At 40.6% G+C, this 285273-nt stretch overlaps 29 protein-coding genes across 45 annotated transcripts in view; 15 read left to right on the forward strand and 14 right to left on the reverse strand.

The window, feature by feature from the left end:
• The first annotated feature begins 5701 nt into the window (after positions 1-5701).
• LOC135794179 (uncharacterized) lies at positions 5702-7780 on the forward strand. The gene is made up of 2 exons (XM_065305366.1): positions 5702-7578; positions 7654-7780. Exons 1-2 carry the CDS (start codon positions 5786-5788, stop codon positions 7778-7780), a joined length of 1920 nt encoding a protein of 639 aa, XP_065161438.1. The 5' UTR covers positions 5702-5785.
• A 29802-nt stretch (positions 7781-37582) lies between these two features.
• LOC135794190 (uncharacterized) lies at positions 37583-38098 on the reverse strand. Its single transcript, XM_065305376.1, has one exon. It carries the CDS (start codon positions 38096-38098, stop codon positions 37583-37585), a length of 516 nt encoding a protein of 171 aa, XP_065161448.1.
• Positions 38099-41580: 3482 nt separating this feature from the next.
• On the reverse strand, positions 41581-44060 carry LOC135794198 (neutrophil collagenase-like). The gene is made up of 3 exons (XM_065305390.1): positions 43272-44060; positions 42013-42089; positions 41581-41956 (listed from the first exon to the last, which is right to left on the reverse strand). Exons 1-3 carry the CDS (start codon positions 44058-44060, stop codon positions 41581-41583), a joined length of 1242 nt encoding a protein of 413 aa, XP_065161462.1.
• A 21661-nt stretch (positions 44061-65721) lies between these two features.
• LOC135789388 (uncharacterized) lies at positions 65722-67554 on the reverse strand. 5 transcript variants are annotated; one of them, XM_065299216.1, is made up of 2 exons: positions 67419-67554; positions 65722-66485 (listed from the first exon to the last, which is right to left on the reverse strand). In XM_065299216.1, the coding sequence occupies exon 2, from the start codon at positions 66474-66476 to the stop codon at positions 65772-65774; it is 705 nt and encodes a 234-aa protein (XP_065155288.1). In that variant the 5' UTR covers positions 66477-66485; positions 67419-67554; the 3' UTR covers positions 65722-65771. The 5 variants fall into 5 exon arrangements, with proteins under 5 accessions (XP_065155288.1, XP_065155264.1, XP_065155280.1 ...); XM_065299192.1 differs by lacking the exon at positions 67419-67554 and adding an exon at positions 66938-67079; XM_065299208.1 differs by lacking the exon at positions 67419-67554 and adding an exon at positions 66746-66883.
• Dic1 (Dicarboxylate carrier 1) lies at positions 66935-70048 on the forward strand. Of its 2 annotated transcripts, none has more exons than XM_065299180.1 (5): positions 66935-67076; positions 68064-68249; positions 68313-68556; positions 68750-68957; positions 69018-70048. In XM_065299180.1, exons 2-5 carry the CDS (start codon positions 68084-68086, stop codon positions 69261-69263), a joined length of 864 nt encoding a protein of 287 aa, XP_065155252.1. In that variant the 5' UTR covers positions 66935-67076; positions 68064-68083; the 3' UTR covers positions 69264-70048. The 2 variants fall into 2 exon arrangements, with proteins under 2 accessions (XP_065155252.1, XP_065155245.1); XM_065299173.1 differs by lacking the exon at positions 66935-67076 and adding an exon at positions 67745-67955.
• Positions 70049-71192: 1144 nt separating this feature from the next.
• Shaw (Shaker cognate w) lies at positions 71193-111071 on the reverse strand. The gene is made up of 7 exons (XM_065301715.1): positions 111033-111071; positions 90013-90240; positions 86715-86832; positions 84665-84859; positions 83854-84603; positions 83564-83777; positions 71193-77577 (listed from the first exon to the last, which is right to left on the reverse strand). Exons 1-7 carry the CDS (start codon positions 111068-111070, stop codon positions 77336-77338), a joined length of 1785 nt encoding a protein of 594 aa, XP_065157787.1. The 5' UTR covers position 111071; the 3' UTR covers positions 71193-77335.
• Positions 111072-111300: 229 nt separating this feature from the next.
• Positions 111301-112570, forward strand: Spf30 (Splicing factor 30). The gene has a single exon (XM_065301104.1). The coding sequence runs from the start codon at positions 111622-111624 to the stop codon at positions 112366-112368; it is 747 nt and encodes a 248-aa protein (XP_065157176.1). The 5' UTR covers positions 111301-111621; the 3' UTR covers positions 112369-112570.
• Positions 112571-112659: 89 nt separating this feature from the next.
• Positions 112660-119724, forward strand: Pten (phosphatase and tensin-like protein). 4 transcript variants are annotated; one of them, XM_065301049.1, is made up of 5 exons: positions 112660-113379; positions 113588-113743; positions 113826-114835; positions 115356-115491; positions 115919-119724. In XM_065301049.1, the coding sequence occupies exons 2-5, from the start codon at positions 113638-113640 to the stop codon at positions 116032-116034; spliced, it is 1368 nt and encodes a 455-aa protein (XP_065157121.1). In that variant the 5' UTR covers positions 112660-113379; positions 113588-113637; the 3' UTR covers positions 116035-119724. The 4 variants fall into 4 exon arrangements, with proteins under 4 accessions (XP_065157121.1, XP_065157129.1, XP_065157137.1 ...); XM_065301057.1 differs by having other exon boundaries at positions 113592-113743; XM_065301065.1 differs by having other exon boundaries at positions 112660-113135.
• A 1105-nt stretch (positions 119725-120829) lies between these two features.
• On the forward strand, positions 120830-124613 carry l(2)41Ab (lethal (2) 41Ab). 2 transcript variants are annotated; one of them, XM_065301008.1, is made up of 7 exons: positions 120838-121432; positions 121496-122024; positions 122086-122330; positions 122387-123653; positions 123705-123899; positions 123951-124109; positions 124182-124613. In XM_065301008.1, exons 1-7 carry the CDS (start codon positions 120987-120989, stop codon positions 124422-124424), a joined length of 3084 nt encoding a protein of 1027 aa, XP_065157080.1. In that variant the 5' UTR covers positions 120838-120986; the 3' UTR covers positions 124425-124613. The 2 variants fall into 2 exon arrangements, with proteins under 2 accessions (XP_065157089.1, XP_065157080.1); XM_065301017.1 differs by lacking the exons at positions 123951-124109; positions 124182-124613 and having other exon boundaries at positions 120830-121432; positions 122387-123657; positions 123705-123873.
• LOC135790813 (guanine nucleotide-binding protein G(o) subunit alpha-like) lies at positions 124425-126514 on the reverse strand. The gene is made up of 5 exons (XM_065301093.1): positions 126381-126514; positions 125980-126325; positions 125678-125921; positions 125211-125385; positions 124425-125148 (listed from the first exon to the last, which is right to left on the reverse strand). Exons 1-5 carry the CDS (start codon positions 126502-126504, stop codon positions 124958-124960), a joined length of 1080 nt encoding a protein of 359 aa, XP_065157165.1. The 5' UTR covers positions 126505-126514; the 3' UTR covers positions 124425-124957.
• Positions 126515-126678: 164 nt separating this feature from the next.
• LOC135790832 (probable methylthioribulose-1-phosphate dehydratase) lies at positions 126679-154962 on the forward strand. 5 transcript variants are annotated; one of them, XM_065301144.1, is made up of 5 exons: positions 126679-126820; positions 153396-153572; positions 153953-154177; positions 154267-154496; positions 154560-154962. In XM_065301144.1, the coding sequence occupies exons 2-5, from the start codon at positions 153458-153460 to the stop codon at positions 154728-154730; spliced, it is 741 nt and encodes a 246-aa protein (XP_065157216.1). In that variant the 5' UTR covers positions 126679-126820; positions 153396-153457; the 3' UTR covers positions 154731-154962. The 5 variants fall into 5 exon arrangements, with proteins under 5 accessions (XP_065157216.1, XP_065157188.1, XP_065157208.1 ...); XM_065301116.1 differs by lacking the exon at positions 126679-126820 and adding an exon at positions 127404-127545; XM_065301136.1 differs by lacking the exon at positions 126679-126820 and adding an exon at positions 127419-127549.
• On the reverse strand, positions 127112-130591 carry LOC135790753 (alkaline phosphatase-like). The gene is made up of 6 exons (XM_065301028.1): positions 130306-130591; positions 129075-129277; positions 128651-129007; positions 128248-128589; positions 127765-128182; positions 127112-127698 (listed from the first exon to the last, which is right to left on the reverse strand). Exons 1-6 carry the CDS (start codon positions 130385-130387, stop codon positions 127508-127510), a joined length of 1593 nt encoding a protein of 530 aa, XP_065157100.1. The 5' UTR covers positions 130388-130591; the 3' UTR covers positions 127112-127507.
• LOC135790802 (cardioacceleratory peptide receptor-like) lies at positions 132459-148958 on the reverse strand. The gene is made up of 9 exons (XM_065301082.1): positions 148098-148958; positions 137270-137405; positions 136481-136584; positions 134821-134914; positions 134664-134759; positions 133766-133951; positions 133620-133709; positions 133377-133557; positions 132459-133319 (listed from the first exon to the last, which is right to left on the reverse strand). Exons 1-9 carry the CDS (start codon positions 148200-148202, stop codon positions 133106-133108), a joined length of 1206 nt encoding a protein of 401 aa, XP_065157154.1. The 5' UTR covers positions 148203-148958; the 3' UTR covers positions 132459-133105.
• On the reverse strand, positions 154516-157599 carry Usp30 (ubiquitin specific protease 30). Its single transcript, XM_065301038.1, has 5 exons — positions 157014-157599; positions 156786-156955; positions 156242-156529; positions 155956-156174; positions 154516-155825 (listed from the first exon to the last, which is right to left on the reverse strand). Exons 1-5 carry the CDS (start codon positions 157267-157269, stop codon positions 155370-155372), a joined length of 1389 nt encoding a protein of 462 aa, XP_065157110.1. The 5' UTR covers positions 157270-157599; the 3' UTR covers positions 154516-155369.
• Positions 157600-157918: 319 nt separating this feature from the next.
• On the reverse strand, positions 157919-160089 carry Srp68 (signal recognition particle 68). The gene is made up of 3 exons (XM_065316104.1): positions 159885-160089; positions 159449-159798; positions 157919-159384 (listed from the first exon to the last, which is right to left on the reverse strand). Exons 1-3 carry the CDS (start codon positions 159964-159966, stop codon positions 158140-158142), a joined length of 1677 nt encoding a protein of 558 aa, XP_065172176.1. The 5' UTR covers positions 159967-160089; the 3' UTR covers positions 157919-158139.
• Positions 160090-160422: 333 nt separating this feature from the next.
• On the forward strand, positions 160423-164359 carry MFS10 (major facilitator superfamily transporter 10). Of its 2 annotated transcripts, none has more exons than XM_065316189.1 (5): positions 160423-160926; positions 162070-162275; positions 162335-162659; positions 162722-163101; positions 163448-164359. In XM_065316189.1, the coding sequence occupies exons 1-5, from the start codon at positions 160782-160784 to the stop codon at positions 163958-163960; spliced, it is 1569 nt and encodes a 522-aa protein (XP_065172261.1). In that variant the 5' UTR covers positions 160423-160781; the 3' UTR covers positions 163961-164359. The 2 variants fall into 2 exon arrangements, with proteins under 2 accessions (XP_065172261.1, XP_065172335.1); XM_065316263.1 differs by lacking the exon at positions 160423-160926 and adding an exon at positions 161571-161988.
• Positions 164360-164512: 153 nt separating this feature from the next.
• Positions 164513-165383, reverse strand: LOC135802716 (nucleolar protein 12). Its single transcript, XM_065316367.1, has 2 exons — positions 165225-165383; positions 164513-165164 (listed from the first exon to the last, which is right to left on the reverse strand). Exons 1-2 carry the CDS (start codon positions 165302-165304, stop codon positions 164567-164569), a joined length of 678 nt encoding a protein of 225 aa, XP_065172439.1. The 5' UTR covers positions 165305-165383; the 3' UTR covers positions 164513-164566.
• A 441-nt stretch (positions 165384-165824) lies between these two features.
• Hel89B (histone acetyltransferase 1) lies at positions 165825-173652 on the forward strand. The gene is made up of 9 exons (XM_065305694.1): positions 165825-165976; positions 166826-166915; positions 167189-167756; positions 167812-168013; positions 168069-170077; positions 170137-171891; positions 171950-172158; positions 172227-172658; positions 172732-173652. The coding sequence occupies exons 2-9, from the start codon at positions 166902-166904 to the stop codon at positions 172988-172990; spliced, it is 5448 nt and encodes a 1815-aa protein (XP_065161766.1). The 5' UTR covers positions 165825-165976; positions 166826-166901; the 3' UTR covers positions 172991-173652.
• Positions 173350-176815, reverse strand: Drep4 (DNA fragmentation factor-related protein 4). Of its 3 annotated transcripts, none has more exons than XM_065305874.1 (3): positions 176656-176815; positions 175710-176206; positions 173350-175636 (listed from the first exon to the last, which is right to left on the reverse strand). In XM_065305874.1, exons 2-3 carry the CDS (start codon positions 176179-176181, stop codon positions 175095-175097), a joined length of 1014 nt encoding a protein of 337 aa, XP_065161946.1. In that variant the 5' UTR covers positions 176182-176206; positions 176656-176815; the 3' UTR covers positions 173350-175094. The 3 variants fall into 3 exon arrangements, with proteins under 3 accessions (XP_065161946.1, XP_065161874.1, XP_065162020.1); XM_065305802.1 differs by having other exon boundaries at positions 176582-176815; XM_065305948.1 differs by lacking the exon at positions 176656-176815 and adding an exon at positions 176250-176514 and having other exon boundaries at positions 175710-176151.
• Positions 176816-177304: 489 nt separating this feature from the next.
• On the forward strand, positions 177305-180376 carry LOC135791918 (spermatogenesis-associated protein 20). Its single transcript, XM_065302502.1, has 7 exons — positions 177305-177523; positions 177591-177809; positions 177866-178176; positions 178238-179261; positions 179328-179536; positions 179599-179798; positions 179862-180376. The coding sequence occupies exons 1-7, from the start codon at positions 177360-177362 to the stop codon at positions 180168-180170; spliced, it is 2436 nt and encodes an 811-aa protein (XP_065158574.1). The 5' UTR covers positions 177305-177359; the 3' UTR covers positions 180171-180376.
• A 65-nt stretch (positions 180377-180441) lies between these two features.
• Positions 180442-182035, forward strand: RpS9 (ribosomal protein S9). Its single transcript, XM_065302546.1, has 4 exons — positions 180442-180532; positions 180891-181129; positions 181186-181372; positions 181785-182035. The coding sequence occupies exons 2-4, from the start codon at positions 180907-180909 to the stop codon at positions 181960-181962; spliced, it is 588 nt and encodes a 195-aa protein (XP_065158618.1). The 5' UTR covers positions 180442-180532; positions 180891-180906; the 3' UTR covers positions 181963-182035.
• Positions 182036-198199: 16164 nt separating this feature from the next.
• Positions 198200-201308, forward strand: LOC135792446 (calpain-7-like). Its single transcript, XM_065303090.1, has 5 exons — positions 198200-199570; positions 199628-200100; positions 200168-200376; positions 200437-200645; positions 200713-201308. Exons 1-5 carry the CDS (start codon positions 198398-198400, stop codon positions 201082-201084), a joined length of 2436 nt encoding a protein of 811 aa, XP_065159162.1. The 5' UTR covers positions 198200-198397; the 3' UTR covers positions 201085-201308.
• A 1729-nt stretch (positions 201309-203037) lies between these two features.
• On the reverse strand, positions 203038-266493 carry LOC135803871 (uncharacterized). Its single transcript, XM_065317593.1, has 5 exons — positions 266001-266493; positions 208535-208869; positions 208267-208469; positions 205579-205802; positions 203038-203787 (listed from the first exon to the last, which is right to left on the reverse strand). Exons 1-5 carry the CDS (start codon positions 266053-266055, stop codon positions 203636-203638), a joined length of 969 nt encoding a protein of 322 aa, XP_065173665.1. The 5' UTR covers positions 266056-266493; the 3' UTR covers positions 203038-203635.
• On the forward strand, positions 220566-222373 carry LOC135793336 (uncharacterized). Its single transcript, XM_065304257.1, has 2 exons — positions 220566-220749; positions 221044-222373. Exon 2 carries the CDS (start codon positions 221048-221050, stop codon positions 222371-222373), a length of 1326 nt encoding a protein of 441 aa, XP_065160329.1. The 5' UTR covers positions 220566-220749; positions 221044-221047.
• Positions 266494-271089: 4596 nt separating the features above from the next.
• Positions 271090-275452, forward strand: LOC135803862 (dyslexia-associated protein KIAA0319-like protein). The gene is given in 6 exon segments (XM_065317583.1): positions 271090-271614; positions 271673-271912; positions 272311-273693; positions 273750-273997; positions 273999-274166; positions 274222-275452. Coding segments are annotated over 6 exon segments (2805 nt in total). The 5' UTR covers positions 271090-271448; the 3' UTR covers positions 274822-275452.
• Positions 275453-275753: 301 nt separating this feature from the next.
• On the forward strand, positions 275754-277111 carry LOC135791368 (U5 small nuclear ribonucleoprotein 40 kDa protein). Its single transcript, XM_065301754.1, has 3 exons — positions 275754-275967; positions 276025-276154; positions 276207-277111. Exons 1-3 carry the CDS (start codon positions 275860-275862, stop codon positions 277010-277012), a joined length of 1044 nt encoding a protein of 347 aa, XP_065157826.1. The 5' UTR covers positions 275754-275859; the 3' UTR covers positions 277013-277111.
• Positions 277112-278855: 1744 nt separating this feature from the next.
• LOC135794209 (proline-rich protein 2-like) lies at positions 278856-279217 on the reverse strand. Its single transcript, XM_065305410.1, has 2 exons — positions 279212-279217; positions 278856-279170 (listed from the first exon to the last, which is right to left on the reverse strand). Exons 1-2 carry the CDS (start codon positions 279215-279217, stop codon positions 278856-278858), a joined length of 321 nt encoding a protein of 106 aa, XP_065161482.1.
• A 1970-nt stretch (positions 279218-281187) lies between these two features.
• Positions 281188-282482, forward strand: LOC135795919 (enoyl-CoA hydratase domain-containing protein 3, mitochondrial). Its single transcript, XM_065307750.1, has 4 exons — positions 281188-281332; positions 281400-281497; positions 281553-281688; positions 281752-282482. The coding sequence occupies exons 1-4, from the start codon at positions 281306-281308 to the stop codon at positions 282319-282321; spliced, it is 831 nt and encodes a 276-aa protein (XP_065163822.1). The 5' UTR covers positions 281188-281305; the 3' UTR covers positions 282322-282482.
• Positions 282483-282700: 218 nt separating this feature from the next.
• mTor (serine/threonine-protein kinase Tor) overlaps positions 282701-285273 on the reverse strand; it is an 8501-nt gene continuing 5928 nt past the window's right edge. The window contains exons 3-5 of the mRNA XM_065307727.1: positions 284739-285273; positions 284524-284683; positions 282701-284463 (exon numbers count right to left, since the gene is read on the reverse strand). The exon at positions 284739-285273 is cut by the window's right edge and continues 4759 nt beyond it. Coding sequence (XP_065163799.1) covers positions 283087-284463; positions 284524-284683; positions 284739-285273 — 2072 coding nt within the window. The 3' untranslated portion in view covers positions 282701-283086. The remainder of the gene's footprint in view (positions 284464-284523; positions 284684-284738) is intronic.

Below are 285273 nucleotides of genomic sequence, written 5' to 3' on the forward strand. Positions count from 1 at the left end.
AACATTCAAGAAAAGGTCCCACAAATTCACAAAACATTTTTAACCGTTCGTCACAAAGAAATAAATGCGTCCCAAATTAATAAACAGCAGTAGAAAAACTTCATGCAACAAAAAAAGTTTTATTTTGTTGTCCTGTGTAATTGATGCATATTTGGATAATTGAAGAACCCATAGATTTGAAACTCGCGCGCTTTCTGTTAAATTCTATCGTGCAGCGGGGTTGACTTTAGGTAAAGTTACAGATGAGCACACAGAATACCACTGAAGGCCGAAGCATAACTTCGTTCGTTACGTGGTGAACACAGAATCGCACCATAAAAAGCGTGTAAGAATAATATGTTATCAGCCGCTGTTTGATCGATCATGCTTTTGGTTGAATAGATTTGTTGCAAATTTTTTCTTTTCTGGTTTTACCAAATATATGTTTGAACACATTAATAGTGCCGTTAAAATAATAAGAAGATCTACATCTTCGCCGATAACATGCACGAATTGTGATACTGTGCATTGCCTGTGACCAAATCATAAACACGCTCGAGACATTCAACAATCGCTCTACCTCAATCATCATTACATGCTCTAGGACGTTCTGAAATAGGGTTTTTCATCGATAGTTTATGTACGCTTCTGCTGTTATTTCAGCAGCGTACAAAAACAATGATCTTTAAATGAGAATATTGGGCACGTGGATCGCAGTTGTGGTTGTAAAGTCGAGACAACACTTCCTTTTTAAACGCAATGATTAATTTCTCTTATTATATCGTTTCCGACATTACTCGTGAACAACTACCGATCTCAATCCCTCTAAAAGTATACCCTTATTATCCTTTCTTTTAATGCTTGACTTACGAAAGGTCTCCAATCCTTTCTCTTTCACTTCAATCACTTCACTATCTTGCAATGGAGTTTTACAAATAAAACAATTTACGTTATCAACCATGGCTTCAAAACTGCAAACAACACGACTATTCAGAACGATAAATATCAAATAATGACTCAATGAAGAAATAATAAAACAAAAGTAAACTCGGCCGGCATGACTTTCAAACAAGCGAGGGGCAGGGACACCCTCAAATCATAGCAAGCAAAAATTGCAAAGTCATGATGACGTGGAAATGAGTTTTTGACAAAACGAATGTTGAAGTAGACTTTGCGGCGCCCGAACGCTAAAACTACTAATTTTACAAGAAAAAGGTACTTACATAAATTATAGGAAATTTTCTCTAGTTTAATTTATTATATAAATACGTTTATCGTAAAATGGGTCGGAAAGGAGATATGGTCAAAAACTGTTCTTAGACACTATTTTTCCAAGATGATGGCGCGAGCGAACAAGATACGAGGTGGCAAAGTTTAAATTCGTAAAGAGCACATCGAAATCTATACGAACACCAATTTTCAACAATCCCGCACTATTTTCCCAGCAACCACGTTTTTAGCACCAAATGACTGTACTAATATGCCAATAAAGATTGTGCAATTAAAATTTTTAATTTAATCATTTGAATCGCATAGGCCATGACAAAACAAAGAATATTAGTTACAATCTTTATGTAAAAAATATATACTCGTTCAGATAACACCGAGACACGCTCGATGGATCAAATTCGTAAATCCCATCAAGCACTAGCTTTAATCGTTGGCCGAATCGGTAATGGGCAGCTAACACGATCCCCAATAGTAGGTCCAGTCTGTACATCGCAGCACACTTCATCTTTAATGATGGGTCAAATGGGTACTGGGCAGCATCTCATACACCGCAACGAAGACAAACAATCAACAGCAAAGATTCTCGTTAATTATGGACCAAATACGTACATCGCAGCAAACTCCGTCTTCAAAAACAGCAAACATTAGTCTATCTAACACATCCCAACAATTGTCATCTTCAATAATGGATCAATCACATACACCACAGCAAGGATTTATCTTCATGCTCGACCAGCGCTGAAAAGACCATCCTCAAAGATGGGTCCAAACCGTACACAACAACAAACACCATCATCGCTTATGACACCATCTGGATGATCTAGACCATGGCTGGCCAATCCCAAACCCGCCAGGACATTTGCATTTGCCCGCCGCAAAACCCAAAGTTGGAACTTTTGTATATGTATAAGATTTTATTTATGAATGGCCATAGTCTGTGGCCCGGTGCCGCCGCAATCTAAAAGATTTTGCCCTCCAGGAAAATCCATTGGCCAGCCTTGATCTAGACCATCACAACCAGGACATCTATTAATGATGAGCCAAACCCGAACATTGCTGCAAACTCATTTTTCAATTATGAGACTTAGACAATCTCGTCCAATCCAACAAGGACAACCATCAATGTTTGGTCGGACTGGTACACTACACTAAACACAGTCTATAACGATGATTCATTCACGTTCACACCAACAGCAACAAAGACTTCCGTTAAGGATGGGTGAACCCCGCACAACGCAGCAAACCCCATCTGCAATGATCGGTAAAACTAGTACTCCACCACCAGTACAATCCTCAATGATGGTCCAATCTCGTACATCACAAACAAAGATGGTATCACGTCTACCTAGACCACCAATAGACTACCGCTCTATACCAATTGTTACTCAATGTATCTCAACCCGCTTGGATACAGATTGGACCTGTACCTCACTATAATTACTTTTACCTATTCCGAAGAATCCATCATCGACAACCTCATCAGCGAACCCACGTCGACCAGCACCCTCTGCCGAGCCCTGCAATTCTGACCTACCTCAAGCTGCAAATCGTACTGTGTTAGAAAGAATTCGCCATCGCATGAACGCTTCGAACCCGAACACACGTATCGGTGCGGCTACTGATGGTACAGGACCAACTACCACCGTCGAAGAAGATGACGGCACTGGACACTGGGAACTCCTTCACTAACGAAATGCATCCAGTGAAACTCCCGATAGAAACTTGCAATGCAATAATACGAGCATCTCCACCTCCAAACTTGGGAGACCGGTCTTAAGCCTGCAAATTCCTGAACTAAGAAGAATCCCGCAACAACCTATCATAGAAATAAACCCAATTAATGCTGTTAGGGAGCAGGTAGAGAAGAAATAGAGTGAATACGAAATGCCATACTCAATCAATATTCTTTGCGAGAAGGGAAGGGTACGACGAGGCAGTAAATGATAAAGTTCTTGCTTCTTTAGATCGGATGGCCACTTGCACCCCGGATTGTAAGTGCTGCTTGCCTAACCGAACCTAATCAACAACATAAAAATTAGAGACCGACCGAAATTTCGGTTTCGGGTTCGGCCAAGAATTCTAGTTTCGGCTTCAGTTTCGGTTTCGGCCAAAAATTGGCCGAAACTTTCGGTCGCACCTAAACTCACTTTTCGTGAATTGTCGTGCGTCGCTCGGCTAACTTCACGGCTAATGGCGGCCGTTACTTGCCATCTCAGTTCGTACGAAGAAACTTAAATAAATATTATATTAAGTATCAAGTGACTAAACGGAACTTTACTCACGAGATGGATTTTGTATCTAAAAAACGTGGAAAAACTGGCGCTGTGTAGGTAGAAGTAGAAAAATATGTTTATGTAAATTAGTTTCGGTTTCGGTTTCGGCCGAAACTGATTGCAGGGCCGAAATTTCGGTTTCGGCTAAAATCCAGTTTCGGTCAGACTCTAATAAAAATATCAACCAGAATAATTGGTAATATTTTGAAACTCTTGAAAGTGTAATTAAATGTGAGTTGATTGTAATACAGTCTTAATTTCTTTCAATTTCGTTTCATATACCGAACCGGATCTCTGTGTATCATCAGACTAATGCGACAGTGCAATGGTGGCTTCCTTCTAGAACTATTAAGGGCCAAGTTTGTTCTTGTTGTTTAAGAAGATAGGGAAGATAGGGTCGAGTTTGCATTGCCATGCAGCTGGTCAACGAGCAAAAAATCACTAGATTACCTCATCGAAAACGGTTTATTTGAACCGGAGTGGAAACTTGAAGAAAGTTCACTTGCTATATTTATTAGACACCGTACATTAGAAAACTCAATTGATTTTCTTCTAGTCGATGACACATGCAACCGGAGAAGGGCCAACTACAACTGCTGATAATGCAACAAAATGTCTCGGATGGACCCAGCCACGACAAAACTTGGCCATTCAACGTATAATCTAGAATGGAATCAGTGCTGCGGGATCTCTTAAACATTTGAGGCATTGGCGGAGGACGGAACCGTATCCTCGGAAATTTTACGGGTGATGCTCCTACTGCAACTACGCATACTCCTTCTGTTGGTGAATTACAGAATTACTTCGGGTTGATGGCATGATTGCGAAGCCGACTGGGTCACCCGATTTTAATTACTTCAACGTGGAAACGGTGCAGTTCTCAGCAGAAGAGATGTCTCAGCTTGACAAGGTGATGGACTTTGCATTATAATAAAATACACCCCAAATACAATTTTTATCGGGCTCTAATAGTATATTAAGTAACAAGTGGCTAAACGAGGACATTACAAACGAGAATTGATTGAGAGCGAGCGTAGCGAGCGGTCGATCAATCGAGTCTTTAACAAGTTTTAGCCACGAGGTGCTTAGGCTATATTGTCTACTTCCACTCTAGTTCCACGTTGCGGTTTTGTATTTCAACTTTTGTATTTTAAATCATCGAAATTTGCTCGCACACTACTACAAACTGTAAGGTTATAATGCGTATTTGCCTACGTAGCAGCCCAATACGGTATGAAATGCCATGCGACGTCAGTCAAACACGTCAAATCAGACGCTGGCCCTAAGCGTCACATGGGCCGGCGCGCGGCATTGCACTTAGGTATAACCTTAAAGTTTAAGTGTGTGAGTAAATTTCCATGATTTAAAATACATGAGTTGAAATACAAAAACCGCAACATGGAACAAGAGTGGAAGTAGAAAAAATAGCGTAATCACCTCGTGGCTAAACGTTGTTAAAGACTCGATTGATTGACCGCTTGCTACGCTCGCTCCCAATCAATTCTTGTCTGTAATGCCCTCGTTTAGCCACTTGTTACTTAATATACTATTTTGCACGCCAAAAATAAATTATACTTGTAATTTAAATAATAATTAAATAAATTCATGTAGTATCGGAAATGAGTATAGGCCAATACTAATGCGTAGTCTAATATTAAGTATACTTGTTAGCATAAAGCATAGTTTTAGAGATGTACCGAGTGTGAGGGAGGACGTTTGTAAGATTGTAAAATATGAGAGCAAAGAAGTGGGAAGAATGGTTGCGAGACTTGAAGGTCACTTTTCTGACCTAAGGGCAGAATAATTTTTGGCGTACGACTAGTGAAGACGTGTTTTGTTATTTCTTTAAATTGTTATGACCCGAAGTAACTTCATTAATTTTCTTGTATTTAATTATATTTTTACTTAGTCTTATCTTATGTTTAGTCTAAGAACCTTTATCTTATGTTTAGTCTAAGAACTTTTGTTTATGTTTAGTCTAGGAATTCTTGCACGCCCTAATGAAACTGTCTTTGTGTAGGAAGGTATATATAAGCCATCAAATTGTAAATCTTCACGCCAGTACACAACATAAGTTCAATCATAAGCTCTGCCTTAATAAATATCATCCTAATAATAAAATTAGGCAACATCATCCCGCTTGGCAGCACACAACAAAATATTTTGTGTCAATTGAATAAATTGGTTTAGCTTACTCCCTGTTTTTTACATTAGTATTAAATCCGATTTTACATTTTGGGGGCTCAGTCCGGGATCTAGTGCTATAAAAAACAGTTTTTAAGTAAGTGACAGTAATTAAAGAAATGGCAGACAACGCAGAAGTTTTAACTGATGAGCAAGTGGCCCTGATGACCGTACCTGAGATAAAAGACGAACTCCGAAGACGACGTCTCAGGTTAGCTGGCAGAAAGAGGGAACTTCTCGATCGGTTGATGGCAGCATTGAAGTTAGAACGGGAACATGGTGCACACGACGACGACGACGAAGAATTGGATGACGACGAAGCTGAAGACGATGAAGACGAAATCGTTGGAAGCCAAAGGGCAATCGCCCAAGATGACGACGAAGATGACGACGAAGAAGACGAAACAAACCGTGGAACTCCCGATATAAGACGAAACCGAAGACGAGCAGAGCCTAGCCGTACCCTATTATTGCTCAAAGACGTTGAGGATTCATTAGATAGATTCAGTGGAGATGACCTGCTGAGTATAAGCCGATGGATTGAAGATTTTGAAGAAATGGCGGAAGTGTGTGGATGGAATGACGTTCACAAAGTTGCGTTTGGCAAGAAATTGCTAACAGGTTCAGCGTTGGCATTCATGCGCCAAGAAAGAGGTAGTAAGACGTGGGCGAAATTCAAAAAAGCCCTCACAGAGGAATTTGGTGATATAGTGACGGATCAACAAATTCACAGAGAATTAACGCAGAGAAAGAAGAAACAGGATGAAACGCTTCAACAGTACATGTACAAAATGCGAGAGATTGCAGCACAGGGGAAAGTTGACACTCAATCACTGATTGATTATATAATACAAGGAATACCAGACGAGGTGACCACGAAAGCTGTGCTATATGGGGCAAGGAATCTTCAGCAACTCAAAGATCGGTTTAAACAGTACGAATCGATGAAGAGGGAAATGGAAGCGAAGCCGAAAACAGCCGAACGGAAGGATGATAGGAAAAAAGGTGAAGAGCAAAGTCAGCCTAGAAGAACAGGTGGGGAAAAACGACGGTGTTTTAATTGTGGTAGTGACGGACATTTAAGTGTTAGGTGTCCGGAAAGAGACAAAGGTGTAAAGTGCTTCCAGTGCAACGGGTTTGGACACTTTGCAGCAGACTGCGGAGAAAAGAAGAAAGAAGCAATAAAGGAAACATACGTTGTGTCAAGACCGGAGAAGAAGAAGTATATGAAGGAAGTGTCGATAGAGGACTGTAAGTTTATTTCATTAGTCGATACAGGTAGTGATCTTACCTTTATTAGATCAGACGAATATGCTAAGTTAGGATCACCACCTCTAGGTAGTCGTAAGCTTCAGTTCGAAGGGTTTGGTTCCACTGGCAATGAAACTTGGGGTGAATTTGAGAAAGTCATGAATGTCGATGGGCACGAGTTTAAAGTAATTTTGCATGTCGTGTCAAATAAAGTCATGTCGAAACATAGCTTATTGTTGGGTACTGATTTCTTGGATCAAGTAGAGTTGCGAGTGAAACGGGGAGAGATAACCTTTGTACGACTTGAAGAGCAGACGAACAGTCGTGAAGACGCACCAGATATTTTTCATATAAATACTGTTGAGCAGACCGCTGAATTAGATTTGTCGCACGTAGAAGAACCGCATTATCGGGAAGAGATCCGCGATATTATCAAAGATGACAAGCCGGAAAAGACGCGAGATGTAGGAATAGCCGCGAAAATAGAGTTAAAGAATGATAAACCAGTAGTAAGACGACCGCGAAGATTAGCAACGTCTGAGAATAGTGAAGTAGACGGTTTGATGAAGGATTTTAAAGACTTTATAGACAAGGGTGTTCTTATTCTTTACATGGATGATATTATTATCCTAGCAAAGAGTTTGAAGGAAGCATTGGATCGGTTAGTGATGGTTATCAAATTAGCTACAGAACATGGGTTGTTTATGAATTGGGAGAAATGTCGCTTTTGTTGAAGGAGATTGAATACTCAGCTCTTCGTTCACACTCGCAACCGCACTCGGTCGTCTGCTGTCTCAGTCTGCCTCTTCATCGAAATTGGTAAAGTGGAATATTTTGACGAGCCGTGTGCTCAGCAGATGTGAAAAAGATGGAGATGACAAGGAATTGCACGCATCGAGTGTATCTGTATTTTTCAAATGCAAAATTCCACGTTTTCAAGCAAAAATTTCAAATTAAAAAAAAAAAACTCGTAAAACCAATTCGTGTTCACCACTTAACAAACGAACGTACGAAAGCTCCAAGACGCTTCGTACGGCGAAGTTGTGGATCGGCCTTAAGTGGTATTCTGTGCGCTCATCTGTAACTTTACTAAAGTCAACCCCGTTGCACGATAAATTTGACAAGCGCTTGGTTTTAATCTATAGGTTCTTTAATTATCCAAATATGCAACAAATATGTATTAATACTTATTGGCTATTTGGTTCTATACTGACGTTTGAAAAGTCGTAATCAAAAGTTGTTATTGTTCATTGCTTTGATTTTTAAATTGTTGAAGAAACACAATCAAAAAATATAAATAATCTTTTATATGCTACGTATTTGGCTCATTATCAGCAAATACTTGTGAAAATTGACAAAATATTCATCTCAAATTTATTGGTTTTACGAGTTTTTTTAAATTTGAAATTTTTTAGCGAAAACGTGGATATTTGCATTTGAAAAATACAGATACACTCGATACGCATTACAATTCCATATCATCTTCATCTTTTTCACATCTGCTGAGCACGGCTCGTCAAAATATTCCACTTTACCACGGTGCGGGTGCGAGTGAGAATGAAAGAGCTGCGGTAGGCAGTTTCACCCGCGCCAAGAGAGCAGCGCATGCGTATAACATGTTACGAAAGCTATCGGCACCCTCAAGCTGCTCTCGAAAAATTAGAGGCAGCCCGAACCCTCCAAAAGACACTCCGTTGGCCACTCCAAATTGCAATTTGCGTTCGTTCGACACTATAGCACTTCGGGTGCTGCTCAGAATACTTTTTCATAAATCTGCGTTTTAACGCGTAAACAGCATAAGAACGACGAATATTTTATTATGCGTTTTTTTAATAATATTGCTTCTATTTGAACGATTTCAACGATCTAAAATGCTTGAAAATGATTATTATAGCAAAACAGCATGTTTTGAGCTTAAATCTGCGTTTTAACGCGTAAAACAGCATAAGAACGACGAATTTTTATTATTCGTTTTTTAATAATATTGCTTCTATTTGAACGATTTCAACGATCTAAAATGCTTGAAAATGATTATTATAGCAAAACAGCATGTTTTGAGCTTAAATCTGCGTTTTAACGCGTAAAACAGCATAAGAACGACGAATTTTTTATTATTCGTTTTTTAATAATATTGCTTCTATTTGAACGATTTCAGCGATCTATAATGCTTGAAAATTATTATTATATGAAACAGCATGTTTTTGAGCTTAAATCTGCGTTTTAACGCGTAAAACAGCATAAAAACGACGAATTTTTATTATTCGTTTTTTAATAAAATTGCTTCTATTTGAACGATTTCAACGATCTATAATGCTTGAAAATAATTATTATAGCAAAACAGCACGTTTTGAGCTTAAATCTGCGTTTTAACGCGTAAAACAGCATAAAAACGACGAAATTTTTATTATTCGTGTTTTAATAATATTGCTTCTATTTGAACGATATCAACAATCTAAAATGCTTGAAAATTATTATTATAGCATAACAGCACATTTTGAGCTTAAATCTGCCTTTTAACCCGCAAAAGAGCATAAAAACGACAAAATTTTTTATTGATTGTTTTTAATAAAATTGTATTTGAACGATTTCAACGATTTAAAATGCTTGAAAATTATTATTATTGCAAAACAGCACGTTTTGAGCTTAAATCACGCGTTGTATCGCGTAAAACAACTTTAAAAACGATAGAAATGTTTATTATCCGTTTTTTAATAATATTGCTTCTATTTGAACGATTTCAACGATTTAAAATGCTTGAAAGGTATTATTATAGCAAAAACAGCACATTTTGAGCTTAATCTGCGTTTAACGCGTAAAACAACATAAAACGACGAAATTTTTATTATTCGTGTTTTAATAATATTGCTTCTATTTGAACGATATCAACAATCTAAAAATGTGAAAATTGTGTATAAGCAAAACAACACGTTTTTGAGCTTAAACACTGATTTACGTAAATATAAGATTTACAGTTTTTATATGTTGAGTTAGCATGCTTCACATACAAGGGGAGGCATCTTCATATAAACTGACTTTGTAGTAGTTATGTTAGGTATATTTAGGTATAGTAGGTATGTTAGTATGTATGTTAACTCAACATATAAAATTGTAAATATATTCGCATAAAATTTATAAATAATTATTTCAAATATACAATAGATTACGTATTCGCAAAGAAAGTAATAAATTTATTATATCAGTGAGGATAAAGAATAATTAACAAATATATATACCCAAGAGACCTACACAAAACAATAGCAAACATAAAATTTAATAAAAAGTGCATCAAAAAACGAATTTGCCCGAAATACGCAACGATCAAAAACAATACAATAACAACAAAACTTAAAATTAAACTACAACAACAAATAATAAAAGCAGAACTTAAGAAACTGTATACTAAAAAAGAACAACTAATACAAAAAACATATGAACTACACTATCAAATAAACCAAATAATACCATCGCAACTACTATATAGTTACCAACAAAACATCATAAGTGAAATAAATAAAATAATCACAGTGAAATACAAAATACAAATAAAGAAAATAAATAAATTAACTAAAGAACAACTCAAAGAACAACCAAATAATCAACAAATAATAAAAGACAATATAAAATACCACAACCTAACAAAAATAATAATATTCCCAACGAAAGAAGAGAGGACATACTACTGAACAAAGGACCAATTCAACTCCCCCAACCACTCTACAATCAAAAATCAAAACCACCATCACTTAGAAGACGCAGAGAAAACCATCCTACAACTACCAACATAAGAACAGAAAGAAACACGACACAACACAGTAAGAGAAATTAACAAAATAATTCACAAAACCAATAACAACACAAAATGTAAACACAACACATAAACAAAACCATTAACAGAATAAAACAAAAACTATTAAAAATAAATGCAATAATAACAATAGCAGACAAAACTAAAAACTTAGTAATAATAAATCAGGCAGGCCCATACACAAACAAAGCATTCCTTAATCAAAACAATTACACTATACTAAATAAAGATCCAACCAGCAAATATCTATATATGAGCCGTTTATTTTGAAGTGACCTAACTCCGTTTTTCCAAATTTTTGCCGGTTACCATGGATTTACATGTACAGCTTCATGTTATTTATCAGTGACGCACTTCCAGATTTGTATTCAGAGAAAATACGGTACACATTTTTTTACACATAGTTTTCCGAATTAATTGAATAACTGAGGCGTGCAGTTTGAGAGTGGCCTAACTCCATTTATAGTTACATCAAGATATTTACTATTGATGTGTCGGAAAGCAGCGATGAAGGTAATTTCAATTAATTAGATGACTAGAGTTCACCTTATTATTGGGACAATTGCGTTGAGTTGTGAGTAACCTGTACGTTTAATTAATATAAAACTTAAAATTTAATTATTAAATTATAGAAATTATTGCACCATGAGGAAGAACAGAGAAGACCACTTACTTCAAATAGTGAAGAAGAAATAGTAGTAATAATTTAAAAAAGCGAATAAGAAAAATTATAGAACAATATTCCTCGTCAGAGGATGAAGATTCAAATAACAATGGAGAAAAGAGTGATGCACCTTATATCTAAAAAGTGCGAAAAGATTAAGCAGAATTCAGGAAAAATGTTGCAGTCAAACCGGAAGTATTGTTCAAGAAAAAATTTCGTAAACAAAAGATTGTGGTTGTCGGAATGCACGTGCACAAAAATTATAATGAAGAAGAAGAAGAAAGAATATTTTGAGAAGTTTTGGGGTTTGGCAGACTATAATAACAAACAAAATGTATTACTTCCGCAAGCTGTCTGTGAAACGAAGACGTTTTGTTTTTCAATTTGTAACATCTTAAATTATGTTGAATGGACTTGGGCACCCTCCGAATTTTATAATGAATCTGGCTGTTAATTTTGAAAGTGGCCCAACTCCATTCTTGATAAGAAACGCGTTATTTACTTAATAATTGCCACTATTTTAACAGGAACTTAAATTTAACATCATAGATGCAGCAAGCAGGTATGACTCCTTAGTATCTTATACCTATATTTTTTAAATTCATTGAAACGCAAAACTTTCAATATCTCGATTTGAAGATAAATGGAGTTATAGGCCACTTTTCAAAATAAGCGGCTCATATATACTAGTTAACCGGGCAAACGTTGTTTTGCCATATAAATTATTTCTAGTTTCTAGCTAAATTTTAGTGTAGACAAAAAGTAACTTACTTAATATAAAAAATAGGGGTTGGTGATAGAAACCAAAATTTAGGGTTGTATGTATATTTTAATGCCACATTAAAAATAAAACAAAAATTTCTGCAAAATTTAAAAAAAATTAAGGGTGAACAACCTTTATCACTTAGAGATATGAAGTTACCGATTCTCAGACTACTGAATACGCATATAAAAATTTTCTAGACGGGATGAAAAATGATTAAATTACTAAAATGTCTATATAAAGAAATAGGGTTGGTGATAAAAAACTAAAAATTTAGGGTTGTATGTATTTTTAATTCTACATTATAAAAAATAAAAACAAAAATTTGTCAAAAAATTTAAAAAAAGTTATGAACAACCCTACACTTATCTTAGGGGTATGAAAAAATAGATGTTAGCCGATTCTCAGACCTACTGAATACGCATATAAAATTTAGTAAAATCAGTAAAAACGTTTCGGAGCGTATGGAAACAAACATAGCGACACAAATTTTATATATACTATTAGTTAACCGGGCAAACGTTGTTTTGCCATATAAATTATTTCAAGTTTCTAGATAGAATTTTAGTGTGAACAAAAGTAACTTACTTATTATAAAAAATAGGGGTTGGTGATAGAAACCAAAATTTAGGGTTGTATGTATATTTTAATGCCACATTAAAAAATAAAAATAAAAATTTCGACCAAAATTTAAAAAATTAAGGAAATTGAACAACCCTTATCACTTAGAAGATATGAAGTTACCGATTCTCAGACCAACTGAATACGCATATAAAAATTTTATTTGAGCAGGATGAAAAATGATTAAATTACGAAAATGGCTATAAAAGAAATAGGGGTTGGTGATAAGAAGCTAAAAATTTAGAGGGTTGTATGTATTTTTTAATTTCCCACATTATAAAAAAATAAAAACAAAAGAATTTGTCAAAAGCAAAAAAAAAAAAGTTAAAAGGTGAACAACCCTTATCACTTAGGAGTATGAAAAAGATAGATGTTAGCCGATTCTCAGACCTACTGAATACGCATATAAAATTTAGCGGTAAAAATCGGTAAAAACCGTTTCGGAGGAGTATGGGAAACAAACACTGTGACACACCAAATTTTATATATATAGACTAATAGTTTACTGGGCAAACGTTGTTTTGCCACCATATAAATTATTTCTAGTTTCTAGATAAAATTTTAGTGTTAGTGTTTTGAGTGTTTAGTTTAACTAAAATTTAGGGTTGTAAGTATTTTTTAATGCCACACTAAAAAAAATAAAAACAAAAATTTCGACCAAAATTAAAAAAATTAAGGGTGAACAACCCTTATCACTTAGAGATATGAGGAATAGATAGTAGCCGATTCTCAAACCTACTGAATACGCATATAAAATTTTTCTTCGAGCTGGATGAAAAATGATTAAATTTCTAAAATGGCTATAAAGATATAGGGGTTGGTGATAAAAAATAAAAATTTAGGGATGTATGTATTTTTTAATGCCACATTATAAAAAATAAAACAAAAGAATTTGTCCAAAAATTTTAAAAAAGTTAAGGGTGAACAACCCTTATCACTTAGGGGTATGAAAAATAGATGTTAGCCGATTCTCAGACCTACTGAATACGCATATAAAATTTGGTAAAATCGGTAAAACCGTTTCGGAGGAGTATGGAAACAAACACTGTGACACGCAAATTTTATATATATAGATAGATAAAAGAAAGTCGTGTTGGTTACCTCCATTATAACTAAAGAACGGCTAATCCAATTTAGCTAGAGGTAGCTTAGGACCAGGAGAAGGTAATGGGATACTTTTTGAAGTGAAAACTTTTCTAAAAGGCACTAAAATGAGACCAACCTATTTGCGTATATGGATTATCTTGCGGGAGAATAAGAGAACGCAAATACAAAGTTTTCTATTATTCGTAGCTTCCCCTAAGCATAGACGTGTGTACGTGTGGGTTGAAGTTGACCGGTTGATGTATTTGTTTGAATAAGACTTAGAAAGTGTAGGATACTTTTTAAATACTTTTGAAGTGAAACCTTTTTGCAAGATACTATACCGTCTCTTCTTTGTGCGATGCTTCGTAGCTTCCCCTCTCAACATGCAGCGACCAAAACGATCAATTCTTATCCGACAAAACCGCAATGCAACTAGGATTCGAAGGATTGCGAATGAAATGACTGAAGAAGAACAAAAATTGCACGTGAAAAGCGCCGTGTTAGTATGACTCGACTTCGTGCTTCTCAATCACAAGAGCAAAAGGCGGAACAAAGTTTGCCGGGTCAGCTAGTAATAAAATAATTAAAGACGTTATAAATAACGACCCTGAAATCAACAAAATAACAAACATAAATTCCATATACAAAATCCACAACCACCAAAACTAAATGCACTACCAAAGTTACCTAAACCTAATATACCAATCACACCTCTAATAAACTTCAAAAGCGCACCAGCATACAAAATATCTAAACTTATATTACGACAATATTTATTAATATTGCGTCTATTTGAACGATTTCAACGATCTAAAATGCTTGAAAATGCTTATTTTAGCAAAACAGCACGTTTTGAGCTTTAATCTGCGTTTTAACGCGTAAAACAGCATAAAACGACGAATTTTTATTATTCGTTTTTTTTAATATTGCTTCTATTTGAACGATTTCAACGATCTAAAATGCTTGAAAATGCTTATTTTAGCAAAACAGCACGTTTTGAGCTTTAATCTGCGTTTTAACGCGTAAAACAGCATAAAACGACGAATTTTTATTATTCGTTTTTATTAATATTGCGTCTATTTGAACGATTTCAACGATCTAAAATGCTTGAAAATGCTTATTTTAGCAAAACAGCACGTTTTGAGCTTTAATCTGCGTTTTAACGCGTAAAACAGCATAAAAACGACGAAATTTTTATTATTCGTTTTTTATTAATATTGCGTCTATTTGAACGATTTCAACGATCTAAAATGCTTGAAAATGCTTATTTTAGCAAAACAGCACGTTTTGAGCTTTAATCTGCGTTTTAACGCGTAAAACAGCATAAAACGACGAATTTTTATTATTCGTTTTTTATTAATATTGCGTCTATTTGAACGATTTCAACGATCTAAAATGCTTGAAAATGCTTATTTTAGCAAAACAGCACGTTTTGAGCTTTAATCTGCGTTTTAACGCGTAAAACAGCATAAAACGACGAATTTTTATTATTCGTTTTTTATTAATATTGCGTCTATTTGAACGATTTCAACGATCTAAAATGCTTGAAAATGCTTATTTTAGCAAAACAGCACGTTTTGAGCTTTAATCTGCGTTTTAACGCGTAAAACAGCATAAAAACGACGAAATTTTTATTATTCGTTTTTTTTAATATTGCTTCTATTTGAACGATTTCAACGATCTAAAATGCTTGAAAATGCTTATTTTAGCAAAACAGCACGTTTTGAGCTTTTAATCGCGTTTCAGCGTAAACATAAAACGACGAATTTTTGTTATTCGTTTTTTTATTAATATTTTCTTCTATTTGAACGATTTCAGCGATCACAAATGGCAGAAAATGCTTTATTTTAGTAAAACAGCACGTTTTGAGCTTTAATCTGCGTTTAACGCGTAAAACAGCATAAAACGACGAAATTTTTTATTATTCGTTTTTATTAATATTGCGTCTATTTTAACGATTTCAACGATCTAAAATGCTTGAAAATGCTTATTTTAGCAAAACAGCACGTTTTGAGCTTTAATCTGCGTTTTTAACGTAAAAACAGCATAAAAACGACGGAAATTTTTTATTATTCGTTTTTATTAATATTGCGTCTGTTGAACGATTTCAACGATCTAAAATGCTTGAAAACGCTTATTTTAGCAAAACAGCACGTTTTGAGCTTTAATCTGCGTTTTAACGCGTAAAACAGCATAAAACGACGAAGGTACATTATTCGTTTTTTATTAATATTGCGCGTCGGCCCAGACGATTTCAACGATCTAAAATGCTTGAAAATGATTATTTTAGCAAAACAGCACGTTTTGAGCTTTAATCTGCGTTTTAACGCGTAAAACAGCTTAAAAACGACGAGTATTTTTATTATTCGTTTTTTTATTATGTGCTTCTATTTGAACGATTTCAACGATCTAAAATGCTTGAAAATGCTTATTTTAGCAAAACAGCACGTTTTGAGCTTTAATCTGCGTTTTAACGCGTAAAACAGCATAAAACGACGAATTTTTTATTATTCGTTTTTTATTAATATTGCGTCTATTTGAACGATTTAAACGATCTAAAATGCTTGAAAATGCTTATTTTAGCAAAACAGCACGTGTTGAGTTTTAATCTGCGTTTTAACGCGTAAAACAGCATAAAACGACGAATTTTTTATTATTCGTTTTTTATTATTATTGCGTCTATTTGAACGATTTCAACGATCTAAAATGCTTGAAAATGATTATTTTAGCAAAACAGCACGTTTTGAGCTTTAATCTGCGTTTTAACGCGTAAAGCAGCATAAAAACGACGAAATTTTTTATTATTCGTTTTTTATTAATATTGCTTCTATTTGAACGATTTCAACGATCTAAAGTGCTTGAAAATGCTTATTTTAGCAAAACAGCACGTTTTGAGCTTTAATCTGCGTTTTAACGCGTAAAACAGCATAAAAACGACGAAATTTTTATTATTCGTTTTTTATTAATATTGCGTCTATTTGAACGATTTCAACGATCTAAAATGCTTGAAAATGATTATTTTAGCAAAACAGCACGTTTTGAGCTTTAATCTGCGTTTTAACGCGTAAAACAGCATAAAAACGACGAATTTTTTATTATTCGTTTTTTATTAATATTGCGTCTATTTGAACGATTTCAACGATCTAAATTGCTTGAAAATGCTTATTTTAGCAAAACAGCACGTTTTGAGCTTTAATCTGCGTTTTAACGCGTAAAACAGCATAAAAACGACGGGGTACGGTATTCGTTTTTATTAATATTGCGTCTATTTGAACGATTTCAACGATCTAAAATGCTTGAAAATGATTATTTTAGCAAAACAGCACGTTTTGAGCTTTAATCTGCGTTTTAACGCGTAAAACAGCATAAAAACGACGAATTTTTTATTATTCGTTTTTAATATTGCTTCTATTTGAACGAGTTCAACGATCTAAAATGCTTGAAAATGCTTATTTTAGCAAAACAGCACGTTTTGAGCTTTAATCTGCGCTTTAACGCGTAAAACAGCATAAAACGGCGAAATTTTATTATTAGTTTTTATTAATATTTGCGTCTAGTTGGCAGACGTTTCCAACGATCTGAAATGCTTGAAAATGATTATTTTAGTAAAACAGCACGTTTTGAGCTTTAATCTGCGTTTTAACGCGTAAAACAGCATAAAACGACGAATTTTTATTATTCGTTTTTATTAATATTGCTTCTATTTGAACGATTTCAACGATCTAAAATGCTTGAAAATGATTATTTTAGCAAAACAGCACGTTTTGAGCTTTAATCTGCGTTTTAACGCGTAAAACAGCATAAACACGACGAATTTTTTATTATTCGTTTTATTAAATATTGCTTCTATTTGAACGATTTCAACGATCTAAAATGCTTGAAAATGCTTATTTTAGCAAAACAGCACGTTTTGAGCTTTAATCTGCGTTTTAACGCGTAAAACAACATAAAACGACGAAATTTTTTATTATTCGTTTTTATTAATATTGTGCATCTATTTGAACGATTTCAACGATCTAAAATGGCAGAAATGATTATTTTAGCAAAACAGCGCGTTTGAGCTTTTATCTGCGTTTGCGGTGGAACGTTTGGCGGCTGGCGTTGGCGGCGTAGGCAGCATACAAACGACGAATTTTTTATTATTCGTTTTTTATTAATATTACTTCTATTTGAACGATTTCAACGATCTAAAATGCTTGAAAATGCTTATTTTAGCAAAACAGCACGTTTTGAGCTTTAGCAATACGTAATGTTCATTTTATATAAGCTCCACCAGAAAGCAATATAGGCACCGGATTTACGACCCGTGGTACCGCGAATCCGTCCAGTTAAGACTTGTGGATTGAGTATAGCAAGTTCTTGATTGGTGAAAGAACGCAATTGCACCTGGGCGCATTACAAGAAGACAGAAGATCGTAATTTCCAAGCTAAACCTCCGTGAGAATTGACTATCATGGAAGCCGCAAGTTCTTTGCCAAAAGGCAAGAACAGATTAAATCAATAATTACATCTGAGGCTACAGCCGCAAAAAAGAGTTAATAAATAACGGCTTTATTAAGCAAAATTAGAAGACTTATGTCAAGTTCGAGGAGCAACATGATTCCAACAGTTTATTCAACATTACGGACCATAACTACTTCCAAATCAAAACAATGTTGGCCAAATGACCAATAAACGGCGAAGGCAAAATCCGCATTAAGTCCACGGTGAACCACTCAGCAACAAGCGCACAGCATCCACCGTACATAAAGGAACAGTTCACATCAAATATACCGAGGAAGAGATTTCAAGCATGCGAAGTTTACGCCGGAGAAACCCTAAATCACAACGCCCGGCCCTCTATGGTCAACATCGAGAAATGGTCATTAGCAAGGGAGTTCAATACAGAATCTACGCCGAAGTAGATCCAAATCAAGCTGACAATGATCACTTCTCTGCGACAACAAGTCGAGGAAGAAATCGTACCCTCGCTTCCCAGCATAAGCCGTACGCTACCAGTAGTAAAATAACAGTGCACTAGCAGACATTTCATCATCCAGAGCAGAAGTGTTCGAATTGCCGACGGGGAGCCCAAGATATCCAAATCCAAGGTCACCGACACTCTGCCATCGGAGCTATTAGACTTCAACACGTTTATATTTCCTTTGGGAAAATCGCCTCACTCAGCCGACCCATACTTCTACCCCTCCCCGGCAATATCGACATCCTATTGGATGGCTTAGAAAAATCAGTGACATGCGCCCCAAAATTGCGCTGGACGGCTCATCGCCGGTGGTAGGCACAAATCCCCACAAACCTCAGCACAAGTATGCACTATCAGCGGCCCCAACCAGACCTAACACGGTTCTGGGAATTCGAGGAAGTAGAATGCAGTATACGACCCACCGCAGAAGCAGAGAACTATGGTACAGAGAAGTATGGTACAGAGAAGGTACAACTAGAAGCAAGGACGGAAAATATACCGTGTGCTTGCCGTTCAAAGAATTTCCACCAAAACTTGGAGAGTCACGATCACGTGCACTGGTGAGATTCCTCCAATTGGAAAAAAGATGCGGTGCAATGCAAAATTAAGAGAAGATTACCACACGTTCATGCGAGAGTATCTAGAGCTGCACCATATGAGAAAGGTAAATAAGAGAGACTCTCAATTAAACGGCTATGATATAGTTCATCACGCAGTGATAAAGAAAAAGTAGCACCACCGACTTCTACGTCGACGACGTGCTCTCAGGAACAGAAGACCTAAAGACGGCCATGAAACTCCAATTGGATCTTCTCGAAGTGATGAAAAGGGTGGATTCAATCTTCAAAAATGGTCTAATAATCAGCCGGGATTAACTGAAGATCTACCCAAGGAATTGATTGACCAATCCACGTATCAAGTGGGCTCAAGTAAAACAAAAGAAAACCTTAGGACCATCTGGGACCCACAAGAAGATACAATTATGGTGCGTATAAATAGGAATGTTTCCACCAAGATATCAAAACGGAGCATCCTATCAGACATTTCTAAAATCTTCGATCCTCTAGGATGGCTGTCACCCGTTATCAATGTAATCAAACTACAAATTCAAAGACTTTGGAGTGACAAGATTGACTGGGATGAAAACCTAAATGAAGAAACTACAGAGAAATTGCAACTCTTCTGTCGTCAACTCCCGGACATCGAAAGTATTCAAATACGACGTTGGGTGTCTACAACTGCGAACATGGAACTACATGGATTCTGTGACGCATCAGAAAAGGCATATGGAGCTGTCGTCTATTGCACCCCGGATGGCGGTAAGACGTATACCAATGTACTCCAAGCCAAATCAAAGGTTGCGCCGGTGAAAACCCAAGTCTCGTTACCTCGACTAGAGTTGTGCGCAGCAATGATAGTAGCAGCGTTACTAAGGAAGTTAAGGATCTCGTTAGACATCTCAAACGAAAACAACGCAACCGATAATACGAAAGGTCATTTCTACGCCTGCAACGATAAATATACTTATGGTAAAACCAAACTCCTCAATCATCAATCGTTTCTCGTCACTACACAAAATGTTACGAGTTCTAATGTACTGCCGACGATTTCGAACCAGAGACAAGGATGGAATGAAGTATGCAGAAATGGAGTCAACAATGCTGGCAGTCATCAAATTGGTGCAGCAAGAAGGATTTGTTGATGAATTAAAGGCGTTAACAACTGAGGTTGAGTCTGCAATTCAAGAAACAAATGCATTGTTGGGGAAGGACAGCGCAGTGGAAAGTTCAATACTCATCAGAACAGAAATGACACAGAATACGTCTCAGGTAATCATTTTGGCTATTTTCCTATCATAACCAAAGCAGAATATTCAATGATGACAATAACTGCAACTCCACTTCATATAACAAATACGTCATTTACTGTTTATGATGTACCCAATGCACTGACGGCGGTGAACTATGAACTTCAGCAGTACTTTGAATTGAGCATGGACGAACTCAAGAACTGCTACGATTTGGGAGATAATCAGTTTGCCTGTTCACCTAGCTCAGTCCGCAAATTGGGATTCGATAAGAATTGCGTAGTGGAAGCAATCTACGGAAATCTCGAGCCGAGCAACTACAACATCATCACCCACTTATTGGACCATCTGATTTGGAAGCAACTGCTAAAATCGAATACATGGTTATTCATTACCAAGCAGCCTACGTCAGTAGCCATAATATGCCATCAAGGAAGGACAAATGCACTATTGGTAGGCACTGGCATAATCAACATTCAGCCTGGTTGTCGGATTGATGGAATCCAGCATGTCTTGTTTTCAACCAATGCAGCAAGAATCCAAGTACTGGGCACCTACGCCTACCAAATTCCCATCCCGTGGACGGAACCTCAGAATGTCCTTCATCCGAGAGCCAAAGAGACAATTTACCGGGCAACCGACAGTTTCCAGCGGATCATTAGGCCGAGGAGGAGATTGTCCAGGCACAAAGAAAGACACAGTGTGGCGTACGGTGCCTTCACACGCGTCCGTACTATGGGGAAGTACGATGTGTGACAACACTGTTATTTATATTAGGTGTTGTGGTAACGATGGTTTTGGATCCGCCAGAGCGCCGACAAGGCAAACCCTCTTAACCACAAGTAAGCCAAATGGAGTTAGAATCACTCTAGATAATCAGCACCATCAGCAGACAAGGATGTTCGCCATCATCAAACAGCTTCACCATGGAGCCTTCATCCAGTACCTCTCCGGCGCCGGCGCCAGCATGTTTGCACCGCAAACAGAAAAGCGACAGAAGTTTTCCAACTTCTCCAGAAATTCTGTGGTGTGTTCTTTGGTGCCGATAGTGCGTCGCCGCGGACGTAGACAATAAATACAATTAGGTTATACAATGGTGCAATCACCAAGACTAACATCATAATATGTATATCAACACTCTTAATGTTAGAAATACAGTAGATTGTAAACACATTCGCAGATGACAAGGGTCCATCATGTCACACACTGAGACTTTGTGCTAACAATTATATATATCGCTGGAACATATTATACAAAATAAGATTGTAACAGCGATCGGCATCTAAGTGTGTCATTCCTTAACGCATAGTAATTAAGCTATCTTAAAGATTACAAATCACGAAGGGTCCTGCCCTTGGTCAAATATGTACGCATAGTTTTGCACTTAGATATTTTGGAAGAATAAAGTTAGTAGTTACCGAGCAAGCATCGTATGAAAGATCGCCTCCCCTTCTCGAGCACCTCTAAGACTCTCCGCTGCCCACAACCAGCGTAAAATCCCATACATCAGTCCTTCTGCTCTAAGCTTTTGAACCCGGCGCCATGCTTCAGAGCGCACGTTGGCTTCACAGTTCATAATATTGCATATACGAGTATTGGACCCAAACCGACAGCTCGTGCAGTGGCGGAGAGATTTGTGTGGCCAGGAGTGAAGAGCGACTGTCGGGAGTGGGCAAAGGCTTGCCTCGAGTGCCAGCAAGCAAATTTCTCGACATGTATCTGCTCCCATTGGCAAGTTTCAGACGCCCTAGGAAGATTTGACCGCTGCCATATCGACTTGATTGTTTTGCCTCCATCCGAAGGACATAGATATTGCCTTACACTAGTCGTCAATATATCAATCGAGCGTTGCTGGAGTAATGGATCTGCCGCCACGGAGTACCGGGAGAATTACAACAGATCCAAGGTCGACAATTCGAGTCATTCCTGTTTAGGATTTGAATGCTATGATAGGTTCAACGCGCATCTACGGAGAACCGCCAGCCATCCACAGGCTAATGGCATGATTGAGCGGATGCACCGCCAATTGAAGGCAGCTCTGATGTGCCATCGTAAACCAGCGTACGTTGAAAACCCTTCAATTATTCTGCTTGGACTGCGTAATGCTTGGAGGATATACAAGCCACACCAGCGGAGATGGTTTTCGGACAAACCTTACGCCTGCCTGGCGAGTTTATGGGCAGCAGTGACATTCGCCGGACTTCGGAAACGAATTCATTAGAATCTGAGGAACAATTCCGCGTTCTGTTGCCATCGAGCCATCCCGACATGGGAAAAGAGGATATTCCTGCCCAAGACTCACGGATTGCGAGCAGGTGTTTGTACGTCGTGATGCGGTCAGGATTGGCCTACAACCACCATATGATGGACCATTTCCGGTTATAAGACGCGGTGAAAATCTTTGTGCGCATTAACGGTAAAGAGGTTGCTGTTTCGATTGACCGCGTGAAGCCGGTATTTGTGTGGGTGCAGCCAGAAATGCCACCACCAGAGGAGGAAATGGAAGAAGGTGACGACGGCGGTAGCCATCTGGTATGGCAGCCCGCGAACCTTCAGCTCAAACGCCGCCGCCGGGTGTGAATTGTCACAAGGAGGCAACGATAAGCGCGGTAATCCGCACCGCCGAAAAGAAAGTTCAGGTGTAAGTCTCCAGTGGTTGACACAAAGGCAGAAGTGCAAATGCTATCGTTCCTGCAAAGAAGGTGCGATTTAGTTTACGTTTAAATGAAGAGTGCGTTAGGCGATCCAATAGGATTACTAGTGAACCAAACAGATTCAAGCAGGTTTCAAGTAATGAGTTTTTTAAATATATGTAAATTGTTTAGATTTTTTGTTTTATGCAATGCGTTAAACATTTTTCTTTTCTTTGCTTTGTTGATTTTGTAAGAATTTATTGTTCAATTTTTTATGTGCACATAACTTGACTGCGTAATTTTTTTCTCATATAACTTTTTCTCCGGTAGGGTACTGTGGGGACTACCATCACCATCTGTGCTATCTAATTCTTCATCTGCATTGCATGCCATTTTCCCAAAATTCTTAATATCTTATTTTTTATTACCTTTCTATTGGTTACAGTTTTCTATTTTCCTACTTTCTTGCTATCATAAACCACCCTTAAAAAACCTAATCCCTGAGTCGGTTTGGCACGCTGTATCTAGCGTGCGAAGAGTAACAGATGGTCAGCTCAGATTCCCAAAATCCGATGGTCACTTTTTCCCTCTCTTTAATGTATCACACACTTCCTTTATTTTCAATCAATTAAAACTTTCAATTTCTTCCTACTTCCAAATTTTCTTGTCACCACCTAATAACCTAGAGGGTTGCTGATGAGAACAAGGGTGTAGGAAAACTTAACTTCTTTACTTCATACTGAGCACTTCTTGACCAGACCTGGTAGTCTCCACATCGTTTAATAAACGTAAGTCGTGATATCGAACTTAATGTATTTGTACTTATAACAACTAACACCACACATCTATCCAGAACATTGCCAGCGAGAACTTCAACCTCGTTTTTTGCAAAGCTGACAAAGGCAACTCACTGGTTGTATCGGTAAGTGATTATAAGAGAATAAATAGATAATTGCCTCCAGACCCTTGATGTTGTGCAAAAGTATTCAGAGATCCGTGCGCAAAATAAAAATATATTCAAATTCGCAATAAAATAAATCAATAGTATTAAGAGACAACATCAAGTTTAGATTAGTACACATGAACCAATGATACCGAGACAATGTCTTTGGGATTAATTAAATTACATATTTATTACATTCTTTTGCGAATACGTAATCAGTGTATATTTGAAATATTTATTTATAACTTTTCGTGATTATTGGATTTACAATTTTTTATATTTTGAGTTAACATGTTTCGCCCAGAGGGCATCTTCATAAACTGAATTTGTAGGTATGTTAGGGGTGTTTGTGTGTCAGTGTTTATTGTGAATGCGGTATCGTGTTGTGTGGGAATGTGTAGTTTGTTGAGTGGTTTTAAAAATTGTCGTGTATTGAGTGTGTCTGTTCGTTTAGCAATTGGTGTTTGATATTGTGTTTGTATATCTGTATGTGGTCTGTAATATTTAAGTATTTATCTGTGGATGATTTTAATATTGTTAGTGTATGTTAGTGCTGTGTTGTGTTGGTGATTGTGTTTTGCATAGTGTGAGTAGGTATGTGAGTATTTTTGATTGCGTTTGTGTGTTCTTGGTATCTGAGTTGCATGTTAGTTTTTCCTATATATATTCTATTGCATGTTACAGGTAATTTTATAGATACCGCTGTTTTTGTATTTGTTTGTTTAGTGTTGTGTGCGTCTGTAGTTTGTTGAATAGTTTTAATTTGTTTTGTATGCAATTCTATGGTTTTGAATATTTTTGTGATGTTATATGTATCTTTGTTTATGTAATTGGAATGTTTGGAATTTGGTGGGTGTGTTTGTGTTGTCTATGGTTGTGTTTTTATTTGTGGATTTGTTGTGATTTTGTTTTATGATTTGTGTATATTTTGTTTACGTGCGTTTTGTGTGTATCCGTTTTCTATTGCTATTTTAATTATTTTATTGTATTCAATGTTGTATTTAATTTCTCTAGTGATGTGTTTATTAATCTGTTGAAACTATTGAATCTAAAGAAGGCATTTTTGTGTGGATGATGTGATGTGGCGTGAATTATGTTGTTTTGTGTCTGTGGGTTTTCTGTAGATGTTAAAATAGAAATCTGTTTTGTTTTTGTTATGTTTATGTCTAAAAAGTTAATGCTGTTATTTTTGTTCTGTATCTGTGGTAAGTTAGGTTATTTATGTGTGTTGTAGTTTATGTCTTGAATGTCTGTAATGTTGTGTGGTTCATGTATATGGAATATAATGTCATCTATGTATCTGTACCATTAGAAAAGTTTGTATTTTTTGTTTAATGTTATTTGACTATTGTTTCTTCTATTTCTTGTAAAAGTTCACTAATAAAACCTGAGATGGGGGATCCATGGCTACCCCCGTGTTTGTAATTGTATGTGTTGTTGTTAAATGTGCAAAAGTTTTTGTTTTAATATTTGTGTTAATGTGTTTTGTATAGTATTTTATGTGTGTTGTGTCTGTGTTTTGATTCTATCATTTTTTGTATTAAGTTAATTGTCTCTGTTGTAGGTATGTTTGTGTATAGATTTGTGGGATCGGTGAGTGTAAGTGCAAATTATTTATGATGATTTAGATATTTGACGGTATTTATTTTATGCAACGACACTTAGTTTTATTTATCACGAACTATATTTGATAAGAAGTCTTGAAGAAGAATAGTTAGGAAGTCTGAAGAGAAGTGAAAAGTAAGAAGTGTAGTGAAGAACTGTAGAGTTTGAAGTAATGTGAAGAATAGTTAGAAGTATGAAGAAGTGTAAAGTAAGAAGTGTAGTGAAGAACTGTCTTTTCCTAAACCCTTGTCACTCACCAGCAACTCTTCAGGTTGATGGGTGGTGATAGAAAATTCAAGTAGGAAGAAATGATAGATTTGATTGGTAGAAAGTGTATGACATTGAAGAGAGGAAAGCTGACCTTTGGATTCTGGGAATCGAGCCGTGCCAAAACCGTCCGACTCAGGGGATTAGGTTTTCAAGGTAATAAAAGACGTGGGAAATTTGGGAATTTTGGATGAAGAATTACGGTATAAGCAATACGTAACTTTACGTTTTTATTAATATTGCGCCCTTTATTTTGAACGATTTCAACGATCTAAAATGCTTGAAAATGCTTATTTTAGCAAAACAGCACGTTTTGAGCTTTAATCTGCGTTTTAACGCGTAAAACAGCATAAAAACGAGAATTTAATTTTATTATTTGTTTTTTATTAATATTGCTTCTATTTCAACGATTTCAACGATCTAAAATGCTTGAAAATGCTTATTTTAGCAAAACAGCACGTTTTGAGCTTTAATCTGCGTTTTAACGCGTAAAACAGTATAAAAAAACGTGACGAAATTTCTTTTATTATTCGTTTTTATTAATATTGCGTCCATTTGAACGATTTCAACGATCTAAAATGCTTGAAAATGCTTATTTTAGCAAAACAGCACGTTTTGAGCTTTAATCTGCGTTTTAACGCGTAAAACAAAGCATAAAATGACAAATTTTTTTATTATCTGTTTTTATTAATATTGCTTCCTCTATTTTAAAACGATTTCAACGATCTAAAATGCTTGAAAATGCTTATTTTAGCAAAACAGCACGTTTTGAGCTTTAATCTGCGTTTTAACGCGTAAAACAGCACAAAAACGACGAAATTTCTTTTATTATTCGTTTTATTCATATTGCTTCTATTTGAACGATTTCAACGATCTAAAATGCTTGAAAATGCTTATTTTAGCAAAACAGCACGTTTTGAGCTTTAATCTGCGTTTTAACGCGTAAAACAGCATAAAAAAGACGAATTTTTATTATTCGTTTTTTATTAATATTGCGTCTATTTGAACGATTTCAACGATCTAAAATGCTTGAAAATGCTTATTTTAGCAAAACAGCACGTTTTGAGCTTTAATCTGCGTTTTAACGCGTAAAACAGCATAAAAACGACGAATTTTTATTATTCGTTTTTTATTAATATTGCGTCTATTTGAACGATTTCAACGATCTAAAATGCTTGAAAATGCTTATTTTAGCAAAACAGCACGTTTTGAGCTTTAATCTGCGTTTTAACGCGTAAAACAGCATAAAACGACGAAATTTTTATTATTCGTTTTTTATTAATATTGCGTCTATTTGAACGATTTCAACGATCTAAAATGCTTGAAAATGCTTATTTTAGCAAAACAGCACGTTTTGAGCTTTAATCTGCGTTTTAACGCGTAAAACAGCATAAAACGACGAAATTTTTATTATTCGTTTTTTATTAATATTGCGTCTATTTGAACGATTTCAACGATCTAAAATGCTTGAAAATGCTTATTTTAGCAAAACAGCACGTTTTGAGCTTTAATCTGCGTTTTAACGCGTAAAACAGCATAAAAACGACGAAATTTTTATTATTCGTTTTTTATTAATATTGCGTCTATTTGAACGATTTCAACGATCTAAAATGCTTGAAAATGCTTATTTTAGCAAAACAGCACGTTTTGAGCTTTAATCTGCGTTTTAACGCGTAAAACAGCATAAAACGACGAAATTTTATTATTCGTTTTTTATTAATATTGCGTCTATTTGAACGATTTCAACGATCTAAAATGCTTGAAAATGCTTATTTTAGCAAAACAGCACGTTTTGAGCTTTAATCTGCGTTTTAACGCGTAAAACAGCATAAAAACGACGAAATTTATTATTCGTTTTTATTAATATTGCGTCTTTGAACGATTTCAACGATCTAAAATGCTTGAAAATGCTTATTTTAGCAAAACAGCACGTTTTGAGCTTTAATCTGCGTTTTAACGCGTAAAACAGCATAAAAACGACGAAATTTTTATTATTCGTTTTTTATTAATATTGCGTCTATTTGAACGATTTCAACGATCTAAAATGCTTGAAAATGCTTATTTTAGCAAAACAGCACGTTTTGAGCTTTAATCTGCGTTTTAACGCGTAAAACAGCATAAAACGACGAAATTTTTATTATTCGTTTTTTATTAATATTGCGTCTATTTGAACGATTTCAACGATCTAAAATGCTTGAAAATGCTTATTTTAGCAAAACAGCACGTTTTGAGCTTTAATCTGCGTTTTAACGCGTAAAACAGCATAAAAACGACGAAATTTTTATTATTCGTTTTTTATTAATATTGCGTCTATTTGAACGATTTCAACGATCTAAAATGCTTGAAAATGCTTATTTTAGCAAAACAGCACGTTTTGAGCTTTAATCTGCGTTTTAACGCGTAAAACAGCAAAAAACGACGAAATTTTTATTATTCGTTTTTTATTAATATTGCTTCTATTTGAACGATTTCAACGATCTAAAATGCTTGAAAATGCTTATTTTAGCAAAACAGCACGTTTTGAGCTTTAATCTGCGTTTTAACGCGTAAAACAGCATAAAACGACGAATTTTTATTATTCGTTTTTTATTAATATTGCGTCTATTTGAACGATTTCAACGATCTAAAATGCTTGAAAATGCTTATTTTAGCAAAACAGCACGTTTTGAGCTTTAATCTGCGTTTTAACGCGTAAAACAGCATAAAAACGACGAAATTTTTATTATTCGTTTTTTATTAATATTGCGTCTATTTGAACGATTTCAACGATCTAAAATGCTTGAAAATGCTTATTTTAGCAAAACAGCACGTTTTGAGCTTTAATCTGCGTTTTAACGCGTAAAACAGCATAAAAAACAACTGAAGATTATAAATGGATATTTTGCACATAAAGACATCCATAAGTACACATGGGTACAACAAAGCAAGAATCTTAGATCGATAATTGATTACATAATCATAAGACAAAAATCCAACATTAAGGCGCTGGACTGCAGAGTCCAAAGAGGAGCGGAATGCGGTACAGACCACTATCTACTGCGAGCATCCATGTACTTTCGGCCCTCTACACACCCAACCAAGGCACTAAGGAAAAGCCCAGAATGCAAGGCAGAAGGAATCAAGTATAACATCGACAGTATAAATGAACCTAGCACAAGTCATTTATACAAAGAGAGGTTGAAACAATAGCTGAACAGTGAAATTGAAGACACGGCTAAAAATATTTACCACACATATGCAACAGTATCCATCAAGCAGCATCAGAAGCCTTAGGAAAAGTCGGAAGAAAACAAAATGAATACCAGAATTGGGATGAGGGAATAGAAAAGGAAGTAGCGCTGAAAAAACAGCTATACAACACTGCGCTTAGCACAAGAAATCCAGCAGACCAACTAGCATATACACAACAAAAAAGAAAAGTAAGATCGTCGATAGAAAGGATAAACCTTTCTGGTTTCACTGAAACTTTTACTACTCTGCGACATGTTTCGCCACACTGTGGCATCATCAGGCAGATGAATATTAAAATTATAGGTGCAAAATTTGACTATTTATAGAGAAAAAGTTTTATGGAAAAGTGGTGGGGGAACTACTTTAAAAGGTGTATATTAAGCAATGGGGATTTGTTAACTTCTACCTGATCGTTTAACAATAATCCCTTTTTGTGATAAGTGTTTATTTCTAAAGATTCTAATAGGTTTAATTTTAGGCTTTTATTGCATCTATGTAAAATTTTAAAATTTGGATTGAAATTATGATTATGTTTTAATAAATGTTCGGCATATGTAGACTGATTTGACTAAATTTTGAAACTATGCGCGTGTTCTTTAATCCGGACATTAAAAGACCTTCCTGTTTGACCAACGTATACTTTAGGGCAATCACCACATGATAATAAATATACACCGGAATCTGTTTTCGGATCTACTTTGTCTAACTTGCGAATAATCGCCAAGTGCACCTAGTATTCATGGACTTACACAAAGTGTACGACAGTACGGGTGGACAGTTGTGGGATAACCAAGATATTTGCAACTTTAGAAGAGTCTTCATTAAATCGCAATATAGTAAATACAATAAAAGATCTATACAATGGCAGCAATTCACGGATAAAATTAAGGAACCAATTATCCGATACCATCAAACTGTCAAAGGGCCTGCGGCAGGACTGTCTGTTTATCACCAACACTCTTCAAGCTGTTCATAGAAAAAGCCCTCAGCACATGAAAAAAGAAGTGCAACACCATGGGATTCCCACTGGAGGATAGAACACTGTACACTTTACAGTTCGCCGATGACCAAGTCATAGTCGCACATAGTAAAGAGGATGTAGAATATATGACAAGAAAACTCATTGAAGAGTACAAACGCTGGGGGCTTGAACTAAATGTGTGTAAGACGAAGTACATGTGTGTGGGCGGAGAACTGAAGGACCTGATCTTAGAAAACTCCATGGTAATAAAAGGATGTGAAGGGAACACATACTTAGGCCATCTCATAACAATGGATGGGAAAGAAACCAGGAACATAAGACATAGAATCAACCAGGCTAAGAAAATCGTAGGAATGCTAAATGGGATTTGGTGGTTAACACATGTGTCAAAAGGAAGAAAACTAAGAATCTATAACAGCCTGGTGCAGACAGTACTTACGTACGGTGCTGAAATATGGACAATCAATGAATCTGATAAAACGAAATTGAACACCCTAGAAATTGATGTGCTCCGACGTTCGGCAAAAAGATCACGCCTTGAGCATATAAGAAACGAAGAAATCCGCGCTATAATGAAAGCCACGCACACAATAAGCGATGCAATAAGAACCCAACAGTTAATTTGGAATGGCCATGTACAAAGAATGGATTCGTTTTTATTAATATTGCTTCTATTTGAACGATTTCAACGATCTAAAATGCTTGAAAATGCTTATTTTAGCAAAACAGCACGTTTTGAGCTTTAATCTGCGTTTTAACGCGTAAAACAGCATAAAAACGACGAAATTTTTATTATTCGTTTTTTATTAATATTGCTTCTATTTGAACGATTTCAACGATCTAAAATGCTTGAAAATGCTTATTTTAGCAAAACAGCACGTTTTGAGCTTTAATCTGCGTTTTAACGCGTAAAACAGCATAAAAACGACGAAATTTTTATTATTCGTTTTTTATTAATATTGCTTCTATTTGAACGATTTCAACGATCTAAAATGCTTGAAAATGCTTATTTTAGCAAAACAGCACGTTTTGAGCTTTAATCTGCGTTTTAACGCGTAAAACAGCATAAAACGACGAAATTTTTATTATTCGTTTTTTATTAATATTGCGTCTATTTGAACGATTTCAACGATCTAAAATGCTTGAAAATGCTTATTTTAGCAAAACAGCACGTTTTGAGCTTTAATCTGCGTTTTAACGCGTAAAACAGCATAAAAACGACATTTTTTATTATTCGTTTTTATTAATATTGCGTTCTATTTGAACGATTTCAACGATCTAAAATGCTTGAAAATGCTTATTTTAGCAAAACAGCACGTTTTGAGCTTTAATCTGCGTTTTAACGCGTAAAACAGCATAAAAACGACGAAATTTTTATTATTCGTTTTTTATTAATATTGCTTCTATTTGAACGATTTCAACGATCTAAAATGTTTGAAAATGCTTATTTTAGCAAAACAGCACGTTTTGAGCTTTAATCTGCGTTTTACCGCGTAAAACAGCATAAAAACGACGAAATTTTTATTATTCGTTTTATAATATTGCTTCTATTCTGAACGATTTCAACGATCTAAAATGCTTGAAAATGCTTATTTTAGCAAAACAGCACGTTTTGAGCTTTAATCTGCGTTTTAACGCGTAAAACAGCATAAAAACGACGAAATTTTTATTATTCGTTTTTTATCAATATTGCTTCTATTTGAACGATTTCAACGATCTAAAAAGCTTGAAAATGCTTATTTTAGCAAAACAGCACGTTTTGAGCTTTAATCTGCGTTTTAACGCGTAAAACAGCATAAAACGACGAATTTTATTATTCGTTTTTTATTAATATTGCGTCTATTTGAACGATTTCAACGATCTAAAATGCTTGAAAATGCTTATTTTAGCAAAACAGCACGTTTTGAGCTTTAATCTGCGTTTTAACGCGTAAAACAGCATAAAAACGACGAAATTTTTATTATTCGTTTTTTTATTAATATTGCTTCTATTTGAACGATTTCAACGATCTAAAATGCTTGAAAATGCTTATTTTAGCAAAAAAACATAATGTTTTGAGCTTTTATCTGCGTTTCCTTCTTTAACGCGTAAAATTGCGCATAAAACGACGTGAATTTTTTATTATTCGTTTTTATTAATATTGTTTCTCATTTGAACGATTTCAACGATCTAAAATGTTTGAAAATGCTTATTTTAGCAAAAACGACGAAATTTTTATTATTCGTTTTTTATTAATATTGCGTCTATTTGAACGATTTCAACGATCTAAAATGCTTGAAAATGCTTATTTTAGCAAAACAGCACGTTTTGAGCTTTATTCTGCGTTTTAACGCGTAAAACAGCATAAAAACGACGAAATTTTTATTATTCGTTTTTTATTTTTATTGCGTCTATTTGAACGATTTCAACGATCTAAAATGCTTGAAAATGCTTATTTTAGCAAAACAGCACGTTTTGAGCTTTAATCTGCGTTTTAACGCGTAAAACAGCATAAAAACGACGAAATTTTATTATTCGTTTTTTATTAATATTGCTTCTATTTGAACGATTTCAACGATCTAAAATGCTTGAAAATGCTTATTTTAGCAAAACAGCACGTTTTGAGCTTTAATCTGCGTTTTAACGCGTAAAACAGCATAAAAACGACGAAATTTTTATTATTCGTTTTTTATTAATATTGCGTCTATTTGAACGATTTCAACGATCTAAAATGCTTGAAAATGCTTATTTTAGCAAACATATCGTTTTGAGTTTTTAACGCGTCGCGTAAAACAGCATAAAAACGACGAAATTTTTATTATTCGTTTTTTATTAATATTGCGTCTATTTGAACGATTTCAACGATCTAAAATGCTTGAAAATGCTTATTTTAGCAAAACAGCACGTTTTGAGCTTTAATCTGCGTTTTAACGCGTAAAACAGCATAAAAACGACGAATTTTTTATTATTCGTTTTTTATTAATATTGCGTCTATTTGAACGATTTCAACGATCTAAAATGCTTGAAAATGCTTATTTTAGCAAAACAGCACGTTTTGAGCTTTAATCTGCGTTTTAACGCGTAAAACAGCATAAAAACGACGAAATTTTTATTATTTGTTTTTTATTAATATTGCGTCTATTTAAACGATTTCAACGATCTAAAATGCTTGAAAATGCTTATTTTAGCAAAACAGCACGTTTTGAGCTTTAATCTGCGTTTTAACGCGTAAAACAGCATAAATGACGAATTTTTATTATTCGTTTTATTACTATTGCTTCGTATTTAAACGATTTCACCGATCTAAATGCTTCGGTGCTTTTATTTTAGCAAAACAGCACGATTTGAGCTTAATCTGCGTTTAACGCGTAAAAACAGCATAAAAACGACGAAATTTTTATTATTCGTTTTTTATTAATATTGCTTCTATTTGAACGATTTCAACGATCTAAAATGCTTGAAAATGCTTATTTTAGCAAAACAGCACGTTTTGAGCTTTAATCTGCGTTTTAACGCGTAAAACAGCATAAAAACGACGAAATTTTTATTATTCGTTTTATTAATATTGCTTCTATTTTGAATCGATTTCCCCAAATGATCTAAAATGCTTGAAAATAAGCTTTATTTTGTAGCAAAACAGCACGTTTTGAGTTTTAATCTGCGTTTTAACGCGTAAAACAGCATAAAAACGCATTTTAAATTTTTATTATTCGTTTTTTATCAATATTGCTTCTATTTGAACGATTTCAACGATCTAAAAAGCTTGAAAATGCTTATTTTAGCAAAACAGCACGTTTTGAGCTTTAATCTGCGTTTTAACGCGTAAAACAGCATAAAAACGACGAATTTTTATTATTCGTTTTATTACTGTGTCTATTTGAACGATTTCGACGATCTAAAATGCTTGAAAATGCTTATTTTAGCAAAACAGCACGTTTTGAGCTTTAATCTGCGTTTTAACGCGTAAAACAGCATAAAAACGACGAAATTTTATTATTCGTTTTTATTAATATTGCTTCTATTTGAACGATTTCAACGATCTAAAATGCTTGAAAATGCTTATTTTAGCAAAACAGCACGTTTTGAGCTTTATCTGCGTTTTAACGCGTAAAACAGCATAAAAACGACGAATTTTTATTATTCGTTTTTTATTAATATTGCTTCTATTTGAACGATTTCAACGATCTAAAATGCTTGAAAATGCTTATTTTAGCAAAACAGCACGTTTTGAGCTTTAATCTGCGTTTTAACGCGTAAAACAGTATAAAAACGACGAAATTTTTATTATTCGTTTATTATTATTGCGTCTATTTGAACGATTTCAACGATCTAAAATGCTTGAAAATGCTTATTTTAGCAAAACAGCACGTTTTGAGCTTTATTCTGCGTTTTAACGCGTAAAACAGCATAAAAACGACGAAATTTTTATTATTCGTTTTTATTTTATTGTGTCTATTTGAACGATTTCAACGATCTAAAATGCTTGAAAATGCTTATTTTAGCAAAACAGCACGTTTTGAGCTTTAATCTGCGTTTTAACGCGTAAAACAGCATAAAACGACGAAATTTTTATTATTCGTTTTTATTATTATTGCTTCTATTTGAACGATTTCAATGATCTAAAATGCTTGAAAATGCTTATTTTAGCAAAACAGCACGTTTTGAGCTTTAATCTGCGTTTTAACGCGTAACACAGCATAAAAACGACGAAATTTTTATTATTCGTTTTATTAATATTGCGTCTATTTGAACGATTTCAACGATCTAAAATGCTTGAAAATGTTTATTTTAGCAAAACAGCACGTTTTGAGCTTTAATCTGCGTTTTAACGCGTAAAACAGCATAAAAACGACGAAATTTTTATTATTCGTTTTTTATTAATATTGCGTCTATTTGAACGATTTCAACGATCTAAAATGCTTGAAAATGCTTATTTTAGCAAAACAGCACGTTTTGAGCTTTATTCTGCGTTTTAACGCGTAAAACAGCATAAAACGACGAATTTTTATTATTCGTTTTATTAATATTGCGTCTATTTGAACGATTTCAACGATCTAAAATGCTTGAAAATGCTTATTTTAGCAAAACAGCACGTTTTGAGCTTTAATCTGCGTTTTAACGCGTAAAACAGCATAAAAACGACGAAATTTTTATTATTTGTTTTTTATTAATATTGCGTCTATTTGAACGATTTCAACGATCTAAAATGCTTGAAAATGCTTATTTTAGCAAAACAGCACGTTTTGAGCTTTAATCTGCGTTTTAACGCATAAAACAGCATAAAAATGACGAATTTTTTATTATTCGTTTTTTATTAATATTGCTTCTATTTAAACGATTTCAACGATCTAAAATGCTTGAAAATGCTTATTTTAGCAAAACAGCACGATTTGAGCTTTAATCTGCGTTTTAACGCGTAAAACAGCATAAAAACGACGAATTTTTTATTATTCGTTTTTTATTAATATTGCGTCTATTTGAACGATTTCAACGATCTAAAATGCTTGAAAATGCTTATTTTAGCAAAACAGCACGTTTTGAGCTTTAATCAGCGTTTTAACGCGTGCGCATAAAAATGCCCGAAATTCTTTATTATTCGTTTTATTAATATTGCGTCTATTTGAACGATTTCAACGATCTAAAATGCTGGAAAATGCTTATTTTAGCAAAACAGCACGTTTTGAGCTTTAATCTGCGTTTTAACGCGTAAAACAGCATAAAAATGACGAATTTTTATTATTCGTTTTTATTAATATTGCTCACGAACGATTTCAACGATCTAAAATGCTTGAAAATGCTTATTTTAGCAAAACAGCACGTTTTGAGCTTTAATCTGCGTTTTAACGCTGTAAAACAGCATAAAACCACAAATTTTTATTATTCTGTTTTTATTAATATCTGCGTCTATTTGAACGATTTCAACGATCTAAAATGCTTGAAAATGCTTATTTTAGCAAAACAGCACGTTTTGAGCTTTAATCTGCGTTTTAACGCGTAAAACAGCATAAAAACGACGAAATTTTTATTATTCGTTTTTTATTAATATTGCGTCTATTTGAACGATTTCAACGATCTAAAATGCTTGAAAATGTTTATTTTAGCAAAACAGCACGTTTTGAGCTTTATTCTGCGTTTTAACGCGTAAAACAGCATAAAAACGACGAAATTTTTATTATTCGTTTTTTATTTTTATTGCGTCTATTTGAACGATTTCAACGATCTAAAATGCTTGAAAATGCTTATTTTAGCAAAACAGCACGTTTTGAGCTTCAATCTGCGTTTTGCGAAACAGCACATAAAAACGACGAAATTTTATTATTCGTTTTTATTAATATTGCTTCTATTTGAACGATTTCCTCAACGATCTAAAATGCTTGAAAATGCTTATTTTAGCAAAACAGCACGTTTTGAGCTTTAATCTGCGTTTTAACGCGTAAAACAGCATAAAACGACGAAATTTTTATTATTCGTTTATTGCGTCTATTTGAACGATTTCAACGATCTACATGCTGAAAATCGCTTATTTTAGCAAAATGTTACGTTTTGAGCTTTAATCGCGTTTTAACGCAAAACAGCAATAAAACGACAATTTTAATATTCGTTTTTATTAATATTGTTTTATTTAACGATTTCAAACGATCTAAAATGCTTGAAATGTTAAAGTATTTTAGCAAACAGCATCGTTTTGAGTTTTAATCTGCGTTTTAAATCGCGTAAACAGCATAAAACGACGAAATTTTATTATTCGTTTTTTATTAATATTGCGTCTATTTGAAATCACCTCAACGATTCAAAAATGCTTGAATGTGATATTTTAGCAAAAACAGCATCACGAGTTTTTAATCTGCGTTTAACGCGTAAACAGCATAAAAATCGACGAATTTTTTATTTATTCGTTTTTACATTGGCAGGTCGACGGAACGTGATTTCAACGATCTATAATGCTTTAAATGCTTTTATTTTAGCAAACAGCACGTTGAGCTTTGAATCGCTGAATCGCGTAAAACAGCACAAAATGACGAATTTTTATTATTCGTTTTATTAATATTATTTATTTTAAACGATTTCAACGATCTTAAAATGCTTCGTCATTTCCCCATCGGCTGTGGTAGTAGCGGTAACCGTTGCGGTTGGTGTTACTGATCTTCCCCTGGTTGATGACCTCTGTAGCCGGAGTCGGACCTTGAGCTGCGTTGTGTCAGGTTGTTGATTGCCAGTTGATATTTGCTGCTGCTGATGTTGTACCTCGGTGAGTTTGTGGTTGTTGTTGGCTTAGCTGTAGGTTATTGATCTCTTGCTGGCAGCTTTTTTCAGGATCATCTTGAGTTCAGGATTTGCTGGTCGAGTTTTGAAAGATCCCGCTGTTTGTATGGTCTCTGTTGTACTGCGTAGACCGAGCTGCTGCCCATGTTGAGCACGAGGCGGTCCGCTATTTCCGCCAGGCTGTTGAGATCGTTTAGGTTGGTTGAGACCAGGAGGTATGGACGTACCCAGGCAGGGAGACGCTCTTTCCAGAGTTGATGCAGCGCCTCATCTTCCATGGAGCCTTTTGCTAGCTCGCGCATCTCCCGCAGGAGTTGCGAGGGTCGTTTGTCGCCGAGTGTCATGTCTCTAAGGAGTTTGTGCAGTTGTGTTTGTCTGGAATCCGAGAATCGGCTTAATATTGCCGTTTTTAGGGTTGGGTACTTATCTTGAGTTGGCGGGTTGCTGATTACATCCCAGAGTTGCTTGGAGATGCTGAGTGGAAGAGCCTTTAGGGTCTGGCTGTACTTTTGGTTGTCACTGGTAATGCGGTTGGCTGTGAAGTCAGCTTCAGCGATGGCGAACCACATCTCCGGTGAATCCGCGGCACTGCGGCAGGTTGAGGTTGACTGCGAAGACTTGTGGATTTGTATTCAGATGTGCAGGCAGCTGAAGGACTGGTGGCCCGCTCGAGTGGGCGTTGTTATTTTGCTGTGGTGTTTGTTCGACACCCGGTGGTCTGTCCGATGACTCGGCGCCGAAATCGCCAAGCAGATTGTTGTTCAGAGGATCCTGAGTGGTGTTCGTTGACATGGTGTGTTGTTGTTCTTTTTTAGGGTCCTCAGCATGTGTAATTTTTAGTGATGTCTTTTCCGCCAATTTACTTTCTTGGTTATCGCCGCGGCGTCGGTAGCGAGGCGAGGCTTTTTACTTATTTTGCAGGAATCACGTCGGGGTCACCAATATGTAGTTGCGAGGGTTCTAAACTACAATATATATTCACTCCTGGTAGTCTATAAGTAAAATCAGATTGTTTATTCGCTTATGGTAGCTAACTTGTCGTCAGTATGTGTCAGTATTTTATTGTCGTTCTTCGGATCTTGTCGCTGCGTTGGCTCGCCTTCAGTCCGCTTGCTTCTGCTGGTGGCCGGTGGCGGCGTGACTGAGGCGGCGAGACCGCCACAGGCCTTCGGTATTTGTCGGCGTTCATCGGAGATTTGAATTTTGAAACTGGAGCCTTCGGTATTTGTCGGTGTTCATCGGAGATTTGAATTTTGAAACTGGAGCCTTCGGTATTTGTCGGCGTTTATCGGAGATTTGAATTTTGAAACTTGAGCCTTCGGTATTTGTCGGCGTTCATCGGAGATTTGAATTTTGAAACTTGAGCCTTCGGTATTTCTCGGCGTTCATCGGAGATTTGAATTTTAAAGAAAGCAAAGCAAAAACGGTGTAGTGACAACACCCAAGAAGCGAGCGACCGCCATGTCGACGACGACGACGACGACGACAACGAACTACATACGTCAAGTAGTAGTACTGATAAGAATTACAACACATAGGATTATAGGGATGAACGATAAGAGAATGGAAAGACATGGATTTAAGGATGCCGGAGCGAAGAAGTGCTGCATACTCAGGTACATAGGTTTTGAGGATGCCGTGACGAGGTACTCAGGTCGCCGTGACGAGTGCTTGCTGACTCTACACTTCCGACAATAACCGAAAAATTTCGATAATCAAATTAACCGAGTCCACCTCTCTCGTTCTCAGCTGTTACCGAACACTTCCAACAATAACCGAAAAATTTCGATATTCAAATTTTGCTGACGTCACTCCTGAGACTTTTATTAAAAATCTGAAGAGGGAGTTGGGATACAAAATAATAAATTTTATTTTATTTTATTTAGTGATTGATTGTTCTTATATCCATACGTATCTTATATCTTGAGCAATAAAAAATAAATAAAATATATAAAAAATGAGTGAGTCGTTAAATAAACATGCAAAATCAGTGGTCGGAGGTGGTGTTTTTAATATTAACAATGATTTGCTTCTTGAAGTTGGTTTTATAGCAGTAATTGGATTCTACCACGGCGTTATAATTCGAGATACAATTAAAACAAATACACCACAACAATTAATTCTTCAAGCTACAGAGTGGAAATTATTATTGGACCATCAGCAAGAAATTGAATGTTTTTTCAAAACCAAACAAACTTCAAACAAGTTAAAACTGCCATGTAATAGCGTTTGTACATGCACGTGCGTGTTAGAAACCGCAGACTCAACTAAAACTCTAGCGGAGATAAGAAAAATTAACATTTGTACTGATTTTGATATTGTATTTACAAAGGCAAAGAAGAATGCAATAATCAAGAAGGTTGTAATTTTGGAAAAATATGGTCAGCAAATCGTGTTCGATAGAAGAGAAACGAAGACATTATTTAAATTAAACATTCTGATATCATTTCGATTGAAACGATTGGATCAATTAAAGTTCTACCAATATTTCAACAATTGTTTGGATTATGTTTCTAATCATGCAAACGTTAGTCAAGCTGCAGACCCAATTTCAAGTATTCTACTTCCTGCTCTTCAACCACAACAATCATTAGAACCGGATAAGACATCGTGCAACTATTACTTTGAAACGACAGAAATAATGCACGAAATAATAAATTATTATTATGATTTGCTTATGGAATATGTTAAAAATTATGTACACGTTAATGTGTTGTAAAATAAAATGTTATATTTATTTTTTATAAAGTTTTAAATATATAAAAAAAAACAATAAATGCAATTAACAGTAATATGTCGCTAATAATTAAAATAATAATGTTGATATCAGTATTTTGCGTTGTTTTATTGTTTGCTACTTGATTAGTTGTTTTGTTGTTTGCTTGGTTGTTGTCTTCTTGTATGGTTGTGTTGTTGTCTTGTTGTTGTATGGTTGTCTTGTTGTCTTGTTGTTTAATGGTTGTCTTGTTGTCTTGTTGTTGTGGTTGTTGTTGTTGTTGTTGTGTGTCTGTTTGTTCATTTGTTGGCCATAATATTGATTGCCAATTTTCTGTCTCTCGTATATGACCATCTAGATACTTATATCTGACCATATAATTTAACACATCTGGAGGAGAGGCTGACAATTCTTGGGAAAGGTCAATTGAACATTTTGATCCAGTTATCTTGCCTTTATGTAATTTCATTCGCTTCCATTTTGGTGATTCCCATGTGCTGTCAAATGAATTGTTATTGTCCAATGTAGCATAACACTCATTAACATTATCCGGTGCTGATACATACATCGTAGTATTCAAAATGTTTGTTAAAACAAATATTTCCGATGCAATTACAACTATTGGTGAAAGCCACATTTTCTTTTGTTCTACACTATAATTTTTTTAAATAATATTTGATTCAAAAGGTTTTGTAGTTGCTTAAGTAGTGGAACGCTTGGACACTCGATTCCAAATGAATGCATAGTTCTTGGTATCACATTTATTATTGTTTTCGTAAACTCGTTGTACTTGTATATAAATTTTTCTGACAAGAAATATAAATTTCCGTCGATATATTTATAGACTCCATTTATTTTGTGAGGAATGCCGGGGAAGTAATCACTAAACAAGCCAAGATATTCGAAATTTCTAGCGCAACTATCAATTTTACCGAGGTGAATATCATTGTAAATAATATATAAATAATCAATATATGAATTAAAAACAAAATTAACTTTTGCTTGCTGTGGTAAATTAATGTAATATTTATTAATTTCGGTAGGAGCATTCACAAGAGTTAGTGATGGTATTTTAACATTGTATATCATTCCATTTCCACAATCAAGGTCTCTAGAACTTGACTGTTGATAATTAGGCTTATTTCAAACGTCGTTTGGAAGATTTTTGGGATAAAGGATATCCAACTGGCAATTATACTGGATCAGCGTAGTATTGAATCGGCCTAAGTATCTGCATCCATATCAAGTTTTTGTGAAAAATATAAAATTTTCCATTTGCAAACATAAACGTTTTTAAGTCTTTTTGATAATCACAAATATTCGATTCTTTGGGATTTAGTATTTCTGTATGACTAGTACTTTCTTCTTGTGGGCTAACTGTAGTTGTTGTGTTGTTGTTGTTGTTGGTGTAGAAGGTGATGGTAGTTTGGGGTAAATGTATCGCTCTTGTATTGCAGCAATATCATCTGCAGCCAAGTCAGTAGAATTTCGCCCCTCAAAAAATGCATACATAACAGATCCTTTTACTGATGAATGAGATATTCCAAGCGTGTGACCAATTTCATGAAGCAATGTTTGATAAAAATTACCGGTTGCTAAATAGTTCCATTTTTCATCCCGATCCATATGAATTTCGACAATGTTATACTGTTTTTCAGGATAAAATGCATGAGCAAGCACCTGACCTTCTCCGTCCAAATCCGGAAAACAGCTACTCATATTACAACATCTACTAAAATTGTGTCGAAGTGATTTGTAAGAAATTACAATATCTGCAAATCTCCCTCTAGATTCATATCTAAACGTATAATTTGAATGCTTTTGCCATGTTTCAAATGCTTTTTCTGTTAGATGAAACTCATATAGGACTTTGCGTTAATAAAGTGCCATGTCAAATTAGTTTTAATTCCATTTAGCGGGCGCCAACAGAAAATTTCTTGATATGTCGTGAAAACCACACCTTGGTTTTATAAGTAATTTTTAGTTTCAGAATTAAATGTTCCATCAAGCTAATTTTATAAAATTCTTGCATGTTTTTAAAAGCTTCAATGACATCTTCATCATTTATATTTAATACATTTAAATTAGTGGAATTATTAATTAAGTAGTTGTTCCATGCAAGATACTCAATAAGTTGATTATGATTGTTTTTTCCTCAACGTTAACGTCATCATGACAGTTCATATTTGGTTAATTTGGTGCTAATAGTAGCAGTAGTATTAACAAAAAAAAAAAAAATCTTAACATTTTTTATATTATTATACCACTTTATTTATCCAACTGTTGTGTGAATTATCCAATCCCAACCACTTAACAAGTACTGTTGATCCTTTATGTCGAATAACTTTTTCCACAAGATATATATCTTTATGTTGAACTTTTGTAACTCTGGTTCATAAAAAAAACACCGAGAATAGGTTGATTTCCTATAATCTGTTAACAAATATGTAACCGGGTTATATTTTAACTTTATTTATAGTGAATAATTCAGTACTCCACCTCCTCGTGCATCCTTTCTCAAAGAGAGCCTTCTGTTTACTGGATGCGAACTAAATATCTATTAAACTTATGTTTATTATACGTTTGTTCTCAACGTCAAAATTACCATCTTCAGTTAATTTCACACCCACTCCAGATGACAATCCTTGATTGATCTGTTTGTTCGTCTCACTTAACTTTGTTTGACCTAATTTATTAACGCTCATTGTTGCACTGTTGACGTATTCTCTCCAACATTTCAATCAAAACTGGTTGAACTCGTGTACTTTATACGATTTTGAAAACGAACGTGATCTAATGCAAATTGCATCCATTTTGGATCATTATTTAGATTCACAGACTCATAATAATGAATTTCTTAACACTGTTAAAATTAACTTTTTTTTGTTTTCTGTTTAACATTATTAATATATAATTCTAGCTTCTCTAAGTTCTTCTTCGATTGCTATAATTTCGTTCAGAACTGAATTATTTCCAGCTGTTTTAGATGCATGCAACAAAACCAATCGATCAATTAATTCATTTACTTCATCCCAATATATTGCTCTGTATGGTTTATTGTCAACCTTTAGAAACTTCATACCTTTACCCTCTTTTTCTATAAAATAGGGTCTAATAGTTTCCATATACTTTTTAGATGTATTACCTTTTATACGCATAGAAGGATTGTTATTTAAATATATGGCTTTGCTCAGTTTTAACATTGAAACATATTGATTGTTATCTTGTTTAGTGAATTGCTTTGGATCTTTTAAAAATAGCAAATTATACAATCCTGATGTTCCATTAAAACGTGTTCCATTTAAAATGATATCATTATCTTGTATTTCAATTACTCCTTCTGCTCCAAGCATAAGTTGTTTGGTATTGGGATTATAGCTTCTACCAAAAACATGATCATATGTTTTATTGTTCTTTGGATTCTGCGTGTTCAGTACATGCGTTTGTAATTTATTTAATTGCACCTCATCTGAAGTTTGATTGAAAGTTTCGAATGTTTCCTCAAATTCATCATTTTCAGATTCTATTTGAGCGTCGGTATCGTCTTTCTCATATTTAATTTTATTGGATTTAATTTTATAATTATTAAGATGTTCTTGTTTAGTTTGTAGGTTGTTCTTGCTGCTGGTGCTTTTCTTGTTGTTTACATTTTGCACAAACGTATTTAACGGATTAATCAACGGAGCATATGTTTCTTTAAATTCGCGATCATTTTCTGATTTGTTTAACTTTAATGCCATAAGTTTCTCTTTAATATTTTTCCTTAGCTTAATAATCAGGTTTTTCTGCTGAACTGATGAGCTAACTTGTGTCATACTGCTTGGTAGACAACACTCTTACAAATAAAAGTGTATGTTAAAATTTGGTAATTATATTATCAAAATTTTTTCTATATCTTACCCGATAAATATCACTATCTTTGTCTATTAGCATGAAATCATAATTGTTTTGCCAGCAAAAACAACATATTTGTTTAAACTGTTCAAAAGTCATATCACTACCCACATGATCACTTTATACATGCTTTAGATTTAAGTCATCTTGTTTAAACATTATAATTAGGTTGGCGTTATCTCGAATTAGATGTTTTGGAATACGAGTATAGGTTTGACATAAATAAAAGAATCAATACCATTGTGTCTACCCATACTAAAATACTCACGAATTTTGTGCTGATTACTGCAAGCAATATCATCGAATATAAACACAGAGTTTTTAACTTCTTCTACATGTATGACATCATCATTCTCTTTAAACGCGTAATATTTAATACCTTTGACTTTTCTTAATATTTTTCTAAAAACTGATATTTTGGTTGATATAGTGATTTTGAATAAATATAAATGTTTTCAAATTTTAGACCATTTGTATTGAATAATAGAGACAACATTACATTTGATTTACCACAGTTTGACGGTCCACATATAAGACATCTAATTGTATTTGGTAATAACACCCCATGTTTTCTTGTTAACTGATTATCATTTGTAGCCCTCACAATATTATCCAAGTTGGTTATGGATAATTTTACATTATGCTGTACGACCTTCATTAGCGCTTTTGTGATGAAGTAAAAATAGAACAATAGATCCTTATATACTTACAAATAAAAGTGTATGTTAAAATTTGGTAATTATATTATCAAAATTTTTTCTATATCTTACCTGATAAATATCACTATCTTTGTCTATTAGCATGAAATCATAATTGTTTTGCCAGTAAAAACAACATATTTGTTTAAACTGTTCAAAAGTCATATCACTACCCACATGATCACTTTATACATGCTTTAGATTTAAGTCATCTTGTTTAAACATTATAATTAGGTTGGCGTTATCTCGAATTAGATGTTTTGGAATACGAGTATAGGTTTGACATAAATAAAAAGAATCAATACCATTGTGTCTACCCATACTAAAATACTCACGAATTTTGTGCTGATTACTGCAAGCAATATCATCGAATATAAACACAGAGTTTTTTTTAACTTCTTCTACATGTATGACATCATCATTCTCTTTAAACGCGTAATATTTAATACCTTTGACTTTTCTTAATATTTTTTCTAAAAACTGATATTTTGGTTGATATAGTGATTTTGAATAAATATAAATGTTTTCAAATTTTAGACCATTTGTATTGAATAATAGAGACAACATTACATTTGATTTACCACAGTTTGACGGTCCACATATAAGACATCTAATTGTATTTGGTAATAACACCCCATGTTTTCTTGTTAACTGATTATCATTTGTAGCCCTCACAATATTATCCAAGTTGGTTATGGATAATTTTACATTATGCTGTACGACCTTCATTAGCGCTTTTGTGATGAAGTAAAAATAGAACAATAGATCCTTATATAACTTCTTCTCGCTATTTATACGTTTCAGTAGTTCAACAGCAATGGTTAATAAGTCGTCAAAACAACATTCATTGAAAAAGATAGGAAGCGGAATTATTAATTCACTTATTAATAAGCTTCCATTCGAAGCACATATACCTGGATATCAATATTGCGGACCAGGTACAAATTTAAAAAAGCGGTTAAAACGTGGAGATTCTGGCATTAATGGTTTAGATACGGCTTGCAAATCACATGATATTGCTTATTCAACACAAAAATCACTACAAGATATACACAAAGCCGATAAACTACTTGAGGAATCAGCTTGGGAACGTGTTAAAGCAAAAGATTCAAAATTTAGTGAAAAAGCAGCAGCTTGGGCAGTTACCACAGCAATGAAAGTTAAACGTAAGTTAGGTATGGGAGTTTCAAAAAGAAAACATCGTAATCGCAAACCAACACATAAAAAGAAAAGAAAGACAGTTTCATTGAATAAAGCAGTTGTGAGTAAAGTAAGAACTCAACATAAAAAGCGCAAACCAATAAATATTTTGGAAGGAAGTAATATTGCATTATCTGCTGCAAAAGCTGCTTTGCAAGATGTTGGTGGTAAACGTAATGTAAAACCTCATTCTCGTTTAATTTCCATACTTCGAGGCTTTCTTCCATTAATTCCATTATTTGCTGGACTTAGTGCATTAGGTGCCCTCGCTGGAGGTGCAGCAGGCGTTGCAAAAGCAGTTACAGATACAAATAATGCCCGAAAAGCGTTAGACGAAACCAATCGTCACAATAAAACCATGGAAGCCATTGCTATTGGAAAATCTGGATCTGGCTTGTATCTTAAACCATATAAAAAGGTTATGGATTATATCTTTCTAAGTTTACTCCAAAAAACTCTTAGATTCGCTGCCCAAAACAAGACCATTAAATAATAATGATATAAAAAACTTTGGTAGTAAGTATATCACTCATTTCAGAGGTGTTTTTATGCGTGATACGTTGCCTTCGCGAGCATATAAAAACGAAAGCGTAGTGGTTAATTTAGATTCAATTAAATTTCCGGGGACACATTGGGTAGCATATCAGAAGAAAGGAAATATTGTTCATTACTTTGATAGTTTTGGAAATCTGCAACCACCATTGGAAGTACAACATTATTTTAATAAGTGTGAAATATATTACAACTATAATAGATATCAATTATTTAACACCGTTAATTGTGGTCATTTGTGTTTGGAATTCTTATTAAATATCAATAATCTATAATGTCAACTACGTTTACATTACAAGGTAACAACAACACATTACAGTCGAATTTTTATCCTCCTATTGATATTTCCAATGATGACTATGAACTTGCTCTAGTTGGTGTGTATACGTATAATACTATTCCAAATATAGAAGAAGGTTCAAATAAATTTTAAAATGATAATGGTAAAGTTATAACTATCCCTACTGGAGCATATGAAATTGATGATCTTGAGAAATATATTAATTAAAAACTAAGGCAAAAGCATGGACTAAAAAAAGATATGCAAAATTTAATACTTAAAGCCAACAATAATACAATTCAATCAGAACTAGTGTCTGTATATGATGTTGATTTTTCACCGACAGATTCAATAGGAAAAATTCTAGGTTCTTCTGGTAAACATATATTGATAGCTAATCAATTGTATTACTCAGATTTACCAGTTTGCATCATAAAAGTTACAAGTATTAGAGTAGAATGTAATATTGTAAAAGGTTCGTATTATGATAGTGAAGAATCACATACATTATTTGAATTTTCACCGCAAGTTGATCCGGGTTTTGCTATAAACATTGAACCTAGAAATCATATTTATTTAAATGTTAACACTAGTGCAATTTGTAATATTACACTGAAGCTGATCGATCAAGACGGACGACCAGTTAATTTCCGAGGAGAAAACATTGTAATTCGTTTAGAACTAAAAAAATCAGGAAAATAAATGGGTCTTATTCACAACAACCACAACAACAACAGCATCAATAATTTTAAAGGTATCAATAATTGCAGCAAACGAAAAACAAAAGGTATAAAACCCAAGCGCAATAAAAAAAATTAAGTCAGTAGGAATAGTGATAATAAAGAGTGTATCTCGAAGAGTAAGTTACTAAGCCCCGAACGTCGGGAACAATTATTAAACCTAGGATACACTGTGTTAAATTAAATTGGCACTATGAATCACGATTTAAACATTTTGGAAAAAATAAACTCAGATGAATCAATTACAAAAGAACAATATCATACTTATCAACCTTGAACAAATAACCTTAAGAAAAATGATGAAATACGGATTTTAATTCAACAACAAGATCAATATACAAAACCTAGTCAAAGTTATATACTAAATGAGGGGGAAGTAGTGTTACCTGAAGAAATAGCCGGTGCAGCAAAACCTATTGCTAAATTATCAAGAAATGCTTTTTGCTATCTATTTCAAGAAGCAAGGTATGAAATTAATGGTGTAGAAATCGATAGAAATCAAGATGTTGGAACAACCACTACAATTAAAAACTTTTTGTCATGTACACCCAATAACTATAACAACGTGTTATTTGGGTGGGAAAATTCAGATGCATTGAGTGTTTACAATAAAACCAAACGTAAATTCTTTGCACAAATTCCCCTAAACAGATTGTTTGGATTTGCCGAAGATTATCATAAAGTAATTATAAACGCTCGACAAGAATTAATATTGTTAAGATCAGGAACGGATGTGAATTGCTATGTGGGTAGTGATAACGTGAACATTAACTTAACTTGAGTAGAATGGCATGTGCCACATATTGAAGTAAATGATTCATCACGTATTCATTTTCTCCATGTGCTTAAAAGTGATAAGCCACTCATTTTACCATTTCGTAAATGGGAACTTCATGAGTTGCCTGCATTAAAAACTACGAAAAATGATATTTGGTCTGTCAAAACGAATACATCTCTTGAAAGACCGCGTTATGTAATTGTTTGTTTTCAAACCAACAAAAAAAATAACCACGAACAAGATGTCACACTTTTCGATCACTGTAACATTAGGAATATAAAAGTATGCTTAAACTCAACGTCTTATCCATATGATAACATGAATTTAGACTTTGATAATGATAATTATATTAAGGCATAAAATCAATTTGTCAATTTCCTACCAAGCTACTATGACTTGAAATTTAAATCATCAACTCCTAATTTAACATATGCAGATTTTAAAAATCATGCATTATATGTTTTTGACGTAACAAAACAAAATGAAAGCGTTAAATCATCAACAATTGACTTGCAAATTGAAATGGAATCCAATCAAAATTTTCCAGAAAATACAAAAGCATTTTGTCTCATTTTGTTTGATTCTGTTGTTGAATACACACCGTTAACGGGAATTGTGCGTAAAGTACTTTAAGTTTTACAAAATGTTTCAAAGTTGCATACAAAGAAAAGATAAGAAATCATCAAACTCAGAACCGAAAGATATCTTATTCATTGATATGCAATGTTTCATTATTCCTGCACTTACACCAAAAGAAATATCATTTACATATGATGGAATAAACATCTACAATTACCTAATTTTACCAAAGGAGAACTATCAATTGCTATGTCGAAAAACTCAACATACTATTCGATGGCTTGAAAATAATTATCATGGTATATCGTACAACAGCGGTTATATCAAATATGACAATATCCATGAAATCTTTGAATTACACGACGCTGACTTGGTTATAGTAAAAGGATCGCAAAAAATTGATTTTCTACAGACATACTACAAAAATATTATTAACGTAGAATTTCAAATTAATTGTCCTAAGTTTGAAAAACAATTAAACAGAACTTGCTTTTACCATAATAAATTAAATGTTCCGTATGTAATGTGTAGTAAAACAAATGTTAAAAGTTTGTACAATTATGTTCAAGAAAATAAACATATTTTTAAATTTTAATACATTAAATGTATTAATGTATTACATTTCGTTTTAATTATTTAAAATAAAACTCAGAAAGTCATTTCCTGTTAGTACTAGTCAAAATGTTGTCTAACACCGTTCACTCGGGTTTATTGGGACCAAAGTCGCAATTATTAGCTGCTTGCCCTTCTTGTCATGAAAGCAGTATTGAAACAGTGATTAAACATGAAATAACGTTGAAACCACACATTCTCGCGTTAGTGTTATGCATAGCATTCTTTCCATGTGTGTGTGTTCCATATCTATGCAATACTTGTAAAGCAACAAATCATTACTGTTCTAAATGTAATTCATACTTGGGCACTTATAAACAATAAGTAAATGAATAGGGGAGGGGTGTGTGCTGCTATTATAAACGAATATTTTTAATGTGTGCGTTTCATTAAGTTAAAAATCCACAAAGCTACATCATGTTCCCATTCAATATTAATGAAATAAATAATCGCAGTCAAAGTTGTGAACGGTGTGTTGGATCCTTGTTCATTACACATTTGTTGAATCATGTAAGACCTTACGAGCTGGAACGGATGTGGGAATGGCTACCAGAAAAGTATCGCAATAACGAAGAAATTATTGCACGACTTCCATGTTATGAACATTACAACCTACCCACCATGCGCGTTCACATCGATGGACCAGCACCCAGCAAGAAGAATTGTGGAGTATGCAAAATCAATGCTGCAAAAGAAAAAAACCTACCATTCATGAGCGTTCACAATGATGGATCAGGTCCCCCCCAAAAATAGAAGATGTAGTATATAACAAAATCGATGATGTAAAAAAATCAAAATAAAAAATGCATATTGACTCAAACTAACAAACTATTTTTTTTATTATATCGTTGCATACATTTCAAACTTTTTCAGTTAATTAATCATATTCGTTGATATGACTCAAGGTGGTGGTTTTGACGCAAAAGTTCCAATTTTTTTCAGTTAACTAACCATATCCGTTATAATGACTCATGGTAGTTTTGATGCAAACAACATAAAACATAGTAATTCCTAATAAAATTTTTATTGTTAATTTAGATCTATTTCTAATAACATATAAAAATGTTCAAGTGTAATAAATGCACAAAAACATTTACGCGCAAAGACGCACTCATACGACATCAACAGAGTAAACAAAATATAAACGCATGTAGTGTTTGTGGTTTAACATTTAATCGAAAAGACAATTTAAACAAACATTTTCGTTTGAAACATCCAGTGTGTGAAGAACAGTTAGCCGTGATTGTACCAAAGTTGAGTGATCAGGAACAGCAAGAAGCGATGAATGCTCCGCGAGCAGCGAAGGTAGCTCGTCGCATGGAAATAGTTGAATGTGTTTGTGATTTGTGTAATATAAAGTTTGATACAAATGCGAAATATGTATCTCATTTGAAAACAAAAGAACATATTGAGTGTGAGGGTAGAATCTGTACTGATGCAAATGTGAAATTAATTAAATCAGCATTTAAGAATCGAGTTGCATTTTACAGAATTTCTGCAAAACCTGATGATGTTATTGACATTAAAACATTTTTACAAAATAATAAAAATGAATGTGTTGATTTAATTAACAATGAAGTTATTAAATTAAATTCGTGCAAAATAAACCAAGAATTGTTTGCGTACTACGTTAAACAAAACCACAACAAAACAGCAACAACTGAAAACAATGAAGATGAAGATATTATAGACTTGAAATCATTTAATACCAAGTTTAAAATCATCATCACAACTACAAATCTGCAAGAGGTGTACGATGAGTTTGCCGAGCGATTGCTGAAGAAGAGCGAAGAATGCCAAGAAAGAAACAGCGGCTGGGCTTTGTATGCAGTATCACATTTAATCGTAAATATCAATCATTATCAACCTATGCGTGGAGGAACTTACATTGAGTTACCAAAAGAAATTGCTGATAAGCATGCATGTGTTAATGTACAAAACAATGATAATTTTTGTATTGCGTGGTGTATACTGGCAGCTACACATCCTATCAAAAATAATTCACATCGCATTCAGAATTATATACAATATTTCGATGAAATTAATTTAGATAATATTAGTTTGCCCTGCAGAATCAATGATATTCCTATAGTTGAATCAAATAATAATATAAGTATTAATGTATACGGTTTACGATTAGAACATAAAAGTAATAAATATTTCGTTGAAGGTCCCTTGCACTATACAAAAAACAAACGACAATGTCATGTTAATTTATTACTTTTAGAAAAGAACAATATTTATCATTATGTGTTAATTCGAGATTTATCAAGATTAGTAAGCAGTAAAATAAAAGATCGTAATATTCGTTTACATTTTTGCGATGGATGCCTTCAACACTTTAACGAAAGTTTCAAACTAGAAGCACATCTAAAATATGGATGCAACAAAGTGTGTATTCAAATGCCTAATACTAGTAATCTAAAATCAATATATACCGGTGAGCAAGTGGCAGAAAATATTTTAAAATTCACCAATTACGAAAGATCAATGAAAGTACCATTTATAATAGTAGCAGACTTTGAATCATTGCAATTGCCAATTAAAACGTGTATGCCAAATGAAACCAATTCACCATTTATCACTAAAACGCACGAGCATATTCCCTACTCTTTTGCATATTATATTATTTGCAATTTTGATAAGCAATTCAATAAATATGTTACATATACAGGCGAAAATTGTACGTCTGTTTTTATTCAACAATTAACTGCAGATGCACAACTAATTTATGAAAGATATTACAAAATTAAAAAACCCATTCAATTGCCAACGGGGTTTAAAGCATTACAACATTTCTTTGCTGATGAGTGTTTTATCTGCAATCAAAAATTTACTTTAAATAATTGCAAAGTGATGGATCATTGTCATTTAACTGGTGAATACCGAGGCGCGGCACATTCGAAATGTAACTTAAATTTCCAGTTACCTTCGTTTATTCCGGTGTATTTTCATAATTTATCTGGATATGATGCTCATTTATTTATTAAAGAACTAGCAAATACTGATGAGCCAATTGATGTGATTCCAAATAACAAAGAAAAATATATTTCATTTAGCAAAAAAATTAAAGTAAATCAAATTGAAAACAAAAACATCTACCTCACATTACGATTTCTAGATTCATTTAAATTTATGTCTTCAAGTCTGCAGAAGCTCGCTGAAAATTTAACTAATTTTGAACATGTTGCTCACTATTTTCCAAAAAATGAAGATTTACAACTGATGACTAGAAAAGGTGTTTTCCCGTATAAATATGTTGATTCGTGGGAAAAATTAGACGATACTGAATTGCCTTCCATAGAGAATTTTTATAGTAAACTAAATGGTACTGCAATAAGTAAAAGCGACTACGATCATGCTTTGAAGGTTTGGAATCATTTTAATTGCACAAGCATCCGCGAATATTCAAATTTATACTTGAAAGTTGATGTACTTCTATTAGCCGACATTTTTGAAAACTTTAGAAATACGTCTTATAAAACCTATCAATTAGATCCAGCTCACTATTTCACAGCACCCGGTTTAAGTTTTGATGCAATGTTGAAGTCAACAAAGATTGAAATTGAACTTTGACTGACTACACAATGATCAATATGATGCAAAATAGTATTCGAGGAGGTATAAGTCAATGTTCACATCGTTATGCCGAAGCAAATAATGAATATACTCCTCATACATTTGATCCTACTAAACGCAAAAGTTATTTAGCATACTGGGATGCAAACAACTTGTATGGTTGGGCAATGTCACAATGCTTACCGATTGGCAATTTTGAATGGGTTCAAAATACAGATTTAAATGTAATGCAAGTTGCCGATGACAGCGAAGTGGGTTACTTATTAGATATTGACATTGACTACCCCGAAGAATTGCATGATAAACATAACGACTTCCCTTTTCTACCAATAAATCAAGTACCACCAACTTCAAAATTTAATCAGAAAATATTATTAACAACTTTATATAATAAACGTAACTATATCATTCATTATAGAAATTTAAAAAATGCACTACGAAATGGACTGCAATTAAAGAAAATCAATCGAATTTTAAAATTTAAGCAGTCACCTTGGTTAAAAATATACATTGACTTAAATATTAAATTAAGACAAGAAGCACAAAATTCATTTGAAAAAGATTTTTACAAACTAATGATCAATGCCATTTTTGGAAAAACGTGTGAAAATTTATTTAAACGTATTTCGCTTAAATTAGTTAAACATTGGGATAATGATTGTCAAAGACAAGGTGCACGACATTTAATTGCAAAACCAAATTTTAAAAATTGTACAATATTCGATGAAAAATTAGTCGCAATAGAAATGAAAAAAACAAAAGTATTTTATAACAAACCCATTTATATAGGCTTTTGCGTTCTGGAACTCTCAAAATTGTTAATGTACGAATTCTACTATGATTTTGTTAAAGCACACTATCCGAAGAAATGAGCAAATTACTGTATATGGATACGGATAGTCTAACAATTCAATTTTTTAATAAAAATATATATCAATTAATTTACAAATACCCAAATTATTTTGACACATCCAACTTTGAAATTAATAATATAATTTTAAAAATTAAGCTATTCTATTCCTTTGCGAAACAAAAAAGTTATGGGTTTATTCAAAGACGAATATGGTGGTAAAATTTTACGAAAATTTATTGGTGTTAAAGCAAAATGTTACTGCCACTTGCTTAACAGTAATTCTAACAAAATCGAAGGTACAAAGAAACTAAAAGGAATAAAAATGTGTGTTGTTAAAAACTGTATTGATTTTGTAGATTATGAAAATTGTATTTTTGATCAAACCACTAAATATATTAACCAAAATTTGTTTAAATCTGAAAGGCATACCATTTATTCAGTAATCCAGCGAAAAAAGCATTATCTTGTGAGGATGATAAACGATTTATACGAGAAGATAATATATCGAGTTATGCGTGGGGACATTATTTAGTTACATAATTAATGTATTTTTAATTAAATTTTATTATATAAAAATGTATATTAATAAATGTATATAATAAAAGTTTATAATAAATATATATAGTAAATGTAAATTAAGAAATAATTAATTATAATTCTTTCTTTTTTTTTCTCTTAACAAGCATGCACAATAATTCTGGGAAGGAATTACGTTTCTAATCAATATCGCTTTTGGTTTCCTTTAAAATGTACCGTTTTGTTATCATAATAAGCACAAACAATAATTCCTTAGTATAGCTTCTTATCAATATCGGAATTTGGTTTCCTTCACAAACATTATGGCAAAATATTTTCATCATAAGCAAGTCTTATCAAAACCAATAGTTTCCGGTAGTACCCACTCTTACTTTTAGATCTAAGTCAATTATAATTATTAGCAGCCAAAATTAGCTCCGGTTCCGTGTTCAGCTTTGTTAGGAGTACAAACAAAAAAATGTCGCAAGTGACCTCCCGTAAAGAAACAAAGTGGCGAAGAAAGTTGGTGCAAAGCGAAAAGTAGTTTTTCATAGTGATAGTGATGATGAGATCGAACAATTGATGCGGTACATGAAGTAATCGAAAACACCATCGTGTTCGCTGTTTTCGGAACTACCACCGCCATTAAATTCACCATCAAACCTGTATCCGCAAGTAAACCCATTAAACGGCAGATCGACGAAGACTCATTGATTAAATCCAAGATATCACGGAGAGCTTATTATCCATCATAAAGAATATAGCGTCCAGGAATTAAATAAAGTTGCAAAAATCAAATAAAACTTTAATTCCTCTGGCGCAAGTGAAACAAAAACAAATTCATAATAATTCTGCGGAAATTATTAAACACCCGATTTGGAACCAAAATAACGATGGAATTCAAAATGGACTAGCATTCACATTCCTTCCGACAGTTTCCATCACCATGTACAACACCGCGACGATCACCGTCTGACAGCTTTAAAGTAGGGTTCTTCTAATGTGGAAAGAAAATAACCGGAGATGGACGCAACGTTCATATTGAGTTTGAAGAATGCAATTTTTTATATTTTATATTTTTATGATAATTAAATTTTTAATCTTATTTAATTTCTTTTTGAATAGTTAATCAACACAAGGTATCCAGAAGAGTACAATAAAAAATAAATTATATAAGTTTTGAAACAAAAATAAATAAGTTTAAATTGTAAAAATTTAAGTTTTTATTTTAATCTGCGCGTTACAGTCAGCAAGCACCTCGTCACGGCGACCTTAGTACCTCGTCACGGCATCCCCAAACTCCATGTACCCGCCTGAGTATGCAGCACTTCTTCGCTCCGGCATCCTTAAATCTATGTCTTCTTCCATTCTTATCGTTCATCCCTAAAAATCCGCGTGTTGTAATTCTATCAGTACTACTACTGACGTATGTAGTTCGTTGTCGTCGTCGTCGTCGTCGTCGTCGTCGTCGTCGTCATGGCGGTCGCTCGCTTCTTGGGTGTGGTCACTACACCGTTTTTTGCTTTTCTTTCTTCAAAAATTCAAATCTGATGAACGCCGACAAATACCGAAGGCTCAAGTTTCAAAATTCAAATCTACGAACGCCGACAAATACCGAAGGCTTTAGTTTCTAAATTCAAATCTCCGATGAACGCCGACAAATACCGATGGCCTCCCACCAACACGACATCTAGCGACAAAATCCATACCCTCAACACGACATCTAGCGACAAAATCCATACTCCCCACTAACGCGACATTTAGTAAGCGACAAAATTTTAAACACACCACCTCCCACTCCCCGTAGATATAAATCGCGGGTTTGAAACCACCTCCGAAGGTGGGAGGAGGATGTATGGGGCAGATATAAATCGCGGAGCCCTGAAACCACCCGGAAGGTGGAGGAGTGGGTATAGCTTAAATCTGCGTTGACCGCAAAACAGCATAAAACGACGAAATTTCTTTTATTATCTGTTTTTAATAAAATTGCTTTATTTGAACGATTTCCCAACGATCAAAAATGCTTGAAATTATTATTATAGCAAAACAGCTCGTTTTAAGCTTACATCTGCGTTTTAACGCGCAAACTGCATAACAACGACAAATATTTTTATTATTTGTTTTAATAATATTGCTTCTATTTGAATGATTTCAACGATTTAAAATGCTTGAAAATTATTATTGCAGCAAAACAGCACATTTTGAGCTTACATCTGCGTTTTATCGCGTAAACAGCATAAAACGACGAAATTTTATTATTCGTTTTTAACAAAATTCGTTTCTATTTGAAACGATTTCAACGATCTAAATTCGCTTTGAAAATTAACGTAAAACAGCATAGAAAACGACAAAATTTTTATTATTCGTTTTACCAAAATTGCCCCCCTATTTGAAACAATTTCAACGATATAAAAATGCTTGAAAATTATTATCTCAGCAAAACAGCTCATTTTTGCTTTAAATCTGCGTTTCAACGCGTGAAACAGCATGTAAAACGATGTTTTATTACTCAAGTTTTTAATAAAATTGCTTCTATTTGAACGATTTCAACGATCTAAATTGCTTGAAAAATTAACGTGTAAAACAGCATAGAAACGACAAAATTTTTATTATTCGTTTTAACAAAATTGTTCCTATTTGAATAATTTCAACGATATAAAATGCTTGGAGTACCTATTATCACAGCAAAAACAGCTCGTTTTTGGCTTAAATCTGCGTTTTAACGCGTAAAACAACATATAAAACATTAAAATTTTTTATTATTCGTTTTTTTTTTTAATAAAATTGCTATTATTTGAACGATTTCAACGATCTAAAATGCTTGAAAATTATTATTATAGCAAAACAGCTCGTTTTAAGCTTAAATCTGCGTTTTAACGCGTAAAACAACATAAAAAGCCACGATATTTTTAGTATATCATTTTAATCAAATTGCTTCTATCGGAACGATTTCAAACGATTCAAAACGCTTAAAAATTATTATTATTGCAAAACAGCTCGTTTTAAGCTTAAATCTGCGTTTTAACGCGTATAACAACATAAAAACGATAAAATTTTTATTATTCGTTTTTAACAAAATTGCATCAATTTGAACGATTTGAACAATATAAAAATGCTTGAAAATTATTATTATAGTAGAAAACAGTCGTTTTGTTACCCGCGTTTTTACGGCGAAACAAACATAAAACGATGCCTGGCTATTCGTTTTTTAATAAAATTGCTTCTATTTAAACGATTTAACGATTTAAAATGTTTGAAAATTATTTATACAGCAAAACAAACACGTTTTGAGCTTTCTTAAATCTGGTAAGCACCGCGTAAAACAAATACAAAAACGACGAAATTTTATTATTTGTTTTAATAATACGTTTCTATTTGAACTATTTTACCGATTTTAAAAATGCTTGAAAATTAATATTAAAGCAAAACAACACGTTTTAAGCTTAAATCTGCATTTTAACGCGTAAAACAACATAAAAACGACGAAATTTTTATTATTCGTTTTTTAATAAAATTGCATCAATTTGAAACGATTTTGAACGATATAAAATTTACTGGCAACATTATTATAGCAAAACAGCCTGTTTTAGTTTAAATCTGCGTTTTTTACCGCGTAAAACAACAACATAAAACGATAAAATTTTTATTATTCGGTTTTTTAATAAAATTGCTATTATTTGAGCCTATTTCCAACGATCTAAAATGCTTAAAAATTATTATTATTGCAAAAACAGCTCGTTTTGCTTAAATCTGCGTTTTAACACGTAAAACAAATATAAAAACGATAACATTTTTACATTCGTTTTTTTAAATAAAATTGCTATTATTTAAACGATTTCAACGATCTAAAATGCATGAAAATTATTATTATAGCAAAACAGCTCGTTTTAAGCTTAAATCTGCGTTTTAACGCGTAAAACAACATAAAAACGACGATATTTTTATTATATCTTTTTTAATCAAATTGCTTCTATTTGAACGATTTCAACGATCTGAAATGCTTGAAAAATACTCTTAATATAACAAAAGTACAGCTCGTTTTAAGCTTTAAATCTGCGTTTTATCATGCAAAACAACACATAAAAAAACGACGTGAGGAGTTTTATTATATCTTTTTAATCAAATTGCTTCTATTTGAACGATTTCAACGATCTAAAATGCTTGAAAATTATTATTATAGCAAAACAGCTCGTTTTAAGCTTACATCTGCGTTTTAACGCGTAAAACAGCATAAAAACAACGAAATTTTTATTATTCGTTTTTAATTAAAATTACTTGTGTTTAAACAATTTCAACGATTTAAAATGCTTGAAAATTATTATTATAACAAAAATAACACGTTTTGAGCTTAAACCTGCGTTTTAACGCGTAAAACAGCATAAAAACGACGAAATTTTTATTGTTCGTTCTTTACATTGCATCTATTGGAACGATTTCAATTGATCAAAATATTTGAAAATGATTATTATAAATAAAATAACACGTTTGAGTTTAAACTGCGTTTTAACGCGTAAAACAGCATAAAAACGATGAAACTTTTTATTATCTGTTTTTAATAAAATTGTAATATTGCGTCTATTTGAACGATTTCAACGATCTAAAATGCTTGAAAATGCTTATTTTAGCAAAACAGCACGTTTTGAGCTTTAATCTGCGTTTTAACGCGTAAAACAGCATAAAAACGACGAATTTTTATTATTCGTTTTTTATTAATATTGCGTCTATTTGAACGATTTCAACGATCTAAAATGCTTGAAAATGCTTATTTTAGCAAAACAGCACGTTTTGAGCTTTAATCTGCGTTTTAACGCGTAAAACAGCATAAAACGACGAATTTTTATTATTCGTTTTTATTAATATTGCGTCTATTTGAACGATTTCAACGATCTAAAATGCTTGAAAATGCTTATTTTAGCAAAACAGCACGTTTTGAGCTTTAATCTGCGTTTTAACGCGTAAAACAGCATAAAACGACGAATTTTTATTATTCGTTTTTATTAATATTGCGTCTATTTGAACGATTTCAACGATCTAAAATGCTTGAAAATGCTTATTTTAGCAAAACAGCACGTTTTGAGCTTTAATCTGCGTTTTAACGCGTAAAACAGCATAAAACGACGAATTTTTATTATTCGTTTTTATTAATATTGCGTCTATTTGAACGATTTCAACGATCTAAAATGCTTGAAAATGCTTATTTTAGCAAAACAGCACGTTTTGAGCTTTAATCTGCGTTTTAACGCGTAAAACAGCATAAAACGACGAATTTTTATTATTCGTTTTTATTAATATTGCGTCTATTTGAACGATTTCAACGATCTAAAATGCTTGAAAATGCTTATTTTAGCAAAACAGCACGTTTTGAGCTTTAATCTGCGTTTTAACGCGTAAAACAGCATAAAACGACGAATTTTTATTATTCGTTTTTATTAATATTGCGTCTATTTGAACGATTTCAACGATCTAAAATGCTTGAAAATGCTTATTTTAGCAAAACAGCACGTTTTGAGCTTTAATCTGCGTTTTAACGCGTAAAACAGCATAAAACGACGATTATTTGTTTACGATGGCGCTTCAGCATTGCGGCATCGAAAATTCATAATATTTTCGTGTAAACGAATATTAGCTACGCCTATGCATCAAAATCGAATCGATACGCGATGGAGGGCCAATAAAACTATAAATCCATATGTGAACAAAAATCTACAAAAACTAAGTTTACTTCTGGTAAAAAAAGTTGCTATTGTATTAATAAAACAAACCCTCGATTTGGGCTTAGATTAAGGCGTCATTTTCACTTGATTATGCGCGCATGAGTTGCCTGATAATAATATAGGTGATCAGCTCGATTTGAATCGAGCAATCAAGGCTGGGCGATACCAAGTTCAATAAAAGAAAGTAAAATGACGGAAATACGCGCCACCGCATGGTCATTGCGTCTTCGATTGTTAAATCCGTAAATGAGAAAATTACTTTGACCTTTCCACAAGGTTTCGTGTTTGGCGGTACGTTATGGAAGCGGTCTACGACAAAGAAAGTTTGGATACGAATCGGACACTAATCATGTTTTAACATTTAAGCCTTCATTATGTTCCATCAATCGAATGTTGTTGTCAACTCTTTCTGTCATTATTTTATCATTGGCATTTCAAGAATGTGTAACAAATTACAACGTGGCTGGATCGCGCTTAATTGCCACCAGTGCGACGTGATCATCATTGTGTCGTCAATAATATTTATCGATTCATCATTATGATAAATTTCTATTTCCTGATAAATAAATAACTATCTCGAATGAACTTGACCGCTAATTTCAAATTGATGCACCGTGGCGACCTTCTCAGTGTAAAATATTTAATAAATCATACGTCATTTATAATTACAAAGTAATGAAAATTTGTAAAGAAGCTCGACTATGATCTGAATAAAACATGCATGACTATAAATAAACATTTACTTGTTCTAAGTAATGAAAAGAAACTGATAAACTTCGAAGAATGTAAACAAATATCTATGAAAGTTGAGTACACTGTTGTCATTGGTTAATTTTATCTACACATGCAGACTTGTTTAAATTGATTATTATATACCCAGAAATTCCGAATGAGTCACGTGTCGCCCTTAATTTCTAAGCGTTTCAGGAAGAATAAAAGTAAGCTTGCACCCCTCGTTAATCGGTTTTATTGGGTGTTACTGACCAGATTATTCCGGATGAACAAATAAAAACGCTAGAAAACATGTTCTAGGACGAACTGTTCTCACCTTTGATTTTGAGTGAATAAAACTCTGGTTCTCATCACTTGAGCGGATTGATGCGCACTGCCACCATAAGTCGCTCTTCGGCGCTATTTTCTGGCGGTTTTCGACGTATCGCTATCAGAACCTCGACGGCGGATTCGGAACCCATAGTGCCGGTCTGGATACGTTTACGTTTCTGACCGAATCTTGATTGCTTACAGTTTCCTCGGCCACCACACAAATGTTTATCAAAAAACAATCAAAAATACGTTCACTTTTCACATTATTTTAACCATCAATTGAAAGGACAAAATACATTTTAATTGCGATAATTAAACAAAAAATAATTTTTCTTTGATTTGTAGTTTGAGGTGAACGAGTCATGCGATGCAATACTGCACAACCGCGCAGGACGTATGAGCGCCAAACTCAACTAAAAACCATAGTAATCGTATTGTGCAGGCGTCGCGACGCCGCCACCGCGGTGGTGCAGCTTTTGTCGTCTTGGCTACACCAAGCACAACATCAACAGCAACTTACGTACACGCCGAAGATTCATAAACCTACGCTGCATTCCCTCGCTTCAACCACTTGGTTCGGTCGTTACCTGACGTCCACCAAATTTCAAAAAAGCGCTCGTTATGAAATTTATGAAAATATTATGCGTTAATGCACGGTGCGTCCGTGGTTAAACTAACACCTGATTTATTGATTCACCATGCATAGCATAAGACGGCATGAAGTAATTAATGCTTTGGTTATTAAATTGATTTGATATTAAGTTGCTTTTTTCTCACCAACGAACCGAAATGCACTTTTTATTTACTTCCAGCGATAAGTGCATCTAAATTTGTGTTTTGTGATAAATGACCGAATGCATGAATTTTTCAGGTTTTTCCGCTAATGATATTGAGCTTTGCACAACGCGTAAAATATCTACGAAAATCAATTCAGTTATTTATTGAATGCATGATTGATAGTAATATTACCTAGACGTTCAAATAATACATAACTTGGGTACGCACATGCGGTAAATATTAAAAGGACTTCAAGGATACTATCATTTAGTAAATAGTAGTTCTAAAAGGGAAAAGATATGTGTGCATTACCTACATTCATCCACGCAGGCTAAATTATTTATTTATTTTGCACATTGCATTAATAATGCACTTAGTTTACACAATAATCAATGATTGAGTTGCGATATCAAAACCATACACAACATTTATTATATTTTTACTAATTGCTTTTCTTTTGTTTTGAAGGTTTTTAATGTATTCCTTTTACTTTAAACATCTCTTACATTTACTGATATCAATCTGATTGTTTTTCAAATTCTGAATAAATTGCGCAGCAAAATTGAAAAAACAACGTAATTCAGGTTCCAAATGCCACATTCATGTCATTTATGCAATTTAGTGCTATGAATAATTAGTCTAGTAGATGCTCCACTAGATAGCACGATGACTATCTGTCTGCGTGCGGCGGTGTTCGTGTGAATCTGAGTCAGGATTCGAAACCAGTTCACGCGTGGGCGGCGCGTTTGCCGCATTCTCCACTGACACCATTAGATTGCAGCCTGCACCAACTGCATGCGGAGTATCCTTTAAATGAGGGTGCATTAATACATTTTAGGTGACCGTGTTTCAGCCGGCTTGCACACGATCATATCGCAAAGTCGACGCCAACTGCTGCAATTCGATTAAAAATGCATTTGAAATGTGGACACAGCCGCAATTTTCCCAGCCGGACCGAACCAATTATTAAAGTTTGCCATGGAATTACAAACTCGATATTAACACTGTTAAAATAAATACCTATGTACATACAAAGAATTAAATTATCTGGAAATTTGTTAGCCTTGTCCTGTCCAAAAGTTCCACCGTTTGAATTTGAGTAATTTGCGTAAAAACATTTCATTTGCGCGAGTATGACGTGCTGGATTTAATTGAGCGGCAGAAGGAACGCCATTTGCGATTCAAGGGCATCCCGCAGTTTCCTTGGTTTTTCCGTCGGAAACCTCAGGCGGCTCAAGTACACGCTCCGTACATATTTAACTCGGCATTGAATAATTAATTCGCGAATGACGTAAAGTTCGCAGCGTGCGCGCGGACATGGTATGCACAACAAGTGACCGCCAAACGCAATTTAACTGATTGCCATTTTTCCGACGATATTAGAATGTTTGCGTCGTGCATACAAAGCGGGACCAATTTGGCGGTTTTCTCGAGCGTCACAATCCATATTTCATATGGAAATCTCAAAGATCTTTATCGTCTTCGATCAAAATAGAAATAAGCCACATTGGGTTGTGCGTATTAGATACTTCTGGTTAATTAAATAAATTATGTTTCTAAAGTAAATAAATAATCAATGACTGATAAGCTGCATTAGTTTCTTTGACATAAGGTTACATTTAAAAAAAATATGTTGTTAATTACTTGGTTAGTTAGTTTTGGCGACTTGGAGTTTAAGGTGAGCTTTCCCTTGTCCTTGATAAAGGCCCAACCAATTTGTGTAAAAGCTATGGCTTACTGTGCGCGATAGCGGCTTGCGGCGTGAAAAATAGTGTTTAACCTTAACATTGAACATTGACCGAACCAGTCAAGGGAGGTTACAGCTCCAACCAGCCCTCCGTCAAAGTATTACCATGTCCGAAACATGCAAGCTTTCAAAACACCTCGTACCTCGAATGTTTTTCCAGCACCCTGGGCGCGCATTGTTAGATTAGTTGGTAGATTTCTGCCGCCTGCCGTTTACACGACTAATCAATATTTTTTGTTTTAATTAAATTGTATACCACCCGCACGAATGCCAAGAACCACACGCGTTGCGGCTACACGTGGCTCTTTAAGATGTTAAAATTAGATGGGTACACATGCATTAAATTCGCTTGGATTTTCTATTTTTGGTGCAAGGCACACAAAAGAAAACTTTAAAGGTATAAAACCGCAAGGTACATTTTGGCGCCGCAGTGAAAAGCGATTATTCTGTTAATATTTCACGCTGTTATTTTAAGTACTTGCGGTAGGAAACTACATGTCGATAACGTCGTGAAAAAATGATGTGGATATGAACGTGACCAGTCAGAGCTGTATAATTTTCTTTCCTCCGACACGTTTGCTCGCCGATATTTACTGAGCTTCCAAACTTTGAAAGGCTCAGAAATTATTTAAACCACTGTTATGATCCTGAGAGTAATACTTTGTTACTTATTGATTTCATTTGCTACCCAAGTCGCAAGAAATACCTACACGAAGTATGGTAAGGTGTAATTAAAACAGAAACTTATATTTAACTCAAGCTTCAAGTATAACAAAAAATATGTTTTTTTTTTAATTTTTCTATAAATTTTCGTAATTTCTTTTCTCTGATACGAAAGTTCTTGGGTCGAAAGATAAATAACTCAATAGCTACATTAACTATTGGAGAATTCAGTGTAATGATTTTTCCTGCCTTTGTAAACAAAGTTTAAATTGTTATTGTTTATTTTTTGCATATGAAATATAAAGAAAATGAATAATTCAGTGTTTTCCACATTTCATGGAAGTTAAAAGAGTTAAACAAAAATGGTTTTCAAATTCACGTGCAGGGAGGAATTTTACATTATGAAATTTTTAGTTTATTTAAAACTTAAAATGCCCGGCGCCTCCACCAATTTTTTATTAATCGTCTGTTTTTTTCTTATCTTCAACGTTGAATACGTAATCCATAGTTATATTTATTTCAGATTGAATTAAATGTAGAAAAAGAAGATGTTAAAAAACTACCAATTACTCTATTGTTGTAGAAGATATAGGTTATTTTTCACAGCACGTGCGTAAAATTTTAGAATAACCATTATTGATGAGCATTTTAGAGCCCTTCATGAGGGTTCAACGGGTTGCAAATGTATGCACCTGGTTAAGACACTCTTATGATGACACCATCAGACGTAAGATGACCTATACCGTTTTATTGATACAGGGGATATAGCGTAAATAATTTTCTTTATAATTTGCAAAATTATCCAGTTTTGACGTGCCGTTTAGTGTATTTCATAAGGGATTAAGGTGTACAGTGGATATGTTGTAAAAGAGTTATTTTCCTATCATATAACAACAAGAAACCCGGAATTGTTCCATTGTTACCGGAGATATAACTTTCACCGACTTTTCCTGAACACTTTTTAAAGTTTTGGAGGGTGGAAAATGTGCTCATGTTCAAAAAGTAATTATTACGTGATGATGAAATCCCCAAATAGGTCTTTTTTTGTCTGAATTACTAAGTATTCTCCACATTTTAGGTGATTTCTTAAGGTGCACCTAGTCCCTGTCGCCCTTTTTGAGACTTCTTTATCTAAAACAATACAATTTGACTCACACAATAAGAATACTGTTGAATCAAGGCAAATCCAGAAATATAATAATATTTACACCAGAGACTATATTTTTGGTTGGGAAGTGAAGAAAAAGGAATTGTTTCATTGTAGTTTATTTACAAACATAATTAGTATAAAAAAATCAATTTAAGAAATCAAAAAGTTGCCGGGAGCAATAATATCAACCCCATACTCCCTAACTTTATAGTGATAAGTGATTAATTTCCGGTTCCTGAGAACTTTCAGTATCCCTGAGATGTCATCACTCCGCCCCGTTTTCATTAGCGAAACGTCGATAATACAATCAGCCGAATATTCTAAATCGCTGCTGAGGATCCTATCATTTTCGTCACCAACATGCAGCCCCACAATATATCTAATAGTTTCATTATAAAACTCGCCTAATAACATATTGAGGAAATTTATACTCTCCGCTACATCATGAGTGCAGTCTTGAATATGAGTATAATCATCAATAAATACCCAACATTTATAGTTTGTATTTTCTGTAACATTCTGTTGAATTCTTCTTTGAATAGTACTTAATAAGTCCACCGAAGGCAACTGATTATTCAATAAATCTAAAACAATACTCTGCAGATCAATAACATGAACCATACCAGATTGCACTTTATTGATCAAGTTAAGTCCAATTTTCTTCGCAACACATTCATAATGAGGCAGAGAATTATGAGTCAATAGCAGTAAGACCCTATTATTTTCATCCAGCAAAGCCTGCTTCATCAAGTAAGCAAACACAAAGTTGGAGTCAGCAAGATGCTGTTCCTTGACCACCAAGAGTTGATCACTAGGCTGGCAACCAAATGCTTGAAAACACTGCCTTGCATCCATCTTCAAAGTCTGGAAAACATACAGGATTTAATAATACATCTGCAGTGGCTTGTTGGAAGGGATGAAAATCAATAAACAAGGGGATGTGCATGCTTGCCAGTATCAGAACACAGCAACAAGCTGTGATAACCTCACAAAACCGTGCGCGAAATTAACGGGAAGCGACGAGTCAATGCCGTTATCAACAAATTACTAAGTAGAGCTGTACTTGCGGTGAGACACACGCCACAGACACGCGTTCACGATGAGTTCCATAAACGTGCGCCTACCTAGGCTGGGGACACAACTGGGTCAAGGCAAGTATCACTTTCAAATTTCTATGATGAACGCGGCGACCAGAGAAAAAAGCGAACGACGACACTCAGTCCGTGTGCCACCGTGCCACCGACAACGATTGCGATGAGAGTGGAATTATTGAGTGTGATAACGACGAAGTAGATAGCGCGTATAACGAGGCTAACCTTGAAGCAATTAAATAATTTAGCTTTAATGCCGAATCGTCACAGTGTGCGTTGTGGTACTAGGGTCCGCCGCATGGTCTCGTGCTTTCTTCCACTCTACGATTTCCATCCGATATTGTGTGATAACAGAGATTTCCCGGTGAGTATTCGAATTTTCACTGCGTCCTACGAACTAACTTTATTCAACTTAAACTATGACGTGTGTCATAACCTGCGACAAGATGACAAGTTGTTGAAAGTCGTACTAGAGGGCGCCACGTACATTAAAAAAGAATAAAAAGTAAAATTCAAAAGTTTGGAAAGTTTCATGCATGCATTTTGATTATCACGCGATGTACAATCAATGAAAACGTGGTTGTTATCGCCATTACTTAACAAAATCATCTGATAAACTATATATCGCGTGGCCACTAGTAAGATTGAGTTTCATTAAGTTTCAAGGTGAATCCCACTTGATCACGATAAATAAAAAACTGATTACTTGCAAGTTCTCTGGAAACAAACGCCACTTTAAAATGTTGTATTATTTTGCCAAGTAGACACATTTTATACATGCATGTATGTATAAAATGCGCGAGGTCGTTTATTCCAAATGCGATTCGAATGTAAAGTAAGTGTGTCTGGTTTATGAGCTTGATTTTCAAGTTTTCCATGGCGGATTGGAGCGTGAGTTGCTAATGTCGAACGCATACAATTACGTAACAATTCAACGTGCTTCATGCGACCAATTAGGACGCAGTTGACGTTTCGCGCTTTCGACGTTTCGTATCGTGACGTGATGTTTGAACAAAGTTTTCGCGCACTGTTAGACACCATGACCGCGCGTATGTAACACCACTGCGCCCGAAGTCGCTGTACAAAATTCTAGTTCTGTTAATATCTTGCGTCCACAAATGTTTCGCGTCTGTTTACTCATCAATTCGTGCCGCGATTAGCCGCAGCACTTCTCGATAACGCCGGGGTTATCAACGGGCCCTCTGCGTTTCTTTTGACGAGTACTTCAAGTGTCGCAGTCCCAGTAAGTAAACTTCTTTAACTGCGCCAAGTTTTGATTAGCTTAGTCGCATTTGCGTCTTTAACAAGTGCTTGTGCGAATAGAACTAAGGAATTATGGCGTTGGTTGCAGAAAGTACTTCCAGCGCCAAGATGACCGAGCAGAAAAGGGTCGGTCGGTGGTACTTCGGCGGGTTGTCATCCGCCGGAGCCGCTTGCATCACGCACCCCATTGATTTGATTAAAGTGCATCTTCAAACGCAACAAACCGGCAAGTTGGGCATTCTGCAAACGACAATGCAGGTTGTACGACGAGATGGTAGGAAATGTTTGGTTTTTGAGCACTTGTATGCAATTTGTAAAAGCGTTTTGATTCTCTTAGGATTTTTTGCATTGTACAATGGCATTTCCGCATCGTTGTTGCGACAGTTGACATATTCAACTACACGATTCGGTATCTATGAGATGGCGAAACAGTCCTTGGGCACTACGCAACCATCTTTTGGAATCGCCGTGTCTATGGCGGCGTTGGCAGGCGCCGCAGGTGGTTTAGTTGGAACTCCTGGTGATATGATCAACGTACGCATGCAGAACGATATGAAATTACCACCTGAACAACGCAGAAAGTGAGTATCATTCACTCAGTATATGCAACGCTGATAAATTGCCACATAAAATACGACATTGTAATGCCCTTGAGCGTATTACACTACAACCTTGTTTATTAATGATAAATGAATTTAATTGATAATAATTATTATTATTAGTTCAATGTAATGCATGACTACCCTTAACCATTCAGAGTAAATTTGTTTTTAGTTATAAACATGCAATAGATGGTTTAGTACGCGTCGCTTCTGAAGAAGGCCCGACGAAATTATTTAATGGTGCGACTGCCGCCACCACCAGGGCTGTATTTATGACCATTGGCCAGCTGGCATTTTACGACCTCGTCAAGAAATATTTACTCGGCACTGGGATGTTCAAGGATAATACCACCACGCATTTCCTTTCGAGTTTAACAGCTGTAGGAGAATACAACATTTATTTACTGATTTCCTTTATTATTCTTGTCTAATTATTTTAGGGTTTGATTGCCACGACACTAACGCAACCGATGGATGTGATAAAAACACGCATGATGAACAGTAAACCAGGAGAATTTGCAGGTATCTGGGATGCGGTAAAGTACACCGCCAAATTAGGCCCTCTGGGCTTCTACAAGGGTTACATTCCGGCGTTTGTGCGTCTCGGCCCGCACACCATCCTCACGTTCCTATTCCTCGAGCAATTGAGATTGAACTTTGGTTTTATCAAACCAGAAAAGTCCTAGATCGCCCATAAGTCTATACAGTTTAAATTTAAATAAGTCAAAGTCCAAGACGTGCATTTAATGCATTCGTGTATTTTTATTAGGAGCAATGCGAATTGATGAGTAGTTAAATTTAATTCGTGCACTAAATTCGATGTGATACTGGTTTCGAAAAAAAACCAGTCGAACGCAACATTCAGCAAATACCATTCCGTACGCATAAGTTTTAAATTGTTATGTGCATGTCACGCAAATGAATGCATTAACACAAAGTTCAACTACAACTCACCGATGGAATGTTTGCTGGTCAAACGTCCAAGCGCTGGGTTCGCATAGATAATTATACAGAGCACAATATATATTATGATGTGATAGTGACAAAATTTGAAGCTATTTTCACACACAAGCAGTTAAATCGTTCCACAACACATCAAAGAGCGCACTGAATATATTTATATTTTCTATTGCGATGTTTACAGAGAGAACTAATTTTATAATGACATATTACGCTTTACTCAATCGATGTATTTATGCATTTATGAATGAGGAACGAAGCAAAAGACAAACGACACGATGTTGAACTATGTTGTTGTGATATACTGTAATAAACTGCATTTTATGCTGGTTATGAATATTTTAAGCACTAATATGTATTGAAAACAGGCCAGAGACGAAGCATTCCAAAATTCGGACCAAACGGGAAATGAGATATTTTATTATTAAACTGTTGGTATATTTTGCAATAAATATGTGTAACATTGTAGGCAATTGAAGGATATTAAATAAATTATATGTGAGGCAATTAATTTCAAATGTTTTTACTTTTTCTACTCATATCACTGGACATATTAAAATCGCAGAAACTAGATAGATGTATTGAAACAATTCAAAATAAATTACAAGAAGAAAATAAACGCAAGACTTTTGATTTATCTTTATTTAATACAAATTACGCAATAATAACATTATAGTATTTATAATTTCTTACATATGTATGTTTTTTTTATCTCCTCTTAATTATAATTAAGTAAACATTACATTATATAATCAATTAATTAAGTATAACAATAACCTGGGTAATAATTTTTCAAGTTTACATTCATTGGTTCTAAACGATTTTTAGAAACGCTTTAACTACCCTATCTTATAGATATTAGTCTGTAGCATATTCTCTGCGAGTTGTACCTATTTATCTCTGTTAGTTTACGAGATATTCGCGATTGAATAAAATGGGCAAAAATTGCAAAATGTCACTTTTAGCACTTTCCTCAGATTTCCCGTTTTAACTATCCTATCTGATGAAGGATTGGGTCCGTAGATTAAGATGCTGCGTCAGGTCGCTAAATATACTCTTTTAGTTTTACGAGATATTCGCGATTGAATAAAATGGGCAAAAATTACCAAAATACCACTTTTAAGCACTTTTAGTCGCGTTTTTCGACCTTTACTGTAGGAAATATAATTATTTTATATTTTTGTCTGATAGAGAATCTTCCAATCTTTCATAATCAACAATTCGTTAGTAGCTATCTCTTTTAGTTTAAGAGATATGAATTTTTGAAAATGGTCGAAAAAAAGTATCAAGCACACACTTGGCAATTTTTTTTCTTAAAGAATAAAATTTATTTCTCAGATTTCCGTTTAACTATCATATCTGATGAGAGATTGGTCCGTAGATTAAGATGCTGCGATCAGATCTTAAATATCTCTTTTATTTTACGAGATATTCGCGATTGAATAAAATGGGCAAAAATTACTTTTAAAATCTTTACTTTTAGTCGCGTTTTCGACGCCTTTTACTGTAGGAAATATAATTATTTTATGTTTTATCTGATGAGAATTTTTCAGGATTCCATAATAAACAATTTGCTGGTTGCTCTGGCTTTTAGTTTCAGAGATATTAATTTTCAAAAATCGTCGAAAAAAATTACAAGAAGAAAATAAACGCAAGACTTTTGATTTATCTTTATTTAATGCAAATTACGCAATAATAACATTATAGTATTTATAATTTCTTACATATGTATGTTTTTTTATCTCCTCTTAATTATAATTAAGTAAACATTACATTATATAATCAATTAATTAAGTATAACAATAACCTGGGTAATAATCGAAGTATATCCGTATAATCAATATAAGTAAAATTTAGTTTCTTGTTTTTTAAGTTTACATTCATTGGTCCGAAACGATTTTTGGAAACGTTTTATTTTTAATGCATTTTTTTTCGGTTTTTCATTTAGAGTTCCTTACAAATGTAAATATTGTGTATACGCAAGTACGTGTACAATGTTTGAAGATCCAAGTACGAAACGGAAACACACGCTGCTTCATTACTCCACTCTCATTACACACGTTTACGATAATTTAATTTACATTAACATTGTTAGCTTTACACGTGCATATCGCAAGCCGTCGAATCGCGCTCGCCAAACGACATCGTCTGCGATCGCGACCACCAAGCGAACCTTCTGCGTTCATTAACAACAATCAACTCAAAGCGTTTATTTTTTTGTGTACTTTTTTTTACAAAGAGTAACCAATAAATAACATCAACGTTGCATGCTAGCAAATCTTCGGAAATATTTTGGTATACAATGTTTTTTTTTGGTTTCAACCTCACAATGCGTTTATATTTTTGTTTTTCGTCGTTCGCAGCCAACAGCCAACCGCGGAAATCAGCTATTTCGACAGTCCGGCATTAACAATCGATTTCCATCACGATCAACGCCGTTCTACTTATTCACATATCGTCTTGAACGTGAAACAATACTCTAACAAAAATATTACAGCCCGTAGTTTTGGACATCATTACGTTTTTTGTTCATTTTCTTTGTTTTTCTTTTATCACGCCCCTCGAAAACTTGATTTATCTTCTATTATTTGTTCACAATATTGATTTGCATTTGTTTATAGTTAATAAATTTGTTCTCATGTATACATATATAAATTATATGTCGTATTCTATCTCTTAGATGTAGTTCCTATGTATTTATATATGTATTGTAACTATATAGTATATAATGTTTATTTCATATAGATTTTATGTATATATTCGGAAAAATTCGATATGTATTTATTTACAATTAGCGGTTTACATTAAACTAGACTTATGTAAAGTTTGCTAACGTTATGAATATATGATTCTGTTTATATATATATATATATAAATGTAAATACCCGGTGGGTGGCGGTGGTGGATGCGCAACGCGCTCGCGAATTTAATTTCCTAGGGTTTCGTTCAGCGGCGAGCGCGCCGCACGCCCACACCCGCCGCCCGCCCGACGAACAATTTTTTTCTGTTTCAAGTGCGCGCAGGGTTGTTGTTGTTGCTGGGTGCTGTTGGTGTGTGTGTCGCATGACGATTGGGGAGGGGAAGTAATGGGTGTGAGACGCGTCCTTTTAACCAGCCCAATTTATAAATTACGTTTTTGGATCGGCTGAACGGGGTTGGAGCACAAATAAATTGCGAATCACCGAAAACTATCGCGTGCGTGAGTGTGCTGAGTTTCGAATGCAAATCGAAACAGATGTGTGTACGAACCGCACAAACTGATAATGCTGATGTTTCGCGTCGAATTGAGTAGGAAAATTGCGGAAACATCGTGGAAAACATTCGGCATGCGTTCGTAGTAATTGTTGAATTCGCTCGCAGCGCTCATCTAGTGAATAAATGTAGAAAACGCTGCGCGACTGCGAGCTGACAAGATGACAAACGGCAAATGGGCAGCAGGTGTGGAGAATTCTATGCCAATGGTCTCTTATTGTCACTTTGGATGACACTTTAAAATCGGCATTTTGTTCGCTGTGGAAATTTATGTACACGTGTGTTAGCTGAACGCTTCGAGTCCAAAACTTTCATCATCTCCGCACAAGCACAAACATCAACAACGAGAAACAAACCGAGAGAAAAAAAAAACAACCAACACAACATCGGAGATTTGCAGACGAAAAATAACGACAGCAAAAATATGTCCATCACTTCAGTTTGGTCCCGACGACAAGTTCGCGTCCGAAAAAACAAAACATGGCGTGCTATCAACGCGCTCGTTTCTTATGCAAGATGAAGCGTAGACATCGCATGGATTAATTTTACAATAACTAGACGTTTTCATAATTCAGCCCAAACTTTTTCCTCGGATAAATCTATCACGCAGGCAGCTCAACGTCTTCGCGCAATTTCGATTGGTAAATAAGTAATTTTCATTATTTAGCAGCGAAACAGTGCCTATGACAACCACACGGCGTCCTCCGTAACAAGACTGTGTGATAATGACGATATTTTTACTTTCGTACGTACATAGTTACATATAGTAATTTCTAATGGCAGTACATTCCTTCGACCACACATTGTTCACTTGTTCCTGCGCTGGCTTCCGCTGTGGTGTGAATCGAAACTGATAAAAGCATAGTTTACAAAGCAACGCGAATTCAAATTCCGATCGAGTCCAGAGCCGTACATCAAATGCGCTTACATGTAGTAGCTTAATTGTAATTGCGATCATTATTCAATCGGATTATAAAAGTACATGTCAGACGCAAAACTGAACTGTGTATCGCTAGGTTTATAACTTTATGCATTTTACTCCATTAATTATTGTATTTGTTGGGTTTTACGAAAAGTTTCACTTTGAATAGGCTGAGGTGTCGCGGCGTGTGGCATGGACCGCGCTATTTAAGGATTCAATCAGGCGCTCGCAGATATTTTCCGAGAAAACATGGAAATTTCTGCGCTCGACAAACACGACATCAATGTTTGCATGGACTCAGTTTTTTTTTTCTCACATCGCTTCTATCGAGTGTAGACGTGGCGAACGCTTGCGAGTACACATGAGAATAGAATGGCGTGTTTGATGGCGGCCGGTACTGCATACAGTCGTAAATTACAACTAATTAATCGCAGAGGAAGTGTGAAGATGTGATTTTTCGACACGCAAAGTGTGTAAATTATGAAACACTCGAGTGAATAAAAATTATTTTGACTTAAGTCAATTTTGAGGCAAATTAAATTTTTTGCAAACAAAAATATTGTAATCTACGCACTATCATAAAAGTTCTTTTACAGTCTGACTTTTAATCGCGTCCACTTATCTTTATTTGTTTAACTTTTGACTTTTCGGCGCAGAGAGACCGAAAGATTCGTTTTAATCACGTTCGGAAAATGAAGAATGGAAATTGCATTTATCTCCGAAGTCGAGCGGCAAGGCACTGCGGCGTCGGCGACGTCGCGACGTCCTCGACGACGACATTGTGATGTTTTTAATTTGAACGCGCGCGCGACGAAATAACGAAACGAGCGAAGTAGTGATGAAAGATTTGTATCGTGTCGACGCGCTGGTGAAGTTTGGAGAATTAGCAAGTTACATAATTACGCGAAAGTAAAAATGTAGTGCGAGCAGCGAATTTGCATAATAATTACGCGTCGGCAAAACAAATTCATCCCGATTCGACGGCGTAATTACGAAATTTGCATCATAATTTTCCACATTATGTGTGATACAATTTCGCAGGCGGGACTGGTGTATTCTTATCCGGCTGGCGGTGGTGGTGGCTGTGCGCGGCCACCCGAAATGGATACATTATTCGTAATTTGTTTTAAAATTAATATGAATATTCGAATTCAGGCGCGTATCAAATGCGGCTCCTGCGCGACATGAAAGGAAACGCTGATGGAGAGCGGCGGCGGCGGCGGCGCGCGAACACCGGCTCGCCGTACGTAGGCACTTAGATTTCGTGCGGCATGTTGCGTCGGCAGCGGTGCTGGTGGTGGTGGTGGCACTAAGATCGATACGCCGGAAAAGGGACGCGCGCGCGGCGGCGGCAATGCCGTCCGCGGTGGAAGCGGGGGGCCGGCGGCGGCAAACGCGGAATGGAAAAGTGGCGTGGCACGTTTCGTGCGTCGGCGTTTCGTTGCGTTACGTGCCGCGCCGCTTTCCCAAAACGACGCGGAAAAAAAGTCCGCCGAAATCTTGTTGCACGACATGCATTATACATTCCCGCCCGAGATGACAGAACTCCATCAATAGCGCGTCAAGGGGGAAGGATTTTTGACTGCGACTTATCATAGCATTCTTTGCGTGAAAATTGAATTAGTTATGATACCCAAACGATGTAAACCCCCGAAAATCTTCCGCACGCGCTACAAAAGAACACAGAGATGTGGAATTTTCCAGCTGGAATAAAACTAGCGCAAAAACTAACCTTGAATGGCTAAAAGCGGGATTAAAAATAATAATTCGCTTTCAACCGAAACAATTAACGATTTATTGGCTCGACGCGCTTGAAACTCGATGGCAGCGCAGCAATTTGTATCAATTTATATTGGAAATTTCTGAAATAGCGCACGTGCCTGCCGGTCGCTCCACTAAATAGAACCCTTTTTGACTTTATCATCGATTATCGTTATGAAAAATCGAGCCTTTGACGTCGAGCGGCCAGCATTCAGCGCGCTTTTTGAATGTTCAATGTTGAATGAGGACTATCTTCTCACGATCTGGTGCATTCACACAGTTTTTTCTCCTATCCGCGTCGCCAGATATTCTCTTCTTTTTTTTTTTTTGGTTTTTGACCCGTTTTCGGCGGCGAGCGCTGCTCGGTCGTTCGTAACTAATATGTCGGAGCTTTAGCGCAGCCCGCCGGCTTCAAAAACGCCATTGAACACGCACGTCTTTATAGAGCGACTTACCAATATATTGATCACAAATGTGTCGCATGTACGTACTACATTTACTTAATATGCCCTGCATCCCAGAGCTCGGAGATTTTCGCTGCTCCCGCATTGATAAATTTTCGAAAACGTTGAATAAAGCAGCGTTTATGACTATTTATAGCAACATATTCCTGCGGCGCATGGGAACGAAGGTATAATCTTCCAAAATGCTGAAATTAGTTTCAACGGCGAAGCCACGCAGCCGAGTAATGCGGCGCCCTCACTCAGTGCTAAATCATAGAAAACATCTTAATGAACCAGAATTACTCCAGTCGGATTAAAATAACAAACGAACGGCACGGCACCGGCTTGAATGGGAAAGGCAACCGCGAAGCGCGCGGCATCTGCATATGTGGCTGCTCCCCGAACGCACGCGACACAAAAGCGTGTTCCATCTCCTCTGCCGCCGCCGCGCCGCCGCCACCGCCTGGAAATTGCACTGATAGTCGAATTTCCAAACGTGCTTATTCACTCGCTCCGCGCACAACACAAAAACACACATTTCGAAAATTAAAATCTGAATTAGTTACGAAAAGTATTCGCACGTCACTTCAATATCCACATCCGCACATAAAGGGAGCATGGATGGCATGTCAGAATCAGAAACCTGAATACCTTTTACAGCGGCGGCGAATAAAAACCGAAGTGTTCATAAAAGTGCCACGCCAGCCGTATTTTCGATATTCCAGAAGAGTTAAATGCAATTGTATAATGTGTGATGTGAAATAAAACGAGTTAGACTGCTAAAGACGTAATATTTATACGCAAATAATCCGAGAGCTAAAGAAGCGTATGAATGTTGAACAGCAGCAGGAGCAGCAGTAGGATACCGGATGCGTGCATGTAGCGCAATGATTCATGGTGCATAATGAAGACGTCATGTCGCGCCGGTGCTTCATCCAGTCCGACACCCGCCTATGTCGAGAATTAGCTCGTTCTTGTACTTCACGTCCATTGAGATCAATTAACATTTCATGTTGCGACCGCCATTTTACACTCCACGCACAAACTTGAAAAATGCGCGCCCAAAGTAATTTCCATTACCGATTGATGTTGATATGTTGAGATTGTTGTATTTTGCAGCATGCGGCGCGCCGGCGAGAAAAAGTAATACGCATGCATAATGAAATGCAAATGAAACGGCAGGCGCGCGATAATTGCGAAAAACGAGCGTGTCGACGCCGGCGAATCAATCAATTTTCGACGCGGCGAACGCCACTCCACTCGATAAAATCGAATATTTAACCAAGTAGATCGTAATGAACCACCGCCATGGAATAGAGCGGTTCATGCAGGCTGATTTGCCGACGGCACATAACTTCATCCCGGTCAGATTCCGAGACACACGCTCAGCCTTACCACCGGCGGGCCGCCGCTCGCGCCGTTAGAACATCGGCTGCTTGATCGTGGAGGTGAAGCACTGGCCGGTGACCGGATCAAGGGTGACCTGCGAGTTTATCTTGAGCTGGTCCTGCACACCGCTGTCACCGCCGCCGGTGATCGTGGTGGTGGTGGTGTCGCCGTCTGCCGGGAGCGTCGTCGGCGCGCCGCCGCCGCCGCCACCGCCGTCGGCGATCTTCACGCCGTTGGTGTTGAACGGCGCCGTCATGCCGACGGAGAGCGCACCTACAACATCACACATCATTAGAGCCACCAGCTTCAGGTCAGAGGAGGCAAACAGTTAGAAAACGTGCAAACTCTAGTAACTAAATCGTATGGGCGTGCACTATACGTAATACTAGGAAACAACATTCCATCATAAACATCTCTAAAGATAGAATTGAGATAAGTTGAGGTAAGTTCAGAAGTAGAAATCTAAGAAGTCCATGCTGAAAACTATAAGAAACTAAAAGAAGACGTGGTGGTCTGCGATTGGTGTCGATGATCAGACAACCGAAAATTTCACTCCCACTCGGTCGCACTCGCTATGAATAGTTTAAAAGCAGTTATGCAAAAAAAGTAAAGTACCATTTTAACCGCGCTTTCACAGTTTAGATTGCGGTATTACTGTTATTACTACCACCGCAAACGAACGTGACAGTTTTTCTGTACGATTAATCTGATTCAAAAAGAACATTTCCACCGCGCGTTGGGATGATAATGAAAACATGTTTGCGGTGCGAGCATCATCGTTTCAGAAGCCCTCGAGCGAAAAACGCGAGTGCACGATACGAAACTGTCACCCGCGCTGAAATCAATATTCCGCGGGCGGTTGACAACGAAAAAAAAAACACACGCACACACACACAACGCGATAGCGCAATAATATTTCAATTTATTGCGCCATCGTCGACGACGTTTCGACACACATAATATACACACATACGCGCATCTAACTAACAATAAAATAGATAACAAACAACTTAATAGAACGCAAAACGCGGCGCAGGTAGCAGCCGCACTAAACCAGTACAACAAAAAAATCAACAACACAACGTGACGGATGGGATTGCGTCGAATAAAAACACATGTCAAACAATCAATCGACAGCAACAACGCCCCATACATTCGCCGAAGAAGGTAAAAGAACAACAACAACGAAACGAAACGAAATTCGTACACAAATCGTAAAGATAAAACCTAAGGAAACCAATACAGTACGATGCACAATACAATCAGGTACACAAATGCATCAATCAAATATCAATCGTATAAGTACCGCATTTGTTTTTGTGTGTTTTTGCATTTTTGTATAGAGAAATTAGATCCTTCAATTTAACTGTGGCGGATTTTGCGCTCCGTTGGAATTGATATGACCTTCATCTGGAAATGGTTAGTAAGTGCTAGAAATGTACACATGACAAGAGGCAAATATTTAGGCCAACAATGTGGTCGTCCAACACCAGCGCTGAATAACGAGTTCCTCAATGCTGGTAATCTTTAATATCATTTGGTACTATTGGCTTGGGCCACAACAAAACAAACGACAATGCTACCAAATGAATGTTATTAGCGTGCGTTAAGCGCAGGCGCGCAACCTGTGGCGGTTATTATTCAGTATTTTACGAGCTCGTATTCTTTCGTTGTGTTTTTATAGGAAACCAATTTACGTAATTCGGTCCCTTCGCTAAGCACACACTCCGTCTCAATTATGCGAAAGGAAAACAACTCTCGGCGTTGATTGAATGCGCTTAATTTAATCAGCGCTGGATTGAGTTAATTGCAAGTTGCGGCGATGGTGGAGGCGCGCGGCACGCGGCGATTTGTCTCGGCGACGCGTGGAAATGACTGGACAATTTTTATTGCCGCGCCGCGTGGAAATTGACTGATTTACTCATCGAAGCGCGTCGGCGGGCATACGTGCGCGCGGAAGACGGATGGCGCGTCTTTTGTGACGCGCGCGCGCCCCGGAGAAGGTCGTAAATTTTTGATACTTTTATCTGTTGTAGCGCCACGGCGTATTGCAGCGCGCGAGGTAATGCGATATCTGTCCGTTCGTGCCCGGCTGGCTTTTTTTCTTCGTCGTCACGCAGGCATGGAAGTGTTTTTCTTCGACGTGCTGGGCGTGATCCATAAAATCGCGCTTTCTTTCCGACATGCAAAGGCACGTTTTTATACGCCACATTGTTCGAAACTAATCAAATTGCTCAACAAATAAATAGTGTGACGTCGTTTGTATTGTGTCTTCTTTCCAAAGACAAAAGTAATAAAATCACTGGCATGTTCTAATGGATTACGCTTGTTTTATGCGTACATTTTAATCAAAAAGTAAGCAAAAAATATTGCAAGATGACATTCCAAAACTCACTGATTTAAAACGACCACAAAATTAATTTCCGGCTAATTACTATTGCTAATCATATTAACCTGCTGCACCGATAAAATGTCCAATGATTTGAGTTGTGGTATAAGTGTTCCCGACGAGTGCCAATCATCAAAGTAAAGATTCAAATCACTTTTGTAACTTTTCCGTCTTCAATTCTTTTGCGTTATCACAAACGTATTTCCTCGTTTCTGGGTCGTCCTGACCGAATGTAAACCAACATAATTAATTTTTCTCCGCGTCAATTTTCCACCCGAAGTTAGTATAACAAATGTAAATCCCCACATTGTGTTCAATCCGAAACAAACGAGCCAACATCGAGCAAACAATAAAGCTAGCAACAAAATTGCTCCTGAAAACATAACTCAATGGTTTTGTAGCGCGCTGATTTCTTCCACCCATGTTGTTCACGTCTTTGTGCTCCACTGTGTGCGTTTTCGCTTCATATGTTTAGAAAACAAAGGATTTATTATCTTAAACAAAGACGAACGTGGCGCGCGAGCAGCCATCAACAAAGGCACGCGAAAGAAGTAAACCGTAACGACGCGCCGTCGCCACCCGCCTCTACCGGCGCCTCCACCATCGTGTCGTATCATTGTAGCGAGTGGCATTTACTTATTGGACACAATGCCTTCTCACCTTTACCACTTGCTCACTCGTTTATGTTAATAAACAAACCGAAAAACCAATTCGGAACGTAATTTAATCCGAGAGTAGTAAAACTGAAAAGATTGATTTTTTTTCGCTTTGTCGAAGAATGCAGGATTAGATACAATAGAATAAGAATTAGTTGTGCGATCGATGTCGAGGCGGCGCACACGCGAGGAAATTTGATTAGGGACTTGCTTGACCTTTGATCGCGCGCCTGGGCGCCAAAGTTTTTAAGCGATTTTCGGCGCCAGACAATCATCCACCTTTTAAATGTTTCGACTGCGCTGTGGCTGCTGCCGTTGTGGATCCAATAAGCGCGTGTTATTCGCCCGCAAAAAAGCTCGCCTGCATTGCTTTTTCATGCAAATGATGTCTGTTTAGGCCTGCCTGTTTTATTTCCAATACAATCTCGTCCACGTCCGATCATCCGATTGGTCTAGATCGGGCTGCAAACGAGCGAGTTTCACCTTGCGAATGATTTACCTGGTGGTGCAGAGAATGCGCACTCGTAGACGGATTTTAATTAATCGGGCAGCAGCAAAAACAGGATAATTAGTCATTTGACACGTGGAACACACTTGAGCGGCGGCTGTTTGCACTGCGCGCACATCACCGCCGCCGCCGTCGAGCGGAGACGATCAATCACTCGATCACTCAAATAAACGCCGGCGAACGATGTACGGAACAGCGTCGCAAGGCTAAACGCAGCAAGGACCGATAAACAATTGACTATCTACTGTTCCGCATGTTTGCTCGACGTTGCCGACGACGATTATGCGCACGTACCATGTTTGCGCTACTCTTTATCGGCAAACATGGCGCATGTTTGTTTTATCAATTTTGCATCCATCAAGTTTTCTTCCGTCCGCGATATTGAATATTGCGCATTCCAATCGCATTTTTTGAGATACGCAGAAATAGACGAAAATAACTCGGTTGTAAAAGTAATTTCACTTCGGTTGATTTGAATGCCAAGAAAAGAAGAGCCAACACAAAGGACATGTCATTGGGGCATTATGTGTCGTTCATCTGAGAAAGTTATTATGAAATAGCTTACAACCGAATGGCAGAAATAGAATAGTGTAATACTCGTGAATCTAATTCAATATCCAATATCATTTTTCAATGGGTGTAATAGCTGGCGAAGAATGCATGTGCGGCGTAACAAAACGACTTTTCCGGAGCGACTGTGAGTGCAATTCGTTGCCGAAGTAGTCTCTTACGCGAATGGCTGCAATTTTATTTTCCTGCCAGCCGCCAAATATTCAAAGTTGCATCAAAATATTCAAGGCGCACCTATGGGAATGTTTAGTAAATATAAATCAAACTAACCAGCAAAATATTTCCACGATTTTAAAATATTTAATTGCTATTGCGTTAATAAACGTAAAATTGTTGCCACAAAGCCTGTCAGATATTGACAAATTGTTAAATCAATCCGCACCCTTTTGTTTTCACTCAATAAAAATTACAGTTAGATAATTCCGGTTTTATTTGTGTTTGCAACCCCACATTCGCCGTTATTTCCCGGCGCCTCCACGCTATTATGTTACTTGCCTGCCCTCGCGCGCGTTTTGCTGTTTTTCCTTTCGTATGATATTTCTCTGATCGCGCTTTGCGGGGCGCTTACAATGCCTTCCACTTCCATAATATGTATACACATTATACATTTTTTCTCGCCCTTATCGCGCTCGGCTTTTATTGATTAAACGCCGCTTTGCGTTTGCGGTTGTGAGTTGGCCTCACCCCGCCCTCGCAGGGGGCATCACGCCAAGTATTCCCGACTTCGCCAACTGCGCGAAAACGGAATATTAAAGTGCAAGGTGATTAGCAAGGCGAATAACATTTGACAAATGGTGAAACGAGCAGTCCGTATTTCACTATCAAAACGTATGCCCGCATAAATCTCCGGCGCCACCTCACCCGAAATGAAAACTTAGATTTAACGTCGGCGAAAAATGAGCGCAAAAAACGTTTATTGTTATTGACGCGATTTTAAACCGCCAAGATTTACCCAAAGGTAGGTATCGGTGATCGTTAAGAACACGCCGCTCGTATTAAGAATATTGATGTGCGCAATTAGCCTTAAATATCTGTGCCACAAGGATGTTGAACGCAGACAGTTTTTTAAGAAAACAAAAAATTCCCGTGCGTGTTTCAACGCAACGCGCTTAATTAACTGCAATTTTTCACTCGTTTCCTGCCGGGCGCGTTCAATAAATTTCGGAGAGAAAAATGCCATGCGTCTTTCAAATTGAAGCGCGCGCGCGCAAAAAGAATGGACCATCGTTGAAAAACGCGTGATTTGCCGGTGAAATTTGAAGAAACCGCCAAGTGAGTCGGAGTTGTTTACGCAAGGACTCTTCAAAGTAAATGGTTGTATGTAGAAGTATTGATTTAGGCCTAGTGTGAGTTACGACCGTTATGCGCTGAAAATTAGGCATTTGTAATTGAAATAGCTTCGCACAAAAACGGATAGTGAGGAATTGATTAAAAAGCACACACGAGCACGCGGACACACGAAGCGATTCATCATACTATCGGCTCGACTGCGCTGAAATATGTATGACGCCCTCATTGTCGGCGATAGAGCCTAGGATCTTCCGCATGTTTATCTATCAATTTTTTAGCGCTTTCGATGCGATATACAATAATTTGATGGATTTTCCTCATCAATCTAGTCTTACGTATCACATAGTCGGAATAATTTCACCGCAAGATATATTTACAAGTATGTACATTCGCCTTTGTGTTTGTTTTGCCTTTCCTTTAGTTTTCCTTTGTTGCTAGGTTGCGCAACTGCGCAGCGAAAAAAACCAAAGCGAATCGCCAATTCTCTCAGATGTTTCGCGCTGCGAATATACACGAACAGATGAACAATATGCTGTAACTTTATCGTTTGGTATGGAAAAAATAAACGTCCTTCGATGGAACCGACACAGTTCCTCTCACACGTTTCTCGTGGTCATTTTAGTCTAAGATTTCTTCATCAAAAGATATTAGATTACGCTGGATCTTTGAGGAACTCGTAAATTCAACCCGCGCTGCGCCAAGGCGGTCAGCGCAATGCGTAAACTAGCGCGCCCTTATTCGGGTCGCGCGGAATGACGAATCGCAGCGTACTTTATTACCACCTATTTTAGAAAGCCGGCATTATTCACAAGCACAATGCTTGCGAAAGTAGAAGCGGGTACTCACCAATCTTCTGGGCGCCCGACATCATCTCCTTGGGATGGTTCGCCTTGATTGCGTTCATGCGCCGATTCTGCGCCATCGGACCACTCATGGGTCCACCAGGGGGCACGTTACCGGGGCATCCGCCTGGGCCCTGCGCCTGTCCAGGTATTCTTGGTCCACGCGGTTGCTCCACGGGTAATACTCGTCGGCGTTTCTTCGGCAGCTTTGCTCGTGCCTGGTCATACCAGATATTAGAATGGAATTACTAGTACCTATCAATCTACGTGATTTAAATCAGGGAAAGGTGTTACCTGCGTGTGACTGTAGTACATGGCAAAGTTGGAGACGATGACAGGCACGGGCAGAGCAATGGTGAGCACACCAGCAAGAGCGCACAATGCGCCGACGAACATTCCGATGTACGTCTTTGGTACCATATCACCGTAACCAACAGTGGTCATAGTGACCAACGCCCACCACAGGCCCAGCGGTATACTCTTGAAGTCGTTGTGCGGATTTATCTGAATACGTTCGGCGTAATACACGAGGCTGGCAAAGATGACAATACCGAGGACGAGAAAAAACACCAGCAGTGTTAGCTCCTTCGCCGAGGCGCGGAACGTCTGGATGAGAATCTTCAGGCCGGAGGAATGGCGCGTCAACTTAAACAACCGCATGATGCGGATGATCGAGAAAAACTCCATGATATCGGCGTTCTCCAAGTGGTTGGCGAACGTACGTAGCACCAGGTCGATGTAGAAACTGGCCGTCGCGATATAGTCGATCATGTTCACCGACGAGTTGATGAACTCGCACTTGTTCGGTGAGGCGACGAAGCGTACGAGTATCTCGAAGGTAAACCACGCGTTGCAGATGCATTCGATGTAGAAGAAGGCAACGTGCGCCTCGGTACTGGTTTTGTCGATGACGAACGAGGTGTCGTTGTCCGCCGTACGCACCTGCACCCGGCGTATCACCGGCACCTTCATATCCGGGTGCGTTTTAAGGCAGAACGAAACGATGGAAACGCATATGAAGAACACTGAGAGTATACCGATCACCTAGACGCAGATTTAACGCGATTATATCCTAGAAATTTGAACCATCTTTAATGGCACGTACCTTGGCAGCGTTTGATGAATACGGCTCGTCGAACAGGGACCAAATCTTCGGTTTCATGCCCTGCCACCATGACAATGTGCCATTGAAGTACGCCTCCTCGAAACCGAACTTACGCGCGATTTCTTCCTCGCTCGGCTTTTCGGTGTCCAGGTCTAGTCGGTCCAGCACCGCCAATGTTTCTTGTGTATCTCGATGCTGAAAAGCACAATTGTAGTCAGTTTTCAGCAACTTGCGTACGTCACCATTCCGTATTTTTCTGATATTTGAAACTGACAATACCAAACAAAATGAACACTTAGCTCGTAAACTTTATGCCTCGCACATATTGCATCGCCGAGCGAATTTCATCCTGGAAATGTGTAAGTCTGTTACGTAACGACCACATCTCTGCGGCGTCCGCCCGAATATCGCGCGCTGTCGAAATATCAACAGATATCAATTGAACCAATTAAAAACATTTCCATTTGACGGCTGGACCGAAGAGGGCAAGCTGCCAGCGGCGCGCGACTTTGGCATTGAAATGATTGGAAAGCGTAGTAGAAACAGAAGGAGCGCTAGGTTCAATCGTAAAATTTATACGCCATTAAATGGATTTGGTCTGCGCAATCACGGATTGCATTTGCATCAAAATTGCATCGCATGTAAATAGAAATATCAAAGCTTTCGCCGGCATTTCATTTTTATTCTCGTTCAACAGATGCGTCAAAATCGAATATTTTGTTCTGAGGATCGAAATTATTTCCTGCGCATGTTTTTTAAGGCTATCAAATGATAAAATGGATTGGATTATATAAATTTCAAATGTTTAAGGTAAATGGTTGGTCGTACAGCTTGCGTTCCCGAGCAGGTGGGTGAAAAATAAAATGATTGCCAGCCATTTGTTGCGGCGTGTAGAAAATGCAGAATAAATGCCCCAACGGGGGCAGGTCATAAACAAATAACTTTTGTGGATTGCCGTGCCAATACAGTTATCAATTGTGCATTGTTCAACGGTCGCCTGTTATATGCAGCGGATATTGCAAACGGCGTGAATGGCCTGCTTTTGTGCACGCCATTGCAATGGCACACAGATTGTGTTCTTCACCGGCGGCGGCAGCAACAATTTGCACCACCGCATCTTTGTCAATCGGAGCGAATGCGTGCGCGCGACATGTGAATCTGCTCATTAATTAACGACTAATTGAGGCGGGCGCGCGTGCGCGTGCGCGTGCCTTGCACAGGTGTGTGCAATCGGCATTGATCAGCATACGCGTCGCAGCACGTGCGCTGCAGCCTGCAGTCCAATTATCAAACAGGAAATTCTGTTATGATGTACCAAAGCTGGAAGTTTATCACGCTAGTTAGTGATCAGTGCAATTTGCGTTCAATTCGGCGTTTTGCCTTTTAATTGTAAACTTTTCGGATCGAAACCGAAACTGGGCCAACGCCCGTCTCTGGCCAATAAAAAACACATTAGTGCGCAAATATCTCGCGAGTAAACAAAAAGTTCCGATAAGAAATGCATTCAAACCGCATCACGTCGAATTCTTAAGACCTTCCGAACGCGAGCTCACGTTTCAGAGGATTTCAGATATGTGTAGCACAAACGTACTCAACAGCAAATCAATAAAGCTTTTAGTGTATTCTGGAACTAATCGCTCAATCTTTATTTTTTGAAGTTTCCACCGGCAGACGAAAGTGGCTCGCCTCCGCTAAGTTCCCAGAAGCTATAAAAGATTTTATTCTTGCGTGACAACAAAAAAAAACCGATTAGCATGATAAAGTGCAAAATAAAAATACAGGCTTCGATGGTGGCCGAATCAGATTACAAACAACATCCGAGGAACAAGCAGCGAATCACTAAATAAACTAATTAATAATAATGCGATACTTTTAATTCTCTCCGTTCGCTTGAGCACGCCGAAATATCATTTTATGGTGTCGTGAACATTCACTCAACGAAGCGGCAATAAAAGGCGCAACAAACCAGCGCGAATTATTATTTAATTCGTTGCAATTGATTTATTTATTTATGTGCGTTGGTGTCATAAAACAATACGTATCGTATTACCTGCGTGTAAGTCATCCAACAACATGGTTCCACTTGATTTGCGTCTAATCCCCAAAACTCCAATTCCTCTTCGAACAGTGGGCCGCAAACGTCCGATGGATAATGCAATTTTCCAGTCCTGCAAGCAAAAAATTCGTTTTAGTTTTTTTTTTGTTTTGTTTCTGTTTTCCTTTGGTTTTTAATGAGCATCATTCAGCCAAAAGCAGAATTCCGTTAATATTTCTAATTTTCTGCGTCCTCTTCGTGCGGCTGTTTTTGCTCGATTTAATTTAATCTAGGCAAAGAGGACCGGAAACAAAACACAAACAGGATCGGTGGGAATTACTCATTTCAAGTCCAAAAACTCTTGACGCCTGCGCAAAAAGTTGTTTGCAAGTGTGGCAAACACAAGCCAACTATCCAACTAATAATAAATAGCCAACTATTTCGATCTACTAAGAAAAACATTGATTTTTTTTGTGTGTAAAAGTGTTGATATTGGACGACTTTTCACTTCCGGCACTTCAGATAGCGGAATAATTGTAATCGCGAAGCTGTTTGACGAAAAACATATTAGTGGGTATTAAGTAGTTACTGAGTAAGTGGTGGAAATCGAATTAGTACTTAAATTGAACAACGCGATCGTCGGTCGCAACTTTAAAGCACAATGAACGCCGCGGCGTGCGCCAACTTTGATTATTGACTAGTTCGGTGTTAAACCTTAATGCCAGCGCCCGGGGTCGGCCTTGGTGTCGTCGCATGCCGGCTTAGCCACGGCTCGGGGCGGCTGGTACCGCAATCTGCAACTTCCTGTTGCCCAAAAGTTTGTTTCCAAACGAAATTAATAAGTAAACGTTGCTTGTGTATCCGCGGGGCGGCGAGTGTCTGTCCTGGTTGGCGGCTCGACTTCGCCAAGTTTGCGAAACATGCTTTTCGGTGCGCGGCTCCACACTTCGGAGGAAATCTTTGTTCCGCGCCAGAAACAATTCGCCGTGAATTTGTAATATCTAAATTAATAACTTAAATTAACACCGTAAATAAACTGAATCAAGCTGGCGACTGGCAAAGTTGTAGCACGTAATTACTCGCCGATCAAGAACTTGCGATGTCGGCTGCGCAAACAATGAAAAATTAATTTTTCTCTTCTGCCAGTCAATGCGCCGCGGTGAATACGGCGAATCTCTTGAATTCACCGAATTAATTCCGAGCGGAGAGTAAAATGCAGCGGTGAATGCATTCCGGGTAGTGGGAGGGCAGTAAATTTGCTTTTCCGTTCAATTGCCAGATTTATGTGTGTCGACGCCGTCGGAAATGAATGGTTTGCACTATTTAAAATTGTTTCTTCGCAGAGGAAGGACGAACGCATGAGCAGATGCAACAGTTCAATTACATTCAATAAACGTTCAACACGAGGCATGCTATTGAATTGATTCGCGCAATTCCTACAATTCCAACGCGAATGTCGACTGCGCGGAAATGCTTTGTTTCAGACTTTGCGCAACTTCGAATACCTAATGTTTATTTCCGAGAAAATGCAGATCATTTCGACGAAACGTATAATATTTACATCTTTGCGGGAAAATCTAGAGCGCAGTTTTATCCATGGAGCGAATATCTGAAGTATCAGCAATTCCAAGTAAATATTTTCCAATGTACTTTCTTTTGTGTGCTTCGGTGCGTTTCAACATGTGTTTAAAATCCTCGCACAAAAGCGTTTTCAAATAAACTACTGGAGTGGAAGTTACTACAATAATTCTCGTCCGTATTTGTTTGTTACATCGCGAATGTTTACATTAAAACTGAAACTCTCTCGGCACGCAGTCAATGTGTGTCTTCATAAAATGTAAAATGTTAGTACTACAATCTCGCGAGTTGAAAAAATGCTGCGTGTAAGTTACTCCATAAATTTGCAATTTCAACCTCAATTATTCGACATTTTGGTTTCGACGCTGCGAATAAACATTCCGAGCGCGCGCAGAACAAAAAAACGCCAGCAACCAAAGCGAGAAAAGAGGAAAATAATGCCATGGAGCAGGGCAGGCACACATTGGATGTTATGAGAGGAAATAAAATAAAAGGACGGCATACGCTGATGATGCCGTCAAAGACGAAACTAACATTCTGCTCCTGTCGCAGCGCTCTGTTCTAGTAGTGAAAATAATCGTGTAATTTTGCGTTATTGCGAACAACGCGCGCGCACACCGACCGCAATGCGCGACGAAGACAGACCGGAGCGGTGGGTGGCGCCCGTCCTTATTTATATTGCCTTTGACGTTATCGCCGGCAAGAACGAAATCGTCGCATGGGAAAAAAGGCGACGAATGACAAATAGCGCGGGCGCGCGCGCAACGCGACAACGGAGTGCGTTTCATGAACTCGTAGATGCGGAGAAAAAGACGTCGTCGCACAACACGCACAAAAAAACCAACGCAAGACAGACGGAAACGAGCGCACAAAAAGGAAACAACTAACGCGATTGTTTATAGTGGCTGCACGATGTATTCTTTGTTTTACGTCCGAGATTGAATATTCATGAGGCGGTATGAAATAATTAGTTTTTCACCGGCGCGCATTGTTGCATTCTTTCGCGCTGAATGCTTTAAGCGAACTTTAAAGCCGAACAAAGGAGCGGATTAGGCCCCGAACGCTTGTAAGTTGGTAACCGGAGATTTGTGCGGTTTTACAACACTCTAGGTAAATGGGATTCGGCGTGTTTAGCAGTCTCCTGTTTCCTGCGTGCGGCGGGAAGGTATCGAGTTCGCGACGACGACGCCGACGTGTCGACAAACAGCGCCGGAGTGCGCTGCACGCGTTTTGTCACTTTTTGCGTTTCCTGCCGCAATCGGTTTAATCGCGCCGCAAAAGTGAACCGAGTTTGTTGATCAAGGCAGAGCTAACAGTGTTACAGCGTCGCCGACAAACAAGCTGCGAGTGAATAAGTGAATAAGAAGGTGTAAGCGCCGAAGCGGCGAACTGGGATAAGTGAATGCGGAAATAAGCTTAGGCGCGCTGTGGCGGCGGCGGCGGCGACGCGGCATTTATGAAAAATTGATTTACGAGCAAGTTTTCTTCTTTCTTATTGGATTGACTGCGTGAGATGTATGAGTCGCACATGCGGTGCGATCACCGAATGCGATTTCGAACTTTGCCAAATTTGCGAATTCAAAGCGCTTATTCATCGCTGCAATTTTTCAAACGCGGAAAGCAAACGTTTTGACTCGCGCACGATCTGTTCCCGTTCCCGGGGTTGCTATTACTTACTCCTACACTTGACAGGAGAGAAAAAAAAAGGGGGGAGAAATGCTCGAGACGTGCTTACCGGTAATAATTAAGTACTTGAGCGAAGACCCCGGGATGCCGATCGAAGAAGTACTCGTTTAATATGGGATCGTAATTGGCGAGCGCCTCCGTGAGTCGAGAGAGGCGCGTCGCCGGTATTTTCTTCAATGTGGCCTTGTAGGTCTCGTGGCGGATGCCGCCGACGTTCAGCACCACCCGGTTCTCGGCGTCCATGTTGAGGAGATTCATGTCGGCCACAAACATTTTGCTGAAACAGAAACATGAACAATTTAAGCGTCTTAGAACACGACGACAGGCAGAAAGTGAAACGGACGCACTCGTATGGAATTCAGGTCGCGCTGTTGGACCGAGGGTGGTGGCGGGCACGATGCCACCGAGCAGGTGGAAACGACGTCACGTTCTTTTTTTAATATTTAACGGAATCGTTTAACGTGCGCCTTTCATCTCTCAATCTCGAGACAAAAAAGTTGCGCAAACATTATTACACAACGTGAATGAGGCGAGTGGCGGCCGGGGCTGGCGGGGGCGTTGTTTCGCGCTCCGACGGCGAGGACGCGCGAGATGGCACGCCGGATAATGCGCGCACCGACACAATGAAGCGCGATGATGCTGCGCCCGGCCTATTCATCCGCGCCGCACGCAAATGCACTGCGCCATGCCGCCCCCGCGCCGCACTTTTTTGAGCGGTATGCCTGCACGTGAGCCGATTTACACCCGGGGCGCGCCATGCGGGTGGAAAGAGGCGAAGGTGGTAGGTGGAAGGATTACGCTCGGCTGGCGCGCACAACCCCTAAGTACGTGGCGACGCCGGCGAGAAGGCAATAGAAAGGTTGAAGCTGCCAGGAGCGCTAGGAGGCCAGGAGATTGAATGGCGTGCATCTTGCGCCCAGCAGTCGGCGATCGTTGAACGAGGGCGATATGAAAAGATTTTTAAGTGGTTTATTGTTGGCTCTTCGATTCGAGCATCGTTGGAACAAAAGCCTCGTTGAGATATTAAGTACGAAGACCCGCAGGTCGAATATTATTTCATGTATCGCGCTTTCCACGTTGCAAGCAATTAATTTTATTAGTATTTAATAACTTTCCTGGCACGCTAAGCACCGCATTGTAGCTTTTCCGTTCTTTGTTCCGCATAATTACAGGCGCAGAGCGATTGTATAATCCAAGTTTAAATATTTACTCAGACCACTATTAATTCATTTCGAATTTAGTTCAACGACATCCTCGACCACAAAAAAATAAATACGCGTGTCTTTCAACACAGATACTCGCTTGCAATCTAACCTAATATTTGGTTTTTCTATTATTAACGTATTCTCATGTATTTATTTCATTGGGTTTAATTTATTTGAATCGGTCGTGATATAATTTGATTGAATTATTGACATTAAATAAATTAAAGCTAATAAAATCAAACGTAATAATTTGATTAAACTCGAGTATATTTCCCTGTAAAGTTAATTAACACTTTTTCATGTATTAAAAAGAGTCTGTCAACCGCTCGAAAATTGATTATTTTCACTAGAGATTTTCAAAGGCTAATGCTTTGAGTCGCTGTACAAGTATCGAACGGTATTGCTTGCGTCACAGGTGATTGGTAAAACATCAAAAATCTTTCTCTTTCTTAGTTTCTAAATTATAACTTGAAAAAAAAACTTCAAGATCAATAAAAAATTCAATTTTTTTCTTTTTTCGCCTTACCCCACTGTTTACTAGTTGTCCAAAAAACTTCTCGCCGTGACTCTTGTACCGGAAAACACGCGCAATGCAATAAATACACCCCGAATAAGAGATGCAACACGTGGCTTGCGCACGCCACCGCCGAAGCTTTTTGTTTCGCCGAGAAATCTTCCGAAAATCGTTGCGGCGCTGCCGAAAAAATACGGTGCGGTTTTTTATGCGCGTCGCGCGTTTGGCGTCGAAATTAAAAGTTAAACTTACGCCGCACGCCGAATTGGGTGCACGGGAAAACACGCCGCGCAAGCAAAACAACTCGCGCGGGCCACACGACGCGATGATATAAATCCCGACGAAACTTTTCTTGCGGGCCTCGCGCACGACGCACGCACACATTCGCACACGCACCAGTTCGCGCGCTCGTAGGCAAATTGTATTTACGCGGGCATCCCGTTGATTTAGTCCCGCATCTCGACGGCCAAACTTTACTTTTTACATTAGTTTACCGCGTTTTTAATTTTAGATGTGAAACATATGCACATTTAATGCATACCGAGCGCTATTCACGTTATGGTTTTAATTATCTCTTGCGTCCTTGGTAGTCCTGCGCAAATTATTTCCTAAAATAACATCGTTGCTACACGATTATTATAAGCGCTTTTAATCGCAATCGCAATAATAATTCCGCTAATGTTCACATTCGTACAGCTTTTCGAAAAACACTCGGTGCGTTCACTTTTCACTGTTATCAAATAGTTCTTGTCGTATACAAGTTCCATTGTGTCAATATATCACGTTTGGCATGTTATTGTAAACATTACATCATAGATATTCGAAAAATGAATTTTCAAGTTTACAGCCAACGTTTGAACATTTCCACCGCGCGCGTAAATCATCATTTCAATAATTTAACGTTTTTGATATTGATGTTTTTAATTCGCATCTACACGTGTCGGAATGAAAGATGCAACATTGCGCAACCGGCGGCGGGAAGTTACCGAATCGCCGAGTCTAAAAATATTAAAATGAATTCACAAGGTGACCGATTGACTTCGGCGGGCGAGAAATATGTTTCGTCATTACATAAACGACATTAAATTAAGCGGCACATTAATCAGCGCGGTCCTGATTGCAGTTCAAAGCGCGCGGAGCGTTAACACATTCTTCATGCGAATTGATGTACTTAATCCCGCACGGCCGGGGATTTCATCGCCGGGCGTCGAATGCGAATTCATTGCGCTGTTTTATTAATAGTTTTCATGCAACAATCAAAATTTGAAAGCTTTTTGACTGCATTTTGGAGTGCAGCGAGAGTCGCGCTATATTTAGCGCCTGGATTAATTCGCGTCGCTGAATGATCACAAATCTACCTTACACGCGTATTTTTTCCGCCGATTTTAAGAAATGTGAAATATTGAGTTTGAATTTTATAGAAAATATCATGTTGCCAACGTCGTTACCAGAGGATGGACAGGATAACGAGAAGCTTTGCGAGAAAACGCTAACGCAAAGAATATAATAAATAAGTACATACATCAAAGAAATCTTTGGAAGGTCAGGATTTAAAGTTTTACCGGGCCAGACACGTTGTCAAGGTAACGGTTAACAAACACCATTGTAGATTTGCTTCTGCTGCTCATTATCTGTACTGCAACTCCAACATTATCTTTTTCTTGAGTTCATGGAATACAAGTTGCTATACTGGTTCTCGGAAAGGGCAATTGCAGGGAAATATTGAAAAAATATGCGAGGAGAAGGAAATAATAATTGGTACCTAAACAATAATGGGCGATAATTGGAAAATAGAAAAATAGAGGAAGAGTTGCATACAATAGAATGCATTAATAATGAGTATAAAATAGAGAAATGTACACATTTATGAGCAGAAAGTGGCGAAGGGTGAAGTTGCCGATTGGCACGTATCACGCATTATAAGCACAAACACTACGTTGCTATGATACCAGTAAACAAACAGCCGACTGGACTGTAAAGTGACACACACGTTCGGCTTTGGTGCCGTAACTCCAACAATTACATTATTAAGGCGTGCGATGAAGCGTACACACACAGAATCGTATAACGCCAGCACGCAATTGCAATTTGCAAAATAAATAAATAATCAAAGAATGACAATAAGCGCATTCTAAGAAATAAATAATCACTTCCGCGGAAAAGAAACGCATTCTCATTTCATTTATTACCAACTGTCGAACACTCCGCAATCTGAAATGCTGCATTAATGTCTGTTTTCGCAAAGTTCAGTGGCGAATCAATAAGCGCGTTGATAACGTGTTTTTTTTTCTGTTGTTAACTTCCGAACTTTTCCCGAATATGTTGTGACTCTATGCGCGGAGATTTCTTTAACGGGAGTTAACCCCCGGGAGCAATAGTTATACCATTAATCGATCTTGATGTATACAAATGTACACACGAGCAAATATTACAGAAAAACGAACGAAAGAAAGGGGAACGTGCAAATAGCATCCTTCGTCCTGGGAATACCCGGCGGGTCGTCGTGCGCTCCCCGGCCGAAGCCGATTCAAACTTTTTCGAAACTTAACTTTATACTTTAATCTTTATTTACGGCGACAAAATCTACACCTGAAAAGTGCATCAATAATGCCAGGTCGAAGATGATAGAATGCCAAGTTAAACACACTTTAGACACCTGTTTGTTCTATAGAGTGACTCAAAAGTAATCAATTAATGAGAAAGTTACACGCCAGGAGATGTAACTCGAAGTTGTTTCGAATTAAATATTATTGTTGGCAAAGTCCAGGCGACCAATCGCAGCCGGAAGAAAAGTGGACCACTGGAGTGTGTTCGAGTGTTGGAGTGCTGCTGATCTGGATGTAAGCCCGACGATAAGCCGGGTCCAGTTTCGGGCGCGGAGTCGACGGCGGCGGCGCGCACAGGCACAACGACCGAGAAAATCGACTAGATGAAGGATTGAGATTAAGCGCGAGATTGCCGGCGTGCGCGCGGCGGAATGATCACGGGCGAACGGGCGAAGTGCGCGCCGAACGTATGTAAGCCGAGCGACGAGGGCGACAAGACCGGCGTGTGGGCGGCGGGGGAGGCCGACAGAGTCGGGCGGTCGGGAGAGGCGAATTAATTAGCGCCAGTCCGCAATCGATTAAGATTTCTCGCGAGATTATGCATGGCAACACGCTTACACCCTCGCGAACGCATTTCGGAGCTGCCGGTGGGGTTGGGCGTCGGCGAAAATACGATAAATTAATCAGTCGATTGCGTCATTGATACATTGGACGAGAGACGCGTGCTCCAACTAAATAAGAAGCCTATTCAAACGCTGCCGAAGCGATTGTCGGTGAGATATCGCCGTAGCATCACATCAACAAAACGGATATCATCAATCTGGCCAGATACCGATTTTGAGGGGAGTCTTTCCAAATTGAAGTGGGTTTATTTACGAGGGAAACAAATTGAAACAACGTTGTCGACTAACACAAAGCATACAAAAAATGGACGAAAACACAATATTTTTGTAATTTGTCACAAAAAAAAAACAAAGGTGTCATACTTAAAAGTATACTTTAGACTCCAACAGCTAAAGATTCCGTGCTGGGCGAAACAGTTTCACGTAACGATGTGATGATGATGAAAGATCAGAGAAGGCAGGCTTGTTGAGAGAGGATTGAGTCGAGCGACTGTGGTGTAAGTAATTTTAATAACACGCTCGTTGAACTAGAGCTTAACGGCGTGCATAAAGTATAAGCACCCTTTTTAAATATGGGTCGCTGCATAGCCCCATTCAGCAAATGAACTAAGAGATAAAATTTAAAATTTTCGCGCTCGCGCCTAATTTCGGTATTTATCAAAAATGAAATAACGTAATTTCGCGCCGCGCGAATAATTTATAACTAGCGTACGTCGCCGCAACTAATTCGCGTAATTAAAATCACGCACGACCGAGTGGGGTGCCACGTCCGGGTCCGCAACAAAAAAATAGCATCTGCGTCGAAAACCGTCCTTAACTACATCCGCTCTTCTCGTCGGATAATGAACGGTCGGCGCGTTAATTTGAACATGCGCCGCGACGACACCCTTGCACCTTGATTTTTTTCTGCGGTAGGCAGCGATGACAAATTTGCGTCATTTTTCTGCGTTTACGTTATATTGTGACTTGTGAGCTACGAGTATGTTTGAAAACAACAACATGTCATTGTTGTTAAGTTGTTTACTGCTGGTTGCACACACGATATTTATCTGTCAGTTTTAGTTATGTAATAACCTTGACTTGAAATGTAATTGCTTCGTTTGTTTACAGCAAATTTCCGGGAAAATTTAGTATTGTTTCTGGTATATATGGCGTTTTAGATTAGTTATTAATGAATTTAATACAATTTTGTTATGTTATGACAGAATGTATCCTTAAAATGAAATGTTTTCTGAATAACTGTGAAATTTATGTAATTCTCGGTGACAAATTAAAAACAGGTATAAAAATGATTTAGTTATGGAGATATTAAATGTTCGAAAGGCATTTTCGGGCACTTCCAAAACGTTTACATAAAGTGCCCTAAAATGCCCTTCAAACAACGGCATTTTTTGGATAATTTAAAAACATGGTGTTAAAAACACCCTGTATCTCGCAAACTAATACACTTTCTTTGAATTTTTCAACGCCATTTTATAGTTTAAGAGACGCTCTACACAATACATGCCATTTTAATGCGCTAAACATTCTGGAAGTGCCCTAAAATGCCCTTCAAAAATCGGCCTTTTTTAGAAATTTTGAAAACATGCTATGGAAAACACCCCGTATCTCGCAAACTAATGCACTTTTTTTGAGTTTTTCATCGCCATTTTATAGTTTAAGAGACGCTCTACACAATACATGCCATTTTAATGCGCTAAACATTCTGGAAGTGCCCTAAAATGCCCTTCAAACATCGGCATTTTTTGGAAATTTTGAAAACATGCTGTGGAAAACACCCTGTATCTCGCAAACTAATACATTTTCTTTGAGTTTTTCACCGCCATTTTATAGTTTAAGAGACGCTCTACACAATACATGCCATTTTAATCCGTTGAACATTCTGGAAGTGCCCTAAAATGCCCTTCAAAAATTATTATTTTTTACGTTTTTTTTTAATTTTTGGGTCGTGAAGCAGGGTCAAATTTTTATTTCAACATTCTTCATTCTGCAAAATTTAAAATAATTTATAACATTTTTGTCTGAAGAACAGGGTCAAACTTTTTAAGTTAAAATATTTTTGGCCGAAAAACACTGCCGAACTTTTTGTGTTAAAATTTTTGAGGTCGAAGAACGAGGCCGAACTTTTCAGTTAAAATTTTTTCGGCCGAAGAACATTTTTTCCTGCGAAATCAAAATAAAACTTTAAACGCTAATAACTCCTGAACTAAAAGGGCTAGAAAAGAAAAGACGGCAGATTCTTGACCCTTGAAGGATTCTCACAAGATGAAGCTGTAAAACATCCCTTTTTTTCTGCTCAAAACTGAAAAAAGTGCAAAGAATTTACCTCACCCGCCAGGTTTTCGATTTTGGAAAATCGAACTGAGCCGCGCTATCTGCCAGAGAGAATCCTTCAGGATTGGATCTGCCGTCTTTTGTTCTAACCTTTAATTCAACGTTTAAAGGTACAGGCCATTATCTCCGGAAGCAAAGCGGAAGAAAGCGCCAAAAAGGACTTCCAGGCCCATGATCCTTAAAGGGTTCTTTACATGATAGCGTGTTGTAGTTTGATTTTTCAAAAATCAAAAACCTATAAGAGGTACTTCTTTGCACTTTTCCGGTTTTGAGCAGAAAAAAGGGATGTTTTTAATAGCCTATCTTGAGAATCTTTGAGGGTCAGGAATCACCGTCTTTTCTTTTCTAGCCCTTTTGGATTCAGGGTTATTAACGTTCAAAGTTTATTTGATTTCGCGGAAAAATGTTCTTCGGCCAAAAAATTTTAGCACGAAAGTTTCGGCCCTGTTCTTCGACCTCAAAAATTTTAACACAAAACGTTTGGCCCTGTTCTTCGGCTAAAAAATATTTTAACTTAAAAGTTTCGACCCTGATGCTTCAGACAAAAATGTTATAAATTATTTCAAGTTTTGCAGAATTAAGAATGTTGAAATAAAAATTTGTCCCTGCTTCACGACCAAAAATTAAAAAAAAACGTAAAAAAATAACAATTTTTGAAGGGCATTTTATAGTTTAAGAGACGCTCTATACAATACATGCCATTTCAATGCGCTAAACATTTTAGAAGTGCCCTAAAATGCCCTTCAAACATCGCCCTTTTTTGGAAATTTTGAAAACATGCTGTGGAAAACACCCGCTACAATCCTTCAAGGGTCAAGAATCTGCCGTCCTTTCCCTTCTAGCCCTTTTAGTTCAGGAGTTATTAGCGTTTAAAGTTTTATTTTGATTTCGCAGGAAAAAAAGTTATTTGGCTAAAAAATTTTAACTTAAAAAGTTCGGCCCTGTTCTTCGGCCGAAAAAATTTAAACTGAAAAGTTCGACCCTGTTCTTCGGCCTCAAAAATTTTAACACAAAAAGTTCGACCCTGTTCTTCGGCCAAAAATATTTTAACATAAAAAGTTCGACCCTGTTCTTCAGACAAAAATGTTATAAATTATTTCAAGTTTTGCAGAATCAAGAATGTTGAAATAAAAATTTGTCCCTGCTTCCCGACCCAAAAATTAAAAAAACGTAAAAAAAATAACAATTTTTGAAGGGCATTTTAGGGCATTTCCAGAATGTTCAGGGGATTAAAATGGCATGTATTGTGTAGAGCGTCTCTTAAACTATAAAGTGGCGGTGAAAATTTCAAAAAAAGTGTATTAGTTTGCGAGATACAGGGTGTTTTCAACAGCTTATTTTCAAAATTTCCAAAAAAGGCCGATGTTTGAAGGGCATTTTAGGGTACTTCCAGATTGCTTAGCGCATTAAAATGGCATGCATTGTGTAGAGCATCTATTAAACTATAAAATGACGGCGAAAAACTCAAAAAAAGTGTATTAATTTATGAGATACAGGGTGTTTTCGACAGCATGTTTTCAAAATTTCCAAAAAGGGCCGATGTTTGAAGGGCATTTTAGGGCACTTCCAGAATGTTTAGCGCATTAAAATGGCATGTGTTGTGTAGAGCGTCTCTTAAACTATAAAATGGCGGTGAAAAACTCAAAAAAAGTGTATTAGCTTGCGAGATACAGGGTGTTTTCCACAGCATGTTTTCAAAATTTCCAAAAAAGGCCGATGTTTGAAGGGCATTTTAGGGCACTTCCAGAATGCTTAGCGCCTTAAAATGGCATGTATTGTGTAGAGCGCCTCTTAAGCTATAAAATGTCGGTGAAAAACTCAAAATAAGTGTATTAGTTTGCGAGATACAGGGTGTTTTCCACAGCATGTTTTCAAAATTTCCAAAAAAGGCCGATGTCTGAAGAGCATTTTAGGGCACTTCCAAAATGTTTAGCGCATTGAGAAAGAATGCATCGTACAGTGCGTCTCTTAAACTATAAAGCGGCAGTAAAAAACTCGAAAAAAGTACGAGTTTGTGAGATACAGGGTGTTTTCCACAGCATGTTTTTAAATGTTCCACTAAAGGCCGTTGTTTGAAAGGCATTTTAGGGCCCTGCCAAAATATTTAACGGATTAAAAAGGCATGTATCTTATAGAGCGTCTCATGAACTATAATATGGCTGTGGAAAAACTCACAAAAATTGTTTGAGTTTGCGAGATACAGAGTGTTTTCCACACCATGTTTTATCAATTATCCAGGAAACGCTGATATTTAAAAGGCACTTAGGACTCTTCTTTGTGTATAGGATTTGTGCCCTAAAATATACTTCAAACATTAGCATTCTCGAAAAATTTGAAAACATCGTGTAGAAAACATCCTGTATCTCGATTGTTTTTAATTCATTTCGATGATTCGATATCAAACGTATCATTTTCTGTGTCCTGAGGAGCCTAGGAACGTCTTAAAGCATTCTCGTTTGCGTTTTTCGTACACATTTTCATTGAAATCTGAAAATTATTAAAATTGATTCGTATTCCGTCAAAATCACAATAAAGTCGACCTTGTTCTTCAAGCAAAAAATATTTTATTGTGTACAACACAAATAAAACGCCTATACTTTCTAACGTCATCTAGTGGCAGAATAACTGCAAGCCTTTTAACTCCCTAGGGCCACAAAACAAAGTTCCAACCGTCTCTGCTTCTCTTCTATTACTACTATGATCAGTTTTCGAAAAAGGCAATTTTCTGTTCAGTTTACCGAAAAGTGAATATTGCGCTATAAATGTTTAAACATGTTTACGGAAGAAAACGCCATATACCTCACGGCCATCGAACAAATGATATTTTTTGATCACCCAATCACCCACACTGCGAAGAATACAATAGAATACAATTTCTCAGTGCGTTTATTATTTAATGCACGATTCTGATCGATGGTTTTTAAATATTTATGATAAACTCATTTTTAACGCCCTAGAACTACAAAATGATTATTTCATCAAATGCAAATCATTTATTTGCCATCCATCAAATGATCCGGAAATTTAGCGCGTGTGTTTGTCGCAAAACATAAATTAGCGCAATCGAATACCATACTAAAGACTGATGCGCCAGGTCAACTGGAGCAAATTATATTGGATTTCCAGGCCAATAAATAATTTAAATGTATATTACATTGTTAATTAAAATTTACGGAATTGTTCATTCCATTCGGCACAGAATTTCAATACGAATGCCAAACTAGATTGAGTACCTACCGAAAATTCAGCGGGCGACGCAACGATTTTGTTGTTGAAATACAATAACTTGACATTGAATTTAATAATTACACAAATTATTCAAACCCATTGCCGCTCGATCTGTAATTAATGCCACATGAAGGGGTATGTCCTCGCCTATATTTCCCTCAACTGGCAACAAATTAATTTTACGAGTGTTTCAAATCAATATTTTAAAAGTGACTAACAGTGGGAAGAACGCCGGCCCAAATTTCCAAGCGTGCATAATTAAACACATCTAATTTTAGGCGAATTCCGAACCGGCGAGTGGAAATAAACTTGATATTTAGATAAAGTCGCGCATCGGATGTAGTTTGGCGCAACTATTTTTAAAAATTTCGCCGCACCTGCGCTCCACACGTAGATAAATTTATTGCAGGTTCAAGTTCAAGTCCAAAAACAGGCACAGACATGAAATGAGTGCGGAATTTATGGATGTACTTACGATAATCGCATATTAATAGACAGAAATCAAACCAGATTCAAATTCTGCGTGCGCATTTTTTGTGTTTGCGAGAGTTGTGAGAGTTCTACTTACCACATTTGTCTGTTCTCCAGCCAGTTAGAAAACTCCCGACAGTTTTTCACCGCTCGGGTGCAATTAAAGCATTAAATGAGGAGAAATTACTTTTTGTTTGACCATTTTTATACGTTACGAGCATGCATGACGATTTAAATTGACAATGTCAGTAAACTGCACAAATGTTCATATTCAGACACTTTCGTCGTTGCTGGCATGCTGGGCTGTATAAACTGTTTCATGGTTATCTCCTCTTCTTCCAGAAGAGCAGCATTCTGTAATAGTTGCACTGGATGTAAATTTCGTGGCGTGAAATAACAAATTGTTAACGAAAATTATAGTCGAATGCTGGATGAATAATGACTACTGCTTTGTTCAACTTGACGCAACCTAGGGGCCCGACTGAGAAGAGTTGGTCGTTAAGGAGCTTAAAGATTTTCCGCCAATTTCCGAACATCTTGTAAATACGTTTCACATGTCCGCCGTGTCCGCATGTCCGAGCGTAACAAATTGCCTGTTGTCGGAGCGGTTCGTGCACGCATCCCGGCGTGAATACTGATGAAGCCCACAAATTACAACAACCGTCGGAGTTTTCCACCGCCGCGAACAGTATTTTCCAAGTGCACTTCCATCCAGGTCGATTGCATCGCGCGCGCCGACTTGCGAATTTGATGCATTAGCAAGTCGACGAATGCGGCGAGCAGAATTAAAAAGCAATTAAGATCTCGTGCCGCTATAGCGGCCATAAAAATACGGGGGATGAATATGAGGGGTGGGCAGGCGTGCGCCGCCGTTCGCCCACTTACCGAAACTTTCCAATCTTTGCAACCCTAAAGAAAGAACAAGTGGGTTATTCATGATCCCGCTCGGGACAATGCAGAAAGTAATCTTTATTCTTCTGTATTCTGTTGCTACAAAAATACAGCGAGCGCGCGGCTGAATATGAAAACAGAAAATTGTCTTTCTTGGTATTGCCTCGGTTGTTTTGTTCGTTTCTTTTATTTTCCAAGGGGGGAATTCGCATAAGTACCTTTAAATTGAATGGAATACCAAACGGTTTATGCGGCTCGTAACAGCGATGTTCGAATAAAATTAAACAAATTCCCAGCGAAAATAAAAGAAAGCCGCGCGGGGGCGGTCACGCGTGTGTGTAGGGCATGTAAGAAAATTGCGCGCTGGGATTCGGACGCACGCATTTGCATCGCCGGCGGTGTGGCGTGAAGAGAAAATGGCGCAGCGGCCAGCACGACGTGTTCCAGCGCCGGCTCAATTACACACGCCACCCGCCGCCAGCAAAGTGCGTCCGGAATCCGCCATTATGCGGAATCGTAGTTGCTTTATAAAAAATTCATTACATTTTCCACTTATGTAACTCCGCTCGCAGCGCGCTCTCGCCAGGCGAGGAATCCCCCGTGGCCGCCCAACCGCCCCCCGCCCTGCATCCGTTCTCTAGGCCGCGTTGGTTGAGTCTATCTCGACCTGACCAACAAAGCCAGCCAGCTATTACGAAACAAGCATAAAGAAATTATTCGTGATTTGCACTCATCGCCACCTATCATGGTAATTTTATGAACGACAAGAATATGTTTCGGCGCGAATTGCTCTCGGCTCAATATATACTTACTCACGCTCCGTGAAACTTTTGCTATGAATTCGAAATCGAGTTGCAAAACTGAAATGCACCAAAAATGCTCGACACTTTTGCCCGCGAGGCCTTAAAAACTCGCGCTGCGATGACAAATCCTTACTAGCGTCATCGTATCGTCCCCGCTCGCTGGCTTATCGGCCATTAATTTTATATTTACCAACTGAAAACGTTCACGGACATGTCCAGCATGCTAGCTGGGGTATTATCGATGTGCCAAGCGTACAATTGATATATTATTTGATTATTTGTCATTACTATCGCATGAAAGGAGAGTAGAGGATTTATTGATCCGGTCTTTTTTGATATTTATAAACCCGCTCCTATTCCTTGTCTTTTGAGGTCAAAGCAAATGAAGAAAATCCGAGAGGGAAAAAATACGTCGGGAATGGCAGGCATTGTTCCCGCTGGCAGGTAAAAAGTTGCCAATTATAATTCGATAATTAGTAACTGTCGACTGCACGCCGCTTCCAGCTGCCAATATTTACGCTTAGTTAGAGCCCTAAGGTTCGATTCGCTCGTGTGTCACCTTCGTTAGGTGGCGGCGTACTCCGCCATTCATTATTCATTCAAATTTCAAGCCCGATTTGAGCGTCGAGGGCGCATCGCCGATCCGCTCCGGAGGGCAACAAGTACATTTATTTTTTACGCCCGCGCGTTCGCCGTTTTTGTCTATTCCGCATTCCTTCGCACACATGTGACGTGTGCGTGTGTGTCAAGATTTGCCTCGCGCTTGTTTGTATCTTATCCGCGTCCCTTCGCGCCCCAAATTCGTGCGTGCGCTCGTTGCGTAATAAAGAATGGCGGTGGTGGTAGCGGCGGCAGCAGCGACGGGCAACAGCCGGTCCACCTCATCTCGATCCAGCGCTGCCGTCGTTCGCCGCATTTCTATTTCATTGCCGGCGCGCTCGCACGTTCGCTTTGCATCGCCTCAGCATCCGGCTCGCCGCCTCCGCCGTCTCCATCGCCCCGCATACCGACGTCCGCGCGAGCTTTCCATTACTTCGGCGAGCGCGCGCGTCACGTGTGCGGCCCGCATATGCAGCGGCGGCGGCTGGCGGCAGTGGCGGCGGAGAATAGAAATTCGCCGCGCAACGGCTACGCCCCCTTCGAACTACATGCGAGCGCGCGGACAAAGAAAACGAGCTCGTACGCGTCGGGAAAACGCTTTGTACTCGCACAGCTTCTCACTGTACCTCTACACACTCCTCCATGTGTGTGGGTGTGTGTGTGCGGAACAAGACTCATTGTTACACAAAGATACACCGAGCAAAGGCCATCTATGGATGATTAAATCCATTGAGGCATGATCAAGAGTAATGAAAATTTTAAATCCACTCGCCGAGCTAATTCCGAACAACAACAAAGAAACCAAGCACAATCTCGAATCTTACACTCGGGGAAAAAACATTGATTTTATCCGCAACGCAACCCAACACCTTGACTTCCGGTTCGAGTATTGTTGATGCGCTGTTAAAGAGTAATTAGAACTTGATTTATTCACGAGCATACCGCCCCCCGGTATCGATTCCCACGCAAAAGCGCTTTTAAAGACATTGTACGACATTCAAATTTCGCGTTCGCGTTCCTTTGTTTCCGGCAGGACAATAACAATGCTATTATTAAAAACGCCGCCGGCGATAAGCGATTGCGATCGCTCTTGGCTTTGACCAACCACGCATTCTTTCACAATGTGAGGCGCGCACAACGCCAGCGACCACCAGCTTCTTATTAACTCGAGACAAAGCCCGACTGGATTCGCAGATAATTCCTGATCTCGTAAAGGGGCAGCAGCGCGCGGCGCGCACGCGATGAATTATTGAAAAATGAAACGACAGCGAGTCTATTATTTATACACTTCGTTTCGCTGAGCAAACACGACGTGTACACGCGCGTGCGACATCGCGACTGAATTATTCATGAGCGATTGCAAATTTAGCGCGAAATGTTATCGCGTTGATGATGATAAAATTTCGAACCTCGATCGCGCCGAAATGATCCGATGTGACGCGCGAGCATGCCGCCCCCGACTCGTCGGCGGCAGTTTAAAATAATAACATTCACGTGCCGTTATCGCGCGCAATCCCCGCGGGCGACTTGATCAATGCGAACGTCGATAATTGAGTTGAATAAACTTGATATGTTATGAACGTACTCGCGCAAATTTTCCGCCCCCTGCTATAATCACCGCTATCTGCGCCTATCTTCGGAGAATTCCGACCTGACAATAGCGCAATCGTTATTTATATAATTTACACAATGTTGCAGAAAGCGGGCGCACGCCACCAAGAACGCGTTGGGAAAACGCGCTGGAAAAATCAATGAAAAGCTTGCATGTCGAGCCACACGCTTTCAGGGTACCGTGTGTGTAAACCGGCGGCGGCGGTGTTTGCCCGCCGTGCGCCCGCCCGTGCATCTCTTTAGCGGCGCGCGCGAGCCGCCCCGTAAATCTGTAATTCAAATTGGGAAATGTGCAGCAAGACAATTGGAATTTCATTAGATGCCGCGCGGAGGCGGCGGCGGCACTAGCAGCGGAAACCGCCTGCGAAAGAGGCGGGCGTTCCCATCTCGGTGCCGGAATACGAAGCGTCATTAATATATATTAAGCACATGCGATGGATGCGAGCGGTGGAAGCGGTGGCAGTGGCGGTGGTGGCCACGGAGGCGGCGCGCTGACCCGAGCGCGCCGAGTTTTGCGGCATAACCGCACAACGCCAAAAAATATAAGTATATTATAAATATTAGAAAGAGCATTCGGCGGTGGCGGCGGCGGCGGCGGCGGCGATGTGGAAATCGACAGCGCGCTCGAACCGGAAAACGTGCTGCAGGACACGCGCGCACAAACCGCTCGCGTTCGGACGGAAATTGTGATGAAATCAGAGGCAAATTTAGCGTTTGTGGCTAGTTTTTGTTTTCGTGGCGTTGGGGTTATAAATCTGTGTGCTGGCAGGTTTTTCTGTTTCTGGTATTTTTACACGAGAACAAACATTTGTTTTACGTAAACCTGGCGTGCGCTTTTTTATCTTCCAAGGAGGCAATCCACGCTCAAAGCACTGAACTAATGAGCGCAGATTTCCGTGTAGCATGCAAATTTTATTCCTCCGAATGAGACCCGCTTATTCTTTGCAATTTTCAGATTTGTTACAAAGCAAATTCGCTTTTCTTTGTCGGCGTACGGAAAAAAAATCAGTTTGAGCTGGATATTTCCTGACTGGATAGTCAGTCAGCTGCGAACCGTAATACACACAAAACAAAACCTGAATCGATAGCGCTTTCCATCATCGTTGTTATTGTCGAGCGAAGCGCACCCCGCTGGCGGAGGTGCCGGAGCAAACATTTTGCATCACTTTCAGTAAGTTGGCGGGCAAGTCGGAAGCGATGCTGATTGAAAATGATTGAGTTGACGATGACGATTACCGTAAGTACGTCGTGGTGGGAAGATGTTTGAGTGGTGGTACGTACCTGAGTGTAGCGCTAAGTCCAGATATAAAAACAACAGGCGCAAATTCGGCGCTTCGCCCGCACTGGAACTAATCGTCGAAGCCGGCGCGCATCACGGAAATCGAACGCGGCCGCCGCCGAGAGTCGCACACGCACGGACTTCCGCACCTCCTGCCGCGGCGATTAACATAGCCGACTGACGGCGCCGCCGCGCTCTATTATCAACTCCATCGCGCGTCGCCCTTTAGTCTTTTTCCGCGCTTTTCCTTCCTGCCTTCGCGACGAATTACCTTGGCGGCAGCGACGCTAGCGCTGCATTCATCGGCCGGCCGCGGATCGGGGCCGGAACGCGTCCGCACAGAACTGTTCGCCTCGCATCCGGCGCACTGGCGGCACACTATCGATGTTTACTCATCCGCTCCGGCGAGCGCGGGCGGCGAGATCATCGCCGGCGACATGCTCACCACGCACCGCTCGCGACGATTGCTATTTTCGATGCGGAGCGGCGCAAGAAAAACGTCGATCGCTCGTGGCGGGCGAGGTGTGTGCGTCGGGTCGGTGTGTGCGTCTTCGGAGCGCCGCTGGGCCTCCGCATCCGTGGCACGAATACAACTGACGTCGGTCGGCGGCTTCGGTACGAAATTGACGCAGCCGCGACGCGACGCCGCCCCTTTCTCGATGCGTTATACAGCGGCGCGCGGACGCCGTCGCGCTGCGATGTGTTTTCGCGATCTTCGCGCCGACATATCGCAGTCGTGCATTGTCCTGCATACTGCACTCGGCGTGCAAGTGGCTAATGATTTACCCTCCCCGTTTTAATTTCCTCACGACCCACGTGAAAAAATCTATTTTCCACGATTAATTAACACAGATCCACACAGCTAGAAAGAGGAAGACCGTGGTTTGCTTTCTTTTCCAACGCGCGTATGGTGAACCTGTAGGATGTAGACCTTGGTTAACTTGTTAAGGCGCTATAAATTACCGAAAACGCCTTGTTCGTGCCCGCAAAGTGGTGTGAAGAAAATGGACTACCGCGACCGCGATTCTTTTCTTCTTCATTTTCTTTTATCGTCGCACGCCGCTCCGCGTGCTCATAATTCCTATAATCTATTCACTGCTATTGCCATAATTTCACATTCACCGGCCATCGATCATCGAGCCAAAGTATAGATCGGAAAATAACATTCTCGGCTATCTGAGATGATTGCGTAATCGACGCACTTCATTCCGTTGAACCCAAATTTTCAATTTGTGGCCATTACCATCGTGCGCCCAATTGAATGCTCGTGTTTAACAGGCTCAAATATGTTAAATCAAATAAATTCCAAGTAGGTCTAGACGCAATTGTAGAAATTCCCAGCATGGTACTCAAATCAATATGGCCCTTCAAGCTGGAATATTGAATTATCAAGCGCGCAAAAGATTGAAATTGGAAAAATCGAAAACGCGAATTAAAGCGGAGAAAAAGTGTCGCAGGTCGTCGAGGGCGGCGAAAAGGTGAGCGTGTGCCGGTGTGAAATCATTTCCTGTAGCGTTTTCATCCGCCCTTTATTTCGTGCCGCCGATGCTCGCAGCCGCCGCCGTTGCGTTTCGTTCTTTTTGATATACACGCGCAGGAAATAATTTGTATTAGATTTGCTGACGCCACTGGAGGCTGTTGTGGAATAGGCAGCTAGGCCTTTTCCCTAGGGGGGCGGCTCGAATGCCTGCAGCGAGTTAGATTGATAATTCGATGTTTAAACAATGCCTAATTTCCTTGCACAATGCGTTCTCTCGAGATGTGATTAATTCTAACCAATTTACCGCACAAATCGGCAGAGTTATGAGAGAATTCAGTGAACAGTGGGCGAGGAAATGTTGAGTTCACATATATATTTAGATTTAGCACCATCTGAAGCCAAATTATATAACTATAATATGATAAAATGCCCATATTAACTTTTAACACTAATTTTACACTCTTTAACATATATTTTGACAACAAAAAGTAGTCTATGTGCTTTTCCATGGTTAAAACTATCCTGATGCAAAAATTGATCAAAATTGATTCAGTGGTTTACGCATAATCGTGTCACAAACAAACTACTGTAAATAAATTCGTGAGGAATTTTTAAATTTTATTGCCAAGCTTTTAAATAACGCTGAAAGCCAGCAATATATATTTAAAGTGCATTTAGCGTAATCCCCTCAAAAACAATGCATTGCTAAACGGCGGAAAACGATGTGATTTGATGGAAATCACAGTGACATTCGATCCATAACGTCACAAAGTCACGAATCGTCAAAGTTGAAAACGTCGCGCGAGGCCATGCTTAATACATAAATTGAGATTGATGCGATTACTCTCTGGTTTCATTGTAAATATGTAATAGCCGATTTCGATTTAGCCTAATGTAATATCGAGCGACAGTCGCAGGCGGCGGCGGCGGTGGCGGCAACAGCACGGCAAAGCGCCCGAATGCATATTGATGGCAAACCGCGCGCGCCGAAATCATCGAGTTCGATTGATGTGTTTATTCTGTTTAAACCGATTAAGAAAAGGGCACGCGCTCGACAACACTCCGACCGCCATCCCGACCACATCGAAATCCCTCTATTATACCGGCAACCGCACTCGTATTGGGGACTAATTTTAGAACTTCCCGAGCTCGTGATCTACTCCCATGATGATGATACGCAGTGATACGCACGGCAAGACAAGAAAAAACGATAACGACGCATATTTTGCATGGCCACGGATTGTTTTGCGTGTGAATGGAAATAAAGTTGCGCGGCGTAAAATCATGTTGAGTTTGCGCTCGGAATCTTTTAAACAAATAGTTTTATTTCGGCGCAACATCTTTGTATACATGAAAACTATTTACGTTCGCTTATAAATAGAAAAATACGCTGGTGGGGTTTAATTCCACGCGCTAATTAGCAGTTGGATATTTTTCATGAGAAATAAACAGTCAAGGTTTCAGAGAATCTCAAGACTTAAATTGCTACACACTGTCTGAATAAACAAACTTTATGTTTTGAAAATAAGTGGGAAAAAGCATTTTATTTCGATTTAAAAAATTCTAGAGTTATTTAGGGTGCTTAACTGCCCTTAGAACGCAAGAGATTGTTTATTATTAACAGTGGCGTAGCTGGGCGGCGGCAATATTCACTATGCGGGCATCACAACTGTGCACGTCGACTTTCACTCGCAGGAGTATTAAATTTTAGTTTAAAAGAGGCCAGCGGTAAAAGTGACTCGTATTCAAGGCACCGTACGAGGCTAGCGGTAGATGTGACTTGCATTCAAAGCACCGTACGAGGCTAGCGGTAGAAGTGACTCGTGTTCAGGGCACCGTACGCAGATGATTAACCACGCTAACCTTAAGAAACGTAATTTTTTAAACAATTTTCTATCTTGTGGTAACAAATCCGCCCCGACTATCGCCCGCGTTTTTGTCAATACCATGAATCTAAGATAGCGACTAACCATTAAACCTTTACCTTAGCTTTCACCTTGCCTGCATGTAATAATAAAACATCAAAAATAGGCATTTTTATTAATTTGCAAGCCTCCAACACATTTTCAACGCCTGGTTCCTGCAATTCCCGTCGGACCAATCTTATTCTTGTACTGGTTCCTCAAAATGATTTTCAACCAGCCACATCGTGGTACAGCACAAGCGGCGGCGGTGCAGAACATGACGTGAAGAGAAATGTTCTGATAATAGGCGAAGCACCGCACGCATGGCCCAAAATCAACGCAATTCTTCATATGCGCAAATAAGACTCGCATGGCCTTGCAGCCTCCCTTCAGGCACACTTCCGAGGCGCAGCCGACGGCGTGATTAATCAAAGCCAGATATTTGGTGTGCTGTTGCAACACCATTGCCGCTTTACCCGGGCTGAAGAAGTCCGCCTCCTCAGCGGCACAAGACCTGCACGTTTGATAGAATCCGCGGGTCACTTGGACCTTCGAGCATCTTGTACAGCGACGACGGGTTGGTTTGTAAGGGTTCTCGTCCTCGAGAGTGGCGGATGGTTTCGGATTCAACTTTTCCATTTTGAAGTTGATGATTGAGCTTGCTGCGTGAATCAAACTGTGTGTGGGACGGTGTGATGCTCGATGTGAAATGATATTGGTTTTTTCGATAACAGGCGATATTCATTTCATGGCTAACGATATAAACGATATAATATTGTTTTTGATTTGTGTATTTTTATGTTTGTAACTATGTGCCGTAAAAATAAAAACAAAACAGACATTGTTCTAGAATATTGAATTCAGCAAAGAATATTTAAAAATGACTCTGTTTCAATTTCAATTGATAACAGGATAAAGGCCACTATTTCTCTCTCAAAATTGTGAAGACAGCATATAAATGCATTTAACGAATTACGAAATATTCTGTTTTTGGAAATTCTCAAAACAATTTAAGTTTAGAAGCGTTTCTAAGAATCTGTAAGGTGTTTAATTGGTTGAGGTCCTATGCACGCACGAGGCTAACCCATTTATAATAAAATTTTGTAAAATAACATGACAATAGAGCCCTTTTTGCAATAAAATATTGACAACAACATAAAACTGCTTTCTTTCAATCACAATCAAGCGTTTTAGTATTATCAACCTACTTTGTTACAAGAAAATATAAACATAAATAAATGAAACACAAAGTTTTCTTGTCGTCGATAGTTTTGCAATTTTATAACGATAGCCATGAAATAACAATCGACTTGTCGATTATCATCAAATAAACAATATCGACCTTTCCACACACAGTTTAATTCACGCGGAAAAAAAACGGATTTACGAATTTCTAACCTATCATATTAGGATAAGTTTGCAATTGGATAAAGTAGTTTGTTTTGATGTTTTATTATCAAATGCATTAAGGGGGCGGTTGCAGGCGTTTGGCACATGCTTTAGAGTGACTGATGATGTCTTATCAAACAATTTAATATTTAATATATCAAGATAAAAAAAAAACTTTTAAATCTACTCACTATTTGAATTTGTGATCTTTCCTGCTCCATTTTGACATCGAGTTCTCTGCCGGACACTAAATTTAAATCTGATAGAAAGAATGTCGATCTTTCTATATGTTTGCAAAATAGAATGATTTACCGAATTTGAATATAATGAATTTGTTGCTATTTGTTTAAACGCAGACACGTTAGAATCGCAGTTGACTACCACCAAAATAGGCAACTACATATACTCTTTTTAATTCAGTCAGTGTCGCCAATCAGTTAGTGACTTTTAACCATACTAATTTGTTTTCAGAGTGTTTTTCGACTTTGTTTATAGATTATTCACTTTTATTGTTAAAATATATTTAAACTATCTCTACAAGTAGTAAACTTATGAGCATTAGTAGAGGGCAGCACGTTGCAGAGCACCAACACAATGGAACAAGTCCCAGTCAATCAGATGTTTCCTCTCCATACCAGTCTTAGATGCACAAGTCTGCCTTCCTTTCAAGCAAAAACAGAAATTCCCACAAAAGACGCGCTCGCGCCTTTAGCGAAGGTAAATAATCTCCTTGTAATCTTATAAATTCTGTTCATTCCCATCCACTAATCACACAACACTATGGCTGATGATTTACAAAACTACAAGCTCCAACTGCAACAAGTCGAAGCGGCACTGTTAACCGACCCAGAGAATAAAGAACTGCAGAAGCTGAAGATCGATTTGGAGGAGGTGATCGACTTGACACTCGACCTCAAGAGCAAAGCCGAAGAGGCCGCCAATCAGCCCGAGTATCGCGAGGTGCCCATCAGCAATCCAACTGAAGAAGATGAAATCACCAAGTCACTGCTTGCCGTGGAGGAGTTTGTCTCAAAAACGAAAAAGCGTAAATTGTGGCGGGTTGGTGATATCTGTATGGCGAAATGGAGCGACAATAATCAATACTATGCAGCAAACATTGACTCAATCAACCCTGATGGCCAGGTGAATGTCACATTCGAGGCATATCAGAACCGAGGAGTGACAACATTAGCAGAACTGAAAGAGTTCACAGGCGAAAAGCGCCAGCTCACGGAGGCCGAGAAACTGAAGCGCGCCAAACAGAACAACAAGGAAGTGCTAAAGAAGAAAAAAATAAAAAAGCAGCAACGATTTAAGGAGCTGGAAGAGGAGCGCGAGGCGGAAAAGAACAAATGGTTGGCATTCAATAATAAAGCTGTCAAGGCGAAGAAGACCGGCCTGAACAGCAAGAGTATATTTGCGTCACCAGAGTCCGTCAACGGGCGTGTTGGGATTGGCACGTGCGGGATCAGCGGGAAGCCGATGACGGAGTTCTCCGGCGCGGAGAAACACAAACGCGGCCAGTAGAAAAGTAGAATCGATGTAAATCTGTTTGAAGTGAATTTAAATGACGCAATTGGGACACTGAATGATCTGTTTCAATGCAGGTTGCGACCTATCTTATTAATTATGTCGCATTCGGCCGACATTCAGCCAAGGTTTGATTTTGTGTACAATTGTTGGATGTATTTCAACGCGAAAATATACAAATAAATCATTACAATACAAACTTGCTTTCAATGGACATGAAACAATTTCTAATGCATGATTTTATAAATTTGATAATGCATGATTATTGCGCGTGTGATACAGTTTTAAAGTAATTGAGTGTTAAAATTGTGAAACAAATGTAATTGTGAAAAACAATTTTATGGTGGAATAAGAATTGGTGTATATTTGGTTGCCTAACAGTGATTGTGACAAAGCAAACGGTTGCAGGAATCAGTTCCCCTTTCTGCCGCGTGGTGGCAAATATGGCAGGATCCTGAAACACGCCGTAGCCGCCACAGTCGCCGCCGTCATTCCGCACGCGAAATTTGCAACAAGCAAGAGGCAGTCCCGAAGCAAATCCACGCACCCGGCCGCCGTGGCCGAAACTCACGCCTCGCTCCGTCCTCTCACAACGTGGTTTCCGCCGACAGCACGGTGGTCGCACACACACCGCGCAACAATCAGCCACCACCGCCGCCGCAGTTGCCGCCGTCCGGAACCGCGGGATGCACATCGCACGTTTGCACCCCGCGCTTGGGTAAACGCATGGTCCGCCGTACCAGCAGGAGCAGGTCGACGATCGAGTAAGTGCCCTCCCTCCCGCGTGCCGGCAAACGCCGCTGCCGCCGCCGCCCCCGCCATCGTGCGGACATGCTGTGGTAAGACGCGGCCGTCCGCACACCTGGACCGCGGAGCGAGGCCCCCCGCGAACATGTGCGCTCGCCTGCGGGCACCGACCACCGCAACCAGTATCCACGAGAAACGCGACCTCGCCAGCCAGTGAGGGCCGCGTTCGAGGGGTGCCCCTCACGCTACGCCGACGACACGGTACGTTTCAATCCCTATCTGCGCAATTTCTTTGTCATGCTTTCAACCGCAAATCGTTTTTTTTTGCGAGGGTGCCGATCATTTTTTTACTCGTTTGTTGTAACAATTGCGCCGGAACTCGAAATCTTATAGGAAACTGTTTCGCGGCACGATACAATTGTTTCGTTTTTTGTGGTTATGTACGAGTTAGCTTGTTTGATTCCGGCAGGCAGATCACACAGTAATGCGAATGCCATCGCACGAGGCGGCGAGTTGATAATGGCGCACTCACGCAGCAACCTTAATCTTACCAACCCCATCAAAGAGTTGGTCAGCAAGCGGCGGAATCGCTACCGCCAAGATGGATTCAACCTGGATCTGACATGTATCCTTTTTTTTTGAATTTAACTCCACCTTTTTTCTACTATTGCGTTGACTTTTTTTTTTCTTAATGCGTGTTTCTGTAGATATAACAACAAAGATAATAGCAATGGGTTTTCCCGCATCGAACATTGAAGGAGTTTATAGGAATCACATTGATGATGTGGTGAATATGCTGGAGAAGAACCACTTGGACCGCTACTTCATTTACAACCTGTGCTCGGAACGCTCATACCATCCGCAGAAGTTCCACAACCGCGTTAAGAAATACCCATTCGATGATCACAACCCGCCGAGGTTGGATCTCATCCGGCCGTTCTGCGAGGACGTGCAGGGATGGCTGGACAAACACGAGGAAAACGTTGCGGTGGTGCATTGCAAGGCAGGCAAGGGCCGCACCGGCACAATGATCTGTTGCTACCTGCTTCATTCAGGCGGCATGAAAAACGCCGACGATGCGCTTAGGCTTTACGGGGAAACACGCACACAAGATCAGAAAGGCGTCACCATTCCCAGCCAGGTACGATATGTCCGTTATTACGGACGAATTGTACGTGACGGACTTGTCTACCGCCCCGCTGCGCTCTACCTCACCGAAATCCGACTTGAACCGCCACCCACCTTCGGTAATCGACAGGTGGAACTACATTTCTCCGTGTATAATACCCGCGAGGGTGGTGAAAGCGGTGAGCCGGCGCCGGCACCCATGAAAGTTTACAAGTCGACGGCTGTGGAGCTAACGCGCACCGAGCAAAACTACACCGTGCGCTTCCGCACCAACATCGCACTGCGCGGCGACGTCAAGATCGAGCTGCACAGTAAGAGTATGATCTCAAAGAAGTCGAAGCTGTTTCAATTCTGGTTCAATACGTTTTTCGTGGACGAGGAGGTGCCATCAGGAGGCGCCGGACCATCACAGCCGCCGCCACAGGACGCCAACGGCTATCTTAACAACAGCGCGTCGAACAACCAACCGCAGCCAACGGCGGCTGTGACGGGCGGCAATCGTCCGCTGACGATGTGTCTCCGCAAAGGTGAACTCGACATTGTCAGCAAGAAGGACAAACAGAACAAGATGTTCTCTGCTGATTTCAAGGTTTGTAGCTCCAAATTTCATGTCTGTTTGATTAAATATTTGATAATGTTTGGCACAACAGAGTACGCTTGTATATTCGTCATCAACCGATTGTGATGACGTTATCCACGCGGGGATATCTAACAATTGATTACCGGTTATCATCTGGATTATTGCACCGCGGTTTACGCAATTCGACAAATAATTGTCAAGCGCTGATAAGATACCTTCACAGGATTTTATCATTATCCCGCGTGTTTATGCATTTTTCCTATCGTTTTCAATTGCTTTCTGCGAATTTATTTGTTTGATCAGCGCGATGAAAAACCAAACAAATCACATTACTAGTAAATGTTAAATAGAAGCAAATACTACGAATTAGTCATAACACAATTTTACTCCTGTGTTATGATATAATCTGAAACGCTTCACACTCACGTGTAAATTGCAATTGTTTTCTCTGAATCATTGTCACCGTAACTTACATAATTTCAATATGCTTTATATCGTAATAGAGGAAATTAACTGTGGTGTTTTGCAGATAACGCTGTTTTTTCTTAAAAAATCCTCGAACGAAGGAACGGATTGGATGCTGACGCCTAATCTGCAGCAAGCACAGGAGCGGTCGAGCGGCAGCTCCGAGGACTCCGACACCGACTCGTCCGAGTGGGATAGCGGTGAGTTGAACATTTTGTTTAATCAGGCTGAGGAGGATGAGGACGCCGCGTCGAACAACTGCGACAAATCGAACGCAGCACCGGAATGAATCCGGCCGGACAGAGTCTCGATGAACATAAAACAAACAAAAATACGCATGCACTGTTTGATCAGAGTCGATATTTGGATCCGCGCGATTCGATTTCCAAACGCCGACGCTCATTACTCATAATTCATTTCTCACCATATTCGTCATGCCCCAAATATCATTACCTGTTTGTTATCTGTTATTGTTTGTCACTTGCTGTCCCATCCTGGCTTTCTTGCTGTGCGTGTGTTTTTTTTTTTTTTTTTTTCTGTGTGCGTGTGTTGGATGCAGGCGAGTGCGTGGGCGAATCGCGTGTATTTACAAAACTAGCGATGTGTTTCTGTTCATTTTACATGCAGCCGTGGAGTGTCAGGTGAACATGGACCCGAAGGGCGTCGGATACACGCGGCTGTTATCCGACTGCGATCTCTCGACGAAACTGAACGACCTGCAGGCCGAGTTGTATGCCGTTTGAAGGCGCGCGTACTCACATCCGAACGTTTTTAGCCAGCTGTGCTTTTTTTGTGATATCGCACCGTGTGTTGCATTCGTTCAGCCAGGATGTTGTGCACGGGACGGTTACAGGGCCCAATTTAAATATCTCCACACACTCTCTCTCGACTCCAAAACGCCGCAAATCGTGTTTTAACTCATTAGTCATATCCATTCGCAACACGTGAAAAAGTCAATAATTTACTGGCAGGGGCATTGTGGTATCAGTTTTTTGAGTTTGTTACATGTTAAACACGTCTTCTTCTATAAGAAAATCAATTCGATGCCCCAGCTTGTAGCCTTCGATGAATCGAGATTCTAAAATAATAATAAAGTAATAAGTTGCACGCGGATTTTGAACAATTTGCACATTTCCATGATTGTTTCGTCAAGAAGTTGCTTGAGATGCGTGCCGGGGGCAATTCAACACGGTGCAGGTGAATGTATGAACGCTTTAAATGAAAAAAAGAAACTGAAATCATTCTACACATATGATTAACAAGAACAAATTTTGTATAATATGTATTTTTGAGATTTTTATAATATACATAACTCCACATTTCGATAAGCAACTCGCCGAGAACCACCACCTTCGAATCACCCGCATTTTGGATTAACAACGTCGAACTTTTCGTTGGTTTTTTTTTATATAATTTGTTTGATTCTGTTTAAGTGTTTTGATTTGATTTTTTATGATTTCTGATGAATTTATATTTGGCTTTTACAGGCGAATCGACGGTCTTATGAGTGTTAAACCTAATGGAACAGAATAGCAAATTAATACACACACACACACACTCGAACACACAACGCACATTCGAAGCGCGCACAATTGTTATCGGTTGTCGCGTCATGTGATACTTTTCAAAATCAGCGTGGAGCGTGCTTGTGTCCCTGTCTTGAATGTTCATCATCATCATCAGCATCGCATGCATCATCATGATCACCACCATCAGGACGATATCGTGCTCCCCATTGCTGCGGTAGTTGTGTGTATGTATATTCGTATTTTCTTTTGTCTCGCTGCATTTTCATATTCGATCGCACCACTCGTCGGCCTTGGGTAGCGATTTGTGCCATTTCACACCACTCTCTCACAACTCGAACGAGAAGAGCGAAATTTGTGGACCAAACACACACACATGCATCTGAATTCGGAATAATACCGGCGCATTTCGAACGATTTACTACTTGAATCTCGCATCGCCGCATTATTGTATATATATTGTAAATAGAAATGCGAGATGAGTCGCCGCTAACAATGGTTGCACAAAGTACATTTAAACATTTTCTAATTACATTAAACAAACACAACAAAAAAAAGATAAAAACAACAACCACCACGGACCATTGGCCGCATGCGTACATGCTGTGTATTTTTTCATTGTAAATAAATTCTAAAACAACGTTGAATTAGTGGCGGAATATCGATGTATCGATGGTTAATTTGTTAAACGGCAGGCATTTACTTGTTGTACTTTATGTTGATGTTAATAACGTTGGTGTTGTGTGCTGTCGAAGATTGTAAACACGAACATCACGGCGCTTGTTGTCATCAACACACACACACACGCACACAAAACAAAGAGAATCATTTGATTTGCAAATCTGAGGAAGGCACAAATGGACTGATAACGAATTTCATAGCTGTATTAGAAGAGATCCGAAATCAAAGCAAAAGCAAAAAACGCAGAAAGGCACGACATGATTCGTTCGCTCAGTGAGATTAATTGATACGCGTCAGGCCGGTTGTAGCTAATTTTTAATACCTAATAATTTAATTTTCATGTGCATATAATACGGATAGAGAGCGCCGCAGAGTAGTGTACTATTTTTCTATGTATATGTTAGTTAGTTTACTTCTACTAAGTGACGATCAGGCACGGAGATTACTGTGAAATTTGTATGTACCTATGTATTGTAAGTTTTTTAGAATGTGCAAACGGCGCCGAAGTTTTGTTTGCATTTACGCATGGAATGTGATGAAAGAACAACTTAAGTTTTTCCCGATTTTCTTTTGCAAATAATAACCAGAGAGATACCAACGAGATGCGAAAGAAGAAGCGAATTGTTAGTACAAATTTACTTTTTTTGTTTAATTAAACTAGTTTTGATCTCAATTGAGTAGTGTGCTCGTGCGGATTATATTTTTAATAGACGGGACACGATGTTTACCACACAAACAAAAAGAAGAAAGAACGAGTGTTGATTTTAATTGCGTTGAAATTGCAAAAAGGAACGCCCAGTATTGATTGCACATTCTGTGTGCGTGAGAGGAGGTTTATTTCTTTCTTTTTAATTGTTACTCATGTTTTGTGTTACTTGTTGTGTATTAATAGTCAGCTTTGGGTTGAAATTTTCATTCGGTTTCAAAAATGACGCGCGCATGATGTGTGCACGCGCAGAGAATGCTTGCCCCATGTTTTTATTTTATTTGGTATTCTATAATAAGCAAAGCAAACGAAATTCGTCGCTGGCACAACACAATATGCACAGAAGAAGATTGTCACGACCGAAGGACATCGTTGAACATGTTTGCGCGGTGATTTCAAACGTTAAATTATTTAAGTTTTAAGGCAAACGAAACCGATTAATCGTACTCTCTAATTGAAAGGCTGTTTATTACAAATTAATATAGATATAATTATAAGTGATATTATAATTATATACTTATATTATTCTAAATAGTAATATAGTGTTTATTCAATTGTAATAAATATGAATTATTGATGGTAGTTCGAAATTTGCTAACAAATTTTGCACGCATTCGAATAGAGACACGGTACATGCAAATATACAAATATTTTTATACAGAATAATTAGAGATTTACGAGAATGAGTGGGCGACGCGAAGGCACACACACACACACACACACATCCTGCACACGATTGAACCAAAACACTTATCAAACAAACAAACAAAGACGATTGTGAGTACTGCTTTGGCAGGTGTGGATCAGCTTTAAATGTCGGATGGTTTATCGTTTTTTTTTTATATAAGTTTCTTCGCGCGCGCGGTGATTTCATTTGAGAGAAAAAAGAAATAGAGAACTATTTATAAATTGTACGGATTTGTGGAATTAAACACTATGTAGTTAATTAATATTGAATGTCATTATTATGTACATTTAATGTATCTGTACTTAATTACTTGTATTGTTACAATGATATTGATTTAAGTTATTAAGTGCCAAGTCGACGCGGCTCCCCGGAGCGCGCGATTGTTATTACTAAATGTTATAAAAAAAATGTGATTGAAATAATTGATGATCTAAATTTGCGCAAATATTGGTTAGTAGTGGCGTGCGTTGCAATACGGTCGGACAAGCAAGCTGGTTGGTGGTTACAGAGCGAACGCTTGAAAGTATACGATTCAAGAATACTCCCAATTTATTTAATTATTTTTAATAAACTTAGTGACGGACGCAAAACCTGTCGAACTGTGTATTCGAACGAATTCTATGATTATTTCCATACGTCTGTGTAGATCAAACCCGCAACGTGTCTGAATAAGTGTTGAACATTGTATTTATTTGATTTCGATACCATTTCCATATCATTTTTTTATAATTCGCCATTATACTTTCTATCAATAGTTTTGTGAATTAACTGTACATGTAAAGAATATTAGATCCCCTTTTATTTAATATAATATAACAAAAAAGCATTTAAATTGTCATTTAAATGTCTCCAATTGCGGCGTTTTTTACCGCTCTGCGATTAGTTTTGTGAACGCGCTTGAAAGTGGCACGAATGATATCGGAATATTGTTTAACTTTCGCGGCGTCAAGACGCGCTGCCTTGTAAAGTAAATTAATGATATCTCTGAGATGTTTCCTCTGTGTTATGTTAGAGTGATCCAACGCAGCGAGGATCAATGCCACCGGCACGAAGAAGCGGCTCTGCATCGTCGTTTTAAAGTTGATCCACCAGGCATGACGTTTGGATTCCATTCTGACCACTTGGTCATAGATTTCTTTCTGGTGGATCAAGTAGAATTTCATCAAAGAGTCAGCGGATCTTTTTAAGCGATGGTATCGCAACGCCAACGGACGGATGAGCATGTGCATCACTGTTTGCAGGTCTTCAACTACGTTGATCCCAGGCAGTGAGAGTTTCAGCATTTTGAGTACATGGATCTCCATCTTGCGAATTCGCAAACAGTCGTCGGGTTTCGATGGTTTCGCTCGTAATATGCGATAGATGGCTGCGACTCTTCTGACATCATATGTCGGCTGTATGCCGTTGAGCTTGTCCGCCATGTAGACAGACGTGAGGAGTGTGAGAGCAGGGTGTTTGATTTTAAACCCGGATTTTTTTGCCTTGTAGATGTAGCGTTCGAGGATGTTAATTGCGGTGGCGAAGACGAACAAATCGCTACGCATATACTCGCAGAGAAAGAAGATGGTACTGGCACTGGTGGAAGTCAGTGTGGGTTGAATGAATCTGTTTGGGTTTTTTTCCATGTTTCTAAGCCAGTGGAAACCGAGATACTGATTGAAGCCGGAATCGTTTAGTCTTTCCCTTTCTTCTTCTATTTCGCTGTTGTTCTCCTCGCTATCACTACCTGATGATGAGCTTGAGCTGGAACTAGCAGTATCAGACATTAATATTCTTTTTCTTTGCGAATTCATTGTTAAAACTTTTGGTAAAGTTAACCGTGACTATACGATAAAAAATGGCAGCAATTCGAATATTTTGAGGTTAAGTGTTTTGTGCGTAGCTAGGCAACCCGTCGTAAAGCACAAAACGACTAGAACTTTCTTTAACTATCTTTACAGTAACGTTGCCAGGAGCCGTGTTTGATGTTGCCACGCAACAAAATAAACACGATTCGCCGAGAATCTTGCACGTGAATTCATTTTACTGATTTTTTATCGTATTGCTCAGTTTTGCACAGATTATTATAATATTAAAACCTAACATTATACAAACATGGAGGATACGAGCGACTCGGAGAAGATGGAAGCAGAGGAAACACCAAAACGGAGGGTTTCGGTGAATTCAAAGCAGGTAGCCTTCATAACGCCTATAACGTCATCAATCACCCAAAACGACACAATTGCGGGGCCCTCACCAAGTAGCAGGTCTTCGTCGCCGACTCCACCAGCACCTGAACCTTCTCCTCAATCGGAAGTCGTCTCTGAACAGCCAGTTGTAGAATTATTCAAAGCGCCGCCTAAACCGGAAAAACCTAAGCCAGTGAAACCCCCCGTGAAAATGGATCCTCCGCCCGAACCAGCTCCATCGGTTTCTGAAGAACTACCTGTACTTCAGCAGGTTGGGTCCGACTTCTTCAATGATTTTCAATTGAAGCCACTGCCTGAGAAACATTTTAATTTAACGCCTGATTTAGAGCATCCCGTGGCTGGATATCAGCCGTAAGTGAATCAATTCTATAATCAATGATTCAACATTCTTATATCTTATTTATTATTATCTAGCAATGAATTGGGCTATAATCTCAAGCCTAGTGATGTAGACCTGAGTCAACTGCTAGCCGCCGACCATCCACTGCTGGACCGCTTCCAGAAATCATTGAAAGAGCAACTTATGAAGAAAATTTACTCTATGCAAGAAGAAGTCGCTGATTTAATCGAAGGTTGTAAGACTAAGCGTGTCGAAAAGGAAACGTTGGGCACCGAAGCGTTCGAAACGCAGAAAACAGCAACGAAACTCGGACACAACATACGTGTCACCCTGAAGGATCTTGAAACTGTAACGGCTGCGCGTGAAGAACTTGACATGGTATATGCAAAGACACTCGAAGACTTCGATTTTGAGAAGACTGACAATATGGCAGCGGAACACGATGAAATTAATTTGCGCGTTGAGTTGGAAGCGGTGGATATGCTCCTGAAGCAAATGCGTGACTGGGAGGCGGAATTGGAGAATGAATTGATGATAAACCAACGAGTGATGGATTTCACCACGAAGACAAAATCGGAATTGTATAAGGAACAGAAACAACTGGTAAATATATTATATTATTTCGAAATAATCCATATTAATATTAATATTAATATTATTATAGGATGTGCTTGTGTATAATCTCATGAAAGATGTTTGGAGACTTGAAACTGAGGTGGAAAAGGTCCAAATGCAAATCAGGGTGAAAGAGGAAGACCGGGAGCGACTAGCTGAAGCGGTTGCCTTGTCTAATATTGATATTGAGTCCAACCAAACAGAGTACCGTTGCCTTGTGCATGGTTGGCAGTCTGTGCTTCTAACAATTAGTCAAAGAGATAAATATTATAACGGTCTACAAGCAGAACATACGTAAGTATAGTAAAAAATATCGAAGAATTTATTCTTATATATTTTTCTCTGTTTAGGAAACTAAATGATGCTCTATCTGGAGTAAACTGTGAATTGATCCACATCAGGAAGGAAATTCAACGAGAGCACATCGAAAACGAGCGCTTGACTCTAATCAAAGACCGCCTAGATTATGAGATGAAAAACATCACGAAGTCTTTACTCATCGAGACAGACAAACGTGACGAATACCTTCGAATCGTCGCTCAGTATGATAAATACATAGAAGAAAACAAGAAACAACAGGAGATACTAAAAGCAGAAATTGAACAGATTAAGGAAGAGGAGACTGGCCTAGCGCGCGAGTTAGAAGCTCTCAACCAGACGAAATATCAAATGGAACAAGATATAATTATTCATTTACAAAGCAATGCTTTCAATAGTGATGCATGCAGGCAAATGGCGAACGTCCTGAAGGATTTCAAAGAAGAAAATCGACACATGCGGATCAATATCGCCCGAGTTGAAGGACAAATTAGTAACACACACGCGGAATATCAATATTTACGAATGGAGAATGACGAAGTAAGTGAACAACTGCGAGATCTCAAGATGACAATGGCCGCGGAAGACAAGGAGCTGTTAAATATAAATAGAGATTTCGAAAAAAGCGAGAAGCTATTAGTGAAGAATATTCTGTTATACGAGCAGTTGAAACTGAAAGCATCCGGAGATGCTGCGCAAAAGATTGAACTCTGGCCCGAAGAGGTGCGTATTCGCCAATTGGAGGCTTCCAACGCTGAGCTGATGGAAAAGAATAAAGCGTCGCAGAGTTTCTGGTTGAGAGAGCAAGCAATTGTTGTGGAATTATCGGAGAAACGCCATGCGCAGATGAAAGAAATGGATTTGTTAAAGAAGCAGATATGTGTAATGGATCAAAAGAATCTGCACATTAACGACACGCTCGAAAACCTGCGTACTCTCGAACAGACGCTGCGGAGAAACATTAACGGCTACGAGAATAGACTGAATGCTCACACGAGTGGTCTGCATAAGAAGCGCAATGATAAAACAGCGCTGAATGCTGCCAATCAAAAAATTCAGGGTGAGTTGCAAATGAAACTGGAGGACAGCGAATTTGAGGCTTTGCGCATGAAAGCGGAGATTATAGAGATCGAGGAAGAGAAATACTCGCTGAGTCGGGAGTTGATTGACAAGAATCGTGAGGTTTTGTGCTGGGAGAAAAAGGTGTTGATGGTTTTAGACACACGCAAGCAAATGCACGAGAGTCATGGCGAAAGCGGTGAACTCGCACAAATGAGAACAGAGATTCACCGTATGCATGTAAGTCTGAAGAATTAAAATTGCCGTTTATGAATATTTATCATGTTTTAGGTAAGGTACTCACAACTGAAGAAAGCGCAAGATAAATTAATCCACGATTTGGATAATTGCATCTTCCGTCGTGATTCTATTGTTACCTTAGCCGAAGCGAGAACTCGGGGTCACAAAGGTGGTTCGCAACAGTGGCGGGTTAATTTTAACAAGAGGCGCGACGATCTCAAGAATAAATTTACACAATTGGAACAAGTAAAAAAGTAAAATTTACTGCGTAAAACAATTTTAACATATTCTCCATAGGAATTTAATGTCATTCAAGATAAAACTGATATGAAATCGAGGGAACTCCAAAAGATGCGTGATATATTAAAAGCAGAGAGAGCTAAAGTGGCTGAACTCAAGAAATTTAGAGACGAGGCTTGGGAGCACGTAGAACAAGCGAAAATCAAGCGACAAATGGTGAGTTCTAACAAGTATCGCTTAAATATTAATTATTTGTGTAAATACGTTTTTCTCTCAACAATATTATAGAATCTGGACGTCTTGATGTACAAACAACGAAAACTGAAAACCTACATTGAATTATCACGTGGGAGAGCGCCATTTATGTATTTCAGAACTCAAATGGCAGCTCACAACGCATACGTTCGAGAACGCTCGCTCAATACGAAGATGCGACAGCTCGTTGAAGAACTGCAAACCGATCTTCCGAAACATATCAATTTCCTGACGAAATGCCATAATTCGCTGGTCCTACCAGCAGTAAAACTGTAATTTTTTCTAGGAAACTCCAAATATTCGTTTATTTTTACACGAAATCATTAGTGTAACACCGGAGGAATCATTAATCACGTTTTTGCGCATCAAAATTATTCGAAAAAGGTAAAATGGAAGACGTCATAATATTAAAGTCAGTAATTACGTTCTAGAGAAACAAAATACAGTCTCAAATCAAGCGCTCAATATGCGTGTTTGCTTCACTTCTTGTCATCATCTCTAAATGTTAATGTAAATAAGGCGCATTCTATCACAGAAACGTTAGTTCGCAATCTCAATGATCCTAAAAATTTGGTTTCGAGCAACGTGAGATCCATCGAAGTGCTCGGCAAACACCGGCGGCTAACTTGGACTGCGCCTTCAATTATTGCAACAATTCCATTTACACAGCAATCATTCAAGTGACGATTATGATAACGCTAACTTTACGGTCGAGATCAAGTTCAATTCCGATACATGATTGTCTTATAACTAGGCGAGCCTATCACTAAATGGCAGTGTATTAAGCTATTATCCGGCAACAGCAGCATTTAAAGCAGAGTGACGTGTCCTAGATTATCAGACACGACCATCTCCATCACCGACTGGAAGACGACCTGTACGTTGGCAGTGTCCGTGGCGGTGGTGAAGTGCGGGTAGAGCACTTTTCGTGAGTCCGTGTTTTGCAATGTGAACCTGTGCTGAATGAATAACGCACTTCGATCTACATCGCGGTCCGGACCTGAAACGAGCGAAAAAAAGAAATTGGTAATCAAATGCTGCTTAACGACGCCATTTCATTACCTTTAAAATCGGGGAAATACATTCGTAAATGGCGATTGGAATGTAAAATCTTGTCACGAAACAAGTCATACTTATTCATGAACAGTACAAAGGAGGCGTCTCTAAAAAACGGATTGTTTATTATCTGTCCGAAGAGATTCAGGCTTTCCACCAGCCTGTTAACATTTGCATCTTCCTAGAAAACCACAACAAACATACAAAATTAAATCATCCATAGATAAAGATAAGTTTCAAGATCATGCATAGTATTGTGCAATCAATTGACAGTGCACTTTTATTGATTTAACAGCAAAGGTGAATACTGTCAAAATCCGGGAAGAAAACATCTGTAATTTGACCAATGATAAGAAAATGTGCTTGAAGAACATTGCAGTTTCATAATATTGTCATGCATTACTGTGAATGTTATAACCTAATCAATTTTCATGCATGAAGAAACTTTTCAAACAAATATTCAAGATATTTACCAATAGAGTCATATCATAACCACTTAAGGAAACAACAAACAAGACAGCTTTCACATCATCAAAGCAGTAGATCCATTTCCTTCGCTGTGATCGCTGGCCGCCAACATCGTACATACTGACGATCATTTCATTGATGCGAAATTGGGTTTCGATGATGCCTTGAGTCCGCACACGGGCTCTCAGGACATCCGTGGGGGTAGGTACATATTTGGGATCACAGATTCTCTCCATATTCTCAAACAGACTATAGGAAGCAATTGAATTAGGTATAAGTTTAGGTAAAAATCGATTTTTTCACTTACTATAATGCTGAATCATTTAATTCATATTCATATCCTTTAGCAACAGCCAATCTAACACCTCTGTCTGACCACAATGCTTGCAAGGAAGCAGCAACATTTGGCAGAACAGAGAAACTCATATCAAAGCAGCTTCTGCTTTGCAAAATAACCTGAGCATGCCTTTTATTCCTGGCAAGCTCGAGATTTATACGAAGAATGCCCATGCCTGCCAGCACATACTTCATAGATGCTAGTAAATTGTCCAAAACAGTAGGTCTGAAGCTACTGAGTTCAGCATGTGTGAAGCCATCAGCATGGATGATCTTCATTTGTTTGACCAGCGTGCTTTTGCCACTCTCCCCAGCACCTAAATCAACAGCATAAGTACCACTAACCAAGATTAGAAGTGTAAGTTAACTCACCCAGGAGTAGTATCTTGATGACATTGTTCTGCTCTTTGGCGTGCTCCTCCAGCTGCTTGTCGATCTCCTCGCTCCTTCGACGAGCGTTAATCTCATCCCGTTCCAAAGTCAGGCATGCACCCATTTCCACAACATAACTATCGCGATCACTGGCTCCAAATTCAAAGAAACAACACCGACTGACGGCGAGTTGGCTGCGAGTACACTAGGTACGGTCGCAGGAATTAATCGCGCGCGTGTGAAACACTTTTGTTTTCCTGCGATTTGCATCGATTGTGCGTTGTTGCGAGCGTGCGAACCCGCGTGCGATGCATGTCTGCTGAGGGGTCTTCTGAGAAGACGCTAACCAACAATAAATGGAGCACTTTCTCAACTTCCCATGCGCCCGCTAATCGTTGAATCTTCGAGCACTCGCCCGAACAATGGAAGCATCGAGAACGGTACGTACGAGCACAAGAAGTCGTGAGTTGCGACTGCTTTTATTGCACCAGAATGCTATTTGCCTTCTGCAGTTACCTGCAGCGTCATTGTGTGCGAAGAGTTCGTTGCGAGAGAGGTGGACGCGAAAGGAGGATGAAAAATGCTCGAGTGTAAAAGCAGCAAGCAACAAGTCCCAGAGAGACTTTTAAACCGCTTTTAGCCATTCAAAACGCTTTTACCTCGCTATTTAACAATGACGTTATTGTAAAAATACGTCAAGAAAACGGCTAGCAATGAAACAAAAACGTTGACGGCATAAAATATTTTCATATCTTAACATTGCATAATAAGAAATTCTGCTTAAATGAAATTAACAGGTAATATTACAGTTTTGGTCGCTTTGGATCTGCATTTATCTTACATTAATTCAACTTTGGCGCGTATGATAAGTAAATGAAATATGACAGCAGACAACTTAACTCAACGCTCTTTGAACTTCATATCGTGCAAGCGCGCATAAAAACAATTTTTGTTTGTGCGGTGTTTACTTAGTTATCATTCAACTCCGCGTTTGTGGTTCGTGCTCGGTAGATGTTGCGCCAAGTTGACTTGATTAGTGAATAACAAATGCTAACGCTGTGTGCGCTGAACTCTAACCTAGTGCTGCTTGAATTCAATTAAAGTTCGTTGCCAGGGTCGCAGGGTCGTCACTGGCGCCAGTTGAGGTACAGCAGGAACACGGCGAGTAAGTGTGTATTGTTTCCAACCGATTTCCAATTTGCGTGATTTTGCACGGCGTCGGCCAGGTGCGCGTACGGGCCGATTTGCGCCGCATACGCGATCACGTACGCGACATAAGTCTGCTCGTGAACGGTGTGGAAGAGGTGCGCCATTGGTCCTGTAAAGTAAACACGCAGCACGTAAGCTACTAATCGGCACAATTATCTGATAACAAACAGTTTACCTTGAGCGTAAACTAACACATCGGTGCCGTCATGTGGTACCTCGTGGGTTCTGACACCAGCTTGCTGGGAGTAATCGAAATCATCAGTGTCGATCCTCTCTGGATCCTCTCTGAATACCGTCTCGTTGATGATTTGATATTTGTAGTTATTAGGCCCTCCAATTCCATAGAGTAGACTGGTGTATGGTATACCATCAATTTTTGAATTGCCCGCGATTCCGGTGATCTTCTGATCGCGATCGGCGTAACCCGCGATGACCATTGGATGGCCATGGTCACTGGTGACGATGATCAGAGTCTCTTCCAGGTTGACCATTGCCATAGCTTTGGAAATAGCTTCACTAAACGATATGGTCTCGCCCAGGGCCTTTTTTGCCTTGCCACGATGATGTCCGTAATCAATGAGACCACCTTCAACCTATATGTAATTAAGAAAACAAAGTAAGGCAAGCGTGCTTGCGTATTACTTGATTACTTAGTTACCAACAGTACGTAGCCGGTGTTTCTTTTTTCCAAGAGTTTGATAGCAGCTTCAGTCATGTATGATAAGGAGGGCATACCTCCATGTCCTTTATCTCTTTCGTGTTCCATGTTCATGTGACCATTGGCGAATATGCCCAAAGTGTAATCGGTTATTTTCATTTTTTCTATGTCACTGCTGTTTTCTAAGAACTGGTGGGACACATTTCGGGTCATTTTATCACTGACCCAACCATTGATCAATTGCCTACCATCTCTGCTGTAGCAAGCCCAAGTGTCTACAAAGTCTTTGGTACGATTTACTGCATTTGATTGGAGCATTTGACGACCTCCACCCATGATCACCTAGAAACATCATCGTCAGTAGTAAATTTAAATTTTAAAATTTGTTATTTCAACTCTTTACATTTATATTTTTCCCTGGCATATCTTCAATCAATTGCCTAGCGATATCTTTACATTGTGTAGCGTTGGGTGGCATGGTCGCCTCGCATTCCCAGTATCTACTTGCAGTGTGCGCATATAAAGCAGCTGGTGTCGCATGGGTGACCCTTGTGGTGGTCACGAACCCAGTCGACATTTTCGCACGCTGGGCCCAGGTAAAGAATGACTCCAAGCGGGTTTCCGGTAGTAAAGAGCGCGGGCAGTCATTTTGTTGGACAGTTGCGTCAACCCCACCTGTTCTTTGATTCGTTTTTACTCCGGTGAACAGGGCCGTTGCGGTAGCCATCGAATCCGGGACTAATTTATTAGCAGAATACGTCTATGAGATAAATAATTTTATTGAGTGTTATTTTGTAGTTAAAAAATAGTTTTGTATTTGAAGGTACCTTAAGTACACCTATATGCGGTAGTTTTTCAAAAGCCAGGAACCCTTTTTCGCCTTTCTCTAAAATTCTTGATGCGGTGACAGTGGACAGTCCCATACCATCACCGACGAATAGTATCACATTTTTTGCTTTCCTGGTATTCTGTTGGACTTTGAGTGCACGATGGATATCGTATTTTGCCATATTACCCCAGGACGCTTTGTCTACAAGCAATAATAGTTTATCAACAAACAAACATGTAAAATGGTGATCAATTTACAATTAACATTGAATCATTAGCATGGTACCAAGTAGTACTTTAGAAATTTGAAAAAAAATTTAACCGTAGACGATTTCCGGAAATTTGCACATAATTATACATAAAATTGATTACCTAGGTCAATAATGGTGTCCCTTGACCCACAAATCACAATTTTAAATGCCCACAGCTATATTTGGTTAATTAATTAGTAAATTTTGAAATTTTTTTGTTGGTTTAAGCATAAAAGTGTCGTTTTTACCTTACTTAAATTGAAAATATCAAAAATTTTCGTCGTGTGAAAATCAAACATATTTCACGACAAAAAATCAATAAAAGCCAAAGACGTACTAAAACGAAAAACGATTTCACGTTATATTTTACACGTGGTTGTATTCCTGCTGGAGTGTAAGTGATTCGAGTTGCACACAGCTGCATGCTGTCGATAAACTCCACACGGTGGCAATAAAATGAGTTTCCGAAATGTTATAAAAAATTAATTGACTTGCAAAAATATGTGTACAAATTGGAACCTTGTGCCGGACATTAACTTTCAAACAAATCAAGCAGAACTCTCAGCGCTCTCAATAGAAATTTAAATTTATAACAACATTATTATGAAACGATTGACCTCATTGTCAAGAAATTGGCTTATTGGAACTTGTTTGCATATTTTACCACTCTATTCAAACTTATGATATTAATGCCATAACTATACATTCCGAATGTGCATACACCGAAGAAAATTTTATGCAATTAGATTTAATTTGATAGTATTCAGCGATTTGTGTTGGTTTGTGTACGTCTCACAAACAATAAATTTAATTGTCATCGTCATTAACGATGTTTCAATCCTATAATCACGCGGGTTTAGCTTCAATGTTAAATTTTCTATATATACGCGAGGAAGTGTAATTATTAAATTTGATATGAATGAAGCATTATTATATGAATGTCATAACGTGAGAATACAACTAGAAATAAAATTATTACCTTCGGTGCTGATGTACTGCCCACCGATGGAGACAATCGCCAACGCTCCTAAGAGCAGTAGAAACCATTTGGAGTCCATCATTGGTCGCACGGGTTGCTCCTCCGAATTCGTCTTGATTCGCAATTACGGCAAGGATTAATCAGTTAGCCGTTTCGCGGTTGAGCGGTTTATCTCCGGCCACGACGGTGTGCGCCAGCGAAATGAGCCAAGAAAGGAAGCGCGTTTACGAGGTAATAAACGTCGCGCACGTAAACGACGCCGCCGGCAACGTGAAAACGACACCACGCCGCGTGCCGAACTTTGCAACCTATATATATATCTATATAGGTATGGAGGTATACACGTGCACTACCACCTACTTACTGGTACCCTGTCGTTGACGGCCTCCTGATGCGTCGTGACATATCGATGGGAATGCGGCTGCGAATGTTTTGATTAGCCATCTGCAGCCCGGTGCAGTCCGTACACGTTCGCCGATTCTGCGATGCGTTGGCTATATAGGGCGGCGGAATTAATTTCGAGACGGTATCGTTGGAGAATCGCCGCCGATTGCGTTTTATTTGATGTTTGTTGTTGATGGGTGGAAAGTCCGAAGCAATTTGCTCGTAGTTGAGTTTCTGCTTTTGGTACTGCAGGAGGTGAAGCATGAGGATGTTTAGGAGCTGATCGAAAAGTTGTGTAAACTTCTTTTTCCATCTATTTGTAAGATTACCAGTCTTTATAGGCATCGAGGCATTGAGATTGATGATTCTCTATCTGATAAGAGGTCATCTATTTATGTTTTAGGTGTTATCTGTGTTCGGTTTATTATTTGACGTAAAAACTGCGTTGTATGAGGAGTTATAAAGATTTAAAAGTAAATTTGATCTTTCATATCAGAAATTTCAAATTAAAAAAAAATTAGACTTGATTGGTTTCTCGTGCAGTTGCAGCACAAGGGTCTTGAACTTTGAGGAGCTCCTGAATTCGTTTTGTTGCTCGTAACTCAGACAAAACGAAGCTTAATGGATTTTTTACATCATTCTATATCAAATTACTAGCTGTTGCCCGCGACTTCGTTCCGGCAGTGTTTAATAAAAATGTAATTCGTTTTACTCTCTTGTTCTAGACATAGGTACTCGTAGTAAGAGTCAATTCTATCAATAAGATTAGCAATTTTAATTTAAAGAAATTAATTATATAAAGTTTTGTCAATAATGCACTTCAGCGCGCCATCTCGAATTCAACTATTTAACTATAACTATGATTGAATCTCAATGTCAAATTTTATTCTATAGAAAAGAGCTGTTTTGAGGATTTTCCCGGCAATTATTCGAATTTTTCTCACCTTTTAAACCTTCCCTAGACCTCCACGAATAATTCAAGACCAAGATAAGATAAATCCGTTCAGCCGTTCTCGAGTTTTAGCGAGACTAACGAACAGCAATTCATTTTTATATATATAGATTTGATTTTATTGATTAAATCCTTGAAACGGAAAGGATAAATGCAATTGTTGCATCATTCTGGTTAATACTTCTACAAACAAGTCACAATTACACTGGTCTGACGCAAAACTTTTTAATGAACTTACTAATAAAGTAATTAAAGTATTAAACTCTTATAAAGATCCGTCTGTGTATATTTTGTAATCAGCTTGCTTCCGTGGTTTCAAAAGTCATCTAGTTCAATTTTCTAGATGACAAAAACACGTAGCAAAGATTGTTGATGGTTGAAGAAGTACAAAATATTTATACAAGTTTTAAATAGCATGAATCAATGTTTGTCCAGACACTGCGAATCACCTGATTAAATGCCCCACGCGCCACTAAATAATTCACGTCGTTTTATTTTTCGGGGTCCAGGAGGAAAAATCTGTGGCGTAGACACATTAAAATTGTTTCGGGCTGACGAGCGGTTTTGAGATAAACGTTTTTAGTGCCTTGGAACGCATCCCCTTCGTGTTTTCGGCGACAGCGACGCGTGATGTTGACTATCTAAGGTCTACCGGAAAATCGTAAGTCGTGCGTGTTTTACGACCATTTTCAGTTGTTTGGACATGCAGACGGCCGCCATATACTGATATAATTTCTGATAAATGTTTTATTGGCACTCGTCTAGATTTAACTTTCCTGCACCGACCTTGAACACGCCGATATGCTACCATTTCAAATTGCTGGGAATATAGTTTTTTTTATTAAATAAATAAACATTTATACATTTGGCACATTGGGAGCAATATGCCTACAACATGAATACATGAATAGTTATATTTCAGTTGTATCGGCTGATGGGCTGATGATTATGCAGGTATTACATTTTTCCACATTAGTAGTAGGTACACAAAATATAAATATAAATATTTTATAAACCATCGCACATTGATATACCAATAACGAGCGTTATTGTTTATGCTTCGCCATTCCTAGACTCACAACAACAACAACAACAGCAATTGGTGCCATCTTGTATTACAAATTCACAGTACGTTTCCTTGCCAGTCTTTCCATTTACAATAAAGTTTATTTTATAACAGCGAGTTGTGATTACTACGAACAGAAATATCCAAACAAAAGTTCATACATTGTATATCATCCTGACCGGGTTTTGCCGCTTTACAAACATTCGGTTTGTCGAATTTGTCAACTATGGAAAAAGACACTTACTACAACTAATGATTCATGCCACCGACATCAGAGCCTTCATCATCCTGCATGTCACTTGTTTCCATTGACCGGAATGCAAAACAGTCGGCCGGCCGGCGCACATATATAACATAACCGAATCGCACACGACATAATTAATCATTCGACAAATTAATTAGTGTACGGATACCAGAGGGATGTGATTAATCATGCGCGTGTCGTCCGCGATAGACGCAGACGAACGCTTGGCGGTCGTCGTGTTATTCGTCAACACCTCCGATAACGAACTGCTCTGGGTATGCATGGTGGTCGTGGTGGTCGTCATCGTGTAGTCACGCGACTTCTTCACCTTCTTCTTGCAATCCATCCATTTGAATGGCGGGATATTTCTGTGAAACACTGCGGTATAAACTAATTTGAATACATGATGATGATGAAGTGCTTACCCGAGCAGTTTGCAGAAATGTGTTGAGAAGATGCAGTAGATGATTGGGTTAGCAGCGGAGTTAAGTGGAGCTAAACTCTGGATGAATGTTGCGATGGCGATGTAGGTTTGAGTTTGTGGGATATAGCCAAATACTTGTAGCAGGTCGAAGATGATGTACGGACTCCAACACAGGATAAATACTGGAAAAAATCATTTTTAAATGATTTTCTATTAATTTTTTTGAAAAATTTTGACACCTTACCACTAACTATCACTAGAGTGATTTTAACAGTCTTAACTTTTGCACGTGGGATCAACCCCCTGGAGCTCACGCGTCGTGAATTATCAGAACCTGAAATTCTCAGCAAACATCAGTTCCCAAGTATTTGCTAGATGTAGTGAGTATACCTAGATAGCCTTTGATCTTACTCTTGGTCATGGTGACGGAACTCTTGGACCATATCGTCAGGATGATGAACGCGTAGCAGCCGGCGATGATCGCCGCGGGTATGATGAAAAGCGACACGGAAACCAGACACATGTACAGCTGCCAATGCCACAGTTCGGGGAAATCGATCCAACACTGCTGCTTGCCTACGAGCAAAAGTTTCACGTGTTTGGCACCGCCGAAAAAAAAATAAAAACCGCCTACAACTTAAACAAATATATGCGCATGCATAAGCGATAAGAAACTCGCGCCGAAAAGAAACTGTTCCCATAAATTATTTACTTGACCCATTAGGCCGGTCTAATCGTCGTGTGACCTGGCTCATTTTTCACTGCGAATTTAAGGCGTTAATGCCCCGAACGCCATAACTCGCAATAACGCACCATGTGTACCGTCGCTGGCGAGGATCATAATGGTTGTTATTAATTAAAAGCCACTTTGTTCAGTCCGAAACCGAGGCCTACAGCTGGTCTCCCCGGATGAAGTAACGCTCGCCATTTTAATAAATACGAACATAAGTCGATTTGTTAGGGACGAAACGCATAATTATCTCATTTACGATTGATGTGCATGCATGGGAATGACAGCCGAACACGAGTCAATTTATATTTTAATTTTTATTTTAACTAATCGATGGTGGTATCTAAATTGACGTTAATTAAACCAGCAACCAGCTATCGCGCCCATCGAAATCATTGCGTTTCTACCAATTTCATCAATTTTAATTTCCGTTTGGAAATTAGTACAAGTTTTCTATCTTGTTTAATTTGCATAAAAATCAGATTACTATGTTTTCTGGAACTTGCAAGTGGTTTATAAATACTCACAATTCCAGTAACTGGGGATGTAAATAAATACCTTGAATGGATTTTTCTTCGTACAGCATTAATATCGGCGTGGAGAAAATAATGCTGCAGAGCCAAGCTGCTATGATTAGGCATTTGGCTCGCTTCCCTAGAAACAACGTCGAATATTTTTGATATAGTCGAATTGAATTCCAGCTTAAAATGCTTACAACTGCCAGAGAACTTCATCGGATGTCTAATTGCATCATAGCGATCTATGCTCAGCGCTACCAACACATACGTCGATCCGTAGGTTACCACCACCTGCAAACACGCAACCATCAATAAATCACCTAGTTAAGTCGTGGATTTGAATATGACATAGAAGTTGGCCCATTAATCTAGTTCCTCTCTATGGGCGTCAAGTATATAAACTCATTTTAGTCATAGTAAAACATTCAATACAACAACACAGAAAAAAAACGAAAATGAATCATTTAATTATCACATTTCTGGTAGTTTTTTGGAGGGCGATGATAATTGACAGTAAAACCCTCCAGCAGTTAACAGAGGAATCTCTAGAGGGTTGCAATTGCAGTCGGAGTGAGATAGACCCAGTGTGTGCCAACAACGGTGTGGTGTTTAACAACGCGTGCGAATTTCAATGCGCACGGAAGCACTTGAACGAGATGACCCTCGGAGGTGACGCGGATTGCTGCCGACGATGCCCCATGAGGTCCACGTTGGTGCTGGGTAATAACGGGGTGGTATACGCGAATACGTGCATATTTGATTGCGCACGGCGCCGTCATTACAACTTGCAGCAATGTCTTGAACATAGAAAAGGTGGAGATGAAGAAGATTGCGAATGTGGAAAAGTGTTGTCTCCTTCGTGTGGGACCGACGGTAACATTTATAATTCACCCTGTGTGTTCGAGTGTTACCAGAATGCGAGATGTAACGGAACGCGACAAGTTCAGATGTTGCCTTATCTACACTGCAAACACTAATAGAATTAATTTTAAGTATATTTAGATATCTAGGTATAATTGTTTTGATACTCCGAATAAAAATCAATGATATTCTTATTTGTTGAATGTCTCAAGGTGAGTGCGGAATTTATGCACCGCACTCGCCCTTGGAGGCTGGATAGATGCTAGCGCACATCAATCGGCATTCAATCGCGTACGTCACGCAGACGGGGGCGACGTGCATTTGCAACCCCCTTGAGGCGGCGGTGATGGCCAACCGTGGATTGATGCGCCGCACGCACTCCAGCTGGCAGTTTGCTTGTGTAGGTGCGATTATCAGAACCGCATCGGCTCAAGGCCGCCCCCGCGTCGGCCGCCGCGTCGCATTCGCAACAAGGATCACTGTTGATGCGGTGCGCGCACTGGAATACGCAGGGATTTGCGTAGGTCTTCCCGTCCGAGCCGCAGATGGATACATCCCCATCGCGTGTACAGGAACAAAATACTTCCTCGCTAACCACAAGCACGTTTGTATCCATTATTAAGCCTACACTTAGTACAACCAACAATACGCAAATCATTCCTTTGCTTTCCTTTGAATATCTTGAACTGGTTTCAATGCGAATCGCTGCATTCTATTGTTATAGATGTTTACGATAGAAAATTTTCCGCCGGTCAACAAAACGCAGCGACCTAGTTATTCAGCCAGTTTTCCCATTATCACTACATGATAACACAATAAGAAATATTGGACAACGCGTGCTCAAATTGAGCGGAACCGTTTTGATTCACTACGTTTATCGCCAGTGGCAAGACGCGCGAGATTTTTACGCCGCACGCCTCAAATTATTTCTCATGTCCGGGATACGTTCGCGGAAACTATTTTGCGTCGCGCTGCGGGCACATTGACGATACGTACCTGCAGGAATTTCACCAATTTACATGCGATATTTCCGGCGTTCCATGAGATCGTCATTCGCCAGACAATGTCGGTGAGCACACTGATGAGTCCCACTAATAAATCTGCGAAAATAAATGTGAACAAGAGTTTACCGAGAATGAGAATAGTGAAGGAATGTTTACAACAACAAAACGTTATTTCCCGCGTGCTTCTATTTGTTTATCCCTCAAACGCAACGCTTCTGCGTTTATTTTCCGTATTTTTTGCGTAAAACATTGGATTTTATTTCAAAGTGGGATGCAAGCAGGCAACCCACGCCACGCTTTTCAGTTCTAATACTAGTTGGGCCCTTTGTTGTTATCGTATAGGGTGATAGGATTCTGTCATGATCAGAAACGTGGCTATTCTTGCATCATAATATTTCCTGAGTAAAAACTTTCCAAACAATACGTATTTTGTTTATTGTAAAATGCTCGAAGGAACACTATCCACATCACTTGCAGAAATATCAATTTTGCATTTTCTATGCATAAAATACAGAAATACGGTGTATTTTTTAATTAAACTCCACTGAATTCGATACAAAATACTTCTGTATTTAATTAATGTGTACCAGATACTTTTCCAAATAATTCCCCGCGCTGGAAACTAATTTGTTGGGATTCCAAGAAGTATTCGGTACATTCCCCGAAGGTTTAATATCTAGTTCGTCGCAATTCGTGGCTTACGACTTTTAATACCACAACGAGTTCATTTTCTCTACGATTTTGACGAGATTTTTCAATCGTGTATACAATTGTTTGGTACCTGATAAAGCCAAGTGACTGATGAAGAAGTTCATCCGGGATTTGCGTGACTTTCGGCTGTAGAGCGTGATGAGCACGCCGAAATTGCCAGCGACAATGACAACAAAGAGGATCCATAATACGGTGAACTGTTCAGCCTGAAAGCAAATTACAAGATAAATAGAAATGCGAACGCAATAATACCGCGCAGGAAATTAAAACTGTGTTAATTACATACGATACAAATTCAATTTACACTTGTGGTGTTTATAAACGACCACAAAATAGTAATATATAATTAAAATTAGTATTTCGTCGGTATAATATTAAAAATTCAGAGATTTTTTGTTTCTATTCGAATAATTTATATTTTTAACTAGCTGTTGCCCGCGACTTCGTTCCGGCAGTGTTTAATAAAAATATAATTCGTTTTTACTCTCTTGTTCTAGACATACTCGTAGTAAGAGTCAATTCTATCAATAAGATTAGCAATTTTAATTTAAACAAATTAATTATATTAAGTTTGGTCAATAATGCACTTCAGCGCGCCATCTCGAATTCAACTATTTAACTATAACTATGATTGAATCTCAATGCCAAATTTTATTCTATAGAAAAGAGCTGTTTTGAGGATTTTCCCGGCAATTATTCGAATTTTTCTCACCTTTTAAACCTTCCCTAGACCTCCACGAATAATTCAAGACCAAGATAAGATAAATCCGTTCAGCCGTTCTCGAGTTTTAGCGAGACTAACGAACAGCAATTCATTTTTATATATATATATATATATATATAGATGTTGCATAACAATTCCGTGACACAAAATCAAATAATTACGAAAATCTGATGCTCCATGTCTACATGTTTCATTGTTTCTGTTTCTGTGGAAACAACAATCAACTTTTAATATATTTTAACAAATTACGAGGAAGTAGATCTAACCTGCCGCATTCGAATTTTTCTCTCTGAGTAATCAAGCAGAATCATGTCTGATACGTCTGATATAATTGATCTAATACCAGAAATCGAAGTGGTAAGTGTCCTTGCAATACCACCCAGCATTAAATAATTCCTCCTGATCAAAATCTTCTTCTAAATATAGAAGAAGGAGGAACCGGAGGAGTCCGAAGATTCGCAAGACGATGAGGATGTCAAGCCAAGCCCGACTCCTATTTCCGTATTTGATTATATCACTTTCCTTCAACTGATGGCTAATTCCCTCAAATTTTCCCTGCGTTATACATTCGTTGTGGAGAGATCCCCGGATGGTCAACGTCAGTCAATCGTTAAATTGTTCCGACGCCCTGTTATGGAGTTCTATGGCGAGGGATTAGATATCGTTGATGCTGAGAATGATGCCGCACGCAAAGCCGTCGAGTATTTACAGATGGAAGCGCGTCATATTAATTATTTCTATTGTTGAATATTTTGATTATCGTTGTCCATTTCAACGGTTGCATTATAAACGCAAATTACGTTATAATTAGTAAAATCGCTGGAGGCTTGCGATAATTTCAATTATATCGTACAGGAAATTAGCAGAGGTTAATTGCACACCTCAACAAATTCAATTTACACTCCTGCCGACTCGAATCGACCACAAAATACCAGCGTATATAATTAAATTGTGTTTGGTCGGTAATAAACGACTATTAAATCTGTGGCGATGAATGTGCTGAGTTTTGTCCGCATTACAATTGTCTGAAGTGTAGTTGATGCAATTTAACGTGCTTTTCTAACCTGGAGTGCCGACAGAGCGGCAATAAAAAGTGATTGATGAACGCCTGATTTATCATTGGCTGCTTCGGTGTTAACTCGATGCGCGTTCTTCCGACGCCAACAAAATCTACTCGTAAGCCATCTTTCACCGAAGGTGGTGATTATTATGATGGCGGATGTGAAACTGAGCACTTCCACAGCCTACAGCTCATTGAAAGATAAAACCCTTCCTATTTTTTTTTCTTTATATTTGTCATTTTTTATTCACTTCCTAACCAAAATATTTGACTAAAAATATTTTAGATTTGGAGTTATTTGTTTATTCGTACACAGTGTATGTTTTAACTTGACCGATCTTGATGGCGCGTGACTGTGAATCTTGTAGCGATGTCGTAAATCATTCTGTCGTTTCGATTATTATAATGGGTATCGCGACGCGCTCGCGCCGTCGCACGCGGCACCGAAATATGTGCAAATATCAATAATAATAATAAACCTTTTCCCCGAAATAAGAGTGCTAAAAGCTCGCCTCTGAGGCCTCTGAGCAATCCCGTATCCGTCGCATTATGCTAATCACGCTCAAATTGCTGCTCTGGATGCGCAAAAATCCATCTACGTCGATTACGACCATCAAACTGGCTGTAATTTATTTAACGTGCGTTGGGTGGTTCCAAGTGTCAGCAAATTATAGTCGTCACTTCAAAAACGCTGCGTTTAATAACTAAATTATTCAAATGATCGCCAAAGTTTAGCGCACATTTTAATTCAACTTAAATTAGATTACCAACTATCAAAACAAATCAGATTGAACTATTCAAATATTTGCGAACTAAAATGAGGCGGAAATTTCATTTATAAAATTAGTTGATGACGGTTTGAGAGGTTTAAGCGGAAGGCACGAAAGGAATGCATGGATGAGGGTGAGGAGGGTGGAAAAGTACACAGAGAAGAACAAGGAACTGGATTTTCCTTCGTGCGGAAAACACTCGGTTTCTTTTTGAATCTTTTGTGCTATTTTATTGCAATTTATCAGTTTACATCTAATATATTTTTTAAATTCTTATGTAATCCGATAGGTCACGTTCTCAATTAATAAATTTGAGTTCTTTTCTTTTTGCTTCGAGGAGAAACATGAGAAATTTAATTTCCGTTTAAAGATTTAAATACTAATATGCAAAATAACATTAAAACGTTGGAAATTATCGCCAGAAATTGTTAATTAACTGAATAACTTTTGATGAGCTTTGGTCGTAAATGTATTCAATATCTGAGCATCATAATATCACTTGTTGACATAACTGTCATAGAGCACATTTTTATTGCGCTTGTAATCATCTGGAAACATAATCCCGATACGTAATTATCCTAGCTGTAAACTTAACGATTCTTTGTATTGGTCACAATGTAACACAAATTCAATATCTATCTATATAGATATATATCTATATCTATATATCTATCTATATATATATATATATATATATATATATATATATATAAATGAATTGCTGTTCGTTAGTCTCGCTAAAACTCGAGAACGGCTGAACGGATTTATCTTATCTTGGTCTTGAATTATTCGTGGAGGTCTAGGGAAGGTTTAAAAGGTGAGAAAAATTCGAATAATTGCCGGGAAAATCCTCAAAACAGCTCTTTTCTATCGAATAAAATTTGACATTGAGATTCAATCATAGTTATAGTTAAATAGTTGAATTCGAGATGGCGCGCTGAAGTGCATTATTGACAAAACTTTATATGCATAATTTCTTTAAATTAAAATTGCTAATCTTATTGATAGAATTGACTCTTACTACGAGTATGTCTAGAACAAGAGAGTAAAAACAAATTACATTTTTACTAAACACTGCCGGAACGAAGTCGCGGGCAACAGCTAGTCGAAGATAAAAGAAACAGTTGGTTAGACGAGTTAAGATCTGCAAGGAACCTAAGAAGTTGCGATTGGACTCAGTGCTCGCTACCTGCAAAAAGTAGTGGGGGTAAGAAAGGGCTGAGGTGTGCCTTTTCTTCCTCTTTAGGTACTGGCGTACCCAGGAATTAATATTTGAGATGACGTATAAGTAAACGCAGCTAGTATGCACTTTGTTTACCACCACTATTCCATATCACGTGCATAGTCTATACAGTTTCAAATATTGCATCTTGTTTACATTTATTTGCATGAACAAGTGAGATAGTTGTATCAAGAGCAGGACGGTTATTGCAGTGTCTGCATTGTGCTGCCCTCAAAACCGAATAATCCGCACTAATATTATCAGCTGCGTGTTGTTTTCGTTCGTCGCGATCGCCGTCAACACGTGGTCGTGTTAAAATTAGTCAAATCGTGGTGTTAAGTGACTTAAAACCTCCGAAAGTGATCCGAAATCATCGCGGCTACCAACACTCGGTGAGCATACCTTGTTTTCTAAACATTTCCGCCTTGATACCCAGCGTGTGCGTGAAATAAACTTTTCGCTTTCCGAATTCCTCCTCGCCGAACAAGACAATGATTTACGATAAGTAAACAAGCCGGGCGTCGCCGACGTCCACGCACGATACAGTTACCACTTGCACCGAACGAATACTATAATTAACATCTCGCCGCTTAAAGATAGTAGGCGTTTAATTAATCACCGGCATCGGCGCGAACGCGCGCGCCAACTAATTAATTCGCATTATTCGGTAGCGCGGCGTCGTAATACGGCTCAATATTGATGGCTAATTTAAATACCGCTGCCGTCGAGTCGCGTTATTAATCAAAGAGTTGTTATAGCGTGAATATCGCGAACGTTTCCACGGCGTGTTGATGTTGACGTTGATGTTCAAGCTAGAATGAGCATTGTGTCTCGTATGTTTTCGGCGTTGGAATGTGTGCAGTGTATAATTCATGCACAATGCGAAAGAAAATGTGTTGGGATTGAGATAATTAATTAACTCGACAATTACTGTCGACAAACTGACAGATCTTGAATTATTGAAACTAAAATCGCTGGTTTTTTCACTTTAAAGTCACATTACGAGCTGAATATTCATCAGATATACAGGAAAATAGTTTTATCAGACAGAAGAAACTATAAAAATTATCGTTTTACTTAAAAATGATCCAGGACGAATTTAGAAACTCCTTAAAGTTGAATTACCGTATCAAAATGCAATTTATTTTTCAAAATCTTGAATATTTTTTTATATTATTCAAAAAACTGCTTTCTAATGGAAGTATTACTCATAAAGGAGTGAAATTTAAGAGTTTTTCGTGAATAAAATGAAATAAAAATGAAAATAGGTCTCTAATATTCTAGGAAATCCATTAAGTCCTTGATTTTGACTTCAAAGTGGAAGCAAATATAAAATTTTTGAATCGAATTGAATTGAATTCCATAATCCCTGATTTAAAAAATGAGATAATGTCTCTTTATGAATTTTTTATTATAAAACTGCGACATATTTCGCCAGTGGCATTATCAGATGAGTATTGGTAAATATTTAATTCATAAAAAAAAATTTATTTTTTAAAATCAATGAAAATGAATTTTGTCTCCTAAAATGAGTCCCCAACCAAACAGATGTTTTTAAATATCATTCAGGTTTACCAGATTCGATCTGATTACTTACAGTACACAATTGATTCGGCATGCGCCTTCTGTTTTCGTCGTTAACTCCGCGTCCGGCAGCTTCCGCTTGAAAGGCAAACAAAATCCGCGCCGATATTTACGTTGTGCGGATTACGCACCAAATTCAATCCGCAGATATCGTTCGGAACGCGCGCGCGGACGCACGAATCTATCACGGCTTCACGCACAGGCGGAAACAGACGATCATCATCAAGACGACATCAAAAAAGTTATAAATATCCGCGGGCGCGCGCCGGCTGCCGTGTTTGCGTCCGATCTACGAATGTGACAAAAAATAGCGAGCAGCAAAATTAATGTTGCACTCGCGACGCGCCTTCAAATAACAGACGCCGACACTCCGAATGTGTTAATCGCGCGCACGGGACAATGTACGCCATCGAACAGATGTACCATTAATTAATTGGCGGATCGCGTTCATTTGACATGAGATATGTTTTCCAACTCATTGAATAACTACCTATGTCAGGAACGATTTAGTATTGTATCCAACAATCATTCGGTTATTCGTTATTTTTCGCAGAACTGAACAAAGAATGAGGATAAACTATTTTTCCACAGCTAAAAATAAATAAATCTCAGATTAGGTTGCTATAGTGAAGACATACAAACTAACGGAAGCATTGTTGGCTGCATGCAGCGAATCATAACGTGGAAAATTGAAAAAGCGACACATAGTGATGTTTTCCGAGTTGTCTCTGAACGAATTGGACGGACTTCGTATGCTTCCCTGATTAAATGTCGCCTTAATTAATCATTAACTGAATAAACTTCAGTTTTGTTTTAGTAGAAAAACGAGCACTCGTTATGAAAGATTTTTTTATTCATGAGATTCGCGTGGTAGCAAGACAGTTTTTAGTGAATAAAATGAAATAAAAATTAAAATAAGTCCCTAATATTTTTCGGGATAACACAATATCGCTTGAGATCCGCGTGACTGGACTGCTGGAGGGCTCTGGCACGACTGAGCACCGTGGTCGCTGCGCGCAGCCCTTTTATACCTGCAAAAAGTGGTGGGGGTGAGTCGCGCTACGATGATTAGTCGCAACAAGAAGTAGAAGAGGGGGAGGGGGTAGGTTGAGCTTACCTGTTCTTATGACAATAAATTTGTAATATATTAGTAAATTACAATGAGTTTTAACAGATTAAATTAATGAAATCGCATAAATTTGGCTGTTTTCCTCCGTTGCCAGAGTCGTAATTTAAATATTACAAACATCAACTGTTTCGAATTGATATTTTCAGCGTAAAATCCGCGAAAAAAGTCTCTCATGCGTAACATGGCATATCACAATTCGGCAACACAAGAATCCGAAAATTTATACACTGCCACTGGTGCTGCGTGTTGGCGAAATTCCAAACCCTATACAAAATAGTCGAGTACATCTGGTCGGTGGTCTCGCGCCGCCGAGTGACGCCTCGCCGCGAATTCATTCAATATTCAATGGAATGCACTAAACCGCGCACTTTATTATGGACACATTCGCGCCAAGCATCAAAGTCGTTGTCACGGCCTCCGCTCATCATCCTGCTTGTTTCATGTTGTACACCCATAGATTTTACGATTTACATTTGATGTCAACATTTTACGCACCCAGCGCGTAATATTCTATTCGAAATTATGCGCGACTCGCCATGCGTATGGGGCAGGACCTACCCTAAAAAATCGATACGTTTAATTCGGTGTGCGTGTTTTCTTTTTGTCCTTCCGTACTCTCATCCCGAAGTGTCGGGCTCGTGCGTATCATGTTATATCCTCCATTCTCTCGCGTTTCGTTTTACTGCGTCGTGGAAGACTGAAGACGGAAGTTGCCTGAAGTCCGCTCCTAATTTATTTAGCATCCGTTCGCGACCTTAACCATGATATCGGCGGTTATACTTAGCGATACGACCTATCACAACGTTCGCGGCGGGCCAAATCCCGTGCTTTATTCGTTCCGCTACTTGCGCACCCAGCAGATAACACTGCATTCATGTTAATTAAATGTTTATTTGTGGGGAGAAATGCGCGGATTTAAGTCATATTCATGGGACGAGCGCGCCGAACGTCCGAAACATCCGCATTATGTAGATTTTGTATCATGGAAAGTGACACCAGCCAAATTTATTACGTTCTGGAGGAGCACAAAGAACGAAAGAAGAAAATAAAGCCATATTATAAGTACTCGTATGATATTGATTTGTATAATTTTGTTTTTTCTCGGCTAAAATCTTCTAACATTCGAAATATTATCTTGAACGATCGAAAATAGGTCTTAGAAGAAAGACAACAATAATATTCAACGTTTTTTAAGATAAAATAAGCGATAAATGTTAAATTAGCAAAGTTTTATTGCATTTTCTTTAGGTTTCTTCAAATTTTTAATTTTGTAATGCGTAAAATTTTTTACACATCTTTTTGGAGAAGTAAACGGCATTATTAACATTAATTAAGCCAAATATATGGCAAAAATTACTATTAAGTATTTTTTAGACGTCTTGTTGAGTAGTCAAGCACAAAATACCCTTTTTTATGCTTGAAAACACATAAAATCGCTTATAACTTTTCCACTATGATTCAAATTAGAAAGAAACTTTCAAGATTTGATTTAGCTCTTTAGAGAACTTAGTTAAAGACAACACCACAATGCACAACTGCGCGAAACTTGCTAAGTGCATTAGAAACACCCAATAAAACAGTTTAATTTCTTACTCATTACCATCACGCCGAGATTGTTCTAACTGGCACTGATGTCTGATAAAAATCACCTGAAATGAATGTCCTGACGTCCTCATATTCCCACAGTTCGCTCGCCGCTCGGCCTTTTTGCGCTCTCCGAGCGAAAAACACGCTCAACAGATTCGTGCGCTTCCACGTCCGCCGTGCTTCGCATACGAAATGAGCGTTATGATATGAGCGAGTTGTATGTTTCGCTGATGCCGACAATCGCGACCGCATGCCTAATGCCGAAACATTCGCGACGTATTAACCGTTCGCATTTGCGGGCAATTTGCGTAGCCACCAGCAACCCGCACGAACAAGCGCCGCAATTTCGCATTCGATTCGAACGTTTTCATTTATCATCCGAAACATCCGAGCAGAAACATTTCTATTCTTTCAGCGTACACAATCGTCACAATTCACAACAAGCGCAACGTCAATAGGTAATTAAACTGTGCGTACAATCGCTGAATACACAAAATTTAACATGCATTAGATACTTAATCATGACTCTTGAATTACGAGTACTTTCATGCATGATGAGTGTTGAAAGATTTAAACGCTCGCATTTTTCACATCCGCAATGCATTCATTGAAAAGCCGCCGGGAGCGCGGAAGTTGATGACCGTTAAAAAGTTGCCCGAAATCTCGCGGAAAATGTGAGTTCAACGCGAGTTTTTCTTATCATCGCTTATTTCTTACGCGCGCTTAAGCATTCATTGTAACCGCGCGTATAATTCACGGTTCGTACAAGAATAATGCCAGCGCCGACGTCGCGAAACTTTTTACGTACTGCAATTTAATGTGCTTTAAACAAGTTGCGCGTACGCGAATTATTTTTTATCTACCTTTCGAAACTTCGCCAAACATCTAATACGCACATACAAATAGATTACAGGCTATTGAAGGAAAGATTCTCAAGCGAAACATTATTTAGCTAAGGAAATGAGTGATGGTTGCAATAAAATGAAAAAAACTTTGAAGAAAAATACTGCGCGACCGGTGGAGAGGAAGTGTCATATCTCTTTCTGCTTTTCCACGTCGTAATTAATAAACATCAAAGTCGCGCAACGAGCGCAAACTTCTTGTTGCAATTATTTTCGCGCTGGCAAAGCGAAATATTTTGCGTTGCGGCGCTAATGAAAATTTTAAAGTTATTATTAGTTAACATATTCACTGGTTAGATAAACTAGTTTAGTTCTGCATTAGTATTCGGAGAGGGTTTGGACAATCACGGTCGAATTGGAGTTCTGGCTACGTATTAAAAGCGTTGCAAATTGCCTAATTGTCCTGCACGTTCCTGAAGGTCACTGAATACTGAATTATGTGGGTGTGCGGGGCAGGAAATTTATTAGCATTAATTAAATTTAAATGGAGTAGCTAATAGCTAGGTTGTGATTAAAGAGAAAAGTGCAACATTCTAGAAAATCTCTTGCGCATACATAACCTATTTTTAACTCTATTTCTAAAACTATTTCGGAAAACTATGAAATTGCTTTTCGATTGTTGTTGTTTTGATGTGTCAAATGCACAATTTAATACGATAATATTTACAATTTCTAACACAAAAGATAGCTTATTCTATTTTTGGGTTTGAAACTGTCAAAATCAGCTCAAGATTTGATTTGAAATTGAATTTCTATTTTTCAAAAATAATTTCTAACAATGTTTAGGTTTTTCTTAACTAATTTCAAAACCTAAGTTATTTTATTTGGTTGAAAACCATATCCAAACAAATTTATTGCCAAGAAATCGTTAATGCTTTATTTTTCTACACGAGGTAAAACACTTTTTGAGTGAAAAAAATGCTCGCTTCACCTGAAAAAAAGCGCTTCTCGCAGCAGTTAATTAATTTTTATTGGCGTAAATATTATTTACCCTTCACTGAACGGCTTCTTTCAGATATGAAAACACTTGTTTCGTGCCACTGAAAATTACATGGACGTCGAACACAAAAGACTTCGTCGAAAAAAACCGTATAATATCGCGGCGGGTATAATTAGCCTAAATTTGATTTAAAAAAACTTGTTTACTTTATCAATCGCAGCTTGACGCACAATAAAGACCCGTTTACGTAATTGAACGTAAATTGCGCCCCACATAGATTACACAAATATCATTTCTGAGATACATATAAATATTTTTTATTGTTTACTTTCCACTTGGATTTTCATGCATATGGAATTTATTTCGGAGTAAAAAATTCGTTTGGAATTCAATACCAATAAGTAAATGTTTATTCAGCGCTATTTCTAGCGATCGTTTGCGAGTGATAAGGCGCCGATTTTGAGTGTAAAAGGTTGTTAATTACACGCGCACGCCGGCGAGGCAGGCGAGCACGAGATCAAAGACATAATTAACGATATATCGAAATCAATTAACATTTCGCTTCGCTGTAATGTGGAAATAATTGCTCGTAAAGCAGGCGTTTCGCATTTCTTCCACTTGCTGCGCGTCGTGGGCACTTATCATATCATCGTATCACGATCGACGAATTAATAAATAATCAAATTCATGCCGCGGAGGTGAAATGATGTGAAACGTAAAAGATCAGACACAGCACGCGCGGCTGCCGGTCGTGGTCTGTCATTCATTAGCGTGAACATTTTGTGTGGTCTCGGCGAGCGACGCGCATTAACTAGTTAAGCTTTGGGAAAAACTTGCGAAGCTCCCAGAGGAGCTTTTGCGCGACAGACGCGCAGACAAAAGTTAGACGCGACTTGATTTCTGATGTATTATCATCTCATACGCATTACGCATTGAATAAGACAAACATTTCGACGATAAAATCAAAGAAAATCACTTACCTCGTAGAAATAAAATGAATCGATGTTCGGATCCAAGCCAGATTGGTTATCCAGCGCTGGGTGCTCGGTCAAGTTGCCGATTTCTTCGTCTTCGGACACATTCATTTTGATATTTGATAATCACTCTGTGCGCGAGATGACGATTCTGGTACTGTTTATCAAGTCACACTTGGACGGACGCGCCGGACAAGTTCGCGCTAATTAGATAATTACTCATTTAGGCGCGAATATTTAACGCGCAATGTGGAAACAAGTGTGAATAATGTCTGCAAATTAGCCATGTTTATGAATGTAATCGTGTCGCGCGGCATGGTTTTTAATTGGCTGCAGTAAATTGATGCGATAAGAAAGTCGGATTTATTTTGTTGGTTTTTTCCACGCCGATGAGAGAGCGCGAAGAGAGGAAAAAATGATGATTTGATTTTAATGAGCGTTATATATTAAAGTGTTATTTATTGTCGCCGGGAATTTTAACGTCAAATTTATGAAGATTTATTAAATTACGGCCGGAGAAGTCCTCTCTTCGGACGTGAACCGATTTAAAAAAACTCGTTTTCTTTGCCACCGGACCGTGTGCAAGCACAAGAAGAAGTACTCGAATCCTTTCCCGACAATTCCACGTCGAAATCGACTTGTTGATTAATTACGACCGACCGAAACAAACGGATTTTGAGCGCTGAAAAGTTCGGCAAAAGTTTGTGAAGTGCGTCCACAAACGAACTGGCGACGGATGCTACTGTTGTTGGCTGACAGAAACCGGAAATTTCGAAGTTTGCGTACGAGAGACGATGTGGAGCTGATCATTTTAACAATGCGCGCGTTCGCGTCTCGACTGGACCGCACCACCGATTGAGCCGGCGTTTGGCGCGCGACTCGCGGCTCGCGCGTGTCGTCCTGGCCGACGACGGCGACGGCGGCGTCGGCGACGCGTGGAGTTGACGCGCGCGACGTCTTCCGCGGCGGAGGCGCGCCAGAGGCATGCGCGTCTGATCTTTCGCCCGGTTACCACTTTTCTTCGAGCTTTAACTTAACTAAAACTACGCGTAAGACCATGGAAAGACTAGAGATTGAGAAGAGGAGTTCACAACATATTTTTTTTTATTTAAAGTAGGTTTTTACTCATTCGATCTCTGATTTAACATTTATATTGCATTTTACAAACTGTTCTTGAAAGTTCAAGTCTTGAAAGTTTCTGGACACGTGCGAGTTGGTTGATTGACAGCGCAGTTAGAAAAAATTAATGAAAAATTCGCGAAATAATTGGAAAAACAAGAATTTTTGAAAAAAAATGATAAAGTAATCAATTTCAATTTTTAATTGTCATTAAAACATAACTGTAAATAATCTCAATGCTCTATACAATAAAAAATATTCAATAAATCAGGTAAACACGCAAAAAAAAATTTTTCATTTGACAAACATTATAGAATTGCAATATTGAAGAAAATTGCAAACCGGATGCATGATCTTCGGATCACCTGTGTGTCTTGCAGGCAATTTCGTGCGCATTTCGATATGATATTGAAAATTTTCTCTTCTTTCTATACCAATATCTCGACGCGCATCCACAGCTGCATTTTATCAAATATCTACTTACATTTCCTTAAATTCTATATTAAATTTTGATTATTTTCTGATCATTTTTTTGAAATTTAATGCTGATGTTAGATTAACTTTGGCGGTTTTGTTCGTTTTCCTATTGTAGGACGAACAAGTTCACGGTTGACGGTGACCTTTTGTTTGGCTGTCCATGCCACGAAAGTTTCTCCACTTCCGAACACTTTTGGAAAGCTTTTCGCGTCGTTCACTTCCCAGCCTATTTATTATTATCAATGGATATCAATGGACGAACTTGGCCGGTCGGTGTGCCGTCGCTTTAGCAAACAATTGTTGAGCATTTGTTTTTGCATCCTTCGCGTCGAGTGGAAAACAAATTAATCAACAAAAACCGGCGATTGGTCATTTAATTGAATCATTTCTTTGCGCTGCGTGTTTGTTTTTTAGATCAAAGAAAAAAGTGGAAATGAATGAATTCAAAAGAATCTTTTTTTGCTCTTGATTCGTTATCCTTGCACGTGACTTATATAATTGTGCTTGAATCAATATTTTGTGATAATTGAAGGTCAGTTAGTTAGAAAATTTCATAAGAAATTCATTAAAATTAATATTTTCTTTGTGCAATTGCAAAATTTTCATCTAAAAAAAATAATAAATAATAACGAAATTATGTGCTGTGTTGCCTTCTACGTCTTAAACCTGCGCGTGATTTTTATTAAATATATTATTCAGTGATTTTCGTCTTGTTGTAGCCGCTGGAAGAAAACACGCCGGTAATTATCTCGCGCCTAAATTGCTTTATAAACGCTCAAATGATTCCGAACAAAACGCACCTCTGTTTCGACAAGTCGCTTCGAATCAGCGCGAGGAGCTGTAATCGAAACCGTGTCAAGTTTGGCTGGCGTTAATCAAATTTTTCTAATGATAATAATCACGATCCACGCGCGCTAAGCTTTTTACGGTAGGTTAGTTTGTGTCATACCATGTGTCCGAAATCAAGACTGATGGATGCCCGACCACTATAATTATTAATCGTGCGCCCAAGTCTGGTTTCAATTTGTTCGGAATTCACGATGCATTCCTTCGGATATGAAGATGTTTCTTTCATTACCAGCTGCTTCATCGTTATTCATCATTATTTCTCGAATAGTTCAATGCTCTGCGCAGTTTTTTCTCGGTTTCACTTTTTCCCGAATTGTTCAAATGAAGTGCAGACTGGAAACAAAAAACTAATCTCACTGCTGTTACTGCCACTGTCATTCACTCGTGGATATATCTCATTATTCAGTTATTCATTTAGGAGTTCGGTGGAAGTTGCGAATAAGTCCAAAGATTACAATGTGCGAGACAACAACCGTCGAAATTTATGTAAACTCGTAAATTTTCAATGAATATTGGATTAAGTTGCCATGTGGAGCATTTATTTCACTCGAGGCGGTTCGCCGCGAGTATTTTCTTATTACCGTCCGAATAAACCGCGCATTGCGGCAATAAAAACAATATTTTGGGATGAAACGCCATAACTCAGCATCACACAGCAATTTGTCGTGCTATTAGTTTCCGGATTTATCGTTACGGCGGATTAGATCTTTACAATGTGCAGTACTCGACAATTTTCTTTGCGGACGCATTGAAAAATGGCGTTTTTCTATGCCTGCTCGAGTGAAAACTTCCGGCTTGCGTTTTATTACCTTCAAGACAATTCAACAACTTCTTCTTAACTTCAATCGATAAATATATATTGAAAATCAACCGGAAAAGTTTTTTAAGTACTATTTTATCGAACAATTCAATGTTTTTATATAAAACTGAGTTGTGTTAGTTACAACCTTTATAACTCAAGAACGGTTGGACCAATTTTGACGATCTATGATTTTTTAAATTCGTCTCCGTCCCGTCTAGGAGAATAATTATTAAAATATTGAAAATTATTACTTAAAGGGTCAAAAATTACATTTTTACTAAAAAATCGCAATATATTGTGGTACAATCAAGCCTACTTGTAGAGTGAATTTTCAGAAACGTGATTAAACTTCGTAAAATGTCGAATGCGAAATGCGGTACGTGATGATGACTTGCGTATGGTCAGTCTCGGTGGAAGCGCTTTAAAAAGGACGCCAGCTTTAAAAAAGCGCCCCGAGAATTTGATGTCGCTCATTCACGGCGCGCGCTGCGACACAAAGTGAATGTCATCCCCAGCATCCTCTCGCCATCCTCTTATTTTTCTTCGAGTCAACCAAGGCCCGCTCTAATATACGTTTATGGGATCAGCGGGAAGAAAGGACGGCGAACGCGCGCTATTGTGCGGCGCGTCGTGGAACTTATATAAATTTACTTCTTTAGTACTTTATGATGAAGGGTCGAGAGTTGGAATAATAAAAAACAAATTCTGGACGCGGCGCACACTCGGGCAAGAAGTGACCTTTTCCATCGGCCATCGCGATTTGCTGGCGCTATGACTACAACATCCGAGAGATTTCGTTGTTATAAATATCGCCGTAAAAATGATGGCCGCACATCGCACTCGCCGTTAAATACGAAATAAATTTCTATGCATGTAGACAAGGCGTTTTATATGGAAATTGTTCGTGTATAGCGTGAAGACGATTGTGACGCGGATTATCAATGAAAGTCGTGATTGAAAACATGTGTACGCCGGCTGGAAATATAGCAATCAACATTTTCTGCCTTTCGTCATGCGCGCGGTGAAGTTTTATGCTCGCGCATTAACGCCGGTTACACGCGCAGTCACGGTACGCCCACGTAATTGACACACGAAATCAAAAATTGATGCGCATCGAGCACGCATCATGCGTTTTTCAAGGTGGCACTTCGCTGGGAGATGATTTATGCGTGAGTTTTATTACTTTTGAATAATTTCACGCGTTTTACGCTGTTGTTTCGGACGCAGACAAGACAATGTCTTCATTTTCTCTACGGTTGAATCATGCGCAGTTGTAAAACCGTTAAAAATTAAATGGCGGCGGTTGAGTGTCCAAGGGGCGGGGCTTAGAGGCCTTTAAAATTATATTTTAATGTTTTTTTTAATTTTAACTTAAAAATTCAATATTATTCTGTTTTGATTTAAATCTCGATGAAAATTTAATTAAATTTACTTCCTAGTGATATCTCATTTTTTTTCTCTTAATTTACGGCCGTGGGTAAACTTATTGATTTAACTTTTTGATTTTCTTGGAAGTGGAGCGTGTTTTCGGTATCGCGTGGTTTGTCCTTCCTCAAAATGACTTTCTGAAGTGGTGTTTTGTTGCTTTCCACGCGGAATGCAATAAGGAAATTGTTACGGCCAACTTTATCGCATGTCAGTTTATCTCCTTTTTTTTTCATTTTAAATTACAATTGCAAGAGTCACATGCTTTCGTCCAAATGCGCCTAAAAGTTAACTACTTTCCCATCAATCTAATCGAATTGCAAACGTATGATAAACCAGACCATGTGGAGCGTGATCTGGGACGTGACTGCGCTGCCAATGCGCTTGATTTCCATTAGCAATTTGTCTTTAGGCCAGTCGGAGGAAGCTTTTTCGAAAGGGTCAGGATAAAAATTCGACTCCCGCTGCAATTTTTGCATGTTTCTATCATTCATGAAGCCCTATAAGTCATGTGTTGCATTTGTGATATGCACGATGACCTTTTAGGAATTTATTATTGCGCAACCCATAAAAATACCCGTCGTACGCGCGTATCTGATGTGTATTTAAAACGATTTCTTCCTTTTTCAAAGGCACATCATCATCGAATTGATTTATCATCATTGTCGTCAGCCAAAACAATCGCTGACTTAAGATGGCCTGCTACGACATGTCTTTTCGCCAGCGGGACTTGGGCCCCGAGCATCCCAGGAATTTAATACCGGAATTGTGCAGGCAGTTTTACAATCTCGGATGGGTCACCGGCACCGGTGAGTTATCTGCTGGGATTCATTACAAAACGCTGATTAGAGACGTTACACTTCGTTTCTAAACGTTTCTAAACGAGTGATGTTGACTAAGTGGAGCATGTGAAACGCGTTTCATTTACGTTTTACGTTCGTGTCGCGCGTTGTTATCAAGCTTCCACACGCACTTAATGCATTAATTGCTATCAAAATGTAGGCAAAACATTAAAAATGAAGAAATTCCTCGGGATATTACCATTTTACTTGCGTGCGACATGAAAAAACAACTTGATCCGTTTTCTAAACGCCCTCGAAGCTCATGAAAAGTGATTTATTGACATTTTTCGAATTCTCCCGGCTTTGTAATTAATTTTTTACCGTTTTTTATGCGCGTCGTTTCTCAGGAGGCGGAATAAGCATCAAAGACGACGACCGAATCTACATCGCTCCTTCCGGTGTTCAAAAGGAGCGCATCCAGCCCGAGGACATCTTTGTGCAGGACATAAACGGCGTGGACTTGGAAACCCCGCCGCCGTCGAAATGCCTGAAGAAAAGCGCCTGCACGCCGCTATTCATGGCGGCGTACACTATGCGCGGAGCGGGCGCTGTGATTCATACGCATTCTAAAGGTAACGCATTGAAATTTTTCAAAGTAATTAATTTATCATCGCTATTGAAATCGTCGTGCCGGGTGGGTAAAAGGATAATGTACTTTCAGCTGCCTTGTTGGCGACAATGGTGTTTCCCGGCAATGAGTTCCACTGCACGCATTTGGAGATGATTAAAGGCATTCGGAACTGCAAGCTGGGAAGGAACTACAATTACGATGAGGAGTTGATTGTGCCGATTATTGAGAATACGCCATTCGAGCAGGATTTGAAGGATAGTTTGGCGGCTTGCATTCAGGCTTATCCAGAGACGAATGCTGTGTTGGTTCGTCGTCATGGGGTATGTGTTATTCTAGAAATAAAATTTAAAGATTTTATTATATTCTATCTTGTTCCATATCAGGTTTACGTATGGGGTGACAACTGGCGACAAGCAAAAACAATGACTGAGTGCTATGACTACCTCTTCGACGTAGTCATCAGCTTGAAGCAGCTGGGCATCGGGTCGCACCTGACTCCCGAACAGTACGAGCTCAAGTATCAGGCCAACAAGGCCGGAAGACTGAGCGAATAAACCGCCTTGAGTGCCTTACATCGCCCACCGCAAACCCGTCATCATCATCATCATCATTATCATCATCTGGTAACGTCAATTAAACATAAACATATTCTATTCGTTTATGTCCCTTCATCAATTAAACCTACTTCTCCTTACTTTAATATCAATTATCAAGTACATGCTGAATGAAATAAATGGTGGAGCAATATCGCAAATAGAAAAATACATGATGACATTTACACAACAATATTATGTAACATAGAATCCTTTTCGTTATCAATTTTACTAATTATTCTCGTCTAGCGTCTCGTCAGGAAAACTTGCTTCATTATTATTACATCCAGATGAAATTGTACAGTGAGATTTGTAAGCAATCTGATGTGATTTAAGTTTCTGCGCGTGACGATCTTATAGTTGTTTCAGTTCTTAGCCTAATATCCCAAGATGAATGTGTGGTGTATTGAAAAAGTAATGTTTTGAATAAGAAGTAAGAAATAAATACGAATGTGACTTCAAACGCCATGGAACTGGCCACATCTCAAAGTAAGTTATAAAAATACCGAGCATCATAACAAAATATGTACAAATAGTTTTTCTCCGTCATCAAATGATTGCAATTCTCAACACTACTTTATTGCACTGTGGCTTTTATAGTTAGAACACGCCTAGATTGGATGTCTTCTCATAGAAGAGCATGTACGCTGTGCTCTGTAGGACTTCCTCCATACTGACTTCTCGAATTTCCACGTCGGAGGTGTAGAACCACTTGGATGTTTGGTTGCCGCGGCGATAGGTAACAAAGTGCCCGGAGTGGGCGTCACCAGAATGCACGACGACTGCAGCCAGCTGATATACATTACGCCATTCCTTGCCCATGTCGCTCAGGGATCCGGCGTTCCATGAGTGCGGCATGCTGTTGGAGAGCGGCGAGCCGCCCTCGCTGGTGCTCATGTATAGATTGGTGGAGACGCGGCGTTGGTACTGCGATTGGATGAATGTGTACGCGGCGAGAGACAAGCGCATCGGGAACTGCACGTAGTCCTGTCGTTTGGAAACTCCGCTGCCCTGCCATGTGTTTCGGGAGATGTGCAAACACAGGCATTGCGGCAACTTTAAGATAACAATAATATTTCATTAGGTTCAGGTTCAGGTAGAGCTATGTTTATGTGGATTATATTAGTGCACCAAGGGCCCGAGGTGATTTAATCTTGCTTTCATCTTCGATATATAATAGTCTTACCTTTCCAAAATTGAGTATTTTGATTTGCTTGGATAATATCGGTGGATCCGATGGTGACCGATCCCGGTTGCAGTGGTCACATTTCACATCCGCAATCATTTCAGGAGTGACAAAATTAGTCAACAACTGATGTAACTTGTGTCTACCATAGCCCAAATCACCCATTCCGCTTGGCAAAGCAAGAGAAAGACTCTCAAATTTATCGTATCGCACGCTTGACTAAATTAAAACACAAAACACGTAAATAATCTCACCTTTTGTCAAAATAACCATTAGTAATACTCACTTTATGACCACATTCAGTACACCGCAATTGGCTAGTAAGAGTACCACTGAAAGGATGCGACAGTGGTTGTGGTGGCGGTCCAGCAATCTGCAGACTCCTGCAGGAACGCGAGATCCATCTGTAGCGATGGCCGCCCACAAAGTTCAAACTTAAAGGACGACCGATATCGTTCAAGGAGAGAATACTCCCGCGTGGATCGTAATCCGAAGGAGCCGGACTCACCGAACGCTCGTCGCACGGAGTCATCAGCAGGTCATGCAAACCCAGTGCATCGGAAAGACATCCGGACTATTGAAAGGTAAATAGATTTAGATTTACATAATAATTGATTGATTTTGTGCATAAATCTGCATTGTTATGCTTGAGGAAACTCAAACATATATCAATTATTCATAAACGTATTAATTTAGCATCTAATCAAGTCAATATTTGATTAAAGTTAGTTTGATGACTAGTAATAGAGCAGGCATGATATTATAATGAGTAATTGATTGAAAACTACTACTTTTGATGTCAGTTGTAGGAGTATATAAAGATTGTCTACCTTTCTTGTCAATTTGGAACTTTCTTCATCTAAAGTAGTCAAAATAACATTCAATAGCTCATGTGCATCTTGCTCCCCAGACGGAATCACCCAGCCAAGTCGTTTTAATGCATTGATGACTGCGGCAGGTGCATAGGTTTCCTGCATTGATTTATGAGTACCATTCACAACTGTGAAAATCATACAGGTTAAAATACATTAAACGAATAGAAGATATGTAGATGTTACCTGACAAAACAGTGGATAATGTAGATCTAAGACTGGTCTCCTTTGCAAGCCGATCTTGCTCGAGCCAAGAGACAAACTGCGGGCATGCAGCGAGGGCGTGCAGAATAGCGTTGAGGAAACAAGTCTTGCCGAGATTGACTAAACCCGCAAGCCGCCCCCGTCCGCTGTGCCCGGTAGAGGGGCCCCAGAAAACGAACGCGCCGACAACGGCGGCGGCGGTTAACCCTGCCGCCACCAACAGCCTCTCATTCTCCATCGTGCAACTACCCTACTCTCAGCACCTTTTGCGCTGTCCCTCTGCACATGCCACCAATTTGCGGTACGTTTTTGATTCTTTTTAAACGTGAAATGTTTTAAGGTGGTTTTATAACCTCGCGATATTCGATACTTGATCAGAGTGAACGGTGTCCGCCAGACAACGATCGGAATAATTTCTGTTACATGTGAAGGTTCCCAAAACGTGTATATTTTCAATGTATATAACTGAATAATTTGGAGGCACAACCCGTATGCGATGCCGAAAAACGGATTCGCGTTTGTTGCTTTTCTAGCCTGACAGTTTGTAGCACCTAAACAAATCGTAATCAAATTTGGCGCGCACGCGCTCTTTTCATATAGCGCTGGTAGAATGCGCACGATGCGCATGAGCCTTGGTTGTGGCAGCCATTTTGTAAAAACACAAGTTTAAATTTTCTTTCTGATTAATTAGTGATTAGTTACACAAGTTTTAGGTAGTTTTGTTTAACTGCATACTCTCAGAAACCTGTTTAGGACACACGAAAGTGTTTAATGGTCACTACAAGAATATAATCACCAGGTATGTGAAAGTAAAAATTTCAATAATGGTTGCGTAAAATTATGGTCAAAAACGACGTAAATGAAAGCATAATTAATTGAAAACTTCGTATGTCTAATTGTATTTATTCTTAATCAAAGTACAAAAAAGTATTCGTACATTCCACCACATAAAAGTCCAAATCAAAAACTCAAAATAGTCAGGTCTGCAAGAAACAAAGTAATGCTGATGTCCGTTGTATACTGTCAATAAAACATTTGTAAAAACTGCAAATGCGTCGGCAGTAATGTGTATAATGTGCACTTCTGAATTAACAACTAAAATTAATATTTATTTCTTTCCCCAGCCCCACAAGCCTTTGACGAAACCAGAGATACCAGCGCCTTGCTTCTGCTCCTTCTTGGTGCCCTCAACCATATCCTGCAACGCTTCCGGCATCTGCACATAATTCAACGCCAGATCATAGAAAAGCGGCTTGGGGGAGACCGGCGTCATCGGAATCGGCACCGGCACCACATTGGGATTCTTGGTGAGTAGTTGCGGATCCTCACGGAATTCATCCAACCGCTCCATGAGCGGTTTCTTACTCTTGTACTGTTTCTGCGGCACTGGCGCTGCCTCCTCTTCATGTTTCTCTAGCACAACATTCGCATGAGCAACCGCGCGCTCCAAATCCGCTTTCTCAGCGACGTAGTTAATCATCTCGCCTAAAATACCATCGTATTTATTCTTCTTGATCGCGCTGACACGATCTTCACAGATATCAAACGTGGCTGTGGCTTCTTTCCAACGGCGGAACAAAGCATGCGTTTTCGCCATGTAAAAAGCACGCAGAGCTCTGTAAGCATCCAGACGTTGGCTATAAGCTGCCTGCGCCTTGGCATTATCCACCAATTGTTCAAACTGCATTAATTCAGTGTGCTGTTGGATAATAATATCCAGCAGCCTGCAGATATCCTGCGGTTTCTTCGTCTGGCGAATGAGCAGCAGATTACGCTGCACAGTGCGATCGATACGGATCGACAACAAGTAGGATAACACCAACTGCTCTTTCGGATCCTTGCGTACTTCGGAAATAATATCACGCAAGTCAATGAACATGTCTTCAATGATCTTGATCTTGGCTTGTGTAGTTTCAGCGCGGTTGATTGAATCGTCAAGATTCTCAATGGCGAGCAGAAAGATTTTTACGCGATCCATACGAATGGGCACATTGATATCAAACCACTTGATTTCATGCAGGATTGCAGCGGTTTTTTCCTTTGTCTGTGACACTAACGTGTCGAAATTCTCGAGGATACCTTGTGATCGTAATTCGAGTAGATCCACCGCTTTATCTTCGCCGATATTATACGCACAGTAGCGCAAACTAGGTGAAATCTCTTCCACGCGTTGCTTGTAACAAGCCTGCTCATCTTCAGGCAAAGCAGAAGCTAGTTTCTCATAGATTACTTGAGCCTTGGTAAGATTCTCAGTGGCTTTCGCCCATAACTGCAGCTCGAAATGCAGAGTGCCGTGCATCCACGCAACGTAAGCCTGTGCTTCTAATTTTGTTCTTGCATCACATCTATCCAGCTAAATTAGTAAAAAAATCATATAAATTAGTCATTTATAAAGAAAAGGTGTTGATTATACTCACAATACATAACTCTTCTAACAGTAGTGAGTAAACACAGGCTTTTCTAAGTTTCTGAATAAAATGAAACTTTTTCCTAGGCTCTGTGTTTGCCTCCTGTCTCAACTGCATCGCGTACGCCCAGTTGCGTTCCGCCAGCATAAGCGGCACGTGCAGAAAACGCTCATCTGCCTTTGGACTGTTAATGTGTGCTTCAGTAACATCTCTTTTCTTGTAATGTCTGCGATCACCTTGTGGAAGTTTCAGCACAGACCGCAGACGCGCAATACGCCGTGTGCAGTAGCCGCGATACCGCTGGAAGTCGCCGTGGCGAAGACCATGCTGCTGATGGCAATCCTTGATTAGTTTTAAGACTGAAAACGTATTCGGAAGAGTTAATGAAAACATCTGGAGTTTAACCCTAACACGCGTTGGTTTTGTAAATAAACGTGTGGCTTACTTTCAACAGTGAACGGTTTCACTTCGCTTTCCTGCGTTGTTTCATCCTGCTGTGGAACACTGCTGGGTTCTAGTAACACCATGATGGAGAAAAGTTTTCAGCGAAGTCGTGGTAGCTAACCAATGCATATAAACCAGTGCTCGCGGTGCCAACACTTCTGACAGCAGGAGTAAGTTGTGATGAAGTAGCGATAAAGGCGCAATTGAAAAGTGGAAATTTAGCAGTAGAAGTGGAAACGTGTAAGTATTATGAAGAATAGTTCATATTTTGGCCGCTAGTTGCTACACCTTCACTGTAGTGAACATTACCCTAGCGGAGAAAAACCGAACTAAAAAAGTACTTTAAAAAGTAACAATAAAATTAAAAAGTATTATTTAATTAGGTAAACACACAATAACTGGTCTGCAAGATAGATTGATTGTTTATAATCAAATTAAGTTTTAATTTGATGTAAGTATTTCAGTAAAAACTGTTGTCAAGGCATGATACAAACTCCCTTCCACATTCATCGCATACGCTTCGTTGCCTGCGCTTTGTGCGCCCGCCCAACCTGTAAACCGCGGCCGAAACCCCCAAACCCAAACGCTTGTCATTCTCGTCGCTAGCCAGCTGATCCGCGCATTTCTAAATGCATTTTTAATTTCTCTCGTTTTTGTTTTAATCCACACTACAATTACCAACATAGTGCAAACCTGTGAGAAACTGTGACAACCGAAATCCGACGCGAAAACTGTCTCATCACAATTCGCCGCCGTCTGCAGAGCTCGCGCAATTCTGAAGTTCAACGATGATGACTCAATGTGTTCGCCCGCTATAGACACATGAATCAACGCAAACGCACGCATACGCTTCGAAAATTCATTGTTGACTCCGTCTCGCGACCGCCAACGGACTAAAATGTATCGCAATCGCAATCAGGACGACTTCGCGATCAACAGATGCCAGGAAGACGTTCAAGAACAGTACATAAATGAAGAGGAGGAGGATGAGGAAGAAGAAGAAGAGGACGAGGATGAGACGACCAAGATTATTCCACCAGATGGTAATTACTTCATCATTTGTTTCATTTCACGACGACTTGTTGCGTTTTGTTTATTTAGCGATTATGTTTACAATTCAGTTTATGTATTCAGGACAAAATGTCACAGTTCACACAGCGATGTTTTTTTTTTGTTAACTCTTGAACAGAACGCGATTAGCTGTTAAACATTGCCCGGAATTTATCTTAGGATTCAGAGTTAATTCTCTTTGTTTGGTTACGAGTGTGATTAATCGATGAGGCAACGATACTATCGAGGTTTTATTTAATTACTCATGAATGCAACATGGATTAAATTCTTTATTTTTATGTTTTAGGGTCTTACTTTTAGCATAACTAGTTTAGTAAAGGTAAAATAATATTGATTGAGTAAAAAACTAAATAATTTGTTGACTGAAATCGAACTATAGGAAGTAATCAACTCGTTTCCTCTGTAAATCCACAATGAATATGAAACGGGAAGCAACAGAAATAGTTGAAAAAACATGTGGTTTTCATATAATATAATTCGATAAGCTCGCACGTGCTGCGCGATATTTTCGTAATTTATGTGATAATAACATTTCACAGATTTGCAGTCAGTCATTAATAATGCTTAACGAGCGTGTTTATATATGAATTCGTTAATAGAACGACGCTATTATTTGCGAAATTGACGTGTTCTGATTCATCACGCCGAGAGAGTAATTCTCCACCGTGCGAATTCCTTATTGTTATGAAAATTGTTAAGCCGCTGATAAACCGTCCTTGAGCGCGCTCGGCGCAGCTTACCCAACGGGCACACCGGGCGAATCGCGCCGACTTATCAAAAAAAAAACCAACCGTGCACAGTTGGCATGTTTTGATGCGAGTTCTGTCACTGTTTTCACCTGCACTCGGTGCGCGAATCGTGCGACGCCATCGCAATGTCCTAGACGGGGCAGTTTGCGACGCAGGGACCAGCACAAGACGAGTGATTCTTGGAAAACGGCGCGATGACGGTGACGGTGCCGGTGGCGAACGGTGTTGACCTAAAAAAGAAGCATCCGGAGACCGATAATGACGTCACGGTGTACGGCTCCTATGGTATAACGCATAATAATTACCTCGTAAAAACACGCTGATTACTTTCGGAGAGTTGTAATTGTTTTCTTTTTTCTGCGATAGTGGACGACACGAAGGATTGCTTGAAGTCTCGACACATCCTGGGTATCCTCGGCTTTCTTGGTTTTGCGAATGTGTACGCAATGCGCGTGAATTTATCGGTGGCGATTGTTGCAATGGTTAACAACACGGCGTTTCCACCGCCGAATGTCACCTCGCATGATATTTGCCCTGTTCCCAATATGACCAACAGTACAATTCCAGTAGACGTGAGTAATATTTATTTTTCTGCATTTAAAATCATTGTAATCATTATAATTACGTATAGAAAGACGGTGAGTTCGCCTGGGATGAAGCAACGCAAGGAATTGTCCTGGGTTCCTTTTTCTATGGTTATGTCCTGACGCAAGTACCCGGCGGACGTTTCGCAGAGCTTTTCGGTGGAAAAAAAGTGTTTGGTTTAGGTGTATTAATCACTGCGTTGTTTACACTGCTGAGTCCGATTGCAGCGCGGACAAATTTCCCGCTTTTTATCATCGTACGTATCCTGGAGGGTATGGGTGAAGGGGTGACTTTCCCGGCGATGCACGCTATGCTAGCGCGATGGATTCCGCCGCTGGAAAGAAGCAAATTCGCTGCTTACGTCTACGCAGGTAAACAACCACTTTATATAATATAATCCAATGAGATTACAATTGTGTAATTTATATTTAAGGTGCTAATTTTGGCACGGTGGTCTCACTACCCATCTCCGGTTATCTCTGCTCGCTGGATTTCATGGGTGGATGGCCGCTTGCGTTTTACATATTTGGCGTGCTGGGTATAATTTGGTTTGTCTTTTGGTTGCTGCTTGTGTATGATACGCCGACGATGCATCCGCGCATCTGCCGGCAGGAGCAGGCGTTTATTGTCGCCAGTATTGGTCCGCATGACGAGGACGAGGAGAACAACACTATACCATGGCTGAAGATGGCGACGTGCCTGCCGCTGTGGGCGATTTTAGTCACGCAGTGCGGGCAGTCCTGGGCGTTCTACACCCAGCTTACTGAATTACCCACGTATATGGCGAAGATATTACATTTTAATATTGAACAGGTAAATTACGTTTTTGTAGTTAATATCGACTAAATTTGTGTTGCATGGCAACAATGCACTTTTTAAATCCGCCATCTTGCGCATTGAGATTTGATGGCATAATTTATGGAAGCATTCATTCCTGCATGAAAACTTCAATTATTTAAGATCATAAATGGTTATGACATTACCGAATATTGCTTCGTAATCCACCATGCTTTTGTTTATAATGTTAACTCGCCTACGCGCACTTCCACTGTATTTTTACGCACAGTACTTGCTTATGCAACCAGTTTAACGCGTTAAATTAGTTTTTATATTTTTACAGGTTAGAAAAGATAATAATCTGAATATTTTTGTGTTTTAGTTAGCTTTATGGTCATCAGTCCCGTATTTAACAAGCTGGTGGCTTGGTATCTTGACGAGCATCTTCGCGGACTGGTTATTGAGCAAGGGATACCTATCATTATCAACATCGTATAAAATATTCAACTCAATAAGCTCAATCATTCCTTCCCTGGGTTTATTGGGCGTCGCATGGCTTGGATGTGACAGTATCGGCGTGCAGGTGATGTTAGGTCTGCCGGGTGCCTTTGCCGGCGCAGTATACGCCGGCAATCAGATGAATCACATCGCGTTGAGCCCGCGATTCGCTGGCACAATGTACGGAATCACGAACGCTGCCGCCAACATGTGTGGTTTTATCGCGCCCTATGTAATAGGTACAATTATTCAAGGCCAGGAAACTCTTGGACAATGGCGCTTGGTGTTCTACCTGGCGGCGGGCATCAACATCGGCACGAACCTCTTCTACGTGGCATTCGCAAGCGCCAGGGAGCAGCCGTGGTCGCGGTCGCGCCGTCTAAGTAACATCAATTGACATGCGCTGTACCTGACGCTCCTGGTCGACCTCTAGCCGGAGGCATCACTAGCGTAATTTCAATCGGCCCGCACACAAGGTAAAGTGTGTCCGCTGTATATAAACAAATGTTATTGCAACACATAGTATATTTACACGAAGTGAACCAAGCGCACGGCGCTGCGGGGTGGACGAGATGGAAAAGATATTTATATATATACATATAGATATATTCATATATATTTTGCTTCGAACTGTGATGAACGAATTTCGATACAAGTATTTATAAGATGCCGTTGACGAGGTGCTTGACCACAAAACATAGTTTAATTATTTTCTAAGTTGGATATATTGATACGAAGCGCCGGCGGTGGTGTCGGTCGGTATGATCAATAAAATTATCATTGTGTTTAATTACAATTGATTGTCATTGGAACTTTTATCATCATGCATGTAATACTTGCACATCATTATGCATAACCTGCTTTTCTGAGCTGTGGCAACAATATTCATGCATGTAACATTTTCTATTTATGGAAAATGAGATTGTAGACATAAAAAATAATTCACATGTGCTAATAATTAGATTTATTTAGTAATATGCTTGATACTTAAATTATACACAGCTCAGTGTTTGCTCTTCTTGTGTTTGAGGCCTTTGCTGCTTTTATTCAGTATTTTCTGCTTCTCTTTCTTGAGTCTTAAACTTTTTTTCTTCTGTTTTTGTTTCTCCATCTTGTTTTTCATCTGAAATACTTTACTCTTCTTCACATTTTTAGTAGCTTGCTTCTTTAATGTTCTCTTTATATCCTTCTCAGTGTTGAAGACCTTTTTAACTTCTTCTTTGGGCTCTGCCTTGACTTTCTTTGCTTTTAATTCCATGCCTGGCATTTCTTCTGCTTGCTCTTCATTATCATCATCATCTTCTTCCTCCTCAGAGCTTGGTTCATAATTGGGTTGATTTGAACCAATCCAATGATTTTGTTGAGCTATTTCATTTGTGGATAACTCCACAACCTTGACAGTCACATCCTCATCTTCATATTTATCCTCAAGGAGGTCTTCTAGTTCAGGAATAGGTCGATGAGATACGACAAGTTTCTTGTAGGATTCTTTCGCTTCGGCTTTGAGACGTTTGCGTTCGTCTTTGAGCTCTTGTTCGAACTTTTCCTTGGCTTCTTTCTTTCTTTGAAGTTTCCTCTTGTGGAAACCTGTTAAGAACTCTCTGGAAAGTAGATAATTTAATTTTTAACATGTACAGAAGCTGTATGTGGAGTATATTTACTTTCTTTTTGCCTCATCAAACACTAAATGGATCTTATTTGCGCGTTTCTTCGACTTCTTGATTGTCTTTTGTGCACACATCTTGGATAAACTTTGTAAATGCGTGTTTTTTGAGGTTATGTACAAGGTTTTGAATTCAGTGCTAAAATGAAACCTGTAATACCAACTACGGATTTCTAGGGAAATTGAAAATGAAATTAAATGAATTGCAAAACAAATGTTTATTAAATTAAATATTGTTTTTATTAAAATTATCAGAAATCTAACAGGATTTGGTGGAGTAAATGCTTTTGTTTCTTTTTTCTTTATAATTCAAAGATGAAAATTTGTCCACGTTTTGCGTAGTACAATATTGTTTCAGCGTTTTCTTATCAATGTAGTATATGTTTTGGTTGAGTTTTATCGCAAAACTGAACAAAATTGCCCGTTGACGACACAACCGTTCGTTAATTAGCCGTTATCAGTGCGGGCGCGGCGATTAGAATTATTTTAGAAATCCAGCGGCGTTCGGCACGCATGCGTCCGACGCAACCATTTGGACCAATCAGCTGCGCATTGCCGCATAAAGTCGAGCTCATCAGCAGTATGGCTGTCAGTATAAATTTGATCCTTGTATGATGGACTTCCCTTCCGTGCTCTTGTGTTTACATAAAAAACGATATTATCGCGGCGCTCGCAGAAAATGGCCGTGCCCGCGAGCGACGCACTCTAGGATGAGTTTCGACGTGCCATAGATTGCCGCCGCGTGAACACGTAAGTGCTGAAAATCGTTCGGAAAGCTCCTGAGGGCCGTCCGCCGCGGCACGCAGCGCAGCAGCGCACCGCTGTGTCGAGGCCATGAAAACGAAAGGCGATTAGAAATTCTCCAGCAGCGCGGCTGGCGTAGCGCGCGCTTGCGTGTGCAGCTGCTTTCTGGAATCGCGACGATATCGGCCACGGCCCGACTGCCCCGTCGCACTATCGTCGTAATTCCAGAAAGTGAAATGAATTCGCGCAATTGCTCGTTTTCGATTTCCGCTCGGGCGAGATCATAACTTAATAAGCGGCATGTGATATTTATAGCACCGCCAGCGCATCACAGGCTTTTTTTTTTAAACTTTATTTCTTTATTTGCCATATGCTGTATACGTATTGACAATGTAATGAAATTAATCGAGCGCACACAAATTACTCCAGTTTGCATTCCAATTTAAGCACACAGCGCAACATTGACACCCAATCAATCAATTGACAATCGTCGATTGATAGAAATCGTAACGCGCACACACATTGTGCGCGATGCGAACAATTTCCACATTTAATTTTCTTCGGAATTGTTGACGTTGCGTCCGTGTGGGGCTGGTACGGCGCTATGCGAGCCGAGACAACAACGCAAACACATAACATAACCGCACGCTAATGATTCAACGTCGGCGCGTTCGCGTCGAGCAGCGCGTTTTTATCGCCGGCAACGCGCCCGCATGGGTGGCAGAAGCACGCGCGCGAATCCACCACGCACCCGGCGTCCGCTGTATCTGTAACACCGGATGTCGATATGAATTAAAATAATTCCTTTCTTGCATCTAGAGGGCGATTCACAAGTGCGGCTATTTTGTTTTGCAGTTTGTTTATCGAACGGAACGTTGCATTAGAAACACGACGACATCGGCGAGGATAGCACGTGAAAGCATTCAGCGAGATGACGTCCAGTAGGTGAGTGCAATACTTAATATGTATTCAAATTTGGTGCGTTGTTTACGTATATTCTTCGCGGCACGCAGAGATGCAGTCTCTGGGGAGCGTTGTCAAAACACATACGTGTTGTTTATCGATTTCCCATTCGCTTGAGCGCGCCGCATGAAAACATGACACGAAAACTTTACTCTAAATTTATTCATATTCAGTCACACGCCATTACGAATTGACGCTGTAATCAGTATTATTGTAATGCCTGGATTGGATGATAATTCTTATTTTACGCTCCAGACTAGATCGACTTTTTGTCCTGTTGGAAACCGGCAGTTCGTCGGTGACGCGTTCCGCCGCCGCGAAACAGCTCGGCGAGGTGCAACGCCTGCACCCGCACGAATTGTCGACGCTGCTGACACGCACGTCCACTTATTTGCGCTCGCCGAGCTGGGACACGCGATTGGCAGCTGCGGAGGCAGTGCGTGCCATCGTGTCGAATGTGCCGCAGTGGAATCCGCCGCCGGTGGACGTCAAAGTCGAGGAGGAATGCGGCGGCATGCAATCGTTGTCGAGCGTCGGCCGACTGCGTTTCGACCAGTTTGACATCAACAAGGTGCTTAGTAATAGTACGCACCTGATGGGCAGCGAAGGAAAGGAGTATGACATTGAAGAGGACTCATCGCTTGGTATCGACGTGAAAGAAAAACTTGCCAAACAGCGGCAGATGCTGAACGCGCGGTTAGGTCTGGACATCGCCGCCAATTGCGGGGTGGATGTCACAGGCCTCTTCACCAATGAAGATCTCATGGATGACACATCTGCAGGGGTTGCAGGAAATCTTAAAATGGAGGTCGTTGATGATAGGGTTAGTATTTAAACACAAGTTTATTAATTTTTTAATAATTTTGTTTTTGTGGTAGAAACCTTTGAGAGACTTGATGTCTTCGGAACGAGAGCACGGTCTGAGTTCCAGAGAAATGAATCGAGCTAGAAGAAAGGCGCGTCAGGCTATTAACAAGCAACGATCACGAGAACCAGGGGATGAAACAACCGCAGACGAACCTGATAAGAAAAAAGTAAAAACCGAAGAACCGAACGTTAAAGAAGAACCTTATAGTATTGGTAAGTTTTTTAATTAAATTAATAAATTTATTTTATAAAACTGTAAAATTTGTAGAAGAACCAGGCGATTGCGGTGACTGGTCGCTAGAGTGGTTCTGTGATCAACTAAGTCAAGACTTATTCAGTTCGAACTGGGAGTACCGACACGGAGCAGCGACCGCTCTGCGTGAAGTAATCTCTGTTCACGGTAAAGGCGCAGGCAAATCAATCTACCACACCCGCACACAGATGCAAGAACAACATCAGATCTGGCTGGAGGATGTTGCCATACGACTACTCTGCGTTCTCGCGCTGGATCGTTTCGGTGACTTTGTCTCCGACGCTGTGGTCGCACCCGTAAGAGAAACCTGCGCGCAGACATTGTGCGCAGTATTAAAATTAATGAATGCGCATGGATGCCGATGCACACTGGACGTCCTCTTGAAGTTGTTGAACCAGAACGAGTGGGAGGGTCGACACGGTGGCCTGCTGGGCATCAAGTATTTATTAGCTGTGCGGCAGGATATGATTGAGACACTGCTGCAGGATTCACTCTCGGCGATTGTTAAGGGTTTGTCTGATTCAGCGGATGATGTTGGGGCGGTTGCTGCATCAGCGCTGATTCCAGTCGCGCAGAAACTTTTGGATTTGTTTCCGAAATCCATTCCGGAAATAGTCACGAAATTGTGGGATCTTTTGTGTGAGCAGGATGAACTCGCGGGCGCTTGTAATAGTTTTATGGGTTTGTTAGCGGCTATTTTGAGTTTGCCTAAGGTACATGATCATCTACCACCGCAGCCTTTGAGTGATGTGGTACCGCGATTGTGGCCGTTTCTCAGCCATAGTGCCTCCAGCGTGCGGAAAGCAACTCTGCAGACATTGGGGACATTAACAGAAGGTAATTCAATGCAGTGGGAAGCACAATTGTTACAAGAGGCACTCCGGCATGTTTTCCAACGTGTTCTCGTTGAACATCTGACTGAAGTTCGGCAGGTAGCCGAAGGAGTTTGGTACCTGCTATTGAAAAACGCTGGTTTGATCGAACTGCTGCATGCTGCCTGTCCGTTAACTCGAATTTGGATGTGTCTATCCATGCAGCCTGTTCGTTTACCTTTCGATCCAAATGTACTCATTCAGGTAAAACCCCGTGAACGGCGTCGTAATGATGGCCTCAATTTTGATACGCCGCTGATTGTGCCGAAGTATTACATCGGCGGGTCCGAGACTACACCTGTCGCGACGCGTGAATCCAACGCCGTGCAGGTGCGCTGTATGACAGCGCGAATGCTCGGCGAGCTCTCCTGCTTTCTGGTGCAGTCTGCACCTGGCATAGACTACAGCAAAGTGGAAAAACCGATTCACTGCTATATGAATGTGCTTTTATGTCATCTAAGGTCTAAATCGGCGCTGCAGCGCACAATGGTCGGTTTGATCATCGCTGAGTGGGCCATGCGTGATGCTAACTTCGAAATGTGTCCTGCGCCTTTATCACAGAAACTACACGCGTGTCTTAACGACATGCTGTACTACGACGAGATTGCGCATAGTTTCACGCGGTTGGCTCAAGAAACACGCGATTTCGTCGCCACGTTAAAACACTACAAAGTACCAATCCAACAGGATTACAGCATACTAACTCTTGACAGTATAAAATCCATCACAGGTCCTGAAACTGAGGTGCTACTCGCCGGATTTAAACTAAAGATCAAAGTGTTGGAGAGTTTGGAAGAGCGTCGAAAGAGTATTCAAACCTGCGTGGTTCAAACAAGCAATGAACAGAATCAACTGACAATCTCGACGTTGGCGGCCATTGCGGGCGCGACTGTCTGCTGTAAATCACTGCCAGAGAAACTCACGCCGGTGGTGAAGCCGCTGATGGAGTCCATTCGGCGCGAGACCAACGAAGAACTCCAGAAAGTCACTGCGAAGCAACTCGCGAAGCTTGTCGAACAATGCGTCGGGCGTAATCCGTGCCCAAACGATAAGATTCTCTCAAATCTATGCATGTTTCTGAAATGCGATTCAGAATTTACGCCTGTGATTAAGAAGACTGACGAGTTAAACGCGACTGGTGAACATTCATGGGTAAGCCTAATGAGGTCACATTAATGATTCATGCTAATGCGTATTATGATTATTTCTAGTTCAAACCAGCGGATAACTATCAGGGAATTGTAACATTAGACAATCAACAACGCCATGCTGAAAAAGCAGCATTTAAACGATCCAACTCGACCGGCCGGGGGCCCGGACGGCCTCCAAATTCCGACATCCCTTTGGAGGATCTATTCAAAGATGAAGACGATGTTCATCTAGCGAATCGAATTCAACGTAGAGGCGCCACACTCGCGCTGATTGAAATCACGAAACATTTTAAGAGCGAAATCGACGTCAAAGTGCCAAAACTCTGGCATCTCATGGTGAAGCAAATCGAACAATGCGTGGATCCAACTAATTTCGACCCGAAGTTGTTATTTGATAAGCCTGATGAGGCAGAACACCTAGTATGCATCCTACAGGTCTTGGAAGTTACCTATCCGAGCATAGATGCATCTCTCAGACCGAAAATCATGGATATTTGTCTGGAACGCCTGTGTTTACTCTTGACACATCCGTATCGTGCTGTACGCCACTTGGCATCACGTTGCCTCGCTGTATTCTCCAAAATCGACTCTGTTACGGTGATGGAGCATGTAATCGACAAGGTTCTGCCTCCTCTAGGCGCGACTGATAACGATATCGATCGACAAGGCGCAGTGGAAGCAATCGCATGCATGGTGGACACGTTACAGTTTGATATCATCCCGTATGTTGTTTTATTGGTGGTGCCATTACTAGGGAGGATGTCTGATCAGAATCAGAGCGTGCGTCTTATGGGCACTCATAGTTTTGCAACACTTGTACAACTCATGCCACTTGATGGTGGCGTGCCGGAACCGCCTAACCTGAAAACCAGTACACTCAACGTTCATCGAGAACGTGAACGTGAATTTCTTCAGCAGTTGCTGGCGCCGTCGAGTATTCCAGATTACAAAGTCCTGGTGCCTATTGATGCAGAGTTGCGGTCTTACCAGCAAGCAGGTGTTAACTGGCTTGCGTTTCTTAATAAGTACAAACTGCATGGTATTCTTTGTGATGACATGGGTTTAGGTAAAACACTGCAGAGCATCTGTATACTCGCCAGTGATCATCATCAACGCATGGTTAAATACGAAGAGAGTCAATCGGCTGACTCCGCACCGCTGCCTTCATTAGTAGTGTGTCCACCTACACTTACAGGTCATTGGGTGTATGAGGTAGAGAAGTTCCTCCCTGAGAAGAATCTTAAACCCGTGCAATATCACGGTTCACCGCAGGAAAGAGAAAAAATCAGGCAGAAATTGCGCAAGTTTAATTTGGTTGTCGCGTCGTATGATATCATCCGCAAGGACTTGACCTTCTTCACCAGTTTAAAATGGAATTATATCATTCTAGATGAGGGACATGTTATTAAAAATGGTAAAACACGGACGAGTGTTGCGGTGAAGAAGCTCATTGCGAACCATCGTCTTATTTTGAGCGGCACACCGATACAAAATAACGTGTTAGAGATTTGGAGTTTGTTCGATTTTTTAATGCCAGGGTTTTTGGGCACGGAGAAACAGTTTACGGCGAGGTATTCAAAGCCGATTCTGGCAAGTCGTGATCCGAAATGCTCGCAGAAGGAGCAGGAAGCTGGTGCGTTAGCCATGGAAGCCTTACACCGACAGGTACTGCCATTTTTACTCAGGCGTATGAAAGAGGACGTCTTGGATGATTTACCGCCGAAGATCACGCAGGACTACTACTGCGATTTGAGTCCCGTGCAGGCTCAACTTTATGAAGACTTTTCGAAGAGTCATGCACATCAAACGCTTCAGGTATATATTATTTTATTGTGTAAAACATGATTATTTATTTATTTATGTGTTTTTATAGCAATCATTGTCGAATGGCGCGACAGCCAGTTCGATGCAGGGCAACACACACATCTTCCAAGCCTTGCGGTACTTGCAGAATGTCTGTAATCATCCGAAACTAGTCCTCAACAACTCGCATCCTCAGTTCAAGAAGATCACAACGCAATTGGAAGAACAACAATCAACGCTGGAGAGCATTTATCACTCGGCTAAACTCCCAGCGCTGAAGTAAGTGGAATAAATACCGTAATCATTCAATAATAATAATAATACGCAATAATTGTGTGTTTTTGCAGACAATTGCTCCTGGACTGCGGTATTGGCGGAAGCGAGACTCAATCAACCGAGATTGTGATCAATCAACACCGTGCACTGGTGTTCTGCCAACTCAAAGCAATGCTGGATATAATTGAATTCGATTTGTTCAAGAAGATAATGCCGGAAGTGACATACCTTCGCCTGGATGGGTCTATTCCACCCGGCCAACGACATTCGGTTGTGACGCGGTTCAATAATGATCCGTCGATTGATGTTTTGCTACTGACGACGCAAGTCGGCGGCCTTGGTCTCAATCTGACCGGGGCTGATACTGTGATTTTTGTTGAACACGACTGGAACCCAATGAAGGATCTGCAGGCAATGGACAGGGCGCATCGTATCGGTCAAAGGAAGGTCGTCAATGTCTACAGGTTGATAACGCGTGGCACTTTAGAGGAGAAAATCATGGGGTTTGTTTTATTGTTTGTAAATTTTGTTTCATTTTTTTATTTATATGCGGTTTTATTCCACTTTTGTGTTCAGTTTACAAAAGTTCAAAGTCCAGACAGCCAACACTGTGATCAGCGGAGAGAACAGCCGCATGGAGACAATGGGCACCGACCAACTGCTCGATCTCTTCTCGCACAAACCAGGCGGATCGGGCGCGTCTGCCACCGCCGGCAACGTCCACCCCCGCGGCGGCGTGCGTGCCATTCTCGAGGAGCTGCCCGAGCTGTGGGATGACAAGCAATACGAGGACGAGTACGACCTCACGCAGTTTATCTCCAAGCTGCAAGGCTGATTCGAGTAATATGTTTTCGTTTATTTATTTTTTCGTGTCATTCGCGCCGCGCGTAACTTCGTAACCCACTGACCTACTCGAAAGGGAGAGTCAGGGGATGGCCGCGTGGCTTGCCGCCACCACCCTTGACCCAAATCGCGCGTCGCGCACGTTTTCCCGGCGACCCAGTTCGCGTGGCCTTGTCCCGCATTGTTTGCTTCCGAGTTTTCAAGGCCGTGCCTTCAACTCGCAATCGTTTAACTGCCGAAAACAGAAAAAAAATGCACCGCCCTAGCCAGTGCGATAGGCAATCAGAGCTGCACTATCAGCGGATCTGAGCGAGAAATGTTTCTATAAACACGCACAAATTGATCAAGTCATTATTATCATTGTTCGTTTATTTATTTATCATTCTTAGTATTCATTTTCTGTTTGTTCTTGATTCTCATCAGCATCTCAGTAATTGTGTTAATAATTTAAGATGATGCCAAGAAATGAAAACCAAAGTGACACAATATTGTAACCGAAAGCAATAATAACTTTCAAGAATCATCTATTACAATAGATATTACATGATTGCACAAAGCCTCTGCGGAGGCTTTTAGTTAAGCTCAAAACGTGTGTATGAATCATACATTTATGACATGCGAACTTGTTCAATACAATAATAATATTATCAACCACTTCGTGTCACATATTTGCGGCATAAACTTCTCTCCATCGGAATTCCTAAAAGTTGATGAACACGGCAAATCTTACGATATGTTGCTCTACGTTATATTCAATTACATATATCTACAAGTTTCCTACGGTATCGTTTACAATTTTCTTTTTTTTTTGTATAATATAATATAATATGCGTTAAATATTTCAGTCAAAGAATTAACAGTTCATTAGTTTCAATATGTATTCGGCGCGATAACATTTATCATTTGATGCTCAACAATTTAACATTTTTAATTTCTTTTTGGTTTGTACAATAAAATTTCCACTACACACGCTTGAAAATCGATTGATAAATGTGTATCCGCCCGGTATATATGAGGCCCAGTAAACATCGAGGAGAACTTCGTTAAATGTTTCAAACCTTATGCCTAGACAACAAACGCTGGATCGCAGGTAAATATTTTGGCACGGATTATGTTCTCTTCTCGCTTCCAACCCACCACCATCAGCATCACCGCAGCATTACCCTAGTAAATATGTAAACTCTGCGCTAGAGTACAATTTTCAATTCAACATCGAGCGTTTAATTATTGTTTGTTTGATTACTTGTGAGTAGATACATAGTTTGATTACGTTCGTTTTGTAAGCGTCATTATTGTTGAACAGCATTTTTTTTTTATATCATCGAATAATCAGAACTTCCTATCCGTCTACAACTCTTGTTTTCGCTACGTAACTACTTGTTTCATCACAATGTTATTGACAAGCTTTTTGTTATCCTTTATCTGACGTGCAAGTCGATTCGAGGATGTGTGAATAACTGTCTGAATCAATCGAAAAGAAAAACGCACAAGCCTAAATCCATACAGGGTCACTAGGTGTCATCAATTTGGTGCTAGAGGGTTGTATTTGATTTTAGTTATCACCGACTATCCTGTATTGCTGCGTCCATCAATTGATTGAGTTCTGGTGATGACGCGAATACCTGGCAGTCGGGGATGAAATAAAATATGCAACATGCACTTTACGTGCACGTCAATAATCTACGTTCCTGCGGGTAGTTTGTCATCAAATAAAAAAGTCATGCATGTTTTATATTGACGACAAACCATAAATAATATGAACGCGGGAATATTTTAGTGAATGTCGTGTTTTTGGGTGAAAATTGAGTGGAATTTCATGCATGACGTCCTGCTTACTGATACAGTTACGCTGCTTACCCTGAATGTATATAATTCTTATTGATCTGTGTAAAAATAAGCCCTTATAGCAAACCCTGTACTTTGTTGAAATAATTTTACATCACTTACGGTAGTTTTACGTTTAGTTTTTGTGTTATATATATGTAAGTACGTAGTTGTAGTCGCGCTTATCATATAAGTTTCTACCAATGGGTTCTCTTCATTGTCTTAGAAGTAATTCTTAACACTAGTGCTTACCTGTAATACGCTTATATTAATTAGGACTTAAGTTTAATGTAGCGATTGAAGTCGGGCGGTGTGTGCGCGGTCTTATCGTGGCATACGATGTGCACCAGTTTCAAGTTGTGGTCGGTGAAGAGGTCTTCGAAGATGCGCTCGCAGTCCAGGCGCGCGTCCGCGTCGAGGGCGTGCGCGATTGCCGGGATGATGCATCGCGAGCGCTCTATCCGATGGTCCAGATTCCACGTCTGGAAGACGATGCGCTCCTCGTAGCTGCGATAGGGGTTGATGACGTGCGCTAGGCGATAGCGGCAGGCGGGCGCGTCCCAGCGACCTTGGCATTGAAAGTCGCCGTGCGGCGTACACATGGCGGCTGCGTCGCGCCGATCGAAGTACGCGCCGAAGTAGCGCGCGTCCTTGAGCGCCGCGCTCAGCGTCGCGCAGAGTTCATGGACGCGCTCCGCGGGCAGGTCGCGATTCTTGAGCAAGTCGTCTTTGGTCGCGTAGAAGTACTTCTTTATTCGGTCTTGGGATCGCCTAAACATATATTCCTCTTTGGTTTTTGCACGGCTCTCTACACCTAGCGGGCCGGGTGGGTGGTGGTTTTGAAACGTGTGAGAAAGTTGTACATTTAAGGGGTGGGTCACGCTCACCTTGAAACCAGTCGGGGTCGCCTTCCTTGGTGCTTGCCTTCGCCTTGTCGTCGTCCATTTCTTTGAGCACTTTGGCGAGACTGTAGACATTGCTCTTCATCTGCTCGGTGAAGAATTCAGCGACCTTCTCGCCGGTGGTGAGAAAGTCGAAGTTGACCTCGCGGATGGTGCGGTAGAGGATCTCGGCGTCGGTTTCAGCGCGTTCGCCTTTACGCACCCAGATGAGCAGTGTCTGCGCTGGTAAACCTAGGAATTCATCTTCGGCGCGTATGGGGATGCCGTCGCGCGTTTGAAAAAAGATGTCTTCACCTTCAGGCAGTTTGAATTTGATGATGGTTTTCTTCTTGAGATCAGCAAGATGCTCGACGGCGATGCCGACGCGCACCTTGCGCTCCGCATCGGTGACTTTAAAACCCTTGCGCTGCCCCATCCCCCCTCCCATCTGCGAACACACCGCCAGTATATGAAACATCCCTAAGGCATTCTCGCTCCCTCATCTGTAACAAACAAGCGCCTGGAGTAATGAAGAGAAACACTTACTCAAACAAATGGGAGGATTGCAGTAGTCGACTGTTGCTCCGCCGACGCGCCGACGACGACTGACTGGCGGGCAGCCGCCGCCGAGTGAGCAAACGCGCGGGGGCAGGCAGACGCGACGCGCGGCGATAAGGAAATTCAGCCGGTCGCATGCATGCATGCGCAAAGTGGGTCAATGTCGCATTGTGGGGCTGCGGCCTACTTTCGGCCGCCTCCCGACTTTAGAATCTCGCACCTGCAATCGGAGCTCGCCGCCGCCGGCCGTCTAAATTATTCACTGTCGCTCGCGCAATTTATGCAGCTTTTGCAAGAAGATATTACACTTTCCTACTCACCAGTCAGTCATCAAGTCGACGCATTTATTTGCCGCAGAAATGGAAGCGCATATCTAGTAGACAAGTGCACTTACTTGCGCTTTATGCTTTGCTGGCACACAAAGACTGTCACGGTAGGTCAGAGTGATTCATAAAAGTTTCAGTCACCATTGATACTGCTATGCATTTTATAACGGTCGATTCGATCGTGTTGCAAAGCAGAAACATTTGTCTCCTTACTTTATTTATCAAGAGTTGCGAGGGGAGTTGAATATATTTCCTGCAATATTTGTTTAATTGATATGGAACTAAAGTAAATATTAAAAATAGTTACCTGATAACACTGCGTATAAAAAAGAGCGCATTTGGCTACATTTTGCCTACCCTTACATAAAAAACAGCTGATTTAGCTTTGTTTAGCTCGAAAGCTCAAACATTTTGAAGCTAAGAAGATTGAAGGTAGGCAACACACATTTTAGTTTACTTTCGGTTGGCTACTCACCTAGCTATTAATTTTAAAACATTTAGTTGTGTAATACTCTTTTTCTACGCAGTTATCTGCATAATCTTTTATATGTCCGCATAAAAACATGTAAACTAATAAAGATATTCTGTAATTTTTCCATAGATATAACTTATTCGCGCTGTGCAACTGATCGTAACTAAAAATTCAAACCAAAACGGTATAATGCGCAGCTGTCGTGCACATATTCAAGTTCCTATATTTCGCTGCGCGTTCCTGCTGAAGGTCAAACAAGTTGGCCTGCGGTAGTGCGCGCGCTACCACCTTCCAGCTGTGATGTTGTTGTCGCGGCTACGGTTGGCATGCGATGCGATGTTGTTGCGATCCGGGCAGCCGTTGCAACGAATTTTATTTTCGCATATTGTCAGTGGCGAGTGTCATTTACTGAAATCACGCCAGGCCCTATACACCGTGAGCAAGTGCTTCAATCACATTCGAAAGTAAGCGAGATTTAAAACCTTCTGCTTGTTCCATTTACGTTCATAACTCTCAGCGTTCGTTTCGCAGTCATAGAAAATTGCTGGTACCTCAGGCGACTGCAGAGATGTCTTCCACTGCGGGAAAACCATTATACACGAATCGACTCGCCAAGGAGCGGTCGCCTTACCTCCTACAACATGCGCATAACCCGGTCGACTGGTATCCGTGGGGTCCTGAAGCCTTCGAGAGAGCTGTTGCAGAAAATAAGCCCATATTTTTATCAATTGGATATTCAGCTTGTCACTGGTAAGTGCAACAATCAACAGCATTGTTATTTATTAATTGTAATTTAATTTGCATAGGTGTCATGTAATGGAAAGGGAATCTTTCGAAAGCATACAAATTGCGGAGATATTGAAAAAGTCCTACATTGCAATCAAGTTGGATAGAGAGGAGAGGCCTGATATTGATCAAATCTACATGACTTATGTGCAGAAAACAACAGGAAGTGGAGGCTGGCCACTGACATTGTTTCTCACGCCAACATTGGAGCCGCTTTATGGTGGAACTTATTTTCCTCCTCAGGATGGCAATGGAAGGGTTGGATTAAAGGGTCTGCTGGATTTGGTTGCCAGACAATGGCAAGTTGAACACGTTAAACTTACAAAAGAAGGTTTGTATTGCCACTTTTTATAGTTAAACTATTTAAAATTAATATTTTTAATATGTTTTAGCTAAAAATTCTTTAAAATTACTTCAATCTCAACTCACCACTAGTCTGAGTGCTAAAAATAAAAATGTACCTGGTGAAATCTGTTGGAAAAAATGCTATGACACAATGGTGAAATTATTTGTTCCTACTTATGGAGGATTCTCCACATCGCCCAAGTTTCCACAGACGTCACTTCTTAACTTCTTGCTGCATGTGTACTATCAGCGTCCCAATGAAGCCGAAGGTAAGAAAGCCCTGGAAATGGTGTTGATTACCCTCCGCAAAATCGGCTGCGGAGGAATTCACGACCATGTAGGCTCTGGTTTTGCGCGTTACTCTGTTGACGGACAATGGCACGTCCCGCACTTCGAAAAAATGTTATACGATCAGGCGCAACTTGCAATGACATACACCGACGCATATGTTGCGTCCAAAGATCCTTTCTTCATGGACATGGCTGAAGATATCCTCAAGTATGTATCGCGTGACTTGACACATAAACAGGGAGCATTCTACGGCGCAGAAGATGCTGATTCGTATCCGACAGCGGATGCAACTGAAAAGAAAGAAGGCGCGTTCTACGTGTGGACCATGGACGAGCTGAAGGAGATTCTTCGAGATGAGAAGGTATTAGAGGTGTTTTGTTACCACTTCGGCGTGAAAGAGGAAGGAAACGTGGATGCTAGCCTGGATCCACATCATGAGCTGCGCGGTCAGAATGTTTTATGTAATTTTGAACCTGCAAGCGTTACTGCTGAGAAGTTTAATTGTTCAGAAGATGTGGTTAAGACTTTGGTGCGTACATGCCTGGATTTGCTACTTGTGGAACGCGGAAAACGTCCAAGACCTGCAGCTGATACGAAAATTGTCACCGCGTGGAATGGGTTAATGATTGCAGCGTTTGCTAAGGCTGGATTTGCTTTCAACAACGTGACGCATATTAAACGTGCGGTTAAAGCCGCGAGTTTTGTCAAAGAGAGATTAACATCTGCTGATGGCAGTTTATATCGGTGTTGTTATGGGGATCGTGATAGTGTTAAACAAAAGTAAGTACAAAGCATCAAAAGTTTTAAACATGTCAGTATAAATTAAATTGATTTTAATATTTGTAGTGCTCAACCTATTCCTGGTATTCTGGAGGATTATGCGTTCACAATTCGTGGTATGATTTATTTGTATGAAGCTACATTGGATGGATCATGGTTGGAGTGGGCTGAGCAATTGCAAACTTTGCAAAATCAAAAGTTTTGGGATGGTGAGCATGGCTCGTTTTTCCAAAGTCATGGTGATGATGAATTTGCCATCGTGCGGGATAAAGAATGTATAAAATTAAACTACTAATACTCATGCTTAGAAAATATTTATTTTTATATATTTTTTTAGCTCAAGATGGTGCTGAACCATGTGGTAATTCCGTATCAGCACACAATTTAATTCGGCTGGATCATTACCTCAACCGGGAAGATTTCCGTAGTAAAGCTTCAAAAATATTCAAAGGATTTTCTAGTATGCTTAATGAACATCCCATTGCTTTGCCTGAAATGACTTCAGCGCTAATGCTGTTTTACAACCAGCCTTACCAAGTATATATTTAGAAATAGGTAGAAAACAGAAACATAATTTATTAAGGTTATGTTTTTGTGCAGATATTTATTGCTGGTAAACGCCGAGCGCCTGACACCGAAGCTCTGCTGGAAGTAGTGCGCAATCAGTTTCTACCTGGTCATGTATTGGTTCTTGCCGATGGACCCAACGGCAAGAGTATGTTGCTTTACATGCGTAATCAAACTCTGGAATGCCTCCATCCTGTTGGTGGACGTGCTGCTGCTTATGTTTGCAAGGAATTCGCTTGTAGCATGCCGGTAACAACTCCGGAGGATTTGCAGAAATCTTTAAGCGGTGAACTTCAGGCCACGCGAGCCCAGTCTGCTGACTGTAGTTCCGAGTCAGATTGAGCATCTTGCTCTGTTTTAATTTGTTATTTCGGTTTTTACTAACACAAATTCTATTGTAGTATTTTTGTACTGCAAATTTTGATTATTGATTTTATTTGTTGTACAGGCAAAGATAGCCACAATACTCAAATTTTTGTTATGCATTGATGCAATTGAACTATTTGATTGATACACGAAGTGTTTCACAAATAAACTATTAACGAATAGTTAAATAGGAAAATTTATTTTTTAAACTTGTGTAGTATACATCTGTGCATATTGCGCATGCGCGTGCTGACGCTGACGCCCTCTGCGTAGCAGTCTCGAAGTAATAAAACCACGGCGCGTCAAGCTTGTGCCTCTTTCATCACGTGAACCTGCATGTAAGTACATCTTGGTTAATAATTTCAAGTTTTTGCTCCAAATCTAAACGTTTTTACACAAAATATTTATCGCGAACTGTTTATCACTTCACTGTAGATGTTCTTTATTAATTTGTTTTGCGTGATGGTCAGTACTTTTCGAAATATTTCAAGATTTGCCTTGAACATTGGGCAAGGAGTTACGGTATTCCATCCGAAATATCCTAATCATTCAAGGCTAGATCAATTCCGTGCGTTAATCCCAGATTGCAATATTGTTGCATTACTGATTCATAGCACGGATACAATATTTTACTCTCTACCCAACTTGTATTTCTTGTGTTGTGCGTTTTGTCTCATGGCACGTTTTTGTTCACAGATAAGCGGCCTTCAAAATGGTGAACGGTCGTATCCCAACCGTTTGCTCCAAGACGTACGTAACTCCACGTCGCCCCTATGAAAAGGCGCGTTTGGACCAGGAATTGAAGATCATCGGCGAGTATGGTCTGAGGAACAAACGCGAAGTATGGCGCGTCAAGTACACGCTCGCAAAAATCCGTAAAGCCGCTCGTGAGTTGCTCACTTTGGATGAAAAGGAACCTAAGAGGTTATTCGAAGGTATGTTTTTACATATTTCTGCTTTTTTGTGTTACAATCGGCATATCTGCTCACAGGTAATGCACTTCTGCGTCGTCTGGTCCGCATTGGTGTGTTGGATGAAGGCAGAATGAAGCTCGATTACGTTCTCGGTCTGAAAATCGAAGATTTCTTGGAGCGTCGCCTTCAAACACAAGTATTCAAACTTGGATTAGCGAAGTCTATCCATCACGCCCGTGTCCTCATCCGCCAGCGTCACATCCGGTAATTAATACAATACATGCAATAAATTGCATTGGTTGACTTGAATTTCTCATGAGTGCCACTTGGGCGACTAGTCGCTTTCAATGCCTCGAAATATTTCTATAAGGAGATTCGCTTGGGCATATCACAAATGCTTTTAAGCAGCTCCTGTAGCGAGGTAAATTATAAATATGAATTTGCGTGTGAAGTAGTCCGAGCCTAGAGTTGCTAGATTGGTTTATATCATACTTATACTAGTGCTAAATGGTCTCGAAGAGCAATGATACCAGCTTTATGCCCCAGTTACGTTGCATTTCGTATATGTATTTGGGTACCTGTGAGGCGACATTATTATTATTTAACTATGTATTTATTTCGTGATTTTTGTAAGATGTTATAGGAAATGTTGTCATGGTGCATATGTTTGTTGCAGTGTCCGCAAACAAGTTGTGAATATTCCCTCGTTCATCGTACGCTTGGACTCGCAGAAGCACATCGATTTCTCGTTGAAGTCGCCCTTCGGTGGTGGCAGGCCAGGCCGTGTTAAGAGGAAGAACACTCGCAAGGCTGCGTCCGGTGGTGCCGCTGCTGCTGAGGAAGATGAAGATTAAGCAGTGATTGTTAATCAACTCATAATTGAGTTATAATTGAATGAATAAATCATGCCTGCTTTCTAAATTAAAAGTATTTTAATATATAGTGTGAGTCATCTAGTCATCTGTACTTGTTTTTGTTTTGCTGCCTTTAATTTTTTACGTTGTGCATTACAACATGTAAGTTTGACATTAATATGTTACGAATGCAAAGAAAGCTGAAAGAAAATTCGAAGCCAGCGCAGATGCGGAGTCCTGTCCCAAAATAGTTTGTAAATTCTCTGTTTGCTAGCGATTGTACATTTATACTTTGCACCTGTGTATTACATTATGTGCCATAGGCGCTGTACACGCAACTGAACCTTGTATTGTTCCGGAGTCCAGTGGTCTGCACGCATTAACTTACGGCAAATAACATTTGCGCGGCGATCTACTGTTTTGAGCGTGTAAACACTGCGATTTTATAAAAATGGGTGGCTTTAATTTTCGTTGATGCTTTGAGCATTTAATATTGACAGTGAAGTTTCCTGTAAACACTACTAGTTTGCGCCGCGGAAACTAGATGGCGCGAGCGTATATATTCAACTTGTTATTGATCGGTTTGCGACACTAGATGGCGCTAGTATGACCAATTTTGTTATTTATTTCTGCTTTACAGCATTGGCTGCGACTAGTCTTATCTCTTATCTCCTTCGTTGCCTTGCAGCAGGTAGTTTCACACCGGCCGCGTGTTGATCTAGACGTATTTCGTGTCTCGTGTTATATTTTTAGTTTTTAACACAGCAAATAGCTTTATATTTGTTCTTCAAACAACTATTTAAGTGTGTTCGGTTTTGTTAATATTTAATTTCGCGTGGAATACCAATAAGTGCGAGTTGTTTTATTTCTTACAATTTTGCAACGAAACGTGTAGTTATGCTTGTTTCACTTATCAGTGTTTGTGTATAAACAACTTTTTTATCGCTTTAGACTAGCGCCATGTTGAACTAGTGCATCATGCTGAGACAGTTTCAGTCTATTCCTGTATTCGCGTACATAAATGTTCTGTATTCGGTACATGAAAAATAATTATTATATTGGCACCCATTGACAATAGATGTGTTTAGTGTTTTGTTATCGATGACTTGTGCGTGTAACAGTACGTTAGTGATCCGACGGGACTTGAATTATTTCGATGCCGAGAATTGGGATAGCAATAGGAATTCTCTACACTCCTATCAATTTCAAGTAAGTGTAATCTGCATTTGTCCTCGCGAGAATATCACGGGCGCCTAAGCAAGTGATCCAAACATTGTCGGTTAAAATGCCGCTTGCAATATGCGATTCGACGGAAAGATTACTTGATGCACTGGTATGTCTGTAAATATTTTTTCATCATTAGATTTCTACCTTTAATCGCATTTTACGAATGTCATCATAACTCAATTGTCGCGCGCCGTCGGCTATGTATTCTGTCTCGCTGCAGAAAAATGTTAGTGACATGTTTGTATTTCTTCGGGTTTGCGCGCGATCTAGGCGGCTCACTAATTTCAGCGCGGTGTTTAGAGATGTTCAATTAAATTCTCCGTCGAGTGGCATTTGTTAGCGGTAGAAGTGACTCGATTCACGGCACCTTACGAGGCTAGCGATAAAAGTGACTTGTGTTCAGGGCACCGTAGGAACCCGCGCATAAAAGTGTGAATTTTTCTCCCTTTCTCGGGAATCGTTTGATTTTTTCGGATTTACGCGCGATCTAGGCGGCTTACTAACTTGAGCGCGGCGTCTAGAGGTGCGGAATTATATTCTCCGTCGGGTGGTATTTGTGTGTTGCAGGAATTCGACCTGCAACTCGCGAAAATTTGCATAAATGGGTGATTTATGTCACCTTTTCTCTTGCAATGTTTGTATTTTTTCGGGATTGCACGCGACCTTTTCGCCTCATTAACTTCAGCGTGGCGTTTGGAGATGCGGAATTAAATTCTCCGTCGGGTTGTATTTATTTGTTGCAGGACTTCTTCCTGCAACCCGCGAAAATTTGCGTAAAACTGTGATTTCTCATTGTTTTTCCGGGCAATGTTTGAATTTTTTCGTTTATTGCAACTTGTTTGTTGGTAGTAGTGAGTGCACATCGCCTAAGTTGGCGAATTGCGGGCCCGGTAAGATTACGCGGTTTTGTACGTCACATTGTGTTTTCATCAGTTTGTTTGTTTACCTCCGCCAATCTTCTTGCCGTGTGAACTCACGCGCAGCGATACGACTTAAGTGTATTGCATTCGGGCAGTCGCGCGTACCTGTGCGGTGCTTCTCGCGAGTTGCAATGACGAAGTGTTAATTCGGTAAATCGCGTTGTTTTCAATGCAGATATTGCTGCCATTTAATACTGGTGTTGGTGACTAAACACCTTCTGTTTTCGCGTTGAACCAGCTCCGTTCTGTTGCGCTAGCGCTACAAACGTTCGATCGTTTCAGTTCGTTCTTAGCTACATGCGGCTCGCCACTTTTTTTTCTTTCATTTCATTGTTTTCAATTTCATTGTAATATCAATCTTGTTGCATATTTGATAAATGTGTTTTGAATATTTTTAAGTTGATAAATAATTTCAAAGGTTAGATGGCGCTACGATGTACGGTTTTGCATTAAATATTGCTTGTTGGTGGTAGTGAGTGCACATAATGCTCTGTTTCCGTCGGAATTTTGATGTAACTTTTGTTTGTAACATCCGCCGATGTACGACCGCTCTACACGCAAACCTTTCGCGCGCCTGCAACGCGTCTGTTTCACCTTATGTTATACGAGCTTTGCAGAGCTTTTCATCGCGTCGCTGGAACAAACATTGCATTGTTTGTGCTATTGTTTCTCTCAAATTCCTCGCTCGATAACGACTCACGCAACAACCGCTTTATACAATAGGGATGCAAGCAAGGATGCAATCAGTGTATCAAATCAAAAATCGAAAATCTTTGCACGTGAAATTGAAATTGTGAAATTTTGAAATTGTTTTGGGTCGCATTCGAGTACATTTACTTGGCTAAAATGAACAAACAACGATAATGCAATAAACAACCGTGTGCGTTAATTATTAGAGGGTGCTTGGGTACCGACATGTTGAACTAGAGAGCTACTGTGGTTGAATGGAGTAATCACACGCTGCGCGCACTGGTGGAGGTGCCGATTGGTGGCAGCGCCGGGCATCGGCTGTTTTCCGGACGCCGCCATCGCAAATGATTGCGTCCGACGTTAAAGCACTCGATGTGTTCGGATGTTACGTGCGTTAATACAGCTCCTAACGCGTGCCATTTACCAAATTGTAACAATAAACATCGAAGCAAGCGTCAAAATACGGGAAATACCGGGAAACCACGCACAGTTGTAACATAATATTATTTTACATTTACGAAATTAGATACTACATCAATTCAATAACATATATTAATTGCATTATTCATTTACTAAAATTTTAATTAGATAAGTTTTTAGTTTTGATAAAAATTACAATTTTTCAAAATTCCGGTTGTAAAAATATTTCATCTTGAAGATATATATTTCAAAAGAACAGGAAAATTTTCCTTTCACGTGAAAACTATCCGCGCTGACATGTAACAAGGCCATAATTGTGATGTATTCGGAAACAGGCGGCACTTTGGGCTTTTGTGAGTCCACCAAAAACGAGCGTAACCTAGCTGCAAAGTGCGCGCACCTCCGCCGCGGTGTGTTCAGCCCAACCTCAAGAGATTCGCTTCCATTTTGTACGATGAACAATGCGTTCGGACGTTACACGGTTCACGAGCGCACCGCGCCGCCCCTCGTCTCGTGATATATGCCGCTTTGCCCACTTCTAGAAACCATTATTGCTCGAGTGCAAATTCAAAATTTACGGACGCGAAATAACACAAAGTGGTTGCGGATGAGCCAAGCTGGGCCCGCTCGCGTCCGGCTAGGGACGACAAAAATTCAAATCGAGCATCATCAACCGAGCAGTACAAAGCGCAAATTGAAATTGAAGCTCTCATTATAAACGTATCCCCCTGAGGCCTCCAAACAAATTGGAAATTTATATCAAAAACTATCAGCAGCAATTTAGTATAAATTGTAAGTTTCATTTTATTACGAAAATTATATCTGGGTATTTACAAAGGTTTTATTTTATTTTTAGTCTTGTCGGTTTTTTTGTCGTCTTGAATTTTTGCTTGCGCAACTCGTAAAGCGTCCTTTGTGGCAACGGATGGTCAAAGCTTCACTTTAATCCTTCTGCGCGACAAGCTGCAAAGCTTTGAAGGGATTACTTTTCATGCTTTTTGTTTATTCCTGGAGTGATTTTCGTATTTTATCACGCTCTTGAAACAATACAGTAATGGAAAGCACCAAGCGAAATTAAAATCACACATAAATTTTTTGTGCTTTTCATTTCTGTTGTTGCGTACACTTTTAACCTGTTATTCGGTTATTTTGACATTTCGAGTATTATCAGCACGAACGATTTTGAATTAGCTCGGTATTTTGTTTCACTTTTCACTTGTTATCATTCGACGCGTATTGTTTAGGGCTTTTTTTCCCGTCGGGTTTTTTCTGTTGGCTTTGAGCCCCAAAGATTGTTTGTGCTTTGTTTCCTGCCTCAGACCCATTCGCCATTATTCGGCACGCTCGTTTCGGTCTTTACGGTGTTTGCACTTTTTTGTCACATCCATCGCGCGCGTTTCCGTTTCTCGACGGCGCATACGTGATATGTGTGTGCCCGCACGCGTTCTTTTTAGAATTTTACGGCTTTCCCACACTCACCCGCATCCAGATTTGGGGACTGGTCGGTTCGCTCAAGCGTTTGATGTCTTTATGATTCGGCAAAGGGGCGGCGGAAATTGCTTACGCTATTCTGCATATTGTCTCCAAACGAAAGTGCCAAAAACGCATTTCTAAGCAAAAATTTATAGCCACATAAAGATCAGTTAAGAGAAATTCATTTTGTATCACTTCAGGTAGGAAATTATGATTGTGTATTGTAAATTAAGTGTGAAAAATCAAATATTTATATTTTTTATGACAAATTTATTGGTACTCAATTTATAGTTGAAACGACTCAATAAAAATAGCAATTTGCGCACTATTGTAGAATATGTATAACACTAAAATGCAACGGACAGAACTCACTAGAATAAAATTCAAATATTTTTTTAAAAACATCCGCTTGTTATATAATATTGGATATACTAAAATTTGTGATTAATATTTACTGTATTTTACATTCATAATATACACAATAATTTGCAAATGCTTCACTACAGTTAAATTTAATGAAAAATGAGAAAATTTAACAAAAAGAATATTTTTGATAATTTAAAGTTCTCTAAAAAATTGTCAAAGTATCAACAAAGATTTGTTTTTTGCTTTATCTTTAGAGTATTAAGACAAATGTTGTTTTTAAATATTAACCCACATATTTCACATTTCAAGTTGTATTCGCATTCTTAAAAATTTTATCTTATGCATACGGTGCACGGCGGCTTTGAAAGTTACGATTTATTTGATTTATTCGACTTCTTATTCACTTGACAGTCAGACGTGGATGATCTGCGCGCAGGCCTGTGAATAATCCAGTAACGCAAGGCGTTCTTCAAATAAATGTCGACAGCTTTTCAAGTTTTTTTCTTCTTCAGGTGTACAGGCATAGGGATCATCTTTTTAGTATTTATCACAAACATTTATCTCACTTAACCATAAAAAAGAATATTTTTTCTGTTTGCTCTCATTTCACAGAAGCCCAGTATTTTTTTGTTTATTTTGTACACTAACTTTATTAGCTTGAATAATGCGCCTAATATAATAAAATAAGTGATTTTTAAAAATATGCATTTCGGATATTTTTGTCAGTTTTTACAATTTTGGCAATTAATTAAATTACAATGTAAATTTCTAATTACCGCCGTAGGTATACAATAAAACAACTATGTCTATAAAATCTACGTGTACCTAATTGGCTGTTAAATACAGTTTTCATAATAATTTGCTGTATTTCCGCTGGAAATTATTGGAATATTCACAGTATCATAATTTAATGACGAGGAAACAATGTAAAACGCTTCACTGGCGAATGGTGAATTGCTGCATTCGATTACGAGCAGAGCTCAATCGTTAATCGGATTATATTTGCCCGGGGCACCAAGCCGCCGCTAACCAGGCGCATTCACATCAATTTCTATTTGAACTGCAAGTATCCTATCTGATAGAGAAAAGTCCGTAGATTAAGACGCTGCGATCAGATCCTATTTATCTCTTTTAGTTTACGAGATATTCGCGATTTAATAAAATGACCAAAAATTGATAAATGTCTCTTTTTAGCACTTTTAGTCGCGTTTTTCGACCTTTTACTGTAGGAAATATAATTATTTAATATTTTTATCTGATAGAGAATCTGCCAATCTATCATAATCAACAATTCGTGGGTTTCTATCTCTTTTAGTTTAAGAGATATGAATTTTTGAAAATCGTCGAAAAAAGTATCAAGCATCCCCTCTCAGATTTCCGCTTCTATCCTAACTTGGCAATTTTTTCTTAAGACTTAAAATTTCATCTCTCAGATTTCGGTTTTAACTATCTATCTGATAGAGATTGGTCCGTAGATTAAGACGCTGCGATCAGATCCTATTTATCTCTTTTAATTTACGAGATATTCGCGATTGAATAAAATGGGCAAAAATTGCAAAATGTCACTTTTAGCACTTTTAGTCGCGTTTTTCGACCTTTTACTGTAGGAAATATAATTATTTTGTATTTTTATCTGATAGAAAATGTTCCAATCTTTCATAATCAACAATTCGTTGGTAGCTGTCTCTTTTAGTTTAAGAGATATGAATTTTTTGAAAATCGTTGAAAAAAGTATCAAGCACCCCCTTGGCAATTTTTTCTTAAGACTTAAAATTTCATCTCTCAGTTCGGAATAATTTTCCCAGATGCAGAATTTAATTCTGTATCTCCTCGTGTCGAAATTTATTGGGAGAAAATTTCGAAACGCGAGTTATATTGAAAGTTGTGTGTGTGCGCCGTTGTACTCGTTGCGCTTGGAATTGAAGTTTTTTTTTAAATAACATGCGAACGCGATGTCACAATAAGTTCGGAATAATTTTCCCAGATGTAGAATTTATTTCTGTATCTCCCCGTATAGAAACTTATTGCGAGAAAATTACGAAACGCGAGTCATATTGAAAGTTGTGTGTGTGTGTGCGCCGTTGTAGTCGTTGCGCTTGGAATTGTAGTTTTTAAAGAACACGCGAACGCGGTGTCACAATAAGTTCGGAATCATTTTTCCAGATGCAGAATTTAATTCTGTATCTCCCCGTATAGAAACTTATTGCGAGAAAATTACGAAACGCGAGTTATATTGACAGTTGTGTGTGTGTGCCGTAGAACTCGTTGCGCTTCGCGTGAAATGTTTGTACTCGTATTTTTTTGGGTTTACGCGCGATCTAGGCAGCTCACTAACTTCAGCGTGCTGTTTAGAGATGCGGAATTAAATTCTCCATCGGGTGGTATTTGTTTGTTGCAGGAATTCGACCTGCAACCCACAAAAATTCGCATGAAAGGGTGCGTTTGTTGCGTATGCATTTAAACGAACTTACCGGTAGAATCAATCATGTACGCATCCGCTGCGCACTTTACTTTGCTTACGCGCTCAACCTTGTCATCAGTCCTTGGCTCCGGCAGTGTTAGTTGTGCAGTCTTAGCGCAGCTCCCTAGTATTACTTCGCGGGTTTTTAAAGTGCAATATTCAATTGGCAATCGACTGCAGTTATTGACAATTACCATATTATATCTTATTTTTGTTATCTTTATATTTAGGTGCTATAAAGTTTTAGTTAATTAAGCGAATTAAAAATGAATTAAAGTCAAAAATCACAGCGCATCTGATTTGTGTTTGTTTTTAGATGTCAAGGAGCTTGAACGTGACGTCGGTGTACAATCGTGCCCGCATTCAATTGTGAGTATTGGAAATTCTTATCATTTCCTTATCTACTTTACCTATGTTCCGTAGCCTGCTACGAGTATATCTTTCCTTGTTTAGTCGATCGTGCGATGTTGTTCCTTTACACACGTGTTTGTTCACAAGTCGATCTTGTGAAAACTGGTTTGTGCGTTTCTTGTGATTTTTGTGTTTTACAATGTGCGCAGGTTTTGCGTCGACCGTCGGATATCTTACATCGGCTAAGTCCGTCCCAGTGGTTTTGTTTGCGTAATGATATTATTTGTGAAACTAAACATTTGTCCCCGTGGAACATTTTAACCGAGAGTGCACATGGTAACTGCAACGTAACATTCGATGGAATTAAGCAATTAGTGAAGATGTTTCAGACGCAATGAATTTATCAGACGATTGGGAAAAGCGAAGGTAACCGTTGAATAAGTAAATGCTCTGAAAATAATTCAATTTTAACAAATAATTTTTAAAAATTCAACGTAACTCTTGTGATTGTATGAATTGCAATAAACATACTTTTAATATTACATTTGCTAGGTATATTTGTCGCGAACCGGCATTGGACAAATTAGATTTAGAAACCGCATTTGATAGTACGTGTTTGAAATGCGAATAACAAGTAAATAAATTAGCTAAGTAAAGGATTAAGTAAACGCTTACTGTACGCTATACCCTCACAATATCCCTTAAAACGATATTTTACTAAACATTACAAGTCAATGCAAGTATTTATCAAGCCTGATGTGGATAGCTATTTCGACCATTAGAGGTCTCATCCAGCACACCTACTACAGCTTGACAAATACCGATGACTCTACCATAACTTATATACAACTGGCTTATAATTCAAGACGCAGAAGTATTGTCAGCTCCACCTGACGGTCCATCCACATCAGGCTTAATAAATACTTGCATTGACTTGCAATGGTTTAGTAAAATATCGTTTTGGCGATATTGTGAGGGTATAGCGTACAGTATTTACTAACTTTGCCAGCTTATACTCACCCCTCTCATTACTACCTACCATTGTATTTCAAGTAAATAAATATTTATTTGTTTTAAAAGGTAACAAATACAATAACATTTATACCTGAAACGAATAAGTTTGATATGAGGCTCGGTGGCTCCTTTGGCGGTATTGCGTACGCTAGCATACTAGAATTCGTGGTTTCATGGTTCGAATCTCGATTTAATGAGAAACAGTTTATTGAAATAATAAAATTTAAGAAGTAATAGGTTTGCATACCACAAAATCGGAGAATATTAAATAAGTTAAGAAGAGAAGAGAGTGCGACAACAATAGGAATAAGTAGAAGATGGATGGAAGAGCAAGTCAGAGAGCAGCAGAGAGAATAGGAGAGAAGTAGAAGGAAGAGAGAATTTTGGGAAGAAAGAGAATAGGGGTGACGGAATTTTTAGAATTTTTTGGCACGTGTCGTTTATAAGACAGTCACAGGTCGATCTCCCAGAGCGCCTCGGCGCTTCTGGTCGATCCTCCACTGCTTCAGTTCGTCCATTGCTCCCGGCCCATCCTACAGCTGATGTCTCTTGCTTCATCCCGGAATTTATCAGGCATATCAACAGCGAATTTTTATGGTGGGGGATCACCCAGAGAGAGAGAACTCCTTATAAGGACATCCTTTTGGGACTTGTAAAAATATTTTAAGTTTTTAAGTCGCCTCAAGAGGGGACACCCAAAAATGTGCTTACATCGATACAGGCCTGTAGCTGAAGTAAGAAGATGGAGAACACAAATCATACAGGATATCTTAACAATTTTTATAATTAGGGGTTCATCCCCTGAGAGAGGGAACGCTCTTGGGAACCTGTTCCTGAAATGATAGAAGGGGTACACAAAATCAAAGAAGTCAATGTATCTTACTATTTATTTATTAACAATAGAATACAAGTTTATATTTTACAAGTCAACCTTAGAATTACATGTCGCCACATATTGAAACAGGACTTACGACCTGCACAGCCGCTCTGTGCCATCAAGTTCTACAGTTCTACTACTTCATGAAGTTATACCGGAATAATTATATTGAAGTAAATAGCCAAATTTTCAGGTGATTGAAAATGGAAACTAGCAGGGAATTATTTACCAAAAGGAAAATTTAAAGTGCAGGCAAAACTCTCAAACACTACAAACGCCGCTCATTTTCACTCGACGATCAGGTAACTAATATACAGGGTGTTCCAGAAAAATTAAAGGTACAAACGGGAAAATACTAAAAACAGCAAGCTAAAGCAAAATTTTCACGGACACAAGAAAGAAATATATATACAGGGTGTTCTAGAAAGAAAATTCCATGTTCAAAACTGAGAACACACGGCTCACTACAGGTAATTTACCCTACGTGCTGGTGGAAAACTAATTTACGGGTGTTTACGAAATTTTTACGAAACTACAAAGGGAGTGTTACAATATGAGAGAGGGAAATTTACAAATTACTGCAATATATATATAAAACAGAGTTTGCCGGCATGGTGGGCAAGGGGTGGAACCGCAGCAAGCACGTTTGGTGGGCCATTGGTGGGCGACAAGCTGTAAGGTAACCGACGGGTGAAACACCATCATAGAAAATTGATAGAATATCCAGCCGGAAAGAACATCTAAATCGGCGGGCGGCAACGACGGCGCAGCCAGCAACACAGTGGTTAAAGACGATAAAACGCTATTGCTTTGTAAATATTAATATCTACTGAGACAGCGAAACGCAAAACCGTTCAGGTGCATTCAACGAAATTGTGAATTTAATGATTAAAATGTTTGTGATTATAAAGCATGACCGAACCGACGGCCGACGCTTAGAAAGGTAAGCGTGGTCGATCCACGCCTTATCATCATTTTAATAATGCTCAGATAATTTCAAAACCGTGCTTATGGCAGGAAGTAAATGAAGCATATTTATTTTCGGAAACGCGACTAGAAGAGATTCTGATAAAAATGCCATCACGTGTTTGCTTAATCTACCGAATTAATATCCCTCAAATTGAATAAAAATCAATTTAAGTTAAACCGCCTTAACTTGCGAGAAACATTTTAATTATCCACCGGCCACCGACAGCAGGAGATTTTTCTATCCTATAATATGTTCTATCAACTGAAAACTCATGCAGAGGTTAACGGACACTTATTTCTCGCAGAAGACTCTAACGCCATAAATCATTAAACAAATCAAGGCACACGCCCAATTGCGAATTTTATTTTGCCGATGGTCGAAAGTACACGACGATTAATCCGAATTTAAAACCTCCAAAACGCATTGGTGGTTAGAGAGACGGCAAGCTCGCGGACCTACGGTAAAACAACTGCCGTGTGCGCTGCGCGTAAATTCGGGTGCAAGGCAGGTGTAAAACGGTATCACGCGTCAGTCCGAACAAAAAGTTGTTTATACCCAACCGGAAATGATAAACGTAGTTGAGAAGACGATACTAAAAATTCACAATGTTGAAATACACATACACGAAAATTACTTTTACTTTCAATATTCCTCTCAGCATACAGAAAAGAATGGGTTGTTTAATTGGAATTTAACTAATAAATTTTAATTCATAAGAAAAAATAGGCAAAAGGATGGATACTTAATAATTTATTTTCACGATTTTCGATAGTGAATATCACTTCTAAATTAAAGAGATAGCAACTAGAAAAATGTAGATGATGGAAGATTTGAAAAATTCACAATCAAAAAATTTTACGCAAATTTTCGCGGGTTGCAGGTCAAATTCCTGCAACAATTCCGCATCTTTCTAAATGCCGTGCTGAAGTTCGTAAGCCTCCTAGTTCTCGCGAAAACCCGAAAAAATACGGCGACACTTCAGAAATGGTGAAAAATTCACCCTTTTATGCAAATTTTCGCAGGTTGCAGGCCGAATTCCACCACAACAAACAAATACCACCACGACGGAGGAATTTAATTCCCGCATCTCTAAATACCGCGGTGGTGTTATTGAGACGCCTAGATCGCGCGTAAACCCGAAAAATACAAACATTTCACTAGGAAATGGTGAAAAATTTCACCCTTTTATGCAAATTTTCGGGGTTGCAGGTCAATTCCTGCACAACGAGCGATACACCGACGGGAATTTTGAATTTCCGCATCTCTAAATACGCGGTGGTGTTATTGAGACGCCTAGATCGCGCGTAAACCCGAAAAAATACAAACATATTTCACTAGAAATGGTGAAAAGTGCCGCACATTTTGGGGTTTTTGGGTTTGGGGCGAATTTTGCGAAACAATACCACCGACGGGCCCCCAATTCCGCATCTCTAAAACTCACCGCGGTGGTGTTATTGCGACACTGATCGCGCGTAAGCGAAAAATACAAACATTTCACTAGAAATGGTATTAAATTCCACCTTTATGCAAATTTTGAGGGGTTTGCAGGCCAGTTACCACCCAACAAACAAATACCACCCGATGGAGAATTTGAATTCCTCTCTCTAAATACCGCGCTAAAATTATTAAACCCGCCTGGATTCGCGCGTAAACCAGAAAAAATACAAACATTTCACAAGAAGGGTGAAATTCACCCTTTTCGTACGGAGAATTTTCGAGTTACAGGACGAATTCACTGCAACAAACAAATGCACCACCCGATGGAGAATTTAATTCCGCATCTCTAAATACCGGAAGCTGAAATTATTAAGCCCGCCTAGTTCGCGCGTAAACCCGAAAATTCAAACATTTCACACTTCAGAAATGGTGAAAAATTCACACTTTATGCAAATTTTTCGCGGGTTGTGGGCCGAATTCCTACAACAAGCAAATACCCGATGGAGAATTTAATTCCGCATCTACAAATACCGCGTAGAAATTATTAAGCCGCCTAGTTCATGGCCTGAAAAAATACAAACATTTCACGAGAAAGGGTGAAATTCACCTTTTGTAAAGATTTTTGCGAGTTGCAGGGCGAATTCTGTACACACAAATACCACCCGACGGAGAATTTAATTTCGCATCTCCAAGCACTGCGCTGAAATTAGTGAGCCGTCTTGATCGCTGCTGCTGCACCGAAAAAATACAAACATTTCACGAGGCAGGTTAATAATTCACCCTTTTATGCAATTTTCGCGGGGTTGCAGACCGAATTCCCTGCAACTAACAAATAAAGTAGACGGAGAATTTAATTCCGCATCTCTAAACTTACCCCACTTTGAAGTTAATTGAACCGCCTAGATCGCGCGCAAACCGAAGAAATACAAACATTTCACGAGAAAGGGTGAAAATTAGCTTTTGCGCGAAGTTTCGCGGGTTGCAGGTCGAATTCCTGCAACAAACAAATACGACTCGACGGAGAATGTAATTCCGCATCTAAATACCATGATGTTAGTGAAGCCCTAGATCTAAGCAGAAACCCGAAAAAATACAAACATTTCACGAAGAAAGGGTGAGAAATTCACCCCTTTATGCAAATTTTCTTGGTGCAGGTCGAATTCACAATAAACAGAAATACGACTCGACGGAAGGAATGTAATTCCGCATCTCTAAATACCGCGCTGATGTTGAGTAGAGACCCCTAGTCCAGCAAACCCGAAAAAATACAAACATTTCGAGAAGGTGAAATTCACAACACATGCGAAATTTCGCGGGTTTGCAGGTCGAATTCCTGCAACAAGCAATACAACCCGACAGGCATGCTAATTCCGTATTTCTAAATGTCGCGCTGATGTTAATTGAGACGCCTGGATCCCGCTTAGGCAAAAAATACAAATATTTCACGAGAAAGGGAAAATTCACCTTTTGAGCGAAGATTTTCATGAGTTTCTACGGTGCCCTGAACACGGAGTCACTTTTTACCGCTATCCTCGTAAGGTGCCCTGAATCGAGTCACTTCTACCGCTAACTAAATATCACCCATTGGAGAATTTGAATTCCACGGCATCACTAGACAAGGCGAGGTTAGTGCACGAATTGCATTTGGCAATTTACCTGGATCAAACTAAACTAAACTGCAGTAACATGCGGCATGGGGTGCTGGCAACGACGACACACGGCAATGCGATAAAATTGTATATTGTGTTCAAACAAACACAATTCTTGTGTCGAAGGATCACGCTTTAGTAAATATAGAATAAACAATACAAGTTTATTTTACAATGTTTAGTCCATGCTATTGCCATCTATAAATGTACGGTAGTTTCGATTGGTAAAGAGTAATAAAAATTAAAATTCGATTTGCGTAATTTTGATTTCTTATGCTAACAGATTGCCAGATTTGAAATCAAATATTTAAGTGATATTAATTTCAAGCATGTCGTTCCTCGTTTACCAGGTAGCTAACACGACAGTCCGTAATCATCTGCAGATAATAAAAATGTATTAAATTAAAATAAAAATTGTTAGTTATATTCATGAAAAGAGTTAGATAATATGTAAATTTACGATACTAATATAATATAAACAACAACGGTGTGTTTTGATTCCACAAAATAGGAACTCGATACCTGGGTAAATAAATTTATCTCTAGCGCGAAATCCTTTGTGATCCACACGGACACGGTGTTACTCACTACCACCAACAAGCAATATTTAATACCAAAACCTACATCGTAGCGCCATCTAACCTTTGAAAGTATTTATCAACTTAAAAAAATTCAAAACACATTTATCAAATATGAAACAAGGTTGATATTGCAATGACATTGAAAACAACGAAAATCATACATACATACATACATAAACAGCACGCTGAAGTTAGTGAGCCGCCCAGATCGCGCGCAAACCCGAAAAAAATCAAACAATTCGCGAGAAAGGGTAAAAAATTCACCCTTTTATGCGAATTTCCGCGGGTTACAGACCGAATTCCGGCAACAAACAAATACAACCCGATGGAGAATTTAATTCCGCATATCTCGACGCCACGCTGAAGTTAGTGAGCCGCCTAGATCGCGCGTAAACCCGAAAAAAGCAAACAATTCGCGAGAAAGGGTGAAAAATTCACACTTTTATGCGCAGGTTCCTACGGTGCCCTGAACACGAGTCACTTTTTCCGCTAGCCTCGTAAGGTGCCGTGAATCGAGACACTTCTACCGCTAACATATACCACCCGACGGAGAATTTAATTCTACATCTCTAAACACCGCGCTGAAGTTAGTGAGCCGCCTAGATCGCGCGCTAACCCGAAAAAATTCAAACATTTCATGAACATTATTCTGCAGCGAGACAAAATACATAGCCGACGGCACGCGACAATTGAGTTATGATGACATTCGTAAAATGCGATTAAAGGTAGAAATGTAATAATGATGAAAATTTATTTACAGACATACCAGTGCATCAAGTAATCAATGCTATTGCTGAAACAGAAAAAAACCTTTGTAGAACTCTTATTATGCTGCACAATTATTAAGTCCGTTCCGTCGGATCGCGTATTGCAAGCGGTATTTTAACCGACAATGTTTGGATCACTTGCTTAGGCGCCCGTGATATTCTCGCGAGGACAAATGTAGATTACACTTACTTGAAATTGATAGGAGTGTAGAGAATTCCTATTGTTATTCCAATTCTCGGCATCGAAATAATTCAATTCCCGTCGGATCACTAACGCACTATTACACGCACAAATCATCGATAACAAAACACTAAACACATCTATTGTCAATGGGTGCCAATATAATAATTATTGTTCATGTACCGAATACAGGACTTTTATGTACGCGAATACAGGAACAGACTGAAATTGTCCCAGCATGATGCACGAGTTCAACATGGCGCTAGTTTAAAGCGATAAAAAAGTTGTTTATACACAAACACTGATAAGCGCAACAAGCATAACTATACGTTTCGTTGCAAAATTGTAAGAAATAAAACAACTCGCACTTATTGGTATTCCACGCGAAATTAAATATTAACAAAACCGAACACACTTAAATAGTTGTTTGAAGAACGATTATAAAACTATTTGCTGTGTTAAAAACTAAAAATATAACACGAGACACGAAATACGTCTAGATTACTCTAGATCAACACGCGGTCGGTATGAAACTACCTGCTGCAAGGCAACGAAGGAGATAAGATAAGACTAGCCGGACTCACCGCAGCTAATGCTGTAAAGCAGAAATAACGTACAAAATTGGCCATACTAGCGCCATCTAGCGACAAGGATTCAAAGCAAGAGCAGCCATAGTTAAAGTCGCGGCGACGCCATCTAATTCTTGGGGCGTCAACTAAAAACACCTCTGTAATAGGATACTGCAATAGAATCAGCTGGATGTATATACATTACATTCACACTATATTACAGTCACAGATGTCGCATGTATGCGGATTTGTGTATTAAAACTTGGAACATCTAACCAAATAATGAAGGTTTATTGTTGAATATGTTTGGAACGCAGTGCGATTATTTTATTTTAAATCAATTTTCTGTGTTTGTAAAGACAGGGAGTCCCGTACGCTTTTTTTTAACTATTAAATATAATATCTGTACTAATTGTACTTTTACAGGATGAGTCGTGAAAATCTTAAACAGAATATAATTAGTGCATGACATCATAACAAGAATGAGTTCTCCTGCTCAGTTTGTTGAAGATGCAATTGAAGCTGCCAAAAGGGCTGTACAATTTGATTCTGATGGTCAGCATGAAGCTGCTGCCTATTTCTACAAAATTGCCTCAAGATTACTCTTTCAAGCAGCTGCAGTAAGTGATGAAGTACAAGTTGAAGGCCTTAAAAACAAGGCTGAGGAATACAAAAATAGGGGTCAAGTGTTACTGGAACAACATGCAGCTATCCAGGTCAACACTGAGCAAGACAAGAGTCGCCAGAAGCTGCTGCAATTTAGATTCCTCATGCAACAAGCTCTGGAAGCAGATGCAGCTGGCCTCCAAGACACTGCTATTGAACTCTACACCAACACCATTGAGTTTGTCACACAACATTCAGAGTTAATGCAAGGAGAAACCAAAGAATTGACCATTCGAGCTTTGGAAAGAGCTGAAGAATTAAAAGGAATCACATTCTCACCCAGTTCTTCTTCAGCTGAAACTTCACCAACAAAGAGAAGTCATGCATACACTGTGAATGCAGTTGGGCAGGCCTTGCCAAAACTGCACAGAGGATCCAGTGCACATTTACAAGTTGTAGGGAATACAGATGGTTACACAGAGGAAGAAAAACGAGTATTATTTCACACATCTAAAATCAACCATCTGGATTATGTGCCTTTCATGGCAATCGATTTAAAGGAAAAATTTCAGTACGCGATTCCGTTTACTGATAAAGATGGACACTTAGCACTGGCACCGAAACAACGACAAAGTTTTCATTCCTGGGTGCGTCCACAGGATATCTGCCCAGAGCCTACAATCCTACTCGGGAATCATCCAGATTTTTACAGTATCAAGCAGACAGTGATCTCCGACTGTTCATTTGTTGCATCATTGGCAGTCAGTGCCTTGTACGAGAAGAAATTCGGGCGCAAACTGATAACAGCAATTATCTACCCACGAAATGCCGAAAAGAAGCCTCTACTCAACCCGTTTGGCAAATATATGATCAAACTGCACCTGAATGGCGTCACACGGAAAGTTATCATCGATGATTACCTGCCGATTAATCGCCACGGACAATTGCTATGCTCATACTCTGCAAACAAGAGCGAATTTTGGATTTCTTTACTTGAGAAAGCCTACATGAAAGTTATGGGCGGATATGACTTTCCTGGCAGCAACAGCGTAAGAATTCTTTAAATTTGTGCGTTGTAATATTCCTAATTAAATTTGTATTTTTAGAATATAGATCTACACGCTTTAACTGGTTGGATACCTGAACGTGTTGCCATTAGACCTAAAGACGCTGATTTCAATAAGCAAAGCCTTTTTAATATTCTCGAGACACGAATGGCGAAGGGAGACGTTTTGGTAACCGTCGCGACTGGGGAGATGTCTGATTCGGAGGCCGATCGTACCGGTTTGGTGGCTACTCACGCCTACGCTGTGCTAAATGTGCGCACTGTAAACGGTGTGCGTCTGCTGCAGTTGAAGAACCCATGGTCGCATCTACGATGGCGCGGCAATTATTCCGAGCTGGATATGCGACACTGGACACGCGAGTTGCAAGCAGAACTTAATTATGATCCACACAGTGCGGCGCAGTTTGATAATGGAGTGTTTTGGATAGACTACGATAGTATTTGCGCATTCTACGATGTATTTTATTTAAATTGGAATCCCGAATTGTTTAAATACACGTATTGTCTGCATGCGTGAGTTATAATTTGCGAAAATTTATAGAGTTTATATTGTAATGTCGATTGTATGTTGCGTCTTTAGCGAATGGAAGGCTGGAATGGGTCCCACACGAGACGTTTACACAATTGGAGCCAACCCACAGTTTGAGTTAGATATTAGCAATGAAGCGACAGGGGCTGTTTGGATATTGCTCACTAGACATATAATGGACATTGAAGATTTCAAGGAGAACCGGGAGTATATCACCGTGCTAGTTTACAAGAATAATGGCAAACGCGTATATTATCCAAGTAAGAGATTCATTTAAGAACTTACGGTTGAGAAATGTCAACTAATTTGTTCGTTTCCAGTGGATCCGCCGCCTTACATCGATGGAGTACGAATAAATAGCCCGCATTATTTATGCAAAATCATATTAACACCAAACTCATGCAGGAAGTTTACTCTAGTCATATCACAGTACGAGAAAACTGCCACCATTTATTATTCATTACGCGCTTATGCAACTTGTCCGTTTGGATTGAAAAAAATCGAGGAACCATATCGATACAAGAAGGAGGTATTGTATTTATAATAATCACTTACCTTTGCAGATTAAACCATTGTTTCGTCTTTGAATTTACCAGATTTCCGGTGAATGGAAAGGTGCTACTGCGGGCGGTTGTGGCAACCACCAGGCCACGTACCGTAACAATCCGAAGTGCAAGTTGGAGATAAGCGGGGCAACGGAAAGCAAGATCTTAGTGGAGTTGAAAGGTCCGAAGCAATACCAGGTGGGTTTCGATATCACGATCAAAAGTTTGGAGGATGATAGCGTCACAGCGCCGTTCCGGACAACTTCCTCCGGGTCGTACCGCTCCGGTTTCGTCATCCTCGAACTCGACAACATTCCCGCAGGATGCTTGATCATAACGCCCACGACATTCCTACCCGGCCAGGAAGGACCTTTCATACTTACGGTCAAGTCATCATCACCGATTCAGCTTTCGCTTTATTAGTGCCTAAGAGAAATAAAATAAAATATCGTAAAGTTAACGCCAAGTTTTCTAGCAATGTGATCATGTGTTGAATAATTTTTTTACCATTCTAATGAATACGCTTTAAAATTCAGGAGGTTCTGTTATCAATTTAGAATATGATGTTGATTGATCATGTTACGATGACGTATTATGCACAGATGTTCTCTATGTAATTGAATGAGTAATATATTTATTTTTACTTAGTTCCGGGCGAGTTTTACTACCGGCGGGTTTTGACGAGCACGCAAAAATTGAAATGGTGAATAAGGAATTCAATTGGCGCGTGCGGAGTGGACGTGTCGCACTCCGAAAACGCTGAATTGTAGCAAATTTTATATTATGTAGTTTCCAGTGATAGTCAGCACCTCAGTGCTGGATTTCTGGATCGGCTGCAATCTAAAATGGTGAACTCTTGCACTTTTCCGACGTGTGCGAGCGCAAAACGAACAAAATATTAACGGAATAGTTGGAGGACTTGTTTAAATTCCCGTGCAATCTAATTTTTGCCGCCTCCCGGCCGACCAAAGATCCGGCACTGATTCCGCATGCAGGCGCACCTTTCCATCGAGTCCAATCGCGTTTTCGCCACTTACTAAATAGGTATCATCACTGGAATGTTACATACTCGTTACCTCGACGCGATATCTTTTTACGAAGGTGACGACGCATAGGTAGTCGGCTCACATAGCAGCGCCGCTTCCGATGCGGCGTTACGACCGTTCCTTAATCGATGCGGCCGCACCGGCGGACGGAAACGTCGCGAAGAACTCTTCACATGCAGGTGCGCGGGCCGGTCACGTCCCCTCGCACGGGCGACGGGATATATCCGCTCGTAAACGATCCGCCGTCCTTTCCGGCCAGCAGCGCTAGCCAGGGCACAATACGAATGCCACACGCGAGCGAGCGGAAAGCGTCCGATTCGACACCAGATGAGCACACCCCCGACCCTAGAGTAATGGATGTTGTGCTGGGGATGCAGATTAATTAAAACATTCCATGTAATCCGGGACAATTGGTAATTGCGCGAATTGCGCCCGGCCCAGCGTCCATAACAATTAAGGATACGCTTTATGGGCATGTTGGGTGGATTCAGAATGCGGGAATCGAAATCGAAGCTCCGGTTCTTGTTCTGCACTCGCGCACCACTCGAGCCGTGGATAAATATTAATGGGGCTTGAAGTGTCCGTCTCGCAATCGGTGCAATCGCTGCAAGCATGCAATCCCCGTTTACGAGTGCCAGCAAACCGGCTACAGGGCAATAAAAACAATATTTTTCTATTTATGGCACGTGACGCCGAAAAAAAAAACCTACGAGCGTTTTCTTGCCGAAGATATATTGAATGTTAATGCTGGACGCGGACAGAAGAACTCCGCAATCAATGCTAACTTGGCTTTTCCTTTCCGGCCAGTCGGACGGGCTTCCTCTGCCGACTTCCGGTCCGTCGTCGCCAGCGCCTCCGCCATCGCCAACGCTAACGAAAATCTGCTGCTATATGAACCGAGGCGGCGTCGTGAAACTCGTGGAGCGTCTCGCGCGGCCACCAGTAAACTTAAGTGAAAAGTGCTCCATTATTTTGCGCCGCCGAGAAGTCCGAAAGTAACAAAGTTCGGGCGGCGGAAAAGTTGGAGCGCGGCCAAACGATTCCGCGGCCAGCGCCAGCGAGCAAAAAGTGTTCATCCAACTAACGACTGCAACAACGAGACCGGGAAAAATTGCGAGCGGCGAATAAAGTCGAAAAGAATAATGCAATCGCGGCAATGAAATGCAAAACGTACTTACACCCCCGGGCGGTGTTCCCAACACTGCCGGTTCAAACTATGAAATGACGAGTTGTTGACGACTTTGCGCTTGAGTACGTCAAAAGTAAAAGTTGGAGAAGAAAGAAATTTTATAACGGCACAGACATTTCAAACGAAAATAAAACGAAGGTGTTAAACTGCACAGGAATCCCAGAAGTACATTTAGAAAATAATTTTAATAGTTATCCACATTTGTTAGTATAATATAATATAGTTAATGTTCTTGTTTAGTTTTGTTTTGGTTTCTCTTCTATACATCCTCATAGTAATCAATTTTAAATATATCTTACATTTCATTCATTTGTCCATTTTCATCAATAACAGGTAAGTAAAATAGACTTAATGCGTATTCGTAGGATTGTTTTCAAGAGAACATGTAAATATCATTTTCATCGGCGCCCGTCAATCCCCGTTGTTCCATTCAATCCATTGGGTAACAATCAGTTAAATTCATTTGCGGTCGACGCCAAGGACCGAATCAAAGCAACGACACGCAGAATGCGAAATATTTCTTTACATCTGTGTTTATAATTTGTTATAATTTTCGAACATGTGTTTGAATCGTTCTTATACTGCGATCAGTACTCCATAGTTTTAAGTGTTTACAAATCCTCCGCTTAAATATGTTATCACAAAAATCAATGGAAGTTGTCTCTCGGTTATGCGAATGCGAATCGTAGTGCATATTCATTTATCGTTTAGCTAGTAGTACTATGGATGAAAATACATTTCACCGATGTATCACGCTCGTATCGAGCCGTCGCAGTTGCAGTCGCTGCGTCGAACTAATCAAGCGCAGCAGCGGCAGAAGAAGTACGAGCAGAAGATTCGAAGGATGAGAAGACGCGCAGACGGCGCCGGAGGTTGTCGCCGAGAATATCACTGCAAAACAACATATTCATGGGCGCGCTGTGGATATTTTGCCATTGACGATATTTTTTGGCTTTTTGATTGGCTTGGTGGTGCGCGTTGCGTGCAGAAACGCGACCGGCGGCTAACGATGCATGCGACAAGCGGACGGAATAAAATCCGCTGCGTTGTGTGAGCGTGTAGTCATGCTTCGGCTGAGTTTTTTTTAGTGTTTACGGCAAGTTTTAATAGCGTTATTGATGTCGTACGTGCAATATGCTTTTTTCTAGCGAAGCACACAGATTCTGGACAAAAAAGTGTGCGCCACAAAAAGTGCCTTTGACATGCGTGAAATTAAAACGAAACCAACTTAAAAGCTTAATTACCTATGCAAGTCGACAATTTCCAAAACAACAAACTCGAAAATAGCAGTAAGCACAGCGTTTGTGAAGAAAGCAGCAACAATATACAAAAAGACATTTTCCTTCAAGATGCGAATGGCGAAAGCAATCAGATGAATGCCGAAAAGAGCCGAAATTAATTTCAAACGGCGTGCGTTTCAACGCAAACAAACCGGATAACGCTTCATCGCCTGACGTTCGGCGCGTTTCCGTGATCACACGCGACAACCACGACGAAGATACGGAATGCGAGGCGAAAGTGACGATACGAAGATGGAAAGCTTTCGCAAGACATGTCGCATGTGAAAATCCAGACGGTAATTACGCAGTAACTAACTAAGTAATGATAGAATTTAGAAAACCCGCCGTTTTCCACCAATTTTCAGCATCAACAAACACAAAATTGCATTCATTAGGTGTAATTGAATTAAAACTGAGAAACAATTATCGCGGTGACGTATAGAATCCATATTGGCGAATAATTTGTTTGCTTTTCCGCCCAATATTGCCGTGGGTGTATTTTGATGTATTTATGTCATTACAGATAATAATAACAAGCCCGTGGTATTAATTATGGTGTCGTGTGTGTGATTTGTCAAAAACCAGTTCGCTTTTGTAGGCGAGCGCGCCGCGAGTCGAAATGTATCGCGATTTTTCTATTTTAACAAATTACCCTCGGCGCGCCATTCGTCCATATTCGCCGAAATGCGAGTACTTATGGCGAATGTCTAGCCATATAATAGAAACGACGTGAAAAGTGCTGGAATGCCTGGTTCGCGACGGGTTAGCTATACGTACAATACGAGCGCCGAACAAAAAGCGAACTCCCACTTACCGAAAGCATACAGTACGTCGCCGAAATCATTATCGCAGTCACGAACGTCAATTAAGTAATTCCGAACGAGTTTGTTTACATTCACCGGCAACACAAGTTTTCCACATGAATTTTCTTTCTCGTTTTCGAAATGATAATGCGCGCTGCTGAAATGTCGGCTAATTGTTTCGGAATTCGCGTAACAGACTCGTTGAACTAGTTGAATAAGACCAGGAGTTGAATAAATGCAACGCGTACTTCATGCGTTTCGCCAGGATGGTGTCGTAAAAACGGTGCACGGTGAACGAGCGCACCCCTGCGTCCTGCGCTTTCTTCGGAATGACGAGGATGAGTGAAAGCCCGGCGGGGCGCCGTGTACGTGCCTTGACAACAACGGCGCCGACGTAAAAACGAATGCCGGCAATTTATAATAAATATTATTATCGCCACCGACGGCGCAGCCGGCGCGGCAAACATCTATAAACCAATCGACGTGATTCATCGACCGAGCGAGCAGAGAGCAAACGATTTAGTGGCAGATTTGTCAACATGCAAAAGCATTCCAAGCGGGGGCAAAACATGCGGAGAATAATGAGGACTGTAACTTACGTGTGCTCTGCGGTATCCGTTCGGACAGGGTGAAGTCCCAGTCGGCGGCGGGCGCTGGGCTGCTGAGTCGTGGCGTGGTGCGCAACCGAGGCGGCTGCTCCTGGTAGACACTCTTCTCGGAGCTCTGATGGTACACGTTCAGCATGGACGCGATGCATCGGATCTTCAACTTGCCGTGGGCGAAGTGATCCTCGGTTATTTGCAATTGCAATTTCGAGTGCGCGCTGAAACAGAATGGTCGCACGTTATTAACTTTCGCCAACTCGTAGTTTTCGACCGCGCGTTCGGAACTTCGTCACTAGTTGAGGAGCAGCAGGAGAAGTACGAGGAAGGGGTGTGGGTGGTAGTGGGTTCTTGGCTTCTTTGCGACAAGCCCACTATGCAACGAAAGGAATACATTTTAATTATCCGGCGGTCAGCGTGATGAATTTAACAAATTCCTAACATTGTTTTGTTAACGTGGCCAGCGCGCTCGTCTTTTTCCGCAATTAAAACTTGTTTAGTTGCGGACGCGCTCTGCTTTTAAGCCGATTACCAGCGACTATGTGCAGCAAGCACTTCATTTAAGGACTTCATCTAGTTATTCTAGTCCGTTCTAACACCGTGAACGAAAAACAAGCCCCGAACTCAAAATTGAAAAATTCGTTATCTACCTGCGCTGTTAGTTTTTGCCGGCTGTAATTTGACGTCGAGGATGAAAAGGTTAAAATTTCCAACGCATCGCACTTTTTCCCGGGGATGCATTGAAAGTTCGAATCACCATTTACGGGGCTTGAAACAGTCGTAAATGCAGCTGCATCTGCTGAATCGTGAATATCCCCGAAAGCGGGCTGGCCTTGTCTTGCATCGCATTGCGTCGCAACTTCGATCGACAACGCAAACAAAGCCAGCATGCCCGCAGGCCAACAGCTAACTATATCAACGGATAAACTAGTTAGATTGCTGATAAGTTTCGATTGTCATCGAATGTCGCAAGTTGCGCGCATAGAACGACTCCGGCCAGTCTTCACAGGACAATAGCTGAATTAATTGCGATGCATAATTAACGCTGAATGCCGAACTTAAAATTGCTTTCAATGTCCGGATACGGATATTATTCACGGAATATTTCGCAGAGTTTTTCGATTTCGCGATTTTTTTTCGGTGTGTTGTTTGTTTCGAGTTGGGCGTTCGTTACAGTTTTGCGGCGGGTTGTGTTATTCGCATTTATCGGCGCACCGAAACACGAAAGTTCGCTCTCGGGTGTATCAGGCAAATTCATCAGCGCGTCCGTCGGATGCGCTCTTGTATGAATAGTTGAAGCAGTTGGTCATAAAACTTTTTAAAAAATGATGCCCGACGCACAAGGTACGTGGAGGTATTAAAAACTTTTTAAAAACTCAAACAATAGACGGCGTCAGCGAGAAGCGGCGCCGCGCGCGCAGATTAATAATTCGTAATGTTATTAGTGCGCGCCTTTTTGCCACGCAGTCCAAATGTTATTCGGTGTGCTAATAAAAGCGGTTTTTTTTTCCTTTTTTTTTGCTTGTTTTTATAATACAGCACACGTTTGCAGCTAATAATTTTATTGTGCGTTAAGTTTGTACAAAGAAAAAAGATAACCATTCAGAGACGGCGGCGCATTCAGCAGTGAGTGAACTTAATTATGTCACTAGTTATTCTCTAAAATTATCTCATTACCTTGCTCGAGCGAATGGTACTTACACTGCGAAAGTATCTTCAAACAAAAGTGGCCGTTGCCCGCATCTCCAAACAGTTATCTCTCTCTTTTTTGTTTCACTTTCCACTTACCTATGAATATTAAACTCGGCAACTTGAACTTCCAGCGAGTTCGAATGACTTTGAATGACATCAAATGGGCATGGTAATTAAAATGCATGCATGAATTGAATTCGTATACAATCCGCCGATAACCAGCGCAGAGCATTCATTAGTTAACCCACCCAGTTAGAGATTACGTGAATAGACTAATCATCATGTAATGTGCGTCTTTTCGTTCTTCGCTCTTCGTGCGCTCGTCGGTGGTCCGGGGCACGCCGCCGCTGCCACTGCTGCTGGAAATGAAGCAAGCAGCCGACGACCTTTGTTTGAATACTTTTTGTACCATTCGCATTTCGTAATTCGCTAGTCACACAACAGTTGGAAGTTACGCGCGTTCTGATTAATCACATCGTCATTCATTATGCGCGCACTCGGAGAGAGTGCATGCGTTAATTGAGTTTTGGTTTGGTTGTTCGACGGAGTTTGTTTCGTGCCTGCCAGTAGCAAACCGCAGTGAGCTTATTGGAAATGCGAAATGAACACGCGTGTTATATTAAAATGCGGAGTTTGATTGAGTCTATCGCAGGAATTCGAAAACTGTCGGGTAGTAATCGATTCCAATGCTGCATCGCGAAAACCAACCGCAACAAAAACAACGCAACCGGCGGAGAACAAAAATTAATGAAAAATTTCAGATCATTGAGAACTTTCGACCGGATTGGCATGTTGTGCAGTTCACAACAGAACAGAACAATCTGTAACGATGCGCAATGTTCGCTTCTGCACAATCAAGTCCAGCTAATGATCGAGATCCTGCTATGAGCTCTCAGAGTTGAAATGTACAAATTATTATCGACGAATTGACTTCGCCGCGGAAAACTTGCTGCGTAGCAATAATAAACGAAAAAGTTTTTCCAAAGAACTTACGTGTACAAATTGCTGTAGCCAATGCGCTTGGTATGATTGTGTCGGATGTGCGTGGCTTGCGCTGGCTCATCATTCACCATCCAGGTGAGGTTGGCCGCGGGCGTGGAATCCCGCGAGGTGCACTGCGCCTTCAGGGTCTCTCCAATTTTGTAGCGATGCTTCAGCCCGGTGATATTGGGGTCATGCGTTGGCACCTCCACGACCTACATCAAAATTTGCAGCGTGTTTTAAAGTTTTACAACTTCACAACTTTACGAGACCAGTGTACCTGTAAAGTGCCATTCTGGACGCCTGTGAAAAACGAAGGCGCATCCGCTGAAATCTCGCAGTTGTACACGCCGCTGTTGTCCATTGAAACATTATCCAAGGTGAGATGTGTCGCGTTGGAAAGTTCCAGCGCGACGTGCAACCCATCAATCGGGAACTGTTTGATTGGTGGGTCATCGCGTAGTGTGAACCTGTAGAACTCCCTTTGACCCTTGTACCATTTCACGGAGTACAACTGATCTGTCTCCAGGTCGTAGTGGCAGCGTAGAAGTGCGCGATCCCCGCGTACCACCGCTGGCGGTATAATAACGCGCACATCCTTAAGTCCGCAAGTATCTGCAACAAAAAGCAGAGCCTTTAATATCCAGCGAAGGACAAAGCGGTCTCACCTGTAATTTTGTCGTTTGCAACATTAGTTGCCTCTCTCAAGATGAAAGACCAGCACTACGTTAATTGGCCGCCTGCTGGGGATGTGTTCAGTTTTAATGCCTAATTAATTTTTTACGCTCGTTTTTCATACCCGCTCCGGAGGCGGCAGTGAATTTCGCGCTGTAGGAACAAGAAGAGCAACTTCGCGCTGCTAGTTTTCGCTCACCCACGCGCTCCAATTGGGAATTAAACTTTCGCCGAGAAACTAACAATAAGTAAATTAGAAGTCTCTCGCATACAAGTGCGCGCCGGGCCGCCGGCGCCGCTAATAGGAATCCCACGCGCGGGGTGGGTATCATCATCGCATGCATCCGATCGCGTGTGTTATACAAACGCGTCGCGAGTTTTGGGCCGACGCCCGTCGCGTCAAACGAGCGCACGGTGATAACGTCAACCGCATAAAGTTCGCCAATAACAAAGCGGCGGCAGTGTTGGCGGAACTCGCTACAAAGAAGCCTTTGAACACACTTTGCACACTTTGCAAACGCCTCGAACGTCGTCAATCAAACTGGCAAATTAATACACGTACAGGCGGCGTCGTGGAGTGCATTACCTCATCATCCAAAATAACAACAATTTCAACCGAACACCAAACATACTATTTATCGACTAAATACTACTTAACCGTGTTCGAGCGGGTGTCAGTACACTAATCCCACCACTAAGATATCCAATCACTTGTGACAATCAGTGCAATTTGGGGCCGACACCATTCCCGCCCAACACACTGTCCCCAATCAATTGCATATACATGTTAATGCATATACATCACCAGCCGACACAAGAGCATAATGCATATACCTAATGACTACCACGTATGCTCATGTATCAACTCGAGGATACACCTGATTAAACATCTTGCCGTCGCCGGAGGCAAGCGGGCAGATGGATAATGGTAAATCATATCTGCCAGTAATGCCTTCTCAATTTCGTCATCAATGCCGATCGATGCGAGCTTGATTTCTATATATGACAAAATCGCGATATAAAACGCACGACCCGTTATCAAAAACAATAAATAAACGAAGGGGAGCAGCACCAAATTTGTTTCTAATGACGAGAAAAACGCGCGTGTGTTTTACTGCACGCGCTTTTCACTAACTGCTTAATATTACCATTGTTATTGATTCCGATGGTAATGGACTACTAATGACGCCTGAATATTTCGACTTGTTGTCATCGATAGTTACAGTGTACTTTTATCAGCAGAGTGGAGTAACTTGGCAATTAGGTAAGAGTGACTCGTGTTGTTAAATAAGACCTAGAATTTTTTTTTACTGAGTAAATATAATATTCATCAACGCCAATAAAGCAAATTACCAGTATGACCAGGTAATAACAAAGAAAAATTAATTATTGTCAATTGTGTGACAATAAAAATCATTAATTAACATTTATATTTATGTGATACAATTAGCTCAAACGACTGCTAATAGGTACTTATCCAAATATTTCCGCTGTAACTAATTTCGTGTGTGTTTGACATTTATTTCATATGACAGAAATATATTTACTGAAAAATAGATATTAGCTGTCGATAAAAGCAAACGTCGATAAAAAGCAATTTGACAATCAACCCACGGCTTGAGTTGAAGTTAATGCCCCCGATAGGCAATTTATAGATTTGTTTATACCAGCTGAAATGAAATGTAGACCATACGCTTGTTTCCAGCAAATGAATTAACGTAATGATACCGAAAATAATCTCCGCTGGTTTGCGATAAAATTGCATATTGCCTATTATGTGCGTATACTTGCCGAGGGAAAATGAAGCCCATTTGCAATTGTGTTAAAACCGCGCACGCGACTGCAAACAACCCGTCCGTAAATTACAGTATGTTATAGTTTATACTCGGCGAAATGGTGTGTGCGTTGCAAATATGGCTTGTGTGCCCTTGGCCAGTATTATGATGAACCCCACCGCCGCAGAGTTGAGTCAGTTTCGTCAAGTCAACTGTAATTTATGACCGCAAATTTGAATAGGCGATTTTTTCCGGGGCGCCAGTGTAAAGATTTGCTTGCTATGGTCGCACGCATCGATTTGCGATTAATTTTCATAGATAGTATGCGCCATCAGGCGATCTAACAGGCATTTAGTACCCTTCAAATCCTTTCAGCGCTTCGTTTCCACTCCGACATTCTCCACTTTGGCGTGCCACGCTTCTCGGGGGCTTTCCGCAACCGCTCATATACATATCAACCTTGTTGCATGCAAGGCGTAGGCGGCGTAGGCTGCTAATACCTAATGTTTCAATTTCGCGATGCGAAATGCAAACGGCAAACTAATCACGTTGAAATAGCAGCCGGCACGACGTATGAAATCTCGTTACGCCGCACGCTGGTCGTGCTGCTCCGCCCGATTTGTTTGCTTCCTGTCGTTCGGTGGATTTTCCGCCTTGCATGTCGGCAAATCAAACATTCCGTATATGTACGTGTATCGCTCGCCCCCGACGACGAATGCGTGCCGCCGCGCGCAAAGAGGATGAAGTGCCAAAGGACCTCCTGTGTTTAACGTTGTAATTAATGCAAAAGTTTCGCGGGCGGGGGCGCGAATTAATCGACGCGTATGTAAATGTGTTCGCCGTGTAAACACACGCATCATATGCAAATGACGCCCGCGCGCGCGCGTCTAACTTTCAGCGCGAGCGCTTATTTTTCAATGCGGCGAATAAAATACGCGCTTAATTCGCAATTAATTCCGCATCGCCGCGTGGGATCCTTCCGCGTGGAGTGCGAAAAGGTGGCAGCCGTTATTTCCGTGTCACGTCGAGTGGTGTGTTGTGGCGCGTCTCGTTTTCGCCGCCGCCGCCAGCACCAACTTTTCACCAGCGCACGTGGCAATCTGTGTTTCGGTGTTTATTGCGCATGGGGCCGCCTATAAAAGACAAATTGTCGCCGCGCGTTGTTAAATTAAAGTGACTAAATAAAGCCGGCGCCCGCAAATTGAAATAATAAACGCGCGAAGTCGTAAGCCGCGCGCGCGAAGCATCCGCAACGACCACGTGTAGTACGTGCGACGACGAATTGCCCCACATTTCTTCAAGTAAACCACTTCAATTGAGGTCGCTTTGTGCGGCGGCGGTGCTTTTGTGAAACTTCTTCACTCGTTCGCCAACCGCCCGAATGCCAGAAGTGCGCATCCGAGGCTCGTATGACTCTTTCTGTCCTGCGGTGAAATGTATCGGGCGTAACATGTCACAAACATAAAATAAATGTTTACATTCCAACGCTATTGAAAATCCGCGCACGTTTAATCGGCGATTGCATCGCCAAAAACATCTTTAGCATTTTTATCAAATAATCAGGTTTTAATACCGAAATATATCGAACGTACGCCCCCATTATTTGTGCTCGATTTGCATGCGATTCTCACTCTTTTTCATGGTCTCCTGGACTGGAATCCGTACTTTTCCCTTTTCTTAGCGCCCGCGCTTTGCTTTTGCTTTCCTCTTTTGATGCACACGCTTCATTGTCTTCGTTTCATTCCATTCCAATGTGTCCGCACGCCCTCGGCCCGCCCAGGCGTCGAAGAAAATTTCCAAAGCCCGAAGAACTTAATCCGCTATATTCCACTAATCGCGAATTTATATTCAGTTTAGTTTCGCGCGACGTTTCCGGCTCGGGCGCGAACAAAAAACTTGCCCGAATCGACGCGAACTAATAACATTCGCCGGGCGTTAATTTGCACGGCGAATCCGCTTTTTAAATTTTCACAATCGGTTGCATAAAAACGTGCCGCACGCCACGACCTAATTACGGCTAATGGAATTGAACGAACGAAAATCTATCCGGACATCAAATTGGAGTGGCGGCGCGAGAGTAAAACGTCGCGCACAAACAAAAACATCGTGTAGTGGTAGAAGTAAAAAGGGCGTTCTCCACGTGCTATTTGTCATATCGAAGGAATTCCAAGGTGTGAGAGCGCGGGCATAATCAAAAGCAAAGGTAAACGAAGGTAACAATTAAGTGCTATAAATTTCATTTGCGGCGGGCCGCAAAGCTACGCCGCCACCCACGGACTCCCACGGCGCGGCGCGCCCGAAGGACGAGTGCCCCTGACCATTATTGCCGCCCGCACCGGAAACATGCACGAAAGTTACACACGTACGTGCGCTCCTCGGGGTTGATAAAGGCGCAAGGAATGCGGCCGCCCGCTGGTTGTAAATATCAGCGCGAATATCCACGACCTAATCTCTTTTGAAATATGGCCGCGGACCGTACGTACCGGCCTATTAATTACCAGTCATCGCGGTGCGAATTGATTTGTGCGCGCGTGACCTGCCGGAGGGTGTATCACCGCACGCGTGGCCGAATCCCACCGCTTTGAAGCGCTTCCTGCGGCTTTGCAGGATGATAGTGGCCGGTTTTTTAATTACCAATGACTGGATTGTGAGTGCGCGCCGGGTACGTAAGTGGGCGCGAGGGTTAATTTAATACGGAACGCTTGCCGGGACCACATACGCTTTACGAATTATCATCCTGAAGCCCAAGGCATCTCCTTTTTACATTTCAATAATAAAACACAAAACCAACGTCTGGAGTTTGTGTAACAGTAGAAAATCGTATTTTTTGTTGGAAATCATTAAAATTTCGTCGTCGGTAACATGATATTCGATTCATTACTCGTCTGTTGCATTGTTCGACGAACATACGCCCCCGCGTTTAAGTACAAAGTACGTGCGGCGCGCATATCTTCCGCAATATATTATTAATTCCGAGTGCGCGCACGATGGCGCAGTTGATAAAAGTTGTAAATTAGCACGGGGCGCGCGCGTGAAACACGTGTACCATCACTGATACGCGCATTTACATATTGTCGTGTTTGAAGGACGCCCGCGGGTCCGCGCCAAGAAGCAGGATTGATATATACGCGCGCTTGTGATGCAAATGTGTGGACACTATTTAAGCAGACATTACGACCCGCCGAGTGTGAATTTCGCGTTGCGGTCGCCCCCGCCGCCGCATGCAAATTGAAATTAATGTCCTTCGCTCCGCTGTCGCTCGACCCGGCCCTGTCATCTTGCCAGTGTGTTTGTTGCGAGTTCAACGAGTGTTTTATAGTTCGCCGCGGGTTGTTTGTGCTGCTGCGGCGGCGGCGGCCAGTTAGTTAAGAGTTAAGTTAAGAGGGCGACGCACCAAAGACATGACTTCCGCATCGCGCTGAGAAACTTATACGTACAGCGTATTAAACCGGAATTAAACACAACTATATGATGCATTCTCGATTGCCACAAATTGCGATAATCCCCAATCGTTTTAATTAAGCGCATGATCAAAACATAGCAATTCATCATGATGTACGCGTGGAATATACATAGTTTGGTTTGGCGAGGTGTGCGCTGATATTTCGGCATGGCGCGAACAATGTAAACACATCTCGACATGATTTGTGTGTGCGCATGGAGCACGAAACTTGGAGAATGGACACATCGAAGTTTCTATTTTGGACGCTTGCCCCCCGCAGGGCAGCGGTGCGCGATTTGCGGCCGATAGTTGGCTAATTGATTGTCGAAATGTATGTGCAACCTATCGGATTACTCTTCGTTCGAGTGGATTTCGGATTTTGCTTCGTTGCTTCATGTTACTTCCTGATGCGTACAGGCATCGCATTTCCACCGAGTGTGCGGGCTGGACGTTAGGAATTCACTACGGTTATTAGATTGCACATAACTAATGAGGATCTAATGAAATTCCACTCGAAACTATTATTAAATAAACAACTTGAGCGCGTCGAGGATAAAATAATGGTGTGAAGTGTTTTCGGATTAGTTGAAGTTCAGCGAACACTCGATATGACCACACTAGCAGCAAAGGTGTGTGTACCGGGCGTATCCGCGCTGAATGTTGGCGAGAGTTGGCCAGTTGACGGCGGCTTATGCGTTTTGCTTGACATACGATTGCAAATCGGAAATCCAGCAACCACCGACGGCGCGCTTGGTTTGGTTGTACATTTAACGTGCATTAAAGTGCATTAGTGCCGAGTTGACTTTATTGGGTGTTTGTTTGTTTGGCCCGGACGAGCGCACGATCGTTAGTTGATTGTCAGGGGCCCGGGATGGCCGGACAAGATAAAGATTATGATTTTATCTACTTTGGTTACATCGCAAACATTTGCGCAGCAAACACAGCGCAAATCCAAATATAAACAGAAAAGTGCGCAGCGCACAACACAAAAACCCCAATGAGGGTTGTAATTGCCGATTTACGTAGATGAAAGACGGAAAAAAAAAACAGGAATACAATTGTTAGTGTATTATGATAAACGATGTGGACGCAGACGGGCGGCGCAAATCAAACGCGGCAAACAAATGAAAATTGGGCGATTTTCCAATCGTGCGTTGCGCGGAATCGAATTACGCATCGCGTCGCATCGACGAGATTAAAAACAAGCACTCATATTGTTTGCGCCAGCCGCCGTAAACAATACGGCAAATCAACGTAAATTTTTTGAGTTTCGGTTAATCCCATGTGCAAGCCGTCCGGTAAAAATATGCATCTTTGATTGCAACACGAGGATAAAAATTCAAATAAACCCTCACGCGCAGAGGCAGCGAAAATATGCAGCGGCGGTTATTGTGAGTAGAAATTGATCGAATTCTTTCCGAAAACACATAAATACCTACAGCGGCATTTAAAACAATTCCAGCCAACTTAACAGAGAAAAAAATCCTCCAACTGATGTAAATATGAATTGATAATCCGGTTTGCTGTTTTGTTTCCGGCAGGAACTCGCCTCGGCTCAACTTAACAGAGTCTGCGGAGAAAATACCGGGATAACTGCGAACAATAACACTCAGGATGTCTCGGCATGAGACAAAAATCAAACAGGCGTCGATGAAAAATGACAAAATTAAGCGCATTGCATGTTGAAGGAAGTGAAATTACATCCCGGATGAGACACGTTAGCGTAATAAAAGCGCACGCCACGAATCTGCGAAACACGTCGTATATATGCTCGACGTGCAGCGATTGTCGGCGGCTGGATGACAGCTGTCTGGCGGCGTAAATAAAAGCCCCTGTAGTGCCGGCGCGCCGCCCCCGCTCCACTTGCCTTCCGCGCCTCATATCCTCGCGAGATTTCGCCGATTCCAATTCGCTTTTCCTTGTTATACAACGTGCGTTCGGCGTGTTGTGCTGTGCCAATCAAACGCCGCTCGCAATCGATAAAAACCCCTGTGGATGTATGTAAGGGCTATGACTATGAGCTATGAGTATTAGCAGTTAATCTCTCGTCCTGGGTTCACTCTGTGATTCGCCTTTTCGCGTTCGGCTCGCTAGCTTTCCGGCGGCGTGCAATTGAATTCATCATTTATGTGCCGCGCCACGCATCTAGATAGATAGTTGGAGCACGTACGGACACTGGCTGGTAAGAAAACTGTAAAGAAAGCGAAATATTTTTAAAGCCGCCGCGTCGAGCACAATGCGATGGGATTCAATGAAACGCCGACCGCTGCGAACATGGACACGTCGCGGAGAGTGAGTAAGGAGCATTTCCGGATGCTGGGCGATCGTCGGTTTTCCAATATACGCTCGCGCGCTGCTTATTGTTTTCGATCGTGAGGCGAACCGAGACGGAAAACGGACAGATGGAAAGATTGAAAGATGGAAAATAAGAGCAAGCGTTATCGGTGCGCGTATGTCATCCCGAACAGCTAGTGTTGTTCCGACCTTCGGGAACGCCGGCTGAACAACTTCGAGACAGGGGGCTGGGACATGTCCGTTGGACAATGAATTTTCTACATTCCCAATAAGAGCTAAGACTATTGCATGTCGGCGGGGAGTCTCAAATCAAAGATCGCACGTAATTTATCTACCTGCCGTGTTTTTCCAAGCAAAAAAACATTTTAATTCATTTTAAATCAATCAATCGACAATAAACTCATAACAAACACCTAGAAGACTAATTCCTCCGGCGGGGCGTGAGCATACCTCATGAATTAATCATTACAAGGTGCATGAAAAGTTAATTGCTGATTAATGACGAGCGACGGATTTTTTTTTCGCACGAAAAAACCAACCGACGTTGATTAGGCCCAGCAGGGGCTCATTATAAATGTTTCAGTGCAATCTTTGCGTTTTTATCAAGAAGCAATAAACCGCCCCCACGATTTATTACCGCACAAAGATATGCGAACATAAACGTAAAAGATTTCACGTGGGAAATGGTGTCGTTACGCGCTACGCCGCCGGCAGTCTACACACTTTATTTTTTGCATAATAAAAATATGTTTTAATGATTTTTTCACGTTATGATTATGCATAGCGGCGGCAGTGGCAGTGGCGGTGGTGGTGGTGCGTTAACATTGACCAGCGCAGTCGACCGCGCGCTTGTTTATTTTCGCTCGCCGAAAGGCGGCGGCGGGCGAAAACAAGAAAGCCCGCGGTTCGCAAAGTAAATATCCTCGGCAGCCGCCGCCGAGAGGCACCGCTGAGACCTGCGCCGGCTTTAAAACGTAAATCACCGCGTAATATTGTAGTGGCAAGTCCGGTCATGATAACGACATAACAAAATCGCTCGCTGTGCGCAATAAGTACCGATTTGGGTTTCAGGCCGCGGGGGGGCGGCGGCGGCGAGAGATATTCGAAAAGCGCGGCCCCGCATTTAAACGGCATTAGTCGCGAGTCATTAGTTCGCTGCGGCATATAAAAAAGTCGCTCCAACAACAAGAAAAATACAAACGGATTTAAATGGTTTATTGTTTTGTTGTATTTTTCGGTCGTTCCATTCGGTCGGCGCTCGCGCGCGCGCGGGCGCTTTTTTCCTCGCTAGATTTATTATCGATGCAATTACCTTTTCGATGCAGGTATTCATTCGCCGCTTAGGCGGGCATGAAAATTGGATATACGTCCAGTGTAATCGGCGATATTCGTAATATCAGTGGATAGCGATGCGGAAAATATTAAAGGACGCTTCAAACTTTAATTTAAAATTCTTTTACTGCTATTATTATCGCATTGCGCTGCAATAATATACAAATTTCAACAATTTCAAGCGCATAGTTTATTTAATTATGAATTTTTGTAATTTGTTTAAAATTTTATTAGCATTCTGTTACTAATAACTACTCGAAGTTATTTTTCAATTAGATTGTATGCATTTTTTTGTTCTCTCGTTTGCGCACAAATTATTGTTTGATTGCAAGATATATAACACTCAATTAAAGGCCGCACTGGAAATCAATAAAGCGATTCGTATGTGTAATTACGGAGCAATTTCCCACATGCACACGCCGGCATTTATTAAGAATAACAAATATTATTCTCCATCGCCCGTCACGAGTGCAAACAAAGCGGTTAATTAACTACAGCCCCCTACTTTACACCACCGCCACTGCTGCTGCAATTTTCAGGTTCGTCTTTGAGTTCACACGCAATTTGGGCGTATTTGAAATTTATGTTTATTTTTTTTTACTCAATGACGAGGCCTTTGTTATTTTCAGCGAGCTGTCGCAATGCATCGCGGCTGCTGCACGTCAGTGACGCTATCGGCGTGAAATTGCACAAATATGCGAACTTCATTCCGGCGGAATGAAAGACTTAACGAAACAAAAAATGTATATATACAGCAGTGTATAGACGTGGCATTGACAGTTTTTTGATTTTAAATTTGCCTAATGGTGGAGCGGAGACGCGCCCGCCTGGCAAACACGAAAATGTTTCGACTCGCCGGGCGTTTTTCGTCCACCACCCGGAAATTGCGCTCTAATAGAAATCACTAGATTACCCGTAGGTAGCCGAAGAAGCAAAACAAATGCAGTAAAAAGCGATTTTTTGCTCGCGCTGCCGCCGCCGCCGGTGAATTATATGTTATTACGAGTTGTGCGCTGTAAAAATAACGCATGCAGGTGTAGAATGAATGTGCATTGTGTACTGAATTTCGAAACTAATTACAGTTTGTAAGTTTCGGACGCGACCGGTTATTACACAATATCGAACTTTGCAGGCATTAGCGCACGAAATCGTAGGAAAATCCGCGTTATTTGCGCCCTGCCCAGCGCCCAACTCGCACGTATCGTAATTAACTCTTTCAATTATTGACGCCGAATCGACCAAATTGCCTGTGATGCGATTTGCTTTTTTTCCGCGCACACAACTTGCTGTTCGATTAGCGCGCGCTCAGTTCAAACCCTTCCAGACTGTGCTTCCGGTATTTTTCATTTCAATAAATTTTAATAAGCGCGCGGGCGCAAAAAAATCGCCGCCAGCTGCAAAGAAGCGCAAAGACAATCGTGCACAAACTAAATTAGCATGTTGTTGCCTTCGTGACTCGCTGCGGCGTTTTCCGTTCAGTTATTATAAATAATCTCGCGAAATAATAACTTTGCTCATTAAAATTCGCTTTGTGTGCGCTCGCCGTCGGCCGGCAGCGAATTCAATTGACATAAAAATCTTTGGCGCACCACTTGTAGGAAAAAAACTCGCAATTAAAGTCTGGACAGCAGCACCCCGAGCCGGGACGGGATTATAAACATCGAATGGTCATTAAGCGCGCGCAGGCAGCAATAGCACAGCTTGACCCTTTGACCTCCAACCACTCTCTTTCAGAATTTTAATAATGTTTCAATTTTTAGTTTCGGAATAAAAACGGCAGCGCGCCGAAATTGTTTAACTCCGTGCGCTCCTTTATTACTTATTACCCTCGGGAGTGAAGTAATCAAAAACTGCCCCCAGGCATAAAGTGCTACAATGGCTAATAAAACTAAATAATAGTTGGCATGGCTTAATGTCTTATTGTTCATTTATGAGCGCCGGCGTGGCGTTACGAGTGCGTCCAAAGACCGCTGCCGCCGCCGCACTTACCACACCGCCACGGCCCGGCGGACCGTGTTAAACCCGGACGCGTTTGACAAATTTAATTCCGAAACGCGAAAATTGTTTCGAAAGTTCGCGCCATCTCGCCACCTCGCCGCTGCGCATTTTAATGCGACGAGGATCATTAATCCGTTTCGTTGTTAAAGTCCGCCGCGCATGCGCCCCACGACTATGATTCGCATGAAAATTCAAATTCAAAAAGTTTAAACACTTAAAATCTGTTTGTTCGTTTAAGTGCAGCTCATTGCCTTTGTAATTACCGAACGTGACGTCGCGTTTATTACGGAATTTATTTTATTGTGCGCTGGCTCTTCAAATTAACAATATCTATACATTGTTGTTGTACGAGAAATTTTAATAAAGTCGTGTTAGTCATTCCGTATCGAATATTTAAACCCGCGCATTTTGTTTGCTCGACACAGATATAAAAACGAGCGGGAAAGTTGTCCAAAGAAAAATGAGCTCAATCTGTCCAAGAGGCTGAGGGAAGGCGCTCGTCGGTGGAAAAGTGTGTAAACCACTGTAGAAAGATTTCGTGAGTTTAATTGTCTAATTACCATCTAAATTGCTACTTTTCTCCGCTCTTGGCCGATCCACGCGCAGAAGGATTCGCCCGAACACACATAAAGCGGCGGGCGCGGAACGTGGGGTAGCAAACTTGGGGACAGTTTAAGCTGCGCAATTTTTAAGAGTCCGCCGAATAGAAATATAAAGAGCACGCCGAGTCGAGAGTCCGGACGCGACTTTTTTCCTCTCCTTCTTCTCCTTTTTGATTATTTTAACATCGGGGAGAGCAGGTAGGATTCGTACAGTAGGAGCATTCGTACAGTCCTTATTCCTACCACTGTAGAATACTTTGACAGGTCTGTGTTTGTGTGCGTGAGACCCACTCGCACGCATAGGTTACTCGCGGGGTGAGACGTCAGTGCAGCCGCCGGCTTCGACGCAACGAGTCGTAACGTGATTTCGCGCCAAGTAAGTATTTTTTTGGTTATGTTTTTAAACATCTTTGTTTATTCACGCTTTATTCCTATTGTAAAAGTGAATGTACACAGTTTGTGAAGGAATAACTTAGTTTAGCATGTAAATATAGATTTTGGCCCAGTTTCAGCGGTTATTTTTATTTTCGATATTAATTGTTTTTTTTGGTGTTGGGGAACCTTCGTACAGGTAGGGGGTGGGGTAGATTCGTACGTGTACGAATGCTCCCCGTGCCTGACTGGACATTTAAATGTATCTATTTTTCAGTAAAATCTAATATTGTTACAGAACCATGCCGCGAATATATATTAAAAAGGGGACGAGGACGGGAGAGGTAGATGAAGGTGCAATAGAATCGGCGATAAAAGAAGTTTTGGATAAGACATTATCTATTAGAAAATCTGCACAAAAATATGGCGTCAAACCAACAACACTCGAAAGTCGTCTGAAAAAGTTTCATCAACAAGAAGCTGCCGAAAATATGCCTACCCGTGCGTTCACTTCCAAGTTTACGTCAAATCAGGTGTTTTCAACTGAGGAGGAAGCCCTTTTAAACAATTACATTATTGAATGCTCCAAAATGCACTACGGTCTGACGATCATCCAGGTCAGAAAATTGGCATATGAGTTTGCAAAAGCCAATCAGCTTAATTTTCATCCGAGTTGGCATCATAATAAAATGGCTGGTAAAGAATGGTTGGATAGTTTCCGCAGGCGAAACGGAAACCTGAGTCTTAGAAAGCCTGAAAATACCAGCGCCGCTAGATCATTTGCTTTTAACAAGACTGCTGTAACTGATTTTTATAATAACCTTGAAAAGGTTCTAACAAAGTACAAATTTACTTCAGATCGTATTTTTAATTTTGATGAGTCCGGAATTTCCACAGTGCTGAGCACACCTAAAGTTTTAGCTGAAAAGAATCAAAAACAAATAGGCCAACTTGTGTCAGCAGAGAGGGGAGAACTAGTTACATTTGGAGGAATAATTTCAGCTAGTGGTAATACAATTCCACCACTATTTATCTTCCCGAGGGTTCACTTCAAGGACCACTTTATGACAGGTGCACCAGAAGGAAGCCTGGGAGTTGCAACAAAAAATGGATGGATTACTTCTGCTATATTTATAGAGGTACTGAAACACATCCAAAAGAAATCGTCGTGCTCTAAAGATAATCCCATTTTGTTGCTTGTCGACAACCATGAGAGCCATGTGACTATTGAAGCTGTAAACTATGCTCGTGATAATGGGATTATTTATCTATCCTTTCCACCCCACACGACACATCGTCTCCAGCCTTTAGACATCGGAGTATTTGGACCGTTTAAGGCTAAACTCAAGATAGCTTTTAACGATTGGCACGTGAATAACCCAGGCAAAACCCTCAATATATATAATATACCACGACTGGCTAAGATAGCATATTTTGAATCCTTTACTGGTAAAAATATCACTCATGCCTTTGAGAAGGCCGGAATATGGCCTTTTAATAGGTTAGCTTTTCTGGCGACGATGATTACAGACAGAGTTTATTCAACAAAACCTTCCAAGTTGTTCATCATCTGTGTCTCCATCTTTGCTATCACCTACAACAGTAACAGATTGCTGCTGTGGGGTTGATCACCCCAGAGTTAGTCAGGCCATATCCTAGAGTGGAAGAGATTCAATAAAGAAAACAAGGAAAGGAAAGCTAGGCACTAGGATACAAAAAGATAGACTGGCAGAAATAGAAAAAGGAAGACTATTGAAGAAGCAAGTGCAAGAGAAAAAACAAAAAGCTAAGGCCATCAAAGCTCTACATCTTGTCTTAGATGCAGATAACGCATCTTCAATAAAGAGGAAATCTCAATCGAAAGAGTCATTTAATTTAAAGAAGCAAAAGAAAACTACAAAGACTGATAATGAAGCAAATGCATATTATATGATACCTATGAATACCTAAATAATATATCTTGGTTCTTAATACAAAAATGCTGATTCTGTGTTAAATTGATCTCAATAAATGATTAAATTTAATCAACAATTGTTTATTTTCTTTGACTGTATGAAGGTACCCCATCATGTACGAAAGTACCCACACTATGCACGAAGGTACCCCGTGTGTGGGGTACTTTCGTACGATTTCCATTTTGGAAAACTGATCATAATTCTGTCTGTGTGATTTGTGACGGAGCTGTACCATACTATAATTATAGGCAGATATATAGGCTATATAGGGACATTAAACTTATTCGAATATATTATATAGTTTAGTTTTAATATGGCGTCAAGTAAAAATGTACGAATCCTACCTGCTCTCCCGGCACGCGCAGTAACGTTGTTAAAAAGTATTAAATTCAAAACAAAATTGCAGCAAAAGCGGCTGTTTGCCTCTCTGATAGTTTCGCCGTGATGTCGCCCCCATTACGGGGGCGAAAACAATACGGCGATACGTTTACGGTTCATGTATTCGAATTGCACGCGCCGTTGCTGATGCTGATGCGCTCTGCTCGACCCGCGACCAAGCTCCTCTCTTCGCAACACAGAAGTAGATACACTTAGCCGCCGCCGGGAGCCGGCAAGAATGCCGGCGCTCTCGTAATTGACTGCGCACTACCCAGCAGGAAGCACTAGCGCCGGCAACTTCTAGGACAACAGATGTAAATTTAGCAATTTTAGATTACGTCCGCAAATTAGACGCCACCGGGCGCCGCCGGGCGAAAAAACCGTCGAGCAATAAGCCGGAGTGCCTCGGTCGTCTCGACATCTAATGAAACCACGGAATTTAATATAAAATTCGCAGCGCGCACGGGTTGTTATTAAAAATATTCGCAAGTATGTGGAGGGCGCGCACTTAGAGGAACAAATGCCACTATGTGACGCTTTCTAGTTGCTGGGAGTAAACTAGGGGGGCGGCACATGACGTAAAATATGTTCGACATTTCTCACAAGTGCGCATTATGAGCGAAATTCATTTTCCAATATTCACGAGGCGAAAAAATCTACATGCGGCAAATTTATAAGCACGCGCATGTTGGACGCCGCCGCTCCTCGATCATGAATAACAATGGACTTGGCCTCCGCTGCTATGGCATGTTTTTCGCGTTCCGTCAAACTCTTACGCTCATAGCACATGGGGAATTCCTATTATGTCCAGCCATAAATCTATTTTTAACTCGTGTTTTATTTCGCAAAATTTTCAGTTTTAAGTCAGACTTCTGTTGAAATTTTAGTTAAAACTTACTTAGCCAAGTTTAAAAATATTTTTATCATTACTTTAAAATAGTTTGCTGATAATTTTCCCGAACAAGGTGTAAAAACGCGTGAAATTTTGCGTGTGAGAAAGTAATTAATTAATTTAAGATAAATTGCTTGATTGTGAACGTGAATGTGTACTTGGAACTAATTTTTGCGTTGAATGTTTAGATTTGCGTGTCGCGCCGGAATCAAAGGTACGTCCGCAGTCGACGAATATCGAATTCAATACTTAAAATAAATAGAAAGCGCTTGCGAAGTGTAAAAGCTTTCAACAGTCGTGCACAAATGTAATTGCACGCCGAGGCGACAGTCCGCCCCCATTCAGACGCCGTCGACGAGATAACTGTTTGTTTGCCATCTAAAAACATGCTGGGAGTGAAAGGAGCCGATCGCTCCGCGCAAATAATTAAAAATAACTAAAACTAGTTGCTGTGTACAGCGGCAAGTTTTCGCACTTTGTCAAGATCGCGAATCGCGCGCCGATGTTATTCCGCACATTCGCAATTATTTCGTGTCTGTTTGCGAACGCTTTTAATTAAAATTCATCGCAAAAATGAATAATAAATAGCGCACAAAAGGCGACCTAATAAAAGTAAACATTAAGCGGAGACGTGCAAACAGCAAAAAATAAACTTTAAATAATGTAAGATGTTCGTTTGACGGCGGCTGCTGCGGCGGCAGTGACGAGAGCGCTCTTCGCATCGAGAGACGACTAACGAAAAGGCACACAAGCACAACCACCACCACCACTCGCGTCCGAACGAGAGACATTTATTGGAATATTAAAATATGAAGCGCTGCGGAGATAAAGCGGGGCACGCAGCACAAAAAAATGGAAAATAAACGAATTCGCTCCTCGTTCGTCGGCTCGTCGGCGCGTCGTCTCGCCGATGAAACGAATTGAAAGTCCCCTACTTCTTCAGCGCTGGAGAAGGATGCGAGGCACTCCTTTTGAATATGTAAAGAGTTTGTTTATTCCGAGGGGCGCGTATCGAAATGCATAATCGTAAACGAAGACGGATAACTTGGAGCGGGCGACTCGCGCGCGCAATTTGTCGCCGCCGGCCGCGAATTCGCATAAACAATAAATTATCTCAACCGCATCGGGAAACGGAATACACGCCGCAGCGTTGTCGCATCGGGGGATCATCGAAATGGCGCACGACGCGCCAACACGAAACATGCACAAAAGCAGCTCGCGCACAAAGGCAAGATTTTAATTTAGATGCAACTCTCGTGTGTGCCAGCTTTTTTTTTGCACTCCAGCGCACCACTTGGAACATTAAAACAAATTTCGGACACCAATTTCACATACTTTCTGAACTAAACACACTTTTGAAACGTGTACTTACCGGCTAAATTAAAACATAGTCCAAAACTTATATAATAATAAGCATAATATAAATAAAATTACCGCCGAAAACACGACTTGCCCTTTAAACTAAACGTAAATAATGCGTAACTGAAAATTTATCATCAACTATATTTATTTCGCAGGTGGGCAGTGTTTTTTTTTTTGCGCACCGATGTGATTTACTGTAATTTCTTACTTGCGGCAGTGCTGTATTATCAGATCATTAGTGGAACAATAAAACTAATACGAGTTCTTGTCGGGGTCGGCCCAGCGACCATAAACAAAGCGCGTGCACGGCGGGCGTAATTTAGGAAACGTGCAAATGAATTTATTACGCATAAACGGGTTTCAATTAAATGAATTGCGAGCGATCACGTGAAAATGGTTGATATATGAATGTGGGTGACGTGCCCGCGGGCAATTAACGAATTTTTTTGCGTGCACCCTCGATTTTCACTCCAATTCCGCGCGCGGCTTGCATTCGCAACGCTGCACGCTCACGACCTACGTGCGCATGTTTTCTATTTAGCAACAATGGTATTATACCCAGCCGCAGTAATCTAAAATGCTGAAATTAATTAAAGATTTGCGCTGGGCGAGTCCAGAAGGCAACAAGTTGCGGCGCATGTTCACGCCGCGGGTGAAAAATAATTAGACGAATGTTGAATGTCGATTGTAAGTAAATGTTGCGTTTATTTTTTTGTTTCTGCAGCGTGTGCTTGTGCCAGCTTCACCTCAAAACCCACCCCCGCGCAAATGTGAATAAAGGTGACATATGACGCCATATAAACTCTCCGAAGCGCGACATTTATATTGCAAATGTGATGTAATATGCTCGTTTCACTGTCTCGCGTCTAACGTGGGCCGTTACCATTCGGTTATTGCGCCCACGTCGCATCTTTATCATTACTTTTTGATCGACCGCTTGGAAAAAAAACTTTTATACTGACCCCATCGGGTTTAATGAAGTTGCATTGGTCGAGTGGTGTAGATATTACAAACTCAATTTAATTATCAGTCCGGCTGGTGGTATTTCCGCGTCATTTCCGTGCAACTTTCGCACCTACAACGCTTTTCCATTTCCATCACGTCGCGTTGTGTTCGGAGGCATATTTTGTCGGATTTATTTCATTACCTTTGCCGAAAGTCACTCACGCAGAACAATAACTATTCGAATCATCCGCACAGTGAAGTAATAAATTATTACATCGCCCGAATGTAAGTTTTGCGCGCGCGACAATAAATCCACGTGTAATTTACGATCAAAAATAATCGAAAAATTAATTAACCAAGTCGTAAATTCAATAAAACGCAGCACCGCGTTCGAAATAATTATAATGCGCCATCGCTCATGCTAGCAGATGAAGCAGATAAAAATTAAATAGAAAGCCACACGTCGCAAATAACATGTGTAACGTTCGAATGTTTGGCCAGCTTGTCGGTCGAATCCGGTCTGGTTTTATCCTGGTTGCCTCGGGGCCGGCGAGGGAATAAAACGGGCATCGGTCCCGCGCGTAACACTCCCGGATGCATTCCGCGCTGCTGGGGTCGCGCGCTCGTTTTGATTAATTTATAATGAAAAACTGGTACGCCACGCGGGCAAAGTTGCTCGTATTTATGGTATTGTGATGCGCGAGGGCGGCGTGCGCTATCAACTTACGTTGGCGCGATAGGATTAATGCAGCGCGCGCTAGTTAGTCCCAAGCGCGCAAAAATACCGCCGCTCGTAATGCTTTATGAGCCGCGGGTTTTAACATCTGTCCGGAACTGTCGGTGCAAAGAGATTTAAACGCCGCGCGCCGGGGATGGATCACGCATCAAAAGGCCACTCCTATTAACACCGAAATTAATAAACAAAACCACAACACTTCAAATCCTTTTTTTTTTCTCTACCTGCGAGTTTATTCAACTTTTCGGCCAAAAAATAAAATTTTTAAAAACTGAGTTTATATTTCTGTGTGTTTTACTAATTGAAAATTTTATTTGAAAATTTAAAGAACACTAAATGACTAAAATGACTTATCGATCAATTTTCGATTACTTTCACGGCTGTGTGCGGCAGGCAAATAAAACTGGAGGTAATTTTATTGCGAAAGTAGCGTTTGATGAAAGAGTTTTTGACGTTGATTAAACATGTGAATAAATTTAATATTGAAAACCGCCTACAAAGCAAACATGCTCCTTAATCAAATACTAGCTGCACGCCTAACAAGACCTGTACAAATGCGTTTTTATTTGCGCGCGCCCGTTTTGATCTCGTTTCTCTCGTATCAATCAAAAGTTTGCTGTCTTCGGCTGGAGACAAACAAACAATCCGTGTGCATCGTCCACTAAAAAAAATCCCCCAGTAATATTTCCACATCTTTTATTTCCGCGGATAAATCACTAGTCGCTCCTTTTTCTAATTCTATCAATATGGGAGGTAACAGAGCGATGCGCGTCAATCACGCGCGTGACATACGACGTGGCGCCCAGTTAAATAATTAAACAACGAAAATGATGATTGCGCGCGATGTCAATAATTCATGCGGAGGGTGTCGCCGCCGCCGCATGCACCGGCCACCATGCCGCTTACTTATGCAAGCGTGCGCGCGCGAATTTCAATTTGCACCACGTTTGCCGCACGAATGCACGACGTAAGAGGAAAAGCTGTGCGGCGAGAGATGGCCGCCTCCTTTGCCACAGCGACGGCGAAGTATCATAGTGCGATCTGGTCTCGTGCAGCCGTCGCGAATGACGAGAGATAAAATATTCAACGGCAGACAGTTGATGCGAGTGGGTGGCTCGCACAGCAGATGCATGAACAAACCGCTAGGACTACCGCCGACCTTAAAATAGAAATATTCGGCATGTAAATTCATGCGAGCGAAGCGTAATGGATATCTTGTTAATGTCGTACTCTTCAATGAAGCGCAAGTTATGAATTTTAGATTGATGGTGGACGATTTAAGTCGCCGAGAAGGAGAAACGTTCTTAAGAATAATACAGGATCCTTCATTGTGTATTCCAAGGGGTGATTCAACAGCATTGTCGGGTTAATAACGTTAATGGCCGATATCACTCTGTGGATATCTTCATTAGCTCGTGTTTGCTTTTCCGAGAAACAACAAAAGCGCACCCTCCGAAAATCGCGTGCACTATCCCGCCGCCGCCGATATATTTTACGTACGAATGTTGTTTGTTTGGCGAGGGGATGTTTTCTGGTCGCCCCGGTTATTGTCGTGCCGGATAACGACTGGAGTCTGGCGGGGCTGGCGCCATCCGACGCGAATAAATTATTGCGATATGTTTTGGCGTTTTTCGTCAGGGGCCGCGGGGGCAGACCTCGTGGCGGCGCTCGCGGAACTTTTTATTGCCGCATCGACATCGACGTCTGCACGTCTGTCGAAAAGAGGGAGAGTTTTGTATGTGTCGAGGGATGCTGTGGGTATAGATTGTAGTTTCGGCGCTGCCGCCAAAAAACTCATAAACTGAATATTTCCACCAACGCGACGCGGAAGCGAAATGATACTAATATTTATATATACATCCATACCGGCGGCGGCGGCGAGTAAACAACAGCGGAGCAATAAACGCGAAATAATTACGCCGACACGTGATACTGAGCGATAATAAAACGCGGTGATAGATTGGTATGCGGCCAGAAAAGGTGGTAAAGTCAATTAAACTATGAAATATGAAACACAAGCGACGCGCAAAAAAAAAAAAAACCTACGCCCATCGACGATTAATCAAACAATCTAACGCTTTCCAATAGTGTGCCGGTTTTGTCATTAGGTCGGTGCGCTTTTTACTACGTCTTACTACACGCGCTGTAGTTTATCATTCCAATTGCGGATGGCACACTGCGGTCGAAAGTTATTTCCTATTAGGGCTGAGTGAAGGGCTATCCGTTCGGGCGCGCAGCGGAAGAAAAATAAAGCGTCCCCAAAGGAAACGCAACGTCGCGGCTAATAAAAACAAAACGAATTCATAAATGAAGAATGAATGCGCACAAACAAAAATACCGCGCTACCAATAAAAAAGAAATGTAGAAAAATGAAACGCGCGCGCGTGTGCAAGAAAAAGTTGAAAGCCTCAATAAAAAAGTAAAACGCGCAATAATAACAAAGCGCGAAATGGAAAATTTATGAATGCGGATGATTTATTATGCCTCACATTCGGATCGCTGGCGGGCGCGCTGTGTAACGCACGTATTGCTAGTGGGACAGAAACTTTACACCAGCGAGAGGTGCACTTCACCGGGTCGCGTTCATGAATTCTTTTGTACGCCGCCAAATGGGAAATAATCAAGTTTTACCGGTTTCTTTAGTTTAGGCACTCGTTACCTCCTGGTTAGCGGCGTATTGAAAGCATGATTGCTGGATTTAACGGCGGCGTTTAATTTTCGGTCGACCGAAAGTTTCGTAATTAATTTCGGCGAACTTTTTACGCGTTGCGTAAATAGTGCCGAAACTAAAATTTGTCCACACCACCCGCCTTGAATAATTAACAGACGGATTAAGTTTATACCCAATTTGTGCGTTGTGCGGAGCCGAAAATGCATTCATGCATGCGGAATTGTTATTAATGCGTTGTGTAAATGTAATAAAATACGAGCACGGCGCCCCGGAGAAAGTTGTGCGCGACACGTGCATTTGTTTCCATTCGAGGCATGTTCATTTGTCCCGTTAGGGTCGCGCCGGCGGCTGGAAAAACAACCCCGGCGTTGTTATCCGCGTGCGCATTTCACAGAAGCGCTCGTAATTAGCGCGCTAGAGGAAAGGATCTAATCCTCGTCCTAATCCGCTGAAAAATGCGTATATTTTCTAATGAAAAGCGCGCGAGCGTTGATTTCTCGCGTAACGCGCCTGTTATCACCAGGGTCGGCGGTCCCTCGCGCGCCGAAAAAGGGTTAAATTATGGATATTAATGGAAACACGAGCGCGCGTTTAATTGAAGTTGTAGTAACAGCGGGGGCGTAAATCGCGTAAAGTATTACGTGATGCGATGGGAACGCTCGTGTGTGCTGCGTGCTGTGTGGGAAAAGTCGATCCAGGACACGAACAGGAAAGCGGCGGGCACGGCAAGGAGAAAAAATCGCGCTCGCGCGCGTACAGATTGCGGCGTTCAACTTGCGCGCGTGCACTTCATTCTTCCTCCACCCCCGGCTTTTTAGGTGTTACTTCCTTCTCACTTACTTGCGGACGCCGTCGGGCGATGCGCTCGACGCTTCCGCGAGCTCGTTACACGCAGGAAACGTCTTTATTTAGTTTCATTCGGCGTGGTGAGCGCGTTTATTCCTGATTTCCTCGTCGCGCGCGAAACCGAGCGAAACAGGCGGGGATTGTCTGAAAAAGACGGCAGGCGGAAGGCGGAATTAACCATCGACGCATCGCTCCTTAACAAGATTTGCGATTACTTGTTATTGTTCGGGAGCGAACGCCTCCACGCGCTCGTTAACGTCGGCGCACATTCTCGCGGATTTTTATTACTACGACAACGAACGACCAGCTGTAAATACAACTCACCACCGCCCCGGTGTGTTTCTCGAGCAGCGGACGAATGCGACAAACGCGCAGCAAATAAAAGCAAAATACGATGTCGTTGCCGCATCGAATCCTCGATCTAATGGAAATTTACGACGGGCCGAAAAGTTGCTCGCGCTGAGAGAACTCACTCACCTGCAACAAGAAGACAGAATTATTTATTCAATAAACACGACCGGCAAATAAAAAAATGTAATGCATGCGGCTGCAAAAAGGAGGAGCAGCGCTGGAATTGATTTAAAGCACCGCCGGGAGTTGGCCAAGTTATGCCTTTTGTAATAAAGTAGATAATTTATTATTCATTGAGCCGCAGCGCGCTTCTCATGATAACAATTGCCGATAACACTATGCTTCTTCAATTGTGGGCTAGCAGTACAAAGCGCGCACAATACGAACATCATGGTTTCATGTAATATCATATGTCGACATGAAAAGCAAAAAATTAACTACTTATTGATGTTTCACGATGTAACAATAACATTTTTTTGCGGGCATTTACGAGAAAACTTTCGTTAGACACGTACAAAAGTTTTCTATCAGAAAATTGAATTTTATTTTTTATATTATTTCTTAAATTTTAAAAATTCATCGCTTGAAGTTGTAATTATATAAGTTTTGTATCAAAACGTTGTATTTAGATATAAAAGACTCAAATTTGCTCGATGAAAGTGCTCCAAATTGCCATCAAGCGATGCTTTAGTTCCCCTCGCATTATGTAACAGAATCATCAAAATAATGTAAAAGATAATGGCCGCATTGTTCGACCGACCAGCGAACATGCAAGTGTTGTATATAAGCCGGGCACAACACGAAAAAAAAGGAATAGTCGATTGAGACGATATCGGCACGCGCGCGCCGCACATATCTACAAAGCCATAAAACAAGCCGGAGCCACCCCCGGCGGCTGGGTGTGCGAATGAATTGATGGGCGAGTGGAAAAGCGATGAGGAACGCAATCGCAGCAATTGATTCCCGTCGAGTCGCTTCGCAATCGCGGCGCGTTATCAATCAATCAACTTCGCGGCCGCGATCAATCATACGAAACGTACGCGCGGCACGCAGCGACCTACAAGACAAGATTCAACAATAATGCAGCCCACCGCCGCCCACCGCGGCGCCGCCACTTCATCTCCATTGCGTCGATAAAAACAAAACTTTTCCCTTGCGAATGCGGCACGCATTGTAAAGCCGGGTGAATCAAAACAGTTGAAATGACGTTAAGTTTGATGTTGTGGGGGGTAAACTCAAAACGCAGAGGGTGGGCTTACGCTCCCTCGCTTCCTCCGCGCACACGCGCTTTATATTTTCGATAAATCTTATTTCCCCGCGTTTTATTTTTATCAATTTATAAAAATCAGCCACCAAATAAAAGAATTGTACGAAAGTGGATGTCGAACGCCCGCGCAGCGCAGGAAAGGAATAAACACCCCTCGCGGAAAAAACAACTTTGAGAAAGTGCCCGCACGAAACACAGCACAACAGGAACAAGAGAAAAAAATAAACCGGCAAAGAAAAAAAGCAAAAAAATAACGCGCACTGAGGAAAAGTGAAGAAAGGATAACTGTGTTTTTTACATTTTCTAAGTTATATACTCGTCGTAGTAAAAAGATGCACTTTGGACAAGCGAAGGAGGCAGCCAGGCAAGCGAAGCGGACGAAAGGGCGGCGGGGTGGTAGCGCGCCGCCGCCGCAGCAGCAGCGTAACTCGCACGAATACTTTTTAAGGACGCCGAGATGACGACGGCTGAAAAGTCCTTTTACGTGTTTCGTATAATGTAACGTATATATTTTTCTTGCTTGGCAAATTTCGCGCCGCTTTTCATTTCGCTGCGAAGCGCCTCGCGAATATTTGGCGCACTGCATTCTTCGGCGGCGGCGGCGGCAGGCTTCCGTTTATAGTTCGCGTGCATTTCGCGGCGATGCGCGCCCCTCTTCAATTCGCACGCGTTTGCACACTCACTTAGCGAGAGCCTCGGCTTGGGACCTCGAGGGCCGGCATGGAGACACTCCACTGAACAGATATATTTGCAGAAAAAAGGAGCTAGCGGCGTGAAAAGGAGCGCAATCTAGGATGAAAAAGTTAGCCAAAAGCAGCGTAAAGTGAACAAACAAGATGACACAAAACTGTTTATACTACATGTTACCATCAAATATTATTGGCGCAATTTTTAAACTCGCGCATGCGCAATCAATTTTTTTTTTAAGAAAAGCTAAATTTTCACAATAAACGCGTATTTATTTTGTTTTTAACATGTTATCCTTTCCTTTGCTGACAGCATTATCCAGTCAAATTAACTACAACATCTCGGAACAACATGAAAAGCCTTTTTATTTACTCCCTGCCTCGCGTTTTTTCAGAGACAGCGCTCGCGCTCAGCAAAAGTAAAAAATGTAAAGAGCATTTACAAGATGTAGACAGGAAAGTTTTGTTCGGTAGTCGCACACGGCACGGCACGGCAGGTCCCCAAGCCGTGAAACTGCGCAAAGAAACGAAATGTAAACGAGATTTGCGCGAAACTGCAGACCTGCGAAACGAAAAAAGTTGATGATGTGCAAGTGATGTACAGTTCTTCACGTATACAACGCAAGAATCAGCCGCTCGCACGGGACCCGACAAGATCCAGCTAATTTCATTTAATACACGACCCATCAACGCGCAGATTACATTCCGGCGCCGTATTTTTATTTATGCCGCGTCGAGATTTGACTTATTGCATTACGTCCGCCCGACGCGATTTTCATAAATAGGTTTGCGCAATAAATTCGCGATGAAAATGTTGTAGTGATGATGATTTCGAGCGCGGGTGGTATTATTATTGTAGGGCGCAGGCGGCAAAAAGGCCAAGAACCCGAAACGAATTTATCCGGGGCCTCGAGCGATGTCAATGAACGTGCAAATTCAACAAATGTGTGTTGCACAAGGTGTCCATGCCCGGAAAACCCTCTCGGCGTCTAATTGCTGTCTTCCGCTTTGTTCGTGCACGGCTCGCCTGCTGATGACACCCTGTGGCGAGAGGACTATCAACTCGCCGAGCGGGTCACATTCGCGTCGAATTCGAGCGCCCTACATCAAATTCCGTTCATCATGTACGTTTAGTACTATTTAGTTATCCTCGGGTATATGGCCCGAAAGTATGAAGGACGCATACTAATGCAGTTTATTCATTTATAAACGAACCACTTTTCCTCTTCCCGTTCCTATTCCTTTTCCCGCTTCCTTCCTTCCCCCACCCCCACATGGAAGATGAACACGACGGCGTATTTATTTCGTGTCTTTTCTTCGAAATAGAATTTTGGCAGCGCTTTAACGATGAGCACGTGATTGGCGTGATTTTTACTGATGTCCGAAAATTGGACGTCCGGACATTGTGATACGTTCAGATAAATACAGGTTGTTCACGGGAATTGAACGCAATTTTAAGTGAAGTCATCAGAAATGCAAATTTAAAGCCGGGGCTAAAAATGCACGATTTGTATTCACTCCAGCGCGTCATTTTCGGAACTGGTCTAAGTCCTTGGTGCCCGCCAGAAGATGATATTATATCGCGGCGAGTTAGTTTCGCTACATGATGTGAAACGGTCTCAATCCCGATCGCGATACACCGCGGCGCCGACACCGACACCCCCTCAAGGCGATAGTTACGCCAGGTCAGAGCAAACCAATCTCGTTCAGCACTCTTCGTCGCCGAGGAAGAAAACGCGCGTGGCGTTTGATACGCAAAGGTCGTTATTTAGGAAATTCGCTTGCTAATCGAACCGGATGTAATATTATGTCACAGTTCAATTAACATTTGACTTGCAAATACGAGTATGTTCGCCGCGATCGTCGCCCCGGATAAGACCGAAACTCGCAAAACAACACGCCGGCCAGCCGCCCCATCGCCTGCCACGCAAACGGAGGGGAATATTTCGGCAAACATCAACGCTCGCGCCACACTCACCACCCTCATCCCTCTAAGCCCCAACATTAACACTAACACTAGCGTGCGAATGTAGGACATCATAAACTCCAAACATTATGAATAATCTGCTGATACCTAACGCAGTGATTTTCTTTGTTTTTGTTTTGTTTTCATTTCGATTTGCTTTGGCGAAAAATGAAACGTAGTAAAATTGATTAAGCCGCGTATGTAATATTTCCCATGTGCGAGTTTGAAGTTTTATGTGCGTCGCCGCGCAGTCGCCGGTCCAACTTGTTACACAACGCTTCACTTTAATGTCCGCAGACTATAAACGAAGTGAATATTATACGTGCACCTATGTATGCATGCGATGCTATACATGCGCCAGCGAGACTCGGCGGCGGCGGCGGTGGCGGCAGCGGCGTTATGTGGATTTTACGATGCCGAGTGCGAAGCTGCTTTCACGCCGCGCGCTGCTCAAACTGCATTTGCAATAAAAAACTAATTAATTTTTATTTGTTAAACATTCCTTCTCGTCAGCGATGTGATCATGTTAATATGTGTGTTGCGCTAACTATTATATAAAAAAAACTTCGAGTGTGACCTAGTAATATAAGCTAATGCTGGAGATGACGTACAAGTACCGAACATATGAAAAATTCTTTACTTTTTTAAAAAATGTCAAAATTATATTTTTGACCGAAGGTTATTTCAGTGTTGTTGGGGATGGCGATGATCAAACGGCCGTAATTACGAAAAATTTGCGCGGTGCGTAAATTAATCGATCGGCATTAAACCGTTCATTGATTAATTTCGGATGCAATAATTAAAACGTCTCCTCCGCTTACACGCGCCCAAGCAATGAAAATTTCTACGAGCGCATTATGCTCATGATCGATTTGCGGTCCTGTCGGCGCACGAATCACGACCCTTCTCGAAATCGCCGAACACGCGATGTCAAATCGCAAGTGAAACCGAATGTGCGATAAAATAAGAAAAAACGAATCGAGAGAAACGTTGGAACTGACTGGCTGCGCGCAGCGAAAGTGAGCACTTTACGAAATGAGCTGACAGGACACACATCGTCATGCCGCATCCTTTTTTTTTCCACGTCTCCGCTCGCTGCTTCTTCGCCGCCGCCGCCTGCAGATATGTGCGGGGTGATGCGTTGATGTTTCAAATAAATTGGATGTTTTCGACGTTTGTGCGCCTCTCGTCAACCTTGCGCCTCGCCGGCACCGATAACTTATATTAGACATCATCTCATCAATCGTAATTTATCGAATGCGCCGCCCCCTAAATGTAAACATCGCCGGCATCAGGCGGTGCGGTGCACGTGTCGCCGGATTTTATTCGCGACGTGCGCTCGAGCATCGATAAAATTAATTAAATCCCAACATTATTATTTTACTAAATATTTGCCCGATACGCGCGTAATTTACGTTTAATCTGTGTGTTACACACACACCCCCGCTAGTCCCCTCCTGCGTCTAATAAAAGTCGACTGGGAAGAAAGCGAAAAACACTTTTGGCAATCGCGCGTTGTTTCAGCGCCGATCTTTGTTAAGCCGGCCGATTTGGCGCGCGGTCAAAAACAGTAATTTTAATTTACGTGCCCTACGAACGAGATAAATACGCCGCGCTGAATTGCATCGTAATTGTAAGTTGCGGCAGCCTTGCGCGTAAAATGCCCGCGCCGACAGATATCCGCAAAGAAAAGCGTTGTAATTTCACGTTCGGGACGCGTCGCGATGGCGCGCTCGGGATGAAAAATGCGCGCTAGTGCACTAGCGAGCGTCGAACTTAAAATTTGTTAAATGTACGAAATGTAAAGTTTAATGACTTACGCGTTATGTTAATGGCTTTCGCTTAGAGCCCTCAGTGCGTAGTTAAACACTTGGACGCTGTGTGCGCGCATTAATATCTTAATGGCTTAAAGTGTGCGCGCAAAGTTTGCGGCGAGACAGCCGGATTTTTCGAGGCGTTCGCCTTTGATACGACGACGCTCAAGTCAAAGCCGAACTTGCATCGCTCCACACTACATGCATAACCCACGGGAAAGTAAAAGTTTGTGCTCAGAAACATTGCAACAATTCACGAGAGGAACTTGCGATATTTCGGCGGCGAGTAAAATATGCAAACGCATTAATTCTTGCGCTTGGAGGCGGCGGCAGGGAGTCGTTGTACCTACTTATGTGTTGTGACAAGTTACACTCGTCTTACATAACTCCAATTCTAATCCGCGAAGACATATAGACGGCGCTCAATCAAAGTATTACCATTTATCCAGCAAATGACTGAAATTCCAGCAATTCCAACTTGCCTGACGTAGGTCACGGATTTGCACGCGCATAAATCAGCTTTTTACCGCCGTCAAAAACTAAAAACTCGCCTCGTACATATTTTTCCTTCTGCCTTCTGCACGCGAACACAATTTTTTCCGCTGTGTGTGTGTCCACCAAACGGATGCGCTTTTAATCCCCGCAATCCCCAATTGAACGCGCGGGGGTGCTCGCCCCACCCCCATTGCACCATAAACAAGGGATTATACATTTTTGCGCGCAATATTTAATTGCGACAACGAGCGCACCGACCTGTCCTCCTGTCCTAGGGATTACGCGTCGCGTAGATTGCAGTTGTCGCAGTGCAGTGGAACTTTCGCCCTCCTGTGGTGGCCTTTTCATGTCGCCGAAACCACCCGCGCGTGCTCGCCCGCGCCAGACAATGCCGAAGTGTATGCATGAGTATAATGGCCCATCGACGCCCGCCGGTCGGCCGCTAATTTTCATTAGGCGCACGAAGCGCACGGTGCATGATTCGCGGGGGCGCGCACATACATGCTCGCCGCCGTAACAATCTAATCGGCGACACAAAACTGCTTTTTGAGCCCTTTTATCAAGCGCGTCATGCAGCCAGAGGTGCGATTACACTGGTGAGGCGCGCGCAAAAAACGTCACGTTCATTATTAACGACGCATAATTTATGACGCGCGTTGTCGACGTACGCTCATTATGCGCGCCGACTAATTGATGCCTTTTTCCCGCGAAAATGTTGCGAGATTTATGATTTCTGCATGCCCATGAATAATGCACGCGCGCGGACGCGTGCCGCGAGGGTCGACGCTTGCCGGCGGCGTTTTTGTTTCGCGACGCCGCCGGCGAAGGGCTGTAATTTAGCAATCAGACGTAACAAGCGTTAATTACAAACCGAAACCACTTATTTATTAACGCGTCACGAGAAACATCCACTCTGACATCTAGCACTTTAAAATTTAACGTGCCACGGCGACCTTAAACCTTCGGAATATTTTTCGCGCACCTGCTCAGACGCGCAACTTTCGCAGCTATTTTTCCGCACGGAAAATTTGACTTTAACTTCGCGCCGGGTATTAAACTTTTCAAACACCCCGAGGGCCACAAAATGCTATTGATCCGATACATTTATTTAAATATTCATATCTATTACAACCTTGTGTTGATGATAAAAATTAAAAATATCGCAAATTTAAATTTTAAAGGCGTAAAAAATAAATGTCGCATGATGACGCTAGTTATAGTATCATAGAGTAAAGTCATTAAACAAACTCAGTCATACAAGTTTTAAATTAAATTGTTTAATTTGTGTTAAATATTAACACACTGCGTGGTAACGGTTTGCGTGTCGCTTGTGCGGCCTAAATGTTAAAAATTACTAACCTACAAAACAAAAATTAAACCTCATTACTGCACAATACTACACGCTGTAAACAAAAGTTATCATAAATTTTATTGTTTTTTTTTTTATGAAAGAAAAAAATGATTCCCGCAACAATATTCCTAAAAGCTTTTCCGTCGATAGGAAATCCTATTTACGCAGAACCGAACAACTAACGCACTAATTGCTCCCACACTGATATTGCTACTTGCATAACGCCTTTCCTAAGAGGCGCTCGTCGCTGAAGTGCCAATATAAATTGGCGTCGATTAATTGCCGCGCAATTTCTTTGTTTCGCGCCGGCGGTAAAGTGGTTCCGTCATGTGTCGGCGGAAGCGAAGGCAGCGCGCAATAATAATAAAAAAGCGTGTTGATTAAATGTATGGAACGTAATTAGATAAAGTACGCTCTTAAGAAATATGGCGCTGGCAGGACGTGAAGAGCGGCGCCCAGAAGAAAAGCGGAAAAGTGGATGACTGGCAGGCGCAACGTGGAAAAGTAGCGCAAGCCGGGCAAAGCCCGGGCATGAAATAATGTGTTCCTCCTCGCAAACGCGCATGATGTGTGTTTCTGCGCATATAAAGCAGCCGCGAGATCGCTCGTGAATAATAATAAAGAAGGCATGCAGTTCGGTTGGCCGTTGCTGCGAATAATATTCGCGCGGTTATACGGGTTGTTGCAACTTCGCCCGCCGAATGACATCGTCGGTGGTAGAGGTTTGTTGCGCGTGATATGCGAGAAATGCGAAAAATTATGCACGAGGAGGCGCCGTCACCGCACAAAGCACAACACAAGTTTGACGTCAATTTAATTTCACGGTAACCTCCTTTGCGTTGCGCGCAGGCAAACACGCGTACGTCTATTTCATCCATCGTGCGTTTCGCTAACTAATTCCGCGATTACGTCGTGTGAAGGGCGTGTTGGGCATGTTGGGCATGTAGTGCGTGCATGCGCTAGGCACGTCGGCAATGTCCCACGGTTTAAACCTGGACTACTGTCCTACTAAACCAGCAAAAACGCAGAAAATCTAAATTTCAAAAAAAATGGCAATGCATTGACTTGCGGTATACACACCGAACATACGTATTCCAACGTTAAAAATCTCAATGCTTGAGTTGCGGTATAAGTGTTTTCATTTTCCCTCTGATTATCGAATAATCTATTCATTGCCGGACACGTATAACAAGAAAAACGAACGTTTGCTAAATAGAATAAAGGCCTATAAGTTATGTCCGCCCGCTGGGAGAGAAAAAAACGAAACAAACGGAAAAAAGTAGACCGAACGAAACGAACTGATTTGCATGGACGCCTTTTGGCATCCTTTTAATTTTCCGCACGACCCGCCGCCGCTAACTTCTCGTTGTAGTGCGCGCCATGGGTCAGACCGTCTCATGCAAATACAAGAGTCTACGGCGGCGGCGGTGGCGGTGGATAACGAATCGACTGTGAAACGCGTTATTGCACGCCGACGGGACCGACACGACCGACACCTGCTACTTAAATAACACCCGTCCGAACCTACGCCAACCTCGAGGAAACTGCAATCTCGAAAATCCTAATCGTCCGCTTCGCTTCACTCTTCCGCTGCTAAATACTTCACCGCAAAGAAAACGGTAATTACGCCCTCTTCGGGTTTTAGGGTTTTTGTTTTAGTTGCGCGTAAGTTCGCCGCCGGCTTTAAATGTTTATTTCAAAACTGAAACATGAAACAGAAACGACTCTCCGGTAAATCCGCAGTTAAAACAGTTTGCTTTAAGTTTATAGTTTTAGTTGGATTCGTTGAATGTCATAATTAAACCTGCGCGCAAAAACTCCCCGGCGCATACTGCTGTCAAAGAGTAACGGTTTCATAAACACGCTATAAAACCACCCGGAAATAAACGGATAATCACACGCGCAATATTTTTCCGAACGCAGGTTTCGGAAGTTAATTAATTGGCGAATAAAATTCAACAGTTTTTGATTCGTGTGCCGTGCTCTCTGTTTTAGCTAATTGCGCGTGGCGCAATTAAATAAAATTGTTGTGAAACGCATTGTTAAGTGCTTATTTGACTGTGCGGCGTTATTAGCGTCGCGCAGCGCGTTTTGTTTGTCGGCTATTCTAGTGCGGCATTCATCATAAAAGTTCTGCACAAAAGCGCAATTTCAGTCGTACCCTAGCCTGCGCAACAGCGGAAAAAAACAATCCAGTTTCATTTCTGCAAATTGCATGCGTATATTATAACAGAAAATAAAATTGAGCAGAAATTAATCGCATTACGAGCGAGAGACAAAAACTAGCCCCCGGTGTGTATGCATAAAATAAATTCAATGCGTAAATGTTGTTCCGGTGATTATGTCGATAAATAGTTGGCCGTAATACAATTAAGTGAATCGGTTGCTACTTAACGCGCTGTTGATTCGATTGCGTCGCCGGAATTAATTTTAATTAATTCGTGCGTTTAAATCATGTTTCGTAATTATCGCCGCATTGAATTGCATTTCGGGTTGGTACTGACGCTTTTTCTATTATGCGGCTCGTGATGTTGATTTTGCCGGCGCGCGCCTATAAAACGTAACTGCAAGTGCAAGCACTTGTTCGCTGGCAGAGGATAAAAGCGTGAACTTGGGACGTGGTTTTACAGCGCGTTTGTTCATTTGCCTTAACGCCGGGGCATCGCGCCGTTACTTAATTATATTCGCCGCCGCCGCCGCCGAACTGCCCCCCATTCTCATTCACATCCCCATTCGACCCATATGCAACGTTCTCATAATGATACTTTCCGTGTTAATTATTTTATTTAATTTACGCGCGTTGCGCTAAATTGCAAGTTTGCCTACAATTAACATCAGGCTGGCGGTTTTATTTTTCAATTTTCCGGCGAAATTTGCTGGCGTATGGCGTGTGTTTAAAATAATAGACTTCGAAACTCCGCGCTCGCGCACGCATGTGTATATGTGTCTATGTCACGGAGGGCGGTTTGCGGTGGCGGGCAAGACCGTCGCCGCATTGTTCGCTCGGCTGTCGTCTTCCGGACAGTGGGGCATGGGGCGGCCGTCGTGCGCACACCCGCCCGTGCGAAACGAACCTAGCTGCTGGCCTGTTGTCACAACAGTTTACCGAAGTACCGAAAAGTATTAGGCTTCAGCTCGAAAAAGTGTTCGTGACACGCCGCGCCGGCGAAATAAATTACGTCGTCATAACTGCGCACATCACGCGCAGGGGGGCTCTCCTTGACGGCCAGTAGCCGACAGGACCTTAACAATCCTTCCTGTTTCAGCCATGCATGCATGCGGAGATTCAAATGTCTCAAGTTGCAAAACATCTGCTTGGGATTATGTACGAACACTGCTCACTTGGCCACGAAATCAATCACGATTTAATATATTAAAACTTTTGTTTACACTATAAACATAGGTATGTAGTTTTTCTACTTTTCTGATATTCTCATCACACGCAAACTCACACGAAACACGCCAAACACAAATTGACAACGTGTGTGATACATCATGTTACATTGTCGCTCCATTTCGCGGCGAATTTAATTCATTTGTAGCGCCCGAGGGCCACAAAGTTATTATTCTAACGCTACAAGACGCAAACTTAGATTGCTACAAGTATTGTTACATAAATATTCAGTTTTGTGACGTAAAAATTCACATTTTTAAATTTTTCCCTTCAAAATTATTGTCTTAATACAGAAAAATATGACACACTCTGTCAATGTCCAATATTATAGTCTGCCTACCAAATATTTTCAAAATCTATAAATTTAAGCAATAAATATGCGCACCAAGTGATATATCACCTTTTGGCAGAACGAATTACTTTTTTCCTGACGCGTAGGTAGCATAAACCATTTTTTCTCTCGTTCGTGGCTGAAATTATTCAATGTATAGCGCCGGTGCGATTTAGCATCCCGAGAGACGACGCGGCGAATATTGGCAGCACCCGCGCGGCGATGGAGAAGTATTTTTCGTAATTACAGCAGCTGCTCTGCATGCGCGCTGGAATTCGCACTTATTGCGGCGTGGCGATCGGACGGCTGCGGACTGCGACTGCAGTTATAACGACTTCACGCGGCCGCATACGCGCATAAGCAGTAATTAGACTTAGTGCGCGGATACATAACAGTTACGCGCCTCCGCCGACGCCGAGACTGCGCCACCCTCAAGGGACATAAAGCAATTAGATGTGTAATGCACATTTATTGGTTCGTGCCGCGCCGCGGTGTGACACTCGGCAACGACTGTTGCAGCAGCGGAATTTCAGCTGTGCTTCAGTTTGCGCGATATTACCATCCGGATGAGAATCTACTGTATTGCCATCATATTCCGCGGAATAACCCAATCGTGGATATAATCCAGTTGTTAATTTGCACGCTGCAGGAATAAATTTTAAACACCGCGTTCGATATTTTAAACTTTTGCGCATAAAATTTGTGCAATGAAAAAGGTGCAGATGTGGATCAATGATCGCGAAAATGCTTTAAACTCACAGCTTCTCACTTGGCCTCTCAGCGGAATTCCTATCTCATCGACAGGCCACATCGGCGGCGGTCGCCGGATTTGCGCCCAGAGTGCATAATGTATATTTCATTAGTGAACTCGCCGACCAGGAGACGGCCACCACCGCCGGTCTACCATCTCCCCAAGCGATTACGACACTGACTTAGACCGGGAAAATACAAAACGTTGAAAAACGCTCGACGCTTGGAATTGAAAGTCCGTGAAAACCCGCCGGAGGCGGCGACACAGAGGTTGTGAGCGGCGGTGTGAGTTTCCGCAACGATATGCACAATATTCGCGGTTTCTTTTCTCGTTTCACATTCAACGTTAAGCGAATTGTGTATTGCAGATTGAAGATGGAAGATTGCGCGCTGAAGATATTGAATGTGCGGTGGCGGCGCTGTGTATAGTCGCGAAGTTAACTGCATGCGCACATTTTTCCAGTATTCGATGGGAACAGGTTAATATTATTTGTTGTGCGGCGGGCGGAAACGCGGAAATAACTTGCAAATTTAAAATGCGCATTGAATAGAAATTCGCATCGACTCGTAAGTATCGCGCGGGCAGGCGGGCGGCGATATTTGTAAAAATAAGCCGGCTTGAAAGCGCACAGCGAAGCGTGAACAAAAATAAATTACGCAACTTCGAGCGCGCGCGCGAAACAAAAGTTGGCATAATTAAATACGCCCGAATTAAATGCAACACAAAATGTAATTAAATCTGAAATAACCGAGTGAAATTTTCGTGCACAATGCGAAATGCAATGCTGTTTATTATCGCAATCGTGAATGAAGTAACGTGTAATAGTTGTTCTTTAGTTATTCGAATAGTTTACAAGACCGCAACTGTTTTCAGCGCGCCTTTGACGCAAAAATATTCCATTCGGGCGCGATGGCAAGTTTTCTCATTGCATTCATTAACATTCGCAATGTTAATTAGCGCGCAGTTTTTGTACTGCTCTGTTTAGGGCTAAACTAATCAAGAGAAAAGCATGCATATAAAATGCATCGCACAATACGCTCACGCCGCAGCAGCGCGCAATGTTGGCTTCAATGCAAATAAAACAGAATTTCGCTAACCGTGCCGGGCGTTCAGTATAATTTGCGGTCAGAAACCGCTTTACAAGGTGCGCGTTTCGAAACAAATGGGTGCGGGACTCGCGAAGGAAGAGTCTCACACTCGACTGCCCGCCGCCCACCGCTGGCCTGTAATCTAACATGCGGCCAAATAAAAGGCGCCGACTTTTCGCCGGCCTTTCATTTGTTTATCGTAATTATCGGCGAAGAAGAACGGCGCAGATAGTGAGTTACTCGTGAGTTGAAGATATGGATGTGCGCTCGTTACTTTTACCCCGACGCGCGCACTTCTTCGGGCATTCTTTCCCTTCACTCACTCGGTCATTCGTTTCCCCGCAACTGCGAGAGCTAATAAATCAGCGGTGCGCACCCCCGATGCGATGCATTTATCTGGTCGACATCACGCTGGCGGCGAAATCTTTCTTCAATTGCCGAAAATTATTTCGAAGTTAAAGCGCGATTTTTCCAACATGTTGCAGACATATTGCAGCAAAATGCACCCGACTTGTGTGTGTACGTATTTTATTTCGTTATTCAGTCAGTCGCTTAGCGACTGCGAGCGAGCGCACGAGCCAAACCGAATAAAATACTTAAATTACAACCTAATATTTAAGACCCGCTGCATTCCGCGCACTTGTGTGCTCAGTGCACAGCATTTCTCATTCGGTTTCGACGTTGCTTTTTTGTGCTTTCTTCCAATGCTGTGTGTGCTGTGCAACAGTACGTATCAAATCAAATAACAAATGCTGGCGCTCGATTTTTACTGGCGGAGCGCGCGTTTCCTGCATGCTGACATAATTGAGTAAGCACTCGAGGAGAGATGTTGAAAAATCGCATACAATATTCAGCGATATTTGTTTGTTTAGTTGTTCCGCGCATGTTTAGCGACCGTGGTACGAGAGTCGAGAGTCGTTCTTCCACTTCGGGCGCTCGCGAGCGCTCTCGACTTTTTCTACTTTTGGGAATACGAGCGGCTTGAGGATGCAACATGCCGCATGCTGCAACAGCGAAGCGATTACTGCATTAAAGCGGACCACCGCGCGCGCTTACTTACGACGCGCAGGAGTTTGCGGCCGTCCCGGGTATTGAATTTAGAATCGGATAATGGCGGTGATTCACGTGAAAAATAATGCCATAAGGCGAAACGCGGCGCACTTACAAATCACGAACGCATTACGTATTTACGCTCGCCGGAGTTTAAGCAATCTAGATGCAATCTCTGGCTAGTAAAAATTATTACTCACGTTGAATTATTCACTTTAAAACTTAGATTACCCTAAATCAGAGTATGGTTATCGTCTTTTTCTATCGACAAGCGCACTTTTTACATAGGAAATGTGAATTCAAAAGTGATACAAGTACATTAAATAAAAATTCACAGCCAATTAGAGGAAAATCCTACCGCTTTAACAAGTTTGAAGTAGTGCAACTTGTTAAGGAGTTCTTTGGGTATCAGAATATTCCCGGAAAACTAAGTTATCGTTAGTTGTTCGCGGAATACACGCAGATTTCTAACATAGAAATTTGAAATTCGCGGAAATTCTTCATATTTAATGCAAATTTAGCGCAGATATATTTTAGTATATGCAGAGCCTTTTAAGTTGCAAAATTCTATAGAGTGGACGTAAATATAGTCATTATCCTTGAAGCTACCAGGAATTTAATATTAATAATACATGCAAACATTTAAAAAATATTTTTTTGAATAAAAATTTTAATTTTCTATTGCGTGCCAATGGCAGTTTTGTTACTGCTAGAATATAAATTCAAATCAATTTTCAATTAATGCTAGGCAATAAATTATACATCGCACGAATATTGTTTCATGCCAAATTCGACAGTGAGTAATTAATACTAATTAATTATTAGTTAATCACAAATGCATTTGCTAATCAGGAATAAAAATGTGATACGTAGCGCTCACATAGTGCTCAAAATAAACCCAAGTAATTAAAGCTCATCACCTCCCCTCCCTCCACGCATCGCATGGCTGTAAATTCATCCGCGTCGGCAATCACGAAATTTTCCAATCAATTATTCGCGTTATTTGTTCGCTAACTTCGCGGACGCCTAAAAGGGTATATTAAAACTTAACGCGTTTGCCCCAAACAGCTGCTTTTCTATTGATCGTTAATAGGCGAAAACTTTATGAAACACAGCGGTGTCGTAAAACTGGCGCTGTTAAATTGAAAACGTTTTTTCAATGTGTCCATCTCCCTGGATGGCGACTTAACGTGGAACTTTCCTAATTGATGCGCTATATTTGAACACAATGTAATATCTCGCCAGGTAAACAGGAAGCAAACATGTTATGAAAAATGATAAACACAAAATTGCGCGCTCGCCGAAAATTTTATATCATAAACTCGTACGGGAAGTTAAGACGACTTTACGAACTTTCATATGCCCGGTTGGAAGAGAATATGTTCAGCGTAAATATCCCCCCGAAGACCTGGAAGATCACACACAACATACGCGGAAGGAAGCGCGGAGCTAGAAGGAAGCGCTCGCGGTGCAAATCCTTCTTGTTTTGTTGTTCGTGGCGGGCGCGTTTTTCCGCGCACGGGGCCATTGTTGCCGCGGCGGATGTTCGCATTTTTACGCCGCCTTTGTCAAGCGCGAGTTTCGCGCGCCGGCTTAGCACCACCGCCAACCAAACGCGTGTAATTATTCTCCTACTTCGAAATTACTTCCTTCTTAGAAAAAACATGTATGCTGGAGTACATGTAATCATATTGCGGTTCTTATATCATAAAAACTTTCCCTGTTTCTACTAATTTTTGGTAATTAAACATTTTTTTTCGTTTAACACCGCAGAAAATGAGTGAATTTCAAATGATCTCAAATTGTGTACCCGAAATTTACCCCTGGCGGATTCTCACACAATAAAGATGAAATCATTTCATGATTTAGCTAGCCAGTTCGCTCCAATGAAATAACTTCATTGGCCAATTGTGGAAACTACCGAATTCCCAATTAATTAATGATTTGCCTCGCAAACGCTACCTTTGATCGAGTTTGCGAGTATCAGAGGGCACATAAATTGGTTTCACTGCAAATCAAATCAATTTAATTGCTTCAATTGATGATATTTTAAAATCGAAGCATAAAAGTTTAATTTTTTAATTCATAAAACCCGCATATTTAAATTCTGCGCAAAATCTGCGTCTACTTTGCATCGATTTCTATGCTTATCACATCATAGTTGACCGAATCCAGCTTTCTTTACCCCCGATGTGAAAAAGTGGCGTATCCGCCGTAAAAATCGTAAATGTAGTTAGAATATTCACGACTGAAGTCACATTCCCCGCTGCATTTGTTTAACCCAGAACATGAAACGGCGATTATTTCCAATTTTGCGCGAATTTATTGCCGGGAATAAATTATTGCTGAATATTCCACGCAAAGCACACATCGTGATTTCGAAAAATAAATAAAATTATTATACGCCATTAGTAATTGACAAGCAACCCTTGCGGTGCGGTACACGATCCGTCAATTATGCCCGAATGCAATAACCCAATGCCGGCGATAATTGAATAGCACTCAAATTTAATACTATCTGCCCGCAACGCAGATGAAAAGCGAAAACTGTTTATTAATATTAGATTAGGAACGGTCGGGGGTTTGGAATAAATCCGATGTCGTGACCGCGCGCGCATCCCCGGACGGGGAGCGTATGTTAAGAGGTTAACGTCGCTTGTAATTGGTTATAAATTCATATCTAATTTGTCGCCCATAGGGAAAGTCGTCGGCCGGCGTGAGTGCGCCGTCGAACGTCGCGAGACGCGAATCGCGTACCTCGTAAATTAAGTTAATTCCATATTTATACGACCGAGAAGAGAGCCAGAAGCAGCTCTGCCAAACCAGCCACCACCCCCCAACCATCGCGCTTGTGAAGCCAAAAGGTTTCCCGATGGTTTCGCGAAGTTGGCGGCGTCGCGTCGAGGGGTTATCCCTGTTGTGCGCCGGCACCAATGCGATATATCGTGCGGCGCGAGTTTAAAAGTTGCGAATCGGTAACCCAGTCCGGCTGCGGGAGTCAAGAGAGTCACAAGTAGCGAGATAGTTTTCGATATCTCGACGGGACGCGCTTGCTACATCCCAGGAATTATATGTTTACCTAATTCGAAGCTCCGAACTGCTATCTGCGTGGGTAGGCAAAAATAGTTTGCACCACTTTCAGGTAATACACACCTCTTGTAGTTGGCTCCGGTGAGCCACTTCCGGCAGCGAGGGCTGAATTTAACATTTGCACAGGTTCCGGTCGGAAAATAACTCATAATTTGCACAAATAAACGCTTCGCGCAGATTTATTCCAATCATAAATTCTATTTACCCGCGTATTTATTCATGCATTCTCTTTGAGAGCGAAATGGTGCAGGAGGCGTCTGAGATGCACTCACCTGAAACAAATAATAAAATCATTAGTAATTTGAGCTCTGTGCGCGCTCGTTTTTCACGACGCCAGCGGTAAAACGGCGGCGCCGTAAACGCGACTTGTAATCGAGAAACGTGCAGCGAAAAGTTAATGAACATTGAATAATAGATCCGAGTCGATATATGCGTTCGTCTGGTGCCGGTTTGCCTCTACTCGTACCTCGACAGCTGCAAGTGATCATAGTTGGATGGCGCGTATCTACTTGCCATTTCAGCAAGACAAGTCTTGCAATTATTGATTATTTCATTAATTAAAGACTGCGGTGCGCCAGCGAGCTCATTTCAAGCCTTCCAAACTTCGCTTTAACTAACTTCACTTGACGTCAGGAAGAATACAAGCAACTTGAGCATCATCAATGGACTATTCCATCCATATAAACCCGAATGCGCAAACAAACAAACAACAAACAATCGCGGCGCGAACTTTTCAACTTACGGTGATATCGCGTAACTACTGCGATAACTATATTGATACGTGGTGCGTGCCGTATTGATCACAATGCCCGAAAAATACCAGAAACGCCCGATAATCATAACAGGATTAATTATTAAATTACTCATCACCCGACACGCTTCATTGCATTAACACGCTTCATCTATTATTTAAATACTTCGATGGTGGTCACCGCCCCGGGCCGGCAAGCACACAGCATCCATCTGCGTATCAACAATAACATTAACATTCACTGCGTCAAATTCACCCCGCGCTGACCGCAACAAAACAAATATCCAACTTGGGAAAAAATATTAATTTATGCACTCGTATTTAATTCGGTTATTAATTATTCCAGCGCGGCGCGCATACACAACGAAAAATGCGCACAATAATAAATATTTATTACGATGCATTAATATTGTTTCGCGCTGTATGACAGACGTCCGTGGAATAAAACATGCGCGCGGTCGATGTAACGGTTTTAATTATTTACGAATATGAAAAAAACTACACACATTGATAAATATATTCGGCGGTGGAATGCCAAACGCGAGTGCAACACCACGATTTTATTGCGCGAGTTTCACTTCACAGCTTTCATCATTGGCGTTTAATCATTGCCGAAACTGTAGGCATAAATGTGTGCTATCAATATTCATGCGAGGTGGAAATATATTCGCCGCTAAAAAAACACGTTATTAAAAGCTCACTCTTGTATTAATTCTATCATTATCATGCATTTATTTGTAATTACATGATTGTTGCTCGAAACGAAATATGAGCAGCAACGCGCAGCCAATTTAAATTCCGGCCGCACAAGCGCGCACGTTGATCAACAACCACAAATAAATAAATATATATATATCGTAGAAATAATTTAAAATTTATTATAGGCTATTCGATTTTCGGATTAAATTCGGTACAATGCGCTTTGGGGGCTGTGCTGGTGTGCGCGAGAGTTATATTTAATCATTACTGTATTCTAATTAATATTGTTGTTTAAATGCGAGCGGGAATTTTGCGCGCGCTGTAATAACCGATTGTGGTCGGTGATGATTATGCGGTTTTCCGCCGCCCCCTGGCGTTTCTTTCGCTCGCTTTTCGACGTGAATCGTTTCTGCAATTCATCACATTTCTTTCCGGCGTCGCCCGGGCGATGATAATAATTGCCCACATTCGCAGAACAATTAATCTAAATGAATGTATATGATATGAAAGAACCGCGGCATCTTCATGACCGCGCTGCGCTGGCATCTTCATAAAACGATCCCGGAGTGATTGTTTCGCACACGCGCGCGGAAAAAAAAGCGAATACAATTCGAGGGTAATAAAAATGCTCGCCTGCCGTCAGTCATAACCGCGCGTCAGCTGGCCGGGCGAAACTTTTAATGGAATTAAACCATCAGTTTTCCTTGACTTTTCTTCGGCGCGCTGAGACATGCCCGCCGACATGCATATTTCATTTGCCTCTTCCGCGGCTTTGCTTTCCATTTTCGGCGTTTTATATTTTATTTCATTTTATTTATTCTTTCGGCAGCGCGCGCGCGGCAAATACGTACGCAGAGTACTAATATGCGAGCAGCAGGCAGGAGTCGTGGTGGATGCGCCGGTGGTGGAGGCGCCGGTGGCGGTGCGGCAGAGCATTGCTCCACATCGACGCATAAATGTTTGGGATTTCTTTCTCCCCTTTGTTTTCTTCTAAAGTTAATCTTTTACGTTTTTAATGTATTTCCACGATTGCAAAGCAATAAATGCTTTGGTCGACGATGCAGGGTCGGCATAGGAACAAATTACGCTTTGTTTGCATTACCATGCGCCGGCGGCGGCGAATAAAATTCATCACGTGTCATGATGAACATTGAAACAATTCCAACATTCGTCTCCGGTTGAGTTTACAACTGCTGCGGGGATGAAACGTGAAGTGATCAGCCCCGTAAATGCGGAACTGAAGTCGTTTGTGGCTATAAAACGCATGCGGAATCGATTTCCGCTTGTCTTGCTCGCAAGCAATGAGCCCCGGGCCGGTCGTATTTTTGTTGACAATTTTTCCCTGGCATTTGCATCCATTAGCTTACTTTATTTCTTTATTATATTAATTTCGTATTCCGAATATACGCCCGAAACTTTTTCTATCAACTTTCGTCTTTTTTCGCCACGGCTGTCTTTGCCTGTCAGCCTGTTCGACTCCCACGTAAAATTGATAAGGCGGCACTTTTTGACATGCCGGCAATTTCGGCTATAATTACAGTGCCAACAACATGAATATAGCGGCAAATGTGAGTGTCATCAATCCGGATCCATCCGCTCGTATCACGTAATTACTGCCGCTATGCCTTTGAGGCTTAATATCCATTGATACGTGTGAGCGGAGCGCGAATCAAATCCCGTCGACCGCGTTACTAGTGTGGACCAGCTAATTTAATGAATCGAAACTTCTTTATCCCAGCCATTTCTTACGTGGCGTCGGCTGCGATTGGAATTCACAACGTGCGGAAATTAAATTTTCATTCAAACAAAACCAACAGCGCTGGAATAATGCGCGCGCGTACCTAAATCAATCCAGCAATAAAGGATTGTTTGATTTAGCTGTTATTATAAAATCATCAAAATGTTTTGTTTGAATTCGCCGAAAACAAAACAGAATCAAATGGAACAATGTGTTTTTTTTTTTTCGCCGGCGATGAATACCCCAATACAAAAAAAAAGAGTTTTTTCAGCATTAAACATCGACAAATAATGACTGGATGTATAATTGTAGAAATGTGACAGGCCGTATTGTGTGTGGAATTAATTGTGGAGCCGGGCAGCGCCAACGGCCGAAACCTGGTAATTGCAGTCAAAATTAGTCCTGTGTGTCCTGTGCGTAAATGCACCACTGCACTGCAACCATCACGATTGACAGACGCCCGAAAGCGTCGTATAGAAAATGCGCCCCGGTATATCCGGTTGCAAAAGGGCTCCACTCGCATGCGGCGGCGTCTCTTAATTAAATCGACAGCCCATTCATTTATTCCGCAGGTGCGCTGTAACCGGATCCGTATCGAATCTGCCCCCGGGGGCGATTTCCGCGTCACCTCGCGGAATCTCGCGGCGCGCATAAACACCGAATCTATAGATGATGCCAGCAACACGCGCATTCATGCTAAACTGCTAATGTAATTATAATTATGGACGTCTACGTCAGACACAGTCGGATATCGCGCGCGCGCGCTCGCATTAGCATTAACAGCGCGCCCGGAAAAGATCGTATTAATTACGCGCTCGATTTAATTGAATGCGAAGACGAGCACAGAGGCAGGCCGCGTCAAAGTCATGAGACTCCCGAGAGTAGGATGATATCGTATTTACGATCCGCACGAAAAACACGCATTCGCCGAGCGCATATTTCATCATTTATTCATGCCGATGGTAATACCGCATTTGAATCGAATTAATTGCGCCGAAACGGGCGCGGATGTTGCGCTGGCCACGACACGTGATATTGAATCAAACTGTTGGGACGTTTTCGAGAATGATTGAGCTCTTATTTAATAATTCACCACTCAGCACACAGCAGCATGCATCTGTGAATTATATCCGAAATGTTTTCATAGGTGAGAATCCAATATTCGTATTATGGTGCGCTAAATGAATTCATTTCGTTGCGGATTGTGGCAAAATACATCTATCAATTTTCGGCGAAAAGTTATCGACAGCCGCCACCGCGAAAAGTGCCTGTATATGTGACCGGGTGATTATGTGTAATTGCAACGTGTGCTAATGAATATGTTTGATGAAAGGATAAGCGCGCCGTCATTAATTGTACATTGTAGCGGCAGCGCCATCAAGCTAAGTGAAGTGCATTGATATGTTCATGCCGAATTTTCGATTATTCACGCGGATATTTTCCAAACGTCGCCAATGACTGGATTGATTTGATATGAAAACATTTTAGTGTTATTTGAGGGATGTGTCATCAATGCGCGGATTTCATATTTCATTAAACATGCAAACGGGCAAATCGTGTAGGGTTTTTTGAAAAAATCAAATTCAGATCGTATAATTCATGTGTTTTGGTACCTATTATTGTGCTGAACCTATTATGTCACCAAACATACGGATAGATATTCAAAATATTCAAAAATGTTATGTTGAACGTTAAAAGCATTCGAATTTTGATTATTTCAGGCTTATAGTGGGAGAATTATTTCGCGGCATTGATTGTTTATTATTATTGCCAAGTGACGCTGTGGTGGTGTTCCGGTTGGTAAACCAATGTGGTAATGTGACCTTAGATTGTTTAGGAAACAAGCCTTAGGCATGAAAATACAGAGATTCATGGAAGGTCAGGCCTTAAGTGTTATTATAAATCTATCTGAGAAATAACAGAATAATTTTCGAGACAATTTGAACATAACTAAGCATGAATTAATGAAAAAGGTGGTTCTCTTTGATGTGGTTTAGAAGTACATGATCTCACCTACTTCTAAAGATACTTTTCGCCCACATTTGCCAGCTGCTCTCTCACATCTTCAACAAACTTTTGTTGAATGCATTATCAGGAAGTAGCGATCAACTTCCAAACATATGTGTGCAAGTTTTGTATCGCAAAATGCAATGACAACAGAAAAAATATTAATATGAGAAGATATATAGAAAGTTTTGTTAGTTAAAACATTTATAACTCAAGAATGACTGAACATATTTGGATGATTTATGATTTATTGGATTCGTTTCCGTTCTGAATAGTACAATAACTATTAAAATATCCAAAGTTGTAATTTGAAGAGTCTTAAAAACTAGTATAAAATAAAATTGCAATGTAAATTAATATTGCGATGCGCATTGATATTCAACAACATCCTTAATAAACCTGTCTTAATCTCTCGTTTTTCCTCGGCTGCCAGCTTAGGATAAAAGCACTTATGTAGTTTGGGGGCAGATAACGAAGGCATCCGCATCCCTCGTCCCCGGCACTCAACGCTAATATCCTGTTTTACGCGCCGCCTCTTTAACATACGTGCAATAACTGACATTTAGCTCCCACAGTCCACCATTACTTATTGCCAGGTTACGTGGCCTTAATAACGAAATCATAATAGGCGAACGGCCGGGGGCGGCGTTTACGAGTGCCTCGCACACGTGCGTTCCGCCCGGCCGGCCAGCACCAACTTGCCGGAGTCGATAAATCACGCGAGCGCTTTTAATTAAATCTATTACGACACAGGGCGTGCGCTTATTATTCGCGCGGAATCATTGCACTTTAGCCCAGCACTTAAGTTAATAATCACTTACAGCTCACTGACTGCCGCCCAGCACCGACCGCTAAGCTGCAAGTTAGCGCACGATTTTTCACCTGACAACTCAAGCCTGGCGAGCAAAGTTGATTTGCACCTTGACTCAACGCGAACTTCGTGTTCACACGCCGCTGCTCAAAACTCGAGGATGGATAGTGACTCAAGTTGGTTCAACTTTAGTATCAGCATCACGCCATCAGTATTGGCACCAGCATCGGATTCAGACGGCCGGGGTGTGAGCGTGGCTGAACTTAACTTAAACTTCAGCGTCGAGGTTCTTGATTGGCATGTTCAATATGCAATGCGCGGTTCACAATTACAGGGGGCGGTGTGTGGAAGGTTTAAGCAATGTGCAAGTGCATGCGCCGCATTCCATCGGCGGGAATCAAACGCGCTGGCGTCACCGGACGCATGTATAATGCAGATATATGAGCGGCGGCAAGCACATATCAAAGCTATTGTAACTCTCCAAGGAATCGGCATTCCTGCTCACTGGAAACCTACTACTCAGGTTATTGAGTCCACCGGACCAAACTAGACCTCACTACTATCGGCAATCGACGCCGCGGTGGTGCCGGGGCTCAATGCCAAATTTCATCGTCGGGTTGCTAAACATACTTGCACGCCGCCTCCTTTCAAGTGCGTTTAGGCTATTTAATACTCCTCGCCGACCGCTACGCGCAAACAGCTATTATAATCATACATTCTAGATCAATTTGTTGCTGGTGGCAATCAGCGCTGTGGCTAACAGTATTAATATTCTATATGGGGCACTTTCCAAAGTTAGAGAGACTATTGTAAGCTGTTGCTAATTATAATTTGCGGTAAATATTAATTAAAGTGCAAATTTATATTTTTCGAGTGAAAAACACTGAAAAACACGCGTAGCGAGCGAAAAAATGATTTTTTAATTTTATGATATCAAACCCAGTGATTTTATATGACAGAAAATTAGATATCTAATAAATCACGATAACATTTTACTCGCTTAATCCTATTTACTGCTGTGAGCGTAAAATAAAAATAAAAGAATTTAAATTCTAATTGAAGGAGCAAAGTGAATGTACATGCACTCAAAGCATTCATTATTTTAAGTTCCGCTCCATTAAGTTGTCAATGTTTGCGTCGTTTTTATACAATTTTCCATCACTCCCACCTCCAACCTACCATCCAGCAGGTGAAGCTTATTGAACGAGACAAGTTAATAGACTCGTCGCATTTGTTGTGACATTGTTCCGCTTTTTTTTTTTCTCCTTTGGTCGCCTTGAATTAAGACGTTTTAATGGCGGACGCTTCCCTTGCCTTTCACTGCACGTCACGTGACGTGCGCGCCGCGCAAGGGTTCGAAAATTGTGCATTACGCTATCGCACGCAATCGGACGAACGATCGCCACACACTAAGTATGCATAAGTATGCTAAATAACTGAAAGCTCGACGAGCGCGTAAAAACTATTCGTGCGCCTCGGAAAAAATAATAGACGATAAAAGAATTGCGCAAATAGCGAGGGAAACGTACAATAATGGCGCAAAAAGTGACAAACGAGCGCTGGCTCGAAGGACGTGTAACAGAAAGTGGAAAATAAAAACTAATAATAAAAAGAATGCGCGCTCGCACCCACACACAGCGAGCTAGGCAGCACAGTTCGAAAGTAAGACGGTAGAGAAGCAAATGAAGCCGAAAGAAGGCGCCGTAATGAACAAATATTTGAACACGTAACTAATAACAGAGAGTGGGAACGTTAGTGAGGTTCCGGCCAAGGCTGCGGCGAGTGCTTCTTCCCCCGCTGACTACTGATAAAATTGCACGCTGTAAAATCGAAATATAAATTATCTCTTCCGGCCGCTAAATATGTTCCGCGTTGCATTAATTCCGCGCGAGCGCAGCGATGATTAATGAAGGCCGCAATCATTCGGACGGCGTCACTAAATTCGCGAAATAAAACAGCGCTTTTTTTCTTCGTCGTCTTCTTCTTCCTCCTCCTTGCGCATCGCGAAATTAATTATTCAATTGTCGTGCTTCGTCTTTTCTTCGGCGTGTTTACTCCATCATGCGCTGCTCGCCGAAGTCCGGCGCTGCGTCTTTTTTTATTTTTAATTCTAGCACGAGTTTTTCGCTCGTTTATCAGCGCGTCTTTCGGCAGCCACGCAGCGCTGTGATGCGACGTATAATTTGTAATGTAACAAAACGCATCCGCGAGGCAAATAAACGTCAGCGTCGCGGCGCGCTCATTTTCGCATTGTTTTCATTTACTTTTTGCGCGATAAGTCGACGAAATGTTTTTTTTATGTTAATCATTCCCCCGTGTTTTTAATTATGTTTTTTTGCGTGCTGCCTACGCCGACCACTACAGGCTTGTGGCATGAGGGTGAGGAGGGTGCGCCACCCCCGCGGACATCAGAGCAAAGCGAGCGCGATCGCTTTTGTTTGCTTGTACATTTTAACGCATTATTTGTCCGTTTTATTTCGGTAACGACGCCCGTGCGACGCGCGATTTACAAAGGGGCGGCGTGCCGAAAGCGCGATAATAGCGGAAAAATGTATAAAAGACCACGAGAGGGATGTGGGGCACGGCGAAGGAACGCAAATAATGTGCGCGCTGAAAAAGGTGCCGGTGCTGCATGCACAGAGCAACAGTCCGCGCGCGCGGCGGTGGGCGGCGGCCGCGAGAGGCAGGCGCAGCAATTTATCTTTTCTTGCTTTTCTTTGATCCCGGCCGCGCGGCACTCGAGTCTCTTTGCTGTTATGAGTTGTATCAAGGTCAAACGTCGTGCGAACAATGCGGAACTAACGCTGTATTGTACCCGAAAGGGTTTTTTCAGCCCTAAATCGACGCAGCATGAAAACTCCTCACTCCACCGCCACACAGCACGAATTGTTCGCATCACCGAGCACCATTTCGCGTAGATGTTAATTCGAATGTTATTGCGAGTCGCGATTATGAGCAGCAGACGATTCGGGGATGAAATGCGCAAAGATGCGCGCATTATCTGATTTTCGAACCGCACCGCCGGGATAAGAAAACAATGGGCAGCGGCAGGTACGTAATCAGCATGACGAGCGCTTCCTATTTACACGGCTAGTGCATAATTGGATATTATTAAACCGGGGATGTTTTCATTCATCCTTTGAATCCCACTACAGCGCGGTTGGAGAATAACATCGCGGCCGAAATTGGGAAATTCACACCGGCGCCGCTGAAACGTACCCGGCTTCATTTCCACCCCTCTCTACCGAGTGCTAACATTTTAAGCGCCGCAAACTTTTCGGTTACAACGTGTTTTTTACCTGATATTAATTTACAGCAAATTTTATTAAAAAATAACAAAATATACGCACACGAAGGAAAAAAAACATAATTTGAGTTTTAGGGTAAAACCTAAAACCTAAAAAGCGAATATATTCGGAGAGAAGCATGTAAATCACAAGCTGATGACAAGTCGGCCGATGGTAATTTTTGTCAAACATGCTGTGTCTACGCGTGTTTGGATAGAGGCGAAACTAGCGCCGGCAGTTTGCGCGCGCGTCCCTTTTCAACCCGCGATTACGGTCCAGTCGGCGTTTCCTGCAGCGACGGCTGCGGTTTCGTCGTCGACTAATAACATCGTAACAACGCAACCACTGTCCGCACCGCAAACAAACGTCGCTTACTTAATATCCCCGATGTATAACAAACCCTTCGCCCGTGCGGATGCGCCGGGCTATGCTGCCCCCAAGCGGACCAACTCGCGCGCCAATTGTTAATCAACCATTTCGGATTGAATTTACCGGAAAGTTTCGAATCAAAAATGACGAAACTATTTCAATCCTTTGATGACTTAATGTCCACATCAACATAAATTTTTATTTTTGGAATAATTGCTTATACGCCCAGAGACATTTTGTGTTGCGATAATTAATTATACAAAAGTAATTCCAGAATTACATTAATATATTGTATTTAGCACGTCGCCTGAAGCCCCTTTTTAGTACCTGCCAACGATTTAATGATCCGATGATAAACAATCTCCTATCATTTCAGCATATGTGGATTAATAAGGGCATTGTACCGGCGGCGGAAAGCGCAGTGGCGGTGGCGCATGCGTGCGCTGCGCAAATTCGTTGTAAAATTAAACAATAATTAGCATATGTAGATTGAAAATGATTTTATTGTGATAGCCGAGGCTGGAGCGGGGTCATTAAAAGCGGTTTGTTTAATAGCGCCCCGTTGTATTAGAGCGTGCGCAAACAATGCGGTTTTATGCACGCTCATTATGCGTACTCGTGCATTTTTACGCCTCGTTCAGCACTAATTAAAGGTATCTCTCGTACCTACATTTTAGTTTACTATTTATGTGACATTTTTTGCACTAAAATACGCTTTATTCCCGTGAGAGTCAATTTTATTGTAGGAAATTCTAGGAAATTGTAGAAAATTTTGTTTTTTGGTTGATATAAGATGAAATTTTTGCGAAAAACCCTAACAAAAAGTCTTGTAACAAATGATGTTTTGGCCTTAACCTAATAAATCGTTTCAGTTGCACATTTCCAAATAAATAGCATTCGGCAAAGCGTGTTACGCGTTTGCAATTGCCATGCCCCGGCCGAAAAAACAACGGCAACGCGAAGAAAAAAAGAAACGCCAGAGTTTAGTCTTGCACGTCCGACGGACACGCGGCGTTTAAACAGTCCTTTGGTTGGCTCCTTTTTTGCGGATAATTAATGAAGTGTAGCTTTTTTGTACTCAATCTGCGCTATCCGCGGGCGTTATCCTTTTACTCGAGTCGAGATAAGTGTTATGGAAGTAATGCCCATTCGAGTAGCATTATAGTGGTTGGCGCAGATAGACGGACTAGTTAGGTTGAATGGAAAAAGAAGGACGATAAGTAAACACTCGTAGGTGTGAGCAGTGCAAAGAGACCCGGTAGCAAAACACAAGAACCGAGAGCGAAAGAAGTAGAAGAAAAAAAACGCGAAGCTCGCCGAGCGAAAAAATGCGGCGAAGGCGAAGGCGGCGAGGGTGAACGGGTGCGGATTGTACGGGAAATAAAAGGCAACACGCCGAGTGCACACGGAGGCGGCGGCGGCGTGCAAGCATCATGCGTCGCATATCGAAGCAGGTCGCATTCTTCGCGTTCGTGCGCTGCGAATGGAACGATTTGTCGCTCGTGCTTTCTTCGAGTCTTGCGCGCGGCGTTCAATTGCAAAGATTAGTCTGCTGAATGCTTATTCAAATCGAAGACACGACCGCGCCACACACACGAAACGCAAAACTTTCATTTAGTCATTTCCTCAATCCTCCGACGTCTATAACGACAATGCAGCGGCACATCACTGCGCAATAATAAAAGTATAAAAGTTTTACACGAATTACTCAAGGCTTAGCTAGAAAACCGACCAGCCAACGTCAGGTAGTATTAGTAATTGTTGTTTGAGTTTGAGTTTAAGTTGAGACTCGTCGTTTTACTCCGCGCTTTAAACTTTCGTTTCTTCGAGCTTATCAAGAAATCATACTCGTGTTAGGTGCAATTTATAGCCGCCCACTAAGTGAGGAATATAGATCGATAATAAATTCTTATTAAAAACAATATTGGAGCGCGTTCGGAGCCACTAAACAGTTTCGGCGTCTAATAAAGATCATAATCCTTGTACATACATACTTCATGATCTTCTTTGAGCCGCACGCCGCCGAAAAGGAACGGTTTTTAGCAATTTTTATCAACCACCAGAGGGGCTTACATATTAAACTTCAATATGTTCGCGGCGCGCCACAATTTATGCGACTTGAAGCGTTATTTATCATCGTTACTTTTGCGGCATATTAAAAAATGCAAAGCCAAAAAGGGTGTGAATGTGGAAAACACTAGATGGATAAGTAGTGCGCGAGCGCGCATTACTCGTTAGCGCCGAGTTGTGTTTTTATTTTTATTTTTTCCCGTCACACGGCTAATATTTCATTTCCGGAGCGTCGACGGTATGCTCAAACGCGTTTCCTGCACGTTAGGGTAGTTAACCAACGGAAGGAACGTGGAGAAATTAGGTTGGGAGCGACTCGTGTCAATTGCAACAATTTTACTTTGACGGGGCAAAAATTTGAGGAATTATGCGGTAAATATGTGTAAAATGTCGAAAATATTGTATATTTATCCTGTTTTTGTCTGTTTTTATAGTTTTAATATTTATTTTGATATAGCGACATATAAATAAATAATTAAAAGAGTTTAATTGAAATATTTTCAATTTTTTCGGCAAAAAAGCGGCAAAAAATATCCTTTTGCGTGCCCTACTTTTATTTACATAATATTTAATAAAGGCTATGATATTGAGTAAATACTTAGAGCAAAAAAGGCAACGTTTATTTGAAAAAATGCTATGATGTAGGATACCCCAAGGGCACATCCTCTCATGAATTCATAACTAACCTCAGTAGACGTGTACTTAGTAAACTTTTTGCTTAGTTCCACCAAAAAATTGTTGAGATAATTTTAATTTAAAAATTAAAATTAAATTACTAAATTGTAATAGCGAATAAAAGCGTGCATGCCCCGTCAATATTGACGCCTGTTTAATCTAAATCGTAATAAAATATCGGCGCATCCACATCCGCGTCCGCATCCCACCGATGCGGATTAATAAACTATCGTTTGCACAACGAGCATAAAATGTACCCGCCGCCACGCGCGTGCCTCGCCCGCGTATCCTCATTCGCATTCATCCGCCGGACAGTTTCCGGCCCAGTGTTTTTCCCGATGATGTTATTATAAGCCGACTGCACGTCTGGCGCCGCTAATAGAATAATTTTATACGAGCGCGGCGCGCATTGTGCGTTTCATCACCCCGTCTGTCTGCCGCCCCATCTTCACCCTGTTTTCGACGCCATCCCTTTCGCCTCGCTTGTTTCAGACCTTTCACACCCAGTCAGTCACACTGCGTCGTTGTGTGCTGGCCGTTTTCGTACTTTTCATCGCATTCGCATTCCGCCTCGCGTAATACATTAACACCGAGGGAAGAAGAGCATTTCGTGCCCCCTTCGGATGAGTAATATCTCCGTTGTGTGTGAAGATGAAGACGAAGCAATGCGCGAAAGTACCGTATGAGTCAACTAAACACCGTGGAGATGTATTCGGAATATGTACAATATGAAAAACGTGCGCAAATCCACCAATTGTCTAATAATTTAATTAAATTGCACGCAGCACGGCGCGTAATTTTCATCATCAACAATGCACAGCATTCATGTGCGCATGCATGCATTTTCATTAGTTTCGAGCGCGATATAAAAGCGCATCAAATTACAATGCACATCATAATTAAATTAGGATCAACTTAACTAAATTGTTGCGCTTGTAAAACGCGCCGCAAGAACGCGTAAAACGATGTTGTCGCATCTCCCGGCGCGTGTGCTTTTGTGACAATTCCGTCATATGCAGAGCATCGTTTTGGGATGGCGCAATTTTACCGCGACATTTACGATCGCACGTTCCACCCACGCGCACAATAGTATTTTTGTTGTCGATGGCATAAACGCAACTGAAACGCGCCAAAGTCGTAAAAGCTTAAACTAAAATTTAACTACAATCTTATTTGGTTATTAAATTTTGACGTATTTTTTACTCAAATATACAATTTAACTACATTGCACGCAAAGTTATACTTGGCTATTGATGAAAAAAAATAAAGTGTTAATATTTATACGCGGGAAATACCAAAAAAACGTTGATTTACGTTTAATGCCGCTGTTTAAAAAGCAAATTGAATTTTACTTTTGTTCGCATTACGGCTGTGCAATACACAAATATTAATATCAATGCCTGTACAACAATACGTAGCTAACATCTATTGTAGAGAGAGTGGAAAATTGTGTTCGGCGTCCGGTTGATTAATTTTTTGCTTACTATTCAGTTTGCGCTCGGGCAGCATACACACAAAAACGCGCTTATTTTCGCTCATATGTTTTGCGGAAAAAATTCTGATTACACGTCAGACGTCGCGACGGCGTCCTGCACACTTGCGCAAATTAGCAATGTGTTAAAACATTAAATATTTACGTTGATAGGAGCAAAACTTTCCATGCCATTGCGCGACAGAAATTTAAACTAAATATTTGATTGTTTCCGAACTGTTTCGACAATTTTAAGATTAAAATATAAATAGTCAAAGCTTCAAAATTAATAAAATGTGCGAAAAGAGGCCAACCCGCAAAAAGGAGTGGGGGTATAGTGAGTTTAAAACACCAAGCACTTTTACCTCAATTAACTTTGGAGTTAAAGACTCCAAAGAAATAATATATCTACACATGGACTACTTTAATAGTTTACTTCATTAAATAATATAAAGCACCCTGTACGGTTCTATTTTAAAACCTGCTATTCTGTCTATTCTCCTTAAATAAAACATTTCGCATTTCGCGTTCAAAATATAAAATCCTCTTCCGAGTACTACTAGCATACATTTATTCCTAGCGTAACACGAAAAACACAATAACATTGAATATGACAGCGTATTCCAATAATATATTCAAGAATACCTGAATTATTTAATCGCAAGAGTGCTGAAAATATATAATCTGTTATTTTCAAAGCGCGCTGCTTCGCGCATAGAAGAAAAATTGTTTATTGTTTAACTGAGTCGGAGAGTGTGTACTTAATGCGCGTTGCTCGCAGCAACGAAACGTAGACGATACGCAGCAGAAAGCAAGCAACACGTCAACGAACGAACAGCCTCACCGAATTGAGGCGACTCGCCGCCGCGCCGAATAAATACAAACAGATGGTATCGGAGCCGATGTGACTGTATCAAGATGCAACGACAACTAATCTTTATTTACTGTCGGCGCACGAGTGCAGCCAGACGCGCGAATGACAAACACGAAATCTCGCCCCCCACGCCCGTTGAACCATCTGATAATGGCGCAGAGGCAGCGTAATTAAAATTGAATGAAAATAACCTTTAGTTCAACGTGTGTAGCATGAAAATTTAACGCGGCGCGCTTTGATCAACACACAGTCTTCGAACGAGGTTAATTCGCAAAGAAAAATACGTTTCATCAAATAAATACGCCGTTGCGCACAAGAATGTATTAATAAACGGATGTACTCGTAGGATGTGCTGCTGGTAGGATGTAACCGTACCGAAACAACGCGCGCCGCGTTACATCGACGAAGTTTGCGTCGTTCCGGGCGCGTTTTGATTTAATAACCGCCCCCGCGAACAACAAGTTATCCCTCGCGCGCGGATTAAGGCGCAGGCAGAGGGCATCGAGCATCAGGCATCGGGCATAAACATTCGCACGCTCGCTCGCACGTACTAATGCCGGCTGTTTACGACGCCGCGAGGCCTGCTGAAGAGGTAAACTTTCGCCGCGCTCTACTTGATGGAAGGCGGAGGCGCCGGGTGGAGGCGCCGGGCGCAAGGCGCGTCTCTCTAGCTCTCGGTCAGTGGTGTACACAACACGACAAGAAAGGAGAGTAAAACGTCCTGCTAGCACGGGTTTAATCTCAGTACGCTAACTAACGAGGCATTAATACGCATAAAATATTACGTTTTAATTAACTCCGCCTGCAATCTCGAATAAAATCTTACGGCGCACTACAAATCTGCTCACTAACAAGGTATTTCCACCTCTACCTCTAACCTAGAAGTTCAGATATTTTGTATGAAAAAAAGCGTCGATTTCTAAATACAATAGAATATTCCAACTATGAATCTATGATTGAGCGACGGCCGCAAAGAGAATCTCTATTACGAGCAGCGTAAATAATTCGTTCGCCTTGATGCGTACGCCGAAAAGGAATATGCAAACGCGTTCGTTATTATTATTGCCGCGCGCGGCGGTGTTATGTGGGCCGCATTTTATTTGGCGACCGGCGCGCGCCCTGAATGGGAACTACTAGAACATTACGGCCATAATAGAATATTTAAAGAATTGCGCTGCGTAATAAAGAACAGTCGCGAATCGCTAAGTAACTACTTTGACGCCGGAATTTACGATTGCAAGGTGCTTAATGCCAAACATAAAATATTTACTGAGTGCACTTTACAATCACTACAATATTAGATAAATTTTTTGAAGTAAAAAAATTCTATTTAATGTCTAGACAGTAAAATGTTTTTTTTTTATGCGGACAAAGATTTATGTTGTTGTTATTGATTCTCATTTATGAAACTTGGTTCAATTATTTTGGTAAATCAGAAAACTTTGCATAAATGTACAAACGGTTAAAACACAAACTAAGGGGCATTTTCAATCAACCATATCTTATCGAAAACGTGAAACTTCTTCGCAGCAACGAAAAGCATCGCGCGCGCTTGTAAAAGATAACGAGCACAATCGCATAAACCAAGGAAAAAACGTTCGCTCGCCTTGCAAGTGTGCCAGTTACTAGAAAGCAGGACTCGTAGAAACAACTGCGAAGTAATTTAAATAGAAAGATGGTGGGAGTGGGTTCGCCCACAAACGAGATGACAAACATCCGCGGAATTTCCATCGTTATTTATCGCGCACAAAGCGATCGATTTGTTTATTTCCCTTTTGCTATTTATAACTAAAAATAAAACAACGGAAATTTTCCACCGAGATGAAAAACTGATTTCTAAAATTAGTATAATGTTAGACTGAAGGTGAATATAAAGTTAAATAAAAGTGGATTAAATTACGATTGTGTAGCATGAATTATGTTTGACTTGCATCACAAGAATGTGCTTTTTACAGCGGTGGTGGCTGCCATGAATGCATACGCGATGCAGACGTGCGCGAAAAAGGTTCCACGGCTAGTTATAATCTTATAATAATAAATTCGCATAATTGAATGCATAAAAATTCTTATACGAGCGGATTTTTACGAGTCGCCGAGACATACTTCACCCGCACGCGCTCCGCGCCACCGGTCGGTCGTTTTATTGCGACTCTAGTAATACGACTTCAAACTAGCCATTCGGCTGCCTGTGGGGGTGGCGCAGGCGAGGAGCCAAAGAGCACATGCCGCGTCATTATTGTTCTCATTATTTTATTACGCCGCACACATCCGCGCGCGGGCGGGCTCCGCGTTTTTTTTTTTGCTCGCGCAAATTGCATGTCAAACAAACACCCGCCGAACCCGCCGCCCCAACCGCCCCCGACCTGTGAATTGCCAAGAAACTCGCAAACTGTTTACTTTCCGCCAATGTTACCCACTCTCATATTATAACGAAGTTAATATTACATTCAGAATTGTATTTCAAATATTTTCATATAATAATTTCATGCATTAATTAATTAATTAAGTAATTATTTTTTTTATATACAAATATTTTTATTTCTATTCAAAAGAAAATTGTTATGAATTGATTTTTGATTTGAGCTGTGATAGGGTTGTTTTCAGTTGGAATTTGATGCAGATTTTGAGGTGGTTCGTAGAGAAGCGCAAGTAAATCCGTCACTGCGCACGTGATACCAACGGGCCCGCATGTAGCGTGGCATACATCGCTTTAACGTTTTCGTTGTCGCCGAGTGTTTGCGCATAATTTTCCCCGTGTTTTCTTTGAATATCGCCGACCGTAATAACCTAATAACGTTGCGCAAACACACAAACAAGCAAAATGTCATTGCCTAGAAGTAGGACTAGGGCGCGCAACAAACATTTCCGCCTTTATTTTACCGCGCGAGTTCGACCAGTTCTCGTCCAGTGCCGTGGTTGTTGTTTTTTCTTCATTTTCTCATATTTAAAACCAGCGCAATTAAGCGACATGCTAGGCGTCACATTAAATCCGGACTCAGCAATCACGTTCGGTATCAATTTGTATTTTTTGAAATTCGAAAAAATACACGTCGAAATTAAAACAAAAGTTTCGTTCAACATTACCTGCAATCAGACATGCGATCAAATACACGCAGGCACATCGCAGGCGTCGAAGCATGGTGGATGAAGACGTGAAGAACTCCCTCGGCTTTACTTTTCGTGTGCTTTCGATTACTCGTCGGGTACAGGTTAGTTAGTCCCAGGAAAATTACTCGCCGGCGCGCATTAACAAAATTGCATTAATTTTTCAATCAGTGCGAATGCGATCGAATCAGTCCCGGGCGCGCTCATAATCGTTTCACGTGTGACGCGGACTGTAAATACCGGTGTGTCTATATCCCCGGCACGAGCCGATTGTAAACTGTTATGACCACCATAACAATAAAAATAAAACTAAAGCAAGAAGACAAAAAGTCGAATTGATAGGCGGCGCGGCGCGCACGCGATCCGTGCAGGGATCGGGAGATGCGATGCGAGTGTTTGGCCACGCGATGCGAATGCGAAAACGCGCAGCGGTGGCGGCAAGTCGACGGGCGGCAGCGGTGTGCGCGATCGTCCTGCCGGTGGCGTACTGAACGCCGTGCGCGCAAACTTTTCCAAAGCCGGCCGTATTTCCACCCCCAGCAGCGAGAGAACCAGCGCGAGCGCAAACTCGACCATCAAACCCAACTGATTTCAAGCGATAACGTTTTTGATCCACACAACAAGAAAATGTTGCGCTGAAAAAAAACACAACTTTATCTACAACTTTAAAATTGGCTAACATCTGCGCACGCGGAAATGTGCGGATGCTGATAAGTCGCTTTTGCGACTCTAAATAAAATTATTTAAATTGCGCACCACGCATTTGTAATTTTAATTTGATTTATACTAAACGCCGCACTACTTAATGCAAAAACCCACGCTCCGACACTCTATAAAGCGGAAGCAAACGCGTGCGATACGCATAAATCAAGCAAAAAAAACGGACCGTAGAGATGGAGAAAGACAAAAATTTCATGCAACTTTTATGCGCATAAAGCATAATCTGTCATCTACTTCAAGTTCCACACTCGCCTCCTCCTATCGCTTTTCTTATCCGTATCGTAAATATAACATATAACCAACTTTCACATATATTCCTACCGAGGGTCATTGAAAACAATAAAAAATCGTGTGAATTGCGGACATTTATGAATATTTCGCTAATCGAAATAAAGAAAAAACGTTCTAAAAGTAAACTTTTGTGCATATGAAGAAAAACATTGCTTACAAACCGCTTGGGAGTTGTACAATGTAACAATTTGCATTGTTGTCGACAGATTTACGTAAAATAATACGTAGTTTTGCTATTTATTTCTATTAAAATAAATTTTCTGCATTATTTTCGACTACGCGACGAAAAAAACGAATTTTATACGTTTATTATACGAAATGTTATGATATTCAGTTTTAAACTTTGTTTGTGTTGTTACAGTTACCCACTTGGTGGATGAATAAGTGAAGTGGTTGGCGCACGCCGCACGAAGAATCGCGAATGATAATGAACCAAGGGAAATAACTCGACGCATATATTTGTAGATTGTAGTTGCGGGCAAGTAGAGCTGCATACAATGCCCCCCTTATATTATTGTTCATCCCCCTAATGGTCCCGCGCGCCTCGCCCGAAGTCGGTTCGGGTTTCACAACAGCATCCACCACCGCGCCAGCGAGCGACGTTCGCGGTTATGCATGAAATAATATTTCAAAGTCCGTCATCGCGTCGACTTCCACAGCCGCCCGCCCGCTGAAGTTTCTACTTGTGTGCTCGCTGATTTCTTGGCGGCGTATTCCCCCGTCGTCGTGAACTATGCATGCTCGGGGTTTCGGTTTCGGCGGCGGCGGCCAAAAAAACCACCACACACGCGCGGCGTGTGCTCGAAACACAAGCGCGCAAAAGACGGCGGGCCATCCGGAAGTCGAACGCGATATAAAATTATAATGAGCGCCCACACATTGATGCAATATTCATCGTCCGAAGAAAACCGAAGCTAAACAAGAGGCGCACCACTAAATATTTGTACGCCTCCTGCGAGTGTAGGTACTGATTCAATCTTTTGATCCTAACACACGTTTCCGGCTTGTCGGGCTTGCGCTGGCTTCGAATTTTGTTTTCGGCGTGTTATTCAATAACTCCCGACGCGCGTCGAGCCGCGTGTATGAGTTATAGTTTCGCGGCGCGAAGAAAACACATTGTGTTTCAGGTTTCGCGCGCCGCGTTTGATTTCACGACTTTGGGATTATTATGAATTCAACGTCAGCGCCGACTCAAGTTCGCACCTGAAAGCTTTGCCGAAATGTGTGCGCGCTGCGCCGACGATTATATTGCTGCTAGGCAGTTCGGTGAATTCTCTCCGATGTTATTAAAGTATTATTTGCAACGTGAGCATTCCAGCCCCCTGCCTGCCGATACAAATAGAAAACGCATTTGCGGAATTAAATTCAAATTCCGTTTTGACTCGCGGATACGAATTCACGCCTAGTTGATTGATTACGATAGTTCGAGACGCGTAATTGTGTGAATTCACTTACCTATATATTTCGGAGGTTACAGGGTGAAATCCATCTGTAACAAATAAGAAAATATTCGATTAAATAATGAAAAAATCATCGTTTTTTTCTTATGTTATTTTTTTATGGTTTTACGAGTAAAATCCACGAAAATATGGCTGGAATTAATTAGGGTGGTTAGTTTAGCGCCGTAATTTTTATTTATTTTTGCGCCCTGAGTCCGGCAAGACACTGAAAATACTCCAATTCAATTTTCCTCGAACCCCGACGACATGAGTTGTCGTCGTCCATAATATAAGTAAATAAAGTAATAAAATCTCGGACATTGTTTGGCCTGACCCGATTCGTCAATAGGAAAAGCGCATCTCGAAAGATCGACGACTCCATGAATCGTCCTGCAGAGAGGGAGGCGGCGGTTTGCACATCCGAGTGTTTTCCACGAACGCGTGTGCTTGCTTCGATCTCGCCCCCCGCGAAAGGAGACCGACCGACTGGCGCCGCGCCGGGTCGTTTTTAGGATTATTGCTCAATAGTCGAGGAAAACTTCTTCTCGTGCATCTCGCGTTTCCCTGCAGCCGCCGCCGCGGCGTCTACGCGCAAGAGGGGAAACGAGCGTGCGGGCCACCCCGCACCGATTATATTCAGTTATGTCATTAAATGTGCGCTCGAGCGTCTTTTGTGTATTTACGATTTCAAGACGTGGAGGAGATGACGAAGACGCCGAGCGCGCACGGCAGGGGGGCGGCGGCGGCGGCGGCGGCAAACTACGCGGATGAATACGTAAACGATACGGCTGTATAACCGCGGCGCGAGCCAAGCAGTCAAGGAGGAAAAGGGAAAAGATGCGCCTACCGCACGATGGGGGAGGCGGGCGCTGGCAACCGCGGTGTATGTGCGATGATGACATGAATAATAGGCCAGGGGGGCATAAAGAAGATTGCAAATTAGTTCAATTCACCAAAGTGCTTCATAAAAATGTACGCCGCTATAATAGTCGTCAAATGAATTGATAATTTTTTAAATTTACTTCTTTTATTGTACAGTTCCCCTCCTTCTCAACACTCCCCTCCAACACATAATAAATTCATGCACTTAATTTCGAAACTAATTTGACTCGCTTTTGCGAAATTTATCAGATTGAGTTAAAATGGCGGAATTTCGAGCGCAGTTAACAGCAGACTAACTTTCGATTTCGCACATAATTGCAAAGCACTCCCATACGTGTGGCGCGATTAGATGTACCTCATAATAGGGTAATTTAACTGATAGCGTACACCGTCTATTATGTAGCGAAAAGTTATCGATTGCCCGCTTGCCGGCGCGGTGCCTCGGGCCGCGACATCCGGTAAGTTCGCTTTAATTGTGTGTCGACGAAATAATGCCGACGACGACGTCTTCATTTAACAAGCCGATATTAATAGCGGCCAATCAATTCATCGACGGCGCCGCCGCCCATTTCCAATCAAGCATTTAATGGCTGTGCAGTTTATAACCGTCACTCTGGCAGTGCTAGAGCACTACCTAGACACCTGGCTGTTTTCATGCTCTTTGCAAAAATGACCTTTTCGGTGCGCACGTTGACGGAACAGTAAAATTTTATGCGCTGCTGCTACAAGTGTTTGTTTTAATGCGCATTCAATATTTGCTCCAAATGAATAAAATATATATTCAAAATGCGAACGCGTAAAAAATGCACTCGTAAAATTCAACCGGCTAATATTAGACACGTGTATCGACTTACACGGGGAACAATAGAATGCAGACGAATAAAAATATTGTCTTTCATGTTTTGTTTTCGAGGTGAAACAATTTTTGTGAAGGCGTATCAAGTTGCGCAAAAGGCGCTGTTTTTTCTTGTCCACCAACTAAGAAAGATATTCTTCCAGAGAAGAAAAAAACAGGGCTACAAACTTTTAGAGGCCCTGGGGTCTGTCGACGGGTATAAAAATAGCTGTGACCTTAGACACAGAAATTCTAAACAGTTTAAAGGTGAGTCCTCAAGCGAGGCTACAAAAAAACTAAATACAAAGTGAAGTCTTCGGGCGGATGGGGAAAAATTAATTACAGACACGTCGACTACTCGTTTGTGTCGATATATCACATCGTCAAAGTCCAGTTTTTTGCCTCACAAATCAAAATAATTAACAGTTTAAAAGTAAAGTGTAAGTATTAGCTCTTTAAGCCTAGAAAAAAACACTTTACTGCTGATAAAACATTATCAACTTCTTTTAAATTTATGTAAACAATAAATATTTCATATCAAGTATGCGTACTTGGCGTGATTTTATATCTCTAATCCACGTGGAGTGGAAATTTTCCTACATTTACGATACGGTGGCGCTATCAGTGATTCAATTCCGAAAGTATTATCGACCTAGAACTAGCAAACTTTCACTCTAATGCCAGACGTCATTTACATTGACTTCAATGCTACTTTATACGCTAATTACCAATTTGGAAACCTTGCAAAACATAATTGATTGCCCAACATAATTTCGCAATCAAGCAGGCAGCAAGAAACGATTATGATTAAGAACGAGTCATAATCGTTCGCGCACAATCAGCATACGCACTCCCCCTTCTTGCCTGCCCCACCTTTCCAATGTTGGTCACCGCAGCTGACACTGACAACACTGATAACCAAGGCCGGTAGCTGTATGGTAGATGTATTGGTCTGTACTGACGTACGGAGTGCTACCATAGCTGCTACTGACAGCGTTTACTGACGCAATACAAATAAAAACCATTCCTGCCACGGGCAAACCACCCTTTTGGTGTTCCCAAGTCTATACCAAAGTATCTACAAGCAATCTACGCGTTTTTACAAACCAGAGCAAGTCGGAGCCGCATTGTGGGGGGGGTTACAACACTTGGAATTATCAGCAACCGGCGGAGGCGAGTGAATCGGTTCGAATTGAACGCAGTACGCGCGGATTATGTGGGTGGAAAGGTTATGAGTACGGCCTCGAAGAGGCGGCTACCATGGGCAAGTGCGTGCGACGTATGAGGGCCATGTGGTGGATGACTGCGCTCCTCTGGCTGGCGGCCCTTGGGTCCCCCGTGCGGGGGCAGTTCAGCGACTTGATCAACTGCCTTCAGATGAATGCTAGATTCGTGGGGTATATACCAAAGGGAGACATGGCTGCAGGTATTTATCTAAAAATAAACTCCTTTGGAAGTCCATTTGATTGGTGTTGTTTTTATAGGGACCTTTGATGAGATCAAAGACATACAATCGGAAAAACATTGTGTCCTGGCATGTTGCCAGAAAGATGAGTGCAATGTAGCTTTCATGACCGCTGAGAAATGCTATCATATCACTTGTGCCAGTAATGAGCTATGCATGCCTGTTCTAAGTCCCAAAGTGGCTACCAGGAACCAGTTTGCAATGGTACTGGTCAGGGCTGTAGGAGATGACAACTGGGAGAATTTGCTCAGCAAAAGAGGTATGATTAACAAATTAATTATTTATGTTTATCCTCCTCCTGCTTTGGTATCAAATGTACAAGTCATTCATGCATGGGGATCAATACCGTACGAGTTTTCGTCGTTTTAATCATCGATTGATGATGGAATTTAAATAATTGAATGCATACGAAACGTTTCCTCTTAACTGTATGCGCACAAACAATGCGAGCTTATCTATACACTGGGTCTTATCGCTTGCCTGGTGTATATTACCGTGCATCACACGCATCATGCCTGAGTTGAAACCATATTCACGAAATGGGAGCAGAGGACGATAAAGATTTCATGCATGAAATTGAAAAAAAGTGTTCTATCTTTATCAGAAACCCATGGGTGATAAGAAAATCTCATTAAGTTATTCGTGTTGACTTTTTAGATCAAATTGAGAATGCGTACCCGGAAGGTATGCAGCTAGGTGCGTCTTCTTTAGCCGCTAGCAAAAGTTGTAATGTAGGGATACCCGACTGTGGGAATAATGAAGAATGCGTTCAAAATTCTCCCAAAAGTAGGGCGGGAACTTGCCGCTGTAAGGAGCACTATATTCGTAATTCTGATGGAATTTGCACACAGAGTGCGACTACAGAAGCTACAAATGCAGTGGCTTCATCAACACAAATCACCAAAAGAAAATTGAAGGTGGCTGTGGAGAATGCGGAGATTCAGTTACCACAGAGTGAAGTCAATCTGAAAGCATTCGCTACTCCAGAACCCCAAGAAAACGAGAAGTATAACTACGATTGGACGTCTTTAAACCAACCAGATGGAAGCAGCGCGATCAAAAAACAAAACGGTGATGAACTGCAACTTACAAAACTCTCCGAGGGGCTGTACACGTTTAAAGTGAACGTGTCCAGTGAATTCTCCTATGGTGAGACGTTTGTGAACGTCACAGTCCTCGCTCAGGCCAGGATCAACCAACCGCCGAAGATTGTCATTACCCCCGCCAATCAAACCATTAAACTACCCACAACGGAAGCTGTCTTGGACGCGTCTCCAAGCACAGACGACAATGGCATTGTCAGTTACCACTGGGAACTCCAGCAAGGCCCAGTTGGTTACCAACCCCACTTTTCCGAACTCTCAATGTTAGCGCTTAAAGATCTGACCAAACCTGGCAATTATACCTTCAAACTAACCGTCACGGATACAGATAAAGCCACATCGTCAGCAACTGCAAATATCACTGTCCTACAGGAGACTGACTATCCCCCAGAGGCGAATGCAGGTCCCGATGTGATTGTATACCTGCCACATAAGGACCTGCAGTTGAACGCGACGATGAGCAGTGATGATCACAACATCACCACCTGGGAGTGGACGAAAATCGACACAAACCTCGCGGTGGATATGCAAGACACCCGCACACCGATACTAAAACTGTCGAATCTTGAGGAAGGCATGTATACCTTTCAACTTAAGGTGACTGATAGTGCAGGGCAGAGCAGTACTGCGAAGGTACACGTGTTTGTGAAACCACCAACGAATCAACCTCCTGTTGCCAAGGCTGGTGATAATATCACCATCAGTCTACCGCAAACATGGGTTGTGGTGAATGGCAACCAAAGCACGGATGACAACAAAATCGTTGATTTCAAGTGGAGTCAAGTGGAAGGACCCAGCACAGCTGTATTTACAACACAGAACGCAAGCATTACAAACGTTACATCCCTCACCAAAGGAAATTATGTGTTTAAGATCACTGTTACTGATGATAATGGAAACTCCGCGAGTGCGTTACAATATGTAACAGTTGATCAAAGTAAGAATCACCTCCTTACTTTGTTCTAATTAATTCCTAATCAAATGTATTTTTAGACAAAAATCAGAAGCCGATTGCAAAAGCGGGTGATGATTTCGAAGTGGTACTACCACAGACTGTGATTTACATGAACGGATCCCAATCCAGTGATGATTGGGCGATTGTGAAATGGAAGTGGACCAGAGCAGAGAATTCGCTAGCCTATGGCCAAATTGGGGAACGATCCGAAGACACGCCGGTGTTAATTCTGACTGATGTTGTTCCTGGCAGGTATATTTTTAACCTGACCGTGTATGATGAACAGGGGACTGAGCGACACTGACTCTGTGACGGTCACAGTACGAGCAGATCCCAATCTGTACTTTTTGGTTGAGATGATCATCAACGCCGATATCAAACAGTTGACGCACACACAGTACGAAAACATGAAGGGAAAACTTGCACTTTTGGTGCAGGACCAAACAAAATTACAGGTAAGATATTAATATAGATATTAAAGATTTTTTAACTGAGAACATTCTCCTGAAGGTTCAAGAATTAAGTTCAGAAGTAGGAACAGAACGAGTTATTATACAGTTTTACATCGAACAAAGCGATGGGAAGTCAATGGACGCCAATATGGTTGTGAAGCATTTCCGTGAGAAGCTTAAAGTGGACGCAGATATCCTCGGCTTCTCTGTAAGTGGTCTCCAGACAGTGATTTGCCAGAATAATTGTTCTGGGCATGGTCTATGTGATGAGCGCACGCGGATCTGCAAATGTGACACATTTTGGATGCGAGACATGCTCAAAGAGTACTGGGACGCAGATGATGACTCCGACTGCAGCTGGAGTATCCTCTATGTGGTGTTGGGTGTGTTGTGCTTCACCCTCACAGTGGCAGGTGCCATCTGGGGCTTGATCTATCTCTGCTTGAATAATTGTTCGTGTCGCTCGGAGGCCAACAAGCCAACGAGTTATAAACTTATCGAGAATACCGACGACGTGCGCAAGGTGGATATCAGTGACACAGACTCCGACAGCGATGTGGTTTTCGAGTCGAGGAATAAGAGTCGCTACAGCGGGGAGTCGCGTAATGGTCACAAACGCAATGGTTTCGTCAAGATGGGCCGGCGTATCAAGACCTAACTGAGCGTGGCTCAGCGAATGGAGCGGGCGGAAAGACTGCGACTAAGTCGCTTGCGCAATTGAACACATTTCAAGTTAAATCGAAAGAAACAAAGCAACATATTGTGCCTACCTGTACTAAATTGCAAGTGTTAGTTACCCGATTGGTTCTTTTCGTATAAATTATCAATGACTTTAAGAGATTGAATCGTACGCCAAACTGATTTGATTGTGAATAATGTTAAGTAATTGCAAATACCATCCATACATGTGATTATTAGTTTAAAATTTTCTAGTCATGGCCGCGTGTCGCCATTCCAATAATTTAGATATACGATTGGCACAACCTAATACACACAAACAAATCTAGTGTTAACGAAATTTAGACTTACTTTCAACTTATTGTAGTGTCAAAACCGAAAACATAGGTCTCAGGAATTGGGCAAATGTGGCGTGAGAAATGTGATGATGCGAATTCATTTTATACGGAATAGACGCGATGTGTGAACGATGTTCCTTTCTTTCACAACAAATCACGCAATTTGTATTATTTGGTACTTAAGTCTGTATGAATTCAGAAGGTTTGTGCACATTCTTTGCATTTTATGTCGATTGTAAATGCGTTTCGGAATAAAGATGTTAGATTTACAAATGGCCACCGCTGTGCACACAACGACCGTTGAAAATTTGCATCTTGTTATCTTATTACAAACTTTCAAATCATGCAATATGCAAGTCTCAACATAATAAACAAAGTATGTACTCACCCTGGATGCAGATGCCCCAAGGAATGACCCCAGCCACACAAAAATCACAAACTGACCAGCTTTTTACGTTTTTACGTTCGTATAACCACAACGAATCTTTCACAATGCCGGTATGGTTTTTGCGATAAACAAATTTTGTTTTTCTAACACGAACAGCGCCTCTAGCGGCGACTTTGAAAACTAAAACCGCGTCATATGAATTTTAACCTGTAAAGGGGGGGTGGTATCAACGTTAGGCAAACATTCATAAAGGTTTTACTTAAATTAATGTATAATTATTAATTGTTTTGCAATGGCAGAAAAAAGGAAAGCTGAAGATACGGCATTGGCGCCTGTTTCCCCAAAGAAAATCCGCAATGATGTGGCTGTTTTGAGGAAAAATTATCAAGTTGCAGCCAGTGTAAGTACCACACCGCAAAACATCAACACTTACTGATTTATTTTTCTTATTTAATAGAATGTACCACGTACATCGAACCTATTCGCACCTATAATGCTCTTGCAAGGCCATGAGGGTGAAGTATTCACTCTGGATTTCCATCCAGAAGGACAATATTTAGCATCATCTGGTTTCGATAGAAAATTATGTAAGAAAATGAATTATTATTGCGATTGTATAGTAATATTGCTTGATTTTAGTCTTGTGGTCTGTCTACGGTGAATGTGAGAATGTGAATGTATATGCAGGACACAGTGGGGCTGTAACACAAGTCAAATTCTCATTAGATGGCAATAATCTTCTCAGTGCGAGCACAGATACCACACTAGGTTTGTGGGATTTAGTCGCAGGGCAGAGAATAAGAAAGTATAAAGGCCACACGAGTTTTGTAAACGCATTGAGCGTGACACGCCGTGGACCACAGATAATCTGTTCAGGCAGTGATGATTATACAGTCAAGCTGTGGGATGTCAGGAAGAAACTCCCTACGGCATCAATGGATTCGAGTTTCCAAGTCACAGCTGTGAGTTTCAACGGCACAGGTGATCAAATCTTCAGCGGTGGTATTGATAATGATATCAAAGTATGGGACACGCGGAAGAACGAAGTGTTGTACTCGATGAAGGGCCATTTGGACACAATCACCGGGCTGACATTAAGCCCGGATGGTGCGTATTTATTGTCGAATTCCATGGATAACACGCTGAGGATCTGGGATGTACGGCCGTATGCACCACATGAACGCTGTGTGAAAGTTCTGCAGGGCCAACAGCATAATTTCGAGAAGAATCTCATCCGATGCAACTGGTCACCGGATGGCTCGAAGGTGATTTCCGGCTCAGCGGATAGATTCGTCTACGTTTGGGATGTGCAAGCGCGCAGGGTGTTGTACAAGTTACCTGGACACAATGGTTGTGTGAATGATGTTGCTTTCCATCCGTATGAACCGATTATCGTGTCTGGTTCCAGCGATAAACATATTTATATCGGGGAGATTGATCCCTAGACTTTGATTGATTTGATATTTGTGTTTTTTCCAAACTTTTTACTTACTAAATCATGTCTTGTGTTGATTGCGATAAAATTTACGACTTTTGATGTTAAATTCCTTTTATTTCCGCATTTCGTTCGTAGTTACATGTAATACGAAAGAGCGCTGTATGGCAGGGCCCCCTTAACAGCAGCCGCCACAACATGGCACCTCCGGGCAGCATGGGCCACAGCATGGACTGCAGCAGTATGGTCGGCAAGGCACTTCCGGGCCGCAGTTATTCGGGCATGGGCAGCAACCGGCTCCGCATGGTCCACAAGGGCCACATGGACCGCAACATGGGCTGCAGCATCCTCCGCACGGGCCGCATGGACCGCAGCATCCTCCGCATGGACCACATGGTCCGCAGCATGGTCCACAAGGGCTACAAGGGCCGCAACATGGGCTGCATGGGCTGCATGGACCGCAGCAAGGTCCACATGGGCTGCATGGACCACAACATGGTCCACAAGGGCTGCATGGTCCGCAGCAAGGGCTACATGGGCTGCATGGACCGCAACAAGGTCCGCATGGGCCGCAGCATCCTCCACATGGACCACATGGACTGCAGCAAGGTCCACATGGGCTACATGGTCCGCAACAAGGCCCACATGGGCTGCAACACGGTCCACACGGTCCACAAGGTCCGCAACATGGGCTACATGGCCCGCAAGGACTGCAGCAACTTGGCGGACAACAAGGCCCGCATCCAGGAGCACATGGGCAGCATACCGTTGGGCATGGGCAGCATGGAACCTCCGGACAGCACTTTGTCGGGCAAGGTCCACACTTTGGCGGGCAGCACTTTGGTGGACAGCAGGCACTGCCACAGCATGGACTCCCCGAGCATGGGAAACCAGTGCAGAACTGTTTACCGAAACAGTAGGAGTAGGTAATCGGAGTGGCGGTCGGGATCGGGGCGTAGTAGGACACAGGCACATACGCGCACGACGGCAGGCAGTAGGTGTAGCAGTATGCTCCGCAGCAAGACATGCTTGATGATTGATTTGTATTTAGCACTAGTTACGTCGTGTAATAATTAAAGTTGACTTTGGTGGCAGGTACCTGGCTGCAGGTGGGTTATTGTTACGTCAGAGTCTGTGTGGATGCAAGGGGGCCCCCTTACTCTACTGAAAATTCCCGCAGGTTGAATATCTCGTTGATTTTTGATGAATTGTGTTCATTGGTGGTGTTGGACGGGTGTGCGTTGTAAATTTTCAGCGAGTGTTTGCTTTAAATATGAGATTTCGAACGAAATTTGGGTGCGGATGCGGAGACTAAAATTTTGATTCAAAGGTCGAAAATAATATGTTTGATTTTGTTTCATATGTTGCGAGGCATTATTCCACAGCCGCCTGAAAACTTCTCCCGAAAACTTTTGTTTCAAGGCAACTTGTTTTATTCACATTCTGTGATTCCATTGGTTGCGACATGTTTCGTCTCCACGCAGCGCTGAGAAACAAAATCAAACACATCTATTTGATACCTGAAAGAAAAATTACGCAAAATTCCAGTGCTCGTCACGGGAGCTCCGTTTCCGTGAATATTCCTTGTAAATTAAGGCTCCAAATTAAAATACTGTAAATTTTTACATTCGTGGGTAGTACCAGTAGATGCCAAGGTTCAAGTTGTTGCTTCAGGCGGTTTTCTAAGATTACAAGATGTCGTGCTGTGGTACGTATTCCTACACCTACTGCCTACCATCATGTGCCTACGTCCCGGTCACATACTACTCGCCCATCCCGACGGCGACGCCCATCACCTATACCTACAGCTTCGGGAAGCAGTTCTCTACTGGATATCCATGTTCAGGTCAACCTTACTGTGCTAATAACTGTAATTGCGCGCCTGGATGTGGATGCGGCAACTGTGGGACTTGTGGGCCGTGTGGAAGCTGCGGGACTTGCGGAGGATGTGGTCCATGTGGAGCTTGTGGAGGCTGTGGTCCATGTAGCGGTTGCAGTCCCTGCGTTCCAGGCTGTGCTGGATGTGGTGGATGCTGTGGGGGTTGTTGCTCTGGTGGAAGCGCACCAGGCTGTCCTGGTTGTACCCTTGGTTGTGGTCCTTGCTCTGCTGGATGCGGTCCTGGTTGCTTCAGCCCAGGATACTGTTGATCTACAACTGGAGAAGATGTCTACCCGAAAAACTGCAGTACATATTTCGAATAAAATTTACCGTCATTGTGGTTTGACTTATGTGTTTATTTCGTAAATAATAAAAGAACGAGTACCTGCAACACGAATTTTACCAAATGTATTTATTTCCTTGAGCAATTCAGTTTCGGCAAGTTTACACATAGCCTAAATATCAAAACATGTAAACATTTTAAAGAGATCTGAAGATCACACTTGAGTTGTGTTCGTATTTTCACAGTTGGGAAACAATGGTGCCCTTACAAACACCCCGAGAAGTCGGTACAACAACTGTTGCAACCATAGCCGCGTGCAACACAACCAGCACCGCAAAATCCAGAGCTGCCGCAACAACCCCCGCAGCAAGCGCCGCAACAACCACCGCAACAGGGACCCGAACAGCAGTTGGTGCAGCAGCCATCATTTCCACAATATGGCTGACCCGAGCATGGATATCCGGTGGAGAATTGCTTTCCGAAGCTGTAGGTGTAGGTGATGGGTGTCGCCGTCGGGATGGGGGAGTAATATGTGACAGGGACGTAGGCACAGGAGGGCAGGCAATAGGTGTAGGAGTAGCATCCACAGCAAGACATCTTGGGGTCGTTTTACTTGGTCGTTGACTTTGGTGGCGAGAGTTGAAGGATCAGCGTCAATCGCTCGTAGTCTTCGGGGCAATGGGGGGCTCTTTGGTGTAGATATTCTGATAAATACACTGTAGTTGCTTTAAATTTAGCCGGAGTTTGATTTGTATAAATAAAGAGTCGAAAATGAGCCGTGTCTGTGTATCTATTCGTTTTAAATTTCTAAATTTCTCGTAATTTTTGGGCCGAAACGATTACTGAAATTTTGATGCTGCACACGGCAAATTAAATCTTTTGTTTGTTTACATGAAAATCAGAGCTGCCTAAGATCCATTGTGTGAATTTGATTTCACCAAATAAATAATTTAAAAACCTAAAAAAACGACAGGGAAAACAGTCAACCCTTGATATTAATTAATATTAATCCATTGCAAACCGTCTAAATATTTAAAAAAGCCCAAAATAATTTAAGTTTTTAGATTGCCCGCTAAAAATCTCTGCATTTCCGTTTTTGTATTGGAATCACTCTAGCCATGGAAAAATAGAAACAAAACATAACAAACACTCTCCCTACAAATCTCAAAATTTCAGTGAACGTTTCGGCCCACAAATTCCGCGAAAAAAATCCAAATTAAATTGATACGCATAACGCCATCGCTGCAAACACCTCACCAACACCTTATTTACCCATCTATCTATAAATCGCAGCTCAAATATCCACAATCACCCGCGTATTCAATTAACCAAAAGGGCCCCCACGAATCAACGCCCACAACACAACAGCAAGCCTAAAACCTGCCACAATCGCAGGTATTCCACACAACCACAATCTGTGACTACTACCGAATCCAAAAACCACCTCCACCATGTCTTGCTGCGGAGCCTACTCCTACACCTACTGCCTGCCATCGTGCGCCTACGTCCCGGTCACCTACTACTCGCCGATCCCGACAGCGACGCCCATCACGTATACCTACAGCTTCGGGAAGCAGTTCTCCACTGGATATCCATGCTCCGGACAACCATTTTGTCCCAGTGATGGATGTTGCACGGAAAGCTGTAGTCCCTGCAGTCCCTGCAGTCCATGTCCTCCTGGATGCACATGCCCAGCAGGTTGCGGAGGGTGCACGGGCTGCACATGCGCGACAGGATGTTCCCCTGGATGCTGCGGGTGCCCTGGATTCCCTGGCTGCTGTTAAAGAGGCACCTGGCCCTACCACTTCTGTACTGACATCCTGATGAGCAATGAGGACACGTTGCTTCAACAGAAATGGATGGATTTTTTCCAAGAATTAATAAATTTTAACCGTTTCTTTTGTTTTTTTTATTGCACATCATCATCATCATCACCTCCAGTAAATTCTTTCATATTTTGAGATGGATGTAAGTAATAGATATCATGGGGCCACCCTCTCTCCTCTCATAGTTGCTCAGACAAGTTACTTGCGCAATAACCTCAATAAGATGATAAGCAATGACAAGATAAGTCACAAAACATAACTTTACTCATCTTTAACACTTCTTATTACAAATTACCAGTATAACCATACTTCATCATGTTATTCAGATCTGCTTTAACTCAGGTAAGTTCATTCTTCAGTCTTTTTTCAGTTCAATAGCATTTGTTGCAATATAACATAAACATTTTAGTTGCAAAGAAGGCTGTACTCCCAACATGCATCCAAGTTAACAAATGTCACCAACAATGAAGGTGTGAAGACCATTACAATGTGCAACCCAAAAACAGGGTAAACAGAAGAAGTTCAACACTGACTTCTCATTTAATCATTTAAATTGTTTTAGAAATTGTTTGTCTATTCCCATGATGCAGGAGTTAATATCAAATATCAGTGCTGAATGGGAGTGTAAAGATCTCAGGGTGATTGTGTTAGCAGCTGAAGGGAAGATCTTCTCTTCAGGGCATGATTTAAAAGAATTGGTAAGTATATGTCCAGGATACCTTCCTGAACCTGAACCTAAACCAGGATGAATTACCTTTTAGAGTGAAGAAGCAGGCAGAGAAAGTCAAGAAAAGGTGTTCTCCGTGGCTTCGTCCCTCATGCGCAGCATCATTGAATGTCCTGTACCAATAATTGCAGCTGTCAACGGCTATGCAGTCGCTTCAGGTTGCCAACTAGTAGCACAATGTGATTTGGCCGTGTGTACTGACATCAGTAAGTTCTCAACACCCGGAGTGAATGTCGGAATATTTTGCTCTACACCAGGAGTTGCTCTGGCAAGATCCGTGCCCAAAGCAACCACATTAAAGATGTTATTCACTGGGAAACCCATAGGGGCTGAAGAGGCTGTCCAAACTGGACTAGTATCACATTGTTGCAGTAAGGAGGACTTTGATAAAGTGTTGGATGAATTATGCGCGGATATCGTGAGGAAAAGTCGTGCTGTCGTGGAAATGGGTAAGCGTTTCTATTACAAACAAATTGATCAGGATATTATGACCGCGTATAAGAACGGTGGGCGCGTTATGGTGGAGAACTTGAATCTTGCCGATGGTATTGAAGGTGTGAATAGTTTCGTAGACAAACGCAAACCAAAATGGACGCACAGCTAAACAGAATATTCCCGAAATTAATAAATGTTTCATTGGACACTGCGTGTTTATATTTGAATTCTGCGTGGCGACTCTTTACTGTCAGGCTACCCCCACCAGTTTTTGCGGGTTAACAGCAGAGAGAACAAATTATTCCCGAAATTAATAAATCTTTCATTGAACCCTGCGTGTTTATATTTGAATTCACTCCGTGACTCTTTACTGTCAGGCTACCCCCACCCCTTTTTACGGGTTAACACCAGAGAGACTGCTAGATGGCTAAGCACTTTGCTGCGGTTTTTCACGTCTTGTTGCATCAAAAAATCCTCACCGTTGTTTTGTAATAAACAAAAATGAAAATAAAAACATTCAAATCGGTCCAGCCGTACTTTAGTTGTACTCTAACGGATAGCAATTAATTTTTATATATATAGATATTGCAAATGGCGAGTTTAACAGTAAAAGAACATGTCATTTTTACAGTTTTCTTCATTTCATATCATTTCACGTTAGTTTATGTCTTTTTGTTGAAAATGTTTGCCGTCCCAAGTGGAAACATTATAAACTAAATAGAAAAACAGTTCTTCCATGATTTATAATGTCCGTTATGGATGGCGAATTTCTACCCTATGCTTTACAGACTTATACAACAACTTATAAACTTACATAACAAATTGTTCGAAAGGTAATCAAAGAGTTTTCGTCATAAACAACCAAGTGATGTGGTAATTTATCAAGTCTCAGCATTTCCCCCCTAAAATATAAAAAAAAGCAGAGTCTCACAATTCACCAGAACGGACACCAGCCGATGTAGCACTGACACAGGTTCTCGTTGTCGGTGGCCTGTAGGATAAGCAGATTGACCTGCTTCTCGATCGACAGCGGCTTATCCGACGCATCCTTACTCGACATCGCCACTTCCTGTGCAAAGTCCTTACCGGTGAGTTTATCGCGCACTCGACTGATGATCGCCATCGCCTTCTGTGAACTGTCGCCATTCGCGCCGTCCTGCGGTGCCATTATTTTCTTCGACCCCGTGATGCTCAGGGTATTTAAACCTTCCTGTTCCTGCGAGCTGTCTGATAAACTTACCCCATCGGTGGTCATTGCTGATTTATTCCGTGCTGCTGTATCAACCAGACGCCAATTCAAAAGCGGGTCGTAAACAAAAGCCTCGAGGACGGCCATTACGCTGTCTCGATTCCGATGTAGTACAGACATAACCCTCTCGCAGGTCCGACGGTATGTCCCTTCAATGCCTGTTACTTCCATGGCATTCGTGAGCATCCTCGTCAGTCGGAAGGGAATTTTCTCAGGGAATTTCTCTCTGGTCATGGCGACCTCGAAACAATCGCCGAAGTCAATATGTAGAATCTTCCCACTGAGTCTATCCAGCATCAAATTCGAAGGATGACGATCACCCAAACCAAGGATGTAACCTACCATGGACATCACCGCTAAACTACGCGTGTAATTCGTCCTGCGATCGAACCAAACCTCACTTGACGGACTCTTCAACCACAATAATTTCGCTAAATCATCACCGTTTGTATGTTCCAATGCATGCTCAAACACCTCGACTTTTTGCATCACAGTGAGGTGATCATAATCCGGTGCCATACGCAGCATGATCCTGTGTTCAATATTCAAAAGAATTTTCTTCTTCTCGCGATAATCACGGATAAGCGTATGCAGTGTGTCGCAATGTGGTACCCAACCGATAAGACCAGAGTTTGTGCTGAGTGGTATCACCGCATAACGTTGAATTGTTAAATTCCTGCGGTAAGTATCCGGGTCTTTCAAGAGCAGCGTGTTTACAAGACCAAAGATTTGCATGACACGCTCATCCTGACGTAGATCTTCATGACCTTTGAGCAAGAACATATAATCCTTACCATTACTACCTCGAATGAGGAGTTTCCTTGGGCGTTGCTTAGAAGTAATCACTTCCAGAGAGGCGCTGATGTGTGATATTCTCACCACTGGTTGACCAGGAGAATAACTGCCTGGTATCGCTAACTCCAAATCACGACACGCCAGGAGATTAGGAGACACGTACTGAAGTTCTAAAGAGGTTAGTTGGGGTAGTTGACGGGTTATTCTTCTGAAGACGTGGTAGTACAGGTCCCAGGCGTGGTTTAAATCTCGTTTTAGGTTATTTACCTTTAAACACAGCAAAAATAAAATAAAACATGAAATTTTCAATCGAAAAGTGATGATTACCTTGTATTTTTCACAATATTCTTGTGCTTCGCCCAAATCCCTGCCGTAAGCTTGTATAAAACTCGTCTCTTTTAATGTTTGTGCACCATTTTCCAGTCTGGCATGTAAAGGTTGCAAGACACGCAACATTCCTTCAATATCACCCTCACCAAAATATAATCTATAAAAAAACATCATAAAAACATACAAAATCTATAAAATAATATCAAACATACCTTGAAGCTTCTTCAAGTCCTTCATGCCACATCTCATGCCACAAAATGGCGACACGAATCAACTCCTCAGAAGCCATCAGAGCTTGCTTGACTAAACCAGGCCAATGCTCACTCATACTCTTCAAAATCTTATTCGCTGCTTGTCTACGAGTAAACGACGTACTTTTTGTCGCCACAGTTAGCGGATAAATCAACGCCTGTGGATGTGTCTTTCCAATATCGATTAATAGCAAATGCACCAGGGTAGAAACAAGTGTTTTGGTGTCAATGCGCGCAATCAACTGCGGAATCACCTGCAGCCAGGTATTCATCTCAATCAATCGAATACCATCAACAATTGCATCGTACACCTCGCTAACCTGCCCGTAATCAAACCACAACGTGAGTAATCTGAGTGTATCCTGCAGTGAGCTGCCTTTGGACAAGTTGATTGACTTGAAGAATCCTTCAACGGCATTCACAGCGAACGGGATGTAATTAACCGGTGATTTCTCCGCTTGTTTCTTATAAAATAGAACACTCTCGAAGTTCATGT

The sequence above is a fragment of the Atheta coriaria genome, unplaced genomic scaffold (genome assembly GCF_025399875.1).
Source record: "Atheta coriaria isolate IRGN ID8LTWV9N9 unplaced genomic scaffold, Caltech_Dcor_3.1 hic_scaffold_1_pilon, whole genome shotgun sequence".
NCBI lineage: Eukaryota > Metazoa > Arthropoda > Insecta > Coleoptera > Staphylinidae > Dalotia > Dalotia coriaria.

Excerpts from the sequence above, each read along its gene's own strand:
- LOC135794179 (XM_065305366.1), top strand. The coding sequence starts at position 5,786 with ATGGCAGACAACGCAGAAGTTTTAACTGATGAGCAAGTGGCCCTGATG. Across the intron at positions 7,579-7,653 it reads TTGAAGGAAGCATTGGATCG|GAGATTGAATACTCAGCTCT; the intron begins GTTAGTGATGGT and ends CTTTTGTTGAAG.
- LOC135794190 (XM_065305376.1), bottom strand. The coding sequence starts at position 38,098 with ATGTGGTTCGCCATCGCTGAAGCTGACTTCACAGCCAACCGCATTACC.
- LOC135794198 (XM_065305390.1), bottom strand. The coding sequence starts at position 44,060 with ATGACACAAGTTAGCTCATCAGTTCAGCAGAAAAACCTGATTATTAAG. Across the intron at positions 42,090-43,271 it reads GAGCAATATATTGGGATGAA|AAAAAGCATTTGAAACATGG; the intron begins GTAAATGAATTA and ends TTCATCTAACAG. Across the intron at positions 41,957-42,012 it reads GAGGGAGATTTGCAGATATT|CTGTTTTCCGGATTTGGACG; the intron begins GTAATTTCTTAC and ends TAATATGAGTAG.
- LOC135789388 (XM_065299216.1), bottom strand. The coding sequence starts at position 66,476 with ATGGATGCAAGGCAGTGTTTTCAAGCATTTGGTTGCCAGCCTAGTGAT.
- Dic1 (XM_065299180.1), top strand. The coding sequence starts at position 68,084 with ATGACCGAGCAGAAAAGGGTCGGTCGGTGGTACTTCGGCGGGTTGTCA. Across the intron at positions 68,250-68,312 it reads GCAGGTTGTACGACGAGATG|GATTTTTTGCATTGTACAAT; the intron begins GTAGGAAATGTT and ends TGATTCTCTTAG. Across the intron at positions 68,557-68,749 it reads CCACCTGAACAACGCAGAAA|TTATAAACATGCAATAGATG; the intron begins GTGAGTATCATT and ends ATTTGTTTTTAG.
- Shaw (XM_065301715.1), bottom strand. The coding sequence starts at position 111,070 with ATGTCAAAATGGAGCAGGAAAGATCACAAATTCAAATA. Across the intron at positions 86,833-90,012 it reads CAAGTACTTAATTATTACCG|GACTGGAAAATTGCATTATC; the intron begins GTAAGCACGTCT and ends TTTTGCTTGCAG. Across the intron at positions 84,860-86,714 it reads GTTGGATGACTTACACGCAG|CATCGAGATACACAAGAAAC; the intron begins GTAATACGATAC and ends TGTGCTTTTCAG.
- Spf30 (XM_065301104.1), top strand. The coding sequence starts at position 111,622 with ATGGCTGATGATTTACAAAACTACAAGCTCCAACTGCAACAAGTCGAA.
- Pten (XM_065301049.1), top strand. The coding sequence starts at position 113,638 with ATGGCGCACTCACGCAGCAACCTTAATCTTACCAACCCCATCAAAGAG. Across the intron at positions 113,744-113,825 it reads ATTCAACCTGGATCTGACAT|ATATAACAACAAAGATAATA; the intron begins GTATCCTTTTTT and ends GTGTTTCTGTAG. Across the intron at positions 114,836-115,355 it reads TGTTCTCTGCTGATTTCAAG|ATAACGCTGTTTTTTCTTAA; the intron begins GTTTGTAGCTCC and ends GGTGTTTTGCAG.
- LOC135790813 (XM_065301093.1), bottom strand. The coding sequence starts at position 126,504 with ATGGGTGCATGCCTGACTTTGGAACGGGATGAGATTAACGCTCGTCGA. Across the intron at positions 126,326-126,380 it reads CATCAAGATACTACTCCTGG|GTGCTGGGGAGAGTGGCAAA; the intron begins GTGAGTTAACTT and ends CTGTTGATTTAG. Across the intron at positions 125,922-125,979 it reads TTAAATGATTCAGCATTATA|TCTGTTTGAGAATATGGAGA; the intron begins GTAAGTGAAAAA and ends TGCTTCCTATAG.
- LOC135790753 (XM_065301028.1), bottom strand. The coding sequence starts at position 130,387 with ATGATGGACTCCAAATGGTTTCTACTGCTCTTAGGAGCGTTGGCGATT. Across the intron at positions 129,008-129,074 it reads CGCATATAGGTGTACTTAAG|ACGTATTCTGCTAATAAATT; the intron begins GTACCTTCAAAT and ends TTTATCTCATAG. Across the intron at positions 128,183-128,247 it reads ACACCGGCTACGTACTGTTG|GTTGAAGGTGGTCTCATTGA; the intron begins GTAACTAAGTAA and ends AATTACATATAG.
- LOC135790802 (XM_065301082.1), bottom strand. The coding sequence starts at position 148,202 with ATGAATGTGTCCGAAGACGAAGAAATCGGCAACTTGACCGAGCACCCA. Across the intron at positions 137,406-148,097 it reads ATTCATTTTATTTCTACGAG|GCTGAACAGTTCACCGTATT; the intron begins GTAAGTGATTTT and ends ATTTGCTTTCAG. Across the intron at positions 133,710-133,765 it reads TAAGATCAAAGGCTATCTAG|GTTCTGATAATTCACGACGC; the intron begins GTATACTCACTA and ends TGAGAATTTCAG.
- LOC135790832 (XM_065301144.1), top strand. The coding sequence starts at position 153,458 with ATGGCCTGCTACGACATGTCTTTTCGCCAGCGGGACTTGGGCCCCGAG. Across the intron at positions 154,178-154,266 it reads GATTCATACGCATTCTAAAG|CTGCCTTGTTGGCGACAATG; the intron begins GTAACGCATTGA and ends ATGTACTTTCAG. Across the intron at positions 154,497-154,559 it reads TGTTGGTTCGTCGTCATGGG|GTTTACGTATGGGGTGACAA; the intron begins GTATGTGTTATT and ends GTTCCATATCAG.
- Usp30 (XM_065301038.1), bottom strand. The coding sequence starts at position 157,269 with ATGGAGAATGAGAGGCTGTTGGTGGCGGCAGGGTTAACCGCCGCCGCC. Across the intron at positions 156,175-156,241 it reads GTACTGAATGTGGTCATAAA|TCAAGCGTGCGATACGATAA; the intron begins GTGAGTATTACT and ends GTTTTAATTTAG. Across the intron at positions 155,826-155,955 it reads AAATACTCAATTTTGGAAAG|TTGCCGCAATGCCTGTGTTT; the intron begins GTAAGACTATTA and ends GTTATCTTAAAG.
- Srp68 (XM_065316104.1), bottom strand. The coding sequence starts at position 159,966 with ATGGTGTTACTAGAACCCAGCAGTGTTCCACAGCAGGATGAAACAACG. Across the intron at positions 159,799-159,884 it reads GAAACCGTTCACTGTTGAAA|TCTTAAAACTAATCAAGGAT; the intron begins GTAAGCCACACG and ends ATACGTTTTCAG. Across the intron at positions 159,385-159,448 it reads TGTTAGAAGAGTTATGTATT|CTGGATAGATGTGATGCAAG; the intron begins GTGAGTATAATC and ends TTACTAATTTAG.
- MFS10 (XM_065316189.1), top strand. The coding sequence starts at position 160,782 with ATGTATCGCAATCGCAATCAGGACGACTTCGCGATCAACAGATGCCAG. Across the intron at positions 160,927-162,069 it reads CAAGATTATTCCACCAGATG|TGGACGACACGAAGGATTGC; the intron begins GTAATTACTTCA and ends TTTCTGCGATAG. Across the intron at positions 162,276-162,334 it reads ACAGTACAATTCCAGTAGAC|AAAGACGGTGAGTTCGCCTG; the intron begins GTGAGTAATATT and ends AATTACGTATAG.
- LOC135802716 (XM_065316367.1), bottom strand. The coding sequence starts at position 165,304 with ATGTGTGCACAAAAGACAATCAAGAAGTCGAAGAAACGCGCAAATAAG. Across the intron at positions 165,165-165,224 it reads TTTGATGAGGCAAAAAGAAA|AGAGTTCTTAACAGGTTTCC; the intron begins GTAAATATACTC and ends TCTACTTTCCAG.
- Hel89B (XM_065305694.1), top strand. Across the intron at positions 170,078-170,136 it reads CGACTGGTGAACATTCATGG|TTCAAACCAGCGGATAACTA; the intron begins GTAAGCCTAATG and ends GATTATTTCTAG. Across the intron at positions 171,892-171,949 it reads ATGCACATCAAACGCTTCAG|CAATCATTGTCGAATGGCGC; the intron begins GTATATATTATT and ends GTGTTTTTATAG.
- Drep4 (XM_065305874.1), bottom strand. The coding sequence starts at position 176,181 with ATGTTTCATATACTGGCGGTGTGTTCGCAGATGGGAGGGGGGATGGGG. Across the intron at positions 175,637-175,709 it reads CGACCCCGACTGGTTTCAAG|GTGTAGAGAGCCGTGCAAAA; the intron begins GTGAGCGTGACC and ends CCGGCCCGCTAG.
- LOC135791918 (XM_065302502.1), top strand. The coding sequence starts at position 177,360 with ATGTTGTTGTCGCGGCTACGGTTGGCATGCGATGCGATGTTGTTGCGA. Across the intron at positions 177,524-177,590 it reads TGCTTCAATCACATTCGAAA|TCATAGAAAATTGCTGGTAC; the intron begins GTAAGCGAGATT and ends TTCGTTTCGCAG. Across the intron at positions 179,799-179,861 it reads TTTACAACCAGCCTTACCAA|ATATTTATTGCTGGTAAACG; the intron begins GTATATATTTAG and ends GTTTTTGTGCAG.
- RpS9 (XM_065302546.1), top strand. The coding sequence starts at position 180,907 with ATGGTGAACGGTCGTATCCCAACCGTTTGCTCCAAGACGTACGTAACT. Across the intron at positions 181,130-181,185 it reads ACCTAAGAGGTTATTCGAAG|GTAATGCACTTCTGCGTCGT; the intron begins GTATGTTTTTAC and ends ATCTGCTCACAG. Across the intron at positions 181,373-181,784 it reads ATCCGCCAGCGTCACATCCG|TGTCCGCAAACAAGTTGTGA; the intron begins GTAATTAATACA and ends TGTTTGTTGCAG.
- LOC135792446 (XM_065303090.1), top strand. The coding sequence starts at position 198,398 with ATGAGTTCTCCTGCTCAGTTTGTTGAAGATGCAATTGAAGCTGCCAAA. Across the intron at positions 199,571-199,627 it reads ACTTTCCTGGCAGCAACAGC|AATATAGATCTACACGCTTT; the intron begins GTAAGAATTCTT and ends TTGTATTTTTAG. Across the intron at positions 200,646-200,712 it reads CATATCGATACAAGAAGGAG|ATTTCCGGTGAATGGAAAGG; the intron begins GTATTGTATTTA and ends TGAATTTACCAG.
- LOC135793336 (XM_065304257.1), top strand. The coding sequence starts at position 221,048 with ATGCCGCGAATATATATTAAAAAGGGGACGAGGACGGGAGAGGTAGAT.
- LOC135803871 (XM_065317593.1), bottom strand. The coding sequence starts at position 266,055 with ATGCTTCGACGCCTGCGATGTGCCTGCGTGTATTTGATCGCATGTCTG. Across the intron at positions 208,870-266,000 it reads GATCGCATGTCTGATTGCAG|ATACTTGCGGACTTAAGGAT; the intron begins GTAATGTTGAAC and ends TTTTTGTTGCAG. Across the intron at positions 203,788-205,578 it reads ACGGATACCGCAGAGCACAC|TGATATTCTCGGCGACAACC; the intron begins GTAAGTTACAGT and ends GTTGTTTTGCAG.
- LOC135791368 (XM_065301754.1), top strand. The coding sequence starts at position 275,860 with ATGGCAGAAAAAAGGAAAGCTGAAGATACGGCATTGGCGCCTGTTTCC. Across the intron at positions 275,968-276,024 it reads ATTATCAAGTTGCAGCCAGT|AATGTACCACGTACATCGAA; the intron begins GTAAGTACCACA and ends CTTATTTAATAG. Across the intron at positions 276,155-276,206 it reads TGGTTTCGATAGAAAATTAT|TCTTGTGGTCTGTCTACGGT; the intron begins GTAAGAAAATGA and ends GCTTGATTTTAG.
- LOC135795919 (XM_065307750.1), top strand. The coding sequence starts at position 281,306 with ATGTTATTCAGATCTGCTTTAACTCAG. Across the intron at positions 281,498-281,552 it reads ATGTGCAACCCAAAAACAGG|AAATTGTTTGTCTATTCCCA; the intron begins GTAAACAGAAGA and ends AAATTGTTTTAG. Across the intron at positions 281,689-281,751 it reads GGCATGATTTAAAAGAATTG|AGTGAAGAAGCAGGCAGAGA; the intron begins GTAAGTATATGT and ends ATTACCTTTTAG.